The sequence below is a fragment of the Artemia sp. Qi Xiang Cuo genome, chromosome 5, assembly GCF_049724085.1.
Source record: "Artemia sp. Qi Xiang Cuo chromosome 5, ASM4972408v1, whole genome shotgun sequence".
Lineage (NCBI taxonomy): Eukaryota > Metazoa > Arthropoda > Branchiopoda > Anostraca > Artemiidae > Artemia > Artemia sp. Qi Xiang Cuo.
Genome location: NC_142798.1, coordinates 48,161,848 through 48,376,847, shown reverse-complemented (window position 1 = coordinate 48,376,847; position 215,000 = coordinate 48,161,848). Strand labels below are relative to the sequence as shown.

Sequence of the window (215,000 nt, the reverse complement as noted above, 5' to 3'; positions counted from 1 at the left end):
CTTAGTTCCAAAAATATGCAGAATTTAGGATGTAGAATATCCTAATGTGTTTATTTTTAAATTGTTTTTTTTTCAATTCTATCGTGTTTTTGGGGATGGAGCTGTCAAAGCAGGAAAAAAAAGGTTAAAGAATGAAAATATGAAATTAGATACAACTGCAGAATTTCCCAATGTGCACAAAGATATTAAGCTGGGAATAAGAAGTACAAGTTATTACTTCCCGTGGACACGACCAGGCATTATCCACAGAAGTCAGAGAGTGTTCTTTGCCGACTGAGTCTGAACTTATTTTAATTGATTTAATGTCTTATATTTCTATCAGCCGTTTGTCTTAATAAAATGAAGTGGTGTTATCAGCCATTTTGGGGCACCAAGGTACGATTTTTCCTTATGGATTGAAATTATTAAAGATAAGTTGTTATTGTTCAAAATTCAGGGATAGACATACGATTTAAAATGATCAAAAAACTATATATTAGGCTTCGCAGTTGCAGAAGAATTAATGCCACACGGTTACGTATTCGTTCCTGAAAAGTAACGTAAAGGTACTACGAACTGGAAAATCTTCTGATGCACACCAAGTGCATCACAAGACAATATACTAATCGAGACAATATCCAATACGTTTTTTGTGAATAGGTCTTGATGACTTTTTTATACTTAATTTACTAACTATTGCTTGCTTATTTGGAATAAGGAACTCTGTTAATTTTATATTTGTTTGGTTTTGACTTATGGTTTGACTCCATGTTACTTAACCTAAATTAGAAAAAAAAATTCTTAAAGGTACTTCAGACGCAAAAATGTCCTTATATACTCTTAGTGGACAGTTTCTTAATCGGAAGGGGTGAAGTGGTATCATGTACTGTAGTCGTCAGCTGATGTGGACATGTTCTCAATCGCAAGGGGTAAAATGGTATCATGTACTACATTATGGACTCCCATCTCCCATTTTTCTTAGAAAGTCAGGCAATGAATTTACCGACTGGCACCTTAATTTTATCAATTGATTTGAGTGATTCACCCAAAATTCATGCATTTCAAACACTACAGTTGACACACATGCTGAAGTCTTGACATCTTTACTAATAAATACAGCTAATCATGCTATCCCCAGGACAACACCTAAGAAAATATTCCCTAAACATATTCCTAAACCATGGTGGACAAATGAGTGCCTAAATAAATGGAGAATAAAAAAGGCAGCTAGGACAGAATTCATAAAAAAAAACCATCACCTACTACATATTTTAAAAAATGACAAGCAGAATCTAATCTAAAAAGGATTAAAATAGATGCTAAATATAAATACGGAAATAATTTTGCAAATAATCTCTCCAGAGAAACACATGAGCCAATTATACATAAAGTCATAAGCCACATTTGTGGGAAAAAGACTTCCCCCAACCCACTCCTGTATGAGCTTATATATACTAATACCCATTATGACAATGATAATAAAAAAGCTAAGCTATTTGCAACTCTTTTTGTTAATAAGCTAACATCAAATAATCAAAGCAAAATGTCCCCAATTCCTATGAACCCAAGTTACCAACCACGCCCAGGATCTGATTATATAACTAGTCGATTTTCAATCCAGGAAATGAATAATGCAGGACATCATATTAGGACCAAAACTAGCGGCAGCTATGACAATATACACCCTACATGGATAAAGAATCTCACCCCTTCATACAAACAAGAACTACTAAATTGTTATAATCACGCTTGGGCATCTTCTATGTTCCCTAATATATGGAAATGTTCGTCCCTCCTACCAATCCTAAAGAAAAATAAACCCTGAGTCCTATAGGCCCATAATGATTACTCCTGTGATGGGGAAAATAATGGAGAGAATGATCTATCACAGACTCCTCTGGTTTGTTGAAAAAAATAATATGATCCCTCACACTCAAACTGGATTCAGGAAACACCACTCCTCAACAGATGCTTTCATTTTGCTAACAAATGCAATCAATGAATATTTCTAAAAAAATAATGTCCTAGTTGCAGCTTTCCTAGATTTTGAAGGGGCATATGACAATTTGAACCACCAAATCCTTTTATACAAACTTGCAAATCTTGGAGTACCCCCTAAGCTAGTATCTTTTATTAAATCCTTCATAGAAGAGCGAAGTTTCATAATTTGTGTTGGTTCAGCCACTTCACCCCAAAACACAACAACCAAAGGTCTGCCCCTGGGAGCAGTTCTCAGTTACCTCCTGTTCGCCCTACATATCTTGGACATGAACTCACCCCTCACAAATCTACACTATACTGAAGATTTGATGCTATGGTCATCTGTCAACAATTTTGAAATAGCACAGTCAAATTAGCAAAAGTCACTTTTCCAATTTGAAAAATTCTCTCAACATTCAGATTTACCCATTGCACCTACCAAGTCAAAAATAATCCAATTTCACCGAGTGTGAAACCATGTTAATGCAAAACTAACTCTAAATAAAACAACTATTCCAGAAGATAATCATATTAATTACCTAGGTCTCATGCTTAACCAAAAACTTAATTTCCACCTACACATTTCAAACACAATAAAAAAATGCTATAGAAAAACAAATATACTAAAAAGACTTCTTTCCACACCCTGGGGCTATAAGGAGAAAACCTTACTCCAGTTTTATAAATCAAATATAAGACCCCATATTGACTATGGGCTCATCGTCTATGGTGCATGTGCAAAGACCCAGATGCAAAAAAATGAAACAACACAAAATGATATAATACGTCTCATATTTGGTCTTAGGAAACCCACAAGCACCAAGTTTCTGCTTATGGAGAGTGGCTTAACAACAATAAGGGAGAGACCTAGCTTTCTCTTGACAAAACATCTTACAAAAATTGAATCAAATAGCTCACACACACTACATAATTGGTTGAGAAATCCTGCCATGTATAGAGGCATTGCAGATGAGTATGCCAATATTCAGAAGAAGTTCCCCATACCAGCAAAGTCTATTGCACCCACTTTCCCGCAATCCCCTCCATGGAATTGGTCAAGTCCCATATTAAATACTGACTTCTCAAAGTGGAATAAAGATTTAACCCCCATTGCTTTTGTCCAGAAAAAATTTGTAGAACTTAATACAATTACCTATAAAAATCACTTCCAAATATTTGTTGATGGGTCAAAAATGAATGAGAAGGTTGCAAGTGGTGCTTTCCTTTCTCACCTGAAAATTGCAATGGGCAAGAGATTATATAATATTTTATCTATATTGTCTGCTGACTTAAATGCCATAATCATGGCATTAGAACACTTTAAGGAAAACCAACCATTGATTGCAAATTCAAATAATATTATCATATATTCCGACTCTCTATCAAGCCTTGAGTTGCTGGCCTCAGCTCCTCAGTATAAGTTGGACATTGACACTTATCATTGTCTCAGTATTATAGATAATCCTGCTTCAAGTAGCATAAAAACTGATTTTCAGTATATTCCTAGCCACTCTGGCATAAGTGGTAATCATCAGGTTGATGAAATAGCAAAAAATGCTATAAATATTGACCAGCCAAGTGGGAGACCAATCCCAATTAGAGATATTTACCGATGCAGGCTATCAGATATTAATTTTAATAAGATTAATCCTATCCTTTCCCCCTTTCCAAATAAGTATCTTTCTAAAATTTATCATAGAATTCGTTCTGGAACAAATGGACTAAATTTCCTTGCATTCTCATATAATTTTTCTAATTCAAGTGGTTCAACTCCCCTGTCCCCTTTTTGCAGGCATTGTAATATGAATAATGAAACAATTGACCATTGCCTATTTGAATGTAATATGCTGACGTCTGCACAATATACCTTGCTTTGTAAACCGTTAAAATGCTTCAAATACCACAAAATCTCACTATCAGCAAAGAGCCTAGCCAGCTATACCTGCACAAAGAGCACAGAAATCGATATCTATTATCTTATATTTGAACTCCTTTAGTCGAAAGATATACTGAAAGATATCTGAGAATATCTAATAAATAAGAGACAACCAAGCCAGTAGCTCTGTTGCCCACAGAGTGAAGCAAAAAGAAAAGGGCTAAATAGTATCAACTGAATAGCCCGCCTTCTGTGAATTAGAAGAAGAAGAAGAGTGATATTGCATTAAAATTACTTTATGAACCTGCTGAAACTTTATCTCATACATCCAAATATATCAACACTAAAGCAAATTGGTCTATTTTCCAAAATAAGCTAAATGATGAAATTACAAGTTTCACCCAAAGTTCATGCATTTCTAAGACAACAGTTGACACACATGCTGAAGCATTGACTTTTTTACTAATAAATACAGCTAATCATGCTATCCTCAGGACAACACCTAAGAAAACATTCCCTAAACAAATTCCTAAAGCATGGTGGACAAATGAGTGCCTAAATAATTGGAGGATAAAAAAGGCAGCTAGGACAGAATTCATAAAAAAACCAACACCTACTACATATTTAAAAAAATTACAAGCAGAATCTAATCTAAAAAGGACTATAATAGATGCTAAATATAAATACTGGAATAATTTTGCAAATAATCTCTCCTGAGAAACAAATGAGCCAATTATACATAAAGTCATAAGCCACATATGTGGGAAAAAGACTTCTCCCAACCCACTCCTGTATGAGCTTATACATAATAATACCCATTATGACAATGATAATGAAAAGGCTAACCTATTTGCAACTCTTTTTGTTAATAAGCTAACATCAAATAATCAAAGCAAGCTGTCCACAATACCTATGAACCCTAGTTACCAACCACGCCCAGGATCCGAGTACATAACTAATCCATTTTCAATCCAGGAATTGAATAATGCAATACATCATATTAGGTCCAAAACTAGCAGTAGCTATGACAATATACACCATACATGGATAAAGAATCTCACACCTTCATATAAACAAGAACTGCTAATTTGTTATAATCACGCTTGGGCATCGTCTATGTTCCCCAATATATGGAAATGTTCGTCCATCCTACCAATCATAAAGAAAAATAAACCAAAAGATAACCCTGATTCTTATAGGCCCATAATGATTACACCTGTGATGGGAAAAATAATGGAGAAAATGATTTATCACAGACTCCTCTGGTTTGTTGAGAAAAATAACATGATCCCACACACTCAAACTGGATTCAGGAAATACCACTCCTCAACAGATGCTTTCATTTTGCTAACAAATGCAATAAATGAATCTTTCTCAAAAAATAATATCCTAGTGGCAGCTTTCCTAGATTTTGAAGGAGCTTATGACAATGTGAACCACCAAATCCTTTTAAATAAAATTGCAAACCTTGGAGTACCTCCTAAGCTAGTATCCTTTATTAAATCCTTCATAGAAGTGCGAAGTTTCATTGTTTGTGTTGGTTCAGCCTCTTCACCCCAAAAGACAATATCCAAAGGCCTACCTCAGGGAGCAGTCCTCAGTTGCTTCCTTTTTGCCCTATATCTGTGGGACATGAACCTACCCCACGCGAATCTACAATATGCTGATGATCTGGTGCTATGGTCATCTGGCAACACCTTTCAGATAGCACAGTCAAATCTGCAAAAGTCACTTTTCCAGTTTGAAAAATTCTCTCAACATTCAGATTTACCAATTGCACCCACCAAGTCAAAAATAATCCAATTTCACCGGAAGCGAAACCATGTTAATGCAAAACTAACTCTAAATAAAACAACTATTCCAGAAGATAATAATATTAATTACCTAGGTCTCATGCTTGACCAAAAACTTAATTTTCACCTCCGCATTTCAAACACAATAAAAAAATGTTATAGAAAAGCAAATATACTAAAAAGACTTCTTTCCATACCCTGGGGTTGCAAGGAGAAAAACTTATTCCAGTTTTTTAAATCACATATAAGACCCCATATTGACTATGGGCTCATTGTCTATGGTGCTTGTGCAAAGACCCAGATGCAAAAAATTGAAACAACACAAAATGATATAATACGTCTCATATTTGGTCTTAGGAAACCCACAAGCACCAAGTTTCTGCTTATGGAGAGTGGATTAACAACAATAAGGGAGAGACGTAGCTTTCTCTTGATAAAACATCTTACAAAAATTAAATCAAATAGCTCACACACATTACATAATTGGTTAAGAAATCCAGCCATGTATAGAGGCATTGCAGATGAGTATGCCAATATTCAGAAGAAGTTCCCTGTACCAGCAGAGTCTATTGCACTTACTTTCCCCCAATCCCCCCCATGGAATTGGTCAATTCCCATAATAAATACTGAATTTTCAAATTGGAATAAAGATTTAACCCCAATTGCTTTTGTCCAGAAAAAATTTGCAGAACTTAATACAATTACCTATAAAAATCACTTCCAAATATTTGTTGATGGGTCAAAAATGACTGAGAAGGTTGCAAGTGGTATTTTCCTTCCTCACCTGAAAATTGCAATGGGCGAGAGATTATTTAATAATTTATCTATAATGTCTGCTGAGTTAAATGCCATAATCATGGCATTAGAACACCTTAAGCAAAACCAACCTTTGATTGAAAATTCGAATAATATTATCATCTATTCAAACTCTTTATCAAGCCTTGAGTTGCTGGCCTCAGCTCCTCAATATAAGTTGGACATTGACACTTATCATTGTCTCAGTACTATTGATAATCTTGCTTCAAGTGGCATAAAAACTTACTTTCAGTACATTCCTAGCCACTCTGGCATAAGTGACCAGCCAAATACAGAGCACACAGAGCATAGAGCACACAGAGCACACAAAAACCTGCACACAGAGCATAGAAATCGACATCTATCATCTTATATTTGAACTCCTAGAGTCAAAAGATCTGCTGAAAGATATCTGAATATATCTAATAAATATGAGGCAATCAAGCCAGTAGCTCTGTAGCCCACAGAGTGAAGCAAAAGGAAAAGGGCTAAATAGTTTTACTGAAAAGCCCGCCTGCTGTTAAATAGAAGAAGAAGAAGACTTTATATATTGTGTTTTGCCGACCGAGTACGATTTTCTCAAATAAATTTTCTTCTATTGATTATGTCGTATATTTCTATCGGCTCTTTGCCCCAATAAAAAAAAATTAGCCAGTAAAATAGTGCCGCTTCGCACCATTATTTTATTAACTCAAATTTTCCATCCAACTGGCTAAAAAAGGTTTGGAGAGGGGCGTCCTTACGTTCCTGCCGAAACCAATAATACATGATACCAGTTCACTCCTTACAATTGAGAACCCGTCCACAATTTTTACATCAGAAGGTTTTTCTATCTGAAGTACCTTTAAAGGACATTTTTTTCCAATTTCATTTAAGTAATATGAAGTCAAACCTTAAGACAAAACAAAATGAATTTTAAATTTATAGAGTTCCTTGTTCCTAATAAGCAAGCAATAGTTTAAGTAAAGAAAGTAGTATCAAAAAGTTATCAAGTCCTGTTCACAAAAAGTTACTGACTATCGTACAATAAGCATGCATCAAAACGCTACTGAGTGTGTAGCACCTTTACGTTACTTTTCAGGAGCGAATACGCAACTTTTCAGCATTATGTTATCAAATAATTCCTTTTCTTTAAAAATCCAGCACAAAATCCTATACTGTCACTGGCATTTGGGCTACTTAAATTCGTCAGATTATGCAACTAGTTATTCTAGTCCAAATGAAAAATACAGCAAAAATCCAATAGCTTATTCAGGAAAAAACAAGAATGCAGAGAATTAAATTATTCCCAATTTTAGAAATCTGTCTTGTTTACAAAAATGTAAACTTTTATCTCATAGGTTGATCATTTTTGTATGCCAAATCATAGATAATTTAGCTTAACTAATGTGTAAAAATAATATCAGTGTCAAAATTACTTTCAAGTTTCGGCAAAATATTTTAAAGTTCCAAAATTTTCCAAGGAGGACGATGAACTTCATGTTAAAATTTTCATTCAAAAGTACTTAGAGTAACGATGGATATTCTTGTTAATTCGTCCATAAATGACATTATAGAGTAGTTGTTTGTGAATGAGTTCTTAAGATTGTCCATAGTTGGGCCCCTGGCTCAGATTATATTATACATGTTTCTTCCTCGTAATTTTATTATTTCGTCTTTGAACTTATTGCTGAGCCCTGTCCGTAATTGTTTGCTAAGTATCCTTTTCATTTCACCTTAAACCCATTTAAAAATTTTCCCGCTGAATATATTTTTTGTCTTTCAAGACTTGCTAATTATTTTCTTATCTGAAAATCCACAACTGTGAATGAGTCACCTGGTTGACTAGACAGCAGGTTTTTCCCGTTTGATGTTATTTTGTCAGAAAGCTGGATACTCTTTTGTTAGATTGGCTGGGTCTTATTTTGAAAATGAACTGGTGTCTCCAATTGGCTAGAACACTATAAGGTACACAACTCTTGTAAATACGAGAAGAATTATGTAGACTTATGTTTCAGTTCATTATTATATTCGCAAGAAGACAATTGAAAGCCTTTTACAGTTTGCTGGGCCTATATTTATCTCCTAGCCTAGGTTTTCAGGTTTTGGAAGGTTTCGATACAGACTTTTTTCTTACGACAATTTTTCTCCTATTTTGATGAGGTTATCATACGACATAAGATAACACCAGTATTTTTGAGCATAGACAAATGTTTGACAATGAGCATAGCACCGAATGTGGCGGCCTGAAGTAGCGATTGATTAGAAATGTCATGAGAGGATTCCAAAGGAGAGGTCTCTTCTTCTCCGGGATGGTTTTCCCCATGTTATAATGATATAACCAGCCTCAGTACCTGACAGCCTCAGTACCTCATTCCCTCCGATGTTTTACGCAACTTGTTTTAATAGTGATTTTCCATTGATTAGGCTGATTAATGGTATTGGTTTATATTGGATCCGTAAGGATATGAAATTGCTTTTGACATATGGATTATATTTAGTTAGCTAATCTTTGATTATGGTAAATTGTTATACGTTATGGAATAGTAACGTACAATTTCTGTAGTTATGACATCTTATATAACTTTTATTTAACAACGTCGGCAGAAACGGTCTGAAGTGGCGATTGAGTAGAAACATCATGAGATAATTCCAAATGCGGGGTCTCTTCTTCTCCGGGATGCTTTTCCCTACTTTATAAAGACATAATCATTTTAAACATAATTGGTTGTTTTACTTGAGGAGTGGAGTGGATCGAAAGCATCAATACCACATTCCTTCCTATGTTTTTTGCAATTTGTTTCAATAGTGGTTTTCTATTGATTAGGCTGGTTAATAGTGTTGGTTTATGTTGGGCCCATAAGGTTTTGGAGTTGCTTCTGACATATGGATTGTTTTCAGTTAACTAATCCTCGATCATGATAAGGTGGCATACGTTTAAGAATAGTAATGTAAAACCTCTACAATTGTGACATCTTATGTTATATAATATTATACATAGGATAGATAGTTATTCAAAATCGTCGCCAAAAACAGCCTTATCTGAGCTCTAGAAGAAGTAGATTATATGGGAAAAATTTTTTGAAGTCCATTCAGTTTAATTCCTTAAAGGTAATTTGTAAAATTGTTTGAAGCCGTATTTAGCTTGTCATCTATGATTTTGGCTAGGCTGTAATGGCCACTCAACCCCCATTAGGCCTCGACTTCGCTCCCTGAGGAATATTGCACTTGGAGGAATCTCATAGGCTAACGATGGTGCTTGTATCTAATAGGGCAAACTTTTCCTTTTATTGATTAGTTTACTAAGAGAGAAAGTACCACTTGAAATTATTTTTTTTATATTTCTTCTGAATTGCCTATATTAAAAACTATCCTTGAAAATACATCTCAGCCTCCCCTATAAGGCTTTAGAGCTTAGGCATGGGATACCACCAGATGGCTAATTTGACAGTGTATATATACAAATCTTTGAATTAGCCAACCTACCAACCAGTATTTTAAGCCTTGGAGTCCAGCTGCACATAAGAAAACATAGCCTAGCCTATTAAGAAAACAATTCTTGCTCCATAATATGCAGAATAATCCTAGTTAACACATTTTGCAGAGAGAGAGCCTTTATCTTCACTTCTTTCCTTGGTTTTTTTCAGTTTCTCTAAGAAATTGATGAATTTCTTATAACCTATATATTCACAGAATATATGCCCCCACCCCCCGAATGTGCAAATATATACCTAGAATTGCATCCTCAATTTAAATATAACATCCGTTTGCATCACAAATGAACATTACTCCCATATTAGCCATGTGGTGGATGTTCCTCAGGCATATTGGCTAGTCTTAGGCTATAGCCTATTCAAAAGTTTGCAGATTTTGTGAGTTTACATAGTTTATTGGGTAATTTTTTGCAGTTCATATTATTGACTTACAAATAGCCTAAAGCAAACATACCACATGATGCCTTTTTGGTAAAATTCTACTTTTGGTAGCAAGTTTTTTGTTATTCATATTATTGACTTATGAATAAAGTTGACATACCACTCAATGCCTTTTTTTATGCTCTTTCCAAATATAATAATCATTTTTGTTGGAAATGAATCTTACCCCAACCCCTATATATATATATATATATATATATATATATATATATATATCAATTCAGGGTATATATTTGCACATTAGGGGGGGGGAAGCTTAAACTTACATACAGAACATTGGGAAGGCCAAATGAATCAAAAAGAGTTGCAAGAATATGTTGGTGGATGTTCAATTTTGCAGTAATGATGGATGTATATGTAGTTGCAATTCTACAAGAAATATGGCTTCTCAGAAGTTGCCATGTATGAGAGAGAGTTAAACTAATGGGGATGCCAAGATAGGTGATACTTTCAACTGGCTGAACAATAGAGACCAAGAGTCACAGATGGGACTGGGCTGCCTTTCATGGGCGCCCATAAGCTGAATTCCAGGGGGGGGGCAAACTTCGTCTAATTGCTACTTTTAATGCTATATAATAGAAATCTCAGAACAGAAATATAAAAATAAGGCAGCACCATTCAGCCAGGGGGGGCAAGAGCCCCCCCTGCCCCCCCATATGGGCGCCCATGCTGCCTTTGCACCAGATGAAAACATGGAGCTCAAAATCCCCTGTGTTAAAATTAGGACCAAGGTTTAGGTATTCATCTTGCAGGTTTTTTACAATTTTAGAAATTTACTCAGTAGTTTGGCTGATATTAAGGATAGCATCAGCATATGATGCAAAAGAAACATTGATACCATTGGAAATGCAGGAAGATAGACATTTTCTTGGGGATCAGCAACATAGTTATTAAATAGAATAGGAGAAAAAATTATGCCTTGGTGTCTTCTTCTTCAGACAGGTACTCTTCTAGCCCAGAGAATAGGCTCCTTAGATTTTGAAAAAGGAATCTTGTGATGGATTTGAAGGCAAGAATACATGTCTTAAAAAGCCTTAATGGCACAACAATTTACACCCCTTTTAGGAGCAATCAGCAAGAAAGAACATTGCCACTTGGACAAGGGATTCAAAGGCTCAACCTACATCAAGTCCTCCAAGAAATAAGGAAAACTTGAAGCATCCAATTCAATGAGCAAGTTATCTGCAGCAGAAAGTGCCTCAGGACAACTAACTCCATGCTGGAAGCTAAACTAATGAGGTAGAGCATAACACTTCATCTCAAACTTACCTATAACAACTAATTTGAATATTTTGCATTTAAAATGGAATTGCTGGATTGGTAATAGGCTAAAACAAAGTGCATGGAGCAGTAGTTTTACCCTTCATGGGAATAGGCATGACATCACCAGTACAGAGTGAAATGGAGAAAATGCCTAGGATAAGGATCATCTGTGTGAACAATGTTGATGCTGCACAAGGGTGGGGACTCCATGTTTGATATTCAAACAGCAAACCCCATCAATACTGAAAGACAACTTTGGCTTCTTCTTCTTAATTGCTGATTCAACTATAGGTACCATAACATCAAATGGACACTGATGCCTGTTTAAAACTCTTCAAGATCAGACTCAAGCAAGGGATCTGGTGAAGAGAACTTAGCTGTATAAAAATGTTTACCCTGAGTGAGGTTGTTGCCTGAGGAGTTGCCTTTAGTTAGAAATAGAGGTTTTGGGCTAATTTACTTATATAGATGTCAATATAAACAAGCAAGATACATTAGTTTATTCAAGTGACTTAAAGGTTACAATAGATTCAAATGATAATAATAGATTACAATAAGTTTCAAAGATAACAAGATACATCTTAAGCATCTAAAACTATACTGATAATAATGATCCTTCCCCATTTTCCATTACATACTGAAAAAAAGATACTGATTGCTCACCAAAACACTTTTTTTCACAATTTCTTTGAGACAGGAAGAGTTTCAAAGCTTGAAAAAACTGCTTCTTCAGTTTCTGCTAGGAATGCTTGCTCGTTTTTTCTAGGAACTTCCATGACTTTTTCATCAATTTTGAGCTTGACTTCTAGGGTGATTTTTGACTTTTGGTTTCCCCCCTTTTTTCTTTAAAAATGTATTGAATGTTATGGGAACATTTCCTATCTCATTACATATCTCTGTTTCCAAATGTCCTCATTATCTTAAAAGAGTATTGTTGCAAAATTTAAGAAACAATATTTTCTTTGATTATTCTTACCTTCATTTTCACTGTAGTCCCATCATATGCAATCTCTTGACGCTCTATTGCACAGCAGCATAAGTGTGAGTATCATCAAAACTATAAAATTTTGGTACATGAATTCAACAGTATCTGCAAAATGGAGGGATACAGTTTCAGAACCAATTAAAGTCCACAAAACCAGGAAATCTATTGTGAAGCACACAACCACCACCATTAAATGTGCTTATGGTATTGTTGTTCAAAATTGGAGGTGATACTCCAGGAAATCACTTGCTTATATTTATTGCTCAGTTTGCCAACTTCACTTTATTTACCTCACTGGTGCAGCTCATCTGCTTGCCAAAAGTGACATAGACAAAATTAATAAGTGCTATTTTAGATATGCAAAGTTTCTGTTGTTTATTCCCAAGTGGCACCGAAATTCCCATCTTAAAAAATTTGGAATTATGAATCCTGTCAAAGAATGGTCGAGAATCTGTGAGAAGTCTGGGATAAAAGTGATACTGAATAGACAACGTTTTCCTCCAATAATAACTTGTGTTTTTTTTATTGGTGTATTTAGATTTTTCCTTTTATTTTTCCTTGCTCCACTATAATTTTTTTTAGATGGTGGGTAAGTAATTCATTATTATTATTATTATTATATACTTTGGTTTTATCCCCACACGTTTTTATTCACTCCCACTATCTACACCCTAAATATGCTGCATATTTGATAAACATTAACCCTATGGATACACACTACATGTACCAAATATCAATTGCTTTTATCTTTGTTTAAGTTTATCAATTGATAAGGGAGCTTGGTTGGCTTTGATAAGATGTAAGTATAAAGTAAGTATGACGGCACTAGACCCTTAAGGTCCAAACCGGCGATGCTGATCTTCTTTTCGTGGCTCTTCAGCCAGGAAGTGCAATGGGGGGGGCCATCCAACCTGTTCTTTCGCACAATCTTCCTGCTTACCTTCCCCAGATTTCTCCAGGCACCCATTTAGAGCTGGGTCGACTCTGGCTAAGCTTACAGAGTCACACCACTGACTCGCGTCCCAAACCCAAATAACTGGCCACGCCAGGGATCGAACCCGTGCCCCTTGGACAAAGAATTCTCAACCCAGCGCAGGTCCATTTAGCCAGGACGGATAAGATGGAATATTGATGATTAAGCAGATGGGGATGCAATTGATTCAAGGTGTAACTTAAATGGTGCAAAATAATAAGTATGACACAATAGAAATGTTTAAATCAACTAGCACACTTGAGTCATATTGCTCACATGAATCACCCTTGTCCTATGTTTATTCAGCATTTCACAATCTTCTTTGTCACTGACCCTTACATGTCCTTGTATACCCACTACAACACTGTGTCTGAAGCTCAGTCTTGGACATAATTCAGTCCTCCATGGGACAGTGGAAGCACTGGCATTTTCTGACAAAATCTACCAACAAATTTTTTAAGGCTGTGAAAACTGCCAATTAGCATGGCTACCTGGTTACCCCACTTTTTGATTGCTGGCATCCCATGTTGCTCATTTACTTTGTGGGTGACTAGGTTATTCTTGTCAACTACATCTCTTCCTGTAAACAACATATTGGAATGCTTCTCTCACCAAATGGAACAAGATCATGATAGAGTCTGTGACTTCTAAAATTAATTACAAATTGATCACATTGTTCTTTACATTTTTTCTTCAATTTATGCTCCTTCTTTTCTCTTCAAACATATTACTATTTCATATTCTACTTCATTCTGCGTCTTTTATTATCTCTTCTGATTCTCCCTCATTTTATCACATACTTCATTTATTGATATACTAATTATTCTACCTAATTTCTCTTTTATATATATATATATATATATATATATATATATATATATATATATATATATATATATCCTCCACTCTCTCTTTGCCTCCACACAAACATTCTTCTTCCTAATATTCTCATAATATTTATTAAAATCATTTTTTTATATTTCCTCTTCTTATTCATTTGATTTTATCATTTATCATTTTATCAGGGTTTCTTTACCAATTTTATATTCATATCGTTTTTATATATTATTTACTCCTGTGTGTTCATCATCTGTATCTTTATTATTATCTTTGATCATTTATGTATATCTTCTCATCTTTTTCATTTAATCTCCATAACCATATCCTATCTTGGCTTGTTATTTTTTGGTAACCTATAGAGTTATTCTCTAAATATTTGCTCATTTGGTTCCTCCTTTGGGCTTGCTACAACTTGATATTTCAAACTATTTATTTTAGTTGCTAACAGTAGCATTATGTTTAAATTCATATGTTGGCATCTTCCTCTTAAAGAAAAAAGGGCACATTTATAACCATTTGTAAGTTGATTCCTAAAGCTGATGCTTTTACTAGATTTAACTTATTATGTAAGCAGGAATAAATAACAATTATCATAAGAGGTCAGTAAGCAAGGTTAGCGCTTATCTATTAAATTTTGTTTATTATTTTAATATCAGCGGAATGTTTTATTGTAACCAGATAGGGTTATGCCGGTAAATAGGATGTTTAATTTTATAATATATTTTAACTGCTAATTTATAGACCATTTGGCTAAGGGTTTCCTAAGTGGACTAGCTTTGAAGGTCTGTGAACAATGGAGAATTCTGTGTTAGTACTATTTGCCTCTGAAAATTGATAATTTGTTATCTTAATCAACCATACTTTATTTCTGTTTTTATTAATTTTTAATCTCATACCAAGCGAGACAAGGGAGATGCAGTCTGTAAAAGAGATGTGAATGTGGTTTCTATGTAAGTAAAGGTAGTTGTGATTGCCATACAGGGAGAGGCAGGATTGGTCTCTTAAGGAGAGGTATAATTTCCCTATTTTGCAAGGGTCATCAGGCTATGTTTCAATTTCCTTAATTTGGCTTTTGATATAATCTTTTACTAGAAGGATTAGTTGAAAATAATAACCTTGAATAATCTCTGGACTGTATTGAAGTAAAAACCTCTGTACTTAGAGCTTTTCCAGCTTCGAAAATCTCAACCCAGCGCAGGTCCATTTTGAACTTGTGGCCAACAACAGTAGAGAGTTTTATTGTGTGTGTGAAACCTCTAGTAGGGTTTGAATTCTTGTGAAGTGGCTCCAAGTATAATTCAGTCTAGCCCTGTATTAGTATTTAAGGTATCAGAAAAGGGATTTGCTGAATTGTTCTCACTAATATGGCTTGTGTAAGGGGTACTTTGCTCATTGCATTTGGTTCAGTTTTCCCCCTTTGCATGGCAATTTTGTTTTGCTTTCTTTAAAGTAAACATGACTACGTTTTAACAGAAAAGGAAATGGAAAAGAAGCTATTAAGCATAAAACTGAGACAGAAAGGAAGTTCCAAGACTCAAGAACAGGGTCTTCCCTGGCCAGTATGCAGTAGCTCTCTTCTAAACGAGTAGCCCCTCTTCAAAAAAGGGAGGACAGCAAACATGCTGCCTTTGTGTGTACTCAGGGATTCTTTTTTCTTCCATAGAAAAATAGACGGCATTTTCTTTTTCATCAGAACAGTGGATGAAAAGTGTACTTGAGGTAATGAGGCACTTTTTTAGCTCTGTTTTTCTTGAACTGTTATATAAACTCCAATAGCAGCCACAAGAAAGAGTGACATGCACAGGTTTGTAAAAGGGGTATTCCTGTACATGGAGAAGGACCCATTAGCTTGCAATGTCCCACACCAAATTATGCTATGTGTGTTCTTAACACGAAAGAATCCTTTGACACACATTGTGTCTCTAATAGGTGACGCACTCTTCTAAGGTGATTTCAAATAACTCCTCAGAAGACTTGGAAAATTAGGGCCTCTGTGTCACTTACTCTTGTGGAAGTATTTGTGTGCATATGTATTGTTAAACATATGTACTGCAGAATATGTTTTTTGCATAAATTTAAAAGCATGATAGCTTAGTCGGGAAAGCCTATATACAATGATGAAATGCATTGTTCCACCAGTGATATTTTAGAATCATAAATGATTTTTCTCTTAGTTGTATCATGAAGGATAACCAGGTAACTGATTATTTGTATTCCTTAATTTAAACTGTCTTCGCACCTATTTTTTGGGAAATTGTGAACCTTGTCAGATTTGTAATGTTCTTTTATCCATTCCTTGAACTACTTGTAAACGTTTGAGATTGCCCTTTCTATTGCTCTGATCGAACAAAATATGCAAGTTTTATCTAACTCTCTTTGAAATTTCTCTTTTTAGGCCTAATAGGACCTTATGGACTTGCTATTAATTGTTATTATTTTTATTTGGCTTCACGCATCCATATGTTTTTTTTATTTTTTGTTAATGAATCAGGAGAATTGGATTTGGCAGTTAAGCCACTATTATGAGTTATATTTCCCTTTTTCTATTTCGTGCAGTGCTAAATTTTGTTCAATTGCCTCACTTCAACTACGCTGTAATAGCAGTAATTGTTTTTTAAAGCAGCATAATTTTACTCAATTGTTTTGATTTTTTAGCAGCATAATAAGTAGCCTATAGTTTTAAAAATGTACCCATAAATTAGCGATTTGTATAATATTCACCAACTTGGGGAAGAGGGTTGGACCAACCCTAATATGATACTAAGTGGGACTGAGGCTCTGCAAAAACAATGTGAAAGGATTTGCCCTCAAGTTTGTGGCATGCTTGATGTCAGGTTGGTATTATTCAGATGCATTTAGTTTGGCTAAAGGATGGTGGTTATAACAGTATCTTTATCTTAGAACTTCATTATTTGGTTAGCGCTAGTCCCTAATTTCTGGATTTTTGCCAGTTATAGTTCATTATATCCTATATTATAGGTAGTCCATTTCAGAAAGTTCGACCCTATACTTTGTTTGCAGTCCTACTTTTGCATTCTAATAATCAATATTAAAGTTATAAAGAAGCGAACTAGCAAGATCTTTTTTTTTCTGTGTGAAAGACAGACACTATTGTGCTATGTTGGACGATAATTTTATTTTCTGTTTGCATGTTCTTTTTAATTTCTTTTTCAGTTGATTTATAGAAAACGAATTCATTAAAGAAAGGAATCTATGTCTACATTAGCCAGGACTTTATCTATTCAAAGTGGAAATATTCCACAGGTTTTAAGTGTGTCCAATGGCCTTGGTGCTGACCATTTAACCACATCTCGTACTTTATCAAATACTGCATCTCCTCTCCAGATCTTTGTTCGGGCAAAAAAGAAGATAAATGACATTTTTGCTGACATTGAGTCGTACAGTGAGGAAAGCTTCTTCTTTCTTGAAGGTAGGCTTTAATGGACTAACATTATTTTAGCTTCAGTTTTTGCTTATATTTTTTTTTTTCCAAATGTATATATTTTGGTATACAGTATGTTGGCTGTGCACTATTGAAAGTTCAGTTCTCCTGAAGATTATATCCACTATAATTTAGTTTTCTTGTCCTAAAATGTCCTTAAATAACCCCCCCCCCCAAAAAAAAAAAGTAAGAAAAATCTTGCAAGTAACTGAAAACTAAATCGATTGTTTGAATTTATAGTATTGTTTAGCCAATCGCTTTCTTCTACATATTTGAAAACTGTGGATTTTTAAGGTAGAAAACAAGAGTTTAATAAACAGTATATTTAGATGTATTCATTCAAATTTTTATGTCAATTAATTTAAAAAAGCTTTTTCCAAAAAACAAGTTTTTCAAAGAAAAGTAAGGAGCAGAAATAAAGTCAAATAATCTTGCAAGCGTAAATTTACCACAAATCACCATCAATAAATAAATGAAACCCAAAACGAACAAAAATTACAATAAATAACCGAGTAAAACCCAAAACGAGCAAAAATCAACATGAGTAGCACTGATGACCCTCATGTCTTCTGAAGACCAGAACATAATTCGGCTTTACTGAAAAAACAATAAAATAAAAAACAAATGACCGTGGATTGTCAGTTTAATATAAATATACTGATATTTATTCCTTAAAGTATCACGAATTATTTTATTTACTAAAGTCAAAAAGTGAAAGCATTTAAAATGTATTTGTTTTCAGTAAAGTGATAGTTGTGTTCTTGTCTTGAAAAGGGATGGGGGTTGTCAGCACTACTCATGTTAATTTTTGTTGGTTTTTAGTTTTACTCGGTTATTTATTGCAATTTCTGTTCGTTTTGGGTTTCATTTATTTGTTGATATTCATTTGTGGTAGTTTTATGCTTGGAAGATTATTTGACTTTATTTCTGCTCATTTTTGGTTGAACGGAGCACCTTACATTTCTTTGAAAAACTTGTTTTGTTGAATTTTTTTTTTTAATTAATTCGTGTTCGTTTTTTAGATAGTCTTTTTCGTGGAAATAAAAATAAGTTTTATCTTCACGCTTTTTTCTATAAGAATCCATAGTTTGGCTTGCTATTTGTATGTTGGAGAAACTTTTTCATCAATGTTTAATCCTGACGCAAATAGTATTGTTTAATTTAATTTAAATACCTCCTCAAGTTGACCTGAAAAAAAAAAACATAATATCATTCCCAAAAAATTCTTTCTATGACAACTTGGATACACTCTTTTGATTTATTTAAATTGTAATAGCAGACGTAGTAATAGTAGTAGTCCTGAAAGTTTCAGTTTAATTATCCCCAGTCGTTCCTGATATGCTGCTGAGGTGTCTTATTGGCAACCATACACATACTGCTTTTGGATTTAGTTTTAGAGCATAATAGGCCGATTAAATAATTGATGGCGGGTCGACATACCCAATATCCCTATAGACATAGTTACTGGACCGTTTTACTCTGATGAACAAAATGACTGTCTAAAAATTTGATTGGATGTGTTTGGAAAATGTATGGGTTTGGATGGAGGACTGCTTGCCCTCCAATCTCTTTCTACTCTTAAAAATGGCACTAGAACTTTGATTTAGTTCATCATTCGGCTGAATATTTATTGAACCTTTCAGACTAATACTATTAGCTTGTACGGCAGCAATTGCATTGACTCCAATAGTAGCAGTATGCCCATAGAACCTTTTGTTCCTTCTAGTTCCCCTTCAATACACGCTGAAAGCTTGAACTTAACACCATGAACCGTTCCTGAAGCATTTCTGATACGTACTCTTAACAACCTGTGTGGGCATAGTGTGTTTTGATTTAATACTAGTAGCTTTAGTGGTAGTAGTAGAAGCAGTAGCATTAGGATGCAAATATTTTCTTTTGGTTAGTTCAACATCCCCAACAACAAGCCCTGTTAGGTTCAACTTGATTCACCAAACTGTTCCTAAGATGTTGTGTTATGGCCTTTTGACAACCTACATACAGACAGCGTAATGTGATAAGTTCACCCCCCCCCCCAAAAAAAAAAATATCCATGGCCATTTATAGTTGTAATAGTAGTCATAGTAATAGTATTTTTATTACTAGTAGTAGTATTAATAGTAATAGCAACAGTACTAGTAGTCAGGAGCGTCCCGAGGCTCATTTCATTGGGGGGTTGGGTGGGGGTAGTTATCTTCTTAAGTTTTACCGAAGTGCTACCTGATTTATACCGAATTTTCTGTAGAAATCAAGAATTTTGCTAAATTTTGGCCGATTTTGCAAAATTTGCCAAAAAAATTGGGGGGGGGGGGGGCCTACTCCCCCCCTGGGAGGCCCCTGCTAGTAGTAGCAGCAGTATTAACATATTGCCTTTACAAGTAGTTGAAATAGTAGTAGTGGTAGTAAATGTAGCAGTGATAGAAGTATTAGTTGCCGCGTGCACATATTGCCTTTTGCTCAGATGATTTTCTCCTTTTAGTATTCTTTGAAAATGCCAACTTAATTACCAAATCAATTCTAGAGTTACGCTTTTTTGACAATGTGCATGCACATTGCATCTTTTGATTTAGTTCAAAATTTTCCTCAATATTGTAAATGGAGTAGTGTGTTAGTAGTAGTAGTAGTGGTGGTAGCTATTGTAGTAGTAGTAGTTTTAGTAATAGTAGTAGCATGCAAATATTCCCTTTTTGATCATCTCCCTCATCTTTTCCTGAAAGTTTTAAATTAATATACCCAGTAATTCATGAGTTACGCCCTTTTGACAATGTGCTTACAAATAACGTGTTTGCTTTAGTTCAGCATTCCCCTCAACATTCCCTAGTTGTTCTTCATCACTTTTGACCATTAAAAGGGAACTAGAACATTAAATTTCCAATCAAATTAGCCTCCTCTAAAGTTCATACAACCACTCCTTTCGTACAAAGTTATGTGCCCTTGGAGCGTAACTTGAAACCCTTGCCTTCATACTCTGGGGTATTGTTTCTACCCCAAAGGCCTTCTCATATGATGTTTGGACTGTTTTTGAACAAATGGCTTATCTCGAAATTTCTATCAGACGCATTTGGGGAAAATAAACCATAAGGGGGGGGGGGTGGCTAGTTGCCCTCCGATCACTGACTCTTAAAAAGGGCACTAGGTCTTCGGATTTCCAACCCAATGAGCCGCCTTCAAAGTTTATTTGACCACTCTTTCCATAAAATCTCTATATGCCCCCGGGCAATAGCTTACAACCCTTGCTCTGGGAGGGCGGTGTGTAGGGGGGGGTATCTTCAAAGGTATAATAACTGGATCTTTCAAATGCGTGAGCAAAATGGCTATCTCAAAATTTTGTTTGGATGTATCTGGGAAAATGATAGGCGTGGGGGGGGGGGCTTTTGCCCTCAACCATTTGCGACTATTAAGTAGGGCACTAGGCGTTGCAATATCCAGTTGATTGAGCTTCTTTCGAAGTTTCTACGTCAATTCCTTCCATACGAAGTGCTCTGGTCTAAAACCAAAAAAAGGGGAAGGGCATCTGCCCTCCCATCACTTCGACTCTTCAAAAAGGCACTGGAACTTCCGATTACCAATCCAATGAGCCCTCTTCGAAGTTTATACGACCGCTTTCTCAAAGAACCTTGTATGCCTCCAGGGTCTAACTTACAACCCTTACTCTGAGGGCTATTGGGGGGGGGGGTGTCATCCTCAAAGACATAATTTCCGGACCTTTCAACTACGCTGAACAAAATGGGTATCTCAAAATTTTTATTTGATGTATTTGGGGAAATGATGGGCATGGTAGGGGACTGTTTGCCCTCCAATCACTTTCGACTATTAAAAAGAGCACTAGCCCTCTCAATTTTCAATCAAATGAGCTCTGTTTGAAGTTTCTACGACTACTCCTTCTACACTAAGTGCCCTAGTCTAAAACCAAAAAAAGTAAAAACATAATAAACCAAAAAATAATAATTGTGCCCATATCGCTCTTTACTTAGGCACCGCTGCCTTTGATAAATGACACCACAAATAAACATTGTTTTGCTGCCCCTCTTGCTAAAAGGCTAGAGTATCATTCACAATTTACCAAAAACAAAATAAGCTCTTTAAATTAAAAGTTCTGTTAGCCAATTGATTTTTTATGTATCTGAAATGAATAAAATTCAAAGAAAAATAATTGATGAAAATTTGGTATATATAACAAATGAAACTCAGAGAGGAGAGAAACTAACAAAATGAAAAATAAAATAAAAAAGGGTGAAAAAACGAGGATTTTGTCAGCCAGTGGCGAACCATGAAGATGAACAAAATATAAGCAAATATTTCTAAAAGGACCTCCGCCAAGTCGTCCTCATTGATAAAAAAAAAATAAGACAAAAAAAAAAACAAAAAAAACGAAAATCTAACCTTTCGAAGTTTACTATACAAAGACAGAACAGACACTGAATAAAAATCAGGCAGGAATCAATGAAAATGAATTTACCGAGATGATTGGGCAAGGATCTTTCGCCTTGTAATAGTTTTAGCTGGTCTACAATTTCGGTTTTCATTAGATATGCAAATAGGTTCTTTTAAGTTATACCGGGTGAAAATATCGAGTCCTTCAATATTAAACTGTCGTAAATTGGGCTTAATGAAATATCTCTAGTGCATCAATATATTGCTTGATTTTTGTTTATATATTTTTTTTATCTTAATTACCTCTTTAAAAGATTATGGTGCTCAATTTACAGTTTATATTAAGCTTTCCTCTTCAAACATAACTATATGGGTCGGATTTATGAAGATGTGCAAAGACAAAGCCGAATCACATCTGTGAGTGTTATTTTTTAATCTCAGGGACTTATCTATTGAAATTTTGTACTCATGCAGACGTTCACCTAGTTGTTGATGGGTCCTACCAATGTAAAGTTTTCCATAATGACACGGGATTCTTTACACACCACTTCCTAGTACAGGGTCAGTTTTATCCTTTCCTGAGTTGAAAAAATGTTCAACTTTTTGTTCAGATTTGAAAAAAACAGAGAGATTATGTTTTTTCTAAATTTTTCCAAATTCATTATCAAGTTTCGGGACGTTTGATGAATCAATAAAATTTTTTTCTCAATTTTCGGGGTAACTGAGTCAAGGGGAACGAGCTCCCTAGTTTGTTCTTTTATCTTTTTTAATCGTCTATCTATTATATTTTCAATGAGTTTGATTGGGTAGCCATTGCAGAAAAGAATATCCTTGACATAATTTAATTCAGAATTTATATGATTATGGGAACAAATTTTTAAAACTCTGTCAACTAATGAGATTATTACCTATCTTTTCACAGAAAAAGGGTGATGGCAAGAGAAATTCAGGTGTCAATAATTATGAGTCAGCTTTCTACATATAGAAGGTTTAAGTCTGGTAGTAGTTTTTATAATCAAAACATCCAAGAAAGGCAGCTTACCAAAATCTTCGAGTTTTATTGCGAACTGGAGATTCGAATCAAAAGTGCCAAAAAATTCGAATAAAGAGTTCAAATGTGCCAAAAAATCTCTTAGAGAGTTTTGTCCATGTTCCCTAACAGAAAGTATATCATCAACAAAACGAAACCAGATAGTGTTTTAAGTGGAAACTATTCAAGGCAGACTGTTCTATGAAATCCATGTAATAATTTGCCAAATAAGGAGACAAGACAGTCTTGTCTCCTTATTTGGCAAATTTTTACTTTTTTTTTTTTTTTTTTTTTTTTTTCTCTCTTTGTCTTCTTTTTTGTTTAGCACTGAGGACGACTTGGCGGAGGTCCTTGTCGAAATATTTGCTTATATATTGTTCATCTTCATGGTTTGCCACTGGCTGACAAAATCCTCGTTTTTTCATCCTTTTTGATTTTATTTTTCATTTTGTTAGTTTCTCTCCTCTCTGAGTTTCATTTGTCATGTATAGCCAGTGTGGTCTAAGAATGTATTTGGTATATATACTACTTAAAAAGCTAAATTGGCTATTACAAATACACTTACATTTTAAAAAAGAAGTTTTTTTTAAGTTTTTCCAGTGTTTGATTTTGTAATGTAAAGCTCAAATTTATTCAATAAATTAAATTCTGTAAAGCACAAGTGACTTCTTGTCTTCAGGGTTGTTTGAGTTGTGGCAATACCATTCATATTTTGAGTAAATCGTGTTTATCTTAATTCTGGCTTCATTATGATTAATTTTTTTAGGTCTCACATCCTCAGTCATTGTGTTTTTCGGCCGTTTTAGGTTTTACGTCTTGTATAAGCTAATTTCTGCTTGTTCCAAGCTTGAAATTCACGTTTTAATTTTTTGTGGAAACCTTTTCCGATTTAACTTCTTTTCGTTTTTTAATTGAATTGAAATATATTTATTAATAGTAGCCAAATAAATCTGCCTATTAAATTTAGTTAGTGATTGTAGTTAGTATCACTTAATTATACAAACATAGTAGAAGCAGTTGCAGTAGGAGTAGCCAGACAATGGTCTTGAACCTCTATATTGCAATCTAGCCTCAGATTTGAAGTTAAGAGCATAAGAAAACTTTAAAAACCAACTTTGGTGAATATCAAATACTAAATATTGGACATTTCGCAATATTCGCCTCAGAATTATAATCAACAATACCATAAATACTTAAATGCCTGCTTTTGCTAGAATAAAACACTATTTGTTTTTATTTTTGGACCGCTGTTTTTTTAATGTTAGCCTCATGTCTGTGATTAACAAGTTCAGCGACTTTCAAATGCTATTTTTTGTTGACTTCAATCACAGTCTTCTAAAATATATGCTTGTTGTGTTTTGATTTAAGACAGTCATACTGCAATCTTCCTGATTTTTAATGAGAAATCTTTAGTCAAAGTATCTTTAAATAGCCTCTGTACATTTATAAATTGAAAGAAGTACAGTCTGTCTATATAAGTGAAATTAAGGAAATAGGAGGGGTTGCATTGAAGGTAGGGGGGACCCAAGGGACCCTAAAGAATGTATTTTTTGCATGACTCTTTCTCAACAAGATGCAGTTTGTTAAATATCTGCTTGATGTATTTTGAGTTTGCACGTATATTGCAATATAAGTTTACTGTTAATTTCGTCTAAAAGTTTGTGATTGTTCACTAATATTGTTAAGATGAAGCAAATTTAATGTTTTTCAGAGCTTCCGAAAAATTTGGCCAACAAGGGAACTGTTGAAGAGATTGGAACATATGTGAGAAAAGTACAGGCTATACGTTATGTTCTCTCTAGGGATCACATGAAATGCGTTTTCTTTGGAAGGTATGCTATTCTATATACTATTTCTTTTAATTTTCCATCTCAGCACTTATTTTCTCTGCACCAAGTTACCTCTGCAAGTTGCGTTTTAGAGTGGTTATTTTATATTTTTTAACCCGTCACTACAAAAAAGCAAAAAGACAGTACAAAAAAAGAACACAAACAATACCTGACAATGCAATAAAAAGGACACGAACAATACAGACCAATACAACACTTACTGAAAAAAGTACTTGCAACGATATAGAATAATATAATACATACAACACTAATCCACCACAGAACAGACAGTGGACACCCAATACTTACAGAACAAACAATGCAATACTTAAAACACTACATCGACACTACTACTGCAGAAGGGAAGAAGACTCATGCAGCAGCCCTGCGTTGGAATTGTGTATCTATTTTTCAAACAGCATGATTTGGTTCTGTAACTTTGTAATGAAGGCTAATATATGAGTTTGGCGTTTATAGGGGTAGCCTCAACCCTTGTGAAACGAAAGTAATTGGAACGAGTTTACTTAATATCAGATTCTCGAACCGTTCCCCAGAAATGTGCAATATACAGAATATGTGGCAGATAAGTTGTTTTATATAACCTTCCTAAAATCATGCGATTGAAACGGGTTTTGTTTGCTACAATGTTACCAAATGACCCTGATATATATATATATATATATATATATATATATATATATATATATATATATATATATATATATATATATATATATATATATATATATATATATATATATATATATATATATATATATATATATATATATATATATATATATATATATATATATATATATATATATATATATATAAATAAATATTCAACGTAAACTTGTGTCTTATTAACGATGTTCTAACTTATTTGTTTAGATATTTTGCAAGATGGTTTCGATTAATCTGTAATAGTCTTTTGGAAATCCTTTTAACTGTTCTTAAATTGTTAGGACAAGTAATGGGAAAAGTTCCGTGATAAATGCTATGCTGCGAGAGAAGATTCTTCCCAGTGGAATTGGTCACACAACCAATTGTTTTCTTCAAGTAGAAGGCTCCGAAAATGGCGACTCGTACCTCATAACAGAAGATTCAGATGAAAAGCAAAATGTTAAGGTAGTTTCATTTAATGTTAAATTAGCTTATTTTTAGCATTTTCGACGGAATATAAAAGTCTTGATATTTCGATCACGTATACGAAATATCTAGACTTTTGTGCCTATTTTCACTGTCTAAATAAATGGACTTATCCCCATTTCAGAGTGTATTTGTTCGTTATTTTAAGCTTCAGTAATGACTCATGATCCAAGTCTTAACCAGGGCTCACACATTGCGTTGGTGAATAATTTTAGTCGGGTTTATTTTTCCACATGATTTTACATAGAATTTTGTAAATCTTGATTGATTTTTTAATTAAATAATTACTCCTTTTCCCTCTTTTTATGCAAAAAAAGAAATGAAAAAGAATTATAGTCCACAGAACTATGGTTCTTGGGATTTTGATTTATCTAAAAAAATTTGTAATATTTTATGCTCAAATGAGTTACCAATGTTAGGATAATAGAGCCAAGCAGGACTGGCCTTCTAAAATCAGTCCTCTTATACTTGCACATGAGGGTTTGAGCAAAATTCTTACTTCAAGATGGGGATGGATGGTCTCCTCTCCAAAAAATTGGGGTTAAAATATTGGCAATCACTTGAGCAAAACAGTGACGCTATTTTTCGCAAAGTTTTCTGTCTTTTAAATTCATTTCTGTTGAATGTAATCAAATTCAATCGGCTAAAGAAAACTTTCAGTTTAAGCAATATCTCTCGTTTTAATAAAACACAAATGATAATCTAGCCTTTTGGGGGTTTACACTTGTAAGGTGCTTACGCAACACCTGTTTTTGTTAATTTGTGTTAATTTTAAATTTGACTTCATCTTATGTGTATTTAATTTCCATTCGTGTCTCATTTTTCTATTCATAGTAATTCTTGCATATTATCAGTGTAACTTTTTTTATGAATTAGTTAATTTCCGATCGTTTTAAACCTTAGCGTCGCTCTTTGCTTTTTGTTGAAAAATTAGTTTTAAATTAACTTGATATTTAAAAAAGGGCTATTTAAATCAGGTAGAGTATCAAGAAAAGTGCCAGAATGCCCACGAAACTGTCAGGGGTTTTAATTTTTCTTTTCTTTTGAAGTTAAACATCCATTAGCTTTTAAGAATTCTGTATTAGGTGTTCTAAGGAAGCTTCTAGTCCATTCTTCCGGAGCCCTCCCCCCAGTTCTTAGCCTAAAAATAAAATAATCAGGGCCAGATTACTTTATTGGCTGGCTTAAGCTGCCACTTAAGGGTGCCCAAACTTACGATTATAAACAGACATTTTAAATATAATTTGTTTTTGCAGATCAAAAACTGAAAAAGATGATAAAATGATTTTAAAGTGGTGAGTGAGATATTAAATTAAGAGACTAATTTTTTAGATTCCTCGTTGGTGTTTACAGTATGTGCTAGTAGATTTGCGTTCGCGGATTGACCCATAATTAGGAACTAGTCTCATATCCAGATCATAAAAAAAGGATAAAGAACGTTCTTGGTGTTTCTGGGCCTTCTACCTTATGAAGAAGAAGAAGCTAATAAAGAATAGTGTTGACGAATAGTACGTAATAAGTTGAAAAGAGAAATTCCTTATTTAAAGGCAAATATAAAAATCCATCTACACGGTGATTTTTTGCTTCCTAGTGAAATTATGTTGTCTGGTTATGACAGTCATAAACAGGGTCACAGAGAGATATCAACACCTCTAGATAAAACATTTCTTTACATAATTGTTACCAGTCTAGTTTATGATATATTCAAGAGATGTCGACTAGTCAGCTGAGGTCACAAGTATCCTTTAGCATTTCGGGGAGACAACAAATTTCCAAGATGAAAGTGCATTGAGTAAATTAGTTGCAATTTTGAGTTGAGGGTTCTATGTTTTGCTATTGGCCCTGGTTCATCAATTGTTCCTTACCAACGCCATGAACAGTTTACAGGATAGGCAGCATATTAGAATGAGAACAGCGTATAACACTAAACAGACAAATATCTACAGATGATGTTATAAAACAGTCTCAGCTTAGGTAATACCTACTGTCATGTATATTGTGCTGTCTTTTCAAGAAACTACTCGAGGCACATCCTCGCAGGCTGTATCAAAGATAATTGGGAACTTTTAGGAGTTGAATCTTCCGCAATTTGCCATGGACAAGTAGGGAACAATCGCTACTAGTGCCACTGACAAGGTAGCGTCTGGCGACTTCCCTAAAAAATAGAAAATTCAAAGACAATTGTGTAATTGAAACCTAAAACCTCTTGTTAAAGAGAATGGGAAACTCTTCGGCGATTTTGCACGGAAAGGGAGGGATTAAAAACAACCAGCACCACTGACAGTGTAGAGTCGGGCGACTATAATTGATATATTTGAAAATTTCAAAGAAAAATGGAAAACCGACATGATTTATCTGCAGTGTTGCAGGATTTAAGCTTAAATTATTCTGTGAGTAATAATTAATTAAGATTTGATTGTTTTCAAGAATAGTTATAAGTAAATTTAGTATTGAGTAATTCAGAGTTCAAAGTGAACGCATCTCTCTTAAATTGGATATTTCATTAACCAGTAAGCTTTTCAGTGAATTCTAATCCCAGTGAAGCTAGTTTAGATTTCGCAATATTTGTCAAAGGATTGTGATTCCGAGTGAAATGCCTAGCGGATCATGACTACCTAAGTTAACCTAAGAACGGATTATTGACTCGTTTATTTATGTGTGATGTGATGCTATTGAAAGATTAACCTGTTATATCTGAAATTATGTCTGATATATCGAGCGTGGTCTCGTCTGATGAAAAGCAATATATGTATTCACCTATTTTGAACTTTATTCAAGTAAACGTTGCAGCAGGCATTGAGGATGAAATTGTTATAAAACATGCTGCTGATTTTTTTCGACATTTAGAGCGTGTGTACTGCTAATAAATCTCTCTGTGCCTCTGTTTCTCCGTCCGAGTCTTGCCTGAAGTGTACAGGCCAAAAAGCTTTAGTTAGCCATCTCAAGGATATTATTGAGCTTTTCCAAAAATGGGATTCTGATGAATTACAAGCCCCTGCTTACATGATTCGCATTCCTACTGAATTTCCTGTTATACCAGCAATAGCTTATTCCCGTTTAGCTAATAAAGTAAATAAAATTCAACAAACTCTTGAAGTTAGAAATGGAAAGTTAACTCCTTGTGAGCTAAATTTCCCACAAATTGCTCCGGCTAGTGGCGCCCCTGATGGTCTCGCCACCGGTATTATCTCAAATGTGCCTCCAAATGTGAATAATCCAAATGTGAGTAAAGAATTGATCGATAAAATTCGTGGACATGAATCTGTTGGTTACTTACGAACTGTGGGTGATAAACTAGTTGTGAAAATTGAAGATCTGGCTGCAAAAGACTTCTGCAAATCCGTTTCGTCTGTTCTTAATAATTTGAAGGTAAAATTGATTGAAAAAAAGTTCTATGGTCTCCTTAGAGGAATTGAGCATGATTATGATTTATCGAATATATTGGGTTGTGATGGAGTCACTGATGCCACTAGAGTTGGCAATTCTAAGACGGTTTGAAAATTGATTATGAATTTCTACGTGTTGTTGAGTTCAAACCTATTCCTCGTTGCTGCCACAAGTGCCGGTCTCCTGACCACTTTGTAGCTACCTGCAAGAGCCCTATTCTGAAGTGTGCGAGATGTTCGGGTCCTCATGAATCAACCAACGACTCGCCTTGCAACCTGCCTCCCAAATGTGCGAATTGTGCTGGCGATCAAGTATCTTATAGCCTTAAATATCCTAAGCTTCGTGAAATTGTTGCAAAATCTGATCGGAAATGAATTTAAAATCTACTTATGCTCTTTTAATATTAATGGAACCAAGGACAAAGCTATTTGCATTGACAGTCTGTTGAGCTCTTTTGATATAGTGTTACTTCGAGAGCATTTATTGACCGGTTCCAGCGTTAATTTTTTGCGTAAAAGTCCAGGTCATATCATATTTACCACGAATGCACGACGTACACGTGGTCGACCTTCAGGAGGTCTGACGTGTATCGTGAAGCGTCAACTCTGCCATTTTCCCCCTAAGTGTTATGGTTCTGATGAGCATTATCTCGCGATAAGATTTGGCAACATTGTTTTAATTAACGTTTACCTGCCGCATAACAAGAACAATATGCTTTCTTTTTTTGCATTTACTAAGACCTGTGTCAAGCTGAATAATTTAATCGATGGGATCTGTGTGAATGGATACGATGGGTTATTAATTGGTGATTTGAATTGTAATATAAGTTCAACGTCTCCCCGATCCGAAACCCTCTCAAATAGCTTTACCCTCGGCTTTCGGATTGTGAATAAAGATCTGCTATATACATATATTCATACTACTGGTTCTCGTTTTAACCTTGACCATTTTGTCTGCTCAGCCGATCTATCGACATCTAGCGTTCACGTTGTCGAAGAAGAGAGGGACTGTGACCACCTGCCCTTATCGTTGCATGTTTTTATTTCTGCTAATTTGGTGATTAACTCTCCTCGTGTAAATAATTCCAAGTGGTTTAAAAATCGTAATTGGAATCGTGCGAATTGGCCTTTATATCTGGCTATTCTAGCCTCCCTGTTACAAAGTATTAAAGTACCGTACAACCTATTATGTTGCAGTGTTTTTTCATCAAATGCTCGAGTCCAATTAAACACGTATTATTATGGCATTGTAGATTGCATCAAGAAGGCCGAAGAAGTCGTGGTTCATAGTGAAATGGTTCGTTGGCTTACTCGTAAACCTATGTGGAATATTGACCCTGGGCTAAAGAAAATTAAAAATCAAGCAAAATTGTGGCTCCGAATTTGGATTGCCTGTGGGCGCCCGTTTAGTGGTAATGTTTGATATAAAACGGAACACTAAAATTGCTTTCAAGCGTCAAATACGATCTGTGCGGGAATCTGGTGCCGAATTTCCGAAAAGTTCCAATGAATGGAAGTGCGTTGTTAATTCTTCGAGACTTGATGATTCACATGTTGAAAATATACCGCAACGATCCTGGATTCAGCATTATTCGGGTTTATTTTCCGTAGTAAGTTATGCTGTTCACACTCGATTCTTTTGTCTCGTTGTTTACCCCCTAAAGTTTCACAACAAAATGTCATTTCCGTTTCTGTTGACTCCATTATGGCGTTGCTTAAGCGACTGAAATATCAGTCCTCTGATATAGATGGTATTTGCACTTTTCGTTTGAATCCACATTCAAAAGAGTTGCTATCTCATTTACAGCTTTTGTTTCAAATGTGTCTTTGTAATTCCGTTGTTTTTGATAGTTTCCTTGGTGGCACGGTTACTTCGATTTTGAAGCGATGTAAAGATCCTAATAAGGGTGATTCGTATAGGCCTATAACTGTCGCGTGTAATATTAGGAAGTTATTTGAACATATTTTATTACCTCATGTTATTGATTTAGTTAACTCTGATGCAAATCAATTTGGGTTTAAAAAATGAATTGGTTGCCAACCTGCGCATCGAGCCCTTTCAGTTCTTTTAAGAGATGCTAGCTTTAAGGGGCAAGTTCGGCATATATGTGCACTTGATGTGTCCAAAGCGTTCGTCAGTGTTGTTCATTCACAGGCCCTTTATTCTTTATATGAGCTAGGGACAAACGTCTCTGTTCGTTTGGTTTTAAAATTTTGGTATCTTAATTCTTTTGTAAGATTGAAATCAAATGGTCAGATTTTCGGGATATACCTGTTCGCCGTGAAGTTAGACAGGGAGGGGTTCTTTCTCCATATATTTTCCGTGCTTCTTTATCTAGTGTTTTTTCGCAGATATCCTCTACGTGTTTTTTTGGAAGTGTCTTACCTTGGATACGCCGACGATCTGCTACTCATAGTCGGTTGAAAGTTGGGTTAGCACAGAGTGTTAATAAGGTCCGTTCTTCTCTTGAAAAAATGGTTTATTCCTAAATATTGCCAAATGTGAATATTTGTCGTTTAATGATATGTTTTGTACGGGTGATTTAAATTACCGTCTTTTTGTTATTCCCCGGGTGATCTGAATCTAATCCGCATTTATTATTTCCGGTACTGCAAGTTTCTTCTTTATGTGCCACGTTCCTTCCGTAATAGAAAAATAATCGCTCGATTTGGTGCTACTGATATTATGCGTACTCTGCACAATCATCAACATGTAATTACTTCTGATGCGTGCTTAAGGCTGGGCCCTCATCATTGCCTCATCCGGCTGCTTAGTGCTGTTTGATATTTTTGTTTACCATAGTTATTTATTTGTCATTTTTGTAGTAAAAATTTTCTTTCTTTCTTTTCTTCATTATTCCACTATTTTTTCATTGCAAGTGGGTTATAAATAAATCATCATCATCATCAGATCTAGTCTGCACAAAGCAGGCCTAGGTCAGCTTGGAAAATCCTGGCTGGTTAAGTGGGTTAGTTGACCTTAGGCAGGTAGACCTACAGAATTAAAGTACCTGAAACGACATATTTTATAGTATCTGAAACGATAAACATACAGCAGTTTATGATCAGACAAAGTCACTAAACGCTAAATGGCGCTGGTGATTTTCGTTTCGACACTACCGCCTTCTTCCTCTTTTAAAAGTTCCCTATACTCTTGTGCCTGTTTTGCCTTATTATCGAAATTAACTAATTGAAGATTGACGCATAGATTATTCAAACTAAGAGGGTATTAGGCTTTTTTTTTCGTTTTTATATCAAGAAAATACTGCCATGTAATATTCGTGGGCTATCAATGACAAATTTAGCATGGTTAATTTCATTCAAGAGTTGAGTAAGTATTCTTGAATCCATTAAAAAAAAACTCGAATGTACATACAATTACACAATTCGTCAACTTATTCAGTATCCTCTACAATTGATCCGCAAAAAGCTTAAATATTAAAGCAAAGCAGTCGGGCTTGGAGTTTATAATAGCTGCTCATTTTCAAACAGTTCGTGGTAACGAACTGTAAGTAAGGAGCGACCCGGCTCAATGGTAACCGAAACTCTAGAAAACGGAATTTCGATACCAATAGGTGCATCAAAAGAATCAAATTTTAATGTTGATTTCAAATATATAAGTTTCTTCAAGTTTAGTGCTACCCATCAAAAGTTACGCGAAAGTTTATGAGAAAGTTTGACTTTCTCACAACTCTATTTTTTTAAACAATGAAAAACTTTAGCGTAAAGAGCGAGGCGTTGAGGAGGGGACAGCCCCTTTCATATACGGAATAATTTCTGCTCGTTTTAAGTTTCAACCTCGTTCCTTACTTTCAGTTAAAAAAACTTGTTTTTTTTTATTTAATTATGTAAAAGATGCAACTATAAGGTGGCGATTTACTCGAATTTTCACGAGCAGTAGTTTCAACATTGTTTCAATTAGGTATAGATTCCCTCATGCTTTTCTTTTACAATGTCGCTTTGACTCTAGAATCTTTTTTCTTTGTCAGAAAAATGGACTGAAAGAAATGCCTTAACATAAAATTAGGGTATAAGACACAGATATTGAAAGCTCAAATATGAACTAAGGAGGTGTGAAGTGGAGGATAAAATTGCCGAGGATCTGGAAGATGCAGCTAGACGGCATAATAGTAAAATATTTTACTGGCACGTTAACAGATTGAGAGGGAGTAGTCAATCCGGACTTGTCCCAGTTAAAGATAGGAATGGGGTCGCAATTAGCGATAAAGAAAAAACTAAAGAGAGTTGAGCCAAACATTTTGAGAACTTTCTTAACCAAGATAGAGCTGCTGGAAAAAATATAGAGGAAACTGAAAAAGTTTGTGATACCTTGGATGTGAAGAAAGATTTGTTTTAAGAGGAGGAATTAGCAACAGCACTAAAAGGATTAAGGAATAATAAGGCTCCAGGTGCTAATAGGGTGGTAAATGAGTTTCTTAAATATGGTGGCTCCGAGGTTAGAAATAAGTTATTAAAGATTATGAATATGATTTTTGAAAAAGGGGAAGTACCTAACGATTTTAGGAAAACCTTAATTAAGCCACTTTATAAGAAAGGTGATTAAAGGGAGTGTGGTAATTATCGAGGCATTAGTCTGGTCTCTGGTAGTAAATTACTTAGTAATATGATACATTTTAGACTGAGAGATGCAACAGACATCGTTTTAAGAGAAGAATATTACAGATTTAGAATAAATAGAGGCTGTGTTGACGAGCTTTTCACCCTTAGGCTAATAATTGATAAATGACTGAATTGTCAAACACCTGTGGTCCTCAGTTCTATAGAATATGAGCAAGTGATCGATTCTGTTGATAGAAGATCCCCCTTTATATGGATTATTTTGATGGACTTTGTTTTAAGGAGCACAGGAAAGGCAATGGGAGACCACGGAATCAAATGGGGAGGAAAAAGTCCCCTGGACTTGGATTATGCTGATGATTTAAGCATCCTAGATGAAAGTGTGAGCAAAATGAATGAAGTTTTAGAGGTTTTGCGAGTTCAGGGTGCTAGAATAGCTTTGAAAATTAATGTTCGAAAGACTAAGTCACTAAGGCTAGGAATAAGTGAAGATGAAAAGGTGACGTTGGGTAATGGAAAGAATGATCAGGTGGGCAGCTTCACTTACCTTGGTAGTATTATTAGTAAAGATTGTGGGAGTAGTGAAGATGTTAGAAATAGAATAGCCAAGGCTCAGGGTGCTTGTTCACAGTTAAAAAAAGTCTGGAAGAATAGGAAGATAAGTCTGCAAACCAAGATTAGAATATTAGAAGATACAGTGATGACAGTGGCCAAATGTGGCTCTGAAGCATGGACGCTCCGAAAAGCGGATGAAGATTTTCTAGATGTTTTCCAGAGAAATTGCTTAAGGATTGTTCTGGGTACCCGGCTGACTGACCGTAGTTCAAACAATAGGCTATACGAAAAATGCGGTTCAATACCGCTCTCTAGAGGTATAATGAAAGAAAGGTTGAGGTGGTTGGGGCACGTTGTGCGGATGAAGGATGACAGACTGCCGAAGATTGTTCTTTTCGGCCAACCATCTAGGGCTAAACGAAAAGCAGGTCGTCCCCGTCTGGGGTGGGAGGACGTCATAAAGAAAGATTTAAAGGAAATGGGAACTTCGTGGGCGGGTGAAAAAAGGGAGGCTTTGAAAAGATTGGGATAGAGGAGAATCGTGCGTAGTTGTGTTGACCTTAGGTGGCTTGGTGCTGCGATGAGTTGTTAGTAGTAGTAGTAAATAATAGCGTAGTTATTCTTAAGGCTATTTTGAAACTTAGTTTGTCAATTTCAAATTTATTCCCTGAGATGCGGTTAAAATGGCTGGTTTTATTGTATCCGACGTTTGACTTAGCTTTGAGTATGTTGTTGGCTTTGTCCGAGGACGCCATAATGCATTGCAATTACTCTAATTGAGTAATTGCATTATTTAATTGCATAGAGTAATTGCATTGCAATTACTCTATTGATGTTACCTTATTTACAAATACTCTATTTCGCTTTCAGTCAGTGGCACAGTTGGCACATGCTTTATGCACAGAGAAAATTGGGTGTTCTGCTTTGATGCGTGTTGTGTGGCCTAAAGACAAATGCCCTTTGCTTCGAGACGATGTAGTTTTTGTGGATTCGCCTGGAATTGACGTGTCGCCCAATCTGGATGAATGGATTGACAAACATTGCGTGGATGCTGATGTTTTTGTACTGGTTGCAAACGCAGAGTCTACCCTAATGCTCACGGTAAGTATTTTTTTTTTTAATTTAAAGCTCCTATTTGTAAAAGCAGGTCCTGTTAATTTTGTCTCAGGATTGGTCTTTTTTATCGCCAGTTCTTCGAGCTACATACATGCTATAAGTTTTGCCAATAAGAAAATCCAGTCTGGAATAGACATGTAGGCTGGGGAAAATTTGTCATGCTTCATCGTTTGAATGCTTAAATAACTGTGTACATTTAGGTTTAGAGCTTTATTTATTATTTTATTTTACCTGTTTTTAAGTACACTGAACGAAAAGCTTTAGCTTTCACAAGACGCAGTTTTTTAACTTTTTCGTGCCATTCACAAGGCCTAGCTTTGCTCGTTTCTGAAGAGAACTCTGTTTTTGGGCTGAGAAACTCTGAACTATGCATATAATATTGATTTTGAGCATATGGTAAGTACAAGTCTATTATACATAGTCTATGACGCTATGAACTGCCATTATACTATTGCTGATTCATGTGTGTCGTGAACTTACCCAATATTTAAGCTCTTTCACCAAAAGGATTTTTTTTTTTTTTTGATTTGTCCAATTGAAAGAGATCATTAGAGTATTAAAGGATTCTTTTATGCATAACGCGCGCTTTTTCAGGGTAAGAAGTCTGATGGTCCACCTGTGTTACTTAATTCTGTTTCTTTTCAGGAGAAGAATTTTTTCCATAAGGTATCATCACGGCTATCTAAACCTAATATTTTCATACTGAATAATCGATGGGATGCATCTGCAAACGAACCTGAGTACTTGGAAGAGGTAAGAGAAATTGGAATTCTTGGTCTACTCAAATAATCAGTTACACGGTAATAGTTCAATTCTGATCTGATTGAAATAGATAAATAATTTATTTGCAGACAATCCCAAGGGTCCATGGTTACAAAATGATCAACACATAAAAATCAAACTAAAAAACACCAGATAAAAACAAATATAACATATACAACCCACAAAATCTATTGAACACTGTATAAATTCTCTCTGTAGTTGTCCTAAAATTCTCTAGTTGTCCTAAAATATCTTATACTTTGTAGTTTCAGCAAAGGTAATATTTGCAAATATTTACTTCAGAGAGCTAGAATCTTAACTATTTTAGCTCTCTGCTAGTATTTATAAGGTACACGCAGTAGATCTTCATTAGCATCGCTGCACTACACGTTAAATAATATTTCAACACTTCACGGTTAACATACGTCAAGGATATCATCTCCAACCAGTAGCTTTCGACTTCTTTTCGAGAGTACCCCGCCGTCTCTTTTCCCTAGATTTCCCTCGGAATATTGATCTTCACTTCGGATAGATTTACCCCCCTTCTTTTAAGCCCTCAATATGATATGGTGTACATGGATACTACTACTCCTAATGTTTGGAGTCGAAAGTCCATGGTACCCCCTTCTGGTCACCCTACTTCTAGACAAATTGATCTTGAGCCTACCAATAGTACCCCCATCCCTGCTAAATCTGATAAACCCCAGCCAGTCCTAGAAATTGTCCATAGACCTCCTTACCCTCAAACTCCTTTTTCAAATCGTTTGCCAAATAAAACGGGTTTCTGCTACTCATAGCAGTAAACATAAGAATAATAAATTACATTACCATTTCTCTAGGTTGTTATTAAATAATGCAGAAAGCCTTAATTTTGAAAAATTTATTGAGCTTGAAATTACTCCAAATAAGCTAGCATCAGATTTAATTTGTATAACCGAGGTTCAGTCCCAAAACCTGGTTACTCTGAAGATGGCTTATTCTAATGAGTTTACTAAACTTTGCCCACATGATCTTTACCTTGGTAAAATGGGTGTGTTGGGTAATGGTTTTTTGTCGTGATAATTTGTCGCAAAGGGAAGTAAATGTTCCAGGAATAAATGAGTATGATAAAATAATTCGGGTTAAATGTAAACCAAAAGTTATACCACGCCCATTAACTAAAATCATTGTTGGTTGTTTTTATTATTCTCCCGGCCAAAAATCGGAGCAGGGTAAAGATTTCTTGGAAAAACTTCATGCATCGCTTGACTACCTCCAATCTAAACACCCAAATGCTAGGATCCTACTTATCGGTGGCGGAAATGAATTAAATAAAAGTCATCTTTGTCGGGAAGCTAATTTAAAGCAAATTGTTTATATCCCAACAATAAAAGATGGTACTTCCCTTGACATTATTTGTACAAACATGCATGAATTCTATCAAAGATCCAATTCCCTCCCCCTCCCCCACTTGGTGGCAGTTACCATTTCACACTTTCGCTAAACCCGATACAAGATCATATCCGCAAGTACAGATTTGATGAAGTTAGGTATCGACCAATTACTGATAGGGGTCTCCTCAATTTTGTAGCATGGCTTTCAGAAGAGGAATGAGAAGATATATTCGCTGCCGACGAATCGAAAAAAAAGCCGAACTTTTCCAGAAAAAAAAACTTATCAATAATTATCTACTCCATTTTCAAGAGGTCAAAAACAAAAGATGTTCTAATGATAAGCCGTATATAAATGATGCAATAAAAAATTTAATCCGACAAAAATTAAGACTATTTCGCCAAGGAAAAACTGAAGAAGCTAACCTACTAAGGAAATCTATAAAAAAAAACAGATTCAGAAAGGTCCAGCCCAGTATTACCATAATAAAGTAAGTGAACTCTTTAAAGCACGACCGAAGCAGTGGTATAATACAGTCAAGAAAATTATCAAAAATTTTGACTTTAATCCTGACGTTCCCCCTGAAACTACAGCTAATTCACTAAATAGACACCTTGCCGCTATTGTACAAACCCTCCCTGCTCTCTCATGTAATATTCCCTCCCCCCAGCACCAGACCAGTATATCCCTGTAGTACAGCCTGTTGATGTTGAGGCGAAAATACGTTAACTAAAGAGAACTTCATTATGCCCCCTTGATATTCCAATTGATTTAGAAGAAGCATTTCCTGATAATTTATCAAAACCTTTATCAAATATTTTTAATACAATAACTACAACTGGTTTATTCCCTAAGAGCTGTGGAAAAGGATACATTATACCCATACAGAAGAAAGGTGTTAGTTTAGATTGATATGGAGTCCAACCAAATTACCCTAACACCAATATTCTCTAAACTGTATGAGAGCTTTGCAGCAGATGGGCTTAAAAAAATAATCCTTGAACTTATCGATGAACAGCAATCCGGAAACATGAAAGTTCTATCAACGACACATTACCTGATCAGTCTCCTCGATACTGTATATAAATTACTTGACGAGTCAGATAGCTGGCTCAATCTCCTTTTAATTGACCTCCAAAAAGCTTTAATCTGGTTAGTCATAATGTTTTAGTTGAAAAATTGCTGAATGAACTTAAAGTACCCCATTTTCTAGTCAATATTATTGCATCTTTTCTGTCATATAGAAGTCAAGTTGTTAAGTGCATAAATGTTTATTCTGATTCACTCCCTATTTCTTTTGGAGTTCCGCAGGGTACGCTAATAGGTCCTTTACTATTTTTGGTAATGATTAACAATCTTGCTAATAAATCAGCCGATCGATGGAAGTTTGTCGATGACAGGTCGTTGCTCGAAAAGTGCAGAAGAAATATTAAGAGTAGTGCAACGGAAATTCTCGTTGACGTTGTAAGTGAAGCAGCCCAGTCAAAAATGAAGTGAATTTCCATAAATCTAATATTATGACCTTTAGTTTTCTCAAATAAAAGCCATCATTTACAACCCCAATACCTAATGAAATAGTCACAACAAAAAATAAACTCTTAGGGGTCACACTGACTAGCGATTTGAAATGGGAGGCCCTTATTTGCTCTATTGTTAAACAGGCTAGTGCATCTCTGTCTCTCCTTAAGCTATTTGCAAAATTTTCATGCCCAAAAGCACATATCCTCCGCCTGTATATATCTTTTATCTGTCCACAGCTTGAGTATGCTTGCCCGGTGTGACATTTTGGCCTTACGGTGGAACAGTCCGATAGGCTGGAAATTATCCAGAAGAGAGCCCTGAGAATCATTTACGGTCAGGGCAAAGTGCCATACATTCTCCTCCTCCAAGAATTCTGCCTCCCTACCTTGGCAGCCCGACGTGTTACTCTTTGTTCCAATCTCGGAAATAATTTGCGTCGTAACCCAAGCTTTCAATGTATACTCCCAGCCCCTTATTGCCCTCCAAAGCCCCATTTACCCCAATCAAAAGCACAAAAAATCTCGGTTTTAAATCCTATTAATGCAAGGACTGAGCGTTATAGAAAGAGCTTTATGCCAGCGTTTGTTGAAATCATAAATAAAGGAAAATCGTAATGTATCATGTTAATGTCTCATGTGTATTGTCAATGTGTTAGTTTTTTTTTTCATTTTTATTTGACAGGCCAGTTGGATTCACTGCTGTATGTTTTTATAGTGTACTTATGTTTTTACTTATGCCCTCATTTTTATTCATTTTACTTATATTATTTACTTTTAGTTATTTTACTTACATTTTACTTATGTAAAAATTTATTTTAAATGACAATTTATCATCTAATGGCAAAATTTTGTTCGTCATTTTTGCATAAATAATTCTATTTTTTGTGAATTCTATATATATATATATATATATATATATATATATATATATATATATATATATATATATATATATATATATATACAAAGTAACATTTACGAAAAATTAAGAGAGAAACACGGATTTAATTTAAACAAAGCAGTGACAATGAAATAAAATAAAACAACAACAAAACAATTAACTAATAGAAAAATATCCGAATATTTCAACTCCACATCAGGGAGCTTTTACCAAAGGGAAAAAAGGACAAAGAGAGAAAAAAAGTTAAATCATCTAAAGAAAAAAGTGATGAACAAATACTCTCTTTAATTTATTCCTTTCGTTTAGTTTAGACGAATCTCCCCTCCCTTACTAAATTAAAAATTTTCCGTACATGTATGTTTAAATTATGTAAAGCCTGTAGAGCTGGTAAGACAGGTCACCTCTTTAAATAGTGTGAAGAATAAAGTTTAGACCAAAAGACACTCATTGTTTAGCAGGTCAAATTAAAAACATTGTTGTACATGCATATGTAAGTGTCTTAATCCCAGAATGTTAGACTGCGTCCAATACATATATGCAACATGTAGTGATTCAAAAGACTGATTTTCTACTAGTTTTTTTTCGTGTTTTAACAGCCTAACCGAGAGATAATAGAGGTGAGCACGAGTCTTAACTTAGCACATACGATGCATGGCAATGAAAGTGCTTTAAATTGCTTTTTTATTGACTTAGAGGTTTTAATTCCATCAGTGTTCTTTGTTAATGAAATTTAGCATGGATAAGAGACCATCCCAAAAGGTTTTTGTAAACATTCCAATGAGCTTTTGTTGCGACACTTTACTTGGCTAATGCCTACTAAACCCACTGTGATGTTAAGATATATATATATATATATATATATATATATATATATATATATATATATATATATATATATATATATATATAAAATTCCAGATTTTTGCAGATAGGAGCTTGGAACCTCTACAGTAGGGTTCTCTGATACGCTGAATCTGATGGTGTGATTTTCATCGATATCGCTTGAATTTTAGGGGTTGTTCCCCCTTTTTTTTGAAAATCATGAAAATTTCCTCAGGCTCGTAACTGTTGATGGGTAAGACTAAAATTATTGAGACTTATTTATTTGAAATCGGTATAAAAAGGCGATTCTTTTGATATAGCTATCGGTACTAAAATTTCACTTTTTAAATTTTTGGTTACTATTGAGCCGGGTCGGCTACCACGAACTGTTTGATAAAGTATAGCAAGCTGTCATAGACCAGCACTCCACTTTAAGACAGAGAAAAGGGAAGAGGACTTAGTAGTCTTGAGTGAAAAGCCCATAAGTTTAAACAGAAGAAGAAGATTATTCGGAAATCTCGTGTATTTTCCATCGATCTTTACGAAACAATTCTGGCGTGCTTATTAGCTCGGTCGTTAAAATTATGTTGCATTCTCTTTTAACTTTGTAATTTTATGTTTTATCCACGAGGGCTTGCATTAATTATATATAGATGTTGTATGCTTAGATTCTTGGCTACAGTGCTATTCTCTCTTTCTCTTCATTCTTCTCTCTCTACTATGTATATACACGTACATAAAATAAACAAGTTCAGTAGTAAGCATCACCTGAAACTGCTAGTGTTTGGTAATATTGTCTTCCTTTCTTTTCTCAAGGTTAAAAAGCAGCACTTGCAACGAAGTGTTGATTTTTTGGTGAATGAACTCAAAGTCATTTCATCAAAAGAAGAAGCAGAGAATCGAGTTTTTTTTGTGTCTGCAAAAGAAGTGCTACAAGCCAGATTGAATGAGCAGAAAAAAGTGCCCATACATTGTAAGCATAAATTTACATAGTAATAGAATATAGGCCTAAGTTTTTTTTTCTGAAAGAGTAATGGAATCAAAGTTTCTAATATCAGTTAGTACTTCAAAAGGAATTTGCATTTATCCCTTACCAACTAAACCTGAGGCCAAGTGAGATCGACAATATATTTTTATTGTAGTAACGGCTTTATCGGCTTGTGAATTCTGCATTTTATAGAGTTAACAATATAGATAGGGTTATTTCTTGTGTTTCGGGGCAAAGTAATTTAGTATTACTATGTATAGCATGGTTTGTTTTAGAAGTAACAATATTTACCGTGTGCCAGGCAATAAAGAATAAAGTTAGTTTTATGAACAATGGATTTGAGACTTTTTGTCCAGGGTTGGGTCTTTTTTCTTTTTTTTCCCTTTTTTTGAAGTAAAATTCTTCTTGGGGCATAACATTTATAAGTTTGAGGGGTTGAAAACTATCGTTTAAGTGATTGCGAAGAAATAAACCAAAGTGTTACTCCCTCAACACTTATGTCGGTAAAATCGACCAAAGGCTGCTGTAGTATTTTATGTTGCTTGAGCAAAATAAATCTAGATTCTAATATCATTTGGGGTTAAGTAATGTAAGGTCTTTGATCTGTCAAAAAGTGGCTGTTAAAAATATATACAGTCAATGGGATTAAAGGAAACATGATTGTATAATTGGTTTACCGCGATAATTTAATCGAATTATTGTCGAAGTATAAAATTATAAACATTTGAACTGAATTTTACATTTTTGTCAGATTTTAATCTTCTTGTTGTATTCAGTGACCAAAAATTTATGTTAATATTTCAGTAGTGGACAGTGGCAACTATCTATTCGTTTTCAACAAATCTGTAGACTTATCCTCGTAAAATTAAAAATTCCGCCATTTTTTTTTTTTTTTACCGGCGGAATTTTCTTATTCCTCTAATTAGATCGATTTCTTTTTGAAACTTGCCAGTTAAATAACAGTTGTGTTTTTGTTGCAGGCATTCGACTTCAAAACCTTTATTGTCAATGATAAAAAACCAGATAAATGTAATGCGGTGCTTATTAAAAAGATGGCAAGTGTGAGCTTTGGAAAATGGAAATATTAAAAGAATGAAACAACTCAACAATAAAAACAAATTATACTGTTAAATATACTGTAGCTGTTCTGTAATGATTCTTAAGAAATCATAGTTTCTAGAGTTTAAATGTTTGTGATCATGGATGTATACAAGTCGCTTAATTGTCTCATTTTCTTTCCCCAAAGCGGGCATTGCAATGACGGAAGGATTTTTTGGACGATTACACGAATTTGAAAATTTTGAGAAACAATTCGAGGAATGTATATCAAGGTCTGCTGTCCGAACCAAATTTGACCATCACACATCCCGTGGGAAACTTATTGTTAGGTAAAGCCTATTTTACTTGTATTTTTGTTCTTATATTTCGCTAATGCTTATAAACAAGCTGCTAAAAAGCTCATTTCCTGATTCTGACTGACTTGAAACTGGTGAGACTTGTTATGACTAATAAGGCTTGAAACTGAAGCTGGTCCTTGCATACAAATAATGCGAGTTCTGTCTGTTGGTTTCGAAGATAATTTGGTAAATCACATTGACCCGAAAAAGAAGACAAAGAAGAAAAAAGAGTTTGGAGCAAAATCTTGACGCTACCTGTGCTTAGTGTACTGTTTGGGGCATTAAGAGCCATGCTAATGCGCCATATGTCGCATTTTTTTCACATTACTATTTTCGTTGTAGGTGCTTTTTTCTCCAATCAGTTGTTTCGTGTTGAATTGTATTACCTTTTTATTTATAAAACTCATGAGTCTTAATGTTGCAACATTGCTAAGGTGAAAATGAATTTGTTGGACACTTTTCTTGACTTATACCGGAAATTTAGTCAGTGGATATAGGTTAGCTTTAAAAAAGAAAAACCCGAGGCCACCCCGATAATCTGCCCGCTATATACTATTTTGTTGTTGATTTGGAGAGTTAAAAAGAATACAGCGTGTCCTTGACTTTTATTGTATTTGGATCTATTTATCTGTTTGTGTCAAAATTATGTCAATTTTCTACAGTCTTTGGATTCAGACGATTCGTCTTACCTTTGGTAAATACATCGTGTTTTTTTAATTAAATAACTTATTGAGAAAAATGGGCATCATCTATAGCAATAACCTATTATTTATTATGAAAAATATTATGCTGTGAAGGATCCTTTGGCTATCAATTCTCTTGTTGAATCTTTTTATCGCAAAAGAGTTACCACTCTTTTGACTTCAATAAAAATTGACCATGTGAAAGAACATTTTATTTTTACCTTGCAATACAATCAAAGCAATGCATTATATTCTTATTTATTTATGTATAACACAAGAAATGAACACTAGAAATGAAACTGCAGAGTAGTGTAAAATAAACAAAAAAAATCATTACAAAATATGAAATATTTTTACGAAACAATAGTCATCCATATCAATAATCAACTAAACAATAAACAACAATATCAATAATCGTTACGAAAAAAAAAAAATCAATTTTACCAACCTGACGATGGAAAAGCAAGCTAGGTGATTAGTAATAGAAACAACATTATTAATATTCTTAATCATATTGGATGCCGCACTGGCCAGTCACGTGCAAGCATTAATGACAACACAACCTGATGCAATTTTTCTATCTTAAAACAGCCGGTTAAATACGTCAGATTTTTACAGCATCTAAAGTAATTGTTTCTAAGTCTCCGTAAATCTTTTCTCCTCAATGAATGCTGGAATCAAGATAGGAGATTTACTACTGGAGCGCAAAAGGTATTACAAAAGTAAGGCAGACACTTACGGTTATAGAGTGTACCAATTTGACACTGGCAGGACCAACCTAAGTAGATTAGAAAAATATTTCTGAATTCACCGGAAAATACGTCAGTATAATGTTGTGCAAGATTCATAAGGTTTAATCCCGACTGGGCTGGGAGAGCGCACTTGCTGCTATTGACAACTCTGTTCCCAGCCTTTTTACTATTTGGAGTGTCCCACGCCTTGAGCCTTGCATTACGTAAGCAATATTTGTATTTCTTCTTCGTATTTGCTTGACGGTAAACGCTGTACCGGAAAAAGGTCGATCACAAGCATTCCAGAATCGCAGCCAAAATTTTGGGGGGTTAGTTACTTTCTTCCCTTCCGGATGTATATTGCACAGAGGCTTACGGGACCCTGAACAATACATTGCAGCAAATTGTAGTACTTCAGCACCAGGTCTAGAATAAAGTAAAATTAATCTTATTTTTTTACAAATAGCAGTTTATCTGCAGTTGGCTGTCACTTTGTATGTGATCGAAATATCCAGAATTTTTGTCATTGTTTTCACTGCCTAATAAAGACATTTATCCCTATTAGAACTCTAATTTAACGTCATGGAAAGGCAGTGTGATCTTCGAAATTACCTACATCTTATTTTCAGTTATTTATTTTCTGTTACTATATTTATTAACATTCAAATTTTCAGTGCCTTTTAATATCTTTTTTTGCTAGTTTTCAGTTTTAATTATTTACAGCGATATACGTATGTCTATGGAAAGTATTCGGGAAACGTCTGTAAAAAGAAGCGAAGAACTGCAAGGCCAGAAAGTCGAACTTTCCCGTGCTATTGAAGAAACAGAGCGACAAATGTTGCTGGTGACAAAAGAAGCCAAGAACAGAATAAGAAATATGGTGGAAGAGGTTTGTCTCCTATTTTTCTCCTTCGATTTAAATTGGTGGTGGCGAAAGCAATTATGCCCGATGCCGAATAAATTTTTGCGGCACGCCACTGAAAATTTGTCGGTGGCGTGCCGCGGATTGATCGGCATTTATTCTATTTTTTAGCATTTTTCACTATTCTTTTTTAATTTGGAAAACTAAATTGGCATCAGTTCTTATCGGAATTCCTTCTTCGTTCTAATCTAGAGTTTTAGGGATTCGCCATTCCTTTTCATCTTCATTACGACGACCGAATCTTGAGCAAAATAAGGACGAAACATCAAGCTTAATTTTTTTAAAGCATTGTTTTAAACTAAATGGTCGATAGTGAGAGCTTAAACTTTCTGAGAATTGAATTCATCCGACAAAATAGGAAATTAAAAGAAATTTTCTTACACGTTATTTTCATGGTTAATTTATAAAACCTCAAGGGAATCAGATGACTGTTGCTTGTTCCATGCCTGGATTTCCTGGTCTTATAACCTGCATTCTACTTCTTTGACTACCCTATACCTATGTGGCAATTAATTCCCTGAGGTCTCTTCTCTTCATTACAAAACTCAGAAAATAAAACATGTTTATGGCTTCTTTTCCACTGTTTTTCCTTCAATGGTACTACAACAAAAAATGCTGTCACTACGTATAATCTGACCTACAACGTGTCTTCTTTGACTGTTAAAACCTTTTATAGTAGCTCTTTCCTTATTTGCTGCTATTTTTGCCTAAAAACTGAAGACATTCAGCTAGAAATAAACTCAAGCACTTCCCTTAAAGCTTTGACAAGCTTGTTGTTGTCATGTATAAAAATAGGCTTATTTATACGGCGTGGAGCCAATATTTAATGCTTAACGGTAACTATTAGTCCTGCACCACTGAAAACCCTTTCTGCTACCGCACGTGTTGCGGGCAACGACATACCTTTTCTTGCCAAAGCTGCAATCCATGGCAGCTGAGTAGAATATCCTGTCCAGATCATTTGATCTCCAGGTATGGGCTGCCTAGCTCAGACATGAATGTACTTGACTCCGAATAATATCACCATTTTTAGCCTGTTCTGCATCATCACTGCCCTGACATCATCTGATATAGAAGCTTTAAAACCGACTCAAAATCTAGCAGTTCGTACAGCAACCTCTGGCAACGCGAAAGCTAAAACCTCATAGTTGATCCAGGGACGCTTTGACGTGGTGACACTGTCGGTTTTCTGCAAGTACATGTATAACCAATCCTCCATCAGAGGAGCTATCGAAGCTCGTTCCTGACAGAGCAAACCCCTTGCGATCAACTTGCCAAAGTACAGTTCGTCAGGTCTACCTTGAGCAGGGTACTCCCCGCCAAGAATATCTGAAAACGAGTTTCACCCGACGATCGGTCGCCACATTGAATAGCTTGCGGGCAGACGTAATTTCTGAAAATCCTTCCTTTGACGCGTTCAAGAGAAGGTATAACAAATTGCACAGTGTTGGAAAATGAGGCAATTACCAGGACTAGCGACATTTCGTCACCTGTGATGGAGCCGCGAAGCCTGTAGTAAAAAAAAAGCTTCCTTTTCTTTGATTTCTGATAATGAGGAGATTTAGAGTTGCTGCTCTGTTGAGAAAACCCCCGAACCCCCATTCACACAACTGATTGGGTTAGCTGATCCATCGACAGCGCCAGAGATTACAGACTCCTCGTCAGCCTCATCATGGGCCCTTTCCTCTTTTTACGAAATAATTCTTACTACATTAGCATGTTCACCACAAGTTGAAGTTCTCTGTCCTGCAGAAGCAGGATGAAAAAGTTATTTCTTTCTATATATCCTAGTTCTATTGATCAGCACCTCTGCCCCTTTACCTATTATTCTCAAACAGGATCCCATTCTTAACATATAAACTTTAATTTCAGTAGCCCTAGCTCCAAAAATGTGCCTCAGTCTCTGCTTTTAAAATATTCACATAATGGTTGCATCCTTATAGCATAAGACTGTTTCAATTCTAAGACTAAAATTGCAGTTTTAATTCCTATTTTAGATTCAAATCAATCACGATCAACCTTGCTATTTTTCGTCTTGCTCTTCATCTTGTGACAGCCTGTCTGAGGATACACAAGGTGAAGGCATTGCGCTGAGGCATAGACACACGCTTTCGCGTGGCAAACTGGGTATTGGAAATTCTGCAAGGTTTATTGGCCAATATTTGAATCATGTGTGTGGAAATTTGGAAAAAAGCTACTTCTAAACATTAGTGGGTATTAAGTGTCTCAAAAACTGGTGATCGTAGCGAAGAGCGCATAAACAGCTGAAAGACAATAAATCGTAGTTGACGAGTAAATTCAAAAAAATTTTGAGGGGAATTTAAAATGTTTGCATGGACTAATAATTAATGGATTTCGCCTTATATTATAGTCTCAGTTGGACACATAATCTTAGAAAGTAATTCAGTGCTAGAAATTCCCAGTAAACCGCCGCCGCGAAACATGATGGCGGGGTGCCAAAGTGTTTGCGGTGGCGGGTCGCTGGAATATTTTCGGTGCGGCTAAAAAAAAAAAAAAAAATTTATAATAAAACGTAGAAGGATGATACAACATTGTTTTTATGTGTAAACTCTGACGTGGATAAAAAATGTATATATCTAAAACATCCAAAAAGAGTAGATCTTTTTCCACTAAAAAAATTTTTTTTTTCCCAAATGAAGTCGAAATAAACTAATATAAATTGCAAATACCTCAATGCTATATATTTAATATACGAAGCAAAAACAAGAAGCTGGAAATAAATGATGCAGTAATTCAAATAAGATGCTTCGATTGTAAGCGCCGAAAAATAAGGATCAAGCCATCTCATTTATGCTTTCTTTATTTTCTGGATGATGAGTGCCTTGATGAAAACAAACAATTTTAAGAATTTAAATCAAAGAATTTAGAAATTATATTGAGAGAAAATGGCCATGGCATTGAGACACGATGTAATTGTTCCTTGAATATCCTGTTGTTAGAATGTCTGTTTCGAAATTTGAGGTGTTTCCTTTTTTAGACAAAATCAATTAGATAGTTGCCTTCCAATTGGCCTTTCTTTTTTGGAAATAGATAGTAGATTACAAAAAAATGCCACCACTACCTAGGCATCTTAATCTTTCTTTTATTATAACCCTACAAAGTGGGATTGAACCTCGTCTTTCTTATAGCTTGTTGTTTGACATACGGTCAGTCAAACGGGTATCCAAAACTATCCATAGACAATTCCTCTGGAAAATTTTTAACAAAATTTTCTTCTGCCTTTCAAAGTGCCCACGTTTCCGAACAATATACAACCACGTAGCTTCCAATTTTCTTATCCTGATTCGCAGGCTCATCTTGGGCATTGGCTATTTTGCTTTTTACATTTCCACTGCACCCATCATCTTTATTAATAATTCGACCCAGGTAAGTGAAGCTATGTGTCTGGTCGAGATTCTCATTGCCCAACAAAAATAACTGTCCGCTTAAAGGAAAATAGAATTTAAACATGATATGATAGGATGGCAAACAGAACAAAACAAATTACTTTCTGGCAGCTATTGCAATCTGAATATTCCAGTGTCGTTGTCTTTTGGACGTTCGTTAAGGTGAGGTTCACTGGTTGTCTTTTTTATTCTTCTTGTGCTATGTTGCTTGCCTTGGCCAGTGTTAACTTTCCCGAATGAAATACTAGAATTTGAACTTGGACAATCTATGCTCGAATAGTTTTGCTCGTCATCAAACTCTTGATCCAAGTTAGGAATCAAAGATGACTAAGATATAGGAATCAAGATATGACACTGCTTTAATTCCTCATTATTATTAGTATTATCGTTATTCGTAATTATTTCTTCGTTGCTAAATTTTGTTTTTATTTTTTTAGGTTGAGATTAAGGTTTCCAAAGCGTTGAGTGAAGAGATCCGTCGTCTTTCGGCTTTAGTTGAAGAATTCAGTGAGCCATTTGACTCGAACCTTTTGGTTTTGAACGAATATAAGAAAAAGCTTCATAAGCATGTCGATTATGGACTTGTAACTAGTTTAAGATCTCGTTTGACTTCGGCTGTTTCAATGAATATAGATTCAGCTAGAAAAGAGATGGCGGGTAAATATTTATATGTATATACATATTTATTCTCTTCTTTATTGCACGCTATACCTCTGTATTTGTTTTTTTGCTGGTTAACATATATGCTTAAATTTACTACTGTTACTAACAATAACTCCCTGCAGGACGAAGCCGCCTGAGGCCAACGCAGCTACGCACGCTCCTCCCCCCTCCCAATGTATTCAAAGCCTTCCTCTTTACACTTCGCAAGAAGTTCCCATTTCCCTTAAATATTTCCTTGAAACATCCTCCCATCCCATTCTGGGACGACCTGCGTTTAGTTTGACCCTTAGATCTTTGGAAAAATTCAATTTTGATTGTGATTTAAAAGGGAATAACAATTAGATTTTCAAGCGGTTTAGCTTAGTAGTTTTATCATCTTAGTGACAGAAATAAAATGTATTGGTATCATCGACCTTTTCTTCTTTTTTCTTGCCTGATCTCTTTCTTACATGAATTTCTTGCAAGAATTTTTTCGAAGTAAGAATTTTTCGTTTTTGCTTTCACTTGTAATTATAGGGTGAAAATTAGGTATTGGTATCTGGGTTTGAGTCCTTTTGTTGATTTTTCGAGTAACTATAAAGCTTTCAGTGACTGTGCATGCATCAATAAATAGCGAAAAAAAAATAGCTTTAATTCCCTATATCAACGGATAGTCGTGTTCTGCTAAGTCATTCTACAGGTTTGTTTGAAACATGAAAAAAGGAAAATCCGTCTGCGGTGTGTAAGCCACGTTTGTCTGAAAACGATCTAGTAGAGCTTAGCTATGCATTGATAAAATGAATTATAACTTTTTTTTCTCCATTTATTGACGCATGTACAATCAGTGATAGCTTTATAGCTACTTGGCAAATAAATAAATTAAAAGCTCGAAACAGTGCCTAATTTACGAAACAGTGCCTAATTTTCACCCTGTATTGCATTTACTTGACAACTTTAGCTTTTATAATTTTATCTATGTTTTGAGGTTTGTAATTGAGAAAAGTTAAAGGTAAACTAGAGAGATTCAAATAGCTGTGATGTAGAAACCTAGTCATGGAAATACTTCTTTTATAGGTCTTAATGTATTTTAGCAAGACTTTGGATCCAAATTATGTATACCCTTGAAATGAACAGAGGTATCTTGAAGTGGAAGGTGTAGCTTTACATTCTAAATTTACAATCTTTATATACTTAGCATCTACTTTTTTTTGTTCTAGTATCAGAAGAAATAAATTTATATGTCTCAAATTTCTAGCTTGGCTGATTATTAGGATTTCCTCTGTAGTCTAAAAATCCGATTTGTTTCGCTACTTATTTCCAAGGCTTAATTCTTATATGATATATACTAAAAAATTTCGTCGATGTTTATGCTAATTTGTTTTTTAGCCCAAATTGTAAATATTTTGCCTGACAGTAAGAAGTCCACAGTACAATTGCCTTTGGATAATCGCCCATTTGAAGTCAATTATCCGTTTCGCTGTGATAATCTTTGCGCTGATTTCAAAGAGGACATTGAATTTAAGTTTTCTTTTGGTGTTTTGACTGTAGTACACCGATTAGCTGGCAATAAACTTGGATACTTCTCAAGGCTGAGAAATCAGAATGTAGAGGTAAGACAATTTAATATTTAGTTGATGGATTTGAGCAATTTATTCTTAAACCCGTTTTTTGGCATCCAACTATGGAGTTTGGCATGAATATTACAAAAGTCATTGCTGTTCTCTTCTCCTATTAGTTGACTGAGAGTTTAAACCTTAATTTCATTGTCAATAATAAGTGGATAATTAGATTAAAGCTAAGTCAGTATCTACTGCATATTCTCGGTGTTTTAGGATATATCTATAAATTATATTTTATACATTAGCGTTTGGACAATTGCAATGTTTTATGATGGATGTATAACATAAAATGAAGAATTATTGTTAAAATATTTTTTACAGGACCAATATTTAGTGTACAGAAAGCCTCTATTTGTTTTAATAGAAGTAACTTTTTTGAACTAACAATGTTTTTCCGCAACTTTTATTTAAAGTATTTTCTTGAAGTTACCTTAATTTTCATATGTTTTCAAACCATAATATAAGCATCCTCGTATAGACTGTGGACGTTATTTTATCGGTTTATTTTATTTATTTTTCTAGTAACACGAAACGAGTTCGTGTCAGCCCAAAATTCCTGTGGACTGGACATGTTCTGCTTAACATCGTTTAATCTCTATGTTACATATGATATTTTCTTTTATCCCGTGTAAATGAAAGAAAATGCTGTTCAGCTGTTTTGTGCTAAATCTTTAAATTATTTTTCCTTTCACAGATTTTGAAATCATAGTATTAATGACAAGAAAAAGATGGATCACCTATATTTATCTATGTGGAAATCCGTCTTTAATAACGCGTAAAGGATAAAGGCATAAATGAAAACAGAAGCAAAAACACAAACCAATATTTACATTAACTATACAATGACAACTACAAGGAAATGTCGCACGATGTGATAAAATAAAAGATGGTCCTGCCATTGCATTATAGTTTCTCTGTTCTAGTCTAACTTAATGTTCTCAAGTCCTACTGCAATCTTGTCGAGGGTTCCTGTGCAGAGGAGGAAGGGGATAAGTATATTTAAACGTCTAAAAATTTTTGTGTTCCAGAACTTCTAAAGGTGATTATCCAAGAGTTGTCTTTGCAATTTTTGGCTAATCTTTTCTGAAAGTATTTATATCAAGCATGTTCTAAGATAAGTATAATTTCTAAAGCAGACGTATCCAGCCTCTAAGGGCTATATCCAACCTAATAATTTTATCCTACCCAAATAGGCTACATCTTACCTAAGAATCCCTAAAATAGCTTATTTCTCCTCCCTGACCCATATTTGTATTGACTAAAACGTATACTGATGTTTAAGCAAAGAAGCTTAACAGGAGTGATCGCAGTCATGTGTTTATACTGGTATTCCTTTTTATAAGCTCATATTTTTCCTATTGAAATAGGGGGGGGGGGTGCTGTTGTAAGAAATGATGTAAATGGGTGGATTATATGGTGAATTTAATAAATTTAGGAGAATGTATTAAAAATCATATAGTTGAGAAATTTACCTAATAGATGTAATACCTTAGTATTATGGCACAGCATGTGATGTCTGTAAAGAATTGTTTTCTAATGTCTTCTAATCTTTTCTAAATTGTTTTCTAATGAATCATCTCATATTTTTATCACTTTTAGCGGCCTACGATGGGTTTCTTTGCACTTAAAATAAAACAACAAATAGATAAAAACATGTCTGTTTGCCAGGGAAGCTTCTACAACATATTTTTTTTTCAGGCATCTCAGTCAACTGCAGCAACACCTATGACTCCAGTTATCCAGACTCAAAGTCTAATGGGAACTGAAGAGTGGTCTGTGATTTCAAAATTTGCATTGGCAACTGTTTCGTCACAGGGAGCGATGGGAGGACTTCTCATTGGGGGCTTTGTAAGTATAAAGAGTTTCATATACTATGTTTCTGTTCGGGAATCCACTTTTCCTTTTTGATACAAACCCCTTCAAATATTACAAAATAATGCAAATATTTATCCAATTACAATAAGTAACGTAATCAATTGTCAGTTGCACCTTTTTATGGCTCATCTGGTTTCTTTCCTATTTATCAAAATCACTTTGCTGCTATTTCGAATAGATGCCTTGAATACGTTTTCGTAACTTTTTACCTTTTTTTTCCACATTTATTTCCAACTAATTCATAATTTCATGATTATCCAACATTTTGTAATTCCGACTTATCTTTTGAATTGAGACACACAGTGCGATAAAGGTTTAGTTTGCGTCATAGATAGATAGATTGATGTTTATTGTAACAAAAGCCACTTTGGGCCATGGCAAAAAACAAAAACAAAATAATACCACATGATACTAACACACTGCAAAAAGAAAACAAACATTATAAGGCATATAATACCATAAAAGTAACATAATTACATAAAATATCGCAGACATGATCAATATACTGTAAATGCTTACATGGATCATGGCTACAAAAAAGAAAAAAGAAAATGCTTCAAGCACAACATTATAGAAAGTAATAAAATAAGTTTCATCATTCTTTTCTTGTCCCACCTATCTTCCACCCTCCAAAAATATCTCTCTGTCCTGGATGGCTACACATGCGTACCTCCCCATCTTAATATCTACTTTACACTTACTTTTTATATTGGACCAAAAGCTTCGAGTTTAATCCTAACCGCAATTAGGAATTGTGTTGATATAAAGCATTTTTTACATCTAGTTAGAAAAGTGTAGCATATCTCCCTTAAATTTAACTTGTAAAAGGATTCCATAGAAGATGTCTGTTTTACTTTCGGTTTTGTTATGAAGGAAACACTTGGGATGTTTCTCACTCAGGAGGTAAACCTTATTTAAATTTCTAATGTTGTAGCTTTGTTCATTGTTGTACTTTTAACGGCAATACATGTTGTGCTTAAGCATTCCATTAGGCATTTCCGCTGTTTGTTTATGTACGTATCTTTTTGTTTGAGTGATAAATAATATTTATCTATCTATCTAATAAATAAGTCGTCGAAAGACAAAGGATTTTCCCTGAACATCGTGGCATAGCCAGGATTTTATCAGGAGAGTAGTTAAGTGCATTTTTGGGTGATGGGTGGGTAGGTCCTACATCGGAATAAGTCTTTAAAGCAATTGTGTAATGAAGTTCATATTTATGTAGTACTTTAAGTCTTTACAGCAACCTCATTGCCTTATTTTTTTAAGTCGTTTTATAGATTGAAGACCCTTTTAAAAACAAAAACCGTTGCAGTGTTTGGTTTGCTGTTTTAAACTTTTTGAGTCGAGAGTCCATAATATTTCTATTTTTTAATTCGTGTTTTTTTTGTTTTTTTTTTTGAAAATTCTATTTCATCTCCCCAAAATCCAACCATGATTTCAGCATAACCCAATCTATCAAGTTATAAAATACAGTAATGTAGCAGAAAAATGGTCAGTAACTACTTAATCAATGGAATTAACTTTGGGTGAATTCCCAGACCTTCAGAGATAGACTTAAAAGAAGAGCTCTTCCAAAAGTAAAAATGTTCTCCCTCTTATATTTTTATCTTGAGGAAGGTCAATATTCACAACTCTTTGATCCTAGAGGAAGAGGAATGCGCATGCAATAAACGAGGCTACTCATTCAAGCAGATTCTGCAACCCTTATAAGAATCCTTGAACCCCTATCTTTGAATATTGGTCCATCATGCGTGAATCAGTGCATGCAAAGAAGATCTTCAGTAATGCAAGTCTCAAGCCCGACATATATAAGCTGCTGCTCTCAAGTTTAAGAATTGCACTTTGAAAGATTGATCTACGAAGTAATAACTGACTTATTTAGATGCCACAATACTGCGTAGGATAATGTAACTATATTAGCGGTATTAGTTGACCCCTCATTCCAGTAAAGGGTCAAATCCTTATGAAGCCGAGAGGAGACCAATATGGACTTGAAAAGGCTCTTCCGTAAAAGAAATAGTAGGCACTTGGAGGAATCTGATTATATTTTTGAAGTGACACTTAAACCACTAGTAAACCTTTAGTAAACCCCGCTAGTTTACCGCTAGTAAACCCCGCTAGAAAAAAAAAAAAAAAAAAAAAAAAAAAAAAAAACTACAAATTGTGGAAAAAAACTACAAGGCAAAAACTAGAGCTTATCCAAAAATTTTGATTGTATATTCGAACCTTGCGAATAACATCTCACAATTTTCGAATCAGCAGAAATTTGAATCTGTTACCAAGTGTAATAGGTACGAGACTAGGTGGGACAAGCCATGATTGTGGGAAAACGGCTTCATTACGTCTAGGTCAAAGACTATATGACGTGACTTTATGTATCATGCTAGTGAGCCACAATGAATTTTTAGAAATATGTGGTTTTCTTTAAAACTAAATATTAGTTTCAAAAGCTCCGAAATTTCCCTTTTTCGGTAGAATTCTGAAAATCACCTTTTGGTTTGGGTACGTGGATAACTAATCTGGCATTTACAAAAAATCTTATTAAGCCTCCAGATGTCGACACGACGCTGAACCCCTTTTAACCAACACGTTTTACCTTTCAAGAACTCCCAAGAGACACTGAGCTATCATAACTTGGAAGTATTTTGCGTCTTTATCTGGAATTCCTAACTAGCAATGAGTTTCTTGCCTTTCCTTCTAAGGTGTTAGTATATTAACTTGCATAGCAAATAAGTGGTTGCATCAAAAATATTCAGATGAAAGATTATGAATAAAATAAAATCTGATATGAATAATTGATTAGTGCATACTTAGTTGACGTCCAAACTTTCTTTGAACAAGCGTTAAATACATTTGAATCTGTATTATAGTTTAAACGTATTAGGTATAGTTTTCGCTACGAGTAAAAACAAATATCTTACTTGTTTTCTTTAATAAAATTTTCATTTCAGTTGATGAAAACGATTGGATGGAGACTGATCCTTGGATTCGGAGTCATATATAGCGGATCTTATCTGTATCAATGGTTAACGTGGACAAATAAGTCTAAGGAGAAAACCTTTAAGAAGCAATATGTACAACACGTGACAAGACAATTGAGACTAGTCGTAGATTTAATTTCATCAAACTGTAGTCATCAAGTCCAACAGTAAGTCTTAATATTTCCTATAAGACTTTTCATAGAAAATTAATGTATATGCGATTCTTAGCGGAAGAATTTTAGCAAGAGTTTGACAACTCCGAATTTGAAGTTCCACGCCAGATGTTCGCTTCCAGGCACTGAGTCTTCATTTCAGGAATATAAATACGATATTCTATGATTATAAACCATGAAGACCATTTATCTGAATAACCTTGACTTCTCTATATGATTCACAAGAGATAGATGAAAACATTTACCCACCCTAAATCTTAATAGAAAGAATTCGGATTAGTTATAACAAAAGAATACATCGTGTGCACTCTAATGTAAACTGTTATAAAATTAGATACAATATAAAAACAAGACTGTCAGACATCTTCGGTGATCCTGATTTAGCCGACTCGTTTCATTGCAGTATACTCTGTGATATTTTGTCATCATTGCGATCGAAACACTAAGGATTTCATTTTGGCGGGGGACATTGCTCTTCGGAAAAGTATCCCAAAGGAGCTGAAATAATTTTCCCTCTCCTATCCTCAAGAGTGTGCACATTGCAGCGATTTTTTCTCTTTTTTCGCCATCTTTTTTCACTAAACTTTTTATTAGTTTTTACCATTTCTTTCTTTTTACAGGGAATTATCGAGTACATTTGCCCGTCTTGGCAGCTTTGTTGACAACGCCTCCGTGGATATGCAAGATCTTCTCCGAGAGGTTGAGAAGGACATCGAAGTATACGAGTCAATTAGTAATGAAGCTAAGAAACTTAGGAACAAGGCCAATTTTATTAACAGCGAATTGCAGCAATTTGAAGAGATGTTCCTTCAAGCTTCGTAGTAGCATATTTAGGAAGTTTCTGTTATATTTCGTGTCGTAGAAGGGATTCAGGACTCGAATAGTGTTTTTGCCCTTCTTTTGTGTACAGAAATCTGTATTTAGACATTTAAGTTGGAGAAGAAGGTGATTGATATAATTATCCGAAAATAACAAGAAAAAGCCGATTTTCGTGAAAGGAATTTTGATTTAACATCTATCGAATATTTAGGCAGGATTGTCTAAGTATGACCTGATCCTCTATATAGAGTCGGTTAGTTATCGTGTATCTCATATTTATGTGAATCTATATTTATAATTTTTAGGATTTTTAATTTGGGTTCTTAAAATGAATTAACTTGCAAAATTTCTTTCTAAGTTAACATCAGTCGGTTGTGTTTTAAATGCAAAATAAACAGAGACTTTTTTTTTCTTTGTTTGTTGACTATTCAAAAATAATACGCTTTCATTTTTCCATGGGAAGCAAATGAAAGCGTAATATTTAAAAACAGCAAGGGCTGAGTCGTTTGAGGGTTTGACTATTTCTGATAAAGTTTGTTTTAGAACAGCCACGCTCCTTAATCTTAATACAATCCCTGTAATCAATTAAATTATGTTATTGACCGTCTATTACTAACTGGTTATCAGGTGTTCGTATCTACTCGAAAGTTAAAAAGTAGGTTGAAATCAGAATTTTAATAAAATGCTATTAAAAAAGATTGAAAGTGTATTTTCACTTTTCTAAGGAGTTACTCCTGCATGGCAAAAATTGAGTATACTCACTTTTGTATGTTGGTGCATATGTTTGCTCAATCCAAAATTTCGTTGAAAAAAGGTTTTCATGAAACATTATAAAAGCTTGATGAAAAATTTCTTCAGTTGTTTCCTTAAGAAGCAAGCCAACTTGGGCATAAGAGGGAGCCATGCTTTTCCCCTTTACATAGCTGAAAATCTACAACAGCACGCCTTCTTCCTTAAAATTTAGGAAGGAAGAATTTCTTGGAAAATAGAATCTAATAAAGAAATGTAAATGTGTCTCTGTAAAGAAATATCCTGCCAATTTCCCTTTTTTGGTCTTCAAAAAATTCAGTCGAGAGAAATTTGTGGAAACATGTGAACTCCTTTAAAGTAAGATTTGTCAACAAAAAGACAGCAATATCAATGGAAAAAGAAAGCCCGTAAAGTAAAAAGGCACATCTTGATTTCTTAATCGATACTCATTTTAAGTTTTATATCGTGCTACGTTCTTATTTCATTTCAAATCTAGGGGCTTCGAATTTGGAATTAAAATGAAAATTCGATGGGGAGAGGGGGGCGACAGTGCTGTACCTTTTTAGAGTATCCCAGAATTCAAAATCCCTTTTTTTCATTCTTCAACACTTTAAGCTACACTTAAAGAATAAGTCTTTGAAACTTTTACAATTTGATTTGCCATTGACTGATAAAATTAGTACAATCTGATGTCTAAAGTTTGGTCGTACAGGAGGCACAAGGGCGGCGCATATTTTCTGCTTAAAGTAATATTTTGAATTGGTACTTATTTGATTGATTACTGCAATATTCTGTACATCTACTGTATTTCTTATTTAATTTTTGTTTTCCTTTTTTACGGTACGATTAATCAATTTAACTAATTCAGGAGATAACAGGCTATATTTCTCTCCTCTTATTCTGAAAATCTTTTTGATGCTATAATTATAGATGATTGGTCTTTGTTGATGAATTATGGAGTTGATGAATTATGGAAGTCCTATTTCAACAATTATTAAAATATTTTATTGTAATTACTGTAATTTTTTTGCATTTATAAATGCAAGATGTATATTAAGCCGAAATCTTATCTTTTTGTTTATTAATTTAAGTTTGTTGTGTTTTGGTATTAAAAAATTCCGAAAAACCTCAAAATTCAAACTGTCACAGATCATCGGGCAATCGTCGTACACGTCTCGTTGTTTTGAAAAATGTCAATTTCTCATAAAGAGAAAAAGACAAAATAATATTAGCTCTTCCTATTCGTGAATGTGAATATTAGATGTTTTGAAAAAAGAGGAAAAATTTAGGGAAGATTAGTAAATATCTCAAAGTTAACATTGAAATGAAAAACCAGGCAATTCGTCATGATCGTGACATGACACGGGCAAACATGTTCCAAATTTACGGAAACACGAGTTACTATTTATTGGTGACAATGTTCTTGAAAACATCCACATTTTTTCTGGGTTACACCCGTCGACGTGGTTGGACAAACCTCACAAGAATCCTTTAACTCACCCGCTTAAAACTGACATCGAATGAATTCACACGACTTCCAGGATAAGTAAGCTATTTAAAAAGTAAATAAATCACAATTTCATTTAATTCGGCTTTTTCCCCGTTTTCATAATAAACTACGACGTGTCTCAGACCAGCGCAAATTAGAAAATCTTGTGACTAGGTGCTTGAGCGGGTATTGACAATTCTTCAGCAAATTCTTACTTTAGCTGTTCGGATTACAATTATTTTTGAAAAGCAGGATTTGCGATTATTTATATAAATTGCTTTCTAGAAGTGTGGAAATATTAAATTCTAGTCTTTTTTTTGGACATTAATAATCATTTTTATTTCATTAATCTTTCATCCAGAGTATCCTTAGCTGCCGAAATATTGTTTGTGTACAATTATTCATTTTTAACCACAAAAATACTTACAGAGGAGTTTTTATCATGAAAACTGCATAAATTGATAAACGTCAGATAAGCTAAAGGATAATAAACTGCTAAATTTTCATGTTTAGCAAAACTTTTCCCCTGAAGCATGTCATTCGAAAACCTTACAAAACAATTAAAAAATTAATTCCACAACATGAAAAAAAAAAAAAAAAAAAAAAGGGAAGAACATAAATTAATGTAAATATTGATATTACTTTGTAAATATTGGTATTTTATACTTTCTGATAAATTTGTAAGCCAGAGGTTATTCGAACTATTAAAATTCCTTCTGCAGCAATTTCCTGACAAGAGATTTCCGCCATCTAACATTTTGGAGTAATTAATTTTACCGGCAAATACCTTTTCAGAATGCTATGATATTAAAACCCGTCAAATTTTTTCTTATTTCATAAAGAAGATAGGTTTAAGTCCACTATTTACTAGACTGGACTAGACTAAAACATATTCAAAATCAGGAACTTTCTGAATATTCGTCATTTCCAGAAACAGTGAGCCTATGTGCGAACTGAAGACAACATACGACATTTACCTTTAATGTTCAGTTTTTCATCAGAAACTAAAATATTTTTCACTATTAGATGTCAAAAGTCATTCATTTAACTTTCTTATATCCAATTTAAGGTTATTATTGCTGGGCTAAACTGTTCGGAGAAGGGGGGTATCTAAAAACTTTTCTAAGAGGTGTAACAGGCCTCCAATAAATTTATTCTTAGGTGAATAGTTACGAAGACCCAAGAAGTAGAAATAAAAATTTTAACCCTGTTTGGCAAATATATTAGGAAGAGATTATCCGACATATTCAAATGACCAATGCGGGAATCTTCTGGCAAGAAACCCTTATCCAATAATCTTAAAAATAACCTGAACAAAGTAGACTCGCATGTTTTATTCAGCACTTAATACGATGGATCAGCTAAAGAAATTTGAAGTTTTATTATAGAACTTTTCCAAGGATTGCTGGAAGGTAGCACTTTTTAAGATGCTACTGTGGAAATTCGAGACGGTGCTTTCATCAGCGGGAATTATTCTGATGTTGTCTATATTGGGCTTTAAAGACTTTGTTCCTGTGACTTGTTCTAACATCGTTACTGATCTATTTATGTATACTAATACATCAATTATAGCAACTTGTGTTTTAATCTTAATTGGTGTTGCGCTGTCCGGTTGATTCATGTACAATTTCTGCTAAACTCGACATTCATAATTTCACATTAAATGCGCTGAAAGTCTGATGAATCGTAAGAACCTTAGTCGTTAATCAACAGATTTAAGGAACCTAAAAGAAATTACGAGGCCAATTAAAATCAATGGCGTTTAACAGAAAAACTAGAACAGAAATTGTTTGTTGATCAGCCTTGACTATTTTTTAGTTATAAATATTATTCACTATTAAGTTTGGGAAGTTGTATCCTAATGTTTCTGTGTTAGTTTCTAGTCGACTGATATGTGTATTTTGTTGACATTAAATCGAAGAAGTTGTAATCTACGTTTCTGAGAATATTATATAACAATGTTTATGCTGCTAATATTGCATTCCCTAATAAAGTTAACATCAATGAAAACATTGGATAACATTTAAATAGACACAGTCAAAAGTTTTGTGTTGTGTTTTTTCTTAATCAGGTAGTCTACAAGCCAGTAGAGAAAAACCCATTTTCCTTTCGTAAACGAACGGCTATTAATGCTTGTAAAACTTCATTTTAAATCTGAGTGAAGTCTACAAGGGGTAGCATGTAAGATAATTCCTTGATGGTTTTAAAAACAAAACTGGTCTTCAGCAAACACTTTTAGAAGTGGTTTAATAGGGTAAAAGTTCTCTTTTGTCCTACATATAATTGATATAAATAACAAAAAAAAAAGTCGGTAAGAAAATGATTTATTTCTTTCTTTCTTTCTGATCATGTTTGGGGTGTGGTTTTTTAAACTTATTGTTAGAACTATTTGACTTCATCTTCTTTTTCAACGATGTTTTGGGGTGGCTTAATTTTTCATTATCTCCACTTTTCTCCTTTTTACTTGCCTTTCTGAGAAATATAGAACCTAATGCATTCACTTTGTCATTTCTATTTGCTAATGACTTTTTGTATCCTTTTTGGTTTTTCTTTTTTCCCACTAAGTTTTCTTTTCGGCTCATATTTTCCTTTTTTGATCCTTTCCTTGTTTCTGCTTTCGTTACATCGTCAATTGCTTCTGTCCCATCATTTTCAAGAATTTCCTCCTCTTCTTCTTTCTTAAATGCGCTTTTGAAATTGTTCGAAAGCTTTTTTATTTTAGCAACGAAAAAACCATCCATGTTTGTAAGATGTGGATAGAATCGACGAGTCAGTGACAATGAAGGGTGAAATCTGTAAAAAAAACGGACTATTACCCACAAAAGTGAATACTTAAAATTTCGTTAATGACAAAGGGAAATTTTGTCAAGATATTACTGAACAGCAAAATTAAATTAAAACGTAATGTATTATAAGGAGACTATATTGGCGGGTCGTTACCTGTAACCATTCACACATGTTACGTTCAATCGACACGGATCCTAGTTTAGAGTCATAACACATGTCTAGTATGCAAATGTTATTTGTTGGAGTCCCAGTAATGGCATGTTTTTCGTAACAGGCTTTGATTAATATTAGTCTTCTAATTTTGTACATCCCTTTGGATTTTTAATCAAATACATACCAATTCCTTCAATTTTCTCAGTCTTTTAAGCAAAAGAAAGACAAACTATCTGTACAAAATTCTACTACATATTTTAAAACTCAGGGTAAATGATAGGACAAGTGACTTTTCGGTATCAATAACTACGGTTTATGGTTCCCATGAAAACTCCATTTAACTCAAATCTCGTGCATTTCAACCCCCCCCCCGTTTAACTTAACCGTATTCATGTCCATCTCATTCGACTCAAAGCCTATTCAACACAAACTCATCCAATTCAACATAACCTAACCTGGCCTAAGATTTGTGTGAGAGTTGAGTAAAACGGGGATTGAGTGTTGATGGGGGTTGGATTGCATGGAGTTGAACTAAATAGGGGCTGGGGTGAACGGGGTTGAGTTTACATCCGCACCACGGCTTATAGTTCTCAGGCACTTTCTTTTCATCACCTTGCTAACTAAAACAAAAAAGCACTTTCCGCACAATTGAGCAGCACCCTGTGTCTGTAGTGCATGCTACTAAAACCCATCTCATGTTCAATATAGCTTATTGCAATCGAGTGCGACCAATTTTGTCAATAAATTTTGCTGTCTGTCAAACTTGTATGTACATATTTTAGATTGAATAAAAATGTTCTACACTGTTTTAAACTGAAAACAAAATATATTTTAAAAATTTTTTAGTTTATAACGTTAATAAATACAAAATGCTGAGACTTCCAGAAATGAATTATATATTAAACAATCAGTTTACTTCACTAGTTCTTTCCAGTAATCTTGGTTATTAAGGTGATTTAATATGGGGTGTTGATGATGCTTTGACAAATATAAATCATACTCTTCAAAACACATATCATTTCCATTGAAATGCAAGTGATGTTCAAGCCGTTTAGATGTTTTGAGATGGAGAGAAAGGGATAGGTAGCACCATTCATACTTGAACACTGATTACACTTAAGATATAGTTTTTCTTACTGTGTTTGTTGTTGCTGATTTTATGACAAATAAAACACACTTGTTAGAAAAAAATACTTTTAGTAAAGCGTAAATGGAGCTCTGGACTTTGGAAGGCTTAGGGGCGTTATTCATATTCCTTTTGTGGTCGCTGACAGCTAATGAATACCATTCTAGGGAAAAAAAGAATGATTTCATAGGCTGCCAGTGAAAAAAATTGATTGCAATCGATTAAAATCAGCTATATTGAACGCGGGCCAATCTCAATGACACGCAGTAAACTCTTGATTATCAGGGGGGCGCATTATCTGCCGTCTTCTAGGGTACTGTATTATTTTGAAAAATCTTATTCACGTAAGATAAAAATATTCTGTACTATATGGCTTAATTGAGTACTTACTGTAAATAAAAGTATTTTTTAGTTGTTTTTTGACCTGATCTTTAAAAAATGTTACAATCAAAATAATTTTGTGTCTTCCTTTCTCTTGGGAGGGAGGGGTAAGAAGATACATAGGATAGTAACATTTGAAGAAATCAGTTTTGTATTAAAAAAAAAAACATGCTGATTTACAATTCTCAGTGATCACAAATTACGCCAAGTAGTTAACAGTATTTTTTTGCTTTTTTGACTAATTTAAATGTAAAATAGAATAAATTGTTTAATATCATTTTTAACTAATACTGTATAGCGTGCTCAGGTTGTCTGGAAGTTAAAGTAAAGATGCAGAAATAAATTAGGGCATAACACAGTAGAAGCTGTAAAATCAACTATTATCCCCGATGCACGGTTATGGCCCTAATACGCCCTATTCACTCATGCCTCTTAAATTTTAGGAGAATTTTACTGGAATGCTAGGAAAAGATAATATTTAAAGAAATTATTTTTTGTTGTCGCGTTGCGTAATAACAATTTAACACTGGTTCTTGCTGTTTTAATCAAATAAATATTATGTTCAAAGAAAAATTCTTCCTTCATTCGACATATGTGATAGTTTAATGTCTAATCGTTTGGTCTCAAACTAGTTTCTGACGACAAAAAAGCACCATCAACTGTTTAAAAACAAAAATTCTAAAGCTACCTATGCTTTTTAAATTCTAGTCTGTACAACTATAATACTTTCCTTGAGCCTTATCGCGGTTCAAAACTCAAAAAGTTTATTCCTCATCGCCTTAACTCTTTCTTTATTGCTAATCAAGGCCCAAGTCCTATCTTTAAAAGGAACTACTCCTAACTTGCCCCATCATTTTAATGTCTTAAAATGCCAACATATTACTATGTATGTAATACAGTTATTTTTTTTGCTGTGCTTAATTCAAAGCTTTATAAAAAATTTTACTAACTCTGACAATTCTTGTGTAACACTTTTTTCTTTTGTCTAAAATACAAAAAAAAAACAAAAAAAAAACAATAGTAGCTAGGAAACACTGTAGAATGTCTCTAGAATCTAAATAAAAAACTGGGCCAGGAAAACTTCTTCACAAATAAAGGGTTTTTGTTGTAAACACCCAAAATTTCCTTAAATGATCAAAAATTTAAAAAAAAGGTAGAGCTATGAGGGTTAACTATTACACCAGAATCATGCAGTGATCTCCGTGAGTTCGTATAAGCGACCATTCTGTTGAGGCCAAGCATTATTATTTTCGATTTTTATAAACAAGAGTGTAAACTCACTTGTGGTGTTTGTATCTTGTAAATCCATCACGTCCAAAATCTAATCCAGTCGGTACTAATTGAACATGCCTCATTTTCAAAGCGTAATTGATAACATCCTCGTTTTCTTCAGGCTAAACAAGAAAATAAATATACAATAAAGCAAGAACAAAGAGCAACAGAAACGCAGTCGGGAATTTTGCCAGTTTCCACTCCTGAGTGTAAACCACCAATTCTGATGTCTGACTAAGTTTCAAAACAACACTTTTAGATACTAAGTCTCATTTACCTGCAAAGGAAATCACAAGTAGATTCAAGAAATTAGTTACTGAGATCAATAATTTCTTAGACCACACAGCCTTTCCATTTACAAATAAAATAGCGGGTATAAAATGAAACAAAAATATAGAAAAGTGGTGTCTTATATTTCAAATAAGACAGTGGAAAATAGCATAAGTCTTTTGTCACAAACAATAATAAAAATCCGCATATTTGGGCTTCAAGTTTTCTTGGCTTGTACTTATTATAATTGTTTTTACCTAGAGCATATGTAATTTTTTCTTAACAAAAAGGCTATTTCATTTGATCAGATTTCATTTTCAAACCATCAACAAAATGTATTCCAGCTGTTGCTTTATTGCATTGTGATGTATAAGAGAGACAAGCGAATTTATCATGCTTTTATTTGATTTGTAGCTATTGCACGATGTACATTATCGTACTGAATATTTATTAACATTTGGGGTTTTCAGCGTTTGTGCTTTTTTTGTTTTATACTTCATACGTTTTTTTCACCTTAAATTGTATTGGGTCTTCTTAATTCAGAACTATTTCTGAGCTTTTACTTTCACATATTCATACTACTGCCGGTTAGATATTGAACTAGATGCCTTGTTCTGTTTTGCTGACGACAGGGTTTATTCTACCCTTAAAACTGTATGCGAAAAGAATCAGCTCAAGTTAATTGACTTTTTAGCACTAATTTTTTAACAACCCTAACAGGCCGTTAGGACATTCAAGCAAGCCTCTGCTAGCCATTTAAGGTGACTACTAATCCAGAGACGGGCTCTGGGCAGTTTCTTTGGTAGCCAAACTCAGATGGCGGCACATATTTGTGACGCTTCAGGTGCATATTCTTAAGACTATCTAAGAACTTATTTGCTTAAATAAACACAACATAGAAAGCAGTAATGTATTCCAAACAGTCCTACTATTTATAACTGACATGGAAACTTCCTAATGTTCCCATTGCATGTTCCTGTCCTAGTTATGTCGATAATATACAGAAAAATTTGCAACAGGAACATTCCAAATTATTCTCACCTGAAATTATTCAAATTATTCCGTTTTTTCAGCTGAGAATCTCAGCTAACAAAATTGGAAGTAATAGGTTTAAGGTAATGCCTTTACTTTTTTTTATTCTACCATTAAAATACGAAGTTTAAAACTAAAAATGCTCTTAAAAACTTTTAAAACAGCCCCAGCATCCTTACTTCAACGAAGTTCAACCAGGACTGATAAATAAAATTATTAACTGCAAGTTTTCAAACCTTTCCTTAGCTTTTTTCCTCCAAACCGTGTTATAAATAAAGACCTTAAAACCTGACGAAGATAAATCATCCCTTATCTTGCCGCGTGAAAAAGAAGACAAACAAAAAACTAGAAACGTTACCAACATTCAAAGAAAATTCAGATTTGTGAGAGAAAAAGGAACTGCCCATAAGTAATAAATTGGATTGAGATAAAATTGGAAAATTGGATTGAAGTAAAATTGACAGTAAAAATACGAAAAATAATATTACATTTGCCTAACAAATATATGAAATGGTATTTCGGAGCATGAAAATTAATTAGTAGAAAATTAAAACCAGTATTCCCACGAAAACGTTAGTTTCATATCATGATCTCAGAAAACTCATCACATAAATGACAACATTCTTGGTAATAAAAAAGAAATGACACCAGAAAAAATAATACCATCTTCAGGTGATAGTTCAAACGTAAAAAATAGCCCCTGTCAGGTTTGAGTCCAGCAACTTACCAATATCGAGCAAGTAGAGTAAACCATATACCCGCCAGTTTTTGAGTCAGCATCCAAACAGTCAATGGCCGCCAGAATCAGTTCCTTTTGAAGATGAGCGCATTTCAAAATATCCTTTTCTTCTTTTGAAGCTTTGGCAGACTGATCTTTTGATATGACACCAGTGCCAGAGCAAGGTGCGTCAAGCAAGACTCGATCAAATCCTTTGACCACCTAATAGAGGAGTCAATATTTTATTTGTCATGAGAGAATTGCTAACGCTGGCACACAAAAGGCAATAATCAATAAATTCAAAAGCTGATAGTCACAAAACCATTAAAAAAAAAAAAAAAAAAAAATCAAATTACATGATTTGAAAATTAAAATACAATTAATGTTAGACACAAAACAATGACCCTGTCCGAATTTCTAAAGCTTGAATTCTTGGCTTCTACAACAAAAACCACATTCTGAGAATTTTTTTTTAGGAAATACTCTAATAAGAAAAATATTATTAAGCATTACTCATAACAAAATATTTGAATCACAATTCTTAATTAATAAATTACTTACGGCTTGATATTTTATATTTTAATAAAAAATTAATTTACCCACAAAAGTCAATAAACACGGGTGAAAAAAGGGGATCTATTCCTTGGTTTTAGATATCGAGATACACGTTAGACAAAGGATACCCTGCATAAACTAATAAAAACTATACACTTATATACTCTAAAAGACAACATCAACTAAAGAATTTAATATTCAGAGGTAAGTAATATGGGGAACATATGCGAAATATTACCCAAGAACGATCTACTCGATTCAAGAATTGAGCACATTGATGTCGATAGTGCGGAAATGGTTATTTTATAAATGCCTTCACCGAGTTTAGAATGTAATACCTTTTCTTTGACAAGAGTTGTTCAATTTAGCGCAGTGATGACACAGTGGAAACTGTACATAAAAGATTTTAAGAACACTTAACAAGTACTCACTAAACCTTATAACTTTGCATCAGGAATGTATATACATTTTAGGGACGAGTCCGCGCAGTTGCAAGTCCAGAAACGGAACACTAGTTACATACACATAGAAAATACGGGATCCCATTGACTTATTATCTGGATTCTATGCAAAGAATTTAAAGCAATACAGGTAATTCGTATTTAATACTCTACTTGGTAAATTTTATCTGTTTCTTTTCTACATTTAATAATAGAAAAATAAATACATCTGTTTATTCACTAGCCCTTTTTCCATCAGCCAGTAGTCAAACCCCGTTCCTCTGGTGACAAAGAAACTAGACTTTAGGCTCACCAGCAAGTTAGCGCATTAACTCCCAGCTATTTTTCAAATTTCATCAAGCTTGCAAAACATTACCAAACTCCTCCCTTATTGGCAGAATCAAGGACTAGCCTAATATATTAATCCAATAATAATCCAATCTATTAATCCAATAATAAGACAGGAGTATCAAAGCTGATATTTGATATTTTTAAATTTAGGCCTGAGAAACAAGACCTGAGCGAAAAAGCAGATTTTTTTTCCACAACATTGCAATCTCAGTAATTTGATGAGCAAAAAACAGGGCTAATTCTGGTACACAAATTTCAATGGTTGGCATTTTTTACCAGTAGTTGATACCTTCCAACTAATTCTCAAAACCCTTTATGCTTTTCGTGAGACAGCGTCCATTCATATCAGTTTCACTCATAGAGTGCAACCATAATAAAATGTTGATATTCTACTTAAGCATTAACCTCGCCTCTGACCAATCACATTCGATAGCCAGCCTTTTTTAGTCCCACCATTACTCTGATTGGTTGAAATTCGAGTTGTTTAAGTGGTATTTTGACACAGCAGACATGTGAACATAGATTCGGACAACACTCACTTTTGGGATTTTTCGCCCATCGTAGCTGCAGACAACAGCATTGGCCACACCTAATCGATGAAGGTTACCAACCACTGCTTTCGCTCTTTCAGCACTGGCGTCGTTGGCAAAAATTACGCCCGTGTTCTTCATTAGAGCGGCTAAAAGGGGAACAAATAACTAAATAATATAGTGTATCATAAATATCGCAACACAAATGGAAATCACAATAATTAAAGATAAATAAATGAAAATTTTAGCAAAAACAAGAGTTACTGTTGCATTACAATGAAAAATTGAGTAGAGCATAATTATTCACGTATGCATAAAAACCAAAGATAGATAAATAAATGGTTCAGCAAAAGATAAAAAAGAGTTATTGTTAAATTACAAGAAGACGAATTAAACCATTATAAATTTGCAGGATTTTAATAATTACTATCATGATTACTATTTCTGTGGCTTGAAGATTAAACCTTGCCATGATATAAGGACTTACGAACAACAGATCTAGGCTTAATTTTGGATCAGATTTTATCTGCTCTTTTTTATTTGTGTTTCTTTTAGCCTTTTGCTACTTGTTTTTTCGATTTGTTCTATTTTGTCTGAAGATGTCTGTGTTACTCTTCATTAGCTAGAATTGCAATTTTGTTGTAACTTTTAGTATTAATAAAGATTTACTTTACCTTATTATTGCTATAATGGTTTTACTGCAACTTAAATAATTGTCCATTTTGTTAAGTAGAATTCCAGCAGCCCAAGTTCTGAGTTAAGCCCAGTTCTGAGCAGCCCAAGAAATCCAGGACACGGTTTTTCTATTAGCTTCATTTTACATAACAACAATGGGTTTATTAAAAAAAAAAATATATACATCATCGATTCCCTGAAGCAATGCTTGTGCGGGAGAAAACCCTCCTAACAAAATAAAAAAAAAACAAAAAAAAAAAAAAAAAAAAAAAAAAAAAAAAAAAAAAAAAAAAAAAAAAAACAACATAATTAGAGCTCAAATTACCAGACCCGAAAACCAACAAACCTCCAAACAACATCCAACAAAAATATAATAATTATAATCATAATCAGCTGCAACTAAACCCTCCTCAAAAACAAAACTTAAGTGGCGTGGAATAATCCATTCAAAATATACACATCAAAACAATGGTTCTTTAGCGACTTACAAAAATCATGCAAACCCCCAACATTCCTCAAATCCTCTGGCAAACTCTCCCAAACTAACGGAACAACATGGCAAATTGAAAACCTAGACCTAGACGTGACCATAGCTGGTCTTCGCATCAACTGAGAAGATCGTGTCAAATGATCGTGAACAGTAGACGCAAGACTAAACATTCCTGAAAAACATGATGGTAACTCCGAAGCTAAATATTTAAACATAAACAGAGCATTATAGAATACACATATTCCTGCTAACGGTAGAATTTTATACTCGCGGTAAAGATGCCTCACCGATGCAAATAGGTCAATTTGATTACCATAAAGAACTCTAATTACCATATTCTGTGTTACGCAGAGCGGATGGAGGTGAGTTACGAAAGTTTTCGACCAAACCATACAACAGTAAATGAGATATGGATGAACCATAGAAAAATACAACATTCTCAGAATTTCACACGGAAAAAGATACCTATTTACCCATAATACCAATATTACGAGACATTTTGCTGTTAACAGATGCAATATGGTCTTTAAAACTAAGGCTTTCATCAATTATAACACCAAGGTATCTAGTACTAGTAGATCTTACAATAGTATGGTGACCTACTTCTATACTATTAATCCATGGATAATGTCCAGTAATTCTACCATAAATCAAAAAATTCGACTTATTATGATTCAGTTTCAATTTATTTACTCGCATCCACTTTTCAATCGAAGAAATATCTTGTTTCAATATAGTCATCAACTCATTTTCAGTTCTAGCAGCTACAGTGAAATGGGCATCATCAGCAAAACATGGTAGAATTCCTTTAGTACCGTAAGTATCAAGGTCTAAAGAACAAGACACATTACTTGAAGCTCTACAAAGGTCATTAATATAAACCAAAAACAACAAAGGGCCCAAAACGGAACCCTGGGGTACTCCAATCGAAATATATTCAATTTTAGATGTAACTCCATCCATCACGACACACTGAGTCCTTCCACTAAGAAAACTAACTATCACATTTAAAAAATCACCACGTATACCACTACTATATAGTTTTTGAACTAGTATATCATGATCAACAGAGTCAAATGCTTTAGTAATATCCAAAAATATCGAAGCTATCTTCAGACCCTTGTCTAAAGCATCATTAATAAAAGTTGTTAAAAACAAAACTCCATGCTCTGTAGAAAGATGACTCCTAAACCCGAACTGACTAGAACTAAAAAATTGTCTTTTCTCGAAAAAACTTACCATGCTACTATGAATAAACTATTCAAGCACTCTAGAAATAAATGGCAGTAAAGAAATCCGTATATAATCACTAAAACATTTATTATCCCCTCCTTTAGATATCGGGATAACATTTGCGCCCTTTAGACAATCGGGAAATATTCTAGCTTTTAAACAATTATTTATCAGTCCTAAAAAATGACTAGATATAACAGGTAATATCGACTTCAAAACCTTCAACGAAATAAAATCATCTCCTGATGCACCATTTTTCATATTATTTATAACATCAAATAATTCATCAATAGTTACAGATTTAAGGTACGCAGACACATCACAATCTTCAGGTAGGAACTGACGAAAATCTCCATCTTGATCAAATACTGGCACCGATGATGACACACGCTTCCCAATATTAGCGAAGTGATTACACATCTCATCTGCAACATTATTATTCATTCCCATATTATCTGGACGGATCAAACATACTAACAGATACTTGTCTAGCTTGCTTCTTTTTTAACGGAATAATAGCGTTTTGTTATGTTTTTTTTGGCAAGAATAAGATTTAGAAACAAGGTTATTATTGTAAAGATATAACATACACATAATTGTTGTCTCATTTTGTAGTTTACAAAAAATTAAAGCTTCATTTTCAAGACTTACCAATATGAGAAGTTTTCCCTCCAGGAGCTGAGCTCATATCAAGGACCCTTTCCTTTTCTTGGGGAGCTAATGCCATTACTGGAAGAAAACTAGAAGCACCCTAAAAGACAAAATATTTTTTTGAATCGACAATAATTTAAACTTCTTTTCAAGTGGTATTTTCTTAAGGAGATCATAAACAATCAAACTTTGACAAAAGCTCCAATACAATAAATATTATCAGTGTGATTGAAGGTGAGACTCTTTAGGAAGGGAATACTCCTTCAAAAAATAGGTGAACTATACAGAAAATATAAGACATTGTTGGGTAAATCAGATAAACCCCAATATTATTAGGGTCATGACCCTTTATATAACTATGCTTTACAATTAGTTAACAGAGTTTAAGGTTTATATTTCACCACCTATTCCTACATTCTACCGGGCAAATTCGCTGACAAAAAAAAATATGGCCTATATAAGAATGATTTTTGAAACAAGTTTGGTTCAAATAACTCAAGAAAATCGTTGGATTGATATGATCGTTATTCTCTATAATCAAACGGTATCGAAAGTTAAAATAAACCAATTTTCTAGGGAAGAAACGGGCAATATATTCAGTCCCGATGAAATAAAAGAGTAGGTTGAAATGGCCAGTCAATCTATAAAATCTATTGATCCCCTTCCCGAACCCCTTCCGAAAATTACCGATGAAAATTGGCGATCACGTCATTATCATGCTTGGAAAAGGGGCTGAAATTAACTGATCTCAAATTCCTCTTTCAAATGACACCATCAGCAACAGAATCCAGATAATGAGCAAAGACATATTGGCTCAAGTAGTTGCAGATCTGATTTCAAGCCTGGCAAAATTCACCCTTTGACTCGACGAGTCTACAGACCGCTCCGAAATAGGGCAGCTTTTCTGGCAGATTTCAGGCGTCTACTATCCAATATTGTTCAAAGTAATCAAAGCGGCCTTTCTAGGTCACCCATTAATAATTGATTGCACAGATGTTTTTGTGCTGACAGACAATAGAAGAGGATTTTTTCCTCAGGTGAAACGATAGGAAAGAAACAGGCAACATATTAAGTCCTGATGAAATGAAGGAGTAGGTTAAAATGGCCAGTCAGTTTGTAAAATCTACTGGCCATCCTGCCTGAACATTTTCACAAGTGACAACCCTGGGTGCTAACATGGTCTGGAATCTTCAAGTTTCTCCTTGAGACAGACTCTAGCAACAACTTTACCTAAAATTGTTGAAAACTAGGAGAATGATATATTACTCTGCCCACCCTCTACTATCCTTCAAGTAGTACCCTTGGTGACTAACAGCAAATAAAAACCAGACAAGACCAAAAAATGCTTCAACATTTGAAAATAAAATACTAGACTAAAGAAAGTAAGAAAGACAACTAAGTAATTACAAACAAAATAGAGAACACTTGAATTTGACATCAGTTAATAGCCCTGACTCGGCAATTCACTAATTACGATCTCTTCCTGTCATTTATCCATACGCCTGAAGCAGTAGAAATTTGTAATTTGATCAGAACTTACTTGCAAAATATAATGTCCCGCTAAGTATTCAGGAGTTGCACCAACAGGCACCTGAGAAGAAAAGATGACGAGTCCAACCTTGGTCCATGCCCCCAAAGGATCCAAATTCACTCCACGGTTTATAAGGACCTGGAAAAAATAAAATACAAATAAGTAACTGTTTTTGAAAAAAAGTAAATTGTTTTATTTCCCTAACTGCTCAGATGGAAAGATAATGACTTTTTTTCTCTTGTGTGCTAGGTTGTCCAAGATCACATGCACAATTCGTTACATATACTCTACACTTTAAATGTGTTCCTTTTTTTGAAGATATAATACTTAAAGATGACATAATAAATCTTTTTGTACGTTGCGATTCGACAACTAACATTCCCGCTTGTAGCGAAATTTACTCATATGAGCGCATTTTTAAGGCAAAACTAAGTGGTTTTAAGTATTTTTTCAAAATTTGTGAGTCTCGTCAACCTTACTTCCTCCGAAAATTACAAAGGAGAATCGGCGATCATAGCAATATCATGCTTAGAAAACCGGCCAAAATTAAATGATCCCAAATTACTTTCACAAATGAGGTCATCAGCAACAGAATACAGATAATGAGCAGACATCTTGGCTCAAGTAGTTACATATCTGATTTCAAGCCTGGCAAATTGACCCTCCAACTCGACGAGACAACAGGCCATTCCAAAATAGGGCACCTCGTAGTAGTATTCGTATGCTATGTGAAATATGACGTGACAAAGGAATTTTTTTTTCCTTTGTAATGCAGCCGATGTAAAGAAACTTGTGGATGACTTCTGCAAAGACGGCACTATTTCGTGGAAAATGGTTCATGCAGTTTGTAAGGACGGAGCTCCAGCTATGCTAGGAAGAAATTTTGGTTTTGCTGCGCTAATGAAAGGCGATGCATCATAAATCATTTTTAAGCATTCTGCAAAGGCATGCCTTGGCAACCAAAACCTTGCCTCTAAAACTGGTAAAAGTATTAAAAATCGTAGTGAAATGTATGAAATCTATAAAGAAATGGGATTTGTTTTCGAGGTAATTCTGTACCATTCTAACGTTGGTTGATTAAAGGTGCTGAATCGTGTTTTTGCCATGCTTGTTAATTAGTCCTGTGTATGCAAGAACACTTCCATGTAAATTTCTGCAACATTCCGAGTTCATTTTCATTTTAACATACTTGCATGATATCTTTGCAGCTCTCAATCATCTCACTTGCACAAGATATACCAAGGGAATGCACTTGTGCACAGGGCATCTTGGACACAGGTGGGTTGAATATTTCTCCCTCCAAACCAGCTCAGCTTTATGCTTCCATGGGCATCTGAAGTGGACTGGACTGCTTTAAATTTGATTTTCTTAGACAAGGCTGTATTATCCAAGTCCTTGACATGGCATACATCATTTTATATCATATCATTTAGCATTTGACCTGTGAACATCTATTGATATTTAAGCCGGATTAAATTTGGAATAAATTACAGTGGATTGCAGTGACCGTCAGTTTCGAAATAAGTGAAATAATAAATTGATAATTACGGACTATTTTACTATTGGAAATATTTACTCACTCATATAAGGCCTTGTATTATTCTACTATCTTTTTAATTTAATTTGATAATCTGATTATAATTCAATTTTGCTAATAAGCGGGCAGAAGAGGGGAGTTTCTTGCCGCAAGGGCCGTTGTACCTGCCGGGAGTGTTACTCCCTTAAACTGCGGGGATCTGGTAGCAAGAAACTACGCTTCCTTCGCTTATTGGTATCTGGCTCTTATTGGTATCTGGTTCTTATGACATGTACAGTGAATAATGAATAATGGACTTGTTTTTTAGCCGGTTTTTAAATTTTTTGCAATTCAACCGTGATAATGAAGTAAATGAAAACGAAATACTGAAGTTTGGAAAGGAGTTTTTTCTGGACTTGCAGAGTGTAATCGAAGCTAAAAAACTCCTCTACAATGCGGCCGTACCTGGGACTGAGCTTCCGAGAAGACAGGGGCCGAAGGCTTTGGAAAGCCATCTGAAGGATAAGTTAAGCATATTCGTGAAATGTGACGATGAAGACATAGACCTACCAACGTTTGTAATTCGTTCTCCAAATGATGCACCTGTCATCCGTGTTTTGGTTTATTCGAGTTTGAATGCGAAATTCAATAGAATGGAACACTTCCTAAAGACTGTTTCAAGTAAGTTCGATTCATATGATAATCACTTTCCACCACTGCCTGCCCGTGCGACGCCGTCAACTGACTCTCACACCACTGCTGTTGTCTCTAAAGTGCCGCAAACACTAAATGATCTGATAAAACGCAAAGAAAGGCTCGATAAAGTAAGCTGTCATGATGCAGTAACCAAGCTGAGTTTACAAGGAGACAAACGGCTAATTAATGTTGAAAAATGGAGTTACCCACCCTCTAGTTACTCTGAATCTTACAAAGGGCACTAGAACTTCTGATTACCAATCCAATGGGCCCCCTCCAAAGTTTATAAGATCACCCTTACTAAAAAAAAAACTTATATGCCCCCAGGGCATAACTTACGGCCCTTGCCCTGAGGGCTGTGGGAGGGCTGTCATCCTCAAAGACAGAATTTCTGTACCTTTAAATTACGTTGAACAAAATGGCTATCTGAAAATTTTGATTGGACGTGTTTGGGAAAATGGTGGGCGTGGGAGGGGGTTAGTTGCCCTCTTATCACCTTCGACTATTAAAAAGGTCACCCACCCTTTCAGTCCCAATCGAATAAGCTGTTTTTGAAGTTTCTACGACAACAAATAGCCATCTCAAAATTTCTACCAGATGCATTTCGGGAAAACCCGAGCTGTTGGGAGGGGGGAGGGGAGGGGGATATCCACCCTCCGATCAGTATGAATCATAAAAAGGGCACTAGAACTTCTGATTACCACTCCAATGAGCCCCCTCCAAAGTTTACACGATCACCATTTCTATATGTACGTTATATGCTCCCAGGGCGTAAGTAACTTAAAACCCTTGCCCTGAGGGTAGTGGGGGGGGGTGTTCATCCTCAAAGATACAATTTCTAGACCTTTCAATTACGTTGAACAAAATGGTTATTCAAAAATTTTGATTTAATGTGTTTGGGGAAATGGTGGGCGTGGGAGGGGGGTTTTGCCCTCAAATCACTTTCGACTATTAAAAAGGGCACTGGCCCTTTGAATTTTCCAAGCAAATTAGCTGTTTTCGAAGTTTCTAGGACAACAAATGGCCATCTCAAAATTTCTATGAGATGCATTTCGGGAAAACCCAAGGTGTGGGGAAAGGTACCCACCCTTCGATTACTCAAAAAAGGGCACTAGAACTTCTGATTGCCAATCCAATGAGCCCCTCCGAAGTTTTTTCGATCACCCTTTCTATATGTACCTTATATGCTCCCAGGGCATAACTTAAAACCATTGCCCTGAGAGCTGTGCGGGGGGGGGGGGTCATCCTCAAAGTGTGACCGCAGAAAGAGTTTTTGGTGGTAGGCCTGATAGCGACTATGATAGTGACGTAGAAGCGAAACGGCCTCAGTCCACACAGAGTGCATAAGTTGATTTTCATTCACGATAACTATAGCCAGATCCAGCAGTTCAAACATACTTCTGAAGTTTGCCTGAAAGTTTTTTTTTTACTTTTTGTATACAGTAGTTTTATATACAGTAATTTCTGATGAATAAATATACTCCTAATTTTGATAATTGATTCTGTTAGGAATACATAGATGTTATATATTTCAACTATTCTGCAAAGATTCTGAAACGCCACAGCCATTTCGTTTCTACGAGATTTCTGCTTCTCTTGATGAATAACGAAGAAGACCAGCGTCCAGCCAGTGACTTGCGAAGTTTCTACCTCATGAACAGGCCCAAATCTGTTGTAAATTAAAGATGAAATTTGATAGAGACTGATCAAAATAATTGTGTCCGGTCAACAATGATCGCGCTAAGCCTTCCGTTATAGGTGTGATGCCGGGGACTAGTGGTAATTGTAGTAGCAGTGGTAGCATACAAATATTCCCTTTTTGATCAAGTCCCTTATCATTTCCTGAAAGTTCTGAATTGATATACCCCATCATTCATGAGTTGCGCCTTTTTGACAATCCGTAAACACATAGAATGTTTTGATTTACTTGAGCACTCTCCTCAACATTCTCTGAAAAGCTCACCTGTTTTCCCTTGGTCTTTTTGGAAAATGAAGTTCAAACATGAATAACTTTCTCAGTGACATGTACTATATGTAAGCAATGAAAGAATAGCTGAACTTACAGGCATTGACCTCAGGACTGTGGGGAGGTTGACATTCCCAAAGACATGATTACTGGACCTTTCAATAATGCTGAACAAAATAGTTCTCTTAAAATTTTGATTGGATGTGTTTCGGGGAATGATAGGGTGGGAGGAGGCTGGTTGTCCTCCTTTCACTTTTGACTCTTAAAAAGGGCACTAGATCTTCCGATCTCCAATTGAATGAGCCCCATCCGATCCGAACTTTATACGACCATCCGTTCTATAAGAACCTTATATGCCCGGGGCGTAACTTACAACCCTTGCACCTCGGGCTCTGGACGATTGTGTCCACCTTGAAGTCATTGTTATATTCTCTTTGGACTATTGTGAACAAAATGGCTATCTCACAATTTTTATTGGATGCGGGTCGGGAAAAAAGGTTGTCAGGGAGGGAGGGGCTATTTGCCCTACCTACATCAATTTTGACTCTTAAAAAGGAACTAAAACTACACATTTTCAATCAATGAGCTTATTCTAAGGTTCAAACAACCACATCTTCCATAAGAAGCTTATGTGCCCCCGGGAAATAACTTACAACCCTGGCCCCCACACTCTGGGGGGTTGTGTCAGTCCGAAAGGCCTGGCTATATGATCTTTGGACTGCTAAAAAACAAATGGTTATTTCAAAATATCAGTAATATAGCACATCAAAAATGTAAATTTCTTAATATAACAGCTTAATAGCTACAATATATAATTATCAGTTATTAATCTTATTTTAGAACAAACTTGTCTTGTGTTTTTTAAAACAAAAATATCTGTTTCGCGTTCACTTTCCCTTTGAAGACTCAAAAGCCATTCTAATCCTTTCATCCCAAGGCATTAAACGACAAAATACGTTTAGAACGTTGTAACTTTTTGAACTTTAATAAATAAAAAAATTATTAAAACTTTAATGAATGTATATCAGTATATGAATACTAAACTGAAAAACCACAGCCATTTTTTTTTTTTTCAGTAGAGTGAAAATTATGTTCTGGTCTTGAGAAGGTATGGTGGTTGTCAAAGACATAATTTCCAGACCTTTCAACTACGCTGAAAAAATGGCTATCACAAAATTTTAATTTATTGTGTTTGGCGAATTGAAGGGCTTGAACTAGAACTTCTGATTACCAATCCAATGAGCCCCTCCGAAGTTTATTCGATCACTCTTTCTATGTAAACCTTATATGCCCCCAGGACATAACTTACAACCCTTGCCCTGAGGACTCTGGGGGGGGGGGTGTCATCCTCATAGAAAGAATTTCTGTACCTTTCAATAACGTTGAACAAAATGGCTATCTCAAAATTTTGATTGGATGGGTTTGGGGATATGGTGAGGGTGTGAGGGGGGTTTGTCGCCCTCCAATCAATTTCGACTATTAAAAGGGCACAAGCCCTTTCAATTTCCAATTGAATGAGCCCTTTTTGAAGTTTCTACAACATTGCTTTCCAATCAATTTCGACTATTAAAAAGGGCACTAGCACTTTCAATTTCCATTAGAATGAGCTCTTTTCGAAGTTTCTACGATAACAAATAGCCAACTTAAAATTTTTATCAGATGTATTTTGGGAAATATGAGGTGAAGGGGGGGGGGTATCCACCCTCTGATTACTCTGAATCTTAAAAAGGGCACTAGAGCTTATTACTACCGATCCAATGTGCACCCCCTGAAGTTCAAACAATAACCCTTTCTATAAAAGCCTTGGATATCCCCAGGGCACAGCTCACAACTCTCACCCTGTGGGCACTGAGGGGGTTGTCATCCTCAAAGACACAATTTCCAGACTTTTCATTTACGTTGAACAAAATGGCTATCTCAAAACTTTGATTGGATGTGTTTGGGAAAATGGTGAGCGTGGGAGGGCGGTTAGTTGCCGTCCAATCACTTTCGACAATTAAAAAGAGCACTGGCCCTTTCAATTTCCAATCGAATGAGCCTTTTCAAAGTTTTACGAAAACAAGTCGCCATCTCCGGACGAAAATATAAGGTTTTTTTTTTTTTGGGGGGGGGGTCCACCCTTCCATCACTCTGAATCTCAAATTTAGTACTAAAACTTATGATTATCTATCAAATCAGCCCCCTCCGAAATTTATACGATCACCCTTTCTATATAAACCTTATATGCCCCCAGGGCATAACTTTCAACTCTTGCCCTGAGGACTGTAGGGGGGCAGTCATCCTGAAATACATAATTTCGGGACCTTTCAAGTATGTTGAATAAAATGATTATCTCAAAATTTTGATTGGATGTGTTTGAGGAGATGGTGTGCGTGGGAGGGGGGTTAGTTGCCCTCTAATCACTTTCGACTATCAAAAAGGGCACTATCCCTTTCAATTCCCAATCGAATGAGCCCATTTTGAAGTTTCTACGACAACTCTTTTGATACGAAGTACCCTGGTCTAAAAAAAAAAGAAAAAAAAAAAAAAAAAAAAAAAAAAAAAAAAAATGTGTATATATAAAAAATAAATAATACATTGTGCCCATATCACTTTTTAATAAGGCAGCGCTATTGCGCTGCCTATGATGGCATAGTGTTATAAAAATTATACTTTTACTAACATAGGAAGAAAGGTCAGTAATTCAATGATATATGTCTGATTTTTGATATGCAGTAGATAATTGAGATCAAAACTTTGGAAAGTAGTGAAAAAATTATGTCAAGTTAAGTGAAAGTGATAGTTACTAGGGGTGGATCGTCACTAGTGATAAATAACTAGGGGTGGCAACCCTGAACGATAGAAGATTTTTCGGGAACCAATTATTTTCGAGAAGACAGATTTTTAGGGAAATCCCCAAAAATTCGGGTATAGTGGAAGCACTCGTATTTTCAGACAAAATTTGCCAACAAATTTTACTAGGCCATGAAAATTGCAAGTACCCAAGCTATCCCACTTTTTGCACGGTGGAGCACAACTTGTGTTTTGACAGCTTTTCTTTGAGCAAAAATTATTTTCATAAGTAAAAAATGGTATTTTTAGACAAAATCTGCAAACAAATTTAAAAACTGCCAAGAAGCATGGCTACCCTATAAATATGAGATTGTATTTTTCCACACAAATAAAAAGGAACAGACCAAAGACGGCATGAGAGGGACAGCTAGAAACCGGATTGGGATTTCTGGGACTGGAATTCTCGATTTTCAAAAGTCGTGATTTCCTAGTGTATTCACAAAATAGAAAGAGAAAACTTTAAAATGAAAGGTCTGACTTTAAAATTTTGTTTCAAATAAGTAATTAAGCCACTTTATAAAAAAGATGATAAAAATGAGTTTGGTAATTATCAAGGTATTAGTCTGGTCTCCGTAGGTGGTAAGTTACTAATTTACATGGTATTTTATAAATTGAGAAGAATAGTGCAGTTTAAAGATGGGTAAAGGTTATATTTACAAAATTTTTCCTGTTAGGCTAATAATTAAGAAGCGCCTGAGTTTCCAAACACCTTTGCTCCTCAGTTTTATAGATTATGAGCAAGCGTTCGATTCTGTTGATAGAGGAGCTTTAGTAAAGGTTTTATCCTTGTATGGTATACCAGACAAATACATTGAAGTGATTAGTGCTCTGTACTAGAATAACACTGCTGCGGTTAAGGTAGGAAATGAGGTTAGCAGCTGGTTTTGTATTAAATCAGGAGTTAAGCAGGGTTGTGTTCTATCCCTCTTTATATGGATTATTTTGATGGACTTTGTTTTAAGGAGCACAGGAAAGGCAATGGGAGACCACGGAATCAAATGGGGAGGAAAAAGCCTCCTGGAATTGGATTATGCTGATGATTTAAGCATCCTAGATGAAAGTGTGAGCAAAATTAATGAAGTTTTAGAGGTATTGCGAGTTCAGGGTGCTAGAATTGGTTTGAAAATTAATGTTAAGAAGACTAAGTCACTAAGGCTGGGAATAAGTGAAGATGAAAAGGTGACGTTGGGTAATGAAGAGATTGATCAGGTGGGCAGCTTCACTTACCTTGGTAGTATTATTAGTAAAGATGATGGGAGCAGTGAAGATGTTAAAAGTAGAATAGACAAGGCTCAGGGTGTTTTTTCACAGTTAAAAAAGTTTGGAAGAACAGGAAGATAAATCTGCAAACCAAGATTAGAATATTAGAAGCTACAGTGATAACAGTGGTCAAATATGGCTCTAAAGCATGGACGCTCTGAAAAGCGGATGAAGATTTGCTAGATGTTTTCCAGAGAAAGTGCTTAAGGATTGTTCTTGGTACCCGGTTGAATGACCGTATTTCAAACAATAGGCAATACAAAAAATGTGGTTCAATACAGCTCTCTAGGGCTATGATGAAAGAAAGGTTGAGGTGGCTAGGGCACGTTGTGCGGATGAAGGATGACAGATTGCCGAATATCGTTCTTTTCGGGCAAACAACTGGGGCTAAACGGAAAGCAGGTCGCCCACGTCTGGGATGGGAGGACGTCATTAAGTAAGATTTAAAGTAAATGGGAACTTCGTGGGCGGGTGTAAAAAGGGAGGCTTTGAATAGATTGGGGTGGAGGAGCGTGCGTAGCTGTGTTGGCCTCAGGTGGCTTGGTGCTGTGGTGAGTTGTTAGTAGTAGTTAGTAGTAGTAGTATTTAAACTGCATATACTCAATGTGAACATTATGTTGGGTTCAGCATAAATCTGTTCAATTTATAGTCATATTCGAAACAGTTGATCTACAGATACAGAATTAAGTACTACAACAATTGGATGTTTCAAATGCTGTATAGCAACTGGCACACACAGAATGAATTTATAATTTATTCTTCTGAATATCCACATTGATAAAAACAATTTCATGGAGTAAATCTGCTTACCTTAGCAGCTAAGCATGATAAATAAGATTTTGTTTGCTGATGTGTGCAATCCAGTCTCAGAATAGTGTTGTTTAGATAAAATCGTTCCTCTAAATAGAAATGAGATAGGGCATTCTTTTACACTAAGTCCTCCAAATCTTGTTTATATGTGGAAACAACCAACTTCCATGCATGTCTAAGTAAGAAAAACCTGTAAGAATGTTCCATAACAAGGGTACACGACAAAAACGGCTCAAAATATCAATCCAACTATTGCTGTACCACCACATATGGTGCTAGGGTTAATCTTACAAACACCCTTAAAAAAATATGATAACCCTTTTCGACCAAGAGTTGTATTGACTGTGTTTCTGCTTTCCATGATTTTTGTGCAAGGATATAAACAAGGATTTTCTTTCTTTTTCTTGCAGAATTTCATGATCCGGATACCTTTTTTATATTCATCAAATCCATTTCTTAGTCACGAGGAATGTGTGGTCTTTGGGGGGCTTTCAAAACGGTCGCCCCCCCCCCCTGGTTCAAATGTCCAATGCAAGCGGTAAAACAGGGCACCTTAAACCAATACATAGTGCAGCTCAAAACAGAATGTCAGAAAAGATACAATTCATGTCACGAATAGCATGTTCACCAATGCAATACAACATTAGAAGCATCTTATCCACAAAAGCTACTTGCATTATCATGTATTACTTACCTGTGCTAGGTCTCTTCGCCTCGTTTTGAGTGTATTGACTCTTATGGTCATGGGCCTTGGAACTTCGTTCGCTTCAAGGAATTCAATCACTTCTCCATGTGGGAAAATATTCATTATCTGCTCCATCAAGTATTCATTATAGCCATAGTAGGTGCAGAGGTCTTGTCTCAGTCTTTCAATATATTCTTGTCGATCTCTAGGAACATAAAAAATCAGTGAGTAAACAAAGTGAAGAACTTTTTGGACGTAATACCTTAAACTAGGTATCCTTTTTCCAGACCACACTGTCTTTCCATGACGATTAACAAAAGGTTCAAATAGGGATAAGTGCATTTATATAGACAGTGAGAACAGGTGCAAAAGTCTAGATATTTCGATCGCTGTATATGTGATTAAAAATCCGATCACATATACATGTGATCCACAAATCCGGTTATATGCTAAACGCTAAATACTACCACGTTATGCATAAAAGGCGTATCTAAAAAAAAATAACAGATTTCCTGGTTATAAGCATTTTCTTAAGAGCAAAAAAGGGGAGGGGTGATTTTCCTCGTGAAATTGGGCCTAAAGATCACACCACTCTTTATAAAATTAAATATACAGTGCCCTACTGGTTCTGAGACCATCACTTTTCCAGTTGCCAAAACAATTTCAATGATTTAAAGAATATGAAAATTGCAACTTGGAATGTTACCACGTTAAAAAATAACTATCATATTGACATTTTGACTGACGACTTTAGATGCTTTGAGCTGGACTTATCAGGAGTTTCAGAAATTCATATTTTAGGAGGTAGGAAACATGAAACACGGTGATATAGAATTTATTTACTCAGGTAGGAAGGGTGGAGTATATAGACAGGGAGTAGGGCTCATGATGAATAAGGAAGCTGCTAATTCTTGTTTAGGTTGGGAAGGTATTAATAATAGAATGTTTAGTAACTCATTTTATGACTAAAAAATGCAGGGCATCAGCCATAGTAGTATGCGCCACTGTAGAACCGATTTTCAAAGATGATAGCGACCCACCTGAATTTTACTTACAGTTAGGGCCTACAAGAACACATAGACAGGGTCCCAGGTAGAAATATGGTGTTTTTATTAGATTTTAATGCCCCAATAAGTAGAAATATGGATAGATGGTATCCTAGCCAAGATTAATTTGGTCTAGGAAAAGAAAACAGTAATGGCTACAGAGTGGAGCAATTTTGTAGGTATAACAATCTAGTTATCACCAATACAGTTTTTGGTCATAAACTGGCCCATAAGTCAACACGGTATTCACATGATTGTAAGACAGCTAACCTTATTGATTATTTTATTGTAAACTGAAGACTAGCAGCATCAAAACAAGATACTAGGGTATATAGATGTGCTGCTATTAATGTCAAAAGTAAAGATCACAACCTAGTAGTGTCTAGAGTTAATTTAAAGCTGAAATTTAGGGAGGGTAACCTTCCGGGAAACTATAATGTTGATACACTCCAAGATCAAAATTTGACAGAAACTTTCCAGGAACAGTTGAATACTAAACAGGAGAGTTTTAAATTTGACAACGTAGAAGATGGATCGAATAAATTTAGGAAAGTAGTTTATGAAGCCGCTGATAGCGTCTTAGGGAAGAAAGATAGGACGGCAGCTATGTATACTAGTAAAAATACTTTATGTTTAATAGAGAGCAGAATGGGTTTATACAAGAATTATCTGAGTAATAGATCATGCGAAAATAAGAAAACTGTAAAGAAAGTGGAGACAAAATAAAAACATGAACTAAAGAGGTGTGAAGTGGAGACCATGGAGAAAATTGCCAAAGAAGATGTGGAAGATGCAGCCAGATGGCATTATAGTAAAATATTGTATTGTCATGTTTAATAAATTGAGAGGGAGTAGTCAATCTGGACTTGCTCCAGTTAAAGATAGGAATGGGGCCACCATTAGTGATAAGGTAAGAGTTAAAGGGAGATGGGAAGAACATTTTGAGAATATGCTAAACCGTGATAGAGCTGCAGGAAAGATGAGGAGAATGAAAAAGTTTAAGGCCCTTTGGATGTGATGGAAGATATATTTTGTGAGGAAGAATTAGTGACAGTACTAAAAGGATTAAAAATAATAAGACCCTAGGTGCTGAGTGTGGTAAATCGAGTTTCTTAAATATGGTGGTTATGAGATTATAAATAAGTTACGGAAGATTATGAATATGATGTTTTGAAAAAGGGGAAGTACCTAGCCGTTTTACGAAAACTCTAATTAAACCCTGTATAAGAAATAAAATAAGAATGAGTGTGGCAATTATAGAGGCATTAGTCTGGTTTCTGCAAGTATCAAATTTCTCAGTACAATGTCATTAGACTTAGAGATGATGTAGATAAAGTTTTAAGGAAAGAACAATATGATTTAGTAAGGGAAGAGGATATGTTGACCAAATTCTCACTCTTAGATTATTAATTGAGAAGTGCCTGGGTCATTTAATTCAGCTGATAGAAGAGCTTTAGCAAAGGTCTTATCATTGTATTGTATAGCAGACAAACAATCTAAAGTGATTATTACTATGCACGAGAATGACATTGCTAAGTTTAAGGTGGAAAATGAGGTTAGGAGCTCGTTTCGTATTAAATCAGGAATTAAGCATGGCTGCATTCTATCCCCATTTATATGGATCATTTTGATGGACTTCATCTTAAGGAACACAGCAAAGGCAATGGATGGAAGAACACGGAATCAAATGGGGAAGTAAAACTCTCCTGGACTTAGATTATACTAATGATTTAAGCATCCTAGATGAAGGTGTTAAATTATGAATGAACCTTTAGAAGTAATGCGAGTTCAGGATGTAAGAATAGATTTCCAAATTAATTTTCATAAGACTAAGTCGCTAAGGCTAGGAATAAGTGAATATGAAAAGATGATGTTTAGATCAATCAAGTGGACACCCTGACTTACCTAGGTAGTATCAAACAGTTCGTGGAAACGAACTGTAAGTAAGGAGCGACACGGCTCAGCGGTAACCAAAACTCTTAAAAACGGAATTTTGATATTCATAAATATATAAAGAATCGGCTTATTATGCTGATTACTAATCTATAAGATTAATTAAGCTTAGTCTTACCTATAAAAGGCTATGAGCCTGAGAAAATTTCTTGATGTTTGAAAAAGCGAAAAACACCCCCAAAAAGTCACAGAATCTTAATGAAAATGACAAAATCTGATTCAGTGTATGAGAGAACCCTACTGTAGTGCTTCACGCTAAAGATTGATCCTAATGCTCTTTAAGCTAAAGACTGACTGTTTCTACAAATTTTTTAAGAACGACTTTCAAGAACTGAAACACAAAGGCCGTTTAATTAAAATAGGAAGTTTTTTTTAAACTTTAGCGTGAAGATCAAGCTACTGAGGAGGCGGGCAACCCCTTCATATACGGAATAATAACTGTTCGTTTTAATTTGTAATGTTGTTCTTTAGTTTCAGTTGAAAAAGCTTTTTCAAAGTTGAAAAAAGTTTGGAAGAATAGGATAAAGTCTGCAAACTAAGGTTAGAATATTGGTATGTACATTGATGGCAGTGAAGTATGGTTCTGAACCGTTGGCGCTCCGAAAAAAACGGAGGAAGATTTGCTAAATGCTTTCCAGAGATATTGCCTAGGTTTTGTTTAGAGTACCAGACTGACAGACCGTATTTCAAACAGTAGGTTGTATGAAAATTCTGGTTCAATCCTGCTTTCTAGGACTATAATGAGACAGAGGTTGAGATGGCTAGGGCATATTATGTCGAGAAAGGATGACAGGTTGCCAAAAATTGTCCTTTCTGGCCAACCGTCTAGGGCCAGACAACAAAAAGCAGGCTGTCCCTGGTTCGGTGGGAGGATGTCATAAGGAAAGATTTAAACGAAATGGGTACTTCCTGGGAGGGTGTAAAGAGAGAGGCGTTGAATAGATTGGGATGGAGAAGAATTGTGCATAGCTGTGTTGGCCTCACGCGGCTTGGTGCTGCACTCAATTTTTAGTAGTAACAGTAAGTTGACCTCCCATCTCGTTTAGGGAAAAATAGAGCACCTTAATCAAACCACCTATCAAGACCAGCTCTTCGCCATGGCTAACCTAGACTCACTTGGGCCTTCACTTCAATGAACATAGCCTGACACCATCTCCACCCACTTACTATGGTTGGCAACTAGGACCTCAAGCCTTACAAATAACAGGACTGGGCCTCGTTAATGTTTCTCAATGGCCGACAAGTAAATACTCCATATACACACTTTCCGGTTGACGAGTATGTTCACATTTTAAAAAATGAAGAAATGCTAACATTGACCATAGTCTCTTCTGAAATCAAGAGAAGAAAGCAAGTCTAAAAAAACGTTGTTTGAGGCAAATGGCAAAGAAAAGGCCTGACTTTCGTTGTATTTCTCTGGATATTCTCTCTCTTATAACAATTAATTAGATACAGAGGATAGTATATTGAAGAGCAATAATCAAAGAAGGGACAAACTAACATCTTATAAAGCAGTAAGAATTGTCTCATGTTATAGACATGCATGCTATTTTTCATGTTGAGGCAATTGGTTGTTTTGGCCTGGGTTTCAGTACTCACTGTCCACCCCTTGTTTGTCATAGTGCACATGCTCTAATTTCGTGGATGCACCATAATATTTGCTCTTTATCATACCATCAAATTGGTTTAAACTCAAATATTTCCCAATCTTGAAATGTGGTATGATTGCTGTCCAGTTGTTTTTTGTTTTGTTTTTTTTAGATAAAGCATGCGTTGCATCAGCCAAAGCAAGCAATAGCAAATTATCAGAGATGTCTTATTTGAAAGCATTTTATATTAATATCTTTAATAACGCATCGATAGCATGACAGATAAAGATGTAGTAAACATTGTCTCAATTTAACACTCAATAAAGCACAAATCAAAACGTATTCAGGAAAACATCTTACTTTCCTTCTTCTCTCCTGTTTTTTAGGTCTGATAAAACTACCAGTATGTCTTTAATCCTCATGTTGATAATTGAGAGATCAGGAGGAAGTTGAGACTCTTTTTCAAGCTCTTCTCCATTTGGAAGATGAAACTTCTCAACTTGTTGAATATTCAATTGAAGTTCCTGCTCTGCAAGCTTTCTATAAATAAAAAAAGAACAGTCTTATTACGTGCTTGCATACAGGATGGGAAAAGGACATACTTCAACAGACAATAAGGAAAAAGCATCTTAAAATCTGAACATGCAGGACTATAAATCTGCTTTTTTTTCCAGATTCCATCCTATTTTTTTTTTTTTGGAAGGGGGTCCTTCCTATAAAGGTTTGGTCGGTGAGCTACTAGTTTGATTCCCCTTAATACTTATAGCTTTTGTGTAGCCATTAATAAATGGGTTTAAGTCTTGAAGGGTGAGGGTCTAAAATAGATAAAAGTTCAATTGTAGGTAAAAAATTGTTTGTTTTTTCAAAATAAAGGGGTCCAAAAAGGGAACTTACTTCCAACATAAACTCAAATCTCTGTAAAACACGCCAATGTTCATTTAAAAGGTTTTTAGGAGGACAAAATTTACATCATCCATAAACAAGATATGTATGAGAGATGCATTATTTATAAGCACTTTATAAGATAATTTTATTTCACAAAAAAGAAAATACAGAATATATTTGCTGCACCTGCTAAGAAAACCCCTAAGGGCTTGTTGGGAGCAGGTGGGAATCTTCTAAACCCACCTTTTATCTGAAAAAAAAAATACTATTTTATATTATTCTACTTGTAAATATCACTAAATCCACACAAATACATAAACCATTCTACTTACATAAAACACATACATAAATACTATTCTTTTGCAAGGAAAAATCTCTTGGCTGTGGCTTTGAAGGTTACCAGATGACTTGCATTTCGAATCGTAACCGGTATTATATCCCATACGCAGGGAGCAAAATATCTTATTACGAAAGAAGCTCTAGTTGTTTTTCTAAACGACTAATATATTAATTTCATTTTAAAAGAAGTTTACACAAAAACGTCAATGAATAAATTTCCAGTAAATGATAAATTATTCATACGTTAAAGCAAAACAAGAAATTTAGGAAAACATTAAAAAGACAATAGGATACTTTGATTACAACAGTGACATAAACAAGAACCAAAATGGATAATTTAGTACCACTTCTGGGATCCTTTTTCCAACAACATATTAAAATACATAAAAACGAGCCTACCGAGGAAAAAAGGAGAAACAAAGAAAAAAAAATGTTGCATCAGACATCCAGGGTGAAAGGAATGACTTCTTTCAACAGAACTGAAAGGGCCTCCACAACAAAATAAATATCCCAAATGTATACACCAACAGAAAGTAAAATACGGAAAAGCTATTTCACACAAAATAAGAACACCTTCAGTGCACCTTACAACTATCTTTTTTTTCGTTTAAGCATATAGCTAATTCAGAAAAGATAATCTGGGAATGAACTAAAGACAGTTATTTGTTTGCTGTTTTTCTTTTGCTTTTTTTTTAATAGTAACTATTTTTTTTAAAAAAAAACATCTTTTCATGCCTAACATTATATTTATGTTACATAATATTTATGTAAGTTATAGATTGTATTGATTCACCTTAGAATACAGAACCAGCTGATAAAGGCTTTTTTTATCCTACATCAAAACATTACTTATAACAATAAGAAAACGAGCATAACTGCAATCACACAGCTTTCATAAATACAAAGAAAGACCCGCAGTACTGTTGCCAGGCTATTCACAACCATAAAAACGATCATTTCCATGAATAATTCAAAACAATAGTGCCTTTTCATAAACCTCAACAAAAAAACAGACCTGCAATGATGTTACCAGACTTCCAACACAAAGTGACAATTTTCAAGTATAGGATGTCTAGATCCTTAACAGTGTTGTTATTTTCTTGCCAAAGGCTAGTGATAGTACCACCAGTCAGATTATCTGAAGGTGTTCCTGAAGGTTATTTACTTAAGGTTCTTTTTTTTTTACTAAATGACTGTTGACAGGCTATTAAATAAAAACAAAACTGAATCCAGTAACAATAACAAATTTGCAAGCTTAATGGTGATATTAAAAAGGTTTCTAAAACCATAGGCAGCGCAATAATGCCGCCTAAGTAAAGAGTGATGTGGGCACAATGTATTATTTTTTTTTCCTTTAGACCAGGTTACTTCGTATATAAGCAGTTATCGTAGAAACTTCAAAAGGGGCTCACTCAATTGGAAATTTAAAGAGCTAGTGCCATTTTTAATAGTCAAAGTGATTGGAGGGCAGCCAGCCCCCCAGGCCCATCATTTCCCCAAACACATCCAATTAAAATTTTGAGATAGCAATTTTGTTCAGCATAGTTGAAAGGTCCAGAAATTGTGTCTCTGATGATGACACCCCCCCCCCCCCTTAACATCCATCGGGGAAAAAGTTTTAAGTTATGGTATCGAAAGGGCAGTCATATAAACCTCAGAGGGGGTTTCATTGATTGGTAATCAGAAGTTCTAGTGCCCTTTTAAGATTCAAAGTGATTGGAGGGCAGCTACCCCCCCCCACCCCAATGCACGTCCTATTGTATCGAAATGCATCTAATATATGCATTCTATCAGACCATGCATCTCACAGCCGCAAGAATAAGTGCGATAAGTTAGGTAATTTATTCACCGTTTACATGCAGTATATGTTCTGAAAGGTATCCATATTTGACCTTTACTTTCCAAAAAGACAAAGGTAATTCAGGTGAGCCTTTCAGAGAAGGTTGAGGGGAGTTTTGAACTAAATCAAAACACATTATGTTTATACAGGCTGTCAAAATGGCATAACTCAGGAATGACTGAATATATTAATTTGGAACTTTCAGGAAACGATAATGGAGATGATCAATTGAACAAAAAGGTAATATTTATACACTACTACTACTAAACTGTCACCACTACTACTGTTTTACTACTGCTACTAAAACAACAGCACTAAATCTAAAATATTGAGAGGAAATTTGAACAAAAATCCAAAGACACGATGTACATGCACATTGTCAAAACAGCATATCTCAAGAGTGGATTTAAGTATTAAGTTGGAGCTTCCAGAAAATGCTTAAAGGGGAAGATCCATTGACTAAAAGCCAATAAGTGTATGCTACTACTAATGCCACTACTGCTGCTAAATTTACTCCTTCTACTGCTACTGCTACTTCAACCACTACCTCTATTGCTACTACTTGTAAGGCTAAGAGCATTAAGATGAAAATCACAAAAATATGAAAATACAAATATATATATATATATATATATATATATATATATATATATATATATATATATATATACATATATATATATATATATATATATATATATATATATATATATATATATATATACATATATATACATATATATATATATATATATATATATATATATATATATATATATATATATATATATATATATATATATATACATATACATACATATATATATCCAGGTGATCAAAAGGATATGTCAGCAATGACTAATTACATTAAGTTGAAACTTCCAGGACTCGATAAGAATGATGTTCAAATCACCAAAAGGCAATGCATATACTATTAATACTACCACTGCAGTTACTGTAACTGATGATAGTACATACTAAGGGTATTAAAGTGAAACTTTTAGGAAATCTTTAGCAGGTGTTTCAATTAAACAAAAAAAACTATATACAAGCAGGTTTTCAAAAGAACATATCAGAAATATCATAGGAAGCACTACTCTATAATAGCTAGAAATATCATTAAAACCTTTGAAGGAGCTAATTTTATTCAAGATCAGAAGTTCTAGTGCCATTTTTAAGAGTAGAAAGAGATTGGAGGGCTAGCAGCCTTCCTCCCAAGTCCATTCAACTTTCAAACACATCCAATCAAAATTTTGAGACAGCCATTTCGTTCAGCATAGTAGATCAATCCACGGGATATTGGATATAGGGATACTGGGGACGTCAGCCCTCACACAATTATGTACTTGGCCCATTATGCTTTAAAACCAAATCAAAAGGCACTGTGTACATGGCTGCCACTAAAAAACATCAGCAATATATCATGAATGACTGGGGGTATTAATTTAAAACTTTTGGGGCTACTACTATTATTACATCTGCTGAAATAAACCTGAAATAGATCAAAAAAGCTTAAGTGTATCCAGGTTGTAAAAGAGTATAGATAAAATTTTTTGGGAGTGATTTTTAGTTTAATTTTTCAGGTCAACTTGAGGAGATATAAACTTAAATTAAATAGTACGGTACTATTTGTCTTAGGACTAACAATTGTTGAAAAAGTTTCTCTAACATACAAAGTGCAAGCAAAACTATGGGTTCTTATAGAAAAAATTGAAAAGATATCAAATATTTTTTTTTCACGAAGAAGACTATATTAATAAAAAACGAACAGAAATTAATTTAAAAACCATTTTCCACAAACTAGTTCTTCAAAGAAAAGTAAAGAGTTCCACTAAGCAAAAAATGAACAGAAATAAAGTCAAATAACCTTCCAAGTGTAAAACTACCATAAATCACCATCAATAAATAAATGAAACTCAAAATGAACAGAAATTATAATACATAACTAAGTAAACTCAAAACAAGCAATGCATGTGCGTTGTCAGCCCTACTCATGTTAATTTTTTCTTGTTTTGAATTTGACTAGGTTATTTACTTTAATTTCTGTTTGTTTTAAGTTTCATTTAGTTATTGATGGTGATTTGTGGTAGTTTTACACTTGGAACATTATTAGGCTTTATTTTTGCTCATTAGGAGCTCTTTACTTTTCTTTGAAAAACTTGTCTCGTGGAAAGTTTTTTAAATTAATTAACGTCATAAAACAAATTTACAAACCAAGCAAAAACCTACCCACTTCCCAACAATAAAATCTTCCACTCCAAGTTTTTTTCTTTACTTTTTTCTATAGCTATAGCATCCAAGTTGATAAAATAAAATCTCGATAGATTGCCATTACTGAAAAAAGCAAGCTTCCAAAAATAAACCAACATGCACTTCTGTATTGAGAGTCCCCAACATGGGCTGAAACCCTAGATAAGAACCAATTTAGCCCATAACTTAAGATGTCGTTTATGCAGAATATTGTGATTGAAGCCACTTTTCTTGTTTTTCAAGCCAAGGGACAGTAAGTTCCCTATATACGGGTTTTGGACAAGGTGGTTCTAATAAGGTACTTCCTGTTTTGATCTGACACTATTTTTAGTAGTTATGGGCTATTGTATTTCTTAGTATTGAACGTGATCATCTCTTACTAGGTTGCAAGCTACTGCTGCAACCTAGATTACCTAGATATATATATATATATATACCTGATTACAAACAGAAAAAGCCTTAGGCTTTTTCTTCGTTGGAACATTAAGAGACAAACCTCAAAGAATCGGCAGTAAACTAAGTCCAATATGTGCAATGGTTAGTTTTCCTAATGATTGTATTTTAACAATCATTTAAGTATAACAAAAATTATTTTAAAATTTCCTCCCTAAAAGCCTGCATGGCGCAGTGGATAGCATGTTGGTATTCAACTATGAAAATCACAAGATCAATTCCTGGTGAAGACAATTTTTTATACATTTGTCACAAAGTCTAAACAAAATTTCTATGAATAACTACTTGACTAACACCATTAATGATACTATATCAATCCTTTATGTAAACTACCACTGCAACCCAGATTACAAACAAGAAAAAGCCTTAAACATTTTCTTCTTTGGAATAGTAACAGACAAACTTCAAAGAATCAAACAGCAAACTAACTAACTCTGGTATATGCAATGGGTTGTTCTTCTAATGATTATCTTTTAATATAAATACTATGTGCCTTGGTTTGTTCTTTTACCAGGTTTTAGCTATATCCAATGAAACTTACATAGTCCCCAAATACAACAAACTATATCAATTCTTTATATAAACTTCTCAATAGATTATTTCAGTTAATATGGGCTAGATGTCGTCCATTACTATAAAACTAATTTTTCAATTTTTAGGTATTTTTCCAGTTTGAATTAAAAAATTAAAATTATTAATCAGACACCATAAATATTTTTTTTGCAGTTTACATAATAACTTTAGCAATTCTGAACTGAAGACTAGAATATAAAAAATGATTTTTTTTTGTCTACAGAAATAAAGCACAACATTATAGAGATAAACGCTTTAGGAGTCGAGCCAAAAAAAGTTTGGGTCCAGGAGGCAAGCAGATGTTACTAACATTATCTACTACATAGCTATAGAAAAATACAGTTTTTTCTCTTAAAAAATTATTTTGTTTTTGAAATTATTTTTATTCATTATGAAAGTTTTTTAAATACATCAATTCCTTTTAAATGAGCCAATAAAAAGCTCTCTATGATTTTCCAGTGCCAACCTAGCTAAGGAGAAAAATTAAACAAAAAGAAGATACCATTGATGCAGAATATTACAGTTCAAGCCACTTTTCTTGTTTTTCAAGCCGAGATATTTTCTTTATTGTTCAAGCCAAGAAACACTAAGTTTCCTAAATAAGAGTTTTGGACAAGGCGGTTCTAATAGTGTACTTCAGTTTTTGACCTGACACTATTTTAAGGAGTTATGGGCTATTTGGGTTTTTATTATGGGATGTAATTGTCTCTTACTAGGTTGCTAGCTACTGCTGCAACCCAGATGAACCCAACTCCTCTAAGAATATTTGGCTCAATTATTCTAACTAAACAAGTCTTAAAGCTCAATCTTCTTACTGTTTTAACAGAAGACAAAATAAATTTTGTGTTCAATGTTTACTTTATTTATATGGTATTAGACAAACCAAATGTTTTAAGCACATTTATCATTATTCTTTCTTTCTGTCACGACTAACATTCATTTTTTTATGATATACACCATAGCTTTCTAAACCAGTTCCAAATAGGCAGGGGTTCTAACCTCCAACAGCATCTAAGCTATTAAGTGAGGCTTTTGACAAGTGGTTTCTGCAACTCCATCATTCCCTCTTAAATACATTATGATTTACTTTATTATCTGGTATTAGATGGCACAACTCTCAAGGAGCATTTGTCATTTTCTTTCCTTTTTAATCAATCCTTTTTTATGATATGGGTAATGTGAAGTCAATAAAAGGGGGGAGGGGGCCCATTTCACATTCCCTTGCAAAATGACTGCAACTTCAAAGTAGAGCTTATGTATAACTTAATTGCTGATTTTTTTACAAATTGATTAAAAGAATAATTCAATGTTGTTGTTTGGGATTTGATGCATTTGACCAATAGGTCATATGTGTTAAAATAGCCAGTTAGAATAATTCAATGCATTAAAACAGTCATATGAATAATTCAATAGCCAGTACAGTAATTACATATACCCCAATTCTTATAGCTAGCTACATATGGGGACTAATATAACTTACTCATCTTCAATTTTTTGTTGCCTAAGCTTTTTGGACTGCTTCTCAATGGGTAGCTCTTCATCACTTTGCTCTTCATCTTCAGAACCAAAATCATCTTTCATATATGCATCATCTTCTTCTTGGATGGATGTTTCTCCTTCTGAGTCACTATTAAATAGTTGATGAGTCTCTTCATCTACTTTGTCATTCTGAGCAATGTCATCAGAATCATATTCTTGATTTTTCTTATGTTTTTTAGCTCTTTTTAAGTCACTACAAATTTCTTGTTGTTCAGCATTATTTTTTTTGCTGAATTTAACTATACTCTTTTTCTTCAGGAGTTTTTCTGCTCTCTGTGCGGCTCTTTTTTTAGCCCTTCTGCCAAGTTCTTTTGAGGTTTCATCTGGAAAATGAAAATAGCATTCAAAGAATTGAAAGTTGGACAATTTTACATTTTACTAATTTTAGAATTATTAGAAGATTTAAAGCCAAACTGACAAACCAAGACAAAGCCAAAGAAGTTCGTCTAGTGTTTGGGCAATATCTAACCACTTGTGTCAATTCTTATTCTTTGTAGATATATTGGTTTTGAGTTATAATTCCCTGGTTTAAGATAATTATTACCAAAATAATTTAAATACAAAACCAATTCAAAACACATCATCTCCCAAACTAAAATCAATTTTAGAAACTAATAAGGTGAAGTACCTGCTACTAGCATGCTACCTTTTCACTAGCACCTTTATCTATGTGCTGCCCATCACCAAGATAGACATTTTTTATATCTCAGCAAAATACTAAAGTATTTATTTTTTTTCTTTCGAGGGGTCCCAGAGGATGCTTCACTGACACAACAATCACAAGTAAGAGGAGTATCAACCCTCCCCCCCCCACCTAGACCTCCTGTAGCTCAGATTATGATCCATGCTTTAGATACAATTATTTTCATTAAAGTGCAAATCATGCTCTGACACTTAGGATCTTCAGGGGGCAGTAGTTCTATCCTTATTTTTGGTCGTTTTTGTTGATTTTAAATTTAACTAAATAATTTTTTTAATTTCTGTTTTTTTAGGATTAACCTACTCAACAGTACCTGTTTTCTTTATGTTTGATTTGGTTATTAACTTTAATTTCTATATGTTTTGGGTTTCATTTATTTAGTCTCAATAATTTGTATTTGATTGAACTTGAATTATTACGTGACTGATTTACTTTTCTGTAAAACAATTCTTAAAAAAGTTTCTATATTGAATTGTATGTGCAAATTTGTTTCCAGTTTTTTGGTAAGGAATTAAATGTTGGATTGTAATTCAAACTTTGGGCAGAATTTCAATATTTTGTCAAGATTTTAAATCAGCAGTAGTTCTTTGCAACAATTTTATACAATATATTAACTATATAACTCAGAAAGGATGGGAAGGAGATTTTTTCATTAAATAAAATCTTAGTTTATGAAATTTTTGGACTGAGGCCATCCTGTACATACCCTTGGGGTTGGAAGAATAAGTATAGTGGAGCTGTATTCCAATTTGTGATTATAATGAAGTAAGAACTGTTGTTTTAATTATTTTTACTTCTCAATAGCCCCTAATCTACACTTTTACTTTTGCAGTGTCAAGCCTATTGTAAGCTGTTACCTTAAATTGCAGCTTAGAGCAATCTAAGGATTTCTCCTTGTAGAGCTTCAGAGCTGACAATTTGAGTTGAATTCAGGATTCTTTAGTAACCAGGTGTACTGTGCTGATCCATAGCTTCCCAGTTGAGTTTACACTCTCTGGAGGACCACTCAGCAACCAGTCTTCATTTAAAGATGTCCACAGATTCAGCAGTAACAGACCATGGATAGGGTAGGCTGAATAATAAGTTTCAACTGATGACCTCTAGTTCTGGAGTTAGGACAAACAGTGGGAAATAATGCTGGGAGTGTATTAGTCCTCATTAAGTTATAGTTTAAAATGGCATCACCTCTATTTCTCCTGTATACAAGAGTTGGTAGCTTACAGGTCTTGCAGATATTTGCTATTCCTACAGGGTAGGAAAGTTCCTGCATGCCAGATATCATTTTGGTGGCACATCTCTGCACATCATCCAACTTCTTGTGCCACTCTATTAGAGTGTAAGTACCGTTGGTACCATTTATTGGAGGAGTATTGTGCGGGGGTCCCCACTTTTAAAGGCAAAGATGGCGCAAAGAGTTGCTATGCCACTTACTGGAGGGGGAGATCCCTCGTCGGCCCTAAATTAGTGGGATTTCCGCGGTTACTCCAACGGTTCCGCATACTAACGTGATCAGATGGTCTATGGCCACATTTAAAGCCAAAGTTTACCAATAAGGTTTTCTAACTATCTCTTTAGTTTCGACCTAAGCTGAAAAGCTAAAAGAGTACATAAAAAAAACCTTACTGTATTCCCAACACGTTGTATATAAGAACTCAAAACGGAACTAAAGGTAAAAATCTGACAATTAATCAATACACTTTCAGACGCGCGCTTGCGCGCGCACCTCTGACCAAAGGCGATGAATGGCCGAATCAAATCAGACTCCCAGCATCCTTTGAAGCTCTTCGAACTCTAAATTTAAGCTGTATGAGTCATTGCTCAACTGTCTTTTTCAACCACTCGCTAATTAGTGGATTCTTCAGACATTGTTATAAAAGCTTTCCTGGGGGTTTAGATATTCAACATAAATAAAGTTAAATTTATAAAAAGGCATTTTTCTGAAACAAAAGGGGCCACAGGTCCCAAAAACTCCCTCCTAAGAAAAATGATTGCCATCACGCCATGGGTCAGAGCGCAAAACAGAAACATAAAATAAATAACACAAACTTCGAAATCACCAAGCTTGCTTATCTTCTCTCTTTTCACCGCTTGGCTCAGGATTCGTCGCCATCCCCATGTCTCCATTGTATAAACCACCATGGTCTAGATCGTCTAACATCCGCATTTGGTTTCGAAAATTAAAGTCCCCAAGATTCGTAGGAATTCATTGTGCACAGCACAAATTAAAAACAAAAATTTTCTTGCTCTCACGAAATTACATTTGAGAGGAGCAGAGAATCAGTTTCTGGCACATATGATGATGCCAGTCATCGTGATGAAATTTGGCTGCACTAGCCTCTTAATTTCCATCTGTGGAAAAAACCCCACATCTCAATCAAAAAGTAAATTGCCCCTTGGCATAATTTCAAATAATTTAAGGCCGAAAATGCAAAGGCCTGTGAAAACGATAAGGGTTCAGGAAAATGAAGTAAAAATCTGAGCGAACCATGAATCGCTTTTTTCTGGTTCCCATCCCCTAAAATAATCGAATGAATAATACTCGGCGATGAGGGATGAAAATAATATTGAACATCTTCCCGCAGGGGATCTTCCCCAAGGGATTACTCCTCGTCATAAGGAAACCAACTCTCTTTTGAGTTAGCAAAACTATTCATAGATTTCCTTCCAATTTTTTTCAATCCAAACCAAACTTCAGTATCTCCCAATTTTTTTTGCACTCGTTGTTGACACGACTATCCTATATTAAGGGTCTTCTCCTCCCTTCTAAGGTTTTTTGTCTTATTATAATTTAGTAATATATTTTAGTGGCTCTTGGACCTCTTTGTCCCCCTATTATTTATGTCATCAAGGCACAGCCCATCCAACATTTTTTTTATTTTTCGCCACTCGAGACTGAATCTCCAAATTTTTGCTCTTTTGTACACTTCTCTTTTCATCTCTACTTTTCTCAATTTTTTCATTCGCGCAAAATAATAAATCATCGTTAAAAATGATTTGAACTCCAGTGTCCATTATCTTTGACTGCCTCACTTCATTGTAGCTCCGTTTAATATCTCTTTTCTCTCTCTTAGTTTTCTTTCTTTTTGTAGTAGCAATAAATAAATCGTCACGAAATCTGAATTGGACTTCAGTGTTCATCCTTGACTGCATTTCTTCATTGTATCTCCGTTTAATGTCTTTTTTCGCTCTTTTAGTCTTTTTTATTCTAACCGGAGGAACAATTATTTCGTCATCACATGGGAACTGTACTCCGACATTTGGTTTTTCATATTCTACTAAAATCTCTCGAACTTTCCGAGGAAAAACGCATACAATAAACTTCGTTTCATTTCTCTCTGGTACACTCAGCGTTTCATTTTGGCCTGTACTTGTTAGCGTCTCATATTCATTAAAAGTGTTCTCAAGTTTTCTATTATTTACAAATTTTCCTGAAAAATCAATTTTGCGCGTCTTATTTTCAATATTATGTGGTCTTATTATCCCATTTTTGTGGATTATCAACATTTTGAACACGCGTATCATGTATTTCGTTTTTCCGATAGGGTGGCACAGCCTTCCCATTTGTTTTATGGGCCAGTCCACCTCCCCACCTTGTCAACGAAGCATCATGTTTTCCCGTAAAAGTGTTTAATGTCTGGTAATTTTCTTTTTCTCGCGATTGATTCTTAGACAAATTGTTATGGCTATTTCATAGCCAAGAAGTTAGTTGTGATAAAATGTCCCTTCCTGGAATTCCCCAGCAGGCTTCTATTAGGCCTATCATGGTTCTTTTAAACTCTTGCTGATATCTCTCTTCCTTCTCTCTGGCTATTTTACCATTCTCCTTTTTTCGTTCTCTGGCTATTCTATCAGCCTCTTCCTTTCGTTCTCTGGCTATTCTATGAGCCTCTTCCTTTTGTTCTCTCGCTCTTCTTTCTTCCTTCTCTCTTTGTTCACGTTCTTTTCTATCTCTTTCGTCTTCTCGTTCTCTGGCTATTCTCACTTCCTTCATGAAATTTAATATTTGTTGTGTCATATCTATTTGAGTGCTTTTTCGCGAGCTCCTGCTGGACCTCGATTTAACACTGCTCCTTCTTCTCGGACTACTTTGATTCCGTCTGTCATTATTTCTTTTTAATTCATTTTCTGAATCTGTTCGATCTCTAACCCACAACTCCCCTTCACTTGGCAATGACTCTGTGGGGTGAGTTCGTCTTGTTTTTTCACATTTTATTTCTTCCCTCTTTATTTCGTAACCTCTCATTTTACCGCGTATACTCTTTTCTGATTATAATATCTCTTAGTCAATTAGTCAATCTCGGTAAATTCAAAAACTGTCACGCAAAATTATGGTACGCAATTACTATTGTGAATTATCAGCTTTGTGTAATGAGATTCAACAACTTTTTAAATAACCGGAATGTCTAGACTTCATTAGGGAATAACGACTTCTTTCACCACAAGCAGTTTTACGCGAGTGAAATTTATCTCAAAAAAACGAATTAACAGGGGTTAGACGAGAAAATACACAGAAAAACCATACGAATATTCCTCTATTGAATCAGCTAGACTAAACTTAAACAGGGGAACTACCCTGCAAAACAAATCATGAATCCTTTCTAGATACTCGTATTCCAAATATAATCTCCTCCTGGCCAGATTCTTCAATAGGACAGGTGCCTCCCACCTTCCTTTTTCAATGTGCGCAAAAACTGACAAATTCTCCTAATTTGCCGTCCTCAATATTCTTATAACCTTCGTCACTGAAGATTATATCTAAGTCCGCCACTTCACTCCAATAATAACCCACCTTTCAACGTTTTCTTATCTGTCCTTAAACCCTGTAATACTTTTAAATACGGAGATTCCCCCACTGTAAACTCAACTCATTAATTTCACGTTATTTTTTTTATTTTTCTCTAACAAGGCACACAGCCCATTATAGACTTTAAAATTTTATTAATTAAATGTGTAATTTTGGGTTTTTATATGTCACCACAATAGGCTACTTTCTAGGCCAAATTAATCGTCTCTTCGAAAGCGCGGAATTCTTTTGTTATCAACGCTGTTAATAATTCCTGTTCTTGCTGCCACCATAAAGCCAAAGTTTATCGATAAGGTTTTCTAAATATCTCTTTAGTTTCGACCTAAGCTGAAAAGTTAAAAGAGTACATAAAAAAAACTTACTGTATTCCCAACACGTTGTATATAAGAACTCAAAACGGAACTAAAGGTAAAAATCTTACAATTAATCAATACACTTTCAGACGCGCGCTTGCGCGCGCACCTCTGACCAAAGGCGATGAATGGCCGAATCAAATTAGACTCCAAGCATCCTTTGAAGCTTTTCAAGCTCTAAATTTAAGCTGTATGAGTCATCGCTCAACTGGCTTTTTCAACCACTTGCTAATTAGTGGATTCTTCAAACATCGTAATAAAAGTTTTCCTGGGGGTTTAGATATTCAATATAAATGAAGTTAAATTTATAAAAAGCCATTTTTCTGAAACAAAAGGGGCCAAAGGTCCCAACACACTCTTCTTTAAACCCATATACCCATATTTTGAATTTACTGACCAAATCAAGAACTAGAAAACACATGGGAGATGCACAGTTTGAGCTAGATATTTACACATTAGAGAGAAGGGGGGCAGATGTGTTCCTAAGATTGGTGGTACCTGAGGAAAAATTCATTAGGGTAAGATCCCAAGTTCTTGGCCAGTGCCTAACCTTAGCCAGATATTCTGATTAAAAAGTATCTTTCGTATATATAGATAGCAGGCTCCTTATCTTGGAAATTACATGTATATGGTTAAATAGTTGTGATTTGCTGATGCTTAGGATTAAGCTGAGTAACTTTCTAATCAGTGGAAACAAATGAAATACCAAGTTTGAAATAAGTCAAATTTACATGGAAATAGTTTGATTCTGTAACCAAGGTTGTGCTCGATTTGGATTCTGTGATCCCAGGAACAGTAAGAAAACATAGTTTTCAATTCTTCTCATATAATTTGTGTTGAAGTATAGACTTATTTAACTGGAGTTGCCTTATAACATTATTACTAATTTATGCTCTTTGCTTGGAAGCAAAACAGCGTCATCTATAATAATTCTCAATAGCGGATTCTAGAGTGCGTTCATATTATGATATATATACAGAGTCTTTGAATAGTGAAATTTACCTACAATTAAAGTGAAGATCTGATGCTAGAGTAAAGAAACATCTTCAGGACACTGTTCTCTGTTGTTTAAAATTAAAATCCCCTCCATTAACCATAATTTCCAGTATCTCTACAACGCCAAACAATAACAACTTTAAGCACTTTTCTTCCCCATTGATATCACTGAGGTTTCATTCACCTATGGTACACCTCTCCTACAAAGGCCTACATGGGAGCGCCATCTAGAGGTCAAGGCACAAACCAGTATTTTATTGTATTAGCGGGATTTGAGGCTCTTCTTGAGCGGAACACGAGCAGAAGAGGGGAGGGTACCTGTTGCAACGGCTGTAGAGGTACCTGCCGGGTCCTTTGACTCTTAAACTGCAGGGAATAGGTAGCGGGTCTCTATGCTTCCCTTGTTTTCCTCAACGTAAAAGCTCCAAAGAATTGTTCCTGTGCGCAGGGTTGCCGGCGACCATTTCTGTGTGAATCTAGTCTGACGCCAAAATTAGACGTGCAGTGTTGCTACATTGGTTTTTACAAAGTTATCACAATATAGCCAAATCGGACTGAAAATTTTTTTTGCCCAAAAAAGAGTGCTGCTTCAAAGAGACTTTGTCAGTCGCCCCAAAAAGGAGTCGATCTTTGTTCAGCCTGTGATGCTAGCCTGCAAGATGAAAGCTACGCACTTCTATGTGACAGTTGCAAAAAGTGGGTTTGCACTGAATGTTTGAATATGTCAGACCCTGAATACAAACTGTTTATGAAAATGAGTCGTAACTTAGGATCAACCTGGTATTGTCCTATATGTAAGCAACAAGGAACAGCTGCTTCGCTAGAAGTTATTCAGAGAACTGTTACTGACTCTTTTGCAAAATTCCAGTCGGACTTGAAGGAGAAATTGATGCTCAATTTCAGGTGCTTCTTAAACCTCTAAGTGAAAAAATTCAGGTCTTGGAAACTGAACTACAGGAAAAGTGTTCTAAGTCAGATCTGAAGAACGAGGTTACCTTAGCAGTATCGCAAGTTATCCCTAAAGCGAAAACCGATCTGTTCAATGAACTTTCTAGCCAGATTGGTTTGGTTTCGGAGCAGCAGATTCTGTAGTTGCGAGTCAAGTAACTCAGCGTGGACTTGGTGACTTAGTACAAAAAGAGAAAAACCTCATTTTGTTTGGCTTGGAGGAGACGAGTGGGATAAGCCAGAAAGCTCAGAACGAAAGTGATCTTAAGTATGTCAATGAAGTTTTGCTGAATGAGTGCCCAGCTAAGTATGCATTCTCTGTACGCCTGGGACGAAAACAAGGGAGTAAAAGTAGACCAGCAAATGTGATTTTCAAGCCCCCCCCCCTTGATCATGATATAGCAGCATTTTTCCTTGTGAGCAGAATTGAGAATATTAAGGCTAACATACCGAACTTCCGTGTCGCACATGACAGAAGCAATGCAGAGTTGGCTGAGAAGAAGAAGTATGATGAACTTAAAAAGGAGCTTACTGGGAAAGTAGCTGCAGGTGAAACTAGTTAGAAAATCAAAATGCGGAAAAATGGGCCAGAACTAGTGCGCAAAGAGAGGCTTTTTCATCAAGTTCAATGGGTTTATTAACAAATGAAAATAATAAATCACACATAATCAAAATACTCAGTCCACTCCTGGACGCTGAGAACCAAAATCATTACAATTTAACATAATACGCAGAATGGTCACCGCTCCTAATCTCAGACACAACCATACCCCTCATTTACCAAATAACTAAAACTATTACCTTCCCGTTGCTTACCCTCAGGGGAAACCACCCCGTCATAATTAAAAATCATACATTTGTAATTTAAAGTTTCTACTTACATTTTAACTATTCATTTGTAATGCTATTAAATGATTTTTTACTCTTTTTTTAAACGATGCGAGGGAGCTCCTACCTCTCAGCTCTTCTGGGATCAGGTTCCATATCTTTGTCATAGTGAACAGTTAGTTGTGGCATATACAAATTCAGATTGTTTATCGTCAAAGGGGGATGAATTTGTTGACTTGTTCAAAGCCGAAAACCCCACGTAATTGTCGTGACCGAAGTTTAGCCCAAGAATTGTGGTGACCCCTTTGTCCATTTTAGGCAACTAAGTGGATATAAATCAGTGCATAATAAAAACTATGAACAAGGAGTTTTGTGTTTATGTTTGTTCTTCCCTGAGTTTAAAATATAAAGAAGTTGATTATGAGTTTACAAGTCAAGGACATGAGATAGTTATTTTTGAGCTGAGACATCCAAGTTGGTCCCAAAGTGTGCATATAGTAGCGGTTTACCAGAGCCCGTCTAAGAGTATTGATAGTACTTTTAAAGACAAGGGCCTACTCAGCTACCTTACTTACCTTTCGTCAGTTTCGTCTAAAATTGTGATTGTTGGTGACTTTAATGCTCCTGGTATAGATTGCTTTTCACACAGTACAACGTTATCTGATTTGAGTTTCAGGCATAAACTAGTACAGACACTTGATGATAGCTTTCTCCATCAGCATGTTACTGAGCCCACTAGGTCTTTAACTGGAAAGAATCCATCTACCTTAGACCTTATTATAACTAAGCACCTAGCTGATCTAGAGAATATAGAATTTCTGCCTCCTCTTGGTAAAAGTGACCACGTGGTAATGTCCTTTTGTGTTAATGTGAGCATTCTGTTAAATCCTAAGTCAAAATTTTATATGAATATTCTACAGGTAGTTATGACGAATTTAGAGATTTTGTACGTTATGTTGATATTGTTAGTGACCTTCAGCATAGTTTTGTAGATTCTGTAGAAAAAAACGTAATAATCAGCCAAAATTTGTCCTTGAAGCAATATCTGCAGATAGACACTGGAGAGCTTATTTATCAGCTGGGGATGATGAATCTTGGCGTGCTTACAAAAGGGTGAGAAATAGGGCAAAAACGATCCTGCAGTCACACACTGAGTCAGTGGAATCGTCAATAATTAGTTGTGCGCAAAGTTGTCCAAAAAGGTATTGGAAGTATGTGAATAGGGGCAAAAAGAGCAGTCGCCATCGTCCATGGTCTTCAATGACCCAGTCACTGGTGAAACTGTTGATGATGATAAAAGAAAAGCAGCTCTTTTGAACAAGACCTTTTCATCTGTTTTCGTTAATCCTGCTACCCATAAGATATCTAATTTATCACTGGCACCAGAAGCTTCTGTGTTACAGAATGAGTCACAATATGATGACTCTGATGTAGCGCCTGAGCTCACCCAAAAAATTATCTGCAAGCTTTCTGCTGATAAAGCCCCTGATATAGATGGTGTCTCCTGGCTTCTTTTTTAGCTGCTCCACTTGCATTTCTTTCTAATCTTTGTTTGGAGTAAGGTAAGTGCCCTGCTGCATGGAAAAAGGCAGTCACAAAACCCCTTCATAAGGGTGGACCAAGGTCAGATTTTACGAATTATCGCCCTATCTCGAACACGTCGATTTTTTCGAGAATTATGGAAAAAGTAATTGTGTTTTGGATCCAAAATTATTTAGAAAAAATAAATGTCGGAGCACGGCACAGCATGGTTTTCGAAAAAATCGATTGTGTAACACGCAGTTAACAGAAGTAATCAATGATTTTCAAAAGATGGCTGATTCAGGCTGATTCGACTGATTCCAACAGCAACCGTACAAGAAAATCAAAATATATTGTCTTGATTATTATCGCTTCTAACCAGTAGTTGTACCAAACATATCCTGCTCAAGTCATCCTCAGGGTTATACTGTGGTGTTTATCCTTCCCATAGTATAGTGCAGACGGGTTGATATCATCTATTTTCCCTTATTATTTTAGTGTTATATTTGTGTTTAAAGCTTTTTCCAATATGCAATGTTCAGAAGTCCTCCAAAAAAAACGTCCCCCCAGATCCCAAATCAAATTCCATAGTTAAAGATACCCATCCTGGCTGGTCAAGCACATTATCTGAAAGTTCTAATGATGGCTCCGATTTGGAGAATAGGACAATGATAACTGTAGGTCCTAATGCAACCATAAATGATGATAATGGGTTTCAAGAGCTCCTCTCTAGAAGCTCTAAAAAAAGGAAAAAAATCTCCCCAATTAAAAGCATTTCCCCTCTCCCTACCCAAGATCCTCCCTCCAAAAACTTACGAATTTACCTTAAAATTACTCCCACTACCCCCTTTGAAATAAAAATGATCACTGCAATAAGAGTTGCAATTTTTAAATTGCTTAAATCAATGTTCTCTCTTAACATTAACCGTGATGGATCTCTGCTTATAGCTGTAGAAGATCAGAAATCAGCAGATACAATAATTAACCTTAAATCCCTTCTGAATATCCCAATTATTGCATCTAATTGGAACCCAAAACAATCACCAACAAAAATTGTAGTTTACAATGTTCCCCCAGAGATATCTACTCAGGAGTTAAAAGAAGGCCTCTCAGATAGGGCTGGAAACACAATCCCAGTTGAGGATGTTACCCAACTTGGAAAACCTAATTCTACTGGCCTAAAAACTAGTAGATCCTTCTTATTCACACTAAAGGATAAAATTGATATACCAGAACAATTATTCCTATTTGAGCAAATCAAACCACACAAGGAATACAAACCTAAGCCTATTCAGTGTCAGAAATATTTCAAACTGGGACACACAACAAACAAATGCAATGAAATTCTCCAAGAGTGTAGTAATTGTAAATATTTCCATCCTAAAGAGCTGACAACTTGCAAAAACACCCAGCCTACATGCATCAATTGCAAAGGCCCACATGAATCTACAAATAAATCACTATGCCCTGCATACAAGAAAAGAGCTCTAACACTCCAAATATCAACAGAGAAGGCCATCCCATACCCCTTTGCAGCAATGGAAGCAAATGCTGCCCAACAATACCAAATAAAGCCTGTAATAAAACCAACCAAAACCCCCAAGTCAAATGCCCCAAATGCATCAAGCACCCCATATAAAACAATATCTTCTAAGCCCCTAGCTCAAATCCCTATCAGAAGGAATCACCAAGCCAGCAAGACTTGTTTTCCGGTGAGATGAGGCCAGCCTGGCCCTCCCTCCCAAGAAGAAACAAACCAGAAACACTACCTGGAATCAATCCCTTAACCAACAAACATGATTCACTACAAAAAATGCAATCCACAAATATATGCTTATTCATTATAAACTGTAATGCAGTTCAGTCCATGAACTTACATCAACTACAGAAAACAAAAATTATTGCAGAATTGGCAAAAATCTACATCCCAGATGATATGCTCATTCAAGCAAAAAAAGATATTGCTTTACTTTTAACAAAGCTGAACATTGATACACAGTCATATGAAGAATAAATCAACAACACACCATTTATCAATACTCCAATGGAATGTAAGATCACTCACAGAAAATAAGCTAAATGAACTAATATCATTTATGAATAATAATTCCATTAATATTGCTTGCCTCCAGGAAACTTATTTAACCCAAAATCAACAAATTAAGTCTCTGGGATACACTATCCTGAGAAAGGATAGATCTTCAGAGAGAAAAGGAGGTGGTGTAGCTTTATTAGTTAATAATAATATAAAATTTTGTGGCATCAATTTTCCAGATTTTGAAAATGATGTTGATGTAATTGGTATAAGTGTTTGGCTGAATAATTTAAAAACCTACATAATAAGCTTCTATAACCCTAATGGCCAAACTTCAGATGCCAAGGATTTCTTTAATTATATAAATAATTCTAATATGATAAAAAACATCATTATTTGTGGTGATTTCAATGCCCACAGCCTTTTGTGGGGGAATAAACCAGCAAATAAAGCTGGTAAATTTATTGAGCATATGATTTCAAATAATAATGAATTAGCTGTTGCTACCCCTCCAAACCTAATTACATATTTTAACCCCAAAAGTGCCAAATTCTCCACAATTGACCTACAAATTGTGTCTTTAAATTTTTTGAACAAAATTTACATAAATAAAATTCATAGTCTGTGTACAGACCACTTTGCTATAGTTTGCTCCCTAAATGAACCTGCTGAAACTTCTTCTCATACTTCCAAATATATCAACACTAAAGCAAATTTGTCTATTTTCCAAAATAAGCTAAATGATGAAATTACAAGTTTCACCCAAAGTTCATGCATTTCTAACACAACAGTTGACACAAATGCTGAAGCCTTGACATCTTTACTAATAAATACAGCTAATCATGCTATCCCCAGGACAACACCTAATAAAACATTCCCTAAACACATTAATAAATAATTGTTGACAAATTATTTCATAAATACATTTAACATAAAAAAGTAAGCTAGTAAATAATTAATAAAAAAACAAACACAAACTAAATATTTAAAAAAATTACAATCATAATATAATCTAAAAAGGTCTATAATAGATGCTAAATATAAATACTGGAATAATTTTGCAAATAATCTCTCCAGAGAAACGCATGAGCCAATTATACATAAAGTCATAAGCCACATATGTGGGAAAAAGACTTCTCCCAACCCACTCCTGTATGAGCTTTTACATAATAATACCCATTATGACAACGATATTGAAAAGGCTAACCTATTTGCAACTCTTTTTGTTAATAAGCTAACAGCAAACAATCAAAGCAATCTGTCCACAATTCCTATGAACCCTAGTTACCAACCACGCCCAGGATCCGAGTACATAACTAATCCATTTTCAATCCAGGAATTGAATAATGCAATACATCATATTAGGTCCAAAACTAGCAGCAGCTATGACAATATACACCCTACATGGATAAAGAATCTCACACCTTCATACAAACTAGAACTGCTAAACTGTTATAATCACGCTTGGGCATCCTCTAGGTTCCCCAATATATGGAAATGTTCGTCCCTCCTACCAATCCTAAAGAAAAATAAACCAAAAGATAACCCTGAGTCTTATAGGCCCATAATGATTACACCTGTGATGGGGAAAATAATGGAGAAAATGATTTATCACAGACTCCTCTGGTTTGTTGAGAAAAATAACATGATCCCACACACTCAAACTGGATTCAGGAAATACCACTCCTCAACAGATGCTTTCATTTTGCTAACAAATGCAATAAATGAATCTTTCTCAAAAAATAATATCCTAGTGGCAGCTTTCCTTGATTTTGAAAGAGCATATGACAATGTGAACCACCAAATCCTTTTAAATAAACTTGCAAACCTTGGAGTACCTCCCAAGCTAGTATCCTTTATTAAATCCTTCATAGAAGTGCGAAGTTTCATTGTTTGTGTTGGTTCAGCCTCTTCACCCCAAAAGACAATATCCAAAGGCCTACCTCAGGGAGCAGTCCTCAGTTGCCTCCTATTTGCCCTATATCTCTGGGACATGAACCTACCCCACACGAATCTACAATATGCTGATGATCTGGTGCTATGGTCATCTGGCAACACCTTTCAGATAGCACAGTCAAATCTGCAAAAGTCACTTTTCCAGTTTGAAAAATTCTCTCAACATTCAGATTTACCCATTGCACCCACCAAGTCAAAAATAATCCAATTTCACAGGAAGCGAAACCATGTTAATGCAAAACTAACTCTAAATAAAACAACTATTCCAGAAGATAATAATATTAATTACCTAGGTCTCATGCTTGACCAAAAACTTAATTTCCACCTCCACATTTCAAACACAATAAAAAAAGTTATAGAAAAGCAAATATACTAAAAAGACTTCTTTCCACACCCTGGGGTTCTAAGGAGAAAACCTTACTCCAGTTTTATAAATCACATATAAGACCCCATATTGACTATGGGCTCATTGTCTATGGTGCATGTGCAAAGATCCAGATGCAAAAAATTGAAAGAACACAAAATGATATAATACGTCTCATATTTGGTCTTAGGAAACCCACAAGCACCAAGTTTCTGCTTATGGAGAGTGGATTAACAACAATAAGGGAGAGACGTAGGTTTCTCTTGATAAAACATCTTACAAAAATTGAATCAAATAGCTCACACACATTACATAATTGGTTAAGAAATCCAGCCATGTATAGAGGTATTGCAGATGAGTATGCCAATATTCAAAAGAAGTTCCCAGTACCAGCAAAGTCTATTGCACCTACTTTCCCCCTAATCCCCTCCATGGAATTGGTCATTTCCCATAATAAATACTGAATTTTCAAAATGGAACAAAGATTTAACCCCCATTGCTTTTGTTCAGAAAAAATTTGCAGAACTTAATACATTTACCTATAAAAATCACTTCCAAATATTTGTTGATGGGTCAAAAATGAATGAGAAGGTCGCAAGTGGTGTTTTCCTTCCTCATCTGAAAATTGCAATGGGAGAGAGATTGTTTAATAATTTATCTATAATGTCTGCTGAGTTAAATACCATAATCATGGCATTAGAACACCTTAAGCAAAACCAATCTTTGATTGAAAATTCGAATAATATTATCATTTATTCCGACTCTTTATCAAGCCTTGAGTTGCTGGTCTCAGCTCCTCAATATAAGTTGGACATTGACACTTATCATTGTATCAGTATTATTGATAATCTTGCTTCAAGTGGCATAAAAACTTACTTTCAGTACATTCCTAGCCACTCTGGCATAAGCGGTAATCATCAGGTTGATGAAATAACAAAAAAATGCTATAAATATTGACCAGCCAAGTGGGAGACCAATCCCAATTAGAGATATTTACCGATGGAGGCTATCAGATATTAATTTTAATAAGATTAATCCTATCCTTTCCCCCTTTCCCAATAAGTATCTTTCTAAAATTTATCATAGAATTCGTTCTGGAACAAATGGACTAAATTTCCTTGCATTCTCATATAAGCTTTCTAATTCAAGTGGTTCAATTCCCCTGTCCCCTCTTTGCAGGCATTGTAATATGAATATTGAAACAATTGACCATTGCCTATTTGAATGTAATATGCTGACGTCTGAACAACATACCTTGATTTCTAAACTTTTAAAATAATTAAAAAAACACAAAATCCCACTATCAGACAAGAGCCTAGCCAACTATACCTGCACACAGAGTATAGAAATCGACATCTATCATCTTATATTTGAACTCCTAGAGTCGAAAGATCTGCTGAAAGATATCTGAATATATCTAATAAATATGAGGCAATCAAGCCAGTAGCTCTGTAGCCCACAGAGTGAAGCAAAAGGAAAAGGGCTAAATAGTGTTACTGAAAAGCCCGCCTGCTGTTAAATAGAAGAAGAAGAAGAAGAAGAAAGGCCTAAGTTTGATTGTATTTATATTGATTTTTGCAATGCATTCGACAAGGTTTGGATATCCTTGCTGATGGAAAATTGTCGAAAGTATGGGATTGGATATAGATGCATGACTTGGATTAAGGATTATCTAACTAGTCGGACACATAAAGTGAAGGTTGATGAGGCACTATCTGAAGGCTGTGGAGTTCTAAGCGGGGTCCCTCAGGGTAGCTGCCTGGGACCAGTTTTATTCTGTTTATTTATAAATGATTTACCACAGGTAATCTGACACAGCACCATTAAAATGTTTGCAGATCATATAAAGCTATACAGAGGTGTCACCTCCCCGGTTGATGTGACACTTCTACAGGGAGATTTGGAAGAATTGTTTGAATGGTGTAATTTAAATTCTATGTTTGCTAACCAGAAGAAATGTCATGTGATGCATTACTTCACAAAAGATGTGGCATACCAGTACTTCATTGGTGACGTGTTGGTGTGCCCTGTTAAGTCTACTAGGGATCTTGGTATTATTTTTGATGATCAGCTGAGGTTTGACAAGCAAGCATCAGCTGTTTCACATAAAGCAAACTATGGTTTGCTTTGCATCAAAAGAGCTTTTAGAAGGTTTAACCTGAGAAGTTTTACCACATTGTATAAGACAATGTTGCGGCCTTTTGTTGAATACAGCTCATCTGTGTGGTATCTGACTAGAAAATCTGATTCACTGTTGATTGAAAAGGTGCAAAGACAAGCATCCAAATTTGTCCCCTATCTGAAATACCTACCTTATGAGGGGAGATTGAGTAGCCTGAGCTTACCATCTCTGCAATTCAGAAGGGACAGAATAGACCTTGTCAACAATTTCTACATCATAAAGGGTATTGACCATGTGTCTTGGGAAGATTTCTTTGAGTTTGGTCATTATCCATCTACACGGCAGAACTCTTTAAAATTGTACCAGCCAAGGGTTTCAAGGAAAGTTGGACAGAGTTCCTTTGTAAATCATTCAGTAAAATCATGGAACATGTTGCCTGACCGAGTAGTTCTGGTGGAAGATGTTGTGGCTTTCAAAACAGCATTAGTTGAGACTTCTTTTTATGAAAGGCAATACCTAGGACCATGAAGTGTATATTTGTTGTAGGGTATCTTCGTGTTTGTTTTTTGTTTTATTATGAAGTTTATAGTTTTTTTTTTAGTTGTTTATAAGTGTTTCTCATGGTATGTAATTTGTGCTATATGAGACAAGACTATGTCTTTTTCCATTTCTGATTAATAATAATTAGATGAGTGGGTATTAGCTAATAACAATCTTGGGAAAACATCTTGTTTTTCAACATTTCAATTTAGGAAAAAGTTACCTCTCTATGCTAGCCTATTTAAATACAATCATTCTGTCTTACAGCACTTGTGTTAGATTAATCTATCCAAGCCTTAATGTGTGATTGGCATATATTGTTCTAGCTTTAAGATCCTCTGTCAAAGATTACACAGTATTTCCCAAAATTAGGCTCGAGCTTTAAATATGTGACCAATATTAGGCTCTACTGTTGTCTATCAATATATTTGAAATTTTCAGTGTTGTATATGGTTAAACTATTCAAACCAACTACATACTTAATATATGGGCACCCACAAGATGAAATTTAAGGAGGAGGGCTATGAGAAATACTTTATATCATTGAATATCCATATATACATTATTATTTTCATTAGAGAGCACCTTATTGTACAAACATAAAATTTTTCATTTACAAATGTAAAATATAAAAGGCAGGGGGGGAGTCCCCCCCCCTTATGGATACCCATGACTTGGTAAGAAAATTTTTACACATCCAACAGAGAAATAATCTGCTTCCTAGGTGGTATAATAGAAATTTGACAATGATTTAGCTGTTAAAGAGTGGATTAGCTGGCAAACTACTGCAGCAATCCCCTCTCCCAACTCAAAAGTAAGCAAAAAAACTGAAACAAAGTGAGAAATTTGATCAAAGTGGGAAGCCCCCAGCTGCCTCCCCCTCCAAGACAGTGTGCAGCTTCCCCAGCTATTGCCTCCCCTTTGAATGGCTCTTGTGTGGGGGTGCAAGAGTTGGTATAGAAGACTAAAGTTGACATGCAATTAAAACATGTTAACTATAATTATTCTGCAAATTAAGAAGTAAGAATTGGGGAAAATTCTAGTTTATCTACATTTTGCTATTAATTAAAAAAAAAAACTTCCCAAAAATAGGTTTTCAAAGAAAAGTAAAGGCCCTTTTAAACTTAACCTCAGCAGATGCAAATACCTGTAAAAATTCAAACTCAAAACCATCAGAAATTACTATTATAGAACAAATGAATCTCAAAACAAAGCTAAATTTAATAAACAATTATAGCAAAAACATATAACAAGTAATAATATAAATGAATAAATAGATCTTAAAGCAAGTAATGCTTAGATTGAATATGAAAATCAAGCATAAAATAAAAAAAAATATTTTGCTATTGAAGTATAAATGAAACTTAAAACAAACAGAAATTAAATAAACAATCAATGCAAACAAATATACAATAGATATTAATGTAAATGAATAAACAAATCTTAAAACGAGTGAAACTTAAACTGAATATGCAAATCAAGCTTGAATCGAATAAAAACAACTACAAACAAGAGTTTGGGCATTGCCTCCTCTCACTGCAGAAGCCTAAAACCTCATGTGTCATTGGCACTTTACTGAAAACTATATGAGTCTTGAACAGTCTTGGAAAGCACAAACAAAATCAAATTGAATATTAGATATAATAATAATGATATTAATTGTTGAAAGATCCATCAGTTCAAGATTTTGTATTCACTGTAATTTTTATTTTCATTTTCAATGCTGTAAGAGCTGGAAAAGAATAAATTTGTAATACAATTTGTTTTCAGTGAAGTGCCAATGATGCAGCAGGCTTTAGGTTTTTACAAGTTAAAGAAGGGGGCAGTATCCAAATTTTGTTTATAGTGAAACTATATTTGTCTTGAACAATCTTGGAAAGAACTAATAAGTTAAACTGAATATTTGATGCAAAATGATATTTCATCAAAATGAAAGCTCATCAGTTCAAAATTTTACTGTGTTTTAATATTTATTTTCAATATTAAGTAAAAAAGAAAACATTTGTAGTATAATTTGTTTTCAGTAAAGCGCCAATGATGCAGTAGGTTTTAGGCTTCTGCAGTGAGAGGAGGCAATACCCAAACTCTTGTTTGTAGTTATTTTTATTTGATTCAAGCTCGATTTGGATATTCAATTTAAGTTTAAATTAAGTTTTTCCATTGGACGTGTTTGGGGAACTGGTGGGTGTGGAAGGGGTGTTAGTTGCCTTCCAATCATTTTTGACCCTTAAAAAGGGCACTAGAACTCTCAATTCCCAATTGAATGAGCCCCCTTCGAATTTTCTACAACAATCCTTTCCATATGCAGTGCCTCTGGAAAATGAATAAATAAATAATAATAATAAAACATTGGAGCCATATGGCCTTTACTAAAGGCAACACTATAGCATTGCCTCTGAAATGTTGGGCATGGAAGGGGTGTTAGTTGCCTTCCAATCACTTCCAACAATTAAAAAGGGAACTAGCCATTTAAATTTTCAATCAAATGAGCCCTTTCTGAAGTTTCTGTGACAATACTTTCTACAAAAACCTTATATGCCCCCAGGGCATAACTTACAACCCTTGCCCTGAGGGCTGTGGGGAGGGGGTTGTTATCCTCAATGACTTAATGTCCTGAGTTTTCAACTATGTTGAACAAAATGGCTATCTCAAAATTTTGATTGGATGTGTTTGGGGAACAGGTGGGCGTGAGAGGGGGGTTAGTTGCCCTCCATTTACTTTCAACTATTAAAAAGGGCACTAGCCCTTTGAATTTCCAATTGAATGAGTCCTATTTGAAGCTTCTACGACAAAGCTTTCAATAAAAACCTTATATGTCCCCAGAGCATAACTAAAAAACCCTGCCCTGAGGGCTGTGGGGGAGTCTCCTCCTCAAAAACATAATTTCTATCTGGAAATCAACTATGCTGAACAAAATGGCTATCTTAAAATATTGATTGGATGTGTTTGGGGAACTGGTGGGCATGGAATGGGTGTTAGTTGGATTCCAATCACTTTTGATCCTTAAAAAGGGCACTAGAACTTTCCAATCAAATGAGCCCCCTTTGAAGTTTTTACAGCAACCCCTTCCATATGAAGTGCCTCTGGGAAAAAAAATATAATAATAAAACATTGGAGCTGTATGGCCTTTACTATAGGCAATGCTATAGCATTGCCTCTGCTATTGGAAAGGGAATTGGTAAGGAAAATTAAACTTTCTGTGATGAATCCAGGCCCAAAAATATACTCTGGGAAGATATTGTGGTATTTATGTATTAGCTGGTACCCACCTGAGAAGTCAAGTTTGGTTAATGCTAATGAAATAAAACAATATGATGAAAATATAATAGTGTACAAAGAAATTTGGGCTATGCATTTGCAAATTAGGGGGGTAGAGGTAAAGCATAGCATATTTTAAACATATAGCCTAATCTAGCTACCTTTTCTCCACCTAAACCCCAAAAACTAATAGTTTAAATATAGTAAACATAATGATAAACCACAGTTTGTAATCTAATTCTCTACTGACAGATACCTGTTTGACTAGTTTCCTTTAGCACAATATATTGCATGGATACCAGCTAATGCATAAGTACCAATATTGCCAAGCTTCCATGTTAACACTCTTTTGATTTCTAAGTCTCAAAAATTTACCCACTTGACAGGTCTATCTATACCTATTGAAGTTTTGACAAAACAACATTTTGCCTTAATTTCAGTCATCAGTTTTTTTCTCTGGTTTAATTTTGAAAATGCAATTCCTGTTATTTTAGTAGAATTTTAGCATATCAATGTTTTCTTTCTAAATTTAGGAAATGTAATTGCAGATCTTTGGAACCTGATAAATTGGGATAAAGCAAGGTTGTGAAGCTGAAAACAGTTTTATTGTACTTCATTTAATCAGAAGATCTGTTTTTCAAGGTTTCACTTCCATAACACAAAGATTGTTAAAGGTCATCAAAGGTCACTGACCTCTGAAGGGAGAAGGTGTGGATGTAGGTACTTCAAAATACCTTCCCAAGACATAATTTAGTCTGTAGACCTATCTCTGAAAGTTTCATTTTCATAACCTACCCCCTTTCCAAGATAGCAATAAAATAGCTAAATCAAATTTTTACCAAAAAGTATTGTTTATAACCCTTTCCTGAACTGAACAATAAGAGAAAAATGTACCATCTTAAAGGGTAGATAAAGGGCTTAAAATCCAACTTCCAATTAAAAGAGGGATGTTCTTTTACTCATCTTTGTGCTAAGATCTTATATCTCATGGTGTTCTTTTCCAAACATCTTCCATAATTCTGCTCTGATCAGCAGTCTAAGAACAATGATGAGTATATCATCAAAGTTCTCTCATCATTATTCCAGGCTATATGGCAGAAATATGGTGTTCTTTGCATTTTTTCTAGCATCAGTGAGCTGCAAGATCTTAGAACAAAGAAAAGCTAAAACAGCATTCACAAGCATGTCTAGCTAGAATCCTGTGTCTAGCCAGAATTCAATGTCTAGGCAACAACCATTCACAAGTAAAATTTGGCACTTAGCTAGACAAGGCGATTGGCTAGACATTGAGTTCTAGACTGTAGAACTTAATGTCTAGGATTTGTTATTGCAGCCAATCAGAATGTGTTAAGTTCCACTATTTTCATCATTTATGTTTACTTCTTCTTCTATTTCACAGCAGGCGGGCTTTTCAGTTCATACTATTTAGCCCTTTTCCTTTTGCTTCACTCTGTGGGCTACAGAGCTACTGGCTTGGTTGTCTCTTATTTATTAGATATTCTCAAATATCTTTCAGTAGATCTTTTGACTCAAAGAGTTTAAATATAAGATGATAGATATCGATTTCTGTGCTCTGTGTGCAGGAATAGTTGGCTAGGCTCTTGGCTGATAGTGAGATTTTGTGGTGGTTGAAGCACTTTAACAGTTTACAATGCAAGGTATGCTGTGCAGACGTCAGCATATTACATTCAAATAGGCAGAGGTCAATTGTTTCATTATTCATAATACAGTACCTGCAAAGAGGGAACAGGGGAACTGAACCACTTGAATTAGGAAACTGATACGAGAATGCCAGAAAGTTTAGTCCATTTGTTCCAGAACAAATTCTGTGATAAATTTTAGAAAAGTACTTATTGGGAAAGGGGGAAAGAGTAGGATTTTTCTTATTAAACATAATATCTGAGAGTCTCCATCTGTAAATATTTCTAATGGGGATTGGTCTCCCACTTGGCTGGTCAATATTTATAGCATTTTTTGCTATTTCATCAACCTGATGATTACCACTTATACCAGAGTGGCTATGAATATACTGAAGATAAGTTGAAGCCAGATTAGCACTTGAAGCCAGATTATCTATAATACTACAACAATGATAAGTGTCAATATCCAGCTTATGCTGAGGAGCTGAAGACAGCAACTCAAGGCTTGATAAAGAGTCAGAATAAACTATAATATTATTTGAATTAGCAATCAACAGTTTATTTTCCATAAGGTGTTCTAATGCCATGATTATGGCATTTAACTCTGCACACATTATTGATACATTATTATACAATCTCACAACCATAGCAATTTTCAGGTGAGGAAGGAAGGCACTACATTCAACCTTTGCATTAATTTAGGACCCATTAACAAATTTTTACAAATGGTTTTTATAAGTAATTGTACTAAGTTCAGCAAATTTTTTCTGGACAATAGCAATGAGGATTAAATCTTTACTCCACTTTTTGAAATCAGTGATTATTATGGGAATTGGTCGATTCTATGTGAGGTATTAGGGGAAAGCAGGTTCAATAGACTTTGCGGATACAGGGAACCTCTTCCGAATATTAGTATACTCATCTGCAATGCCTCTATACATGGCTGGATTTCTGAACGAATTATGTAGTGTGTGCGAGCTACTTGATTAAATTTTTTTAAGATGTTTTATCAAGAGAAAGATACATCTCTCCCTTATTGTTGTTAATACACTCTCCATAAGCAGAAACTTGGTGCTTGTGGGTTTCCTAAGACCAAATATGAGACGTATTATATTATTTTGTATTGTTTCAATGTTTTGCATCTGGGTCTTTGCACATGCACCATAGACGATGAGGCCATAGTCAATATGTGGTCTTTTATGTGATTTATAAAACTGGAGTAAGGTTTTCTCCTTACATCCCCAGGGTGTAGAAAGAAGTCTTTTTAGTATATTTATTTTTCTATAGCATTTTATTATTGTGTTTGAAATGTGGAGGTGGAAATTAAGTTTTTGGTCAAGCATGAGACCTAGGTAGTTAATATGATTATCTTCTGGAATAGTTGTTCCATTTAGAGTTAGTCTTGCATTAACATGATTTCGCCTTTGGTGAAACTGGAATATTTTTGACTTACTGGGTTCAATGGGTAAATCAGAATATTGAGAGAATTTTTCAAATTGGAAAAGTGACTTTTGCAGCTTTGACTGTGCAATCCCAAAGGTATTGCCAGATGACCATAGTACCAGATCATCAGCATATTGTAAATTTGTGTGGGGGAGATTCATGTCCTAGAGATACAGGGCAAAAAGGAGGCAGCTGAGGACTGCTCCGTGAAGAAGGCCTTTGGTCATTGGCTTCTGTGGTGAAGAGGCTGAACCGACACAAACAATGAAACTTCACAATTCTATGACTGATTTTATGAGAGATGCTAGCTTGGGGGGGGGGGTAGTCCAAGGTTTGCAAGTTTAATCAAAAGGATCTGGTGCTTCACATTGTCATATGCCCCTTCAAAATCTAGGAAAGCTGCAACTAGGACATTATTTTTGAGAATGATTCCTTTATTGCATTTGTTAACAATATGAAAGCATCTGTTGAGGAATGGTGTTTCCTGAAGCCAGTTTGAGTGTGAGGGATCATATTATTTTTTTCAACAAACCAGAGGAGTCGGTAATAGATCATTTGCTCCATTATTTTCCCCATCACAGGAGTAATCATTATGGGCCTATAGGACTCAGGGTTATTTTTGGGTTTATTTTTCTTTAGGATTGGTAAGAGGGACGAACATTTTCAGATATTGAGGAACATAGATGAAGCCCAAGCATAATTATAGCAATTTAGAAGTTCCTGTTTGTATGAAGGGGTGAGATTCTTTATCCATGTCGGGTGTATATTGTCATAGCTGCTGCTAGTCTTGGTCCTAATATGATGTATTACATTATTCATTTTCAGAATTGAAAATGGGCTGGTTATATACTCAGATCCTGGGCAAGGTTGGTATCTTGGGTTCATAAGAATTGGGAGTATTTTGCTATAATTTTTTGACGTTAGCTTGTTAACAAAAGGAGTGGCAAACAGATTAGCTTTTTTATTATCATTGCCATACTGTGTATTGGTATGTTTAAGCTCATACAGGCGTGGGTTTGGGGAAGTTTTTTTCCCACAGATGTGGCTAATGACTTTATTTATAAACTGTTAACGGGTTGCTCTGGAGAGATTATTTGCAAGATTATTGCACTAGTTATATATAGTATTTATTATGGTCCTTTTTAGATTAGATTCTGCTTGTAATTTCTTTAAATATGTAGTAGGTGATGGTTTTTTTAAGAATGTTCTCCTAGCTGCCTTTTCTGTTCTCCCTTTATTTTGGCACTCATTTGTCCACCATGCTTTTGGAATATGTTTAGGGAAGGTTTTCCTGGGTGTTGTCCTGGGGATAGCATGATTAGCTGTATTTAATATTAAGGATGCCAAAACTTCAGCATGTGTGTCAGCTGTTGCATTTGAAATGCATGAATTTTGGGTGAAGCTTGCAATTTCATCGATTAGCTTATTTTGGAACATAGGCCAATTTGCTTTAGTGTTGATATATTTGGAGGTATATGATAGGGTTTCAGCAGGTTTGTTTAGGGAGTAAACTATGGCAAAGTGGTCAGCACATAGACTATCAATTTTATTTATATAAATTTTGTTTAAAATATTTAATGACACAGTTTGTAGGTAAATTGTAGAGAAACTGTTACTTTTGGGTTAAAATATGTCTTCAGGTTTGGAGTGGTAGCGACAGCTAATTCGTTATTGTTTGAAGTCGTATGCTCAATGAGCTTAGCGTCTTCATATGCTGGTTTATTCCCCCACAAAATTTTTCAACATATTAGAATTATTTATATAGCTGAAGAAATCCATGACATCTGTGATTTGACCATTAGGGTTATAAAAGCTTAATATGTAAGTTTTGTACTATTCAGCCAAACACTGATACTACTTATATCAACATAATTTAAAAAATCAGGGAAGTTGATGCAACAGAATTTTATTTTATTATTAATTAATAAAGCTACTCCACCTCCTTTTCTCTCTGATGATCTATCCTTTCTCAGGATAGTGTATCCCAGAGACTTAATTTGTTGATTTTGGGTTAAATGAGTTTCCTGGAGGCAAGCAATATTGATGGAATTATTATTCATAAAAGATATTAGTTCATTTAACTTATTTTCTGTAAGTGATCTTACATTCCACTGGAGTATTGTTATGTGTTGTGTTATTGTTTTATTTTTCATATGACTGTGTATCCCTGTTCAGCTTTGTTAATAGTAGAGCAAGATCTTTTTTTGCTTGAATGAGCATATGATTAGGGATGTAGATTTTTGCCAATTCAGCAATGATTTTTGTTTTCTGTTGTGGTTGTATATTCATGGCCTGAACTGCACTGCAGCTTAGAATGAATAAGCATTTATTTGGGGGTTGCATGTTAGGTTGTGCATCCAGTTTGTCAGCTAAGGGACTAATTCTTGGTAGTGTTTCTGGTTTGTTTTTTGTTGGGAGGGGGGGCCAGGCCGACCCCATCTCACTAGGCAAGGAGGCGTGTAGGCTTAGTGATTCTTCCTGATAGAGATGTGAGCTGGGGGGCTTAAAGTATGGTGTTTTGTAAGAAGTACTTGATGCATTGGGAGTGTTTGACTTGGGAGTTTTGTTTGATTTCAATATAGGTTGTATTTGGTGTGGTTGGGCAGCATTTATTTCCATAGCTGCAAAAGGGTATGAAATGACCTTCTCTGTTGGTATTTGGAGTGTTAGTGCTTTTTTCTTATATGCAGGGCATTGTGATTTATTGGTGGATTCATGTGGGTCTTTACAATTGATACATGTAGGCCGAGTGTTGTTGAAAGTTCTCAAATTTTTAGGATGGGATCCTTTATAATTACGACAGGCAAAGAGAATTCAATTGCATTTATTTGTTGTGTGTCCCAGTTTCAGACACTTCTGACACTGGATAGGCTTTGGCTTGTATTCCTTGTGCAGTTTGATTTTCCCAAATAGGAATAACTTTTCTGGGATATTAATTTTTTCCTTCAGTGTAAATAGGAAAGATCTACTTGTTTTTAATCCATTAAAGTTGGGTTTACTCAGTTGAGTGACATCTTCTACAGGGATTGTGTTACCAGCCCTATCTGAGAGCCCTTCTTTTAACTCCTGAATTGGTATTTCTAGGGGAACATTATATACTACTATTTTTGTTGAGGATTGTTTTGGGTTCCATTTAGATGAGTTAATTGGGGTATTCAGAAGAGATTTTAGATTAAGTATTATATCAGCTGATTTCTGATCTTGGACAGCTATTAACAAAGATCCATCATGGTAAATGTTAAGAGAAAACATTGATTTTAACATTTCGAAAATTGCAACCCTTATTGTAGTATTCTTTGTTATTTCAAAGGGGGTATTTGGAAAAATTTTGAGGTAAATTCCTAAGTTTTGGGAAGGATAATCTTGGAAAGGAGGAGGGGAAATACTTTTGATTGGGGAGGTTCTTTTCCTTTTTTTAGGAGCTCCTAGAAAGGACCTCTTGAAAGCCATTATCATCTATAGTGACATTTGCTCCAACACTGATCTTTGTCCTATTCTCAGAATTTGAGCTTTCATGTGAGCTTTGTGACAGGGAGCTTGACCAGCCAGGATGGGGCAAAAAAGGATAAATTTCATTAGTATTTGGGGTGGGATCCAGAGGGACCTTTTTTTTGGGGGGGGGGCGTTCTTTGCATTTCCTTTTTGAATAAGCTTTAAGCTAAAAAGGAAAGGATAATAGTATGATACCAGACCGTCTGAACTCTACAGTGGGGAAAACTTCCACAAAAGAAACACCAAAGTATGGCCCAAGGAGGATTTTGAGCACGAGGGGTTCAGTACAGCTACTGATTAATTGAGACAATAATTCACAAGAAACTTATTTTTAAAATTCCTTAAAGTATTGCTGTTGCTGTTGATTACATTTTTAAACTGAAATTTAATTTTTGTTTTCTTGTTGTTTTTTTTTTTTTTTTAGGCAAATATGCAACACCAGACATAATAGGCCTAGTGAAGCACACTAAGGCAATTGTTTGGCATATCTCATCTATTATCTTGTGACAGTAAAAATAGGGATTGCAATTTTAAAATTTTTGACCACATAAGGTCTCTTGATTGGCTAGAAAGGATAATTTGAAACTAAATTTGTAGGATAGTTCTAGCTAAGTAGCCTACAAAATTTCACTTGTGAATGATCATTACCTAGACATCGAGTTTTGGCTAAACATGGGATTCTAGCTAGACATGCTTGTGAACACTGTTAGAAAGAATGAAAACCTTTGCAGAAAGATGTGAAATCTTAATGCAAAAGAACAACCCTAATGATTAGCTTATATAATTCAAAAAGAGTAGGCCTAGGCTATATAAAATAACATCAGTGATACTCACCTAATCCATAGTTTGTAATGGAAATATCTACAACAAATTTAGCTGTATAATTTACAATATAGGCTAGGCTACAGCTCAGGGCTAGGTTGTGTCATCCCTAGAACCATAATCATTTTGTCCCATAAAAATTTGGCTTTCACAAAATTTGGACTTAATATCAATTAATCTCTACTAAAAATAATACAAAAGAACAACAAAATCATAAAAATGGCATCTAAGTAAATATCTGCATCATAAGCTAGGCTAAACTAAGGTCCCTAGGATTGAGATGCATTCTTTATAGGCTAGCTAGTATATTGTTAAATGCCCAAAACATTACCCTTTACGATATCAGTTAACTTGGGAGGTTTCTGTTTTTTTGTTTTTCTTCCTGGTCCTCGTTTTTGTTTCTCTTCATAATTTACTTTCCTACCCATCTTAGCAAACCAGGAGCAACAGCAGTCGTATATTATCTATTTGAATTAGGTAATTATTTGTCCGATACCTAAGTTCAGTATGACAATCTTCACTGTAGCAAAGTTTCTTAACTACAGCAGCAGCAAGAATAGATTTCGTTCTAAAAAATTTGTATAATTAGCTTAGTTAAAAGTTAGCTACTCCATACAGTTTATTGACAATTAAGGTAAGAACAACGCGATTTTCCGTAAAATTTGACTATTTGTTCAGTAAATTTGGGTACGCAAGGCTATCAATATGTAATTTTTAGCTTTTCTCAGTTGACTTCATAGACTAGGCTAAGCCTAATAATTTGGATAAGTTCCAGTGTAGGCAAATTTTCAGTTTACAGCATAACTTGGTAAACATTTGTATTAGCCTAACTGATTATTCAGATAGCTAAGAAACAAACTTGCCTCATAGTCAAAACTGCATTCTGAATCCAAATCTAACATTCATTTGCATTGGAAATAAACTTTACCCCCACCTCTATAGGGTATAGGCTATACCAATTCAAGATATAGGTTTATTTTGACATTAGGGAGTGTGAGGGTAAAGTTTGAAACTTCCCTCTATAGCCTAGTCAGAATTCCATCCTGAATCCAAATTTAACATTTATTTGCATCAGAAATGAACCTTACAGGAAAAGTCCTACAAGATTCACTGCTCAAGAACACCACTCAATGATGATGGTGACCCAACTCATTAGGTGCATCCTATACTATGGGCCAAGGCTTCCTGCACTAGTCTTTGTCAGCTACAGACTTGAAGGCTGTCATCAACATAAGAAGACAACAACATTCTGGCTAAGGCAATTCCATAGGCTGGCTACATGATTAAACAAGAATTTTTTTGGACCCTGATGTTAGCATGTTTTTGGTAAAACTTCAAGAGGTGGCCTGTAGTACTTGGTGAACTGACTATCTAGAAGAGGTTAGGTATGATACATTGGTCAAAGACTAGGCCTAGCCTGTATGTCATTAGCCTAATAAATCTCATTGTCTAAGTCTATACATGAGAGATGGTATTTTGAGCTTATATAGGCTAATTGAGTAGGATATTGGACATTTTGAAACCTCATTATATGTTTAATTACATTTCACTGTGCTGACTCCGGAGTTGATATCTTACCCTTATTCACTGGAGTGGCAAAACAAATCCCAAATATTGGTCTGATCTTGTCCCTTAAAAGCTTGGTGGTAAAAAAGCTTTTTTATTAAACTGAGTTTGATTAGATTTGGCTGCTTCAGACTGCATGAAAATCAAACTTGAGCTTATTATCAACCAAGACTCCCAGGTCTTTTTTTGCTCTGACTGCATATTAGTGGCTGTTTTTAGCCATTGTTGGATTCCATAAAATACTGGCCAAAGGGTTATTCTCTAAAGTGAATGACTACATTCACTTTTCTAGTAATACTATCCAGATGAGTGAAGCTATCCAATTAATTGGACTTTTCACTACCTAATAACACCTATTCATTTGTTTCTAGTCTAAGTGACTTAGTCTTCTTAACATTAATTTTCAAACCTTTTCTTGCACCCTGAACTCACAAGACCTCCAAAAATCATTCATTTTGCTAGCATCTTTAGGGAGCTGTGTAAATAAATAAGATAAATATTTGAGATACTTCTGTACCATCCTAAAGGTCAGTGGGTATCCCAAGGACAGATGCTGAATTGTGTTTTTGCCATGCATGTGTAATTAGCTCTGTTTATTCAAGTACATTGCCATGTAAATCTCTTCAAAGTTCTGAGTTCATTTTAACATACATGACTGGTATCTTTGCAGCTCTCAATCATCTTGCTTGCACAAGATATATCAGGGAACTGCACTTGTACAGGACACCTTGGACACAGCTGGGTTGAATGTTTCACCCTCCCAACTAGCTCAGCTTTATGCTTCCATGGGCATCTGAAGTTAATTGGACTGCTTTAAACTTGATTTTCTTAGATAAGGCTATATTACCCAAGTCCTTGACATTGCATACCTTTCACTTCAGCTCAGAATGAGGTTTAGTTGTGCTCACCTTCTACCATGTCCAAAGACACAAGGTTGATTAGCCACTGACACAACAGGAGATATCAGAAAAAGGGTGTACTGGATGAGTCACCCTCAAAATGTAAGGTTGTATTTTTCTACACAAACCAGAAAGGAACACACCAGAGACATAATGAGAGGTATAGCTAAAATTAGGGTCAAGATCTCAGGATCTAGAATTCTTGATTTTCAAACCTCATGATTTTCTAGCTTACTCATAAAACAGAAGAAGAAAGTTAAAAAAGATAGGTCCAACTTTAAAATTTATTTGGCTAACATTCTCATCTTTGGCTCTCAAATCATCAGCATAATCCAAGTGTAGGACAGTTTTTACTTTATCATGAGATGCAGTGCTCTCCCATACCCTTTGCAATGTTCCTTAGGACAAGTCAATCAAAATGTCTATATAAATGGGGACAAAATACAACACTGCTTAACAACAGTTTCAATACAAAACCTACTACTAACCTCATTTACTACCTTTACCACAGTAATATTATTCTTGTACAGAATGCTATTCACATTAATATATTTATACCATACAAGTATAGGACCTTTGCTATCTCTTTTGTCAAGTGGATCAAACATTTGTTCATAATCTATAAAACTGAAAACTAAACTATCTTTCTATCCCTCTTCTACATTGTCAACTTTAATTCTACATTGATTCTCTAGTTTAATATTCAACTGTTCCTGGAAAGTTGCTCTTAATTTCTCATCATGGAGTCTATCAACATCATAACTGTCCTGTTGTTATGAACCGTTTTAACTGTCCTGTATATATGTAAATAGTAATGATCCACTCATGAAGATCATTGAGTCAACATTATCTGGCAACATCTACAGGTTCTTCAACCTTGCTAGAAGATGCAACTTAAGCTATACATTTTCATAAAAAAAACTTAGATTTTACAAAGTAAGTGTGAAAGTATTGAAAATAAGTTGTAGCAAAAGGCCCCTTTCTCTCATTATAGCCCTAGAAAGCAGGATAGAACTGAATTTTTTGTACAGCCTACTGTTTGAAATACAGTCAGTTAGCCAGGTATCCAGAACAATCTTCTGGATACAAGGGGGTAGAACACTGATTTGATTCTGTTCTGGAATCAAGTAAAGGGGGATAGAACACAACCCTGCTTAAGCTCCTAATTTAATACAGAACCAGCTGCTAACCTCATTTCCTACATTAACTGCTGCAGTGTTATTCTTGTACATATTGCTAATCACTTTAATGTATTTATTTACTATACAATACAATGATAAGACCTTTACTAAAGATCTTCTATCAACAGAATCAAACAATGGCTCATAGTCTGTAAAACTGAAGACCAGAGGTGTTTGATCAGTGAGGCAGTACTCAATTATTTACCCATGAGTGAAAATTTGGTTGACACATCCTCTACCCTTATTAGAATTCTTAATTTATGGTTACTGGTTTGATATTGCCCTCATTGGAAAATAAATTTGTAGATCAATCAAATGAAACAAATCAGATTGCAGGTTTCTTTGAGCAGATCACAGCTTTCTGAGGCAAAAATCTGAAAAAGTGCCAAAATGTAGCCTGTAAGTGTTAATGCTCACAAGAAAGACCCAGGGGGTTTGCCTTCATGAATTAGTTATCCCTACATGGATGAGAAGAGATCATAAAGAAGAATTTAAAGGAAATTGGAACTTTATGGGAGGGAGTATAGAGTGAAGATTTGAATAGATTGGAATGGGAAAAGAGCATTTGCAGCTGTGGCAGCTTTGTGCTGCAATGAGTTTAGTGCAAAATAAAGCCCTTTTGTGGGGTCATAGTCATTTGTTTTTGGTCTTCCTAGCTCTACTACTGATGAAAACTAACTGGCTTTTAAGTTTTGAGCATTTTTGTTATTAGTCAGAAACACTAAGTTATCTTGTAGCTAACTGTTGCCTTGGACACATTTCTTATATAAACTTGATAAGTGAAAGGATTATTGAATCAGGAATTGTAATAGAATCAGGACATTCACTTGAAATCAGGTTTGGGAAAAGTTTCTGCCATTGTCCCATCTCTAAAATAAAGTACTCACTAATGACAAAATGAGCTGGACCAGGGGACATCCTCTAAGTGTTCACAGGTTTTATGGAGCAAACCAAGCAAGGCAAAACTTTTTCTCATGCCATGTCCCTAATATATGGAATTACTTAAAAGAAGATATTGTATCCACCATTCTACTGAGAATTTCAAGAGATGTTTGGGCAAGGAGTGAAGTGGCAAGCTGTAGAAGAACAACTGCTTACTTTCTTCACTTTTGGTGAGAACTAGACAGTGAACTGTCCTGCTGTCACAAATGGACTTTGGAATTGCTTCTGACAACCACTTTAATCTGTGGGCTGCAGCTTCACTGGTGATCTTCACCCTGTCCCATCTCTGACCATACCTTCAGAAGCCTCCCCATAGTCTGAGGTCCTCTTTGAATTTTTTCCCAAAGATTCTTTTTTTATCATCTCCAGGAGGATGCTAGCTCACAGATAAAGATCTTAACATACCTTACCTTTGGGGGCAATACAAGGCATGGGCAAGGAGCTTGAGCTGATGTTTTTTAATGACAAGAGATTGATCTTCAGACTGACCACAATGGCTTCTTACTTCGCTATTGGGAATTCTAGACCACCTGTGGATTTGTAGTATATAACAAGGGCACCTGTGGTTGAATGAGTCCAAAGCTCTTGCCTCTTTTGTCTTGTGGGCATACAGATTTACAGCTAGAATGGATGCTATGAATACCAACTTTACTTTTTGTTGAGATCTCATGTCTGGCCTGTAGCACCTGAAAGTACCTTAAATTGCACTTGCCAGCAATAAGGACAAGTCCTGTGAACACTAGTCAATGATGATGAAGACTCAACTTGTTAGGTGCAACCTTTTTCTATGGGCTAAGCCTTTCTGCACCAGTCTAAGTCAACTAAAGACTTTAAGGCTTCAACACTGGAAGACATAACAGTAGTCTGGGTAAGGGAGATCAATAGTTGACTTCATGATTAGAAAAAAATTTGTTTTGCAGCCTGGTGTTAGCATGTTGTCAATAGAGCTTCAAGGGGTTGCCTCTAGAACCCTGTGAACTTAATATCTATTACAGGTTGGGATCACACTCTGGTCATGTACTAACTTGTATAACATTAATACATCTCCTCCCCTATGTCTATATGTAAGAGATGGTAATTTGAGCTTATGTAATTGGGTGGGATATGGAAAATGTTGAAATCCCTTTATGTATTTAGTTGCCTGTCTTTGGATGGATTCAAGAGCCATCTGGTCTGTTTTATTGATTAGAATGGCAATGCACATTCCATACTCCAATCTAAGTCTCACCAGGCTCTTAAAGAGTTTTGTAACTATAGCTGGGGTAAAAATTATAAACAATTGTGTGCTTGATGAAACCAAGAGTTTGGTTAGCCCCAGCTACTGCAGCTTGAGTGTTCGAGTTGGATTTAAGGTCTTCATCTACATCAACCCACAAATATATCTGAGGTATTGTTGGAAATTGGTTATCCTCTCACCTTCACTTGGTCACATTGAGTATTGTCATTGCAGGTTATTTCTTCCAAAATGGAGAACCTTGCACTTTTCAACATTAAATTTGAGCCTCCTTATATATTCCCATTTGTAAAATCTGTCTAGATTTGACTTTATTGTGGCTACATCCTGCTATGTGCTGACAGGACCAATAAGTTTTTTGAGTCATCAGCATATAGACTATGTTTATTTGTAATGTTTCTTGGAGCATCATTAATATAGATATTGAAAAGTGTAATTCCAAAAACAGTTCCTTGAGGCACCCATTTAAGACCTCTATATCAGAGTAGAAAGCAGTACCACCTTCACCAAAAATTCTGACTTGCTGCTTTTTTCCCTTCAAGAAAGACATTATCCAGTCCACCACACCCTCCTCAATACCAATTGCCTTCAGTTTCATCTGAAGCCTTTGATGCAAACTTTATTGAATGCTTTAGCAGTCTAGCAGATACTTTTGGGAAACTTTTGTCAAGGAGCTTGGTTACGTAATTATATGAGTCTTATCAGATTTGTTTCAACTGATCTACCTGGTCAGAATCTGTGTTGGTGTTTTAATAGAAGGTTATTTGTGGGTCAAATGTTTGAGAACAGCAGTATTCACAATACCTTCTAGGGTTTTCCCAATGTCAGAGGTAATTCTTTTTTCTTAGAGGTAATTTTTTCTTAGGACACCCACTCTCCTCTGTAGGTAATGAGCAAGATCTTGGTGTCACTATTGACAATGAATTAAAATTCAGCACTCATGCTAAGAGTTCTGCTGCTGCAGCTAGTTCAACCTTGGGTTTGATTAAGTATACCATTTCCTCTTGTTCTTCTAAAGTCATCAGTCTTCTTTATAAGGGACTTGTGCATCCTAAGCTGGAAGTTGGAGTATCACTTGCCTCTCCATATTTTAATAAAGATATAAAATTTCTTGAAGATGTGCAGAGACATACCACTAAAGTGATAGCTGGCATGCAAGAGCTTTCCTACCCTGTAAGACTATCAAGGCTGAATCTTCCTACACTTGTTTACAGGAGAAATAGAGGGGATGCAATTTTAGCCTTTAAGTTATTTAGGGCAAATATTCTCCCAGCATTATTCCCTACTGTTAGTACCAATTCAAGAACTAGAGGTCATCACCTGAAACTTGTCAAGCAGTCTACAATATCTAGAGTTTGTACTCAATTCTTCTCAACATGTATTGTCAATAATTGGAACAAATTATCTAATCAAACAGTTACTGCTGAATCCATTGATATTTTTAAACAAAGGCTAGATGCTGAGTGGTCCTCCAGAGAGTGTAAATTCAATTGGAATGCTACCAAAGATGGAGCAGCACCTGGTCACCAGTGATCCTTGCATACATCTAGTCATCACTCCAGAGCTCTACAAAGAGAAATCCTTAGATGGCTCCTAGCTGCAATTTAAGGTAATACTGATTGGCTAATAGTTGGGTGCTTTGGTCCTGTCATGTCCCTTGTGTATTGGCAGATATGAGCAACTTTCCAGTCCAATGGTATGGCTCCGATGTCAATAGACTTTTGGAACAGCCTTGTGAATAGTAGTACTAATTGGGTGTGAACTTTCTTTAAGAGTTGTGGATGAATGCCATCTGGCCCAACAGGCTTATTTGGATTAAGCTTTTTAAGCCAAGATTTGAGCTCAGCCTTGTCCACTATTATTGGAAATACTTGCGTGTTAAGTATGTAGTGTGGTGGGGCAGCATCTGTGGGTGTGAATACTGATGTGAACTGGTGATTCAAGGCATCAGCAATTTTTTGGGAGTGATTTGACTGGATTCCATTACAAATCAGCTCAGTAACATGTGTCTACCAAGGTTATGTGGAGAGGCCTATTTCCAGAATTTCTTGGGGTTGGTTTTTGAGGTTGCCACAATGGCCTCCTTGTAAATTCCCTGTCAATTTTCTGGACAGTGCTCAAACTTAGTTCCTTATAGCTTTGAACTTAAATAGGTTGTCTGTCATGTGGGAGTTCTGGTTTATGGGTTTTGACAGTTTTTTCTTCTTGTTCCTGATAATTTTTAATTCTCTGGTTGTAAGGGGAGAGTTTTTGGTTTGCATCTCCAGGTGATAATTGTGTTTATTATTGACAGTGTCCAGCAACACATTTTTCATTAAGCACTTTTTTAGACTTATGGAGACTCCCCACACCTTTGACATGCAGACAGAAACATCTTTCTAAGCTCTGCCATCTGGTGTTACAATAGACCCTAGGTACTTGAATCCCTTGACATTTCCATTTGATTTGCCATCCAAGATGATTTAGCATGTAGCAGAATGGTTTAGGGTCATCATTTCAGTCTTGGAGCTGCTTATGGTAAACCTAATTTGCTTCAAGGCCTCAGAGACATCATCAACCATGTCTTGCAAGGTCTCAGCATTGGATTCCAACAAGGCAATGGTGTCTGCAAAATCTAACTGTCAAGGATTGACAGTGATGTCTTTTGATGACAAGAGATTACTTTTCAGACTAGCCACATCAGCTTATTACTTTGCTATTGGGAAATTTAGACTACCTGTTGATTTGGAGTATATAACAAAGGCTGCAGTAATTGAATGGGTCCAAAGCTCTAACCTCTTCTACCTTGAGTAGCCAAATCCCATGGGCTTTCAGTGTTACAGATTGAATGAATGCTATGTAGACTGACATTGTTTTTTTTTAGATCTCATGTCTGGCCCATTGTGCTTTTTTAGAATGGTTAAGAGTCCATATACCTTTGACATGCAGACACAAATAGCTTTTCAAGCTCTGTCATCTTGTGTTACAATAGACCCAAGGTACTTGAATTTATTGATATTTTCAATTTTTTTTACCATCCATGATGATTTGACGTGGAGCAGAAGGGTTGAGGGTCATCTCTTTAGTCATGGAGATGCTTATGGGAAGTTCATTGTGGTTCAAGGCCTCAGCAACATCATCAATTATGTCTTGCAAACTGTCCAGTTGTCCAAAGATGACCCTGTTATGTTTTAACACTGTATTGTTCATTATATTGCATTGTTGAATAATATGGGCAATAGGCAATATCCCTGTCTGACCCCAAACTCAACTGAAACTTTGGGAGTGTAATTGCATGAAATATGGATGCAGGTCTCAGCATCCATGTACATACTTTGATGTATGTCAATGAGGTCCTATGGCACTCGCAACTTCTGCCATAGTCCTCCATGGTTCTTCTCTGATTAGGGAGTCAAAAGCAGCAATGAGCTGTGGTGGCTGATATGTGTTGTACTGTTACTGGATTTTGAGTATCTGCTCCAGGCATACCCTGCATGATCTGAAGCCTGCATGTTCAGGATGGACTGCCTTGTCCTATTAATTTTTAAATCATAGGCAGCACAATAGCACTGTCTAAGTAAAGAACAATGTTAGCACAATGTATTATTTATTTTTGTTGTCTTAGACCAGGGCACTTTGTATCAAAGGAGTTGTTGTAGAAACTTTGAAAAGGGCTCGTTTGATTTCAAATTGGAGTGGCTAGTGCCCTTTTTAATAGTCAAAAGTAATTGGAGGGCAACTAGCCCCCCCCCCCCCCATGCCCATCATTCCCCCAAACATATCCAATCAAAATTTTGAGATAACCATTTTGTTCAGCATAGTTGATTCCCAGATAGAAAATATGTTTTTGAGGAAGTCATTCCCCCACAACCCTCAGGGCAAGGGTTCTAAGTTATGCCCTGGGGGCATATAAGAAAAATGTTGGCCCAATGTATTATTTATTATTTTTTTCCTTTAGACCAGTGATTGGAAGGCAAGTAACACCACTTCCACGCCCTCTCTCATGCCCATTATTTCCCCAAACACATTCAATCAAAGTTTAGAGATAGCCATTTTGTTCAACATAGTTGAAAGTTCTGGAAATTATGTATTTAAGAATGACAAACCCCCCAGAGCTCCCAGGGCAAAGGTTGTAAGTTATGCCCTGGGGGTCATATAAGGTTTTATTAGATAGCGTTGTCGTAGAAACTTCAAAAGGGGCTCATTCAATTGGAAATTGAGAGGGCTAGTGGTCTTTTTAATAGTTGAGAAAGTGATTGGAGGGTAACTAATCCCCCTCTCACACCAACCATTCCCCCCCCCCTCTCACGCCAACCATTCCCCCAAACACATCCAATCAAAATTTTTAGATAGCCATTTTGTTCAACGTTGCAGAAAGTTCTGGAAATTAGGTCTTTGAGAATGACAACCCCCTCAGCCCTCAGGGCAGGGTTTGTAAGTTACGCCTTGGGGGCATATAAGGTTTTTATTGAAAATGTTGTCAAAAGGGCTCATTTGATTGGAAATTGAAAGGGCTAGTGCCTTTTTAATAGTTGAAAGTGATTGGAGAGCAACTAATGCCCCTCTCACACCCACCATTTTCCCAGACACATCCAATCAACATTTTGAGATAGCCATTTTGTTTAATGTAGTTGAAAGTTCTGGAAATTAAGTCTTAGAGGATGACAACCACCCTTAATGCCCTAAGGGTAAGGGTTGTAATTTTTGCCCTGGGGGCATATAAGGTATTTATAGAAAGCATTGTCGTAGAAACTCAAAAAGGGCTCATTTGATTGGAAATCGAAAGACCTAGTGCCCTTTTTAATAGTCGAAAGTGATTGGAAGGCTTGACATTTTTATAGTAAAGATCGATATGGGTATAATGTATTATTTTTTTGTTGTTGTTGTTTAAACCAGAGCACTTTGTATTGAAGGAGTTGTCGTAGGAACTTTAAAAAGGGCTCATTTGATTGAAAATGGAAAGGGCTGCTGCCCTTTTTGATAGTTGAAAGTGATTGGAGGGAAACTAATCCCACCCCCACCCACCCAATTTCCTTTATGTTTAAAAAAGAAATTTTGCCTTAATATTAAATAAAAATGTACTGTGTTAATGCTAATTCCCAATAAAGCATTTCAGAAGTATCCCAAGAACGACTGAGGGTATTATGTTCAAACTTTCGGGGCTACTTCTGCTTGTAAAATTTAATCAAACAAAAATAGCATAATTGTATCCAAGCTATCAAAGAAAGTAAACAGATTTTTTTTTGCAAATGGTATCAAGTTTTCTATTTCAGGTCAACTAGAGGAGGTATGAAACTATATTAAACACTACTATTTGTGTCCAGATTTTTAAAATGGTGTATTCTGTTAAAAACTGCTTAAAATTTTTCTCCATCATACAAATAGCAGGCCAAACTATAAATTCTTAAAAAACGAAAATATTTATAGTGTTATTTTCTATTTCCCTGAAAAGACTATGTCAATATAAAACAAACAGAAATTAATCAAAAAAACTTTTTCCACAAAATCAGTTTTTCACAGAAAAGTAAAGAACTCCTTTAACCAAAAAATGAGCAAAAATAAAATCAAATAATCTACAAAGCGTGAAACTACCACTAATCAGCATCAATAAATAAATGAAACCCAAAACGAGCAGAAATTACAAGAATTAAACAAGTCAAACTCAGAACAAGCAGAAATTAACATAAGTTGGGCTTAAAACCCCTATGCCTTCCCTAGGCCAGAACATAATTTGCACTTTACTGAAAAAAATACAAATGAATGTGTATTGTCTGTTTAAAATACATATACTGATATTTAGTAATTAATATGTTAATATTATTTGGTTTATTAAAGTTATAAAAGTAAAAACATTTATCTTTTAAATGTTGGGGCATGGGAGGGGGCTTGTTGCCCTCCAATATTTTTGGTCACTTAATAGAACTTTTAATTTCTGTTTGAATACACGTTCTCCTAATCTTCTAGGACTATTATTTAGATACTACTACTGGTTGTTGTTGCTGACTGGAGGGTGGAGTTTCCCCCAATTCATCGTCGCTGGGTTCACTGCTACCCTCCACATCATCCTTTTCCAAAAAGAAGTGACGATTGTTTAGTAGAGGCAACAAGTCTGGATCAAGATCATCGATAAGATCTTCTGGAGACAGGAAGTCTGGATCATCATCATCCAACAAATCCAACAACATCTCTCCTGGAATATCAAAAATATACTTGGCTGCCTGTATTGCGTCAATTTGGCGATTTTGAGCTCGTTTTCTTACTCTGTCTTAAGATTCCGCTGTCTAGATAGAACACAAAAATTAGGCGTATGTCACACCCTGCCTATGCAATGATCCACCACCCCTAACGGGTGGTGTGAGCTATTATATAGGAGGGACCCCTGCTGCATAATAGCTGATGTAAAATTATACTGTTTTCTTCACCCTTTTTATTTTCTTATTTAGTTGTTTGTTTCACAATTTTGAGCCACAATCATCCTATGTCATATTTTTACAACACAAGGAAATATATCTTCTAACTGGTCCAAATTCTTGCACACATCATGAATTTCATCTACAGTAATTCAAAATTGTATATATTTTATACACATAGAGTATGCAAGGAATCTCCCACCTTCTTATTTCCAGTTTGTAGCTTAGAAAATACCTAGCTTTTCATTCGTTTTTCTTATCCCTTGGTTTGGTGACTCACTGCTTAGGCCACATGTCACACAACAGCTCCCCAGAGGCATCAATCGACTGCCATTTTTCTGCACCATTAAAAGATGCTGCTATAAGCAATATTTTCTACAGCAAGATGGCAGTCTAAGCTCGAAAAGTACAGCTTTGTTTTTCTACAACAATTGCCTCTATAGTGTTAATAGTCAAAAGTGTTTGGAGGGCAACTAACCCTCCTCTCACACCCACCTTTTCCCCAAACACATACAATCAAAATTCTTAGATAGCGATTTTGTTCAACGCCATTGAAAGTCTTGGAAATTAGGTCTTTAAGGATGACAACCCCCCCCCCCTCCACAGCCTTCAGGGCAAGGGTTATAATTTATGCACTGGGGGCATATAAGGTTTTCATAGAAAGTACTGTCTTAGAAACTTCTAAAGGGGCTCATTCAGTTGGAAATTGAAATGGCTAGTGCCCTTTTTAATAGTTGAAAGTTATTGGAAGGCAACTGACACTTATTCCACGCCCACCATTTATCCAAACACATACAATCCAAATTTTTTAGATAGCCATTTTTTTCAACGTAATTGAAAGTTCTGGAAGTTTGGTCTTAGAGTACTGAAAAAAATTCTTTTAAATGTTTTCAATTATAACTTTAAGAAAACAACAATTAATTAAGATTTTAAGGAATGAATATCTGCATATGCATATTAAACTGACAATGCACTTTTTTCAGTAAATTCATTTGATTTTTTTTTTCTGTAAAGTACAAATTATATTATGGCTTTTAGAAAGCATAGGGCTTAGAACCCTACTCAGATTAGTTTCTGCTCGTTTTGAGTTTGACTTTTTTTAATTTCTGTTTGTTTTGGGTTTAATTTATTTGTTGATACTGATTTGCATCGGTTGTATCCATGGTAGATTATTTGATTCTATTTTTGTTCATTTTTGGTTTAATGGAGTTATTTACTTGTTTTTGAAAAACTTATTTTGTGCAAAAAGTTTTTTGATTAATATCTATAAGAATCCAGATTTTAGTTTACTATTTATATGCTAGACAAAAATTTCTAACAATTTTAATAATATATATGCTTTTGAAAATTCGGATGCACATAGTATATATTAATTTGGTTTCACACCTCAACTCTCTCTGAAAAATAAACTTTAATATTGCATTCTGTTCCTAAGACATTGTATCTGTTTTTATTGACAACCTGGATGTACTTACACCCTTTGGATTTATTTTAATGGTAAGAGCAGAAGTAGTAATAGTAGTTGCCATGAAAGTTTTAACTTGCTACCCTCAGTTGTCCTTGAGATATTGCTGAGACGTCTTATTGACAACCAGCATAAACTTTTATTGACAAGCAGCATAAACTTTTCCTGAAAGTTTTTACCTTATACCCTATCCTAGTCCAAAGACTTCCCGCCTGGATATCCTGAAAACTTGTTCTTTTTTTTGACAACCTGGATGCACTTAAACTATTTTGATTTAGTTCAATATTAGCAGTAAAAGCAGAACTAGTAACAAAAGTGGTAGTATATTGGTAGCCCTTGAAGTTGCAGCTTAATACTCTTAGGCATTGCTGTGATATTGCTAATTCACCCCTTTGATAACCTGCTTGCACATGTGTGTTATGGTTCAGTTCAACACCTCACTCACCATTTCCTAAAAGTTTTATTAATATCCTTAGTCTTTGCAATAATAGTCGTCATCATAGCAGAAGTAGTAGTAGCATTGGAAGTAGTATTAGTGGTATCAGTAGTAGTATTTTTAGTATTGGCAGTAATAGTATTCATTTTGCGCCTTTGTGGTATAGTTCGACGTCCCCTTCTCATGCCCTGATGGTTTCAACTTAATACTTTAAGCCATTTCTGAGATATTGCTGATACGTACTTTTGACAACCTGCTTCCACAGAGTGCGTTTTCTTTAAACCCAACGTCCCCCTCAACAGTCTCTGAAAGTTCCACATTAATACCGTTAGTCATAGTAATAGTGATGCTAATAGCTGTAGGAGTACTGCTACTGCTTGTTGTAGGAGTACTACTACTGCTTGTTGTAGTAGTATGCACTTAGTGCATTTTTATTAATTAATCATACCACTCAACATGCCTCGAAAGTTTCAACCTAATAATCTAGACTGTTCTTGAGATATTGCTGGATATGCCCTTTTGACAGCCTGCATACACATAACATTTTTCGATTTAATTCAGTATCTCCCTTAGTATTTCTTTAAAATTTCTCCTTAATACCTGGAGCCTCAGTAGTATTAACTGTAGCAGTAGTAGCATGTATATAGTACCTTTTGGTTGTTTCAACGTTCCCCTAAACATACACTGAAAGTTTAAACTTAATACTTTAAGCTATTCCAGGAAAATAGCTGTTACACCCTTTCAATAACCTGATTTGACATAGTGTTTAACATCCTCCTCAACATTTGCTGAAAGTTTCACTGCAATACCGCTAGCTTCGGTACATCCACTATTAGTAGTAGTAGCCTTTGTAGCAGTTGTAATAGTGGTTGTAGTAAAGTAGTATTAGTGTTACTAGTTGTTGTAGTAGTAGTAATATACACATAGTGCTGATTGGTTAGTTAAACATCCCCCTTAAAATGCCCTGAAAGTTACAACATAGCTGTCCAGATCTTTCCTGAGATACTGCTGATGCCTCCTTTTGACAACCTCGATTAACAGAGTATGTTTTGATGTAGTTCAATACCACTAAACATTCCCTAAAAGTTTCATTTTCATACTCTTAGCCTCAGTAGTGGTAGAAGGAGGTGTAGTAGTAGTATGCACTAAGTGCCTTTTAGTTAGTTCAACATCCCTTAACGCACCTTGAAAGTTTCAACTTAATACCCTAAACCGTTCCCGAGAAATTGCTCACACATCGTTTTGGCAACCTAAATGCACAATGCGTTTTGATTTTGTTCAATATTCTTTGAAAATTTCACCTTAATACCACTAGTCTCACTAGTGGCAGTAATCACATTAATAGTAGTATGCATTTTATGCTCTTTGGTTAGCATAAAATCTGCCCCAACATACCCTGAAATTTTCAACTTAATACTCTGAGCCAGCGTTTTCCAAACTGGGAGGTACGCCTCCCTAGGGAGGTATTAGTAGTAGTATGCGTATTATGCTCTTTGGTTAGTATAAAATCTGCCTCAACATATCCTGAAAGTTCCAACTTAATACTCTAAGTCAGCGTTTTCCAAACTGTGAGGCACGCCTCCCCAGGGAGGCCTGGACTAGTCCAAAGGGAGGCGCGAATCTTAAGTAGGATTGATAAAAAATCAAATGAAATTAAAACTACGCAGTTGCACAAATATCTTGACCATTTCGCGATTGACCGGCTTTAGATGCCCAGGCTGAACAAAAGCTAGGTTTTTCATCTCAAGGTAAAACTAACGAGATTTTATATATGCTGCTGAACAACTCCATTCTGAGTTTATCAATTAGATTATCTTTGTAATGAATCAGTTTCTCAGATTCACACTATAAAATTCGCTTTACAAGTAGAAGAAGGAACTGGTGTAGCTAAAACCGCTTATTTAATTGGATATTTTCCATGTGTTGAAGAGAATAATATAAATAAGGATATATTTTTTGCAAATCTTTTCCTTGCAAAGCCATATCCAGTAAAAATTTTATATTTTTGACAATTTTTTGATGAGAAAGGTATGTTGTGGAAAAATTCCTTTCGCTTTGTAGAGACAGTGCAAAATCAATGCCAGGACAAAAAACTGCCCTTCTAGCACTAATTAAAATGAAAACAACTGATGTTCTCTTGATGCACTGCATGCTGCGCAGAGCAGATATCGTATAAAAAAAAAATGTGTGAGGAACCTAGACATTTTTACAAAAGTAATGAAATCTATAAACTACATAAAAAAACAGTTTATTATAAGTTTGAGTATTTACAAAGCTGTATGACAATATGGGAGCTACCTACACCTATGGGAGCTTTTGTACTACAATGAAGAATGCTGACTATCTTATGCCAAAATGATTCAGAGGATGTGTGAGGATGAGAACCCAAATAAGCTTAGGGGTTGTAGTTCGATTATTAAACTGACTTGTTTGGTGGATATTTTAGAAAAATTAAGCTTTTTGAACAAATTGATGTAAGGGCCAAAAATGCATCTATTTATTCAAAAAGATAATATGAAAGTGTTCATAAAAAATGAAGCTATGTAAGGCGAATTTTGGGGATATTTGTTTTATATGTCTCCCATTTTAAATTTATGCGCCCAAGATAACATAGAAGCATACAAAAATCCATTTGTTAAACACTTGGATACTTTGTCAATCCATTTCTCGAATTTTTTTTAATGATCTCAATTTTACAAAATATGCATGGATACAGAATTCATTTATCGACGAAGAAGATTAGAAATTTGAATTAACAAGTAATGAGAAATAAAACTTGATTAAATCAGCTTGTGATAATTCTGTAAAAAATAAATTCAGAATACTTCTCTAATTTAATTTCGGCTATATATTAAGAATGAATATAATATTTTGTCTAATAAAGCTTTGAGAGAGAGAGAAGGATTTATTGACAAAACATAAACAAAAAAATATTGCTTTTTCCCCTAAAAAGCAAAGCTTTTCCGTGGGGAGGTAGAGAAGACAAAATCCTTAAAACAAAAAGAATACTTGGCCAACGACACCACTAATACTATCACACTAAACAATAAATACAAAAGAACGTCATGTATTATACTTTTCCTCCAGGAACATCATATCAACAAAACCCCCACAATAAATAAATAATTCAATCAAAACTCATATTCAGCAAAAAGCAGTTCCTTAATAGTTTTTCCTATATGTATTGGGTTCTCCAATAATCTTAATATCACTAGTAAAACTATTTCCATTTCCGTCTACCTCTATAAGAAACAGAAAAACATGAATGGGAAGGAATACCACTAGGTACACTTAAGTCAACACTACCCCCCCCTTGTATCATGAGTATGAAAAGTAGACCTAATGGACAATAAATCACCAAAACAACAAGGCTGAATATCCTGCTGCAGTCCAAAAATAAACCACAATACGTAGAATTCACGAAGGCCTGCAGCCGGCAAAATTTTCAAAGTTGGGTAAATGATTTTGTAGAACTCTTATTGGTTTTAGGATATAAGGAAAAGCAGAGAGCCAAATACTCGAACAATAAAGTATATACGGGTGTATTAAAAAAATGAAGTTGGCAAAGGACAGATTTAGGAAACCACTGTTGGACTTACTTCATTATACCTAGATTTCTTGCCAGAATTTTACTAGTTACATGTTGCTTAAAAGATAGTTTCATCTATTACAATCCCCTTGTAATGGACCAAAGGTGTTGTCAAACACCTTTGGTCCTCAGTTTTATAGGTTACGAGCAAGTGTTCGATTCTGATGATAGAAGAGCTTTAGCAAAGGTCTTATCCTTGTATGGTATGCCAGCATGGGCGCCCATAAGCTGAATTCCAGGGGGAGGCAAACCTCATCTAATTGGCAGTTTTAATGCTATATAATAGAAATCTCAAAACAAAAATATAAAAATAAGGCACCATCATTCAGCCGGGGGGGGGGGGGCGGGAGCCCCTGCTGCCCCCCCATATGGGCGCCCATGTATGCCAGACAAATACATTAAAGTGATTAGTGCTATGTACGAGAATAACACTGCTGCATATGAGAATAACACTTCTGCGGTTAAGGCAGCAAATGAGGTTAGCAGCTGCTTTTGTATTAAATCAGGAGTTAAACAAAGTTGTGTTCTATCCCTCTCTAAATGGATCATTTTGATGGACTTTGTCTTAAGGAGCACAGGAAAGGCAATGTGACACCACGGAATATAAATGGGGAGGAGAAAGTCTCCTGAATTTAGGTTATGCTGATGATTTAAGCATCCTAGATGAAAGTTTGAGCAAAATGATTGAACTTTTAGAGGTTTTGCAAGTTCAGGGTGCTAGAATATGTTTGAAAATTAATGTTAAGAAGACTAAGTCACTAAGGCTAGGAATAAGTAAAGATGAAAAGGTGATGTTGGGTAACGAAAAGATTGATCAAGTGGACAGCTTTACTTACCTTGGTAGTATTATTAGTAAAGACGGTGGGAGCAGTGAAGATGTTAAAAGTAGAATAGCCAAGGCTCAGGGTATTTTTTCACAGTAAAAAAAAGTTTGGAAGAACAGAAAGATAAGTCTGCAAACCAAGTTTAGAATATTAGAAGCTGCAGTGATGACAGTGGTTAAATGTGGCTCTGAAGCATGGGCGCTCAGAAAAGCGGATGATGATTTGCTTGCAAACCAAGATGTTTTTTCAGAGAAATTCCCTACGGATTGTTCTGGGTACCTAGCTGACTGACCGTATTTCAAACAGTAGGCTGTACGAAAAATGTGGTTCAATCCCGCTTTCTACGGCTATAATGAGAGAAAGGTTGAGATGGATAAGGCATGTTCTGTGGATGAAGGATGACAGATTACCAAAGATCGTCCTTTTCGGCTAACCGTCTAGGGCTAAACGGAAAACAGGTTGTCCTCGTCTGGCGCGGGAGGATGTCATATATAAAAGATTTAAAGGAAATGGGAACTTCCTGGAAGGGTGTGAAGAGAGGGGCTTTGAATAGATAGGGATGGAGGATGATGCGCAGCTTTGTTGGCCTCAGGCGGTTTGGTGCTGCGGTTAGTTGTTAGTAGTAGTAGTAGTATTACAATCCCAATGTATTTAAAAAACGCAGTCTGTTTTATAACCCCATTGGACATATCTAGTTCCTTGATCCGTGGATAAAGGTCCAGTGATCGCGAGAAAATAATAAAATTAGACTTAGCTATGTTAATCCTTAGTTTATTTACCATTAGCCATACTACAATTCTATTAACTGATTCCTGAGGGAAAGAGTGAAACTGATTCCAGCAAAGAGGGAAACTATTTCATTAGTCATGTTTACCGTTAGTTCATTTATTCTGTAGCAAAAATTGGTAGACAGTTTGGTAGATCACTAATAAATATCAAGACTAATATAGGTCCAAGAATTGATCCTTGCGAAACACCTATTTCAACACGCTTTTTTCCTGAAGAAGAATCATTTAGTTGGACATACTGATAACGATTACTTAAAAAACTTCTTGAAAAATTTAAATATTTTCCCCTCAAACCATACTTTTCATACTTCTTAAGTAGAAGTTCATGATCCACAGTGACGAAAGCTCTCATCAGATCTAAAAATACAACACCTACTTTAAAACCTTTATCTAATACATTATTAATAATATTTATCAAACAAATCATCGCCTGTTCCGTTGTTCTTTTTCTTTGGAAACCAAATTTTGTCTCTACAGTAACTTATGATCCTCCATAAAACTCATCATTCTAATACTAAAACGCGGGAAATGATGGGTAAAACAGATATTGGTCTATAGTTTCCTGGGTCATTTTGATGTGGTCATTTCCCGTCTATCAAATTATTACCCTTTTTAATCTTTTATCAGATACTTGCAAATATACAGAAATTTATTTTGGAGAAACCTGATTTGGGGGAAGGTTGTAGATATAAAAATTTGCAAATTGTTTGAAAACTATAGAAACTATATGAAAATGAAAGTTTGACAGATTAGAATGTCTTTCGCCACTCTTTTGATTTGTTCATAACAAAGCTGCTAAACAGAGATTTGGCCTGTATTGTTCTGGACAACAAATGTCCCCTTTGAATTTTCTCATTTAGCTGCAATTCTGTTGTTCTTGTCTTTTTTTCAAATTCTACCTTCCTTTTTTTTACTAAATCTAACACACATATCCCCCTCTATTTCTCCCCCCCCCCCTCTCTTTCTCTCTCTCTCTTGCTCACTCAGTGTCTGGTAATGGAGCATAATAGTAGCTAGGAAGATTACAGGTAGATTGAGATTTTAACTGTTTTTTTTTTTGGTGTATATTTTCCTATAGTTAGTCTGTTTTTGCCATTTTGGCAAATCCTTCAGCCCACTTCTCCTCCCAAGTCCTTGCCTATGCCTGGCTCCAACCCTACATTAGTTGTAAATTAGACATGTAAAAATTCGTGAGTTTTAAGGTATCGCTGGCCAACACTATTACAGGGTTGCTAAATCGTATGTTAACCTCGAACTGATTGACAGTTCGAGGTCGATGACACCACGCCATTCAGCTAAATAATTCATTATGCTAAGGGCTTAAGAACCTTCAGAATATCAAGCAAATAGACAGTCATATCAAGTACTGCCCGGGTTTTTGTGTGTCATGGGTGCGAAAATCACAATTTTTAGGGGAAGTGTCAGAATATTTCACTTAGGCCCAATTATTTAAGTGTTCCAATGGATGTAAATTATTTTACAGGGTAATGGAGTCTGAAACGCATACAAGAAATGTGTCTAAACTTAGTCTAAAGTCATTATTATTTACGCATCATTTTTTTTTTTTTTTTTTTCAGTTGACCAATGAACGTATCGGGTTTGAGACGAAACATTAAGAATATTGCCCATAACTATACTGATGCTCAGGTCAAAGTCAGAGAAGCCACCAGCAATGATCCGTGGGGGCCGCCAAGTAGTATCATGTCTGAAGTAGCAGATCTCACTTATAATGTTGTTGCATTTACTGAAGTCATGCAGATGATCTGGAAAAGGTTGAACGACCATGGTAAAAATTGGCGCCATGTTTATAAAGCTTTGGTGTTATTAGATTATCTTATTAAATGTGGCAATGAAAAGGTTGCTCAGCAATGCAAAGAAAATATTTATGCTATTATAACTTTGAAAGATTTCCAATATTATGAGGATAATAAAGATCAAGGAATGAATGTCAGGGAAAAGGCTAAGCAATTAGTTGCGTTATTAAAAGATGATGAAAGGTTAAAAGTTGAGCGAGGTCGAGCTTTGAAAGCACGGGAGCGTTTTGCTCAACAGTCTGGCCTCAGTAATTCTGAAAATCATAGTGCTTTAAGGACTTCTAGTAGTCTCTCAGAATCTTCAAGCAACAGGGAAGCTCGAAACGGCTCGGATATGGACCTTGCACGACCTAGTACTGCTGGAGAAGAGGAGCTACAGTTACAGCTTGCCATAGCGATGTCACGAGAGGAGGCAGAAGCAGAAGAATCAAGAAAGCGGAGCGACGAGCTCAGACTTGCCCTAGCTATAAGCCAGTCAAGAAAAAGTGATGGTGAAACAGAAGTAAATCAGAGTCAACCTAAAAGTGAGTCGCATCTTCTTGATCTTATGGATCTGGAACTGGGTCCTACTCAACGAGAAACAACTTTATCACCCAGTGATGCTCCCACGCCTGGATGGGTTGACCCTTGGGGCACCCCAGCTCATCCTGCTGAGCCTCCTATGCCCCCAAGGCCCAAAGTACTAGACCCATGGGCTAGCCCTGTAAACGCTACTAGAAATGATCCATGGGGATCAAATGAACCAATAGAGCCCGTTTTAGCAGATCCTTGGGCTCCGTTGTCAGAAGAAAGGAAAACTCCAGTCCCTGGTCCATCGGGTCCTTGGAGTCCAAACTCAACTTCTAGTGTTGAAGAGTTTGATTTACTTTCAAATCGTCCCTTAAGCTCTTCTCGGAATAGTATGGCGTCACCTAGTGGTTTGGAAAATAGTTCATTGAATAAGCAAACAGATTTGCCGAAAAGAACCCCGGAATCTTTTCTTGGTGCTAATGCAAACTTGGTAAACTTAGAAAATCTTGTTGCGCCAAAGCCTCCCAATCCGATTGCTAATCCGTTTTCAATGGCGACTCCATTAATTGGCGCATCACAGCCTAATCCATTCCAACCGACTGTTGCTGTCGCAAAACCTTCCATAAATGACCTTAGAAACCAGTCCGTTTTCAATACAGGAACTAGCACTAGTGCACTACCCCAAACCAATCCATGGGCTCCGGTTTCACCAACCTCAAATCCTTTTCTTGCTTCGTAGTATTTTTTTGGGAGTGATTAGATTCAAAGTAGTTTTCATTGCTTAACTACCTTATATGGATTATTTATTGTCGTTATTGATTTTTAAAAAGATACCTTACAAGTTTAAATTGAGTGCCTGTCTCACGTGTTTATCTGGAAGCCGTTGATTTTGGCTATATTTTATGTTTTCCTCTATCGGATTTTTGTTTCTTTTTGATTCTGAGATTGTGTTTTTGTCAAAGGGTAACCCGTAGTCTTAGAAAGCTTTACTCCAGAATATTTCATACTTTATTGCTTTCATTTGAACAGTTTTAGTTCGTAAAAAGAAATTGAAAAGTGGTTTTGTTTTACCCAGATTCGTTCTAGCTTGTTCTGTGACTTATAATATATTGTCCTATTTAACTTGTGCATTCTGACTATAGTTTCAAAATAAAATTCGATATTTACATTAATTTTTTTTAATTCTTGCCTTGACAATAGTTGAAAAATTGCAGTTAAAAGCTATAAAAAAGGAAGAATTAAAGTTTGTAAAAAAAAGTTATGAAAATGATCCACTTCTCTTCTATTCCCCAAATCATAATTAATGGAATTTGTTAAAAGGGAAGCTACCTCAGACACGCATACGACGATTCTTTTGGGTGAGGAGATTTGTAGTTTTAATTAAAATTGTAAAAAAAAAATCGCGATATTTTTGTGAACCACGGGTGACACGGCACATACCTGTGATGAAGCGAGACTTGGGGCTCTAATTTGCTTTCTTCTAGTCAGAATTACTGTCTGTATGAACATGATTATGTGTAAGATATTTAAAATTAGGAAATGGGTCTTGTTATACCCTCCGACGTAAATTGAGTTATTGACTGTCTTTTCTTCTAATTTTTATTTCTTGAGGGGGGGGCGTGCATTCGAGGGCCAATATTTTCAAAATGTGATTTTTGTTTTCTTTTTTTTATGCCGGTGAAGATATGGAGATAATGTTGTATATTCTTGTTAATAATATTTTGAGATTTTACGTTCCGTTGTAAGTAAAAGACTTGATCCGAAACTCGTGATTTGCTGCGTTATAGTGCAGCCAGAGATATCCTCTGAGACTTCCTCCCCCCCCCCCTCCCCACAAAAAAATATCGAAGTCCTCTCTTTCTATTCCTGCCTCCCTGTGATGTGAAACTCTGGATATGGCCTGCGGGGATATAGCATTTGTGTATTTTTCCTCAGTCATCGTTATAGTAATTCTTGTCGAGCGTTAGGAGATGTAATAGATTAATATTGTTCATTCTTACGACCATTTTCAGAATGTTTTTTTTAAGTATTTGCTTTTTTTCCTCTGGTCCGTTAAGTTTGCTTTTTAAGATCGACACAAAGGAAGACTTTATTCCACTCTTAAGAGGTGTTGAACTATGAAAAGTCAAATAGACCGTATAAATATATGATAATTATTAACTATGTGGCAAGAAGTAGCGCTCACCAAAAATTGGTTTGATTATTTTCTCATTACAGCTGTCAAAAAATCGTCATCCAAATAGTAAAGAAAATTGGTAGCCTCCCTAAATAATTTATATTTTCCACTTTTGGATTTGAGGCCTTTTCCTGCTTAGCAAGTTAACAAAATAGCCTAATAATATTTAAAGCACCTGGTTAGATGCACTATTTTTAATAAGCTTCCAAGGAATCGAAAAAAGCAAACTTTGCTCCTAAAGAATTTAGGAAAATGTTCGCATTAATACACTTAAAAGACAGGCTTATATATTATAAAATGCCAAGGGTAGAATATCTTAACCTGAAACGGATCATTTCAAACTATCTTCTTTTTTTATCGCTTCTGGAGTTGCGCTGGATTGAAAAAAAACCTGAAGAGATTGTCCTTCTGTTTTAGCACCAGCTGAAGAATTAAGTAAGATCATGCAACGTTCCTACTTAATACTATACTGAAGTGCATAAAATGCACCAGTACTATTTTATTTTATTTTTTTCAGTTTTTCAATCTCAGAAATTCCAAGGGGCTAGCTCAAAGTATGAATTTCAATTTTGTTTTAGGTGATCCAGAGTTTTGAAGCAAGAGTAAAGACTAGACCAGTGGGTTGCGACCTCCCAAGTGACCGCCTTGCTTTGTTGTGGGGGGGGGGCGGAGCATCGGCCGATTAAGCTCGATTGAGAAGGGTTATTTTTTCACATAGTCTATACTGGGGATGGACAGGGAGAGCCGTAAGAAAGATAATTCTTACCTTTTTTTTTCTCCGTCAAGATGCAACAGTGATGGTGTTAATGCATAAGGTTCGGCCCTTGCAATTGCACTTCTGGTCATAAAGGAAAGTTCTTGCTGAACCTTCGCAGTGTGTGGTTGCTTTGTTGATTTCTTTTGAATAAAAGGGGTTTTTGTTAAAGTTTCTAAAGAAAAATAACAGCTGCTGACAGTTAAATGTGGGTGTTCACCTACAAATAATGGTTCTCCTATTATATATGTTTTTGGTAAGTAAAGAATTTTAAATAATGCTGACTCAACATTTTTAGGCATTTGCATTTTTGGAGCAACTATTTAAAGTTTGGATTTTTGACTATTATTGATAACAGTAGATGCCATAATCAATTTAATACAATGCTGTTCTTGGTATTGGATTTGTGAAACCCTAAAATGTCAAACGTCGCCTATAAGCAAAGTCTTACGAACATGTTTGAAAAAATTTTGACCGAGACTTCCTCTCAGCCACCGTCAGTGGAAATATAAAAAAAAAAAATAAAAGTGAAGAATCTACATTCTTACTTGAACGATAAATTGGTGACTGAACACAAAACAACTCTCAGGATTATATTTGATCTATGTCTTTATTATTGGGGCTGGGGGTCTGTGGCAATAGTGCCCCTTGCATTTAGAAAAACATTTTCTATATAGCGTACAATATTACATTTACCGGCAGAGGTGGAAAAATGAGGCTGGGTATCATGAGCCTCTCCAGGAATTTTTTTTTTGGGGGGGGGGGACAAGGGCTACCGGGATTTTTTTTTTTAGTGATTTCGAAATGCAATATTTGGCATTTCCTATATATATATATGTATATATATATATATATATATATATATATATATATATATATATATATATATATATATGTGTGTGTGTGTGTGTGTTTTTGTATAAACATATGTGTACAATTTATTTACACATCAGAGAACACTTGTTCAGGTTTCAAGAAGCAAGATCACAGATTCATTTGTATTTGATATTTCTTTGGGTTTTTCCCCAAGTAATAAACCAAAGAACCAATAGTTCTAGAAATTGGAGGATACCTCATTCTATTGGTAATTAAAAATTCTAGTGTTCCTTTAAGTAACCAACAAGGGGCGTTCTCCCATTCTATAGCACAAAACTACAATATTACCAAAAGATGACCAAGTTGTTGTCGATTGCAAATTCTGAGAAAGTCAGTCGATTTAAATTATTGAGAAATTATATAGTTGGCTTAACAGGCAGTAATGCCACGTGGTGGCACATCCTTTCCTGAAGAGTCATCATTTATTCTGAGCAAACGGTTAATATACACTTATTTTAAAGTTATATTTAACCAAGTTGATTCAAATTATGCTTGACAAAAGTCTGCACAGTGAGGTATCATTTTACAGAAAGATCGTTGCGTGAGAGGGGGGGGGGGTGTTTGGTTCCTTGAAAAGCACATTTTTACTCCCAGTTTTCTAAGTTTCTCTGAGCATTCAGGTAAATATAGTAAATGGTTTGGGGAGCGGGGAAGTAAAAACTAATCTCTAACCTCCTTTCATTTGGATTAAGCCTGGGTTTAGGTGCTACAGGATGATAGATCCCTTCTTGTGGCAAACATTATTTTCTTTTTAACACGAAACATTATCTCCAGGGAGGGAAGAGGGAGTTGAGTATAATGAGTGATGGAGACTGGATTGGTTATTATTATTTTTCTTTTATATTTTATATTATTATTTTTCTTTTATATTTTATTTATAAACAAAATGTCAAACGTCGCCTATAAGCAAAGCCTTACGAACATGTTTGAAAAGATTTTGACCGAGACTTCCTCTCAGCCACCGTCAGTGGAAAGAGAAAGAAAAAAAAATAAAAGTGAAGAATCTACATTCTTACTTGAACGATAAACTGGTGACTGAACAAAAAACAACACTTGATTATCAGGATTATATTTGATCTATGTCTTTATTATTGGGGCTGGGGGTATGTGGCAATAGTGCCCCTTGTATTTCGAAAAACTTTCTATATACCATACAATATTACATTTACCGGCAGAGGTGGAAAAATGAGGCTGGGTATCATGAGGCTCTCCAGGAATTTTCTTTGGAGGGGGGGGGCAAGTGCTACCGTTTTTTTTAGTGATTTCGAAATGCAATATTTGGCATTTCCTATATATATATATATATATATATATATATATATATATATATATATATATATATATATATATATATATATGTGCGTGTGTGTGTGTTTGTGTTTTTGCATAAACATGTGTACAATGTATTTACACATCAGAGAACACTTGTTCAGGTTCCAAGAAGCAAGATCACAGATTCATGTGTATTTGATATTTCTTTGGGTTTTTCCCCAGGTAATAAACCAAAGAACCAATAGTTCTAGAAATTGGGGGATAGCTCATTCTATTGTTAATTAAAAATTCTATTGTTCCTTTAAGTAACCAACAAGGGGTGTTCTCCCATTCTATAGCACAAAACTACAATATTATTAAAAGATGACCAAGTTGTTGTCGATTGTAAATTCTGAGAAAGTCAATCGATTTAATTTATTGAGAAATTATATAGTTGGCTTAACAGGCAGTAATGCCACGTGGTGGCACATCTATTCCTGAAGAGTCATCATTTATTCTGAGCAAAAGGTTAATATACACTTATTTTAAAGTTATATTTAACCAAGTTGATTCAAATTATGCTTGACAAAAGTCTGCACAGTGAGGTATAATTTTGCAGAAAGATCGTTGCGTGAGAGGGGGGGGGGGGGGGTTAGGTTCCTTGAAAAGCACATTTTTACTCCCAATTTTCTAAATTTCTGTGAACATCCAGGTAAATATAGTAAATGGTTTGGGGAGCGGGGAAGTAAAAACTAATCTCTAACCTCCTTTCATTTGGGTTAAGCCTGGGTTTAGGTGCTACAGGGTGATAGATCCCTTCTTATGGCAAACATTATTTTCTTTTTAACACGAAACATGATCTCCAGGGAGGGGAGAGGGAGTTGAGTATAATGAGTGATGGAGACTGGATTGGTTATTATTATTTTTCTTTTAAATTTTATATTATTATTTTTCTTTTATATTTTATTTATATATTATCATTTTTAATTCAGTTATTTATTTATTTTTCTACATTTTTTTATTATTATTATATATATATATATATATACTCGTATATATATATGTGTGTGTGTGTGTGTGTAGGATGTAGTTTATCTATTTTTGGTTTATTTATAGTGGTTTTAATTTAATAGTTGAGGTTTATGTAAATAGTTGAGTTATTAGGTAAGTAGTTACGTGGAGTTTCGCGCGATCGCAAACCTTCATAGGTTTTCTCCAGCGTGAAAGTGTTGTTTAATTTATTAATTTGTTTATGAATGTGGATTAATAAATTTATGAACTTATATAATAAACTTATGGACTTATAAAAAAAAGTCAAGATTGCCCTCTTTTAAAGGTGTTTTCCTTCTCTTTCTAAAATTATGCTAACTTTATCATTTACTAATAACTTTTTATGTTAAAATTTGAACTCAAGAATTTACATATTTGGAATCGCCATAAAAAGCTGATTCTTTGATGTAATGTTATCAAAATCTAGGTTTTTATATTTTCACTATTGTTAAGGATTGCCAATAGACATTTGGTTTTTCATTCCGACACCGTTATGTAGGAAAAAAATGATTGTGAAAAGCCGGGAAGGGGTCATTCAGTTACAAATTAGAACGTATATTGCCCCTTCTAAGGGTCAAATTCTATCGGTCGGTAGCCAATCATGGGTGCAGGCATATTTTCGGTTTTATATTTGTCGTGCTTCAATGAATTTTTCTAGGGAGGTCATGTCCCCCTCCCCATGTTGGTGTCCATAATATACCTCCTGATTTCAACTGCCTCCCAGAAAACTTGTGTGAAACCTTTCAGGGGCAGCCATGAAATAAGGCAGCTAATATCAAACATATTCACTAAAAAGCTGCGGTCAGATTTCTTGCATTTCTCGACCGAATGGAAATCTCAGCCGAAAAATTTGCATTCCCCTCCTTTTTATTACTGGCTGTAAATCTTTTTGTTAGGCTATCTCGTATTGCCTGCTTGGTCTTAGAAATTATTTAATAACCACCTCATAGCCCTTGGATCTAAAATTCAACATTACTTCCTGGAACCTTCTGGACAGGAAGGTGTTATAGTACAAAGCCCAGTTAATGTACCCTTGGATATCGCTGACATTCCTGTGAAATACCGTAAAGGACACCCTAGACGGTCAATCACTTTGATCAAAAGCTTTCGTCAATCGATTGATTCAAGCATGATTGACCGTCTAGGAACCTGTTTGACGCTTGTGTCAAACGTTGACGGTGATTGATGGAAAGTTTCAATGACTCAATCGGTTGACGAGGGTGATTGACCGTCTATATTAGTTTTGTTCAAATATTGCGTCAGTCACGCGCCAACAGCAATGGAAGATATACCGGAAGAAAGCAAAAATATGGAGCGCGGGTTTATTTGTTTATTAATAGTTATACGGGGATCACCCTGAGTTATGGAAAGTTAAAAGTAAAGACTATTTTAACCAAAATATGAAAAGTGCTGCATTTGGCAGGATATTCGAGGCGGTAAAGACATTGAAACCAGATTATACAGTTTCCGAACTAAAAAAGAAAATGAATGTTTGAAGACCAAATTTCAATCGCGAATACAAGGTGATTGAGCTAAAAAAAAGAAGTCTGGAGCGTCACCAGAGGACATCCCACAACCTTAATTGAGAAATTCGATTATTTGGTGGGTGGCGTTTACCAACTCCCCTCCCCCCCTGCGGAAAATTTCCCCTCGGAACACCTTAGCTGGAAAATACCCTTTTGCTGGGTTTTCGATAGAAATATTTTCACGGACGGGATTACCGGCATGATTTTAAAAATCATCAAAAATTAGTTTTTCGCAAATTAAAGTGTGCTAAGAAAAAATTTCACCCGAGTTCATCCACAAGAAATTTTTTCGCTGGAATTTTCAGCTCGAAGGGAATTTTCTGGTGGAAACTTCCACGGTGAGGGAAGGGGAGGACATTTTACGTAAAAAGAACTTTCCATGGAGGAATTTTCAGTAGAAGAAAGGAATTTTTCTTGGAGGGGGAGCCGGATTTCCCGGTATTATTTAGAAACGATCACAAATTAAGTTTAAAAAAGTTTTTCAACTCAAAGTAAGGAGCAACATCAAACCTTAAAACGAACAGAAATTATTACGTATATAAAAAGGGTTGGCCCCTACTCAAGACCTTTCTCTTTACGTTAAAGTTTTGACTTTTTGTCCCACTTCTTTAAGAACATATTTGGGGGCGTCCACCCGCCCAGAGTCTCGGGCAAGTGACCCAAAAATTTGCGAAAAATTGAAATTTTCTCAGAATGTGGGGCTGAGCTTAGGCAACGAATAGGTACTATTTGAAAGATAAAGATGGCTTTAAACGATTGTTTACCTGTTATTTCCAGCAAATTAATGATCCTATGTCAAAATTCTTGGTCAACCTTCTTAAGACCATAGGCGGGCGTGCCTTGTTTGCCTCTCATTACAGGCAATCTAGCGGTCTTATGTCAATTTTATATTCTTGGTCAACATGCCTGAGACTCTAGGCAGGCATGCCTTTCGAAAAACCAATAAACAAGTTTGTGTCCAATAAGAGAGTCATGCATACTCCCGCCATTTCCCCGTGCCCCAGCCATTTAAACATTTGCCTCTCAATTACTTGGACTATCTGTCTTGGCTTTTCTCTGTCTACAATTAGCCAAGTCTTGATGCAACCTGCAAACTACTTGATAACTTCAATTCAATGCATATTAAAATTTTTGGTACCACATGTTTTTAGCTTAATTTTGACGATTTTTCGCCTACATTTTTCTCTTCTTTTTTTTTTTTTTTTTTTTAACTGCCAAAAATTGCAGAAGTTCATATGGAAGTCATTTCAACAAAATTGGATTTGTGGTTTTAAGATACTTATGGTGTATAAATTCCTCTTTTTCCCTTTCCTTAGCAGTTCTCAACGAAACTAAAAAAAAGACTCAAATAAAATTCTCAAACTTGAAACCCTTATTTTCTGGGGGGGGGGGGGTGAGTTCCTGTAGTCCTCTTGTTCTGTATCGTACAGAACGTTCAGTAAATGATTATGAATGAAGCGATTTCTCATCTTGAATACCACTCCTTGGCCCAGCAACGTTTCCTATTTTCTTTTTTTTTTCGCTTGAGCGCAACCAAGGTACATGCAAGTAAAGCCAAATCAGTATTATACTGCATTTCTCACACGATATACACTTCACTACCTGACTCTGAAACTGAAACTAAAAATCTGGCCGTGAGTTAAAATTAAACTTGAAATTAGCTTTGGTCGAGATTGAAGGGTTGATTGAAGAGTCAATGGAAGGATAATTGAAGCACACGTCAATCGATTGACGGAAATGTTTGATCAAAATGATTGACCGTTTAGTGTGTCATTAAGAATCTTAAAGGAGGCCCTGTTGATCAAAAGCTTCCGTCAGTCGATTGACTCAAGCATGATTTTCTGTCTAGGAACCTGTTTGACGCTTGAGTCAAGCGTTGACGGTGATTGATAGAAAGTTTGAATGACTCAATCATTTTGATCAAAAGCAGTGTGTTAGATTAGCTTTGGTCGATATTAAAGGGCTGAAGATTAATTGAAACACATGTCAATGGATTGACGGAAACTTTTGATCAAAATGACTGACCGTCTAGGGCCTCCTTTAGAGTTTATTTAACGCGTCCTCAGCGCATGGTATACTTCAAGGAAAATCATTATCTCAGTTTTGGTCTATAATGCGTCAGTTTAGTATTCTAAATTTTCATGATTTCTTTTTTAATAATGGTGCCGTTTTCCAATGGCGGGGGGGAGGAACTTTTGTCCCTCTCCCCTACATTCAAAAAATAACTTTTTTGGGTACTTGTATGAAAAATACTCTTTTTAGCATTTTCACCGACCCCCCCCCCCTAGATTTTGAAACGTGTATTTTGTGTCTCTTATCATTTTCGTGAACTGGAGCCACTGCCGTTTGCTTCTACTTAACTCTGGAAAATGTGGATTTTCAACTCTTGTGCAAATCAAGACGAAAATAAGGAATAAGCTGGACGTTCAAGATAATACGAGACTGGAATTGAAAATATCCATACAAGAATTATAACTCTTGGTGATCGGATGCGTTCTTAACCATCTCATTAATAAAAATTAATACCAAATAATATCACCACTTCTGTTTAACACAGAAACATGATTCCTAACTCCTTATTTTGCGTTTTATCTATCCAAATATTGTGGATAAGAAAAGAGTTTTGTGAACATATTTCCAAAAACCTGAAAAGGGTTGCGATTAAGAAAACCCCTATATTTAAACGATTTTCGGAAAACTTATCCTTTTTCGTTATTTTGTGAATCTTGAGCCTTAGATGGGTCCAACAGCTTCTGTACTCAATTAAAAATCAAGCAAAAAATGCTTATGTAGCACAATGAGGTGCAGACTACTTTCATCCATTAGGAGATCAATATAACATGAATTACAATTCAAATTAAAAGATTCAGACTTAGTGTGCCGTTTAGTTGAGTGTGGGCACATTTCTGTAATTTATATCTTCCTTTCTATTTATATCCTAAAAATGAATCACACTGGAATATGAAAAATAAGGAAAGTAAGCAGCAACATTAAAATTTGAAACATACAGAAATTATTCCATATACGAGGGGAATGCTTCTTCCTCAAGCCTCGCTCTTTATACTAAAGTCTTTATGTTCTTATAAATATTTATTATTCAAATTCATGAGCCCTTAAGTTCGAACGTCTTTCGTAATTTTGACAAAAAGTTAAAATTTGGCGTAAAGAGCGAATAGTCTTCCTCATATACGACATGATGTCTGTTCGTTTTAAGTTATAATGTTGGTCCTTACTTTCAGGTGAAAAAAACTTGAGAAATCTCAAAATATTTTTTTGACCGTTTTCCCACTAAAAACTATGCGGAATCAAATGGCCGTCTCAAAATTTTAATCGGATATCATTAGTGAAAAGGAGCATGGGATGGGGGGTTAGTTGCTCTCCGGTCTTTTGGGGACTTAAAAAGGGTACTAGAACTGTTAGTGTCTGTTCAAATGAGCCTCTCATTGGTTTGATTTGATCACCCTCGAGAAACGTCAAACCTTGAAAAACGAAATCACCATACCAACCCTGGCCTTACCAAAAGTGACATTTCCTCACATTTGTAAAAAGAAGTCTAGTGGTAATCGTGGAGCTAATCGTTACAATTTGTTACATTTGTGTAATTTCCACGTATCAGGTAAATATAGTATGCTCGATTGCGATTTTAATCATGTTAATATTTGTACCGTTTTTTCTAGTGCTCATTGCTTTGGTTACACTAACGCTCATGTTAAGGTGCCCACTTCTTTTTATCTACCTCCAGGAAGAAAATCGCAACAGTCTGAAAAAGATAGAAATTGTAAGAATCACTCCTCCCTCTTTACATGTCCTTTTTAGTGCACCACACCCATGCAAAAAACTCCGATCGAAGTTCTTCGAATACAGCTCAACAATTAACAAACCCTTCCGAATCATCAATACCCCTCCTTTTTTTAATCAGCTCCTGCCTCCTCCATTCTTGAACAAGAGCTCTCCTCCTCGCTTCGATGTTATACCCAGTCTCTTAGAAACGTCAAAACCCACCCCTCCTACTCTAACTTTTGGAAAACAGCGTCCCTTCGTTCCACTTACCCCCACCCCCGCTGGCAGAATCCTCATTCTATCCCCGCTTTCCCACAAAACAACAAATTCTTGACAGAACATTTCGACAATGGCAGCCACCAGGTAATAGCTGTTTAATAGGTTACTCTTGTGCAGCTACTGTTCCTTACCAGGTTAACTGTATCGCAGAAAACAATCCTTTGTCCTCCTTTTCTCCCAGGCCCTGTCCTACCCCCTTCTATAATCCTGCTTCCCACACAGACCTCCGTTTTCATCTCGAAAATGTTGGTTTATCTTTCACATTCCCCACTGGCTCCCAACATTCAAAGAAAAACTGCTCGTTTCAGCAATCGTTTTAGTTTTCCAAAATTCCTTGATACGAACGCTGAAAGCCTGAATTTTGACCAATTGACCGAGCTAGAGGCCCATTCCCAGGTACACAAAATTGACGTAATTGCTGTAACAGAGGTCCAAGCGCAGAATCCTGACTTATTGAAAAAATTTTACCCCTTGAGTAAAAAATACGAAAAATTATTATCTGTATGCTATAATCTTTTCCCCAAAATAGTTCGTTCCCCCAACCTCTCAGATTATGATGAAATCATTTGGATACGTATAAGACCCAAAGTTTTACCACATCTTTTTAATTTGATTGTTTTTTGCTGTTTTTATTGCTACCAAGTCAAATTGCTGCACAAAGACAGCGATTCAACTAACAGTTACATAGTAGTACCGACTTTGTCCTCTGTAAATATCCAAACGACGGTATCTTTGAGGTCAGTACTGCTAATGATCTGAAATTAAACTCCTTTTGTAGTTCCCTTAATTTAAAACAGATAGTAAAAACACCAACAACCAAAGGCAAGTCTACCCTTGATCTGATGTGCACAAATATGTATACTTTCTATGGCCCACCAGTCCCTTTAGAGGGAAGCTACCATTTCTGTTCATTGATGAAACCTCTTTCCAGTTTTAACCAAACATTCTCTCTTTCTGAATTCTCTTATTGGCCAATTTCCAATGAGGGTCTTTTTGATTTTAGATCACAAATGAAAACTGGTTGTCTCTCATGGGGAACAATGACACTGATGATAAGAGTTTCTAAATTACAAAAGCTGATTAAAACTAAATACACAAACTTCCCTGAGAAAATGGTGGAAACATGTCCTAATGACCAACCATATATCACAAGTCAATTGAAAAAAATTAATTAGAATTAAGGTGAATTTACTGACGCATGGTAAAACGTCTGAAGCTAACTCACTGTGTAAGAGGTACATAAATCTACTTCTTCATGTTATAAGAATCAGGTCAAGGATTTGTTCTCTACCAAGCCAAAACAATGGCATAATAGAATACAAAGAATGTATGGGAAAACCCGAAATAATACTGATTTACTTCTCCAAGAAGAGCCTTTAGTTACAGCCAATGATCTGAACAAATTCCTTTCCTCCATAGTACAAAGCCTCCCTCCCCTCACTTTAGACACTCCTCTTAATGTGAACTCTCAATTTTCCCTTTATCTCGCCCCCTTAGACGTGGAAAGAAAAGTATTATCAAGTATTTTGCAATAGGTTGCATCAAGACGCTGGGTAATTGTAGACAGAGAAAAACCAAGACAGATAGACCAAGTAATTGAGAGGCAAATGTTTAAATGGCTGGGGCATAAAACCATAAAAAAGTGCAGCACTTGTCCTCTAGACATCCCGATTGCACTAACTAAAGCCTTTGAACTACTTCGTTTAGGGACACTTACCTTGTATTTAGGGATTCAAGAGAATCTAGGGTAAAGTAAAGGTTTTTATGGAAATTACATTTTATAGATTTGGAAATAACATAAGATAAGAAATCTATAAAAAAAAAAAAAAAAAAAAAAATAGCCTACTACTTTTCTTTGCTTAGCATTTTTCCTTTAGAAGTGTCTAACCACAAAATATTTATAATTTATTTTTTAAACCCCTTAAGTTCAGTCTTAAAATACACCTATAACTAAAATGTAAACTAAATTTTGTTAATGAAAATCGGGGCAAAATACCACAAATTTAATTTTAACGCCCGAGAACCTCTGTATTTTGTATTTGAATAATCTGTATTATAAATGTGTGTAATTAAATGTGTTCAGTTGTTTTTTTTTTTGTTTTTTTTGCTATCAAGTAAAATCCTATCGCTAATTACGAGCGTGTTGGTTCACTCATGCAAAGCCTTATAACCCGGAGCATTGCTCATATCACGTATAGCTGGAGAGAACAAGAAGCTTAGTGATCAAGCACGGTTCTAATGAGGCTTGAAAATACTGGCACAGTTGAATAACAACAATAATATAAAAAAAAACTAACGGCAAACAATCATAATTATAATTCAGTTTAATAGATTATTCAATCACATTCTTGCAGGTATTTCAAAGAAAAGGTCAATTACGCTACATATAAAATCAAATATTGCCCTGGATCTCATCTAAGTTGATCTTCTTCAACATTAATCTTTTTGTGGAAAATCAGTAAATGTGGATATTTTCTTACCCATGATTTTTCATCTTGGATTTTAAAATTATTTCGAGATTCTCGGTTTAAACTACAGATTGTTATTTCTATCCATCAAGATGATAGGATTAATTGCCTGAGCAGCAGAACTATAACCGAATTTATAGCTGTATAGCATTGGGGATTTTTTCTTTTCAGGTACAGCTTGATTTTACGGTATACGGTGTCTTTAATATTCTCGCTAATCAACCTAATTAGTGTTATTCTGTCTAGTTTGTTTTAAATTTTTCTCAAAAAGACATGCAGCCAATTTTCTGTATTTGCCACCGTGGTATAGGAAGAATCTTATGCATAATTTGGATGCTCCCCATATAATGGCAAAGTTGGCTATGCTACATGATGACCTTTCTGAGTCTTCTATTTTTAAGTTTGAGCCATTTCGTGCTCTTTTCCTGTTTTTCGTCTATTTCGTCGTTTTGTTTTCATTTTCGTTTCCTTTTTCTTTTCTGAGTTACTTAGCGTTTTTCAGTTGTTTTTTTTATAGCCGTTTATTAATAAAATACTATTATATACTGTTAGCGATCAATATATCATTGTGTCTAAACCAAAGGGTGTTATCTCACACTTTATGCGAGAGAGAGAAAATGACAAATGAGCGTCTAAGAGTGTAGAGAATGTTTATTCTCTGATTATACTTGTAGAGGCATACTTACTCCATAGGAGATTGATCCTGATTGGGATTAAACATATTTCAGAAAGTCTAGATTGAAGCCTGCCAACTGAATTTTATACACTGTTTGCCAAAATGAAGTCTTATTCTTCTTGTCATGTATTATTTATCTACAGCACTTAGAAAGATGTATATACGTTAATGAATACACACATGGGTAAACGCCAAAGATATCTTTGTCTCTATTAATTTAACAGATTTCTTTTATTTGAGTCTTGGAGTAAAAAATAGCTCCCACAGAGAACTTTATAAATCTGTCTTCACTATCCAGCAAAATTATGAAGATGGGAGATACGTTCTTTGGTTTTAAGCAAAACAGTTTGCTCATTATCATTATGTTCCAAAAAAAGATGAATACAACGAACAAAGAAAGAGCAAGCTTACCGCGGTTGAGGTTGCAAATTAGCACTTGAGATTTCGCTGAAACTCAGTTCATTACAACCAAACTTTGATTATTTTTATTAGCCTCCATCTTAAAACTTCACTCGATTTTCTTTCGCTTGATAATTCTACACGTTCTAAACTTCAAACCAAAGGATGTTTAATAAAACCAAAATAAAAAAAAAAAACTTCCCTCTCATAACACAGCCATTATAAAAAAGGAAGGTACAAAACAAGTCCAGAACCCACAAATTAATATTTTTATCACAAAAGCATTACAGACTTTTTTCTGAAACAGCCCACCATTGGAATTAAACTTTGAATTTCACTGTCAGTAAACGGATAATAGGTAGGAATATTCAATGATAGAATCGTCTAGGCTGTCCCAGTGGCTTGTTCACTTTGTGTCCAGTAGTGGCTTCATCATGGGTAGCCATCTTCTGTTCGTGTATAGCCTTGGCTGCCTCTTCTGGAAAAGCTTCTTTGAGTTTAACTGGCGCACCAGAAACAACAGTCACTACCTCATTAGGACTTGTTCTTAAAAGAAAAAAAACATAGTGATTCTAAAAGTAGAATATGATGTGTAAACGACGTATAAATTGCGAAAACTTAGGCAGTCAAAAAAAAATATCTAAAAAGTTATACTATAAAGAATTTACAACTTGTTTTGGGATTACTTCTTTTTCTCTGTAAAACCTTGACTTCCCTACTAATCATACATTGGAATAAATTCTTGTAAAATAAGAACTGACTTAATCCTAGTGATTTGACGAAGACTGGGAAGTTATATTGAAAATCAGCTGATGCTGGGAACTTGGCTTACAATGTGAGAACAAATATTTTTTTCCTTTTCCAATTTCTTAATCCTAACCTTCTTCTAACATGGACAGCGACATGTTGAGTCTCGTTATCCGAAGTTAAATGATAGTATCCATGGGAAATTTTATATTGTTTGCGTTATTAGTTTATTAATTAGTTTCAATCTCTTTACTTTTATTTCAATAAACTAGATACAAAAAATGTATTGTTCGCACATTCCTTAATTAAAATATGTTTCAGGAATCTGTTAAAATGATACAATAACGAAAATAGCAATTCTTTAAACAATAATACCTTTGTTCTTGTCTAAACCTTGTGTTTTGTAACACTAAGCCGACCCACAAAACATGGGATGTTCTCTGTGAGCAGAAGATCCCATGACTACCCTGCAGAAAATAAAAGACTACTTTATAAGTCTCTCAATAGTCTTTCATCAACCATGATATCGATAACTTTTAGCATTCAATTATAACTCTCTAAAAAAGACAGTCAAGCTCAGTTTTCAGAAAAGTAGCAAAGCGTATATAAGTATTTTTTCAGTAAAAAACTTTAGAAAGATCTTTGTTTACTTGAGGCAATTAAATTAAAGAATTCAGTATGGTTTTAGCAAAAATAAGACAGTAAAATTAGGTTTTACTTCCTACCTTCCTTAAACTTTGCCATAAGATATATGCAACTTTTTCACATAATTAAATAAAAAAACAAGTATTTTTAACTGAAAGTAAGGAACGACGTTAAAACTTAAAACGAACAGAAATTATTCCGTATATGAAAGGGGCTGTCCCCTCCTCAACGCCTCGCTCTTTACGCTAAAGTTTTTATTGTTTAAAAAAATAGAGTTGTGAGAAAGTCAAACTTTAGCGTAAAGAGCGAGGCATTGAGGAGGGGACAGCCCCTTTCATATGCGGAATAATTTCTGTTCGTTTTAAGTTTTAACGTCGTTCCTTACTTTTAGTTAAAAAAAACTTGTTTTTTTTATTTAATTTTTACATTTTTGAAATAATGCAGGTTTTGATTTTGGCTCACCGTACATAAATAATTAAAACAAAATTTGCATATTAATTTTACTTTTATTTGGTTAAATGGCTTTCTCGAAACTTGTTTAATTTTATTTACGATCGTAACTTATGAATTAACTTACGTAACGAACTTCTATATTCATATATTTTTAATACGTATATTAGGGGGCTCGCCCCCTAGTCAATACCTCGCTCTTTAAGCTGAAGTTTCAGTTCTGTTCCAATTCTGTAACAACGACCCCTCGATCACAAAGGTCGATATTTATAAAAAATAGATATTATTACAGTACTAAAAAATCTTTGGCTTAAAGTGCGTTTTATTGCCTAGTGGCTGAACCCAATCATACACGCAATATTTTCTGTTCGTTTTAGGTTTTGATGTTACTCCTTATTTTCAGTTGTAAAACTTGTTTTTTTTTATATTTAATTTATGATCTTTTTTTTAAATAATGCAGTGATAACCGACGCCCCCTTCAGAGCAAGGTTCCCTCCAACATGAATACTTTCTCCATAAAGATATCTTCCCACATAACCCCCGATCCATTCACCTCCCTACTACCAGAAAAAATCCCCCCTGGAAACGTCTGTATACTTCCAAATCACCAATACTATATGTTAACATTGGGTAAAGTTCATAACTTTCAGCCCTCCCCCCGGGGACTTCGGGGGATTAAGTCATCCTAAAGGACATAGTTATCATATTTCAACCATGCTGAACAAAATGGCTATCTCAAAATTTTGATCAGGTGACTTTGGGAAAAAAATGAGCGTGGGATCGGGGGATTAAGTCATCCTAAAGGACATAGTTATCATATTTTCAACCATGCTAAACAAAATGGCTATCTCAAAATTTTGATCAGGTGACTTTGGGAAAAAATGAGCGTGGGAGGGGGCCTGGTTCCCCTCCATTTTTTTGGTCACTTAAAAAGGGCACTAGAACTTTTAATTTCCGTTCCAATGAGTCCTCCACGATATTCTAAGACAATTGGGTCGATACGATCACCCCTGGGAAAAAATAAAAAAATAAACACGCATCCGTGATCTTTCTGCTGGCAAAAAATGCAAAATTCCACATTTTTGTAGATAGGAGCATGAAATCTCTACAGTAGGGTTCTCTGAAACGCTGAATATGATGGTGTGATTTTCATTAATGTTCTATAGCTTTTAGGGGGTCTTCCCCCTTTTTTCGAAAATCAGCCAAATTTTCTCAGGAGCGTAACTTTTGGTGGGTATGACTAAACTTAATGAAAGTTATATATTTGAATTCAGCATTGAAATCTGATTCTTTTGATGTATCTATTGGTATCAAAAACCCGTTTTCTAGAGTTTCGGTTACCATTGAGCTCGGGTCGAAATAAATTCCATTATTTGATGAAAGCTAAAGTAAATAAATGAGTTTTTTTCAGTAGCCAGTTGTAAAAAAAATAAAGCGATTATTAGTTTTGCTTACTGAGGGGGGCTGGAGGAGACAATTGTAAACCTCCGGTTAAGAGTTTTGACCATGGAGATAATAATTGTATACTTCTCAGCCCTTCCACTGCAGATGGTACCTTATGAGATGCTTCCTAATCGTGCAAAAAAGCGATTTCTCTCGTTTTTCAAGATGGGGGGGCCTCTAGTTGGGATTTTACATCTTGACATCGTGGCACAAAATGGAAGAAACGCCACTTTGCTGTGGCACGGTCTCTTTTCATAGGGAGCGCAATAGCGCTGCTTAAGTAAAGAGCGATGGGGACACAATGTATTTTTATTTACTTTTTTTCCCGATCCGTGATTTGCACAAAATCCAAAAATTCTGAACTGACATCAGCGGATTATTTCTTCAGTTGTTCGTTGGCTTTTATTTTTCAGTTGCTTGCTAGTATCCGCTGATGGCAGTTTAGAATTTTTGGATTTTGTGCAAAGCGCGGATATTGGCGAATGACTCCCTTTATGGTTATTAGGTATTTGATTTTAATTCTTATAATTTTTTCTTTTATTGAATTTTATTTATCTTTTAATTTTTTGGCTGTTTTTATCATTGATTTTCATTGGTTTTGTTGACTTTCCGCGTCTGTTTTTTGTTTTTTTTCTTTGGCATTTTCTTTGTTTATATTATTTTGTTCGCTCTGAAGAAGAGAGACGATTGTTCTCTCGAAATATTCACTTTGTGTGTTTCTTCAGTATTTTCATTTGGCCTTTAAAAATCCCATTTTTGATCGTTTTCTTTCTTTATGTCAAAAGTGATTGGAGGGAAAAAAGCCCCCCCCCCCCACGCCCATCAATTCCCAAAGCACAACAAATCAAAATTTTGAGATAGCCATTTTGTTCAACGCACTTGAAAGGTCTGGAAATTATGTCTTTGACAACCGCCATACCTTCTCAAGACCAGAACATAATTTGCACTTTACTGAAGAAAAAAAATATGGCTGTGGATTGTCAGCTTAGTATACATATACCGATATTTATTCTTTGGAAGTTTTAATAATTTTTTATTTATTCAAGTTAAAAAAGTAAAAACATTTTAAAGGTAATTAAGAGTCAACTTGTTAAAAGTCAGAAGTGAATGGAGGAACGCCAGCCCCCCCCCCCCATGCCGATCATTCCCCAAAATATATCCGATCGAAATTTTAAGAGAACTTTTTTGTTCAGCATTGTTGAAAGGTCCAGTATCGGGGGTGTCAACCTCCCCACAGTCCTCAGGACAAGAGTAGTGAGTTAGGCAATTCGTTCATTGTTTACACATAGTATATGTTATTCGGAAAGGTATGCATGTTTGAAGTTTACTTTCCAAGAAGACAAAGGGTATTCAGGTGAGCTTTTCAGAGAATGTTGAGAGGAGTGTTGAACTAAATCAAAACACTTTATGTGTATACGGATTGTCAAAAGGGTACAAAACAGGAACAACTGAGTATATTAATTTGGAAAATTCAGGAAATGGTAAGGGAGATGACCAAAAAGGCAATATTTGCATGCTATTAATACTACTATAACTACCACCACTACTACTACTACCACACTACTCTATTTACAGAATTAATGGGAAATTTGAACTAAACTAAAAGACGCTATATGCTTGCGCATTATCAAAATAGCCCAACTCAGAGTTGATTTGGGTATTGGGTATATCTGAAGTTGAAACATTCAGAGAATACTTAAAGGGGAAGATCATGTCACCAAAAGGCAATATGTGCACACTACTGCTAATACTAATGTTACTGCTACATTTACTACTACTACTTCTAATGCAACTACTTGTAGGAAAAAGAGCAATGAAACGGCTTAGGGTATTAAGTTGAAACTTTCAGGGCATTTTGAGGGGAATGTTGAAATAACTGTCCATACTATTATTACTTTTTACTGCTACTAATACTGATATTAAGGCTAAGGATATTAAGGTTAGACCTTCAGTGAATGTTGGCGGGGGGGGGGGGGCTGTTGAACTAAATCGAATCACACAGTTTGCATACAGGTTGTCACAACGGCGTATCAGCAATATCTCAGGAACGGTTTAGAGCGTGACGTTGAAATTTTCAGGGCATGCTGAGAGGGGTGTAGAACTAACAAACACATCCTATGTGCATACTACTGCTACTGCTACTACTAAGCCTAAGGGTTAAGGCTCGTACCCAGAGGAGGGGGGTTAGGGAGGTTTGACCAACCCCCCCCCCCCCCCGAAATTTTTGTCTGACTCGTAACAACGTAACAAAAATGGATATAAACAAATTTTGTGTCCGTTTTTTGAGGTTTTTTGTGTACCCCCCCCCCCAATTTTTTTTTTAGTAAAACCCCCTCCGAAAAAACAAATCTTGGGTACGGCCTTACTAAGGGTAATAGGAGAATTTTTTTACTAATTCAAAACACACCAGGTACATGGAGGGTGTCAAAAGGGCATATCAGCAATCTCCCGGGAGCAGTTCAGAGTAGTAAGTTGAAACTTTCAGGAAATATTGAGCGGGTGGTGAACTAAGCAAAAGGCAATATATGCATACTACTACTTCTCATATTACTACAACTACTACCGTACTGCTACTATGATGGCTAAGATTATAAAGGTGAAACTTTCAGAGAATGCTGAGTGGGATGTAGAACTAAATCAGAACAAAATATCGATGTAGATTGTTGAAAAGGCGTATCAGCAATATATCAGGAACAGCTTAGATTATCGAGTTGAAATTTTCAGGGCATGTCGAGGGGGATATTGAACTAACCAGAAGGCAGTATACACATACTATTACAGTCGCGACTGTGATTGCCACTACTTGTGACTGCAACTGCAAATACTTGTGACTGCGACAACTTATGACTTTGACTAATTGCAACTGCGACTTCTCGCGATTGTGACAGTTTGAGACTATGAGTGCAACTATTTGCTACAAGGATGGTAGCAGAGACAGAACTTTTGATGCAGAAATGGGATTTTGATGGGAAAGGGATGCTTGAACAAGAAATACTCTAATACAAGAGTAATGTGAGGATGTTGTTTTTCACAATGCCTCCAGAAAGAATGGGCTTATTTATTTGCATTTGCTTTAAATGATTTAGTTTTGTTCTCAAATATTTTGGAAGTACATTCTGGTTTTCAAAATAGAATAGGCAGGATAACTTAGGACTGGAACAGGGTATACAATAGAAATTTCCAGGGAAAGTTTATGTTGATATATAACTAAATCAAAGGGCACTATGTGCATGCTGGTTGTCAAAAGGACAAAGGACAATCACCAATATCTTGAGAACTTTTGAGGGTATTAAGTTGAAACTCTTAGGGCTGGCACTATTACTACTGCTGTTATTACTATTGGACAAAAACAAAAGGGTCTATGTGCATCCAGGCTGACAAAATGGCATAGATATAATTTCAGTTGAGGGGAGATGTGCATCAAGGCTGTCAAAAGGACATATCAGCAATATCTTGAGAACTTCTGAGGGTATTAAGATGAAACCTTCAGGGCTAGTACTATTACTGCTGCTACTACTACTGCTGCTATTACTATTAGGCTAAATCAAAAGGGTTTATGTACATCCAGGTTGACAAGATGGCATAGATATAATTTCAGTTGAGGGGGGAAACTAAACAAAAGGTACTACGTGTATCCACATTGTCAAAAGGGCTTTTGTGCAATATCCCAAAAACAGCTAGGGGTGTTACGTTGGAACTTCCAGAGCATGTTAGGGGGGATGTTGAACTAAATCAAAAGACGCTGTGCATCCAAGTTTGTCATAAGGGCATATTTGCAATATCTTGGGAACTGATAGATATTAAGTTTGAACTTTGAGGGCATGCTTAAGGAGATGATTAACTAAATATGGATTTTAGAAAGGCATATCTGCAATATTGCTGGAATTTCTAAGGGCATTAAGATGAAACTTCCAGGGGGTATAGGTTGAACAAAATAAAATTGCACAATATAGATGTAAGTGGTCAAAAGGGTATATCATCAATACCTCAGGAAATGCTGAGGGTAGTAAGTTTAACCTTTCAGGGCTACTGCAACTACTACTACTCCTACTACAAATACGACTGCTACTGAGATTATTTACAACTGCAACTAATTGTAAATCCAACTACTTGTGCCTGCTTGAAACTGTGATTGTACCTACATACGACTATGACGGCACTGACTCCTTGTGTCTACAGCTAGTTTTGACTGTGATCACAACTATTAAATGATGTGACTGCAAATACTTGATGCAGTGACTATGACTACTTGGGCCTGGTAATGCAACTACTTGGAACAACAACTGCAACTATATGCGACTCTGGATACTTGTAACTGCAACTACTTGTGACTGATACTATCACCACTACTCGAACTAATATTGAACTAAATTAAGAGTCCAAATGCATCCAGGTTGTTAAAATGGCACAGATGTGATATCTCAGGTAAGGAGTAGGATATTAAGTTGAAATTTTCAGGGAAAGTTAAGGGGAATGTAAAACTAAATCAAAATAAACTCTGTGTATCAACATTATCAAAAGGGTGTCTGTGCCATATCCTTAAAAAAAATTGCGATATTACATTGGAACTTACAGGTACATTTTTGGGCATGTTAAACTAAATTGAAAGAAACTCCATGAATCCAATCTTGTCCAAAGGGCATATCCATGATATCACAGGAATGGCTAAGGGTATTTTGTTAAAATGGTCTGGACATATTGAATTGGAAATACAACCAAATCAAAAGGCAGTAGGTGCATCAAAGGTTGTCATCCGCTATATCATAGGAAAGGTTAAGGGCATTACGTTGCACATTTCAGGGAATGTGGAGGGGGATGGTTGATTATTATTTGTCTATACCCAATTTTGTACATGATGGAGGTTAGAACTATGTAATCTTCATAGAATCCAAAAGATAATACAGATTTTCCAAGACCAAGATTACATCATAACCAAAATTACTAAAAAAAAAAAAAAAATGAATGTAGATTGACAGTTTAATATATAATGATATTTATTCCTGAGTCTTGTTTGAAAAAATGTTTAAAATATATTTTGTTTTCAATAAAGTAAGAATTATGTTCTGCTCTTTAAAAAGTACAAGGGGCATTAGCCCAACTTCTCTTTGTGGTAATTTCTGCCTGTTTTGAATTTGACTTGGTTATTATTGTAATTTATGTGCGTTTTGGGTTTCATTTATTGATTGATAGCGATTTATGGTAGTTTTTTTACTTGAAAAATTATTTGACTTTATTTCTGTCACTTTTGGTTTAATATAGCTCTAGTTTTCTTTGAAAAGCCTTTTTTGGGAAACGTTTTTTTTTAAGATTAATGGTTGGAAAGGATCTTGTACATTAATGATTTTCAAATTTTATTTTTGTATATGAATTGGAAAAAAAATGAGAAGCTTTTTCAGCAAGGAGTACCAACTACAAAATTTTGACATTGCTAAGCACTATAGCTAATGTACATCCTTGTAAATAGGGACAGTCTCAAACACAGTATATAAATTATAGGCAGTATGATCTTTTCCTATCTCACCCATTATAAAAACCCAGACTGAGGTGGGAGTACTCCAGTGAACATAGAAACATAAGCAACATTAGATCTTTTCACGGGTAGACAAGTCAGATTTCTATTGAACGCGAAACTTGGCTTCAATGTTGGAACACTAAATTTTGAAGAAACTAATTTTGAATTAATTTATTCCAATAAATATATGAAAATCGGTAATTAGTAGTGCAATGTTTTTATTAGATGTTTTTAGGAATTAAAAGTAGGTTTCAAAGTCTAAAGTTGGTTTCAAAGGCACTTTGAGAAAGTTTCTGCCAAAATACGTGTTCCAGGGTAATTTGACTGCTGATGGCAGATCAAATGAGAGGAGCTGTTTGTACGCGCTAATGCAAGAATAAGTGGGAGGAGCTGTTTGTTTGCACCAAGAATGAAGAGCCAGAAATTATCTGTGGTAAACTTACTGCTATATCTTTATACTGTGGTCTCAAACAAGATGCAAAAAGAACAGAAATCTGGAGGCCAAGCTGGCAGGGTAACTACAAACCTTGTAATTATAGAGAAAAGGGATAATTCAAGTGTCCAAATCCAGTTTGATGATGCCCTAGTTATAATGATTTGTAATTAGTAATGTCACCATTTTGTATGCCAAGAGTACCGGAGATATTTGGAACAAATAGCAACAGGTATGCAGAAAGCTGCCAACCACATCAATGCAAGGAATCTTTATTAGCTGCTTAAACAAGACACAGTTAATACAAGATGTTTTAACCTCAATCAGAAATGATGACAGCAGTCATTTCATGAAGAAGGATGTTATCTTAGAAAGATGAAAATCATACTTCTATACTTTGCTTAAACCAACCCCATCAACAATGACCTGTCCCACCAAACCCCTTCTCCAGCTGATTCTCTGGCTGTTGGCAGAGCATCTTCTCCCATTCCAATTCTGAACTGCAGCAAGCCTCATGATGACGTCAACAATGGTCTTCCAGCTGCACATGAAATCTAGACTGCCATTAAGAAACTCAAGAATCAGAAAGACCAAGATATTGACTCAATTTCAGCTGAACTGTACAAAGGATGATAAGCTTTGTAACTGTGCTATTTGATAAGTAGAAAAGCTTTAAAACAAGTAATACTACATTTGACATATAAAAAACTAAGCCAATTCTGAAAAAAAAGAACATAAACTAACTTAAAAACAATTTCCAAAGAAAAGTGCAGGTTGATATTAGAACCTGTCTTTACTTTTCTTTGGATAACCTTTTTTGGAACTTCTTCAAAATGATAATTAAGGAATTTGGGCACATATGGATGTTAAAACAGTAATCATGCAAAAAATTTAGATCTGTGTAACTAGAGGTGTTTTCCTTATTTTGCCCCTTTAAATTTATTTTTTGCTCTAAAATTGCTCTCTATGTTTATTTGTTTCCTCAATTAACTACATAAAAACTCACTTTCCTGGATGTACAAAATGGCTTCCTTCTCTAGGGGGTGACTGCCTTTCCTCGTGATTTACTCTTGGCTGAGAGACTCTCATTCCACCAACCTTCACTAAAATATTAAATTTAAGTAAAATGGAAAATGTAGTAAAATGGAAATTCTAGGCTAATGGGGGTAAAAAATTACTAGCACTCATAATTTTAAAGAGATTGTGTCTCGAGATTGACTGGGTAGGAATAGGAAAGGTTTTTATTGTCAATGGGTCAAGACATAAGAAAATGGGCAGAAATATTGTTGACATATCTTTGAGTAACAACCTACTATTGTTATTCTAAAAGTGAGTAACAGGTAGACCAGAAGAGACTACTGCTTTGCAAAGAATCAAAGTGTATACCTCAAATTTCATAAATTTACAGGAGAACAAATTGTTTTGTTAACCCTTTAACTAGAACAGCATTCAGAGCTCAAATAAAAAAAATATTAGAAGGTAGCTGTTGTCATTCACAAACAAAAAATGGTATGATAGGAAATTAAAACAGACAATTTTAATGGTAGGAGAAGAATAGAAAAAATGCTTCTTTACTGATACAGTAACCAACAAAGTTTTAAACCCTGTAAGCTAGAGATTATTTCATTTTCAAGAATGACTCATAGACTTGACAAAAAATTTGACAAACTAATTTACAGCCATGTAGTGCCAAAACAGGGACATTTCCCAAATGACACTAGGGGTCTTATAAATTATTCCTAAAAAAAAGAAATTAACTTAATTTACACTTTGGAGCAAAAATAAGGTCCATACTGGATCTGTTGTGCTCTGGGTCAATGATGGCAAAATTTCATCACTGTGTTAGGGCCCAGTGACATGCCACAAGAGAGGTCTGCTGGAGAGATGCAATTTAAGCCGAAAGCAGCATCAGCCTTCTAGCAAGACACTGGTTATGATGAAGTTGGCATCAGTTGGTAGTTGAGTGGGATGGACAGTTCCACTCATATTTCGAGGGCTTGTCATTCTATTCCTTGTCCAGTCTGGGTTTGAAGGACACAGCCATGGGTGCAGTCACCATTTCAACTTGAAGGCTAGTCCAATTATTGACAACACACTTGGACAAGAAGTGTTGCCATGTTTGTGCACTGACAGAATGTTTTGACAGCTTTTGTGAGTGTCCTCTTGTATGGTGCTCACTTGAATGTTTGGTAAAAGGGGGGTTATTTGGTTGTGCATTATACTTGTAGGTAAGCATCATATAACCATGGTGGTGTCTGAAGACAAGTGTTGGCAGCTGCATGTTCCAGTCTCTTTTTGTATGGAGATCTTATAGGCCAGCTATGCACTTTGTGGCATGCCTCTGAACCCCTTTGATAAGACTGGTATCATTCTTATAGGAAGGGGAGGTGAGACATGTACCAAAATCCAAAACAGGCCTAACTATAGCCTTAGAAAGACTGTATGAAGCAGCTGGTTATGGTGCATTTGAGGAGACCAAGGCTTGAATTTGCTTTTGAAACTGCTTGTTGCCAGTGGCCATGGAACTTCAATTGTTCATCTATCAGCACTCCTAGATCTCTTTCTTTGGGACTTGTTTTTAGTACTAAGTCAGCCAGTGAATTGGGATTGGATATGTTGTACTGGTGATGGGGTTGTTGTTTCCAAAATGAAGGACACTGCACTTTGATGTGCTGAATTCAAGTAGCCAATCTTGTGCCCCTGTTTGGATTTTATGAAGGTCACACTGCAGACTTTGTTGATTTGCAGGCCCAAACAGCTTGGAGTCATCAGCATAGAGTGATGTTGTTTTCTGTTCTGTTCACCATATTGTTGATGAATATGAGGAATAAGGTAGGGCCCAAAACAGTGCCTTGGGGGACTCCACTAACAACATCACATGGTTTGGAGAAAACCTTGTCACCATTAGCTGTGAAGAGTCAAACCTGCTGAGTCCAACCAGTCAGAAAGTCCATGACCCAATTGATCATGTCTGCATGGGTACCTTCTGCCAAAAGTTGATAATGTATAAAATTATTCTATCATTTTTAAACACCTTCTAGGTCCAAGCTTGGTTGCTGGTAGCTGAGTGAAAAGTTTATGGTGTTTTATACACTGTAGCAAAGCCTACTGAATTTTTGTGATGCTGGGTCCTATTAGGCCTTTAGTATATTCTATTGGTGTTAAATTTCCCATAGTTAGACCAATGTTAATCAGCATTTACTTATCTCAATTCTGAAGCAAAAATCCATTCAAAAAAAATTAGAACCTTCAAAAGTCTTTTACTATTTCTTTTCATTAGTCTTGTTCTGATGATTTATCAGAGACATTGCTTGCATCAAGGATCCAAATTATTTTGAAAATATTGATCTGTGATCCTATGCACTGCATGGTTTTGTAAATACAGGTTTTGCTATGACCAACTTCTTGACATTATCACAGATTTCATACAATTTACAGAACTCAGTCTACCTCCTGAATGTTTGTATTGACTTGTTGAAAATTTGACAAAAGAAACTCTTCAATTTATTCCAATTTTTATCTTGGAGAACTCAACAAGTGATGTTTGGTGAGAAATTATCCTCTTGGTTGATTTCTTTACTTGTGTACTCCAAGGAAGCAGCTCATGCCTGATGGTATCTGTATATGTCAATGATTTACCCTATTTCATTCACCTTGCCACTATTAAAATATCCAAAGATGATGAGAAATCCTACTCAGCAGCACCAAGTGTTGGTGGTAGACACCTTTGACAAAGTGATCTTATTTCCCAATATCAATGGTGTGACTTAAATTCCATGTCAATCAACTTGATAAAGTGCATTGTTCTCCATTAGGCCTATAGTTGAAGCTATAAGCCTGATTATTCTTACCTTAGGCCTACTTCTAACGTAGTGCTTCCATGGACTGTGTCTTTGTGACTAGCCTACTGTCTTAGTTTTGATAGGCCTATGAATTAGAAATTTATAACATGCATGAGAGTTGCAGAGTTACTAATTTTGTCTTTTAACCATAAAAGGAAGTTTCAAATAGTTGAATCTTTAGAATGCCTTAGTTGACTACTTGACAATAGCCTAAAACATTGCTTTTCAGCTTCAACTGCATTCTATGTGAGTGTGATTGCTCCAGATTATACTCAGACTTTTGGAGGAATTTTAGGTTAGTGTTTATTATAGCCTAGGGGAGAAATCAGATAGGAAAGAAAGAAATATAAAGTCTCAGGCCACCTCCCCTCTCTCTATGAAGCAAGATAGCTCTTGACTAGCCACGCAAAAGTTTGCTGATTTACTTAGCCTACCTCAAATTGACTTTGTCGACACCTTAGACTAGCCAATCAAAATTTTACACCTACAGCCTAGCCTGTATCAGAAGTAGAACATACTTGCAGGGGGGTGTCCAGCCAGATTTTGAGATTTCTGTTCTTCATTTGGAATTTTGTCAGACATTTTTCCAAAATTGCACTCTTAAAAGATATTACATCTATCTCTGGATTCAGGAATTCACCAACGTTGATAAATGATTCATGTTGCTCCCGGAGTATGTTCAGATTTTTCAGTCTAGGACAAACAAGAAAAAGCAGAAAGTATAAATGTTCAGAACGTGTCAGAATGGATGATAAACTGGAAAATATCAATCCGAAGCTTTTTAAGAAGACTGGTGCTAGGCCAATCAGTGAAATCGATCTTGATGATTCAGTAGAGGATGTTATTGACAGTAGAGAGATATTTGGTAACGATAACCTTTAGCATCCTAACAAGGGTAGGCTCAGTATAAAAGGTTGGAGCTGTTCTGGTTTTGTAAGAGGGTTTGAGATCTCTACACTGTCATAAATTCCTTTCTCTATCCCTATCTGCAACAGGAAAGTTCTGGTTCTGTGACTTCATGGTGGCATCAGGGTGGATCTTTCATAAGTTTTCCCATCCAAAACTCTGACTGCTAATAGGCCTAGTACTGCAGAGTAATCTTGAGGAGTGACAACCCTCAAGAATATTAAAAAATTTCTACCAAATTGTATCATTGAGTTAGGAATAAATTTAATACACCATTTGTTGCCTTTTTTTATGCTTATTACTAATATAATAATCATTTATATCGAAAATGAATTTCAGCCCCCCCCCTATCTATACCAATTCACGGTTAGGCTATAGATATAAATACCCAGAATTGGCATATATAGTGGGGGGGCTGTAATTCATTTCTGATAGAAATGATTACTATATTCATAATCAGCATAAAAAAGGCATTGAGTGGTATATTCACTTAATGTGTAAGTCAACAATATGATTTGGTAGAAATTTAATGGATATTATAGAAATTTAAGGATGGAAAATCCTTAAATTTGCTCCAAGCTGCGATTTAAGATTATAGATTAGGCCTACTAAACAACACAGTGCTTGCACTAAATTCTGATGAAAGGATAATTCTTTTGGGTTCTGTTTGTTTTGGTGGACATTTTGGACTGAACAACTCCTTTTTTACTGAATTATCTAGGCTATTGTGGGATACCTCCCCATAGTAGCCTAGCATAATACTTGTAGGCATGAATAGCCTGGCCTATATAATCAGTCAGAGTTAGTAGGCTTGAGATTGTCTATGCAGGATTTTAACTCATTTGATGAAAGAGCATTGTCATGTAGGCTATAGAAAACCATTTTGTGACCAAAATAGGCCTAGGATTGCACAAAGCCTCTATTCAACTAGAAGTCCCAAAGAATTTGGTAGATATTTACCAAATCATATTATTGAGTTATGAATAAAGTGAGTATACCACACAATGCCTTTTTTATGCTTTATACAAATATAATAATCATTTTTGTCAGAAATGAATTTTACACCCACCCCTATTTATACAACTCAGGGTATATATTTGCACATTAGGTGGGTGAGGTTAAATTTTATTTCTGATGTAAATGAGAGGTAAGTTTAAACTTTCCCCTCACCCCCATTGTGCAAACATATACCCAGTATTAGCATATATAGGGGTGGGGGCTAAAATTCGTTTCTGACAAAAATGATTATTATATTTGTAAAGAGCACAAAAAAAGGCATTGAGTGGTATATTCTCTTTATTTGTAACCCAATAATATGATTTGGTAAATATTTACCAAGAATTCTTGCTGTCTGGTTCTAAGCCAGCTTAAGCAATTCATGTACACTTGAGAAGATCTGTTGATCCCTGTAAAAAATATGAAAGTAACAACTTGGAATGTTACAATGCTAACAAACAACTATCATATTGAAACTTTGGCTGACAAATTCAGAGGTTTCAAACTGTTTTTTTTTTTAGGAGTTTCAGAAACTCATACCCCCAAGTATGGAAAACATGAAATAAGGTAATATAGAATTTATTTACTTAGGCAGGAAATATGTTATTTCATTTGGCAATTTTATTGCCCAGTTTGTTAGAAATTGGGATAGATGGTGTTTAAGCCTGGGTAAATTTGGTCTAGGAAAAGAAAACAGTAGCTTAATGAATTCAGACTGCTGCAATTTTGTAGGCATAACAATCTATTTATAACCAATACAGTATTTGGTCATAAACTAGCCAGTAAGATAATCCAGTATTTTCATGATGGTAAGACAGCTAACCTTATTGATTATGCTATTATATAATGAAGACTAGCAGGATCAATACAAGCTATTAGGGTACCATATATAGAAGTGCTGTTATTGATGTTAAAAGTAAAAATCACAATCTAGTAGTGTTTAGGGTTAATTTAAAGCTGAAATTTAGAAAGGCAACTACTTTCCATGAAGCTATGATATTGGTAGACTCCAGGATGACAATTCATGAGAAATTTTCCAGTAAAATTGAATACTAAACTGGAGAGTTCAAAATTTGACAATATAAAAGATGGATGAATTTTAGGAAAATAGTTTATGAAGTCACTGAGGGTGTCTTAAGGAAGGAAGTTAGGAACACAGCTAGGAATGTTAGTAAAATGCTAATATTCCTAGTGTGGCAACAAACATTAGTAGAATAATAGAAGAGCCTTAGCAAAGATTCTATCCTTGTGTGGCATACCAGATAAATACTCAGTGGTGGATTGAGGGGCGCCCCCCCCCCTAGCATGGTCTAAAGTAGTGTTATTTAACTTAATTATGGTAACTCAAGTTTGAGTTAATTAAACTTGCACCTAATGCAAGTTTATCAGATCAACCTAATTTTGCCCCCTCCCCTAAAACAATTTTATTGGATCAACCTATTTTGCCCCCCTCCCCTAAAAAAATCCTGGATCCGCCCCTGTAAATACTTTAAAGTGACTAGTGTTATGTCCAAAAATAACATTGCTGGGATTAAAGTAGAAAAGGAGGTTAGTAGCTGGTTTTATATTAAATCTGGAGTTAAGCAGGTTTGCATTCTATGCCAATTTATATGAATCATTTTGATGGACTTTGTCTTAAGGAGCACAAGAGAGGCTATGGAGAACACAGAATCAAACAGTGAAATAAACTCTCCTACACTTAGATTACACTAATGATTTAAGCATCTTAGATGAACATATTAGCAAAACAAATAAATTTCATAGGTTTTGCAAGTTCAAGGTGCAAGAATAGGATTGAAAATCAATGTCAAGAAGACTAAGTTTCTAAGATTACAAATGAGTGAAGGTGAAGAGCTGATGTTGGGTAATGAAAAGATCAATGCAAGTGGACAGCTTCACTTACCTAGGTAGTATTATTTGTAAAGATATGGGTGCTGTGAAGATGTTAAAACTAGTATAGCAAAGGTGCAGGGGGTTTTTCACAGTTGAAAAAAGTATGGAGGAATAGAAAGATAATTGTGAAACCAAGATTAGAATATTGGAAGTTACAGTAATGACAGTGGTCAGGTATGATTCTGAAGCTTGGGATGTTCAGAAAAATGGAGGAGGATTTTCTAGATGTTTTCCAAAAAAATTGTCTATGGATTGTTTTAAGAACCTGGTTGACTGACTGTATCTCAAACAGTTGGCCATACAAAAAATAGAGTTCAATCCTTCTATCTATGGCTATAATGTGAGAAAGGATGAGATGGTTAGGACATGGTTCTGCAGATGAATGATGACAGATTGTCCTTGTTGACCAACTTTCTAGGGCCAAAGGAAAAGCAGATTGGCCCCAAATAGGGTGGGGGAGGTTGTAAGGAAAGCTTTAGGGAAAATGGGAACTCCTTGGAAAGAGGGAGACTTTGAATAGATTGGGATGAAGGAGGAGCATACATAGCTGTTTGCCTGAGGCAGCTTGGTGTTGCAGTTAATTAGCAGTAGTAGTAGTAGTAAATTAATGGTCAAATACCCATTATTAACACTATTGTGGATAGACTCACAAAACTAAATCAAAGCTCAGGCCACAAATACCCACCCTATCCCCCCCCCCAAAAAAAAATGACAATGATAGTGTATCAACAGCAGGGCTACTGTTTTCCCCTTAGCAGGGCCATCACATGGGGGGAGGGGTTTTGATGCCCTGCCCCTTAATGTTTTGATAACTTGGTAAAAAAAAATAAGTTGGTAAAATAGTGAAGCTAAGTGCCATGAATTTTCCAACACTGCTAGAATTCTTTGTTTGGTTAAATAAAGACCACAAAACTACTGACATGTCATCTACAGAAAGTTCAAACTTGGTCAGTAAATGCAGCAGCTTTACCAACTCCTGCCATGAGTTTACAGATGGTGCCATTATTTTCCATTTGGTTAAATAAAGAGCATTAAAATAGTGACATGATATGTACTAATATCTGAATCTCTGTTGGTAAATACAGTGGTTTTACCAAATTGTTCAGGGATTTTGCATATTGTATTCAAATCAGACATTATGCTAATTTTTGACTAAAAACAGTTGGTAAAAATTACCAGCCAGTTGTTAAGATCTCTTGCCCCCCCCCCCACCCAAATAAGCTTGCCTATATCCCTTTCTCCTCATTGAGTGATTTTGGTAGCCATTACTGGCTTCAGTCCATCCCATGTCTGAAGTTTATTCTGCAAAACACCCAGCATGTTGCAGGCAGAATTGCTAGACAGGTTAATGAAACTAGCAGTGTTAAGCCCCTTTTTGTGGCCACTACCCTCATTGACCCTACAAGGAGTTTATCTTACCACTGCACTCAGCAGTATATACAGAATATTGTGCTTGCTTTGCCTATATTATTTTGTCATGTTTGGGTTACATTTGTAATTAGCTTTTTGTTTTTTCTTGCTTGTTGTATGTAGTGCCTTTTCTCTTGTAGGTTTTCTAGTTTAAATTAAACAGCTAAGTTTCTACACAATGTCAGAATTAGCCAAGTAAATATTTGGTCAATGCATTGCTGAACATCATCAATTGACTGGAATTTTCAAAACTTGAAAACTGCATAGAATAGATTCAAACAGCATGCAAACTAATGGTCCCATGAGTGGTAAAAGAAACAATACAAAGTGCTCATATTTCCTCATGTGTGCTATGGAAAAAGGCAGGCACATATTTAATATATTCACTATTACTGACTCAGAACAGTATTTTGCAACTGCATACCTTGCAAAACTTGACAATTCTGTAGAACTAGTTGCAAGGTACAGTTTTCCCAAATTGCACAAAAGGAACCAGTATGATGTAGAAACAATTGAATAGTATGTGGTAAATCTGAAGACTTTAGCAAAGGAATGTTTCTTTGGGAAGTCATCAGATGACATGGTCAGAGACAGAGTGGCTTTTATTATAAGGAATGATAGAATTAGAGAGAAGTTTATTACACAAGGATCAATACTTACTCTTACATCTAACATTAACACCAGCTGAGCAGTGAAAGAAACCCAAGCACAATTACTGACTGAATGCTACCTATGTGGTGGACAGCATTGTCATGGAAACAAGTGCCCTGCAAAAGGAAAGACGTGTTTTAAGTGTAGTAATCTAACCCATTTTTATAGAATGTGCTAGAGCAAAGCAGTCCAACAAACTGAAATCACCAGAGTAGGTTTTGGAAGTTAATTGTATATTAATTCAATTCATGCAACATGTCAGCCTAACAAGCATTGTGGGGACCTTGACTTTAGTGTAGAGAAAAATTATATTGGGATCAAGATCAATAGCAGAAACTAACATAATTCCAGTGATGGAATATGGGAAATTGTATTCGCATCCTGCATTAAACAAAATCAATTGTATCCTGACAAGTTATATCAATGGATTGATGTATAGATTTGGACTGCTTGAAGTTGACACATAATACAAAGATAGACCTAAACAAAAGCACAAATCCATTGTAGTGGACACACAGAAAGCATCAGTCCTTGCTAACAAAGCCAGGGTTGCTCCTGGTCTTAGAATAAATGTTTGATGTGCCATCCATGTAATCTTTTATGATGAAATAAAAATCATGATTGGCAAATATGATGATGTATTTTAGGGCATTGTCTCATTTCCTGGCCTTTATAAGTTAACCCTGAAAGAAGGAGCCATTCTTACATAGTGATGCTAATTCCCCCCCCCCTCCCATATGGACTACAATAAATCACTTTTTGTAGTTTATTGAACAATATGATTTATATTTTTGTATTAATTAAAAGCAACTTTCCGGAAAAGAAGTTTTTCCAAGAAAAGTATAGGCCATATTAAACTTCAGATTGTCATAAATAAAACCTATAATAATTCAAACTCAAAACAACCAGAAATTACTACGGAAGAATAAATGAAACTCAAAACGAACAGAAATTAAATAAACAATCATAGCAAACAAACATACAACAGGTACTAATATAAGAAAAAAAAAATCTTAGAACGAGTAAAACTTAAATTTAATGTGCAAATCAAGCTTAAAACGAACAAAAATGTTTTAATATTTCAGAACGAATGAAACCAAAACAATCAGAAATTAAATAAACAATCATAGGAAACAAACATACAACAAAAATCACTACAGACAAGAGTTTGGCTACTACCCCCTTCCCTAGCTGTAAAAGTTTAAAGCCTACTGCATCATTGGCACTTTACTGAAAACGAATAATATTACAAATATTTTTTTTTTGCTTATTACAACATTAAACAACAGTGAGATAAAATCTTGAACTGATGAGCTTTCAGCAATTAATATTATTGTATATCAAATATTCAGTTTAATTTTATTAGTTTTTTCCAAGACTGTTCAAGACACATGTAGTTTTCACTACAAACAAGAGTTTGGCTACTGCCCACATCCCTAACTGTAAAAGTCTAAAACCTATGCGTAATTGACACTCTACTGAACAGAAATTATATTACAAATACTTTCTTTTGTGCTTATTATAACATTGAAAATAAAATTAAAGTTACAGTGAAATGAAATCATGAACTGAGGAGCTTTCAGCAATTAATATCATTATATATCAAATATTCCTTTATATTTATTAGTTCTTTCCAAGACTGTTAAAGACACATATAGTTTTCAGAAAAGTGCCAATGATGCAGTAGGCTTTAAACTTTTACAGTTAAGAAAGGGGGCAGTAGCCAAACTCCTGTTTATAGTGATTTCTGTATGTTTTAAGCTTAATTTGCATATTGAATTTAAGTTTTACTCGTTTTAATATTTATATTTATTCATTTATATTAGTACCTGTTGTGTGTTTGTTTCCTATGATTGCTCGTTTAATTTCTGTTCGTTAATATTAAAAGATTTTTATTTGTTTTCAGCTTGATTTGCATATTCAATTTGAGTTTTACTTGTTTTTAGATTTATTGATGTATTTGTATTAGTACCTGTTGTATGTTTGTTTGTTATGATTGTTTATTTAATTTCTGTTCCTTATAGGTTTCATTTATTCTTTAAGAGTAATTTCTGGTCTTTTTTATTTTGAATTATTATAGGTTTTTACTTCTACAGATTTTAAGTTTAATATGGCCTTTACTTTTCTTTGAAAAACTTTTTTTTCGGAATTTTTTAAAATTAATTTCTGTTCGTTTTTGATTGCCAAAGTTTTAAAGTTTTTCAAAATTCCCTATTTCAAATTCATTTTTTTTTTTCAGCATCCAAGTTTCATCAAAGTACAGAAAGTATCAAATTAAACAAAGTGTCAAAATACTAATAAATAACATGCATAACTTACAGCCCTTGCTCCGGAAATCAGTAAATCCAAGTATCAAAGTAAGTAAAGTAACAATAAGCAACTTGAATAATTCACAGCCCTTGCCCCCTGGGCTTGGTGGGTTCAACCCCGGAAGCATAGTTATTTGGCCTTTGGACTATTTTTAAAAAAATGACTATCTCAAAATTTTGACCGGATGCCTTTGGGGAAAAGGGAGTGGGGGACGGTTGCCCTTTGATCACTTTTGACTCTTGAAAAAAGAACTAGAAGTTTCAGTTCCAATCGAATGAGCCCCCTCCAAAGTTAATACGACCACCTATTCTGCAAAATCCTTTATATGTTAACATTGGGCAACTTGCATAAGTTACAGTCCTTACCCCGGGGGCTATAGGGATTTTTCAACCAATAAGTTATAGTTATTTGAATTTTGGACTGTTTTGAACAAAATAGGTATTTCAGAATTTTGATCAGATGCATTTGGGGAAGATAGGGCCTAAGGGGGGGGGGGGCTGGTTACCCTCGGATCACTTTCGACTCTTAAAAAATGGCACACGAAATGGTTATATCCAATCAAAAAACCCTCCTCCAAAGTTTATACGACCACCCTCCGTAGAATCCTGATATGCCCCTGAGGCATAACATACAACCCCTGCCCCTGGCTCTGGGGCGTTGCGTCAACCCCAAAGGCATTGTTATATGATCTTTGAACCATTTTGAACAAATTGGATATCTCTAAAGTTTGATCGGATGCATCTGGGGAAATGTAGGTGGGGGGCTGAAGCTAGTTGTTCTTCGATCACTTTTGACTCTTGAAAAGGGAAATAGAACTTTTAGTTTCCAATCAAATGAGGCCCCTCCGCAGTGTATACGACCGCCTTTCTATAGAAACCTTGCCTCCGGGCTCTGGTGGGTTGTGTCAACCCCAGAGTGTTTGTTATATGATCTTTGGTCTATTTTGAACAAAATGGCTATCTCAAAAATTTGATCGGCTGCATTTAAAGAAAAGAGGGCGTGGGGGGGCTATTTGCCCTCTGATCACTTCTGAACTTAAAAAGGGAACTAGATTTTTCAATTTTCAATCAAATGAGCCTGCTCCGAAGTTTATACGACTACCCAGGCCAGGATTTACCAATAGGCCCACTAGGCCCGAAGTTAGGGGCGCACAGTGCCAAGGGGCGCAATAAACTATCATTGAGTAATTTTTTTCTTAACAAAACTGGACTGATGTGATTTATCGTCAAAATGTCAGGTGGACACCGCTGCCGCGCTGTCTATTTACAGAAAAGTTATTTTAAAACAACACAGGAACTCCGTGGCCACTTATAAACCATCAGATGTCTCCCAAGAACGACAGCTGAGAGCTTGGTATTGCCTCTCTCTTTCATTACTTTTGGCTCATCAGTTGCGTTCTGTTCAGTGGTTCCACTGTCCCCGAATTTTCGGGGATTTCCCTAAAAATCTCGCAAAAAGGAGCTGAAAACCCCTTGGGCTTAGAAGCGTCAAAGCTTTAAATCCGGTTCTGCGACCACCCCTTCCATAAAAACCTTTCATACCCCGGGGTATAACTTACAACACTTGCCCCCGGGCTCTGGGGGGTTGTGTCAACCCCGGATTTTGTTATCTGATATTTGGACTATTTTGAACAAAATGAATATCTCAAAATTTCGATCGGATGCATGTGAATAAAGGGAAGGCCCTCCGGTCACTTTTGAGTCTTAAAATGGAGAACTAAAACTTCCAATTTCCAATCAAATTAGGTTCCTCCAAAGTTTACACGACCACCTCTTCCATAAAAGCCTTATATGCCCCCAGAGCATAAATAACAACCCTTGTTCCAGGATTCTGGGGGGCTGTGTCAACGCCAGAGGCATTGCTATATGATACATGGACTGTTTTGAACAAATGGTTATATCGAAATTTCGATTGGATGCATTTAGGGAAAATAGGGCACGGGAGGGGGGTCTAGTTGCTCTCCGATGACTTATGAATCTTAAAAGGGAACTACAGCTTACAATTTCCAATCAAATGAGCCCCCTCCGAAGTTTATACGACCACCCCCTCCATAAAAACCTTATATGCCTCCAGGGCATAACTTACAGCGCTTGCCCCAGGGCTTGGGGGGGGGGTTAGTGTCGACCCCCACATTTTTGTTACCAGATTGTTTAACTATTTTAAATAAAATGGCTATCTCAAAATTTTGCATTTGGGGAAAAGAGGGCGTGATGGGGGGGGGGGCAATTGCCCGCTTATCACTTTTGATTCTTAAAAAGGGCTCTAGAACTTCTGATTTTTTTTTTAACGAGCCCCCTCGGAGTTTATATGACCACTCCTTCCATATGAAGTGCCTCTAGGAAAATATAATAATAATAAAACAGTGAAGCCTTTACTACAGGCAAAGCAATTATGTTGCCCATGATTTTCAACGGAGAAAATAAATTGCCCTATCTTAGATTCTGAAAGACATATCCCCCCCCCAGAATTTGCATGAACTAGTTTCTCTAGCGTATTCTTACAATTCAGCCCTCTAAACATGTAACACATACATTGAAGGCGAGACTTGAAGGTTGAGCTCAATCAACTTGAACAATAGGAAATGACTGAGAAAGTTATAAATTCCATGGACTGGGTTAATTCTTTTGCCATAGTAGAGAAATCAAATAGGAGCCTATGGATATTTTTTGGGCTCCGTCAACTTAAACGAGAACCTAAAAAGACCCTATTATCCAATTAATAAAATAAAAAAACTTTCCGAAAAATAACTTTTTCAAAGAAAAGTAAAGGCCATTTTAAACTTAAGCTCAGCAGATACAAATACCTGTTAAAATTCAAACTCAAAACGGCCAGAAATTACTATTAAAGAATAAATGAAACCTAAAATGAACGTATGAAGCTAAGAGAGGAAAGGAAATAATAAATGAAAAATAAAACCAAAAAAGGGTAGCCAGTGTGGTCTTAGAAAGTATTTACCCAAAACGAACAGAAATTAAATAAACAATCATAGCAAAAAAACATGCAACAAGTAATAGTATCAATGAACAAATAGATCTTAAAGCGAGTAATGCTTAGATTGAATATGAAAATCAAGCTTAAAACGAAAAAAAATATTTGCTATTGAAGTAGCCTATAAATGAAACTCAAAACGAATAGAAATTAAATAAACAATCAATGCAAACAAACATACAATAGATATTAATGTAAATGAATGAATAAATCTTTAAACGAGTGAAAATTAAATTGAATATGCAAATCAAGCTTGAAACAAACGAAATTCACTACAAACAAGAGTTTATGTATCGCCTCCTTCGCTCACTGTAAAAGTCTAAAACCTACTGCGTCATTGGCGCTTTACTGAAAACCAATTTTTTTTTACAAATATTTTCTTTTGTACTTTATATTGAAAATAAACATTAAAATTATAGTAAATTTTGAACTGATGAGCTTTCAGCAATTAATATCATTATACATCAAATATTCAGTTTAATTTATTAGTTCTTTCTAAAGTTGCTCAAGACTAATATAGTTTCACAACAACCAAGAGTTTGGATACTGCCCACATCCTTAACTGTAAATAAAAACCAAACGCCCACTGCGTCATTGGCGCTTAACTGAAAACGAATTATATTACAAATAGTTTCTTTTCGAGTTCTTACAGCATTGAAAATAAAAATAAAATTACAGTGAAATAAATTCTTGGACTGATGGATCCTTCAACAATTAATATCATTATACATCAAATACTCAATTTGATGTTGTTTATACTTTACAAGACTGTTCAAGACGCATATGGTTTTCAGTAAAGTGCCAAAGACGTAGTAGGTTTTAGACTTTTACAGTGAGAAAAGGAGGCGATACCCAAACTCTTGTTTGTAGTGATTTTTGTTCTTTTCAAGCTTGATTTGCATATTCAATTTAAGTTTCATTCGTTTTAAGATTTATTTATTCATTTACATTAGTATCTATTGTATGTTTGTTTGCATTGATTGTTTATTTAATTTCTGTTCGTTTTTAGTTTTATTTATACTTCAATAGCAAAATATTTTATTTCGTTTTAAGCTTGATTTTCGTATTCAATCTAAGCATTATTCGCTTTAAGATCTATTTATTCATTTATGTTATTACTTGTTGTAGGCTATATAATTTGCTATGATTGTTTATTTAATTTCTGGCGGTTTTGAGATTTAGTTTTAACAGGTATTTGTATCTGCTGAGCTTAAGTTTAGAATGGCCTTTACTTTTCTTTGAGAAACTTATTTTTCGGAAAGTTTTTTATTAATTAATTTTTGTTCGTTTTTGATTCCAAAAAGTTTCAATTTTTAAAAATTCCTTATCTCAAAATCAAACTTAAAAAAAAGTATCAAATGTTCATCGAAGTATCAAAACTGGTATCAAAGTAACAATACCAAAGTGGAAAAATGGGTTTTTATCAACCTCGGAGTTTTTATTATCTGATGTTGGAACTATTTTTAACAAAATGGCTATATACAATTTTTATCGGATGGGTTCGGGGGAAAAAGGGCGTGGGAGGGGAAGGCTAATTGCCCATCGGTCTCTTTTGACTGTTTAAAAGTGAACTAGAAATTTCTATTTTCCATCAAATGAGCCCTCTCTGAAGTTTAAACGAGTATCCCTTCTATAAGAAGCATATATGCCCCCAGAGTAAAACTTGCAACGGCTGTCCCTGGACCCTGGGGTGTTGTGTCGACCCCGGAGTTTTAATATTTGATTTAATATTTAAAAAATGGTCACCTCAAACTTTTATCGGATGGGACCTTTGAACAATTTTGAACTTGATGGCTATCTCAAATTTTTATCGGATGCGTTCGGGAAAAAGGCGTGTTTGGGGGGGGGGGGTGCTAGTTGCCCTCCAATCTGTTTTGACTCTCAAAAACTGAACTAGAACTTTCATTTTCCAATCAAATGAGCCCTCTGAAGTTTTTACGAGCATCTCTTCCATAAAAACTATATATTCTCCCAGGGCTTAACTTACAACGCCTGCCCTCGGACCCTGGGGGGCTGTGTCGACCCCGGAGTTTTCGTTATATGGTCTTTGAACTATTTTTAAAAAAAAATGGCAATCTCAAAGCTCTTATCAGATGGGTTTGAGAAAAAAGGGCGTGGAGGGGGGACTAGGTGCCCTCCGATCTCTTTGGGCTCTTAAAAAGATAACTAGAACTTTCAATTTTCAATCAAATGAGCACTCTTTGAAGTTTATACCAGCATCCCTTCTATAAGAACCATATTTGCCCCTCAGACGTAACTTACAACGCCTGACCCCGGGCCCTAGGGAGTTGTGTCGAACCTAAAGTTTTTTTCATATGATCTTTGAGCTATTTTTAACAAAATATCTACATCAAAATCGTTACCGATTGCATTTGGGAAAAAAGGGCGTGGGGGGCTGGTTATCCTACAATATCTTTTGACGCTTAAAAAGTAAACTAGAGCTTTCAATTTCCAATCAAATGAGCCCTCTGAAGTTTATACGATCATTCCTTCCATAAAAATGATATATGCCCCCAGGGCATAACTTATAACCCTTGCCCTGAAAATTGTGGGGGGAGTGTCCTGCTCAAAGATATAATTTCCAGAACTTTTAACTACGTTGAACAAAATAGCTATCTCAAAATTATTATCGGATGTATTTGGGAAAAAAGGGCGTGGGGGCTAGTTACCCTCACATAACTTTTGACGCTTAAACAGTAAACTAGAGCTTTCAATTTCCAATCAAATTAGCCCTCTGAAGTTTATACGATCATTCCTTCCATAAAAATGATATATGCCCCCAGGGCATAACTTATAACCCTTGCCCTGAAAATTGTGGGGGGAGTGTCCTGCTCAAAGATATAATTTCCAGAACTTTCAACTACGTTCTACAAAATGGTTATCTCAAAATTTTGATTGGATGTGTTTGGGGAAATGGTGGGCGTGGAAGGGGTTCGACTTTCGACTATTAAAAAGGACACAGGCCATTTAAATTTCCAATCAAATGAGCCCTTTTTGAAGTTTCTACGACAACGCTTCTTATAAAACCTTATACGCCCCCAGGGCATAACTTACAACCCTTGCCCTGAGGGCTGTGGGGGGGGGGGGTTGTCATCCTCAAAGACCTAATGTCCAGAATTTTCAACTACGTTGAAAAAAGTGGCTATCTCAAAATTTTTATTGGATGTGTTTGGGGAAAAGGTGGAGAGGGGGGTTAGTTGCCCTACAATCACTTTCGACTATTAAAAAGGGCACTAGCTCTTTGAATTTCCAATCGAATGAGGCCGTTTTGAATTTTCTACGACACTCTATCAAAACATTATAAGCCCCCAAGGCATAACTTACTAGCCTTTCCCTGAGGGGTGTGGGGGATTGTCCTCCTCAAAAACATAATTTCTATCTGGAAATGAACTACGTAGAACAAAATGGCTATCTCAAAATTTTGATCGGGAGTGTTTGGAGAAATTGTGGGCGTGGAAGAGGTGTTAGTTGCCTTCCAATCACTTTTGACCCTTAAAAAGGCCACTAGAACTCTCTATTTCCAATCGAATGAGCCCCCTTTGAAGTTTATACGACGACTCCTTCCATGTGAAGTGTCTCTGGGGAAAAAAAAAAAAACAATAAAACATTGGAGCCGTATGGCCTTTACTAGGCTATAGGCAACGCTATAGCATTGCCTCTGATTGCTACATCTGAGAGCATTTGTTCAGAGGTGTGCTGGTGCAAAAGCATTTTCTAAACTCGGTGGCACAAGTAGATTCTGTTCAGTGATCCTGAATGATAAACTGTCTAGTATGACAACTTTTAACACTATTTACAGCTGCTAATAGTTTAAAAGGTATCCCTTTGGGCTCAGTTCTGCCCATGATGTCTTTCAGAGGAAAATGGAAAAGGCTTTTAAAAAACGGAATATGTTTTATAAACGTAATATATTGTTATTTGCAGTGCTGATTAAAACCAACATAATGAAAGACTTTGGGCAGCACTTTATTGTACTCATGAGAAAAGGCAAAGTTCAACCAAGACAAATATGTCTTTGGGAAACCAGTTCTTAAAGAATCACTTGCAGAGATAAAATTAACCCTTTGCAGCTGCTTAGTATTTTTTTTTTTTTTTTTTTACCCAAGATGTAAAGCCTTAGAGATCAAAATAGATTAACCAAGGCATGATAATGTTTTTTCAAAATGTAGAGAGGGAATTTTGTTAGTTTTCTTATTTTTTCAGTGAAAATACCGAAAATCATATTCTTGAAAATCTTAGGGGACGAAAAATCATGGGAGGAGGGGGAAAACCCCCTTCCTCCCAATCGAAATCTCTGACTTGCTGTGAATCAATACCATATTTTGAAGGGGACAAGAGTTGTAGTGCCCTTATCCTTAGACCCCAACATTATACAACAGTTGCATTTGTCACACCCTGGTGCAACCAAAACTAAACAGTGCACAAGGGTCATTATTATCTGGCCCCTCGACATGAAAGGTATCATTTATTACATATCACAGTGTAGTGCTTGCAATGCTGTTTGGGATTAGCAGCAGAAAGAGCTGCTTTTATGTTCTTAAGACCTCAAAACATCCATGGGAACAAATTACTGTTGACATCTTTGTCAGGCCGAATTGCTAGTATGTTTTCATAGTTCATTATTATAGTCGATTCCTAATGTTTTGCATTGTTGGATTGATGTTTGAGGGAAAAAAACAGAAAAGAAGGTCCTTGATGTATTATTAGATAAGTAACTGGTAACGAACTGTAAGTAAGGAGCGACCCGGCTCAATTGTAACCGAAACTCTAGAAAACGGGATTTTGATACCAATAGATGCATCAAAAGAATCAGATTTTAATGCTTATTTCAAATATATAAGTTTCATCAAGTTTAATCCTACCCATCAAAAGTTACGCGCCTGAGAAAATTTGGCTGAATTTCGAAAAAAGGAGGAAAGACCCCCTAAGTTATAGAACTTTAATGAAAATCACACCATCATATTCAGCGTATCAGAGAACTCTACTGTAGAGGTTTCAAGCTCCTATATACAAAAATGTCACGGATGCGTGTTTATTTGTTTTTTTGGGGTTTTTTTCCAGGGGTGATCGTATCGACCCAGTGGTCCTAGAATATCGTGGGAGGGCTCATTGGAACGGAAATTAAAAGTTCTAGTGCTCTTTTTAAGTGACCAAAAAAATGGAGGGCAACTAGGCCCCATCCCACGCTCATTTTTTTCCAAAGTCATTCGATCAAAATTTTGAGATAGCCATCTTGTTCAGCATGGTCGAAATTATGATAATTATGTCTTTCAGGATGACTTAATCCCCGAAGTCCCCGGGGGGAGGGCTGAAAGTTATGAACTTTACCTAATGTTAACATATAATACTGGTTATTGGGAAGTATTCAGACGTTTTCAGTTGTTTTTTTTCTGATAGTGGGGCGGGGGGGGGGGTCGGTCGGGGGTTATGTGGGAGGATCTTTCCATGAAGGAAGTTTTCATGGCGGAAGGGACATTGCTATGAAGGGGGCGCCGGATTTCCCAGCATTATTTAAAAAAAGATCAGAAATTAAATAAAAAAAACAAGTTTTCCAACTGAAAGTAAGCAGCAACATCGAAACTTAACACGAACAGAAAATGTTACGTATATTATTGGGTTCACCCCCTAGTCAATACCTCGCTCTTTAAGCCAAAGATTTTTTAGTACTTTCATAAGAGCTATTTATTCTAAATAACGGCTTTTGTGATTAAGGGGTCATTTTTGAAGAATTGGAACAAAATTCGAACTTTAGCTTGAAGAGCGAGGTATTTACTTGGGGGCGAACCCCCTAATATACGTATTAAAAATATATGAATATAGAGGTTCGTTACGTAAGTTAATCCGTAATTTACGTATATTTATTACTAATAAAAACGTTCGTAAATAAAATTAAACAACCTTTGAGAAAGGCATATAAACAAATAAAAGTAACATTAATATGCACTTTTTTTTGCAACTATTCATGTTCGGTGAGCCAAAATCAAAACCCGTATTAATTCAAAAAGTTCAAAAATTAAATGAAAAACAAGTTTTTTTTAACTGAAAGTAAAGAACGACATTAAAACTTAAAACGAACAGAAATTATTCCGTATATGAAAGGGGCTGTCCCCTCCTCGACGCCTCGCTCTTTACGCTAAAGTTTGACTTTTTCACAACTCTATTTTTTTTTAAACAAACAAAAAACTTTAGCGTAAAGAGTGAGGCGTTGAGGAGGGGACAGCCCCTTTCATATACGGAATAAGTTCTGCTCGTTTTAAGTTTTAACGTCGTTCCTTACTTTCTGTTAAAAAAAACTTGTTTTTTTTTATTTAATTTAATGTAGACACGTATGTTGAAAGGGGAATCCAAGCTCTCTTCCTTTATTAATGGTCAATATCGCTTTAAGCGGCGTTCACATGCATGTCTAGCCAGAATTCAATATCTTGGTAACGACCGTTCACAAGTAAAATTCGGTGCTTAGCTAAAACTACAAATTTAGTTTCAAATTGTCATTTCTAGCCAATCAAGAGAGCTTATGCGGGCAAAACTTTCAAAATTGTAATCCCTATTTTTACTGTCGCAAGATAATGGATGAGATAAGCGAAACAATTGCCTTAGTGTGTTTCAATATTATGTCTGGTGTTGCAATATTTGCCTAAAATGAAAAAAAAACAATTAATGAGAAAATACAAATTAAATTTCAGTAAAAAAAATGTAAACATAAATGATGGAAATATTGGAACTTGACACATTCTGATTGGCTGTAATCAAAAATCCTAGACATTGAGTTCTAGAGTCTAGAACTCAATGTCTAGCTAAGCGCCTTGTCTAGCGTGTCTAACTAAGTGCCGAATTTTACTTGTGAATGGTCGTTGCCTAGACATTGAATTCTGGGTAGACACGTGATAAGACATGGGATTCTAGCTAGACACGCTTGTGAACGTCGCTTTACCAATCAAAACGAAAACATAGATAAAAAATTAAGTAAATAAGTAAAGTAAGGCAAATAATTCTTTTTAAATTATTGACACTGATATAACACTTTAAGAAGAAAGATTTTCAGTAAAATCATTGATGTAAAATAAGATATACTTAAAAATAAAGTAAAGGAATATAATGTCTTACTAAAGGACTCGATATTTTCAGATTTGATAAGGGATCTAAATGACCCTGAGCATCCCCTTACCTTAGAAGAGCTGCATGTTGTCGAGGAGGATAATGTTGAGGTAAAATTTATTGCTTTTCCTCTATGGCATCTGCGTTATATAAATTGGCTATTTTTGTGTTGAGACTCTTCTCTTTTCTCTCATTTTTTTTTTTTTAAGATAAAAAGCTGAATTTTAAAAAGGATAAATTTAAGCATAATTTTCAAGACTTAGAGATAGCTTTTTTTTAGAAATGAAATATTAGAGTGAAGAATTTAGATGAAAATCTAAAATTCGAATGAGCAGTGCATATAAATAATTATAAGGACAACATGAAGTGTTGCAGCAACCTTGTGTTGGCTTTAACAATAAAGGTATTGTGGGAGCAATACTTTAGTTTTGCTTCATTGATGTCAATTTAATGCTATAGTTGTGAATCCGTCATCACTGTTAAAACACTGTTTCCAAAAATAGAATTTTTTGGTTTTGTTCTTTAAAGACTGTCTGAAAGTACGTCGATTTGCCTTAAAACCATTTTATTTTATATTTCTTGACACTGAATTAACACAATTACATTCACATACCAGGCATAGAAACAAGTGCTTTGTCGCTTTGGCCCATGACATATTTCTTTTTCTTTTTTTTATTGAGGGTATGAACAGTTTTATGCTGGCAACGAGCTTTCTTAGACTGATATACACGTCAGAAAATTAATCAGTAATATGTACCTAGTACAAATATTCAAATACTCTCTTTTTCTTTAGAATGAACTGTCAAATTTTTGCTAACAAGTATAATAGAGATGAAAGTAAATGTTTCTTAACCTCGAGTGTGTACCAAAAAGCAATAGTAGGTAGATCAACAAGTAAAAGTTTAAACCTATCATTGCCAAAGATGACCATGGTTTAGCACCTGATAGTCCACCCAAAACGTAAAACTCACACCAATGCTAAGGCTGTAAAACTTGAGAATGACCAGTCAACGAAAAAGTTAAAAGTGCAATGTGAAAAGTCATAACGTAGCAGATCATTTATGATGCTTGGGTGTCAGCTAGAAGAAGATAAGGATGGTTTTAAGCAGAAATACTGCATTTTGAGACAGTTTTTCAGAATGTCTGGTAATTTTTCATAAAGAAAAAATTCCTCTTTTTGTTCTGAAAACCAGTAAGTTTTGGGACATACCAGGAAAATTTCCCTTGTGACATACACTTTTAAGGGTTTCGAAGAATTGACAAGTAACACGTTTAATCGGTTGCCAAGAAACAAAACCAAAGGTTGCCGCGACAATTCAATTTTTCTAGGCAACTTCAATTTAATCTATGTTTGTTTTGAGTTTTACTTCGTTGTTCTTTATGATGTCTATTGCTTTAGGTTGTAGGTCTTCTTTTAACCCAATTTTTACTCATTCCAAGTTTAAATTTACTCTTTACTTTTTGTGGAAAGACTTTTTTTTCGATTTAATTTCTGATTTTTAATTCACATAGTTTTTTATATACTAATAATAGTAATGGGTAATGGATTTCTTTAATGAAAAATATAAAAAAAAAACAAGTTTTTCTAACTGAAAATAAGGAACGACGTTAAAACTTAAAACGAACAGAAATTATTCCGTATATGAAAGGGGCTGTCCCCTCCTCAACGCCTCGCTCTTCACGCTAAAGTTTTGACTTTCTCACAGCTCTATTTTTTTAAAACAATAAAAAACTTTATCCTAAAGAGCGAGGCGTTGAGGAGGGGACAGCCCCTTTCATATACGAAATAATTTAATTCTGTTGTTTAAAAAAAATAGAGTTGTGAGAAAGTCAAACTTTAGCGCAAAGAGCGATGCGTTGAGGAGGGGACAGCCCCTTTCATATACGGAATAGTTTAATTTTATTGTTAAAAAAATAGAGTTATGAGAAAGTCAAACTTTAGCGTAAAGAGCGAGGTGTTGAGGAGGGGACAGCCCCTTTCATATACGGAATAATTTCTGTTCGTTTTAAGTTTTAACGTCGTTCCTTACTTTCAGTTAAAAAAAAACTTGTTTTTTTTTATTTAATTTTTGAACGTTTTTGAATTAATGCAGTTTTTGACTTTGGCTCACCGTACATGAATATAAAACAAAATTTGTATATTAACTTTACTTTTATTTGGTTAAATGGCTTTCTCGAAACTTGTTTAATTTTATTTACAAACGTTTTTATTAGTAATAAATATACGTAACTTACGAATTAAATTACGTAACGAACTATTACATTCATGAATTTTTAATACGTATATTAGGGGGTTCGCCCCCTAGTCAATACCTCCTCCTTTAAGCTAAAGTTCGAATTTTGTTCCAATTCTTAAAAAATGACCCTTAATCACAAAGGCCGTTATTTAGAATAAATAGCTCTTATTAAAGTACTAAAAAATCTTTGGCTTAAAGAGCGAGGTATTGACTAGGGGTGAACCCAATCACAAACGTAATATTTACTGTTCGTTTTAAGTGTTGATGTTGCTCCTTACTTTCAGTTGAAAAACCTGTTTTTTTTTATTTAATTTCTGATCTTATTTTTCAAATAATGCTGGGAAATCCAGCGCCCCCTTCATAGCAATGCCCCTTCCCCCATGAAAATTTCCTTCATGGAAAGATCCTCCCACATAACCCCCGACCCACCCCCCCCCACTACCAGAAAAAATCGCCCCTGAATATGTCTGTATACTTCCCAATAACCAATATTATATGTTAACATTGGGTAAAGTTCATAAATTTCAGCCCTCCCCCCGGGGACTTCGGGGGATTAAGTCATCCTAAAAGACATAGTTATCATATTTTCGACCATGCTGAACAAAATGGCTATCTCAAAATTTTAATCGGTTGACTTTGGGAAAAGAATTAGCGTGGGATGGGGCCTAGTTGCCCTCCATTTTTTTGGTCACTTAAAAAGGGCACTAGAGCTTTTAATTTCTGTTCCAATGAGACCTCCCACGATATTCTAGGACCACTGGGTCGATGCGATCACCCCTGGGAAAAAAACAACACATAAACGCGCATCTGTGATCTTTCTTCTGGCAAAAAATGCAAAATTCCAAAATTTTGCAGATAGGAGCTTGAAACTTCTGCAGTAGGGTTCTCTGATACGCTGAATATGATGGTATGATTTTCATTAAGGTTCTATAACTTGTAGGGGGTCTTTCCCCTTTTTTTCGAAAATCAGCCAAATTTTATCAGGCGCGTAACTTTTGATGGGTTGGAATAAACTTGATGAAACTTATATATTTGAAATCAGCATTAAAATCTGATTCTTTTGATAGTAAAGGCCATACGGCTCCAATGTTGTTTTTTTTTTCAGAGGCACTTCATATGGAAGGGGTCGTCGTACAAACTTCAAAGGGGGCTCATTCGACTGGAAATCGAGAGTTCTAGTGCACTTTTTAATAGTCGAAAATTGTTGGAGGGCAACTAGCCCCCCCAAGCTCATCATTCCACCAAACACATCCAATAAGAATTTTGAGATTGCCATTTTGTTCAGCGTAGTTGATTTCCAAATAGAAAATATATTTTTGAGGAGGACAATCCCCCACAACCCTCAGGGCAAGGGTTTTAAGTTATACTATGGGGGCAAAATTCAAAGGGATAGTGCCCTTTTTAATAGTCGAAAGTGATTCGAGGGCAACTAGCCCCCTCCCCTCACGCCCATCATATCCCCAAATACATCCAATCAAAATTTTGAGATAGCCATTTTGTTCAGCGTAGTTGATTTCCAGATAGAAAATATATTTTTGAGGAGGACAATCGCCCGCCACCCTCAGGGCAATGGTTTCAAGTTATGCCCTGGGGGCATATAAGGTTTTTAGAGAAGGCGTTGTCGTAGAAACTTCGAAAAAAGGCTCATTCGATTTGAAATTTAAAGGGCTAGTGCCCTTTTCAATAGTTTAAAGTGATTAGAGGGCAATTAGCCCCCCCACATGCCCATCATTCCCCCAAACACATCCAATCAATATTTTGAGATAGCCATTTTTTTCAACGTAGTTGATTTCCAGATAGAAAATATAATTTTGAGGAGGACACTCCCCCCCAACCTTCAGGGCAAGAGATTTTTTATGCCCTGGAGGCATTTAAGGTTTTTGTTGAAGGTGTTGTCGTAGAAACTTCAAAAAAGGCTCATTCAACTGGAAATTCAAAGGGCTAGTGACCTTTTTATTATTCGAAAGTGATTGGGGGGAAACTAGCCTCCCCCCCCCCGCCCATCATTCTCCCAAACAGATCCAATCAACATTTTGAGATAGCAATTTTGTTCAGCGTAGTTGATTTTCAGATAGAAAATTTGTTTTTGAGGAGGACACTCCCCGACAACCCTCAAAGCAAGGGTTTTAAGTTATACCCTGGGACATAGAAGGTTTTTGCTGAAGGCCGTGTCGTAGAAACTTCAAAAAAGGCTCATTCGATCGGAAATTCAAAGGGCTAGTGCCCTTTTTAATAGTTGAAAGTGATTTGAGGGCAACTAACCCCCTCTCACGCCCTTTCCCCAAACACATCCAACGATTATTTTGGGGAAACCTTTTCCCCAAACACATCCAATCAAAATTTCGAGACAGCCATTTTATTAAACGTAGTTTTAAGTTCTAAAAATTAGGTCTTTGAGGATGACAACTCCCCCACAGCCCTCAGCGCAAGGGTTGTAAGTTATGCCCTGGAGGCATATAAGGTTTTGTATAGACAACAGTGTCGTATAAACTTCAGAGAGGGCTCATTTTATTGGAAATTGAAAGTTCTAGTTCACTTTTTAAGCGTCAAAAGATATTGGAGGGTAACCAGCTCCCCCCCCCCCTTAAACCCTATTTTCCCAAATTTATCCAATAAAAAGTTTAAGATAGCTATTTTGTTCAAAATAGTTCATAGATTATATAACAAAAATTTCGGTGTCGAAACAACCCCCCTGCGCTTGAGGGCAGGCGGTATAAGTTATGCCCTAGGGGCATATATGGGTCTTATGGAAGAGCTACCCGTTTTAAATTAAAAGAGGTCTCATTTTATTGGAAAGTGGCAGTTCTAGTTCCCTTTTTAAGTGTCAAAATAAATTGGTGGGCACCTTGTCCCCCCCCCCCCGCCACACCCTTTTTTCCTCAAACTCTTCCAATAAGAACTTTGAGATAGCTTTTTTAAATAGTTCAAAGATTATATAACGAAAACTCCTGGGTCAACACAGCCCCCCAGGGCCCGAGGGCAGGTGTTGCCAATTATTCGCAGTGGGAATATATGGTTCATGTTGACGGGATACCGGTAAAAAATTATTTCTTTACAAAGAAGGCTCCTTTGATTGGAAATTGAAAGCTAGGGTTATTGCTTATCAAGTCAAAAGATATTGGAGGGCAACTAGCCCCCACGTTTCTTTTCCCCAAATGCATCCAATAAAAATTTTGGGATAGGTATTAAGTTAAAAATTTCTCAAAAGTCAGATAACAAAAACTCAGGTGTCGTCACAACCGCCCAGGGCTCGGGGGTAGGCGTTGTAAGTTATGCCCTGGGGCATATATTGTTCCTATGAAAGGGATGCTTGCATAAACTTCAGAGAGGGCTCATTTGATTGGAAATTTAATATTTTATGAATGTTTTTATGATTGCTTTATATGTTTGTATGTTTTTGCTAGGATTGCTTATTTAATTTCTGGTCGTTTTGGGTTTCATTTATTCTTTAATAGTAATTTCTGGTCGTTTTGATTTTGAATTTTAAAAGGTATTTGTATCTGCTGAACTTAAGTTTAAAATGGCCTTTACTTTTCTTTGAAAAACTTATCTTTTGGAAAGTTTCTTTTAATTAATTAGTAGTAAAACTCCGGTGGAAGTGTCTGCTATAAGCGTAGACATGGTAGGACTAATTCTGGCCAGAACAGTTGGAGTAGGAACAGTCATGATGGGAAAGGTTGGGATGGGAGGGGTACTAGCAGAAATACCATAGATGTAGTATGAGTAGTAGTGATGATGTGTCGTAGAAACAATCGTGGGGATTTGCCCCTTAGTTAAAATTATATGCTATTCTAGAAAACACATACTTAAAGTGTTTTGATTTTGGAGTTCTGTGCTGCAAAATGAGGTGCCGACTTGTAATTAACAAACTCACAAGTCTATACATGCAAAACTGTGTTAGAAATTAGAAGCTATTTGTGAAGCATGTAGGCATAATATTTTTGCTTCCATTATGTTTTGATTTAGTAGAATTATTCAGTGATTCAATTATTTCTCTTTTTATCATTCAATCATTTGCGATCATTCCCTAATTACTTGCCGAATGATCATAAATCGAAAGATGTACAACATGTCTCTATGTGTGGAGTAGGGGTTGGGGAAGCAATACTTGAAGGGCCATTAAGAGTCCTTGCATAATTTGGGTTATTTGCCCCTGGGACAAAGCCAAACTTTGTTAATACCAAGCATCTTCTGTGAAAAAAAAACAATATCTTAAACATGGTTTAATGGTTTCGTTCTTTATGTTGGACATTTGTGTTGCAAAATTAACCTCAGATTTGTAATAAAGAGCATACGACAGCCTTATGTGCTAGCTTTAATGAATATTCACCGCTGTTTTTGAAGTATGAACTGTAGGGGTGTCGGAGAGGACAACACAGCGTTATTGGGGCTTTCACTCCACTCCCCATGAGAAATAACCTGTACCAATTACGACTTGTAGACTATTTTCATATAGCCTATCGAAAACCATCCAGGAGAAACCTCATATTTAGATATAACTCATTCGACACCTCAGGCTGCCGCTTTTGGGGCAGGTTTGGAGAGGAGGTACTTTACGGGTACAACCGAACGGGTAAATTTTCCTTGTACAGAGAAGAGATAACCTGTCTCAACTTAGAAGGTTAATTCTCCCAAAACAAGATCGCAACTACAAATCTCGTAACCTGGGCCTAGGCTAGGAAAAACATATGGATGCAATATAATCTGGAAAAACTTAGTTTTCTCTTCAGCAGTTACAATAATACAAGAAAATGCATAGGGAAAAACAATTATAATGGCCTCTCGGGTCGGCTTGTCCTCTGACGTTCTGACTAATTTGCAGCCGGTCGCGACACGAGGTAACCATGTCACTCTTCTAAATTAATTTGCGGCTACAATCACCTCTATCTTTTCTAACCCCACTGTAGAAAACACTTTTTGGTCAGACGAGTGACTTATGCCGCTGTGGGCTTTTTTTTTTAGAGAGAGAGAGAGAGAAGGATTTATCTACAAAACATATGATAAACAAAAAGTTCTTCCTACCTCCCCTAAAAGGCAAAGCTTTTCGAAGGGGAAGGTAGAGAAAACAAAATCCTTCAGAATAAAAATAACACTCGGTCTCCGACACCACCACACCAATACTATTTCACTAAACAACAAATACATATATAAAAAAGACTATTATTATTTTACTTTTCCTCCGAGAACATCAAATCATCATAGTCCCCACAATAAATAAATCAATTCTTATATTCTTCCTCTTCATTAATAAATCCTTCATTCTTTATTAACAAATCATTCTTCAAGTAATAATCCTGATGACCACTTTTTTTGTTCAGCACTGGGTTTTCTCGAAACTTTATCCGATTTGACCTGTTCCTCTTTCCGCTTGAGGGAACTGGAACGTGTTATTCTTGTTGGTACTTCCATTATAATTCTCGATTTTCAACTAATTTTCCAATTTCTCCCCAGATATGGTATCATTTTAAAATCGGGCCTACAACAATCTGGTTAATAGTGAAATATATCACCTTACACGAAGTAAATCTCACAAATTCGAATGTCTAATCGCTCTAGGGGAAAAGGGTACATAAATTTATTAGGACCCAACGAAAATCTTTCTATTGAATTAAATGGACTTTAATACACACAGGGCAAAATCCCCTGCTTCACAATAATCAATATCTTTACCTCAGATATTAATTATTCAGCACCAAACAGCAGATTCTCACGAAACTGCTGAAATTTAACGTGCAACTAGGTAGATTACGCCTAAAAGACAGGCTTCCCACCTTCCTCACAAACACTCAGCAAATTTTCAGTAACTTGCCAAAAATAATCTTCAACTCTGAAGATTATGCTTATTACTCCGCTCAATTCACGTATTTGAATAACTATGCTCTATCCTTAAAAATATGTTTCCTTTTTTATGCCTTTCTTTTCGGTTCTGTTGTATTCACCGTACGTTTGAAAAATTCCACTCTTTTTCTAGTCTCGAATACACATGACATTTTAAATTCATCCGCAATTGTTTCTTGTAATCCATTGAAACAATTTTTCAACAATGATTCTTTGGGAAGCAGAAGTCCCTATAGGCTATGCCTATAAATCCTCTTCCCTACCACGTTTTCTTTGCCGTAATTTTCTTATGAATTGGTCCATGGATCTAAATTTCGCGGGTGTTAGCGTTGTTTATATGTGATATTCTTCTAGGCTAAACTAGCCTGCATCTTCAGAAACGCATGTTTGAATCGTTCTCAGAAATCGCCTTAATCTATAAAGTCATATTTCGGAGTATTTTCTCTCGTAAAGATATACTAGTCTCAATACTACTACTACTACTACTAACAACTCACCGCAGCACCAAGCCGCCTGAGGCCAACACAGCTACGCACGATCCTCCTCCACCCCAATCTATTCAAAGCCTCCCTTTTTACACCCGCCCACGAAGTTCCCATTTCCTTTAAATATTTCTTTATAACGTCCTCCCACCCCAGACAGGGACGACCTGCTTTCCGTTTAGCCCTAGATGGTTGGCCGAAAAGAAAAATTTTCGGAAATCTGTCATCCTTCATCAGCACGTACCCTAACCACCTCAACCTTTCTTTCATTATAGCCCTAGAGAGCGGTATTGAGCCACATTGTTCGTATAGCCTATTGATTGAAATACTGTCAGTCACCCGGGTACTCAGAAGAATCCTTACTCAATGTCTCTGGACAACATCTAGCAAATCTTCATACTCTTTTCGCAACGTCCATGCTTTACAGCCAGATTTGACAACTGTCGTTACTGGAGCTGCTAATCTTCTCATCTTGGTTGGTAGGCTTATCTTCCTATTCTTCCAAACTTTTTTTAACTGTGAAAAAACACCCTGAGCCTTGGCTATTCTATTTTTAACATCTTCACTGCTCCCACCATCTTTACTAATAATACTACCAAGGTAAGTGACGCTGCACACCTGATCAATCTTTTCATTACCCAACGTCACCTTTTATCTTCACTTATTCCTAGCCTTTGTTACTTAGTCTTCCTAACATTAATTTTCAAACCAACACTAGCACCCTGAACCCACAAAACCTCTAAAACTTCATTCATTTTGCTCACACTTTCATCTAGGATGCTTAAATCAGCAGTATAATCCAAGTCCAGGGGACTTTTTCCTCCCCATTTGAGTCCGTGGTCTCCCATTGCCTTTCCTGTGCTCCTTAAAACAAAGTCCATCAAAATAATCCATATAAAGGGGGATAGAACACCACCCTGCTTAACTCCTGATTTAATACAAAACCAGCTGCTAAACTCATTTCCTAACTTCACCGCAGCAGTGTTATTCTCTTACATAGCACTAATCACTTTAATGCATTTGTCTGGTCTACCATACAAGGATAAAACCTTTACCAAAGTTCTTCTATCAACAGAATCGAACGTTTGCTCGTAATCTATAAAACTGAGGACCAAAGGTATTTGAAAACTCAGGCACTTCTCAATTATTAGCCCAAGAGTGAAAATTTGGTCAACACATCCTCTACCTTTTCTAAAACCGCACTGTTCTTCTCTTAAAACTTTGTCTATGGCATCTCTCAGTTTAAAAAGTATCATATTATTAGGTAATTTTCTACCTACAGAGACCAGACTGACCAGACATAATCTTCAGTAAGACCAGACATAATCTTCAGTAACTTATTTCTAACCTCAGAGCCACCATATTTAAGAAACTCATTTACCACCCTATCAGCACCGGACCCTTATTATTTTTTAATCCTTTTAGTACTGTTGCTAATTCTTCCTGACAAAACAAATCTTCTTTCACATCCAAGGTATCACAAATTTTTTCATTTTCCTCTATAGCTTTTCCTGCAACTCTATCTTGGTTAAGCAAATTCCCAAAATGTTCAGCCCATCTCTCTTTAGTTTTTTCCTTATCGCTAATCTGTGGCCTCATTCATATCTTTAACTGGGCCAAGTCCAGCTTGGATGCTCCCTCTCAATTTTTTAACATGCCAGTAAAATATTTTACTATTATGCCGTCTAGCTGCATCTTCCAGACCCTTTGAAATTTTCTCCATGGCCTCCACATCACATCTCCTTAGTTCATATTTTAATGCTTTTTCCACTTTCTTTACATTCCTTTTTTTATCTATGATCTATCACTCAGATAATTCTTGTACAAGTCCTTTCTCCTTTCTATTAAACATAAAGCTTTTTCACTAATATTCTTAGCTGCATTTCTAGCTTTCTTCCCTAACACACCTTCAACAACTTCACAAATTATTTTTCTAAAATGATTCCAACCGTCTTCCACATTATCAAATTTTAAACTCTTAAGTTTAGTATTCAACTGTTCCTGAAAAGTTTCTCTCAATTTCTGATCCTGAAGTCTACTAACATCATAACTTCCCGGGAGGTAGTTACCCTTCCGATATTTAAGCTTTAAATTAACCCTTGCCACTACTAGATGGTGATATTTACTTTTAACATCAATAACGGCACTCCTGTATACCCTAGTATCTTGTATTGATCCTGCGAGTCTTCGGTTTATTAAAACAAAGTCAATAAGGTGTGCTGTCTTACCATCACGTGAATACCATGTTAACTTATGAGCCATTTTACGATCAAACACCATATTGGTTATAACTAGATTGTTATCAAACAGTTCGTGGTAACGAACTGTAAGTAAGGAGCGACCCAGCTCAATGGTAACCGAAACTGCAGTTTTTTATTGTTTAAAAAAATAAGAGCTGTGAGAAATTCAAACTTTAGCGTAAAGAGCGAGGCGTTGAGGAGGGGACAGACTTGACATGCGTTGACTTGCTTTATTTAATAATAATTACAAAATAAACTATATACCAGCAACCACCCGGATAAGGCTCAAAAATGCTGATGAAAGACGGCTGCACCGCTCTAATTCTCAACATCTCAAAATTACAATTCTCAAAAAAAAAAAAAAATTGGTGCCCCTTTCATATACGGAATAATTTCTGTTCGTTTTAAGTTTTAACGTTGTTCCTTACTTTGAGTTAAAAAAAACTTGTTTTTTTTATTTAATACCTACAAAAATGCAAAAGTCTGTATCCATTACTGTTTTCTTTTCCTACCCCAAAATTACCAAGGCTAGGATACCATCTATCCCTATTTCTACCGACCTGGGCGTTAAAATCTCCCAGTAAAAACATCATATTTCTACCTGAGACCCTGTCTATTTGCTCCTGTAACTGTAAGTAAAATTCATCTGAGTCACTAGTATCTCCGTCAGTCGGTTCTACAGGGGTGCATACTACTATAACTGACACCCTTAACTTTTTAGTCATAAAATGAGCAATTAGTATTCTATTATTAATACCTTCACAGCCTAAACAAGACTTAGCAGCCTCATTATTCATCATGATCCAAGGCCGTATCCAGGGGGGGGGGTTACCCGGTTTGAACCCCCTACGAAATTTTTGACCGAGTCGAAAATAAGTTGAAAATTAGTAAAACCTAGGTAAAAATCAGTAAAATTAGTCGAAAACTGAGTCAAAAATTAGTACCCCCCCCCCGAAAAAGTCAAAAATTAGTAACCCCCCCCCCCGAAAAAAAATCCTGGATCCGCCCTTGTCATGATCCCTACTCCCTGTCTTTGTACCCCATCCTTCCTACCTGAGTAAACAAATTCTATATTACCTAATTTCATACTTCCTACCCCTGGGATATGAGTTTCTGAAACTCCTAATACATCCAGTTCAAATCGTCTGAATTTGTCAATCAAAATGTGGATACGATAGTCATTTTTTAACGTCGTAACATTCCAAGTTCCAATTTTCATGTTCTTTAAATCATTGAAATTATTTTCGCCACAGGAAAAGCAATGATCCCGGATACCAGTGCAGGACGGGGATCACATATCTTCTCAAGTCTACACCGAAGTGCTTAAGCCGGCTTAGAACCGGACAGCAAGCAGTCCCTGGGACCTCTATGAATGGAGGCTTTGTGTAACCCTGGGCCCATCTTGGTCACAACATGGTTTTCAGCACTTTGCGGTGCTCTTCTATCAACAAGAGTCGAAATCCTGCACAGACAAGCTCAAACCTATTACCTCCGACTCATTATATATTCATGCCTACAAATATTATGCTACTACGGGGAGGCAGCTCATAATAGATAAATTAGCTAGGAAGGGGTTTTTCAGCCCGAAAACGCCCATCAAAACAAACCAAGCCCAGAAGAATTGTCCATTAGTCAGAATCCCGTGCGAATGCTGTGTCGTTTACTAGGCTATAATTTTCTAGAAGGGCGCCACTCCTCAAGTGGGAATAGAGCTAACCGCAAGGTCCCCAGTCTTGCAGGCATCCCAAAAGGGTCGAGGCAGCCCTTTGCAGAGGCCGTTGTCCCTAGACCTGGATCTTACGCCCTGCCGCAGTTGTCCTCCTATAGAGGATCATCCCGCGACGGTGTTCTGCATCACCATGCAATTTAAACCATTACTGGGAGAGGGTTTGTAACTCATGGGACTTGTGGACAAACCAGTGGGCCCTTTTGATTGTACGTTTGAGGGGCCTTCTTCCTCCTCCACCTGTATTTATGACCCCGGGTGAGGATGCCCTAGTTCCTATTATGGACCCCCAGGGACAAGGCCCCCCCTTGGTGCGTGCCTCCTGTGGAGGTACCCTACATATCTGTTGGGTGTTCCCCTATCGCCCCCTGGGGACACGCTGAATGGCGTGGGGGAGGCCAGGAACATAAAAAATGAACTTAATTAAAAATATTATGTTTCCTTTGAACATGGAAAATGATATAGTCTTCTGTATGAATTTTTAAACATCAAATTATTATAGAAAAGAATGAACAAAGTTATACAGAAGACTTTGGTTTTCTTATTTAATATAACTTAACATTAGCTTGTAAAACTAATGTCTAGCCGAATATATCCTAGATGGCAAAAGCATTGAGCAAGTTAAAGAATTTGTCTACCTCAGATCCCTTTTGGATTTGAAGCGAGGATCTGATCAAGAAATTGAAAAGTGTATTTGCCTAGCCTCTGCCAGTTTTTCTCAGCTCAATATATCACTATGGAAGAGTCAAAGTATAAGCCTCACTACGAAAATTAGAGTCTATGAGGTGATTGTCAGAAGTACTGTTCTAAATGGGTGCGAAAAACATGGGTCGCCAAAGCTCAAAATATTAGTAAGCTGGATGTCTTTGATCACGACTGTCCTCATTGTATTGCTCTAGCGTCATGAATGAGTATCCAACAAGGAGATCCATGAGTGCTGTAAGAAGCAGCACCCAGTCTCCGAAATTGTAAAGAGACGGTGGCTCTTTGTGGTGGGCTGTTGTTTACACCGTGAAGACTGATGCATCTCAAAGTCTGCTATTAAAGCACGGCCGCTTGGAGATTGGAAACGTCGACCTTGAGGCCAGAAGAAAGATTGGTGGTCAGTGATGAAAAACGACGTAAAACCGCTTGGAGGCTTCTGCCCACCATGTTCAAGTCATTGCACATAACCATGCCTCATTGAAAACTTATGTTGGAAAATTATGGATGCTGGGCGAGGTGGAGTAGCGTCTAGTTCCCGTCAATAGTGAAGTAAGTAAGTGGCAAGGTTGCATGATAAGATGTCACTATGAGAGTAGTTGTAGTATATATGTTGACCTTCTGCAATTAATTTGTAATAAGTCAATATTTTGGAGCTGTTTTAGCATCTAGTAGTCACTGGAGTATGCAAGTTTCCCACCAAATTCACTGCAGAGAGTGTTCCTAATGTAGGTGAAATAGGGTCATCCCAAAGGAACCCATTACAGTATAAAAAAACGCATGTAGCATGAGCTTCTAGAGCCGTTGGCGTTTTGTACTTTATTGATATATCGTTTAAAATCAATTCTAGTTGTTTGTTCTTATTATGTTGCTGTCTTCTTTCACGAAGAAAAAAAAATTTCAGAGTTTTTGGTGCTATTTGTCAAGGGTCACTCAGATACATTTGTCCAAATGAACAGAGTTCAGAGGAGGGAGAGGCTAAATTTTCTCTCTTTAACCAGGATGACCTCTTGTTGGAATTAGAGCCTTAAAGATGCACTTTTTGAGGCCGTCAAAGCTGTCGAGCTAAAACTATAATTCATGAGAATGTTAAGTAATCTTTTGATAAAACTTTAAGTAATATAAGATCAAAAGATTCTAAATCAGCTTCGAATGCATAAAGATGATTCACAATCACCTAGACTTGGAATTATCATAGCTAAAACAGATAAAACTACCAGCTATTTTTGCTATTCAGGAGCAGTATCAGTTAAGAATTTTGCTGGATTCTCTTCTGCCTTTCGCTAATGCACGGAACTATTCCTGAGAAAAATTCCACCAAAACTAACACAGGCACAAGATTGAAATAGGATCTTCATCCCCAAAGATGATAAAATTTCTTGGAACTAGAGGCTCCTATATAAAAACTCAAAGTATTAAAGGGCAAAATTTTGTCAAAACAACATTTGTATTGATAACACAGTACCCTGTCATGTTAGCCATACAAAAGTTAATTTATGATGTTTTCTAGGGATTATGATGGCACTTTCATCTACTCCAAAGGACTTGACTGGCCACAAGTTAAAATCAGTGTCTGTGCTCATTTTGCCATCAGATGAGCACCAGGTGTCAAATACACTAAGCGTCAAGTTGAGGTTATTACTATTAGCTTAAAATAATATATTTATTTTAAGTTGAACTGATTTTGTTTTGAGTGGAATTTAAATAGGGAAAATGCAACAAAAGCATAGTCTATATTTTCTCTTTTTTAAATAAATTACAGTCATAGCCTAAATCTATGGTTTTAAAATAACTTCAACATCCAAGAATGCACACATGCAATTTATTGTTCAAATTAGTGCTTTTTTAGCTCAGATATCTGTTTTTTTATGGAATGTGACCTGTTTTTCAAACACGATTTATAATTATGGATGGGAGAGATACTTGAAAAACGGATCAAGATCCCCCCTCCCCCCCCCCAAAAAGAGTCCAAAAACTTCTCCAAATTTCTGCGTTCATATGTAATATCTCCTTTTTAAAATAAATATTTTTTATATGATATTAATATTTTTTTATGTGTTAACGTTTATCTTTAGCTCAAGATTAAACATATCAAATATAACAGTCTTACTTTCAGGTAAAATTTAAAAAGGGAAATGTCTGAGCAAGAAAGACAACAAGTTTCTGGTCTTGTACATCTTGGATCTTCTTTTGTTGTTGCGTCTGGCTCAAAAAATGCAAGTACTCTTCAAACAGTCAAAAATGAAAACATCCAATGTGGAAGCAAAACAAAGCAGAGTGTAAACCCTGAGCCAGATTTAGTGCCATTGGAGATTCAAGAGATTCTCAAAAGAATTGAAAAGGATGATGAAGCAAATATTCCAAGTCCTAATGCCTCAGAAGAGTTAATAGAAATTCAGTACAAAGCAGATCAAGAAGTTACTGTAAATCTTCCTCCTAAACGGTACTTTTTCGTTATGTTCTAATTTCTAATTAATAAATTAATCTAATTTCTAATAAGATATTCTAATTTTATAGTCTTTATGGTGCTTTTTCAGATGATTTACAAATAATCATATCTGAGCAAAAGTAGGCTGGGGATTAATTGATTACCCTAGAGGGGTGGTCAGCAAAGTGCGGCTCTGGAGCTGCATGTGACTCTTTGGTCCCTTAAGTGCGGCTCTGGCACACATATTCATGGAAGGCACAATAACATTTTCATTAAAAAAAACTGTGTAAGAAAAAAATTGAATTTATTTTGATAAATTAAATTTTTCTATAAATCGAAAATATATATAATTGTTTGTTTAAGTTAAAAGATTGTAAGAACGAAGCAGATATTCTGAAAAGAATTAAAGAGTTACCATTGTCTTCCAAAACCATTAAAGATAGAACAATTAACATTTGTTCGAATATAAACACACAGCATATCCAAGATCTGAAATTGGTTTCGGCTTTATCAATAGCAGCTGACAAGTCCTGTGACAAATGATACAGCACAAGTTTCACTTTTTGTAAAATTTATGTCTCATTCAGGCCCTAAAGAAGAACTTTTAGGAGTATTGCCACTCAAAGGTCAGATCCGTGAAGAAGATATCACAAATACTGTAATTGAGTGTATGGATAAGTTTGTAGATCTTCCTTTCGATAAAAATGTGTTGAATTCAACAATTGGGGCCACACAACACACAAACACACAGCATATCCAAGATCTGAAATTGGTTTCGGCTTTATCAATAGCAGCTGACAAGTCCTGTGACAAATGATACAGCACAAGTTTCACTTTTTGTAAGATTTATGTCTAATTTAGGCCCCAAAGAAGAACTTTTAGGATTATTGCCACTCAAAGGTCAGATCCGTGAGAAGATATCGTAAGTGCTGTAATTGAGTGTATGGATAAGTTTGTAGATCTTCCTTTCGATAAAAATGTGTTGAATTCAACAATTGGGGCCACACAACACACAAACACACAGCATATCCAAGATCTGAAATTGGTTTCGGCTTTATCAATAGCAGCTGACAAGTCCTGTGACAAATGATACAGCACAAGTTTCACTTTTTGTAAGATTTATGTCTAATTTAGGCCCTAAAGAAGAACTTTTAGGATTATTGCCACTCAAAGGTCAGATCCGTGAGAAGATATCGCAAGTGCTGTAATTGAGTGTATGGATAAGTTTGTAGATCTTCCTTTCGATAAAAATGTGTTGATTTCAACAATTGGGGCCAAAACTATTACCGGCATAAGAAAAAGGGTTTGTTGCTATTTTGTAAAAATTTAATCACGAGATACTTGTTTCCCATTGTATCATTCATCAAGAAGCACTTCGTGCGCAAACATTTCCGGAAGAAATTAGAAAATTTACGGAATTAGTTATGACCCGTATCAACTCCATTTTAGCTAAAGCTCTTGATCATTGCTAATTTAAGGAATTTTTAAATGGAGAGTGAGTATGCTGAACTTCTGCTTCATAGCAAAGTACGTTACTTATCAAGAGGGGACTTTTCACGTCACTTTTTCCAGAAATTAATGCATTTCTCCTTGAGAAGGGCATTCACTATCCAAAAGTATTAGAGGATCAGTGGATTCAAAACTTTTATGTCATTGTAGATGTTGCGTCTCATCTAAATCAGCTTAATCATAAACTACAAGGGAAAGGAAACCTAATTTTTTCGATGTTAGAAGTAGTAATAATATTCGAAAATAGATCATCCATTTTTGCTCAGGATTATGATAGGGAAACATTGTTTCGCTTTCCGAGCCTGCTGAATTATCGCCAAGAAAATAATTCCTTTATTGATAAAAAATATTTTAAAACATTAATTTCAAATATGAGGGAAGCATTTGTTAGAAGTTTTCAGGAATTTAAAAACAACAGAGCAACTTCTAGCATTTGTCAAAAACCCTCTTAATGCTACCATAACTGGGCTGAAATTTTCTTCTTTTGAAATTAACATTGCTAGCTTTGAAATACATTTGTTAGATTAAAAAAAAAAAACAAGAAGACATGGCACTCTAAATTCGAACGTCTTTATGTTGAATTAGAAATATTGGAGAAGAAAAAATGCGATCTTAGTTCACAACACAAGTGGTCTGCTTTGAATGACCTAGAGACCAAAGACATGAGCAGTTTCAACGCTTGGAACAGTATTTCTGACTCTTACGATCAGCTGAAATAGCTTGCGTTTGCTGTTTTATCCCTTTTCGGCTCTGCATGTATATGCAAATAATTATTTTTCAGTCATGAAAATTATCAAGACTAAACTGAAAAGTCGTCTTATTAATGAGGACTTGGAATCATGCCCCAGATTTAAAACAATCACATACAAACCTGACTGACTCAACCTTTACAAGGAGATGCAAGCATATTGTTTGCATTAATGAATTTTTAATAAGCATAAAATTTACCTTTATTTAATGTAATACTTATTTAGTGCAAAAAAGTTTACTAAATAAGCAGATTTGGCTCCCAATTCTTTAAAAATTATTGTAATGTTCACATTTGGCTCTTTGGCTAATAAGTTTACCGACCACTACCCTAGAGAATTTAAAACAGATGCATAAAAATGCAGGTTTTTTTTCGTCTTTTGACTAAAGCAGGTCGTACTCGGTTGGGGTTGGAGAGTGTCGTAAGGAAAGCTTTAAGGGAAGTGGTAACTTCCTGGAGGTTGTAAAAAGGGAGGCTTTGAATAGATTGGGATGGAATACCAGCATGTGTAGCTTTGTGGGCCTCAGGCTGCTTGGTGCTACGGTGAGTGGTTACTAGTAGTAGTAGTACCAAGAAAATAGGATATTCACCTATTTTTATTATTCCTGTTAATATGCCGTGTTTTGCTGGGAAGCAATTACCTAAATACAAGTGGCGGGAATTATTTTATCCCCCTGGAAAATTGAAAACGATACCATGAAAATGCTTTACGTACCTATTAATGCTATACGTACTTATTTGGATCATTCTTTTAATATTCAGTGTTATGCTAAGAAGCAATTAAATCTCTCCCTGGAAAATTTACTAGGCGCTTTACTAAATACAGTTCAACAGGAAGGGCAATTCATATTTCTAGAGATCCTTAGACATTTTGTTCAGTAGTTCTGCTGGCGGTTTCTTTGAAAGAGGTAATTCTGACAACAGAGGTGCTTCAAGAAGTAGCCTATGCTCCTCCCTCAATGTGTCGCTCCAGTAGATACAAATGTTAGTTAAACTACAGCATGAACTGATTTTGCCAAGTCTTGTCAAGTTCTTGCCAATTTTGATTTTGCGAAAACCTTGCTTTTTAAACAGTTTGTGGTAACGAACTGTGAGTAAGGAGTAACCCGGCTCAATGGTAACCGAAAGTCTAAAAAATGGAATTTTGATACCAATAGATACATCAAAAGAATCAGATTTTAATTGTGATTTCAAATATATATGTTTCATCAAGTTTAATCTTACCCATTAAAAGTTACGCGCCTGAGAAAAGTTGGTTTATTTTTGAAAAAAGGGGAAAATACCCCCTAAAAGTTATAGAACCTTAATGAAAATCATACCATCATATTCAGCGTATCAGAGAACCCTACTGTAGAGGTTTCAAGCTCTTATCTACAAAAATGTGGAATTTTCCATTTTTTGCCAGAAGAAAGATCATGGATGCGTGTTTATTTGTTGTTTTTTTTTCTTTTTCCCAGGGGTAAGCGTATTGACCCAGTGGTCCTAGAATATCGTGAGACGGCTCATTGGAACGGAAATTAAAAGTTCTAGTTCCCTTTTTAAGTGACCAAAAAATTGGAGGGCAACTTGGCCCCCTCCCACGCTCATTTTTTTCCCCAAGTCACCCGATCGAAATTTTGAGATAGCCATTTTGTTCAGCATAGTCGAAAATCTAATTAATATGTCTTTGAGGATGACTTAATCCCCCACTGTTCCCGGGGGAAGGGCTGCGAGTTATAAACTTTTCCCATTGTTTACATATAGTGTTGGTTATTGGCAAGTATACAGGCGTTTTCAGGAGGATTTTTTTTTAGTGGGGGGTCGGGGTTAGAGTAGGGGTTATGAGGGATAATCTTTCCACGGAGCAGGCTTTCATGGGGGGAGAGGCTATTTTGTGAAGGGGATGCCGGCTGTCCAAGCATTATTTAAAAAAACGATCAGAAATTAAATAAAAAAACAAGTTTTTTCAACTGAAAACAAGAAGCAACATTAAAACTTAAAACGAACATAAATTTATTACGTATATGAGGGGGTTTGCCCTCTAGTCAGTACCTCGCTCTTTACGCTACAGTTTTTTTTTTTTAGTACTTTCAAAAGAGCCATCTATTCTAATTAACCGGTCTTTGTGATTCAGGGGTTTGTGATTCGGACAAAATTCGAACTTTAGCGTAAAGAGCGATGTATTGACTAGGGAGCGAACTCCCTAATATACGTAATAAAAATATACGAATATAGAAATTCGTTACGTAAGTTAATTCGTAAGTTACGTCAGAACAAAATTTCGAGAAAGCCAATGAGCCAAAAAACGGAAAATTAATATGCGAATTTCGTTTTAATTATTCATGTACGGTGAGCCAAAATCAAAGCTGCATTAATTCAAAAACGTTCAGAAATTAAATAAAAAAACACAAGTTTTTTTAACTGAAAGTAAGGATCGACATTAAAACTTAAAACGAACAGAAATTATTCCGTATATGAAAGGGGCTGTCCCCTCCTCAACACCTCGCTCTTTACGATTTTTATTGTTTTAAAAAATAAAGTTGTGAGACAGAGTCAAACTAGCGTAAAGAGCGAGGTGTTGAGGAGGGGAAAGCCCCTTTCATATACGGAATAATAATAATAATAATTTTAATTACCCACCATCTACAAAAAGATTATAGTGGAGCACAACAAAAAAGAAAAAAGATACGAAACTCAAACAAATGCAGGTGAAAAACGTTTTAAGTTTTAATGTCGCTCCTTACTTTCAGTTAAAACAAACTTGTTTTTTTTAGTTAATTGCTGGTAAAAATGGCCTCTTAGTCAGTAAAATCAATTACTAACCTCCTCATCTTGTTAGACTCATTGACTGCTGACAGTTCTGCATGATATTTTGAGCTTTTGCTTGTCTCTGAAAGACTTTTGTTGGGTCTGTTCTGACAGGAGTTGAATGAGAATTAATCCACCTTAAATCCTGGAGGGGATTATCACTGTGGTCTTGGATTCACCCGAAGTAGCTAGATATATCGTAGGGAGCACAGCAAAAAGAGGAAATGTCCCTTTGAAACTAGCTCTAATGCATGTAGTATAAAGTTAGAATAGGGACTGATCATGATTATTATTTTTTAAGTTTAATTTTATATTTTTTTTAAAGATGTTAAGACATTTTAAAACAAGAATCAGAAAGATGAAGAAGGTTTTAGTCAGCCTTATAAATGGCCAGAACAATAAATAATATAAAAAAAAAGAAAAAAGATAGGAATAAGCAAAATTAGAAAGTTCCAACAGGCTAAACTATCTCCTATTAGAGAAGGGCTTTTATTTACACTAATTAATATTTTATCTACGTATTAATTTCATCTTTCTGTGGATAGAAAATGTGCCGTACTAAAATGATTGACGGCCACAGTGCCCACTTATGGCCATGTAAGCTGCCACAAGGTGATTAATATCTATAATTATTAGTTCTGTGATGTTTGGCTAGTGGGAGCAATATTTGTATTTTTTCTTTACAGTAGAAAAAAAAAACTGTTCAAAGTATATTTTGTTTTCAGTGACGTGCCATGCTTTTTGGAGGGTTTCAGGATAACAGATAATTCCATGCTCGGTGGGGAATTTTAAGCTCCAGTTTTCTAAAGGAGTATCCTGGAAATACAGAAATTCAATCTGAAGATTCCGAACAGATAATTCCATGCTCGGCGTTGGGAAATTTGAGATCCACTTTTTAAAAATAATATACTGGATATTTAGAAGAGATGCAGAAACTCGATCTGACGATTTCAAACAGATAATTCCTTGCTTGGTGTTGGGAATGTTGAGATCCACTTTTCTAAAAAAAAATATCCTGGATATCTAGAAGAGCTACAGAAATTAGATCTGAGGATTTGGAACTGATTATTACATGCTAAGTGTTGGGAAATTTGAGATCCACTTTTCTAAAAAATCATTCTGGAAATCCAGAAGAGATGCAGAAATTCGATTTGACGATTAATTCCATACTCGGTGGGGAATATTAAGCTCTAGTTTTCTAAAAGAGTATCCTGGAAATACAGAAATTCAATCTGAAGATTCCGAACAGATAATTTCATGCTCGGTGTTGGGAAATTTGAGATCCACTTTTTAAAAATAATATACTGGATATTTAGAACAGATGCAGAAACTCGATCTGACGATTTCAAACAGATAATTCCTTGCTTGGTGTTGGGAATTTTGAGATTCACTTTTCTAAAAAAAAAATATCCTGGATATCTAGAAGAGCTACAGAAATTAGATCTGAAGATTTGGAACTGATTATTACATGCTAAGTGTTGGGAAATTTGAGATCCACTTTTCTAAAAAATCATTCTGGAAATCCAGAAGAGATGCAGAAATTCGATTTGACGATTAATTCCATACTCGGTGGGGAATATTAAGCTCTAGTTTTCTAAAAGAGTAACCTGGAAATACAGAAATTCAATCTGAAGATTCCGAACAGATAATTTCATGCTCGGTGTTGGGAAATTTGAGATCCACTTTTTAAAAATAATATACTGGATATTTAGAAGAGATGCGGAAATTAGATCTGAAGATTTGGAACTGATTATTCCTTGCTTGGTGTTGGGAATTTTGAGATCCACTTTTCTAAAAAATTATCCGGGAAATCTAGCAGAGCTACAGAAATTATATCTGAAGATTTCGAACAGATAATGTTTGACAAATTTTATTTTTGGATCTAGCACGGTCTTGTTTTATTTTTCTTTTATTCTACCTTAATAGACTGGAAAAGAAAGGTTTTCTTCTAGAAAATTTCTGAAATTTACCGAACTTCAGAAAATATGTCTGCTCTTTCTGCTCTGTCTGCTCTATCCTCATACCAGAAGAAGCCTTGAATTTTCACCTCTTATCATTGCTGAACTACAGAATGTGATCACAAAAAGTTAATCAAGCAGTTGTGTTGCCCCGCACCACAATTATCTACTCCCCTCCATCCTCTGAAAGA

General features: G+C 35.4%; 4 protein-coding genes across 4 annotated transcripts; 2 read left to right on the top strand and 2 right to left on the bottom strand.

The window, feature by feature from the left end:
- The first annotated feature begins 9,473 nt into the window (after positions 1 to 9,473).
- Marf (Mitochondrial assembly regulatory factor) lies at positions 9,474 to 61,798 on the top strand. The gene is made up of 14 exons (XM_089089655.1): positions 9,474 to 9,513; positions 17,573 to 17,828; positions 24,953 to 25,073; positions 26,039 to 26,201; positions 35,612 to 35,842; positions 36,503 to 36,610; positions 42,050 to 42,206; positions 43,468 to 43,609; positions 45,756 to 45,921; positions 49,799 to 50,018; positions 51,390 to 51,613; positions 53,321 to 53,470; positions 56,452 to 56,648; positions 57,275 to 61,798. The coding sequence occupies exons 2-14, from the start codon at positions 17,612 to 17,614 to the stop codon at positions 57,474 to 57,476; spliced, it is 2,298 nt and encodes a 765-aa protein (XP_088945781.1). The 5' UTR covers positions 9,474 to 9,513; positions 17,573 to 17,611; the 3' UTR covers positions 57,477 to 61,798.
- Positions 61,799 to 61,933: 135 nt separating this feature from the next.
- Positions 61,934 to 124,405, bottom strand: LOC148952209 (28S rRNA (cytosine(4447)-C(5))-methyltransferase). Its single transcript, XM_089089656.1, has 10 exons — positions 124,293 to 124,405; positions 96,081 to 96,462; positions 88,621 to 88,800; positions 83,682 to 83,877; positions 73,917 to 74,045; positions 72,377 to 72,476; positions 69,337 to 69,476; positions 67,461 to 67,673; positions 65,441 to 65,553; positions 61,934 to 62,505 (listed from the first exon to the last, which is right to left on the bottom strand). Exons 1-10 carry the CDS (start codon positions 124,387 to 124,389, stop codon positions 62,037 to 62,039), a joined length of 2,019 nt encoding a protein of 672 aa, XP_088945782.1. The 5' UTR covers positions 124,390 to 124,405; the 3' UTR covers positions 61,934 to 62,036.
- Positions 124,406 to 124,498: 93 nt separating this feature from the next.
- lqf (epsin homolog lqf) lies at positions 124,499 to 147,045 on the top strand. Its single transcript, XM_089089654.1, has 2 exons — positions 124,499 to 124,595; positions 144,852 to 147,045. The coding sequence occupies exon 2, from the start codon at positions 144,859 to 144,861 to the stop codon at positions 146,335 to 146,337; it is 1,479 nt and encodes a 492-aa protein (XP_088945780.1). The 5' UTR covers positions 124,499 to 124,595; positions 144,852 to 144,858; the 3' UTR covers positions 146,338 to 147,045.
- A 13,940-nt stretch (positions 147,046 to 160,985) lies between these two features.
- LOC148952207 (death-associated protein 1) lies at positions 160,986 to 174,579 on the bottom strand. Its single transcript, XM_089088879.1, has 3 exons — positions 174,424 to 174,579; positions 171,070 to 171,166; positions 160,986 to 161,379 (listed from the first exon to the last, which is right to left on the bottom strand). Exons 1-3 carry the CDS (start codon positions 174,485 to 174,487, stop codon positions 161,202 to 161,204), a joined length of 339 nt encoding a protein of 112 aa, XP_088945005.1. The 5' UTR covers positions 174,488 to 174,579; the 3' UTR covers positions 160,986 to 161,201.
- Between the last annotated feature and the right edge of the window lie 40,421 nt (positions 174,580 to 215,000).

Excerpts from the sequence above, each read along its gene's own strand:
- Marf (XM_089089655.1), top strand. The coding sequence starts at position 17,612 with ATGTCTACATTAGCCAGGACTTTATCTATTCAAAGTGGAAATATTCCA. Across the intron at positions 26,202-35,611 it reads ATGAAAAGCAAAATGTTAAG|TCAGTGGCACAGTTGGCACA; the intron begins GTAGTTTCATTT and ends TTTCGCTTTCAG. Across the intron at positions 36,611-42,049 it reads AACCTGAGTACTTGGAAGAG|GTTAAAAAGCAGCACTTGCA; the intron begins GTAAGAGAAATT and ends TCTTTTCTCAAG.
- LOC148952209 (XM_089089656.1), bottom strand. The coding sequence starts at position 124,389 with ATGGGTAGGAAAGTAAATTATGAAGAGAAACAAAAACGAGGACCAGGA. Across the intron at positions 96,463-124,292 it reads GTTAACTGATATCGTAAAGG|ATGAAACCTCAAAAGAACTT; the intron begins GTAATGTTTTGG and ends TTCATTTTCCAG. Across the intron at positions 67,674-69,336 it reads ATGGGCGAAAAATCCCAAAA|GTGGTCAAAGGATTTGATCG; the intron begins GTGAGTGTTGTC and ends CTCCTCTATTAG.
- lqf (XM_089089654.1), top strand. The coding sequence starts at position 144,859 with ATGAACGTATCGGGTTTGAGACGAAACATTAAGAATATTGCCCATAAC.
- LOC148952207 (XM_089088879.1), bottom strand. The coding sequence starts at position 174,487 with ATGTCTGACAAAATTCCAAATGAAGAACAGAAATCTCAAAATCTGGCT. Across the intron at positions 171,167-174,423 it reads GGCTGGACACCCCCCTGCAA|TGAAGGTTGGTGGAATGAGA; the intron begins GTATGTTCTACT and ends TTAATATTTTAG. Across the intron at positions 161,380-171,069 it reads CATTTTGTACATCCAGGAAA|AACAAGTCCTAATGAGGTAG; the intron begins GTGAGTTTTTAT and ends TTTTCTTTTAAG.